Consider the following 288,358-nt stretch of genomic DNA (forward strand, 5'->3'; position numbering starts at 1 on the left):
AGTTGGAGGGATAAGTGACCCGCGATACGTCCAGATACGACTCTGACAGGTAACACGTACGTAAGCATCCAGTTAGAGCACCTGCATCCATTCATGTCCATTGTGCATTCCGACGGACTTGGCCAATTCCAGCAGGACAATGTGACACCCTATACGTCCAAAATTGCTGCAGAGTGGGTCCAGGAACACTCTTTTGAGTTTAAACACTTCCGCTGGTCACCAAACTCCCCAAATATGAACATTATTGAGCATATATAGCATGCCTTGCAGCGTGCTATTCAGAAGAGATCTCCATTCGCTCCTACTCTTACGGATTTATGTACAGCCCTGCAGAATTCATGGTGTTAGTTCCCTCCAGCACTACTTCATACAATAGGCGAGTCCATGCCACGTCGTGTTACGGCACTTCTAAGTGCTCGCGGGCGCCCTACTCTATATTACTCAGGTGTACCAGTTTCTTTCCTCTTCAATGTATATTGGGCGGTCATTAGCCAAGGAAATCAGAGAAGTGTTAGAGCTGCAAAAATAAATTCAGTGCGAAGCTCAAGGCCATCGACTGTAACCCAGAAGCTATTTGAGGAAATAAATGTAGACCCGTGTATACACAAGAGCCCCTATCTAAAAAGGAGCTGTCAGTAATTATGTAGTGAGAATTCTGGAGGAGATAACAGTCTTATCTCAATGTCACTAATCATATAAAGCTGTACAATGTTACACTTCTGGTGCCAAATTACTTTTGAGCTTGAGAAGGGGTACCATGCTACAGTTGAGACAGTTGTGTGAGGTATACTGATGGTCACGTCCCCCTCCCCTCTATCTGTCCATACACTTGTATATGGTACATTCAAGGTCACCCACGGGAACTGCCGTCCAACTCATGGACCTGAGGCAATTGAATGTGGTACATTAAAGGTCGTTCTAGTTACGTGGTCGCTGAGCACTTTTGTGTATTATATTCAAGGTCAGTAAGAGCCTGATGCACTGGCCATGCATCTTTCAGCAACTATGTGACATGAAACTGACGGGAGAATGAAGGTCATCCCCTTTTCCTCTGGTCCAAAAGGAAATCTTAAAAAATGTGGAAAACGTCTGGATCAATAGGAATCGAGCTCTCCCCTCACTTCATCATCCCTTATAACTAGAGAAATTGCGTGGGTGTCGTCATTCTTCCACTGTGCACCGTAGTAAGAGAATTAACAATTTTTTTCTCTCTATAGTTCATTTGTACTCTGTAACGTGGGGGTCAGCAAATAACGGTGATAATATAATAAATTGGAAATTGGGGGTAAGGTCTCATGGGACCTAACTGCTGAGGTCATCGATCCCTAAGCCTACTCACTACTTAATCTAACATAAACTAACTCACGCTATGGACAACACACTCACCCATGCCTGAGGAAGGACTCGAATCTCCGACGGGGGGAGCCGCACGGACCGGGACAAGGCGCCTCAGACCACGCGGCATAATATAATAAATTGACTTACAAGAAATTTTTCTTTTGTACTACAATAGTTTTTGGTGTTTATTAACGTCCTTTCTTTTATGTTTTTATTACAAAACTGTTTTACAATAACTTTTTCTGATGTCTTATATTCTGTACATATCTACGTTTTTTAAACTAACTCTAGCAGGTACATTTATTCGCTAAAATTAGTAAAGAAAAGAACTTAAATACTATGTTGCCATTTTTTGTCATTATCAGTAAACACTGGTCACTCTTCATTAAACAATATGTATGCTTTAATAATTTCTTTCTGATCATTTATATATACAATATGTACCGCTTACGTGGGGAAAGGGGACTAGCAGCAGCAGGTGATGAAATATCCCTCACACTCATATACACACACACAAGTATATGCAATATATACACACACATGTAGCGTGCAGTAATGTTCAAAGTGTAAACAGTACATGCGAACACACTGTGTGCAATCAGTCATGAATACTCATACAACAACTGTGATGAACGGATCATTCAACTATTTACTATTTCACATATGCTTACACATTACCCAACTATTTGCAAATAAATAACCATCCACACATTCTCAAGTGAATAGTGCGAGTATTGGAGGGTCCTAATCCTGTCCCCATAGATGAAGAACGTGCCAAAGGTTATTCTAACAATTTTCATCCCGAACCTGAAGCACTGCTGACATTTTCTGTAATTCAGAATGTACCTATCCATACTCCATAGCTTTGTTATCACATCTGGGGGACAGAACATTTGCACAGGACTAGGTGCTCCAGACACAGATACATGTCGCCGTGCATGTGATGCAAATAAGTGGGAAATTCCAAGTCTGTCTGTATATCATATCCCTCACCATAATCCTCAGCCACATTTAATACCTTCTTCCGTCTGACCATTTACACTTCGGACGTCAGTCAGAAACCCCCATAAGGCAGAGATTGTTACATGGCGTGCGTATACCGGTTGCTTACATCCAAGTAAAGAATGTGACATAAATCGTCAGATGGCCTCTACTCATCTTCACTCATTCGATAGTTATTCACCTTGGAGTACCTGTACACACACTATAAAGGTCTCCCGCAAATCCGGCGTCTGAAGTAGATCAACATGTCAACATTCGTCAACAATTCAGTGCTTGGACATGTTATTGTTAAAATTGCATCCCACGAAAGTCTTGGTGCTGTGTAATAGAAGACATGATTCAGATAGTATGTTCTCAGGCATACACTTAGGAATTTCTCAAAAATGTTTGCGAACAGGTGCACATCTGTATTCATGTAGGATCTAGCATATTCCCCTAAACCAGAGATGCAAAACTCCTGCCAAACATTAACTGCATGCTCGTACTTCGCATCTATCATTGCAGTGCCTGCGAATTTACTTGAGAATTTCATTATGTCAGGGTACGTAGCTTCACTGAGTCTCTCCATCGAATTTAGGTTTTCGTAAGGAAAGAAGCCTTCTTCGTAACAAGCTGAAATTTTGTGTCATTGGGATATGCAGCTCTGGTGATATTGCTATTCACAATATACAGGGTGATCCATTGATCGTGACCGGGCCAAATATCTCACGAAATAAGCGTCAAACGAGAAAACTACAAAGAACGAAACTTTTCTAGCTTGAAGGGGGAAACCAGATGGCGCTATGGTTGTCCCGCTAGATAGTGCCATAGGTCAAACGGATATCAACTGCGTTTTTTTAAATGGGAACCCCCATATTTTATTACATATTCGTGTAGTATGTAAAGAAATATGAATGTTTTAGTTGGACTATTTTTTACGTTTTGTGATAGATGGCGCTGTAATAGTCACAAACATATGGCTCACAATTTTAGACGAACAGTTGCTAACAGGTAGGTTTTTAAATTAAAATACAGAACGTAGGTACGTTTGAACATTTTATTTCGGTTGTTCCAATGTGATACATGTACCTTTATGAACTTATCATTTCTGAGAACGCATGCTGTTACAGCGTGATTACCTGTTAATACCACATTAATGCAATAAATGCTCAAAATGATGTCAGTCAACCTCAATACATTTGACAATACGTGTAGCGACATTCCTCTCAGTAGCGAGCAGTTCGCCTCCCATAATGTTCGCACATGCATTGACAATGCGCTGATGCATGTTGTCAGGCGTTGTCGGTGGGTCACGATAGCAAATATCCTTCAACTTCCCCCACAGAAAGAAATCCGGGGACGTCAGATCCAGTGAACGTGCAGGCCATGGTATGGTGCTTCGACGATTAATTCACCTGTCATGAAATATGCTATTCATTACCGCTTCAACCGCATGCGAGCTATTTGCTGGACAGACATCATGTTGGTAGTACATCGTCATTCTGTCATGCAGTTCAAAATGTTCAAATGTGTGTGAAATCTTATGGTGCTTAACTGCTAAAGTCATCAGTCCCTAAGCTTACACACTACTTAACTTAAATTACCCTATGGACAAACACACACACACCCATGCCCGAGGGAGGACACGAACCTCCTCCGGGACTAGCCGCACAGTCCATGACTGCAGCGCCGTAGACTGTCATGCAGTGAAACATCTTGCAGTAACATCGGTAGAACATTACGTAGGAAATTAGCATACATTGCACCATTTAGATTGCAATCGATAAAATGGGGGCCAATTATCCTTCCTCCCATAATGCCGCACTATACATTAACCCGACAAGGTCGCTGATGTTCCACTTGTCGCAGCCATCGTGGATTTTCCGTTGCCCAATAGTGCATATTATGCCGGTTTACGTTACCGCTGTTGGTGAATGGCGCTTCGTCGCTAAATACAACGCGTGCCAAAATTCTGTCATCGTCCCGTAATTTCTCTTGTGCCCAGTGGCAGAACTGTACACGACGTTCAAAGTCGTCGCAGTGCAATTCCTGGTGCATAGAAATATGGTACGGGTGCAATCGATGTTGATGTAGCATTCTCAACACTGACGTTTCTGAGATTCTCGATTGTCACGCAATTTGTCTGCTACTGATGTGCGGATTAGTCGCGACAGCAGCTAAAACATCTACTTGGGCATCATAATTTGTTGCAGGTCGTGGTTGACGTTTCACATGTGGCTGAACACTTCCTGTTTCCTTAAATAACGTAAGTATTCGGCGAACGGTCCGGACAACTGAATGATGTCGTCCAGGATACCGAGCAGCATACATAGCAAACGCCCGTTGGGCATTTTGATCACAATAGCCATACATCAACACGATATCGACCTTTTCCGCAATTGGTAAACGATCCATTTTAACACGGGTAAAATCACGAAGCAAATACCGTCCGCACTGGCGGAATGTTACGTGATACCACGTACTTATACGTTTATGACTATTACAGCGCCATCTATCACAAAGCGAAAAAGTGGTCCAACTAAAACATTCATATTTCTTTATGTACTACATGAATATGTAATAAAAAATGGAGGTTCCTATTAAAAAAACCCAGTTGATATCCGTTTGACCTATGGCAGCGCCATCTAGCGGGCCAACCATAGCTCCATCTGGTTTCCCCCTTCAAGCTAGATAAGTTTCGTTCGTTGTGGTTTTTTCGTTTGATGCTTATTTCGTGAGATATTTGGCCCGGTCACTATCAATGGATCACCTTGTATATAAATGACCTTGTGGATAACATCGGAAGTTCACTGAGGCTTTTTTCGGATGATGCTGTAGTATATCGAGAGGTTGTAACAATGGAAAATTGTAGTGAAATGCAGGAGGATCTGCAACATATTGACGCATGGTGCAGGGAATGGCAATTGAATCTTGATTTAGACCATTGTAACGTGCTTTATCATTTAGCTACAATGTAGCAGGTCAGCAGCTGGACGCAGTTAATTCCACAAATTATCTGGTAGTAGGCATTAGGAGTGATTTAAAATGGAAAGACCGTATAAAATTAATCGTCGGTAAAGCAGATGCCAGACTGAGATTCATTGGAAGAATCCTAAGTAAATGCAGTCCGAAAACAAAGGAAGTAGGTTACAGTACACTTGTTCGCCCACTGCTTGAATACTGCTCGCCGGTGTGGGATAGGGTTGATAGAAGAGATAGAGAAGATCCAACGGAGAGCAGCGTGCTTCGTTACAGGATTATTTAGTAATCGCGAAAGCGTTACGGAGATGATAGATAAACTCCAGTGGAAGATTCTGCAGGAGAGACGCTCAGTAGCTATTTATATCTCGCGAAGAGACCATGAGGATAAAATCAGAGATATTAGAGTCCACACAGAGGCATACCCACAATCTTTCTTTCCACGAACAATACGAGACTGGAATAGAAGGGAGAACCGATAGAGGTACTCAAGGTACCCTCCGCCACACACCGCCAGGTGGCTTGCGGATTATGGATGTAGATGTAGATATCCTCAAGACTCATTCTCTCAGCAAGCTTCTGAAGAGACGCTCGCACGAATTGTTTGAAATCAAAAAAGGATTTTTCAGCAGTGTTAGGTATCACACTGACCTTATCACCTTTTAAGCCAAAATCACCACAGTGCTCAACAAGAAAGTGAGCATCGTACCCGCTGACATTATGGAAGATAACTGGTATGCGTCCTGGCAGTTGGTACTTCAAGTGGCATGTGTCGTGGGCTGCGAATGGTACTTCTCTGTTACATGACAGTGGTCTCTACATGGAGTTCCCGCTTCTCTGTCCGACGGCAGCCCACAAATACGTATCGCAGTCAGCTACCTGCTCGTATAAGGCGTCATTCTTCAACGTGCAGATCATGGAAATGTGGTAGTGATAAATGCAATCAACTTCCCACACAAGTTTTTCGAGCGCAGAGAACAATTATCTTGCAGGATTATCCCTGACGTTTGGTTCGAATCTGTGGCGACTGGCGTAATATGAGCATAGAAGTTGATAAGCTGCTGCATATGGTACATATTGTTGTGTGAAAGTTGTGTTGGAGGCAGCGGGATTGCCTCCACAACACACAACAGTGGTTAGGAGACTCTTGGAAGTCAGCTATTTGCCAAGGGAAATCGGTCCTGGTGGTGGGTGTTCTTATACTTCAAAAACATGTTATCATCGATAGGCATTTCCAAGCACACTGGTTCCTGGGTCAAGCAGTCAACGCTATCTTTCAAGATACCCGCTTTTGGTATGAGAGTTTATGCATTTACAGAAAAATACCTTGCATTGACATGTTTTGAAAACAGGGAGGAAAGTAGGCTGGACATGTTTTTGATCAAAACATAGTGTTGCTTGTCGTCCAAGGAGAAAAGCAACGAACCTACATAAATGGAACACTGGCTAGCTAATTTTGACAAGTATTGAGGTTTGACTGCTTTACGCTTCAATTCTTTTTGCACAGGATGCTCCTCACCATCTTTTGGCTTCTTTTCCTCTACATCCAGGCCATAATCGTGAATTGAATAGTCCAGATTCTGCCTCTCTAATATTGATAGGTCCTATAGTTTTATGGGAAATGAGATGCCTTTAAATTTACAATGCCCGCAGACATTAGATGTATTGTATGTTATCACATCTGTTGCATCTTTTGGGTAATTTCTATTGCAAACCAGAAGCGACAATGGAAAGTAAAATTCGTCCCCAACATCTATATTTCTGGATATTAATACATGCTTTTTAGCGGCAAAATCTCTCTGATGAGGGACGAAATTGGAGCCCCCATTTAGTGGTTTAAAAACATGTGAATATACGTCAAGGTAGATTACACGGCTGAGTGCCTTCCTGCAATCCAAAAAATTGCCTAGTTTGGCACTGTAGGGAACAGTTTCCAAACCACTCTGCGATTAACTTGCCCTGCGATATCACATCATTTCTCACCCAAATGTAGGCAATGCTTTCTTCAATAGCATCACTACCTTCTTTCATGGGGTGCATGAGTACACAGCAGAGAATTGCACTGCGCTTAAATGCAGGATACCGCGTGTCACTGACGGTTCTAGGGAGCTCCATTTCCTAATGGCCCGGTGAGCATTACGAAAAGTGGCAAGAACTTAGTAGCCCACATTAGTGTTGTCAATACGAGCTTGCGATACCCTGTTCTAAATTAAGTTTTTGTAAATTTGTGTTAAGTTCCTATGGGACCAAACTGATGAGGTCATTCCTCCCTAGACTTACACACTACTTAAACTAACTTACGCTAAGGACAACACACACATCCATGCCCGAGGGAGGACTCGAACCTCCGACGGGGGGAGCAGCGCCAACTGTGACAAGACGCCTCAGACAGCTTTAATTAAACATTAACCTTCTATTCCTCCTATATCCTGTCCTTCAAAGCACCAGCAATCAAAGAGTAGTCAACTGTGGCAGCAGGATATACCTGGTGATCTGTAACAGAGCGAGCGGAGGAGTGCTGCTTCTAGGCCAAGAGCGATGTCAAGGCGATGCCTGGTGCCTAGAAGGTCCATGACACCTGCGAGATTGTCTAGTTTGTGGGAAGTATGGGCCAGACCATGGGAAAGATGCCAGAGTTGTAAGTCCGTGCCCTGATAAAGGCTGACCGGAATGCAGTGTTTGTGCGTGTGGCAATGCGTTGTTGATGGAATGGGTCACATTATCACAATATGCTACAATGTTCTTTAATGTTTTATCAAGTTCATCTTGGGATCAGTATTCATCTTTCTTCATGTGATACTATGCATGTAAGTGTGAGTATAATAAAACTATTACTATATAGGAGAAAGCAATATGATTTACTCCTAGTTCCATATATGGCCCACAATGATTGGTGTCATCCAGCACTACGTAACACTGGAGAATGCAATCGTTGACTGGATTAAGTCGTTCAACTAGGTATCCACAGCACCTGCATCAATCCATTCATTTCTATTTTTCTCATCACCAAGTATACATTGAAACAAACAAAATCATTCATAAATAATGCTTGCAAGTGTGTGTATGTGTGGGTATGTCTGTTTGTGATATGACTATAGGAAACAGAGAAAAATGAACTACTTACGTATTTGCTCCTCGGTGGCTGGTGTCATACTCCCAAGAGCTCACGCTGGAGAAAGACGTCGGCTCAGATCTGGGGCTATGAGATGGCTCTATTATTTGAATCTCCTCCGACATGGGCAAATCAGTTTCAATAAAAGACCGAGGTGTGAAGTTAACAGTTATTGGACTTGGCTGTACCTCATCTGTGCCCATCGCCGCAATGTTTGTATTGCCTGTCTGAATGTTGTCAGTAGAATTGGATATTCGTAGAGTTACCATGAACAGAAACTTAATGGCAGCTGAACCCCATAATTTAATATGTGTAAAACTTTCAGATGCTCCTCGTCTGATACGAATATGTGGGGTACTTTCCACATCAACTTATGAAAATTTCACTTTTTGGTGCTTGTACTTCTTGAATGTATGCATTATTATCTGTAGTACTTCAAACGAGAATTAGTTCCTATTTGATGTTCATAATTATGTGCTTATTATCTTCAAAGGACTCCATAAACGTTATCGATGCCTCTATGAACTGCCTGCGTTTTGTAGAGCCATCAGATCTGACCCTGGTTTTCCACTGCGAAACTGCCAAATACGGATGAACAGTTTGCCTTTATTTTTTTAGGTGGCAGAATATTGCTGCTTTCACCGAACGTGTGTAACCTTACCCCGTCGATACCATGCCAAATCTCCTGCAATAGCTGGTATTTGGGCTGAAAGAAAGTTTCTGAAAATATGTATATATGCTCAGATCAGATCCCCTCAGGATGTGCTAACCCTTTCGCTGCTGTTGGTGTGTATACAAGTCCTTTTACGCCGTTTCCCAGGTATTGTGTACGTATACACGTGCGCCGCTTGGGTGTAAATACAGTGCTATGGAAGTCTGTGTCCTGAGCTTCCAGCTCTCACTGCTGCCGACGAGTTATTATACATATAGGTGAACAAAAAAGTTTCCAGTATTTGTCATTCAACAAATGTGCCTCATTGCATTCTATCGTATGCAAAAGTCTCGTTTCAATATGTTGAATCGTTTATGAGGGTAATGATTTTTATGACCACATGATTTGCGATGTGCAAGAACGCGAATGGCCACGTCATTAGGATAAAAAACCCAATAACTCGATAACGATATCGGATATCTTTCTGGTTTAAATTTTAAATAAAATTTCGATATCTTATCTGCATTTCACTTACTGCAACGTATGACCTAAAGTCAAACATACGCAAAGTTTACGGAATGCGTTTTCACCTCTGGAAAATCTTTAATATTTCATGCAATGTTTTACTTAGTTTGATGCAACGCAGAAAGTATGGCGTATAACGAAAAGAAATTCTATCCTTTACCGAGCGAGGATATTAGACTGTAGAATGCTGAAAAATCAGATTTTTTCACTCAATGATTTTGTTAAAATTAGATTATTTCATTACAGTTGGCAAGTCTGTATAGAGAGAACTAGTCGCGTTGCTTGCGACAGTCCGTCGGATATAAAACGCACTAACTCGAGAAAGAAACGAGGCACCGTTATGTTCACAATTTTAAGAGAAATTTCTATATCTTATCTATATTTCATGCAAGGCTAAGTATGAACTATCATCAACTATACTCACAATTTACAGAATGCGTTTTTACCTCTGCAATCTCTTTCAAATTTCGCGCAATATTTCACTTAATCTGATGCACCACATTAAGTATGACGGATAACGAAAAAAAAATTCAAATCTTTATCGAGTGAAGGTATCAGACTGTGAGATGTGCCTAAATCAAATTTTTGAGCCTAATTGTTTTCGAAAACTCTGATGATATTTCATATCGCCTGGAACGTCACCTCCCAGCACAGGCACCAGCATTTGGCGGGCAGCGCAGCCATAACAAAAGCCTCCCCCCCCCCCCCCCCACAGCACGGAAAGTAGAGAGCATGTCTTTAGCAGTGAAAGGTAAACAGTGATAAAACAAGATTAGCCTCCCCGTGGTATGAGGGACAACTAATTAGAGTATGTATATCATTGGGAAGTGGAGACATTACTTCGTTTGTTCCAGCTTCCAGTATCATAGCAGGGCTAGCTGGATACTACAAGACTCCTGTGATGATAATCTTTGGTCCAACTGCTCATGACAATAAATACAAGCTCACTTAGAATTCAGAATATTTTATACGAAACACAAATGGTTATAGCTCTTAAACTTTTGTATGTATAGAAACTTCCATATAGCACAGTATAATCTTAAATAAGATCTCTAATCCGTGCCTACATCTGGCACACTTGGCTCATACATTTCTACATCTATAGAAGCACAGCATAAATCATAGACTTGAGCGATGGAATCTTCTCATGAACGAAGAATCTGTTGAGATAACTCTAAATACATACTCCACAATATCTCGTAGAATTTATGGATGTGCGACAGCCACCTTACTCAACACTCTACAGCATGCTATATTGCATAACTTTTATACATTAGATTCTTAAACGTCTCCTCCTGTAGATGTAAGCGTCATCTATTGTTAAATATTTTAATTGTTCCATGGAGGTCTCCTGGTGTGAACGTATGATCTGCCAGTATCAATGACTGTGAGTGAGCTGGCCGGTGTGGCCGAGCGGTTCTAGACGCTTCAGTCTGGAACCGCGCGACCGCTACGGTCGCAGGTTCGAATCCTGCCTCGGGCATGGATGTGTGATGTCCTTAGGTTAGTTAGGTTTAAGTAGTTCTAAGTTCTAGGGGACTGATGACTTCAGCTGTCCCATAGTCCCATAGCGCTCAGACCCATTTGAACCAACTGACTGTGAGTGAACATTTCCACGGAACAAAGCAGAAATCTGCACAAAGATACCATGTAGTCGAGCATATTCATCTACAGAATATATCACTTTGGCATCACTAAATAATTGATTCTCGAATATAACCACCAGACAGAGCTCCAGATCTGATAGCACAACCCCATTGATGCATTTACAGCTGCTGTCATATTCAGAGTGTTGACTGATCAAACGGCTTGTTACCAGAAACACCGTATGGTGTCTCTTTCTAGCGTTGACTTTGTTTACGTTAGCCAATAGTGGCAGTGTCACATCAAATAAACATTGTTTTTCTGTAAAGTCAGAGAATCTGCCAGTCTTCCGCAATTTCAAAAGCCCAGAACCGTGCGACGACTATCCATCACAAAGATGTTTATCTTAATTTTCTGTGCTTTTCTTGGCAGTCACCAAACTTTTGCCATCTCGCGTACAAAGGTGCGTTCTAAAGATGGCAAGTTTTCATTCCATTTCCTGCTCATAAAACGGTTTTGCCAGGGGTTTCTCAATATGAGAAGCTGTCTGAGTTTCTGTACAGTGGACTGAGTTCCTGTGGCGCCACTCCATGGCAACAGCCTCTGTCTGCTGGTCAGAGACCCTCGGACCTTCACCGATTGCCTTTATAAGAACTTATCCCTGAAGTGCAATTCTAATACGGCTTCAGATGGTGCGCATCCATGTTCATTGCCTCGCAATGTTTGAAGATTTCTCATTGCGACATCGCATGCAAATATGAATGAAAAGTAAGAGAACAGGAAGACTGCATCAGTTATCTACTTACAATCACTAGCGCTGTGGCATATCAATTTTATCGATGGAAATCAAATATAGTTGAACCTTATTTATACATATATCAAGAGGAAAAGGAAAGATTACATGCAACTGAGAATTACTCAGAAGTCAGATATAGATATAGTAAAACACATCATATTTTTCACTGAAAAAATACATACGTGTGTAAACTGTACAAATGACGAAGATAGAGTACAGTATTAAAATAAAATAAAAAATTATTCGGTTTTGCCTTAGAAAAATTAGATATTGTATTTTAATTTGGCACTTTTCACAGTAAAAACAACGAAGGTACAGTATTAATGAGAAAATATATTATTTTTAACTCGATCCTGCTTTAAAGAAATCAGATAATTTGTCTTGTTTCACTTTTCATACATTACGTGCATACACGTCATTTTTTGAATTTATTAATGAATTCAGAGCATTTTCACTACGACTTTTCGCACTGATATACCAGCAGCACACATCGATTGCACGTGACACTTCACTCAGTTTGGGTGCTTGAGGTTGTTCCATCTTCTTGATCATCACCACCTTGTTGACACACATCAGCAGTAATTTACTCATCCTGTAGATCCGCCCACACGGCGAGATTATCATCAAAATGTACAAAACGGTCGAAATCTGCACCCTCCAGTAGAGCTAGCTCATTACTAGACTCGACATCACCATCACCCTCGTCATAGTCATCAGCGGCAATCTGTTCCAGTAAGGCATCAGCTTTACGGAAACATTTGTTGATCGTTGTGGGTGACCATAGCTGCCAGGCAGCCGAAATAAATTCCATGACTTGTAGTACGTTAATAGAGAGAGTTTCACTTCCTGTATCAGACAGTGCTATCAAATGTTAATTCAGTTTTTTATACTATGCATTTATAAATTTGCAATAATGCCCAAATCAAGCGTCTGCAGAACCCTGGTACAGCTTGGAGCAAAAAATTCCACTCGAAAATTTTCCAAATCTACTTGGGTTGATGTGCTGCACATCTAGCCATAAGAAGAACGATTCTCCATATTTCTTTTTCGTTCTATTCAAAATCTTAGTCATCCAGGAATTTATACTGGATTCGTATTCCGTCTTTACATCTTTTACACAGATTTAGATTTTCCCATCACAGGTGAGGGAAGTATTTCAGATCAATCTGCATTCGTAGTGAGGCGAACTGTCACGTGAATTTTTCATTTTCTTTTCTCCATGGCGTGAATTCCCCCTTTTAGCTAACGTTATACTTAGAAACAGACTGTGGAACAGACCGGTCTGACCATAGTTGTAGATGTTTTGAGGTTGGCTATCCATTAAGATAGCGGGCAGAGTCTCCTCGATCCAGTGCTGCACTGTGACGTCGTCCACAGCTTTCGATTCGCCGAAAAATGTTTACCCTCGGATTCCATGGAGATATTTAAATCCTTGAAATCTATCGTTTTTGCTTTCAGCATGTCGCCACTCATCGGTAGAACTGCAGCTGGTTTTTGCTAGACCCATGAAAAACGTGTCTTTTCCACACCTTTATATCTCCCTCCTTACTGACGGTTGCTTTTTGTTGATTTTGCGTTCACTTTTGGAAACACGTTCAAAATACTGTTTCTTTTGCCGATGGCTGTACATAGTGTGGTATAGGCAATTCCTAAGTCTGAAGCAATTTCAGATTTTTTTTTTTTTATGGATTACCATCCACCTCTGGTATAAATTTAGCTTTCTGATCGAGTGTGAAACTTTTCTTTTTTCTATTCTCCCTGGCTGATCGAAAGCGACTGAATGATAGAACCACCGTTCACTAATAAACGTCAGCTGGCAACTTTTAACTTCTCAATTGTTACCATGAAAGAAACTCTCATATTGAAAACAACAGTGCCAGGAAAGTATTTCTTTCCATGTCGCCCGGCCTCGTTAACCTTGTCTTTGTCCGTAGTCTCCGCGGAGGCACCCGCTCGCTGTACTTGCATGCGTCAATAAAGTTACGGAAAATATCGCAGTACTTCTTTTGAAACAATAATGCTCATTAGGATTACGCAAAACTCATTATATTTCATCGGAATTTGTTACGTATAACAGCGGATTACTTAAAAATGCATTACGCATATACAAGGTTTAATTAACACGTTCTTAAATCATATTTTGACTTACTTATAATTAAGAATCACGCAGAACAGAGTTACTTATAAACCAGGTTCAACTGTATTCCGATTACATTTGAGTTTCATTACTGATTTGCATGTGATGAGTAGAGATCGGATTATTTGCATCATAAAAACCTTAAAACATGCATGCAAATATGTATTGAAAATGCTGAAAAATGCATGAATAGTGTCGAAATATGCAAGATGAAATAATAAAAATGGTAGTTGCTGAATGCATTATATCTCAAAGACGAACCTGTGCATATCAATTACGAGGAATGCCGGCCATGGGAGAAATCGGTACATTTAGAACGCTGATCATTTTCAGAATACTTTCTAGTAGAGGTTAGGATGGGGGCCTATAGGGGATTATTTTCTAAAAATTTGCAAAATTGAGACGCATACCGTACTTCAAGAATTGTTCCTTCTTTGCTATTGTTGTCGGTAACAAGCGGATGCGATGCGAGTGAGTCGCAGCGCAACAATCTATATGCACAGGATCTACTTCGAAATATATCGCACTCAGAGGACACGCTTAAAAACTCCGTAATATCTTATTTAAAAAACAACATACAATCATGAGTTATTTTGAACAGCATTAACTTTTAATTAATACTATTGGACCAAAGTATCGTTTACAACCTATTTTACATGTTTATACTATTGTAAACATAAACGACCAAGTACTGTTCCAAATTCTCGGTAATAAGATTGTGTCTTCGATCACTCAAAACATTTTTATAACCATAAAAGGACCGTTCTACATCCACCGAGGTAACTGGGAAGTATTTGACTTTGGGTGCTATGTTGGCACTTACGGTTTCTGATAAAAGTTCACACGTAATATTAATAAAACTATCAATTTGGCACAAGAGTTCAAAGCCTGGGATATTGTTTAAAATGTTTTCAAACTTTTATTTAAGTTGTCTTGGGAATACGTCAGGCAATAAGGAGTTCACTAGAATAATTTTATTCATTAACTAAATACATTCATTCAACGCCAAACCTTGAGTTTCAAGCTTTTTAATACTTGCATGAGAAAAATGAGTGCTAATCACAGCAATGTATTTTTTAATAACGAAATAATTAAAAGTTTCCTTGCACTGGTAAAGCGCCAAAGCCTCTGCACTATCGAAATCGTTTACTACCCCTTTAATGGCCTCGAAATGTTCTTTCTAAAACAGCACAGGTTCGATCTACGTACCCCAACGAGTTACCACTGGTTCGGGAGGTAAAGGCACATTTGGTAGTTTTTCTTTGTGGGTCTTGATGCGAGCAGGAGCCTTTATAAACACTTTCTTTGTGGATGAAATCAGTTTATTTACATTTACTAACGTGGAACGTACTTCGTCAACAAGGCGATGTATACCATGAGCAAAGGACACCACATGAATCAAATTGGAATAAAATACTCGGAGGGCTTTTCCTGCTTTGATCATATAGGGAGCAGCATCTGAAATAAACATAATCACCCTTTCATCTGCAGAAGATTCTGGAAATATTTCTTTAATACCCTCATTCACAGATTTGGCGATTGTAGAATGATTCACTTTTTCAAGTTCTTTGCAGGCCGCTAAATAGGTGGAGAAGAAGGCTCTTCTTTTAAAGCAACAGCAATTAAATTTGCAATGTAACGGCCACAAATGTCTGTAGTTTCGTCAACTGTAACCCAGATAACACTGTCCTTGAGTTCACTGCGTATTTCTTTCGGAACATTTACGTAAATTGTCAGCATGTAATTTTTACACAATGTTGATTCAATTGGTATATTTTGATTTAAGCAATATTTGCGCAGGAAGCCTTTGAGGATAGGGTTTGTAAGTTTCTGAAGAGAAATATTATTGCAATGAATGCTTCACATAGATCCATGTTAAACCGACTTTTTTGATTACCTTTGTACAAATCCCTGCTACTGCAACTTGCTGTTGTCAGAAGTTTCTGTCGTGGTCCTTCCTTCTGCATTCCTGCTACATGAAGACTTCTCTTGACATGGTGGGCTATTTGAAACACTTTTTTGCAAGAAACGTTTTCTCGCAAACTCGACAATATGAAAGATTTCCGTCATATGTAAATGTTCCAGGATGGTAAGCTATCCACGAAACGAAGTTACTTTTATCGGGCGGCATGAAGCGCAGCACATTACTCACTACACGTCGTAAACACGTTAAACTGTGTAAAAGTAAATAGAAAGCTAAACTGAAACACTGAACGTGTGACTAAAGGCTTGCGTGGTTTAATTGAATTGTTGTCGACGCTTACGATATGACAGCGGAGGTGATTAACTGGTGGCGTGGGCGCAGGAGCATTGAGTCTGTCTGCCTGTTCCTGTTCCTCTTCTGTAATGATTTCGCTAGGCAGTGGCCTCTCGGTTAGCGATTGCACGCAGTTCTAGGTCGCGGTCAATCTGTGAGACATCAAAACTAGATAGAGCTAGAGATCACCAGTCTAAATTTTTAAAATATTGTAAACATAGAGCGAAAATATGAATCGTCACTAGTTTATAGTTAAAATATGAAATAACCGGTGAAAGAAGCCAAATATGCAAATGCATATGCAACATGCAAATGCGTATAATCCGGTCTCCAATGATGAGACTGTTTCCGAAGAAACTCTCCCATTACATCACCCTTTCCTTTTGGTTTTAAATTTACAGATACGCTGATGTGCTCAAAATTTGTTACAAAACAAGTGCATCTAAAAATTTTTGGTCTTATCTGGCATTTGGATTTTGTGCACAGTTGAGTCGTCGTTGTAGATGTGGATAATACCGTGTTAACGTATATCATTTTTTATTACATCTTCCTCACTTAATCTTGCAAACCATAGCTCATTCATGCATCAAGTTGCGGGTATACTGAATTCTTATTTTACATTATTGGTACAGCCTACTCAATGCCAAGAGAAACCTTTAGACCTTACAGAAAACATAAGAAATAGTAAATTACGTAAGACAAAATTTGCATTACAAAGTATATGGACGTTTAGCACATACAGGTTAGAAGATAATCAAGCATGTCAGATAAAATTCATAAGAGATGTATACTCATCATAATATAAAATAGGTATTACAGAAAATGACCCTAAAAGTGGAAGAATCAGCAGTTATCAACGGCTTGATGATACAGAAGACAATGGAAACCAGTGCATTGAAGATACATAATGTGTACTGTAATTGAAAAAGTGTCATGATGGTCCCTCCATTGCAAAATATTCTGGAATAGACTCCCATTCGGATGTTTAGGGGGCGACTTCCAAGGGGGAGGTGACCATAAAAATAAAATTTAATAACCAACTAAAGGATGACGTTCCATGAATCGGAGCGCGAAATGTCAGAAGCCTGAATGTTGTAGGGAAGCCAGAAAATCTGAAAAGTGAAATGCAAAGGCTCAGTCTAGATATAGTTGTGATGAATGAAGTGAAATGGAAAGAAGATAAGGATTTGTGCTCAGATGACTACAGCGAATCAGTTATATGAATGCGTAATGTCTTTCCTTTCGGACGTGGCTGATAGAGTGAGCGAGGTGGTTAACACACTGGATTCCCATTCGGAAGGACGACGGCTTAAATCCGAGTCCTGCCATCCTGATTTAGGTTTTCTGTGATTTTCCTAAATCGCTTCAGGCAAATGGCGGGATGGTTCTTTTGAAAGTCACGGCCGACTTCCTTCCATATCCTTCCCTAATCCGATGGGACTCATGACCTCGCTGTTTCGTCCCCTCCCCTAAATCAACCGAACAACCAGCCAGGTAATCAAGACGTCCTAAAGAACAAATAATTCATTTACCTCGATAGGGAATGAGTCCACCACCTTGAGTGAGGATTCACAATTACGTCCGATCTCCTGAGAGGATGTCTCAGTAGCGAGCGTAGAGGACATGGACAGTTCCTGCGGATAGGTGGCGCTACGTGGGAATGTGGGTCGGCCGAAAGGCGTGGTGAGATAGTCTGCGGTAAACAGTGTGTCCTCGTGGCGCAGTTGTTAACGCAGCGACCTAATAAACAGCAGACGCCGGGTTCGAATCCCGCACACTTTCACTCGTCACCTTCGTCGCTGATGCCTCACAAAATACTGATGCAGCTGATATCAATAATTCTTTCCTTTCTACCCAATCCTACTTCAGTTCACATAGTAGGGTTGTTCTCATCATAAACGATAGCTAACCAACACCGACAACGATAGTTCAGGAATAGACGCCGACGTCGTAAGCTGAAGACGAAGGGATAGAGAAAGTATATGAGGATATTGAACGGGTAATGCAGTACGTAAAGGGAGATGAAAATCTAATAGTCATGTGGGACAGGAATGCGGTTGTAGGGGAAGGAGTAGGAGAACGAGTTACGGGAGAATATGACTGTGGAACTACGAAACAGAGAGGAGATAGACTAATTGAGTTCTGTAATACATTTCAGCTAGTAATGAGGAATACTATGTTCAAGAGTCACAAGAGGAGGAGGTATACTTGGAAAAGGCCGGGAGGTACGGGAAGATTTCAGCTAGATTACATCATGGTCAGACAGAGGTTCCGGAATCAGATACTGGATTGTAAGGCGTAGCCAGAAGCATATATAGACTCAGATCACAATTTAGTATGATGAATAGTAGGCTGAAGATTAAGAGATTAGCTAGGAAGAATCAATACGCAAAGGAGGGGAATCCGGAAGTACTAAGGAATGATTAGATACGCTTGAAGTTCTCTAAGGCTATAGATAATGCAGTAAGGAATAGTTCAGTAGGCAGTAGAGTTGAAGAGGAATGAACACCTCTAAAAAGGCAATCACGGAAGTTAGAAAGAAGAACAGAGGTACAATGAAGCTAACTGAGCAGAAACCATGGATGACAGAAGCAATGTTTCAGTTGATCGATGAAAGAAGGCACTACAAATATGTCAGGGAAATTCTGGAAGACAGGAATGAAAAAAATAGAAAGGGAAGGGAAGCTAAGACGAAACTGACGCATGAAAATGTGAAGATATAGAAAAAGAAATGATTGTTGGAAGGTTTGACTCAGCATATAGGAAAGTCAGAACAGCCTTCGGTGAAACTAAAAGCAAGGGCGGTAACATTAAGAGTGCAACGGGAATTCCACTGTTAAGTGCAGAGGAGAGAGTGGATAGGTGCGAAGAGTACATTGAAGGCTTCTAAGAGGGGGAGGATTTGTCTGATGTGATAGAAGAAGAAACAGAAGTCGACTAAGAAGAAATAGAGGATTCAGTACTAGAAACAGAATTTAAAAGAGCTGTGGAAAACTTAAAATAAGGCAGAAGGGGTAGATAACAATTCATTAGAATTTCTAAAATCATTTGAGGAAGTGGCAGCTAAACGACTATTCACGTTGGTGTGTAGAACGTATGAGTCTGGCGATATTCCATCTGACTTTTGATAAAATATCAACCATACAATTCCGAAGAATGCAAGAACTGACAAGTGCGAAAATTGTAGCACAATCAGCGTAACAGCTCATGCATCCAAATTGCTGATAAGTATAATTACAGAAGAATGGAAACGAAAATTGTGGATGTGTTAGATGACAATTAGTTTGGCTTTAGGAAAGGTAAAGGTATCAGAGCGTCGATTCTGACATTGCGATTACTAATGGAAGCAAGACTAAAGAAAAATCAAGGCACGTTCATAGGATTTGTCGACTTGGAAAAAGCGTTCGACAGCATCAAACACAGTCCTTACATGCTCATTCATTTTAGGAATTGCTTTGCAACGTTAAGCCCAGGTATTTAATCGACATGACTGTGTCAAGCAGCACCCTGCTAATACTCTATTCGAACATTATGAGTTTGTTTTTCCTACTCATCTGCACTAACTTACATTTTTGTCATTTAGACCTAGCTGCCATCCATCAGATCAACTAGAAATATTGTCCCAGCCATCTTGTATCCTCCATCAGGCATTCAACGACGACACCTTCCCATAAACCACAGCATCATCAGCAAACAGCTGCAGACTACTGCTTACCGTATCTGCCAAATCATTTATGTACCGGTACATATAAAATAACAGCAGTACTATCAATGTTCGCTGGGGCACCCCTGACAGTACCCTTGTATCTGATGAACACACGCCGTCGGAGAGAACATACTGGCTACTATTATTTAAGAAGTCTGGCAACTTATTCCGTATACTTGTACCTTCGTTAATAGTCTGCAGTGTGGCACCATGTCTAATGCTTTCAGGAAATCTAGAAATATGGAATCCGCCAGTTGTCCTTCATCCTTGGTGCGCAGGATCCCTTGTGAGAAAAGTGAAAGCTGAATTTCCCACCAGCGAAGCTTTCTAAAACCGTTCTGATTTGAGGACAGAAGCTTTTCCCTCTCAAGGAAATGTATGATACTCGAACTGAGAAGATGTTCAAGTTTCCTACAGCAAACCGATGTTAAAGATATTTTTCTGCAATTTTACAGGTCCATTCTCTTACCCTTCTTGTATTGAGGAGTCACCCGCGCTTTTTTCCAGTCGTTTGAGGCTGTGCACTGGGGAAGAGATTCACTATAAATGCAAGCTAAGTAAAAGGTCGATGCTGTATAATATTCCTTGTAAAATCAGACTGGGACTCTATCAGAGCATGGCTACTTATTTGCTTTCAACTTTTTCAGTTGTTTCTCTACACCAGAGATGCTTATTACCAAGTCTTCCATACGGGAGTCTGTGCGATGGTCAGACAACGGTGTTTGTACGAATCTCCTGCGTGAACGATTCCTCAAATGCGAAGTTTATAACTTCGGCTTTATTTTTGCTATCTTCTACTGCCACACCAGACTGGTCAGCGAGTGACTGGATACAAGCCTTAGACCCACTTAGCGATTTTACTTAGGACCAGAATTTTCTCGATTTCTCGGCAAGATATACAGCTAGGGGGGTGACGTTGGTAGTTGTTGTAAGCTACGCGCATCGATGTTTTTACAGAAGCACAAATTTCTGTTAACTTTTGCCCGTCGTCATTAGCGCATCCTTTTTTTGAAGCGAGAGTACAACCGCCTTCGCTTCTTCAGCATTTTTCGAATTTCGCTGTTAAATCACGGTATGTCTTTTCTGTTCGTAATCCACTTACACGGTACATACTTCTCCAGAACATGATTTACAATCAGTGGGATGCTAACAACTGTCTATCTATTCTTTTTCGCAGAAATACCCTCCTAGCCTTCTTGATTGATTTATTAACTTCAGTATCCAAAGTCGCTATGATGACATCTTGGTCACTAATCCCTGTCTCTACATTGACGCCGTCGAGTAGGTCAGGCCTGTTCGTAGTTACGAGGCCTAAAACACCTCCACTGTGTGTGGGCTGTCCAACGAGCTGCTCAAGACAGTTGCATGTTACGCTATATTTGATCAAAGATTTGAAAATGATGTGCTACTTTCTAAGTATGCGCACCGCTATGAACGTAATGATGCGAACCTAATGATGCGAATGCATGATGCCAGATTGATGGAATTCCCCTATTAAACTTTACTGTGCTGGTTGTAAAAAGGATCATGAAACGAATAAATGATTTTCTTCTCAATGTACCTTCATTCTTAAAAATAATAATAATGTGTGTAAGCTTCGCAGCTTAGTAAGTAGGTTGGATTATTATAATGGCAGTCTGTTTAGGAATCAAACACGCTACCAACTAAGCCACGGTGATTACATACACTACTGGCCATCAAAATTGCTACACCACGAAGATGACGTGCTACATACACGAAATATAACCGACAGGACGAAGATGCTGTGATATGAAAATGATTAGCTTTTCAGAGCATTCACACAAGGTTGGCGCTGGTGGCGACACCTACAACGTGCTGACATGAGGAAAAACGTTTCACCAGGCAACGCCGGTCAACTGCTGTTTGTGTATGTGAAATCGGTTGTAAACTTTCCTCATGTAGCCGGCTGGTGTGGCCGAGCGGTTCTAGGCGCTTCAGTCTGGAACCGCGCGGTTTAAGTAGTTCTAAGCTCTAGGGGACTGATGACCTCAGATGTTGAGTCCCATAGTGCTCAGAGCCATTTGAACCGTTTGAACTACTCTTGATGAACTCACAGTATCGTGTTGAAGCTGCATGGGCAGCTGTACCTGTAGACGCCATCCAAGCTCTGTTTCACTGAATGCCCAGGCGTATCAAGACAGTTATTACGGCCAGAGGTGGTTGTTCTGGGTACTTATTTCTCAGGATCTATGCAACCAAATTGGGTGAAAATGTAATCACATGTCAGTTCTAGTATAATATATTTGTCCAATGAATATCCGTTTATCATCTGCATTTCTTCTTGGTGTAGCAATTTTAATGGCCAGTAGTGTATTTTCATGAACTCTTGATACGTATTTGAATACTGCTGTTTTTGAAGGAGGCGGAAGCGCTGCAGCTATTTGAGTGTCGACCGTTACGAAGATGTGCGTATGTGGGAATCTTACCGCGCCGGCGGCTCTCGATCTAGGCGGAACTCTATCTATTCCCTTCTGGTGGTCGGACTGTAGTGTAGACATCGACGAGTGGAAAAGCAGCTTCGGAGGCGGAGGTGGCGGTGGCAGCGCTGGGCACGCGCATGCACCAACTCGTGGTAAGCAGCAATATTTTGTTTTTAATAATATACGTAGGTTTTTTTACAAGTATAGGACGGGAGGTGGAGGGAAATAATTTTTTTGTCCTAAATATTTTGTTTTATTTACATATATACATTTTTACACTCAGTGCATAGCACAATATTTTCCAAACAGTTGTCTTCTGCATGCCTCAAATTCTGCCTCTATAGCATTCATTCTAACAGTCTTCACAACGTACACAGGAATTCCTTGAATTCAGCCTCTACGTGCTTTATAGGATCTACATTTTAAGACTTTGGCACGGGAGTAATACATGCATTTAAACGATGTTCTAATTGGTTCATATTTACACTATTTTTGCGTAATCAGTCAACAAAATCATAGTATGCCCCCCTTACATCTGGAAGCTGAAGTAAAATGGCTCTGAGCACTATGGGACTCAACTGCTGAGGTCATTAGTCCCCTAGAACTTAGAACTAGTTAAACCTAACTAACCTAAAGACATCACAAACATCCATGCCCGAGGCAGGATTCGAACCTGCGACCGTAGCGGTCTTGCGGTTCCAGACTGCAGCGCCTTTAACCGCACGGCCACTTCGGCCGGCGAAGCTGAAGTAAAGACGCAGTGATATGTAGATGTATGACCACTAAAAGAAAAGAAAGACAGTAAGACTTGGGAAAATCATGCCTCGTATTTTAGGTACCAAAACTGAAATCTAACACAATCTTAATACTTAAATCATATTCGTCTTATAGTCGGCTGTAGTATTCCGCAAACTCGAAGGTAAATTGGCCTCTGCCCTCAAAATATAGTGAATTGAAGTGTCACATAATATGATCGGTACTGAAAGGCCCTGCCGCTGGGGACAGGCGATTTAAATCCCCATCCAGCCATTCAGTGTTGTTCTTCCATGGTTGCGCTGAACTGCTTAAGGTAAATTCCGATGTCTTAGTTTTGAAGCAAGATTTCCTTCTCCATTCTTCCCCAATCTGAGCTCGAGCTCGTATGACCTTGTTCTCAACGAGACGTTAATCACAGATTTTTCATCTAATGACTTCCGCAAACCTGGAATGTTAAAGTCATTGGTTCCGTCCGTCCTCTTCCCTCTGATATAGTGAGTATGAGGGTCCGCAGCAAGTCGATGATATAAGGAAGAAGTAAGTATTCCGCTCCAAATTAAAGAAAAAAAAACTGGAACACTTTGCTTGCTTTTGCTCCATGATGTCTTAAGTGGGTATATTTTGGAGCAACTTATCAAACGTAGCTAAAATGAGTCTTTCAGAAGACTCTTCAAAGAAATTCTTTGTACCAAGTATTGCTTCTCACTATTTATATTTCCTAACGAACCTTTTTGCACGTATTAATGTTCTCTTCCAAACAAACAGCTCAGTTCCCAGAATAAATAAAAGGAATTAGAACAATCTTCTTAATGACTTAAAGTAACTTATTTTCGTCCAGAAAGACGCTCATTATTCAGGAACACACATTTCCAATAGCTCGTCAGCAACCGTAAAAACTTACCTAGTAGTCAAGTACAGCTTAAGGGGTGCCTAGGGGGTTTATTGGTGGTCATCAGCTCCGATGCTGTTGGTGAATTTCTTACGAGCACTAACTGGCGTACTTACTATTAACTTCATCTAATAACATGAATGCCCCCGTATGTGACTTTGGCCCACTTTCAGTGCGGTATTACGATCTGTGCAAGCCTTGCTAAGTGTGTACGTTTTCGACGATGTTTGGCTACAATGTGCACTTTATTGTCAACGATGAAGCTGACCTCCATCGACAAAATTTCGTAGGATGTTCATGTACGTTTTCCGAGTATTGTGGTATAACGGACCCGTCGTCTCCGATTACATTGCATTTAGTTCAATTGCTTCCCGATATTCAACTTTGTACATGTATTCCACTGGAAACATCTGCACAGCAGTGCAAATGTAGACAGTAACCGCTGAAAGTCTTGTTTCAAAAAAAAAAAAAATGTTCCCTTTCACTCACTGTATTCGCTGTTGACTTCACGCTACGCCCTCAGTCTTGCATTCGGTACTGCTCAGTTCTGTCTCGGGTTTGTTTCTCTTGCAGTGTTAATTGCACATTAACAGTCACGTACTGCGGGTTTGCTAATGAAGAGTTGGCCAATATGCACTTGATTATGGTGGCCTTTTCATGCAGTGATGGAAATCACATCACAGTAATTCTGTATCTATCTGAGGGTTGCATTCCCCTGTGTTTTGTGTTGTACGTTTTGGTGATTGTATATTACATGATTTTTTCCCCATTTTGAAGATATTATCAGAGAAGACAATGTAACTGTGGTAACTAAACAAATAAATCCTAATTATTACTTACATTACTCTGCAACAAGGCAACAGAGAGCACGGGGTCCCTTACACCAAAACACTCAGTAAACAACCCAGAATAACGTCCGAAATTTGTTCGGTGGAGTTCGGGTTAACACCGTACAGGCACTTAAATGTTTGTCCTAAGTTTTTTAATTAATGTATAAACATTTTTTTTTACTTTCGTCACATTCTTGAAAGCCATCTTAACAGTCCTTTTGTAAATACAGCAAGCAGCCGATTAGTCAGGTTACAGTGGATCCGAGACTGCACGGCTAATCGAAGAATACGGATAGTCGTAAATAAACATGCTTTTCACCGGAAGCTTCTACTTGCTGTGTTTCCAAAACATGCTACATATCACATTAAATACTTCACCAGAAACTGACATTTTATTTACGAACATACACTGAAAACTCACTGTATTTTTTATTGCTTGGTTTTAGTTCACTTTCGAGAAAGAATCTTCCAGTTATTTTTTGTCTGCTTTTCATTATTTGTTTCCTTTGACGACGGTTTTCATTACCTGGCAAGTCAAACAATCGATGTAGTCAGACGAATTGCGTCACTAATAACAAATCAGTGCGCTTCAGTCGTTTGATGTACGTCTCAACGCGTTCCTCGATCACTTCGTCCTCGTTCCCTTGCTTTACCGAAAACACATTGTTTACTTTATCCACGTCACTTAGCTGCTCACATACTGGTTCATAGGTATCGATATTTACTCACTTGTGGATGTTCTCTTCAGCTACGTCTTCATTAAGAGAAATCTGTATACTAAGTGGAAATATACGTTTTATTATAACAGAATACCTCATGCTTGTTTTTCTTTATTTTTTCAAAAATTTCCACACTATGCGCAGATAATTTGAAAGCCTTATAATGCGCAGGCGAGTAATAGGTAGTTTGCTGTAAGTGTTATGTGTTTTTGTTGTTCTGGCATGTTACACGTTTTTGAAGGTCTCCTATGGGACGAACAGTGTGTTTGATCTGATCTAACCCAACGGTGTGACGTGCAGAATGCTGTCACGTGGAGTTAACAAGGCGGATGATCGAAAGTGTGACGCGCGAGGAAGGATTCAGACCTCTTACGAGTGACTGACTTTTTGGTTGCCATGGGGCGCACGGAGACGATGTGGCTGTGAACACATGTGGTCGACAATGGTGGTAGGGAAAGTCAGTTTGGCGTTCCAGACCCCCACACGCTCCCCCCAACTATCGATTTGACAGTCGTGGCGTGGGCGATTGACGCGGACATCGTCATGGCAACGAGATTTATCGACGCGTGGGCAGCATCACTTAGGCGATGCGACGCATGCCGGATGACGCGGCCAGGCGGCCACAGCCACTCCCAGCCGCGCTGCCCGCTGCCAGCCGCTGGTCGCCATGGCGACACGCCGTATTGACGCACCGCCGCATCCAAGGCGCTCCTCCGGCCTTCCTATGCTCTCGCTTTACGTCATCTATACCATAGCCTCAAGAATACTTACTCTAAAGTGCCTTACATATTCAACGATATGCCACATCTATTCAGCTGCTTCTCTTTCATTAGCATATGCTAATGTGCTTTGGGCTATTAATTAATTTGTTCTTGTTGTGGTCTGCAGTTCTAAGACTGCTTTGATGTAGCGCTGTACGCTAGTCTATCCACTACGTGCCTCTTCATCTTTACATAAACACTGTAACCTACATCTATTTGAAGCTACTTACTGTGTTCAATCCTTAGTCTACCTTCATAAGTTTTGCACCACGCCCCACACACCCCTTCATTACCAAAATAACTATTTCTTGATGTCTAATGATATGTTCTATCAAGCGATCCCTTCTTATAGTCAAGTTACGCCACAAATTTATTTTTCCACCTGTTCGGTACAATACATTCTAATCACTTATTCGTTGTACCCATCTATATTTCTGCATTCATGTGCAGCACCATATTTCAAATGCTTCGATTTACATGTTGACTGAAGTGCTTACCGTCCACGTTTCACTTCCGTAAATGTTAACAAATACCTTCAGCAAATGCTCTGTAACACTTAAATTTATATTTGGTGTTAGAAAATTTCTCGTTTTCGGAAACGCTTTCCTTGACCCATTTTACAGACTTTAAATACTAATAACTGATAATATTGAAAACAGTGGTGAACAATCACTTTGTATTTCGCATATGACATAACAATTCCTGTGAATTTTTTTGCTACGGAATCGAACTGTACTCTTAGAAATGTGATGTCACGTAAGGTTGTAATGTTGTTGCTGATAGACAATAAAAGCGGGTTAAAAGCTGTGAGCTGTCTGGGGAAGTTAACATTGCATTACTGAGCAACTGTTTCACCAGGTATCCAGTCTAGCTTACCAAATTCCCAACCAGACTAACATTAATTATAATCTTTTAATAGTCATACGACAACCGGTGATATATATATGTTAAATGTTAAAATAAACGTCCAAATATAAACTGATTTATTTCTTTTTAATTAAATTTTCTTATATATATATATATATATATATATATATATATATATATATATATATAAGAAAATTTAATTAAAAAGAAATAAATCAGTTTATATTTGGACGTTTATTTTAACATTTAAAATTTCAGCATATTAAACTTGATTCATAACTAAACTGGTGCCTTGTTTAGGATTGTTAAAATGTAAGTTTCTAATCTTACGGAACACATCAAATATGGAGGCAAGATTGGGAGACTGCATACAACACTGCATTCATAAAATAACACATGAGGAAAGTTGAAACATATGCAAGAGGAAATTAACCACAACCAACCGATTCAATTTTCACCCAAAGAAGCTACGTTCGTAGCGCAATCCTGTCCGTCATGTAATTACCACACACTGGTATACTAAATTCATACTAACTCTCTGTGAAATCTTCCCGAAAAGAATAGCTGAGGGCTACTTTGATGATTACACCACATGCTTCACGTGGTCAACTTGGTTTACACAAAGAGTGCAACTCCACAATAATTTTGATAATTAAAATAAATTAGATCGAAAAGCAATTTACAAAAGAAAAACCTCGAACTGGTTACTATCGTCTTACTTTTAACCTGATGGGTCAAACAATTGTATAAGCATGTGGTACTGGTCTCACAAAGTACACCCCACGTGGGTTGAACATAAAGAAAAGTTGCTATATTGAAAAATAATGTCAAGCCGAGACGTTATAATCTCACGCACATTCGCATTTAAGATTGATGATCTTAGTTAGAGTTACTGATCAACACGTGGTTCCACTTTACTCACAAAGTAGTGACAAAGCAACTACCGGAATGTATTCTGAACTTCACACTCGAATTACACTGCGTTGCAATTTAACATAACATTAGATATTTTAGAGCTAAACCTGAAATAAAGGTGATTAAATTTTCAGTTAGGTTGAACTTAAGAAATCCATTGTCCTACGGACTTAGCAGACACGCGCTTAGCCGGAGATCTTACCACTTCAGGCGCTCGCCGCGGACAGACTGACCTGGGCTCCTACCTGAAGGGTGCCTCACAAATACAAACGGAAGTGACCAGAGAGGCAGCTTCCTATACCAACATGACAAGGGACGGACAGGACCATACTAAGAATAGAAACCTCTTTGCTTCTAGAAAGCGTAGGTACCTGTTCCGACGTTGGTCCTACTGTTCTCTAGCAGACAGGCTTGTCTGCTACCATAAAGCATGCAACTAGAAATACATTTGCTCATTCATTCTTTCACACAGAAGGGAAGGAGGATGACAGTATCTTATCATATACAATATATAAAAGAAAGCGGATGTAGGTTCTGTACGAGACTGTGTGACATGAATTACATATAAACTGTGTTTTAAAGTGTAGTATTGTGACAGATCGTTCTTGTTTATGTGTAAAAGTAACACGTTCCACTACTCAGTCTCCTCCCAGATAGTCAGAAACGCCACAGTAAATTTAGAAGAGGAATTTATGCCGTAAATGACAACAGATTTAAGAAATTAACATGAAAGGAATCCAACAGAGACCTTTCAAGGTTTTTCAAGATATTTAAAATAATGTATTGCTTTCTAGCATTTTATTCTCTTAGTTATTTACATATTCGCAATGAACCTTTGGCTCATTCAGTGGATGTGAAGGAAACGTACGAAATGTGACCCATCTACTGCAGGACATCAAATATAAAGATCATGAACTGATGATCTGCTGTGGTTGAAAAGTTGTTGCAGTACATACTCATTTAGAGTTTGGTTCCATGATATACTCTTGTTTTTTCATAGCCCAAACATGAAAACCACAAATATGTCGAGGAATGACTGTTGAGATAAATATATACTGTAGCAATGGAGACTAATAAAGACAAACTATTAGTTTAAACATTTTTTATATATCCTCTTGATTTCAGTCTGAGAGGCACATTTTTGAGAGTATTACTACTTTCGATGTCCCACTGTAGCCTCTTACAGTAGTTGCAATATTCTGACGTGTCGTTCCGACACACACACGGCGGGCTACTTATTCAAGTCAGTACATCTGAAGATAACGCAGGGAGATCGAAACTAGTCATAATTATAAAAAAAAAAAGGAATGAGACTGAAAGTAAACCATACATTTTTTTTTAATATCAGCGCAGTTGGTTATTTCTCTCGTGACTAATATATCGGTTATAGGGCCAATAATTAGTTGTGCCAAAAAAGCCATACTACTTCCGCTTCAGATTAAGTTAGGCCTGATGTAGAAATTTTCAAAGGTTTTTGATAAATAGGATAAGGCCAACAATTAGTTGTGTCATAAAAGCCATACTACTACTCACGATATTCGAATTACGTACTTGGACTTCGTTCAAAGCATTTGCTCCTGGCTTTTTCGGAAACAGAAGGCCGTAGAATTATGTTTCTATAGTAACTACAAAAATTGGGTACACAAAAAATAAACTTTATAAATACGCTCCTTGATTCCTTTCCCGCAAAAATTAGGTGACATTAGCGACGAAAGAGTGAACGCTTCCAACAGGACATTCGTTCCATTTAAAATCACTATCAAGGACGCTGGTATCCTTAAATGATGAGCGATTGCTATTATATTTTGTTTTAGAGAGACTGATGAGACACCTTACCACAGTAAAACATCTACATCCCATTTTTTGAAATAAATGAATACATAAACATTTCTAATTATTACTATTCTTTTTGATTGTGCGTGTGAGTTTTTCTATAACATGATGAGTTCTTTGATGTTTTAAATAAGAGTTTGATTAGTTTTCAAGTTATGTGTACCATACTATGGTTTTATAAACGTTCACCACATACTGTAAATAAAATCGATACGATTTTTATTTTGACGTGATGGAGAGAAACTGGTGACACCTTTAAATTCCACATCAAAAAATTAGATACACTGACCCACTAGGAAACCAGATGCAGAAAAACGTTTCAATTTCTTATCCAGTAACGTAAGTTGATCGAAGAAAATTACTGAAAAAATATAAGAAGTACAAAAGAGAAATGCTTATAAACTTCATTGACTTCATTAAAGCTTTTGATCATATTAAAAGAAGGAAGCCATCTCTTATACTGGGCCACAGGATTTATCCAAACACTTAATATAAGTCACAAAAAGCATGCATGAGGAGTCATATGTATTTGTTGCAGGGACCGGTAATTAAAATAGCGAGTGCAGCTTTTCAGCCGTGATTTCTGTTGTGTGTGTAAACGAAATACTTTTGCCATCGGATTAGGGAAAGATGGCGAAGGAAATCGGACATGCCCTTTCAGAGGAACCATTCCGGCATTTGCCTAAAGAGATTTAGGGAAATCATGGAAAACCAAAATCAGGATGGCCGGACACGGGTTTGAACCATCGACCTCTCGAATGCGAGTCCAGTGTGCTAAACACTGCGCCACCTCGCTCGGTGGGTAGTTATAGTTAACAGTGAGAATAATCTGTGAAGATCAGCATGTCAACTACAGAGAATCTGGACTCCACGCAATTTGCAGATATCTGATAACAAAACGAAGGTGATGAAATATTATTGGAAAAACAGCATTAAGTCCACAACTGTATTAAATGCAAAGATACTACAGCAATCAAACATTTTTAAGTACTTAGATGTAAGTAAAGTTAGTTTGCAGCTGTATGCCATTCCCATCTGCTACCTACCTTCCATGTATGTAATGCATACCACATCATTCATAACCTACCGCATGTGTGGCATCCTTGCTCGTCCCTGGCGATTCTTTCCCTCAATAGCTCCCTCTGCTATTGTTCCGATGATGTTGTTGTGTCCTATGAGTTTATCTCTTCTTGTTTTGACGCGCCGCCAAGAGGCACATCTAAAGAAGAAGAGAGAAGGAAAGAATCGCCAGGGAGGACCAAGGATGCCACACATGCAGCAGATTATGTATGATGTAGTATTTACTACATTCGTGGGAATGAAGCGAAAGTCAGACAGAAGAGGGGAATGACATATTACTAAAAACTGACCTCAGAGTTGAACACTAAAGAGAGAGATATAACAAGAAGACGAAATTTATTTTCAATTTAAAGTAGCGTAATTTAATTTAATGAATTGCTCAATCAGACGAACATTACAAATGAAAATAAGAAAAGAAATTTTACGAAACACGGCCAGTCCCAGTAGCAGTGTGCGGAAGCAAAATCTGGTTTACAGCAAAAAGTAATACACTATGATTCCTGAATGCGGAAATGACATTTCTCACACATGTAGCATGATATGCATGATAAGACAGAAACTGAAATCTCTTTAGTATTAATGATAAAACTGTAAAACCATTATGTTTGTCTGTCTGTTGTTTGAACACGCTAATCTCCAAAACTACTTGGTGAATTTTTATGGGGTTTTCACAGGTAACATGAGTGTAGCTTGAGGCAAGTTATAGGCTTTATCACATAAAAATCGGAACACGAATAAAAGACATCATAATTTAAAGTTTTATCTAAAATCCTCTGCTCAGCTTAATAGTTCGGATGTTTACTTATCACGGCGTAGTACACCAAAGAACCAATAGATGGCGCTGTTAGTTTTTTTAACTCAGTGACAGATGTACTCGTATTTTCGGAAATTTACATCAGTGAAAGAATTAATTACCGCAGTTTTATATTTACGAATACAAATTAAGAGCGATTTACTTGCTAGGACATACGGATTTACTGATTTCGTTTGGTGTATTAGAAATTTCACGACATTGCTCTGCTTCTTGTGATGGCTTTAATTTATATTGGACTTCTTTCATAGGACAGTTTTTGTACCTCTGTGACGGAAGTACGTATCTGCGAAAGTTTCCGTCAGCGACAGAATTAAGTGCCACAGTCTTATCTTTATGGATACTAACTAATATTGAATTTAGTTTACCAGGATATACGGGTTTACTGCTATCCCTTTGTTAACAAAAACTTAACAAAATCTCTTTGCTTCAGTCGATAGGTTTTATTTATATATGACTTCTTGCTTAGGAGAAACGAATTATTCAGTTTACCTTGTGATTTGGGTGACTATTTACTATGCTTTGATTTAGTTTTGTATACAAATAAACATTTCAAGATAGCGGTCGAGTCTGTCTCAGTACATCAGAACGGCTAAAATACTGATTACTATGCGATCTCAAGAATCCATTGAAGATCATGAGGCGATACTTGGCGCGGTTTGAGAGTATCTGGCTTTCTCTCGCTCTTTGGAAATCATTTCCGAAAGCGACACGTGATCTAAGTCTGATAGAGAGCAACTTTAATTACCTCGCTTCTCGGAACTCTTCACTTACCGTGGCTCAACGTCACTTCTCTCCAAGAGGAAATTTTGATAGGAAGTGGCGCAGAGGAGCGAGTTTCTATACTCGGCATCTCACTTATTCCTAACAAATCACCATTTCGCGTTACAAATTTGCAATTTACGGTTAGTTTATGTTATTCCATAACAGTGAACACAGCACAAGGCCAGACGCTGTGTTTTGCTGGTGTGGGCCTGAGTGTCAGTTGCTTTTCGCACGGCCAGCCTACGTGGCTATCTCCCGTGTTAGTGAAGCAAGCAAATGCTATGTACATGTCCCCAATAATATTGCTTCAAATGTTGTACAGAAAGTAGCTGAATAAGTCAAAAATAAATTCCACGTGTATGAAGTCTCTGACACAACTAAAAATAAATATCCAGGCAGTGCCAGGTTTCTCAGTTAGTACAGAAATGAAAGCAGGATCAGGAATCATATTTATAAATAAATAAAGAAAAAAGCGAGAGAATATAGAAAGAAATGGAAAGAGGACAATGGCAGTCTGGAGGATAACAGACCAACCACCAAATAAACTACAGAAATATAAACTAACAGAACGAAGAAACTTAGGGTCGACGTAAAACCAGATAGAAGGACTTAGACTTCTCTCTATAAGTAGGCGTAAGAGACAAATTCTAAGAAGTGCAGAAGAAGGAGATAACGATGAAACTTTTTAATGAATAACAATTCTCGAAAATGTGCACAAAATTAAGAGCAAAACTGTTTCTATAACTACACCCACTTATTTACTCCGTACGTAACTATACAGTGTTTGGCACCACTGCACACAAACGGAGTGTAGCCAAAAATCTACTGCTATACCTCCGTAAGAGCCTTAATTGTCACTATTTTGTACTGACGGCCCTTAAACAAGACGCAGACAGGCAACACATAGAATTCTGACAAATTCCTCAATAGTGTTTCTTCTTACATCCCAGGATTGCCGTCTAAGATCGTGGTGTATATCCGTAATACATTCATGCTGAACGAACAAGCTGTTAAAACAATTATCAGTACGTCTTTAAACTGCTTCGATGTCTTCTTTTATCCCAACCTGTTGGGCAAAGCCAAACACTTGAGAAATGCTCATTAATGGGTCGCATAAGATCTTTAAGCCATCTCCTTTATAGACGCGCTAACTTTCCCAGAACTCTCTCAATAAACGATGGTCGCTCATTTAGCCTCCCAGCTACTGGCTAATTACTTGAATGTTCCGTTTAACGGAATTTCGCAACGCTATGCCAAGATATTTAAATACCAATACTGAGCCAAGCAGAGGACTATTAATACTATATTGGAGCAATACAGGGATATTTCTCCTACACTTTCGCATTAAACTACATTTATCCACATTGAAATCTAGCTCTAATTCATTACACTGAATATATTGTAAATGCTGTTAAAGTAGTTCTGAATCCCTACAGTCATTCAGCTACGACGCTCGGATATACAACAGTATCATCAACAAACTTACTCAGATTGATGCCCTCCCTATCCTACAGTTCGTTTATGTACATTTAGGACAGAAGCGGTCCTATCGTACTTTCCTGGTACGTCTCTGGCTTTACCGCTGTTTCTGATGAACACTCGTCGTCCAGGACATCGCACTGGGTTTCAACAGTGGAAAAGTCTCACATATTTGAGAACCCACTCCGTATACTCGGAACTTTCTTAACACTTCACGATGTGGTACAGTGTCGAAAGCATTTTGGAAATCTAGGAATATGGAATCTATCTGTTGTCTTGCGTCCATGGTTCACAGGATATCGCGTGCGAAAATGGGTAATATTGCTCCACACTAGCGATTCCCTGAAAGTGTATGTTGATTTACTGGCAGAAATGTTTCTCTCTCGAGGAAACTCATGACACTGAAGAAACTATTTTCGCGATGATAAATAAAAATGTATAGCTAATGTCAATTGCACATAATTCGTAAGAAGCTATGCAACGATAATCACATTCTTCTTGATAATTTGTTACAAAAATCAGTCCTCAGGACTACTTAAAAAAATGATAAGTTACGTTCGGAGAATATAGCTATTTTTGTGTGTCGACTTTCCACTGAACGATTTTACAGATTTCTGTAAAATAAACAATTTAGATTTCCTTTTTCCACTTAAGGTTGAGGTTGAAATCTATCAACATACACAAACTGCCTAAGTAACAGGCACAGATGAACTGATAATCGTACGTACGGCTTAAAATAAACTTAAAAACTAGCGACAAGAAAAAATACGATACTGCCGACCTCAAGCACGGGAAGAAAAGACGATGAGTTGTTTGCGATATCGATTTGCCAACTGGCACAGACAGTCACACAAGATGGTAACTACTGTTACGCCAAGTCATTGTAATTTTTCTGTTCTCTTGTCTCTAAAAAGAGCTCCTCACCTCTGATTCTCATAATTAATTCTAAAATGGACGTTTAACACGCAACAGTTTAAACTAAACATGTTAAAGACATTTGGTATATGTTTGTAATTGAAATACGCACATAGTCCTCAATTTTCGCAATAGTTTCTTACTTAATCATAAGAAAATCTTCGAAAGCAATTATCCCTTGATATTATTTGCAGGCAATAAAATAAATTAGTAACTCACTTAAGACAGCCAATAAATGAAAGGAACAAAATGTATAGTGTCGTCCACAAGACAAAAACTATCTGGGAGCTATTGCGTTCTTGTTTGGTAAAGAACCCTGAAGTTCAAAAATACAATTCTGGTCCAAGTATGTGGACGATTGACTGTGTTTATAGAAAGGAACCATAAGAGAAATAATTAATTTTTCAATACTTTGAATTCGCACTATAGTAAAATTAAGTTTACAATAGAGTTGGGAGGAGACTCAGTCAGCTTCTTAGACCTTGACATTGTCATTAGGAAGCAAAAACATTTTTGAAGGTGTACCGAAAGTAACCTCAACATCTACATCTACGTCTACAGACCCAGTAACACGGACCAATACCAAAATTCTGTAAGACACAATCATATATCTCTCCACTCCACACTGCACCGCCTGCTATTCATACCACAAACCACATTTATTTTTATGGACAGGAACCACAAGAGAAATAATTAATTTTTCAATACTTTAAATTAACACTATAATAAAATTAAGTTTACAATAGAATTGAGAGGAGACTCTGTCAGCTTCTTAGACCTTGACATTGTCATTAGGAAGTAAAAACATTTTTTGAAGGTGTACCGAAAGTAACTTCTACATCTACATCTACATCTACTTCTGCAGACCCAGTAACACGGACCGATACCAAAATTCTGTAAGACAATTATATATCTCTCCACTCCATGTTGCACCGCCTGATACTCATACCACAAACCACATCAGATCTTGAAAATGAATTAAAAATAATTTTCAAAAATTGCATACGGTAATGGTTATAGCCCTACCCCTGTTAGAAAGAAGAGAGAGGGGATAACAGCACTTCTGTATCTTCCTCAGAATGTACTAAATGACACTGACAGAAATAGGCTCCATCCTATGTGCAGGTAGGACTTCGCAGTGGTCAGTGGTCATAATGTTTCGGCTCATCTGTGTATAATGCCACTTACCTTGACACGAGCCAATTATATAGTCTTGTTTGCTGTAGTTATTGACGATCAGTGAGTATTGGTGGTATTTTTTTTTCACTCACAAGTGTCAATAGCCAATTTTAATTTTCACTTTTCAGGGGCCACCGCATTCCACTGTCAGATTATATCCAGCCACTCGCCGCTGGACTTGAAACATAGTGCTGTGCACTGGTATTACGTCAAAATAAATGAAGTGATAACACGGAAGCGTAATCCAGTCCGCATTCGTGAAGCAATCTTTGCATAAGAACTCATATTACGAGCCGTGTTAAAATGAAATACTAAAATAAAGTAGCAAAACGCTGGGGACTGTAATAGCATTACATGGGCTCCACTCTCAAAACAAAGTTTTAGGTAGACATAAAACAATAGCAATTTTATTTTAACAGGCATAAAAGTCTGACTTAATATAAAATCACTTGATGTTACTAATATTCTGATCAATGTACACAAATATCTTCTGAAATTATATGAACTGTCTCTGGAGTTTATGAAAAACTGATAAACCTAGTAGTTACACATGTAGTGCACACAACTGTTGAGTGCAGATGGATAACAAGCGGACGGCTGTCTATTAATCACAAGCATTAAGTCAAATAACCTGGCGGATACCGATCATTGCACCTGAGTCCACAGAGGTCATGTTGCAGAGACGGAGGCTCATAGCTGACGGACGCCTGCAAATTGTCGTGGTGAAGGCATGTAGTTCTGGTTGAGGTGGGAGCTGGAATTGGCTTGCCGAGGCTGTGAGGCCGTATTAAGTACTGCACAGCTGGATGGCTATGACATGTCCTAGTTGCTGGCATGTGATAGCGGAAACAAGTAGTGCTGTGTTAGCCGCACTTGCTATTAGTGACATGGGCACCACCTGTAGAAGAAGCGAGTGCCGACTATCTGGGCAACTGCCGTCGGAACTGCCCATGAAACAACCTCGTGTTGTTGTTGTTCTCTGGGCATGTAAGTGAGTGACTCCAGAATGCACGTCTCCTGCAGGTCGTGCTTTAGCAACCTGCACAACTTGCGTGTTATGTTGGTGGACTACATATTTTGATACAACTGGGACGTCATACCTCACATGCACGTTCGCCTGGTATGTCAGGAACTGATCATGTCTGAGATTTGGCTGGTACAAGATTTGTCCTTCGCAGTCCTCTAGAGCTATCGTACTGCACGTCAGTCAGCGTGATCTACGTTCCCCAGAAACTTAGGAAATCAATTGTGTGGAGTTTTCTCGGCATTTTTGTGTTGTTAATGCATTGAATACAGCTCGTAACAAATCTCTCAGCTCTTCTTCGAACTTTTCTGCATTTTCCGTTGAGGTAATATCTAACTGCTCCCAGATCCAAAGAACAACTCCAACCAGTAAAGTGATACCTGTTGTGGCCACATTCACAATATTTTGTGCCTCTTCGAACACTACAGCATCACGCGTATAAAGTTTTAAAAAAGCGTTTGAAAGAATGGACGCTACGCACTGGCTTCAGACTTTTGATCGAATAGACAGTGTGCTGAATTTTTTCATGGATGCCACATCTGGTTAAACTTACACTGAAAATGAAGTACATAGTTCCGAGCGTGAGAGGTTCTCAGAGGCATATAGGCCTCGTTTTGGACAACAAGATGTGCCTCCCAGCACAGCGGAGGAATATGGAAGTAAGGTTCTTCAAAACTCTTAAGATTAATAAGTACCTCATTCTTTGGACTCTAGCAAAACTTGTGTGTTTCAGTTTTATAAAGCTGTTGTGCTGTTTCAGACATGACTATGGATGCCGAATGCATGGATCAGCGTTACCTTAAAGTTTAATGGGCATTTATGTTACTTACTCTGAGTGGCTTCTTCGTTTGACTTGGGTGCTGAGAGGATTAGTCCAGTTATGAAGCTCTGTACTTATGTTCACCACTCAAGCAGAGCCATTAAAGAAGTCGCAGCCCTTCATGCTGTCAATTATTCAAAAACAGTCTTAATCGCATTTATTATTATTATACCGCCAACCGGTTTCAGTCCAACGTAGGGGTCATCTTCTGGGCGTTTACACTGTGAAATTATTGATATCCGTCAGAAAGACTCCATTATACAACAGCTAACATTACGTAAATTTAAAATATGTTACCCATTGGTCGACTGCTCGTGGTGCTACCCCTGTCTGATTTACGCTTTATAAACCATGGCAACGGCGTCCTCACCACAAGGAGTAGAGGGCTCTGTAGTCCTTCCATATTAACCGTTTCAGTAAATTGACTCAAATGTTTTCTACGTAAATGTACGAATATATATATTATAATACAAGACGACACCAGTTTTTGTGTGTCACAAATTGTTTCACTTTATATTATGGCACATCATATAATATACTTTTACGAATTTTACGAGTTGACTACGGAACATTTGTTATTAGTTTATAATTAACACTATAAGTGTAACTCTTTTTTAATGGAATGGTTCCGTTTTCCGTTATTTACTGTCACTTAAATTTAAGTTAAGCCAAGGTGACTAGTAATTACATACAATACACTGTATTAAATGCCGTTGATCACCGCTGGGGGTGTTGCCGTCTATTCACGTGATCTCAGCACGCTATTTAAGCCCATACGAAGGGTTAGTCTCGCATAGTTTCCTGCCGTTAGGTAGACAGGAGTGACACCACCAGCAGTCGACCACTGGGTAACATATTTTAAATTTACGTAATTTTAGCTGTTGTATAACGGAGTCTTTCTGACGGATATCAATAATTTCACAGTGTAAACACCCAGATGATGACCCCTACGAGCCGAGCAGTTTAAGGCGCTGCAGTCGTGGACTGTGCGGCTGGTCCCGGCGGAGGTTCGAGTCCTCCCTCGGGCATGGGTGTGTGTGTTTGTCCTTAGTATAATTTAGGTTAAGTAGTGTGTAAGCTTAGGGACTGATGACCTTAGCAGTTAAGTCCCATAAGATTTCACAGACATTTGAACTTTTGACTCCTACGTCGGGTTGAAACCGGTTGGCGGTATAATAATAATAAATTCGATTAAGACTGTTTTTGAATAATTGATTAATCATACTAATCGCTGCTTCATCTTCACAACCATGTTGTCCAAAAACCTTCATGCTGTGTGAGGCATGTGGGTGCCTGTCCGGTCTCTCGTCACCGGTATACCACCTGGTTGGGTGACCAACCGTGGAAAGTTGAACACTTCTCACACAACCTTTGGGATCTCCAGGAAAACAAACATAGTGACACTTTCTTGAATCAAATTTCAGTTCTCACCCTGGATTGGACTCAGCACCCTCGTATTTGCGGACAAGTCCCAAAAGTGAAGTGGAAGAGAAGTTGTACTCAGATAAATATTTATTTAAATGTTGTACAATATTTTAAAACAGAACTGCAACTATTTTCCAGGAGGTAGGTGGGGGGGGGGGGATATCCTTGGCTACTTTGCGATTAGCTATTATCATGTCCACAAGCCCCACTTGCCAAATGAACTCGCCACCTAAGATGAAGAGACAAGTCATCTTGAGGGTAGAAGAGCTGATGAGATTCATTCAAGCTATGAAATTCCACAATCTGTTGTTTCTCCTCCCTTCTCCCCTGCTCCTCACAGGCGAATTCCTGCTATTCAGCGCCTGTAAAGAGCGGAGAGATGAGACAAGTTCATCCAGGACATCATAATTCACCTTCAGCATCAACGGAGGTAGGTGACATTCTGCTGTATACGGGTATATGATGGATTTCGCTGCAAAAAACTGGTAGATGCAGCAGCTAAGAAGACCTAGTCGATACCTACAACGCCCGAAAGCAAGCTTCACCAAATGCAATGATATCGTAGGTGGGACACAACGCCTTGCATCAATGAAAGGAAGAAATACCTGAAGTTATGAACAACAAGCTTTGGTTGGTTAAACCAGACACCTGGCCAATGCGTAGGTCCTTCTACCAATAGAGTCGGAACGGAGTCTTTTTAGCTCGCCATCCGACTGGGCACAACCTGTGAAACTTGAATCCATCGTGTGGCTTGAGGACTCCCCCGTGTGCGTTGCCTGTAGTATACGGATGTTTGTACGGCATAATTGAATAGAATATGTTTCACGTCATGACAAGACGGCAGCAATCAGTTTACCGGTTGATCTGCCATTTATTTTACCAGACAAAGAAAGGAATGTGGTATGAGTTTCAAAATGTTTCATTACGGCTAATCTGTACCTGGAAAAGTATAACAAAGTGATTTACAGCTTGTTCTTTATGGGGTATGTACCATAGTAACAAGCCAGAGATTGAGTTCATTCACGCTTTTTGTTCTGTTCATCGTTTTCATATCCGCTTGCTGCTTTAAAAGCTCTTTTTACAGTCTGCCGTACACGGAAACTGCATCTGATACCGTAATTGGGGCGGTTCAGGTTTGTTGTGTGCTTTATTTCTCTGTACGATATGTTTGTTGTACGTAAAATAATACCTGAACTAACACAGAATGTGTGCAGAAAATGGATAAAGCTATGACTGTCGCAGAGCAAACTCAGTATTGAATATTACAGTGAGAGTGGTGAATGTTTCCGATACCGATCTGCACAACTGTTGTTGCATTAGCAATATTGTTCGTGCACGCAATCCAGATCCGTCAATACCATAAATCTACTCTCAATTGCGCTCGTCTGTTCATCATTTTGTTATTCTCATCCACAAAAAGACCGCAGCCTCCAAGGATCGTTCAAAATGTATCCTTTCGATCGTGTTGGTGCAGCGTAAAGCAACGTAATGCAACTCCGAAGCCGGTATATAAGCTACGACCTACTGGCAAGGGATTAGTGTGACATTCATGCCTTTCCGAAGTGAGTGCGGTAAATGTGGAAATGTGAACTATGGCGACGTTATTAAAAATGCGTCCAAACTGAACCAAAGCACTGTTTGTCCTTTTTTTTATGCTGCTGAAGCAAAAACACCGGTAGACATCCATCGGAGAATGAAGAATGTGTGCAGAGCAGCACGTCTGTCAAAAACCATCGTTCTGGACATGGGGTGTTGCCGATTCATGTTAATACACGTTCCCATATGGCAAATGTCGTAACACAGAAGTTCCGCCAACTCAAGCGGGAGACATTCGAGCACCCCTCCTGTACTCCTAATTTCTGCCCATGCGATTATCACTCCTCCGGTCCCTTAAAAGAGGCCTTCAAGGGTGGACATATACCTGTCGGGCGAGAATGTGCAGCAGGCAGTAACGGACTTTTGCACACAGGAGGGCACAGCGATCTAACAAACGGGTATCTTTAAGCAGGTACGTCGATGGGATGATTGCCTCAATTCTCACGGCGTTTTTGAGTGATTAGCATACTGATTATGGACTATACAACCTTCGAACGTAAACTTGTTCATCGCCCGTTATATCAAAAGGAGATTTATATACACTACTGGCCATTAAAATTGCTACGCCAAGAAGAAATGCAGATGATAAACGGGTATTCATTGGACAAATATATTATACTAGAACTGACATGTGATTACATTTTCACGCAATTTGGGTGCATAGATCCTCAGAAATCAGTACCCAGAACAACCACCTATGGCCGTAATAACGGCCTTGAAACGCCTGGGCATTGAGTCAAACAGAGCTTGGATGGTGTGTACAGGTACAGCTGCCCATGCAGCTCCAACACGATACCACAGTTCATCAAGAGTTGTGACGAGCCACTTGCTCGGCCACCATTGACCAGACGTTTTCAATTGGAGAGAGATCTGGAGAATCTGCTGGCCAGGGCAGCAGTCGACCATTTTCTGTATCCAGAAAGGCCAGTACCTACAACATGCGGTCGTGCATTATCCTCCTGAAATGTAGGGTTTCGCAGGGATCGAATGAAGGGTAGAGCCACGGGTCGTAACACATCTGAAATGTAACGTCCACTGTTCAAAGTGTTGTCAATGCGAACAAGAGGTGACCGAGACGTGTAACCAATTGCACCCCATACCATCACGCCGGGTGATACGCCAGTATGGCGATGATGAATACACGCTTCCAATGTGCGTTCATCGCGATGTCGCCAAACACGGATGCGAGCATCATGATGCTGTAAACAGAACCTGGATTCATCCGAAAAAATGACGTTTTGCCATTCGTGCACCCAGGTTCGTCGTTGAGTACACCATCGCAGGCGCTCTTGTCTGTGATGCAGCGTCAAGGGTAACCGCAGCCATGGGTCTCCGAGCTGATAGTCCATGCTGCTGGAAGCGTCGTCGAACTGTTCGTGCAGACGGTTGTTGTCTTGCAAACGTCCCCCTTTATTGACTCAGGGATCGAGACGTGGCTGCACATTCCGTTACAGCCATGCGGATAAGATGCTTCTCATCTCGACTGCTAGTGATACGAGGCCGTTGGGATCCAGCACGGCGTTCCGTATTACCCTCCTGAACCCACCGATTCTGTATTCTGCTAACAGTCATTGGATCTCGACCAACGCGAGCACCTATGTCGCGATAGGATAAACCGCAATCGCGATAGGCTACAATCCGACCTTTATCAAAGTCTGAAACGTGATGGTACGTATTTCTCCTCCTTACACGAGGCATCACAACAACGTTTCACCAGGCAACGCTGGTCAACTTCTGTTTGTGTATGAGAAATCGGTTGGAAACTTTCCTCATGTCAGCACGTTGTAGGTGTCGCCACCGGCGCCAACCTTGTGTGAATGCTCAGAAAAGCTGATCATTTGCATATATCAGCATCTTCTTCCTGTCGGTTAAATTTCACGTTTGTAGCACGTCATCTTCGTGGTGTAGCAATTTTAATGGCCGGTAGTGTATGTTATCAACGTGACAGGCTCATCTCCTTTCTATTTCTCTTTGTCTTGTTTTGCAAGCAATCAGCAAGCAACGCTTCCCTGAGTAGGAGTAGTAGTGTTCATCTGTCTGATTCTTTGCATTTTTTCGGACGGAGAATATGTTTCTTGCTTTAAAATTATGGGTAACTGAAGCCTGCCTGGCTAGCCGCGTGCTTCCCGAGCGGGAAGGCGTGCTGGTCCCCGGCACGAATCCGCTTGGTGGATTAGTATCGAGGTCCGGTGTGCCGGTCAGCCTGTGGATGGTTTTTAAGTCGGTTTTCCGCCTGCCTCGGCGAATGCGAACTGGTTCCCCTTATTCCGCCTCAGCTACACTATGCGTGCAATTGCTGCGCAAACACTGTCTCCACGTAAGCGTACACCATAATTACTCTACCGCGCAAACATTTGGGGTTACACTCGTGTGGTATGAGGCGTTCCTGTGTGTGTGTGTGGGGGGGGGGGAGGGGGCACTGGGGCCGAACTGCACAATAACGTTGGGGTTGGGTTCAGTGTGGGGCGGCGGTGGGGTGAGTGGTCTGCTGTTGTGGGGTTGTCAACACCTGAGACCTACGTCGGGGACGAAGCCTCTCCGTCGTTTCCCCGGTTCAATACACAATACATACAATGGGTAACTGAGGATGGTTGTGTGGGTGACTGAGAACGACCATAACGAATGTCTGTCACATTGTCAATGAATATGTATATGACAAACTTCAGAAGTTTTCAAAAATTTAACGCTACTCGTCTCTGACAGTTTCAGCTAGCGCGTTGATAACCTGGCCGTCAAACATCAAAATGTTATGATAGGCAGCGTGATAAACAAAATACATGACTAAATAATATCTGAGTAGTTTTGTTACTAGAGTAAGAACCTCTTAGTAAGCCGAAATCAGTACGGCACTTATAATGGTGGTACGTAAACCGAATTAAAAGTCTTGTAGCTCATGCAAGAGCACGAGGTTTAATCATAAAGCTGCAATTATAATCACGAAAAAATCATACTCCGACTACGAGTTTTGCTGATAACGTTAGTCCTTGTCTACATATCTAACATTCAATGCGACACATTGTTCCCAACGACGAATTACTGGCGAAGATCTGAATTGTAGAAGTCTGCTGTTCAGGAAACGTTCCACCTCGAAAATTAGCTAGTCGTCAGTCTGGAAATAAGTACCACGGAATGGTTTCTACCCTTGGAAAAAGGAAAAAGTCATTGGGTGTCATATAAGGAGAATACGGGAATGAGATGAAATTTGGTAACCCAAAGAAGCAGCATTTGTGTGTATTATATGGAGAATAAGCTGACTCGTTGACGTGGACCAAGTTTACGGCCTTGAATAGGTAGTCTTGATAGACTTCGGAATCCTCGTCTGGAGATTTAAAAAGTATATTCCTTTGAAGATTTGCCTTTTACGGGCATAATATGTTAGGACCACACAATGACTGTCCCAAAAGCATTCAGCTTTACTTTGACTGATGATTTTGGGTCTTCGCCATTTTCGGTGGTTATGAATCCACAAGTTTCCACTACTTTGTGTGTGTGAAATCTTATGGGACTTAACTGCTAAGGTCATCAGTCCCTAAGCTTACACACTACTTAATCTAAATTATCCTAAGGACAAACACACACACCTATGCCCGAGGGAGGACTCGAACCTCCGCCGGGACCAGCCGCACAGTCCTGACCGCTCGGCTAAACCCGCGCGGCTTTCCACTGCTTTCTTTGCTCATTTGTCTCGGGGCCATAGTAATTAGGCGGCTAAAGATTTCATCTCGATTGGCCTGACGACACTGCAGCTTTTCCGCTACTGTCTGAATGTAGCGGGATATTTGAATAGATATGGGCAGTCACGTGTCCAAGAGCATCGAAACGCTTATAATAATCTAAATGTTGAAAAATGTTAGAAAGTGGCCTTTCTCTGAAGTTCACTTTTTGCATAGTCTTCTCATTTATGTCTGAAACACCAGGACCTTCAGTTCTCTTAGAATTTCGGGTTCTTCTTTACTCATTCAGGCCACAACGGAAGCGACTGCACACACTTAACCAATGAGTCACATGATGGTACTATGCTGTCCTACAACGTCGACTGCACACTGACCTGTGCAGCGCCGCGAAACGGCATCATGAAGGCGCTGACACGCGCGTCAGTGGGAAGAACGGACAGCGCCACACCTTCAGGAAGACAATAGTTCAGCCCCGCCTGCCAGCGCTGACATAGGCAGCCGCCCATCGCTGGTCGGCCCCAGTTCGGTCGCAGATTTCGAGAGCATCAGTACTGAGTAATAGCAAGACGATCCCTGCCTGCGTTCTGCGAATACTGATACTGTATAAAAGTGCTTGCATGTAGGAAGCACAGGAAGCCACCTAGAAATTAAGTTATGTTTCATTCCTTGTTAGAAATAAAGTGTTCTATTAATCTGCAAGTGGTTTGTACAGATCAGTTTGGATTCCTGTGTTTGTAAGATTTAATTAGCAGAACACAGTACTATTGCGTGCCGTGTTCTAGTTTTGGGGCTTGCTGCGCCTTATAAGATTACGACGTGTGAGCCTTTGTTTGCAAAAGGATCGTTGCATCACTGCAGGACGTAATGCAAGAGTATATAATATTTTTCATCTCGATGCTATTTTCGTCTATAGTGCTTTAAGTTGTGAAATGACTGATCAACCAAAAATTATCATGACATCTCGTGACGTGTTTTTGCTGCCTTTGCTTCAATTTACTGGTTTTAGTCTATTCTTAGTAATATTTGGAAGAAGTGTGGTATCAATTATTAATGCAGTTTATCAGGTTTCTGATGACATTTGAAAATGGCGACTCATTGCGTCGCAACTAGTTATCTAACCTTTTTAAAACTTCATTGTTTTAGTGGCTATGGATTGACGACTTTTTGTGTCAAAGAAACATTTTAAATTCCATTCAGTCCTTGATGACAGTTGTGTCGAAATACATTATCTGTATGAATGCATGGTTTCGCGGCGATATGAATTAATAAAATTTTCTCGGGCTTCCAGCCGCGTCAGGTGGTTAAGATCCCACGAGATTTCGACCAAGTTCTCCCCGGTCATTTCCAAGTGATAAGACTGATTGCTGTGCAGCCGTGGCCGCGTCGTTATATTGCCGCACTGCTGGCTGTGACGTCACTGTTGCTCTCTTGCTCGCCATATATGGTAATGTTTTCATTCCGCGTCCGTCGCGCCCTTTTTAACATCGCGATAGCCGGGTCCCAGGCTGTGCTGAGCTGCAAACCGCCGTCCTTGTTGATGGTGTTTTCAGAGATTTTTATTTCAAAAGCTTCTTTTATGACACTGTCCCAAAATCCCTTCGTTTTCATAACGACAAATGTTTCGTTGAATAGAATTCGGTGTCCATTTTCTAGGGCGTGTTCTGCCACGGCTGATTTTTCTGGATAGCGTAGGCGTAAGCACCTCTCCTGTTCCGTCCGGCGTTGCTCTACAGTGCGTACTGTTTGGCCGACGTAGTAACAGCCACACTAGCACGGTATCTTGTACACTCCTGGCTTCTAAGCCCTAGATCGTCCTTCACAGGCCTCATGAGCTGCCGAATTTTTGCTGGGGGCCTGAACACCGATGAAATGTTACATCTCTTCAGGGGCTTGCTAATCTTTCTGTACCACAGAAAGGCAAAAACACAAGTTTCTTGCTTTCTTCTTCGGTGGTGTTCTCTTCTCTGTTGGTGTGTTTCTTGCATGTCACATCAGATCTACCAATACAGCTATGTATGCAGTATTATTGAATGAAGGGAGCCGACAGTCACTGTATTCTTTTCAGAGATATGGTTTAAGTTTGTCTGGTTTGATGTGGATATAATGTAGGAAGAGGTACTACGATCGCCTAACGTTAACGTATGAATGCTGCGATCATGATTATTTCTCAAATAAAACGATGGGGAACTACTAAGTCAATTTTAATGTGACTATGCGTGAACTATACATCAGGAGGGAGAGATATTTTTGGATAAAAAAGTCACTCTGAACTCTCAAGTTTTGACGTTTTAACTCTCGTAACTGTCATTTTACAGTCGTTTCCAGTATATACATTCGGTAGAAATCATACACAAAGTGACTATGGGTCTAACGTCACGGGTTGCATACCTTATAAATCAAAGTTCCAGTGTTACATCAGTGCTAGTTCCAACTTCCTTCCTTCCCACTGCAGTCCAGCGAGAATTATGAATCTGAGAATGGTGGCGCAGTGGTCACTAGCTACTTGTCGGCTCGTTCTCTCTTATTGAAGCATACAGGAGTCCCGGTTCTCCGTAGGGGCTGTCGCATGGCAAATCTTGCGGCAGTGGCAGAGTTACCGTGGAAGTGCCCTCGGAGGTGCGTCATATTACGCTCAATACTGTGGGTTGTACATGTCGAACCGCTTCCGTGTGACGTGCCACTGGTCTGTGTTAGCAATCACGGAAAAGGCTGGGCGTGACATAAGGTTAGACGATCCAGTCACATGAAATGTCGCTGAAGTGCTGACATGGACATGCTGGCCACTATGAAATACTTGTCACTCGTTTTAAGGAAACTGTTCGGTGAAAAAAATTGAGTCTTCCGAATCTCACAGCCTGATAAGAGTTTGCATAGGTAAAACGAACTCCTTACACTTTCCGTTGGGCTCAGTTTAGGTCGTACGTTATAGCAGATGATATGGTATAGAAATTTTATTTTAAGTTGAGAGCAAAATAATATTTCTTCTCCTTTTCGGGATATTGATTTTTATACTCAACGGACATGTCAAGTGCGATGCACCCAATTCTGTCCCTCCTCATCGGGAAGAATGTGGTTGTAACAATCGTCATATTCCATAAATGGTTCAAGCTATCGAAACGAAGGTTTGTAAACAATAGGACGCAAAGAGACATGTACTTCGTCCTGTGATTAATGCTCGGAACTCCTTTATACGCCTAAATATGTACGTAATTAGAGCTGTCTTTGATCGAGCGATGTAGTTTTGTTAACGTATTTCAGTATCTCTTCAAAGAAGAATACAGTGGTATGATATACGAGTACATTAATATTTACGATGTTCTGTGTGAACTACTGAGATTTAATAGAAACCTGATGTTATATCACAAGATGAAATCGCTATGTAGCTATATTTTTATTACTTATGTTTACATAGAGACCTTTGGCTTATTCCAAACAGTTAAAATATCTTATAGCTACATGTAACGACATCACTATTTGGTATGGTCTTCAGATCGAAGGGTTGTTTGACGCATCTCTCTATGCTGGTCCAGCTCTTCAACTGTGTAAGACTACAGCAACTTACAGCCATTTGAACCTGTCTATTGTAGTCAAGTCTTGATCATCCTCTACGATTTTTAACTCTCACGTATCCTCCCATTGACAAAGTGACGTTTTTTTGATACCTCATGCTGTTTCCTATCAATCAAACGCATCTTTTAGTCAAGTTACGCCATAAATTGGTTTCCTCCTCAGTTCGATTCAGTACTATTTGATTAGTTATACGATATGGCCATGTAATCTTCAGCATTCTTCTGTATCACCATATTTCCAAAGATTATATTCGCTTCTTCACTGAACTGTTTGGTCTACACATTCCACTTCTGTACAAGGCTACACTCCAGATAAATACCTTTACAAAATGGCTCTGAGCACTATGGGACTCAACTGCTGAGGTCATTAGTCCCCTAGAACTTAGAACTAGTTAAACCTAACTAACCTAAGGACATCACAAACATCCATGCCCGAGGCAGGATTCGAACCTGCGACCGTAGCGGTCTCGCGGTTCCAGACTGCAGCGCCTTTAACCGCACGGCCACTTCGGCCGGCATACCTTTACACATTTCAGACAAATATCTTCAGAAAATACTTTCTAACACTTACATTTATGTTACATGTTAACAAATTCCTCTTTTACAGAAATACTTCTCTTCGTATTACCAGTCTTCATTTTGTATCCTTTCTACTTCTGCCTTCTCAATTACTCCTTCTCTTTCAAGTCTTTCATTTGTTACAACTGCAGCCTGGTTTCTGTACAAGTTGTGGATAATATTGCGTCTCTGTGTTTTATTCCTACGCCCTTCACAGTATCGAAGAGTTTTCCCAGTCAAGATTATGAAAAACTTCCTCTAAATCCACAAATACTCTAAATGCAGGTTTGCATTCTGCCTTTCTTCACCGTTACTTCTAAGATAGGTAATGGGATCAGCATTGCCTCACATGTTAAGACCTTTCACAGGAATGTAATATTTTGTTCAATTTCATTTGTGTAACCCCTGCCCCCCGTCCCCCTTATCCGCTCAATATTCCTTCCATCTTTCTGCCTACCCTTCTTCATTTAGATGTGGCTAGCCATCTGAGCTCTTGATAGTCATACAGCTCCTTCTCTTTCCTCCATAGAATTTTTTAATGTTAATTTCCTGTATGTAGCACCCATCTTTCCCATGCATTTTTCCACTAGCAACTCTCACTTTGCATTTCGACCTTCTCCCAATCTCACTTTCATTTGCTGCATTTTTATACTTATAATTACCGACAACCTCTGGATGTTAACTTATCCAGGTTCTATCTCCTCAATTTTTTACCTTTTTGCTATCACTTTAGTTGTAATCTGCAATGCATCTTCAGTCTTCATCTGTACCTGGAAATGTCTTATAATTTAAAATATGGTTTCGAAAACACTCTCTTGCCATTATGTAACCAATCTGAAACCTTCCAGTGTTTCCAGATCGATTTCACGTTTGCAACTTTCTTTCGTTATTCTTAAACGAAGTGTTAGCAATGATTAAATTATACTGTGTGCAAAATTTTACTAAGCAGATTCCTCTTTCATTTCTTCCATTGAGCCTATCTTCTCCTATTATTTTCCCTTCTCTTCCTTTTCCTAGTACCGAATTCGAACCCCTTGCCGCAACTGAATTTTTCTCTCCCTTAACTATCTCAATAATTTCTTTTATCCCGTACATTCTTTCAGTCTAATCATCACCCCTGGTGTTAATAGGCATGGAAACTTGTATCACTGTGGTAGCTGCTGGTTTTATGTCTATCTTGGCTATAAAAAAAATGTCGTGTGACTAGGGCCTCCCATCGGGTAGACCGTTCGCCGGGTGCAAGTCTTTCGATTTGACGCCACTTCGACGACTTGCGCGTCGATGGGGATGAAATGGTGATGATTAGGACAACACAACACCCAGTCGCTGGGCGGAGAAAATCTCCGACCCAGCCGGGAATCAAACCCGGGCCTTTAGGTTTGAGAATCTTTCGCGCTAACCACTCAGCTACCGGGGCGGACCATCTTGGCTATGATAATACTGGTAGTGTTTGAAAGATGGATTTGACTGTTGTGATATACTTTGTTGTTTCAATAATTAACAATTGCAGAGTGGTTAAAATATGTTATCTTAATATACCGCCCGCATCTCGTGGTTGTGCGGTAGCGTTATCGCTTCCCACGCCCGGGTTCCCGGGTTCGATTCCCGGCGGGGTCAGGGATTTTCTCTGTCTCGTGATGGCTGGGTGTTGTGTGCTGTCCTTAGGTTAGTTAGGTTTAAGTAGTTCTAAGTTCTAGGGGACTTATGACCACAGCAGTTGAGTCCCATAGTGCTCAGAGCCATTTGAACCATTTTTTTCTTAATATACCAAATACGAGGATGTACTGCTTCAGCTATAAATAAATGTTCACCAGATACAAGATAATGTACTATCATTACAGTAAAGTGCATTTACGTACAGAAATTGCCAAACTAAATGTTGTCATGAGAGTCCGAGTAAGTTTTCGTTCTGGGGCACTCGGTTCTCTAAATGTTATCTATTACATAATTATATAGGGAACAATCGTGGACGAGAATTCACGAGAACTGTTTAGGGTGAAACAAGAAAACATGAATAATGAAATACGTGAAATAATATATCATCTTTCTTTCGTGTAGATTCACAGTATAGTTAACTAAATGCACCGCGCTTTTCAGTGGTTCCCCACCCATAGCTCAGTAGCGGTCCGTCATTGTCCGCCTCTAGAGTCTTCCGCTTCAATTCCGCTTCCAGGTTGGAATGCCGATTCCGTGAGCTGCCGCGTCGCCTCGAAAATTACTCAAATGCGCTGTGCGTTTCAGTGAGCTCAGTGGCCGTCCGTCAATGGCTACCGCTAGTGTCTGCCGCTTCCAGGTGAGAACGCCAATTCCGAGAGCGGCGGCGTTCACCGCGGAAAACGCTTGCCACTGCCGCTGCCACGTGCCGCCGCGGTGAAAGCCGTCGGCACACGGACCGTGCATTCGAGTGTGAACGTTCAGCGTGCCGAGTTTCTGACGTCATAGCGTGGACAAAGCACATCGGGGAGTCTTTCTGAACGTGGAGAGCAATATCTAGCACGTCAAATATTCTCAACGCGCGTTTGAGCTAGACCAGTGACATTGGAAGAACGCTACCTGCGCCACATAGCGCTATCTCTCTTCACTACGGGGTCAGGTGGAGGCATATTGGTTTTCCATTGCAGCCCTATTTGGTGGGTTATATAGGAATAAACGCAGTGTTAAAGCACCAGCAAATCGAGGATCTCTCTAAAACTCTTCGTTAATTGTACGATTTTTTGTAATAAAATGAAAGGAAACGTCACATTGGTGGTTACAGAATTTTCGAATTGTAACTTGCGTGTTACGGAAGTATGACGTTTCAAGGCAATGGCACACTGAGGATTCATCAAAAATGCGTTGCTGTTGGTACAATTTGTTACAATTAAATATCCGTTAATAGCACAACTGCGATTAAAGCTCTCAGTAGATGGTAAGGTATAAAATTTTGTCGTTACTTATTCACGGTAGCTACAGCGTAATGAGCAGAACCGCAGACTTTTGTAAGCTACTGCGTACTGTATTGCTGGTTCGCGTCCAACTAATTCCAAACCTTTTTTCATTCACCTTCGCATTTTCTAAAACGTTCTGATATTTTCTTCTCGATTTAACAGAAGCGTGCGCTCTCGCCGAGGTGCGAGTTTGTTCAGTTGGCTTAATCTGCAAGACAGCTTGAACTACTTGCAGTAAGACACTTCGCATTTTTCTGTTGCAGGCATTGTATTGCAGATGTTGTAATGATTCTACTACTGAATAATAACAGTGATCAAGTAAGAATGATCTTAGGGGTTTAATAAAAAGTGAGAATGATGAAATAATTTTTATCTTATGTGGAGAGCTATTGTAAATTTGTATAGCACTATTTGTAATTGAGCTTTTATAAGCCGATGTCCTTATTTATTATACATGATACTTTTATTTTTGCCTAATAACATGTTCATAGATAATGAAGGTTTTATTTATGTATACTCTTAGCTGTTAAATCCCATACGATTTCACACACATTTGAACATTTGAATTTACGTATACCACAGACAGAACGCCATGACTAACACATATGGACAAGGAAGGAAACGTGCAATTTAATAGAGCTAGCGTAGGTATTTTACGTCCATCCATTTCGTAAACAGTGAGATTTCTGAGCCATATCCAGCTGATAACTGCCGCTGGAGCGCGCTGCCATAGCGTATACCACATTGAGGCTCAAGTACCGTATGAACAAGGCGCATCGTCTCTGAATGTTCGGCAGCTCGGCGAACTCTGCACAATCATTGTTGACGTTCGAACGCACATTCCGTGTGACGACGGTTTAAAGGAAACCGACCTGAAGGGGGAACCACAGGATGATGGTGGATAAAACGCGAATTTTTTTTATTACTTAATTCGAATGTGTATACATTAAAGAATTATTCCCAAAAATATTATACGCGAACTCCAAAAAGTAACGATTTTGTGAGCGTTTGATGCCGAGCGTGCACAACACTCCTCGGCGTTAGAGAACCAGGTCCGTGCTCACGCTCCCTATTTACGAGGTCTGCTAAAAAAATTCCAGAACATTCGTAATTTCGCGCAAATGGTATGTTGGAGCGAAGTGCCGTTGACATCCCTGCACACGCCTGTGTTTAATGTGTAACAGCCGGAAGTTTCATTGTTGTATGTCTGTTAGTTACTGTTCAGTGCTGTATTGAGTAGAACGTTGTATCGCGCAGTTTGCGAATTAGGAAACCTTTACAGATACACACCAAATGATTCAGGAAGCTTAAGGTGATGAGTGCTTAAGTCGTACTCGGAGTTACGAATGGTTCACACGGTTTAAAATGGCTGGACGGAAACTAAAGGTGACCCTCGTTCAGGACGGTCTTCGACGTCTACCGAAGACGCTCATGTTAGGAAAGTCAACGAAACTGTTCGCTCCAATCGAAGACCGATTATCCGAGAGATTGCAGAAGAATATAACATTTCAGTTGGATCATGTGATGAAATCCTGACCCAGCACCTTGGAATGCATCGCGTTGCCGTCAAGTTCGTCCTATGACTCATGAGTCAAGACCAGAAAGACCATATCGCAATCTGAAGAGCTTTTGGATCGCGTAAATGAGATCGAGATGTTCCTTAAGAGAAACATAACTGGTGATCAGACTTGGGTCTACGGTTATGTTGAGACCGAGGTTGAATCTTCACAATGAGTCAGGTTAGGTTCACTAAAAAAAAATCGTAAGGTCAGGTCAATTGTGAATGCTATGCTGATAGTTTCCTTTGACTTTGAAGGATTGGTTCATCATGAATTCGTGCCACAGCGACCGACTGTTAATCGACGGTACTACTGGAACGTGTTGCGACGCCTGCGAGAAAATGTAAGAAGGAAACGGCCTGAAAAGTGGCAAGACAATTCATATCTCTTGCATCCCGATAATGAACCCACACATTCATCCCTGTTGGTGCGTGACTACTGCACAAAAAATGAAATCACTGTGCTGCCTCATCCTCCGCACACTCCAGACCTGGCTCGTGCGGAATTTTTTTTTTACTTACAAAGTTGAAACCGCAATTGAAAGGACAGAGATTTACAATGACAGACGAGATAAAAGAAAATTCGCAGGCAGCGCTTCGCGCGATCCACCAAGAGGCGTATCAAGACTGCTTTCGGTAGTGGAAACGGTGTTTGGAGCGGTGTATCAATTGTGGTAGGGAGTATTTCGAAGGAGACCATGCACAATAAGTAAAAGGCAAGCGAAGAAAAATTTTGTGGACAAATTTCTGGAATTTTGTGAACAGACCTCGTATACCGATTTGAGTAAATCAGATTTGCTGGACCATTGTTCGGGGGGTTTTACTCAAAATATGAACGAAAGTTTCAATAGTCTCATTTGGACATACTCTCCAAATATAACATCCTGCCGAAGCGAAATTTTCAACATTGCTTCAAATTTGGCCACATGTGTGGTGTCACCGCCAGACACCACACTTGCTGGGTGGTAGCTTAAATCGGCCGCGGTCCATTAGTACATGTCGGACCCGCGTGTCGCCACTGTCAGGATCGCAGACCGAGCGCCACCACAAGGCAGGTCTCGAGAGACGTACGAGCACTCGCCCCAGTTGTACGACGACTTTGCTAGCGACTACACTGACGAAGCCTTTCTCTCATTTCCCGATAGACAGTTAGAATAGCCTTCAGCTAAGTTAATGGCTACGACCTAGCAAGGCGCCATTAACCATTTGTAACGTTGCATGTACCTCAAGATAGAGTCTCACTTGTATCATCCAGAATGCTGTATACCAAAGGACAATATAAAAGTTAAGTGTTCTAGTAGCTACGTTCTTTTCTTTATCACATTCATTACGAATCCTGTTCCAGACTTAACGCCAGACGGCGTGAGTTGACGCGTGCCCTTTCGGCTACTTCACTGTGGACTGGCTGCCTTAACAGTCCACTACAACATGTATATTCAATATAGGCCATGCTGCATTAATGTACGTGGCAAATGCCCTTCAAACCAAAATCGGCGATGAACTGGGCCGATTCTGTGAAAATAGAGACACCAGTGGCGATGCGCTCAGCGACGAAAAGGGCTTTGAGGACGAAACTGAGGGCTTACCAGGCAAAGTAGCTGAAAGGGGCCATCCAGTAGCCGGGACGATAGTTATTACGAACCAGGCATCGATGATGTCCCTTAAGTTTCAAGCTTTGTCCCTTTTTTATATGATAAATACTTGTGAAATTGTAAACGCGTTTTCCTCGAAACCGTGTTTTTCAGCATGGTTGCCATCGCCCACGCTACGGTTTTAATCCGATTTTAATGACTTTTTTATCTCCCTTGAAGGAAACTCCTTCTCTTCATTTCATCGTAGTCGATTTCCTTTATGTTGATATTTAGTATTTCTCAGCCAAAAATGAAGGGACCCAAAAACGTCCTTTACTTTTTATTTTATTTTATTTTATTTATTTTTTCAAATCCCTACGAAGAACTAAAAGGGTAATATGTTACTTTCATGTTTCAGATAAGCACAACCGGATTTACAGGGACAACCGTCGGTCTACCTCCTTTCAGAACTGTTTCAGGAAAATCCCAATTACATAGTGAAGATGTTAATATTCTTCAATAGAAAATACTAATAAAATCTTCAATGTATGCTTTATTCGTTGCAGCAAACCTCATTTGTCTACTACATCCCAGTACGGAGATAAAAAGTCCTGAATTCGAGCAGTATTTTCGTCCGTCACCCTGTCGGACCCCCTTAAGGCGATGCGAAACAGAAGATTGCTTTGACCAGCTGCCCTTTAACGGAGCTGTGTGTTGAGGGACGGTGGAAGGTGTACGACAGAAATTAAGTCATGCGGTGTATTCGATTGCAAATCAGAGGAATAATGACACTTGGAATAAGTTTCTGGGGTAACGGGCGAGTCGTCGCGCCCTGAAAATATGAGTTCGGAGGAAGCAGTGGCCGCACGGGCCGCTCGGCCATTCAGGGCACGGCAGCAAACACGTGGTGCAGAACGTTAGCCGAACGAGAGGGGTAGCCCCAGGGCGTGGTCCATCGAACACGTGGCTGAGAATTCCTTGGTGACGCCATGCACCGGGAGGGCCAAAGATGGTAGACTCTGTGAAACCATAATGGCAGACATTTCACAATTTGTATAGAAATTAATAGTAGCCAGATGAATCATGATACCTCAAAAAGAAACATGTACTTTACTATTATTTGCACGACGATTCTGATGGTGTAATCAGATTTTCAAGAACTTCACTGGTTTAAAGTTTAGTATCTGACGGTAATTTATACAAGTAGCACCCAGCAACGAATTTCCAAAATATAAACGCTTCATCCGATTTTGTCGATCGCCGTGTCCTTAGAAAGTTATTAGTGTAAACCTAAACTAGTGTAAGTTACAGGCATGTAACTTGAATAGTACATGAGTTATTGGAGGTCAAAGTGGCCGATTACTATCGATCGCGTCAGGCCATAAGTACACCACAGTTACACGAAAAAACGGCAGCAGCATGCTTATAAATACAGGGTGTTACAAAAAGGTACGGCCAAACTTTCAGGAAACATTCCTCACACACAAAGAAAGAAAATATGTTATGTGGACATGTGTCCGGGAACGCTTACTTTCCATGTTAGAGCTCATTTTATTACTTCTCTTCAAATCACATTAATCATGGAATGAAAACACACAGCAACAGAACGTACTAGTGTGACTTTAAATACTTTGTTACAGGAAATGTTCAAAATGTCTTCCGTTAGCGAGGATACATGCATCCACCCTCCGTCGCATGGAACCCCTGATGCGCTGATGCAGCCCTGGAGAATGGCGTATTGTATCACAGCCGTCCACAATACGAGCACGAAGAGTCTCTACATTTGGTACCGGGGTTGCGTAGACAAGAGCTTTCAAATGCCCCCATAAGTGAAAGTCAAGAGGGTTGAGGTTAGGAGAGCGTGGAGGCCATGGAATTGGTCCGCCTCTACCAATCCATCGGTCACCGAATCTGTTGCTGAGAAGCGTACGAACACTTCGACTGAAATGTGCAGGAGCTCCATCGTGCATGAACCACATGTTGTGTCGTACTTGTAAAGGCACATGTTATAGCAGCACAGGTAGAGTATTCCGTACGAAATCATTATAACGTGCTCCATTGAGCGTAGGTGGAAGAACATGGGGCCCAACCAAGACATCACCAACAATGCCTGCCCAAACGTTCATAGAAAACCTGTGTTGATGACGTGACTGCACAATTGCGTGAGGATTCTCGTCAGCCTACACATGTTGATTGTGAAAATTTACAATTTGATCACGTTGGAGTACATACTGACGAAACTAAAATGAGCTCTAACATGGAAATTAAACGTTTGCGGACACATGTCCACATAACGTCTTTTCTTTATTTGTGTGTGAGGAATGTTTCCTGAAAGTTTGACCGTACCTTTTTGTAACACCCTGTATATTTATTCATCTACGTCTTTGTTTATATCCGATATATACTATTCCTGAAGAAATTGCTTATATATTTACAGTGTTTTAGAAAGCACAGAGACATTAGGCTACTGGCCTACCTTTTGTTGCTATTCCTTTGATACATGTTTATTCAATTTGTTTATGTACTTAATAATGTGAGTTAGAGCGTGTTTATGGTCCAGCCGTAGGAATATTTATTTAATTTCAAGTTATTTAAAAGTAAATCCAGTATTTCGTATGTTTGTGAGTGTGGGTTGGCTTTAGACAGGGCGGGAGCGCTCTATCCAATCACAGCGATCGTTGCAAAAAGGACACGTGGAGAGACTGTATGGAAGTGGGGAGGAGCATCGTCTCCGGAGAGGACACGAGGTTGTTCTGGGAGTGCGGTAGCGCTGGAGAGACGCACAGAACACGAGAAGTGCTGGACGCGACGGCGCGACGGACGCACAGTCGCGGGAAGAACTTGGAGAGTGGAGCGGTTTTCGCGTGGTCGCAGCAGATAGAAATACTTCAGAGTGCCGACTTGTGCATTTGTGAGATTTTCGTGGCTTCTACAATGAAGACGTAGTTTGCGTTTAGAAGTGAATATCCCGCGAGCTATGCTGTTGTTCATAGCTAATTACGTGCAGTAGGAATCTATTGTTCCCCTGTTATTCAACTTATACTTTATTTAATTGCTGGACCATAGACACCAACAGGTGTTTTGCAGAAATATATCGCATTCTCAAAAGTACTTCTACTATCGTACTCACCATTTAAAGTGGTTAAGATAGTACTTCCAGATTTTATTTAGTTGCAATCTTTCATTTATAAATTTATATGTTATATTCATAATTCGCAATTGGCGAGTGATAGAAACCTTCGACCATTCGATTCATGTGTGGATTCTTATCGTATACTGTAGACTCAGCAGTATTTGGCAAGTAATTCGGCAACTACGTATCCCAGCCCCTAGACAACGAAACCAGCCAAAACAAAGTAGTTATATTCTTGTTTATACCACCACCACCATGAGAAAACGTATGAGATCTGCCAAACGAAACCTTGGCACAGGACAACGTCACTGTTATGTTCCTGCGACCAAAAAGCGCGCTACTTCTGTATTCTTTGGGTCAGGGCAACTTTCGTTTATTTCTGTAACCTTTTCTAAGAATGCTGTAAATTTACTTTAATTGCACTTTCATTACTGGTCTTGTACGCAGCTGTAATTACCTCTGGACTGGCTAAAATGTATGGTTTTTTGTAAGTTTATTGGACTTTCTACTTTAAATATATATTTCCTTTCAGTAAGACTGCAGCTGGCATAAGGTCGAAGGACGACATATTTTATGTTAACTACATGTTTCTTCTTGCACTATTTATTTATTTACTCGGCTTGAATGACAGCTGTACTGGAGTCAAAGCTGACAAAAATTCGTCAGAAACAACTTTAAGACATCACGCAAATAGCAAGTAAACATAAACGTAACGTTATTATATCGTAACAAAAAGACAACCGACATTTTCGCTCCAAGATGCCGTAGGGACCACGTAGTACCAGATAACAAGTACACATGATAATGACAAAACGCTGAAACGCGCTCGCCGTGTATTTTCTATCACTACGAGTAAATAAATAAATAGTGCAGCAAAAAACTTGTACTTAAAGGTTGGTTGGATTGTACACTAAAGGGAATAAACTACAAGGTTATCAGTCCAAACCGATACTTAAAATAAAATTAAATATACCTGTTTTGGCATTATTCCTTTACATATGATACACCCTGGTAAGCAAACAAGTGATCTTTTAGTTTAAATTTCTTTTGCGGCCAGTTTAAATCTAAAGAAACACACACACACGCACACATACACACACACACAAACACACAGGACAAAAACAATGCAAAATTCAGCGTTCATAGTGTACAGTGTGATGCTACTTGGATCACGGCGAGGTACATAGTCCAACATTACACTCACTGGAATCATATGCTCCGACTGATTTCCTGATTTACCTGCAGGAAAATCATTCATAACAACACAATCAGTGAAAATAATACAGTAAATGTTTAATTTGGATCGTCATCAAATATTTCGTTCTCATCATCTGCAGACTCGTCAAGAACTTGTAAATCATTTGCTCCAGACGCTTTTCATCTTCACTGCATATTTTGAGCACAAAATCAGCACAAAAGTTCACAAAACGCAAGAAACAGAGTGAACTTGAACGTCTGCTAACGCCTACGAAACAAGAAAAGATAACAAAGGTTTCAAAAACGACGAATTTCTCCAGTAACATCGCTACTACCATCTTGCAGAAACTACGAAGCCTGCAGACCTGACAGACATTTGCGGGAGCAGTAAATTTACGACTGACGCCGCGGAAAATCATCCTAACTGGCGTGACGCAGTATTATGTCCACCGCAAATTCCCATTTCCCGCAAGCGCCTTGATATTACAACAGCGGTATGCTAAGTGATAATTAATCACCTTCTAGAGAATACACTTCATCCTCGCGTCCTGTGTTCTTGTATTGTCGTCACGGAATCGGTTCCACATGAAAAGTGTGTACCTATATGCCAACGTAATTGTTATGTATTATCTGATTAGAGGTTGAACACTAAAATAAATTTACAGCAGCCTTAGAAATTCTTATACATATGCAGACATGCATATATACATATACACACATATATACACACATTATCTACCCTATCTCTTCTGACATAAAGTGACACCTTTCTGGGCTTAATGTCAGATGCACAGCCTTCAGTCCCTTAAATATTTCTTTCAGGCATTGCCTATGATACTCTACATTTTTTTGAGAATACGATGTCATCTAAGCACGCTTGGCACTGACACAATTTCAGCTCTCTTAACACACTGTCCAATAACCAGTGAAACGTTGCAGGTGACTTATTCCATCCAAACGGCATTCTCTTCAACTGATGGTGCCCCTATAGTACCGAAAATGCAGACATTATGAACAACCTCCAACTGATAGAAACCAGTCCCCAAATCCATGTTTAAAAGTACAGTGTCCCATATTACTGATTGTCTCAGGGACGGGAATCGGTCTTGCAGTTCAGGTCATGGTAATCACAGCAGAATCTGTGTTTTTTGGAACAGGATCTCTCAAACTGTGCTCCACAGAACACTGGTATTCTGCAGAAAGTGAAAAATGCTAAACAAAAAACAAAAAAGAAACCTCGCATGGCGGCTTTTTTTTCGACAGTTTGATTATACTAATTGCTTTTAAAAAAATTTGTTATTATTTCTATGTTATTATTTTTGGTTTAAAAATGAAATAATCACTGAATAAAATAAATTTTCCTGATTTTTTTAAAACTTTATCAACCTTAAAAAGAAACAAGTTGTTTCATCAACTACCAGGGTTCTCAAAGTATTATTATGGCTGAGGAAAATTTTGGGAACCTCTTGTCTCGAATAATCTGTCGACTCTTTTGGTATGACCATGATTCCAGCACCTCGTCTCTTCTATTACCACATCAGATAACTGCTGGTTAACAAAGTCCTCTATAATCAACTGCAGAAACCTAGGAATGCGATATGGTTTCTTATTCACCAGTGCTTTGCTCCCTGTTCGTAATCGGTCGCGAGTCACGGGTGTTCCTGCAGTGGATTCCACGGAAAAAATAAAAAGTGAAACTTTAACCGTACTCTCACTCTACTCGCTTTAGATGCTCGACTTTCGTATGTGATACAGCTCGTGGTTGCTTGTGTTTTACACTGCTAGTGCACCACTCATCTTCATCTGGACTGTCTGAACTTGCTATTAATATCCCCTTCCTTAACTTCACTTCCTCGGAGCAAAAGTTATGTACTTTTACGGGTACCACTCTCGTGTCATTCTTCTCTTGCAGCTGTGCAGCACTTACGTTAATAAAACAACTTGCTAGGCTTCCAGAGGCTCTACAACACGTAACAGACCCACAAGTAGATCTGGTTCCACATTCACTCTAACAGACCTTCCAGTGCCACACGGTTCAACTGTTTAGTCCAGTACGCTAGATGCCTCCGTGTGATAGTTCTTCGCGGCAACAACTTCCCTCAGTTGGAATGTCTTTCGACTGAGATCTGCGGTATATAACCAGAAGTCAATTTTACCTCAATGTTGAAGCAAAAAGTCTAACCCCAGGATCATAATGCAGCCCTCGCTTTCATATGCACCTCTTTCATATGCACCTCTGCACACTGATTAAATCAAACAACCCTTATACGAGAATCTATGTCTGCTGACCCCACCGGTCTCGCATCATTTTGTCCGACCAATTTCATTGCCTTCGATTCACTAAGCCTCCCCTGGCAATTGACACATGCACCACTGTGTCCAACAAAAACTTGTCATCTTTACCACTTAATATTCGCAGAAAATACCCCACACCTATCCTGTATTCCTGCTGATATGACTTTTTTTTCGCATTCCATCGCTGACCTAATAGGAGAACACAGATCCTTTGGGGCACCTGTTGCAATCTTCTTGACATGTGTGACGGCAGGACCCTTAGAAAAACATCGAGCGCCCTTTACTCAGTTCCTTGCAACAAAACTGCATTTGCTGCATCACCATGCCCCAACTCTTACACCGAGCGAGGTGGCGCAGTGGTTAGCACACTGGACTCGCATTCGGGAGGACGACGGTTCAATCCCGTCTCCGGCCATCCTGATTTAGGTTTTCCGTGATTTCCCTAAATCGTTTCAGGCGAATGCCGAGATGGTTCCTTTGAAAGGGCACGGCCGATTTCCTTCCCAATCCTTTCCCAACCCGAGCTTGCGCTCCGTCTCTAATGACCTCGTTGTCGACGGGACGTTAAACACTACCCACCACCACCACCAACTCTTACATGTGTATGTTAAATTTCCTTATCCTGTACGCGAAATCTTCCACAGTTTTTCCGTGCCTCTTCAAAATACTGCTCAGCTGGTCCCGAAAATACCTCGAACTGCTCTCATTTTTGTATCTTTGCAAAAGCCGCTTTTCCAAATGCTCAAAGCTCGCTGCATTCTCTAATGCTTCTTTAGACCTCACGTACGGTTTCGCTTGCAATGTTGCTACACGTAACAACTGTCTGTCGGTGCAACCACCCATCACCGTCGACGTTTCACAGCCCGTTAAGAACAACTGCACATCTTCAGATGATTTTCCAGAAAAAAGAAAAATCAGTTTTGCGGCAGCTGGATCCACATCATGCTGCAGTACCTGAAACGATGCTAACTATTCGTCCATAGCTATCAACTGTCCATGTAACTGCATATTATCCACTTACAGCTTAGTTACCTTTCCTAACAATACCCATGCTGCTTCCGGTTCCATGACATCTTGGTCCCTTTCTCTGCCATTACAACACCATTTACTGTTCATTACACACAATAAAACAAAAAGAAATCACAGCTCCAAAAAATCATCACAAGTCAATCTTTACGTCGTATCACGAGCCACCTGGACTCTACATTGCCCTGCAAAATGACCATTCGAACAACACGTATAGCAAATTAAAGGCACTGACACCGTGCATGGTTCAGTGTGCCCTAGTAAGTTACCTTGCGTACAGACACCAAATACTGCTTTCTACAATCACACCTAAACTCAGATAAGCCGGTCGACTCCTCCAGCCCTTCCAAGGTAGCCTTCAAGTCACGATGACAGTCACGCCCCCACATCCATGTCTATCACACCCTCCAAAATTTAATCAGATTGTTCATCACTCACAGCACCGTGTTTTCACCGAAAGTCTTGGTCCAGACGCCGTGATGGATGAAAACGCCGCCGCAAATTCGACAACAAACTATAGAGTCCCCAGTGCATAGAAGAGTGACTAGGGGCCGGGTCGATGCGAGCTAGTGATGTAGGTGAGGTGGGAGCCCAGGAGGCTCCAGAGGAAGTCTACAGCAAATATAGCAAGTTCCTTACTGACGCATCTAGAAACATACGTAAACGCATATTTAAAAAAAATAAACTACTGCTATTCATCCCTATCGTACGAGTATTAGTGTGCATGTGTGTGCAATCACAGTGTATGGATTATAACAAGCTCGTTATCCTATTGGTTGAAATATTGACGTCACGGCATATTATGCAAAACGGCTATATATTAACGTAATTTATGGAGTAAGACATTATGATAAAGCATTATGTGGTTAAAATAATGACATCACAACAAATTGTGCAAAATGCTTTTAAGTATTAACGTAGGTTATGGTGCAAGACACAACGGCAGTGCAGTGTGTAGGTAAATTAATAACGTCCCTGTATACAACGCAATGTGGTGGAAAATTTTGTCTAGTAAGGTGGATAATTAAAACACATTCATTACAAAGCATGACGTTATTTCTATATCTGATCCTAGCGCGTTATTAGATGTTTTGGAAAATGTTAGTCTGCCCACTCATCTAGGTGAATTTTGCGCGTCCACTACGTCGTTAAGGTTAGCCTGGAGGATCTGTGAGGTAAGAGGCACGGCCTGTGTTTCTCGGAGGCCACGGTTGATAAATGGAGACGACTCAGGCAACAATATTCAGACACCACATATGGCATGCTTGACACAGAAATCGGAGTAATTATGCTTATAATACATCGCTACAAACAAATATCTGAGCTCATTATTTTAACAAAAAACACCAGTAATCACGTCTTAAACGATTTCTGCAATGTGGTATGTGGTATTTGGCAAGAAATACATTCGTGCTTGTACCTTCTGTATGAATATACTGACGAAGATCTCTTGCTTACATTGCCAGTAGCAATTGCGACCATCCTCCAAAGACGCACACGGGACCGAACATCTACCTACGTACCGAGACTAATGGATCTAGCCAGCACAACACCAACAGTGGCGCTGACGTCGCTGGTAAAACATCCCAGCGACCGCAACGGAGCGTTGTCTGAGACGATACTACTCATCTGAGAAATGCAGCCGACGTGAACCTCACTTATATGTTAACCGTCTAGCAGGGAGATGTATCACAATGGTCTCAACTTGTGGACAGCACGTGCTAATTCGTTCCCAGTAAATGCAGTGAAAACGTCCAGAACACACTTGATAGTGAGGAATATGACTAGGAGGCTCCCTCTTTCATTCCTTCCAGCGAGCCTATGTTCTCAAACCTGGTGACTTCTTCCTCTTTCCTCGGATAAAAGAACCATTGTAGAGCAGGCATTCCCAAAATGATAATAAGGTGAGCTTCCAAGTGGAACGCTTTCTCAGCAGAAAAAATGCAGATTGCTAAAACCAAGGTCTCCTCCAAGTCATGCATCGTTAAGAAAAATGTGTAGCAATAAAGGGTGAGTATATAATGAAAGACCATCAAGCATCATGGTTGCAGCTTGATTTTTTTAAAGTAATGTACCATTATGACTTTTTCTCGTGCTGAGATCACAGGCATTTCAAGTATGTCAATGTACAGAATTCTGATAAAAATCTGAAACAAGAGAAAAATGTTTGCTTAATGGGTGACTCCGTCTTCGATTGCTGAACAGATGCAGAAACAAAAAAAAAAAAAAAAAAAAAAAAGAATTGCAGCTCTATTGCAACATTCATTCGTCGCTGAAGGTGAGATATTTCACTATCGAACAGTCGCTTTGATGTTATGTCAGTTAGAAAGTCTGAGACAGAGGTGATATCACAGTCCAATGCTTAGAAAAGTACATCTATCTCACAATTGATGAGCTCACTCAAAGCTCCAGTAAATTTTGAGCTTCGAGTGATCTTCAAGGGATAGTAATGATAGAGATCTACGTAGAAAAAGTGTCACAAATGTCTTTTGCTAAAACTTCATGGAAACACTGCACAAAAAGAAAAAAAATCACAAAACATAAACCCATTCATTAGTACTACCCTAGTCATTCTCCATGTAAACATCACTTCGTCATCTGAAATGCAATCTAAATACTTATACGGACAGGAAATATTACCTTTTAGTCCCAAGACTGCTAGAGTCCAACACTATTCGAATTATTTCCAAAGTAAGAAAGAAACCTTTGGCACTGAAGTACATTTTCATCTCTGGATGAGTTCCTACCACTGTCATCCAAGTCCTTCCAGAGAAGTACAGAGAGGAATGACAGGCGGAAAACTATACGAAAGGGTTTTAAATATACTGTACATTGTTAATTGCATAGCTCTCTCCTAACAATTCACCTCATATTGAAAACAAAATTCGTTTCTTTTGAGGCAGCAAGTATACACATTCCTTTTGTAATGGATCCGGGGGATTAATGGGTAAAAGTAGGTTTTCTAAACATTCAAGAAGTGATATGTTCACACAGCAATCACTAACAATGAATAATAACATGGCAAAACGGGCCGCAGTCCCTTAGGATTCCAGTCAAGGGCTCCCATGCCCGGGGGAAGGGGAAGCCTCCACCCCCACCCCTTCCCACCGACCTTCAATCAAGCAAAGGAAAAAAATATAGTGTAGTCGGGTATTTTTATTTCAAGAAAATTATTGAAAGTCGGTACTAGGTACGTTTTTAACTGAGTCGTAAATGGAACTTCTTTATGGCTATTTACAAATCGTCATTTGTCATCCGATATATTAAAAATACTCCACACATCCAGTTCTACCCACATCCCCTTCCCCCTCCCTGAAAACTATTGTATGGGCGTCCTTGAGTCCAGTGGACGAACATTTGCACCTGGACAGTTACGGAGATAACGGTCAATGTTAGTCAATGCTGAAGCACCGGCAGCGCTGTCTTGTTTCAACTGTCGGCGTGCAGTGATCGATGGCGGGGCGCGTGCTATGTGACAGCACGTGGACGCCGTCACTTAATTTCACGCCGTCCCTATAGAAGTGTGTGTCGGGAGAATCCCCTATTTCGATTTCACGTGCTTTTCAGGCAAGATGAACACATCATTCTGTACTCATACTAGAAGTTTTTCAACGGTTTTATTGTTAAAATTTAGAAATGCTTTTATAATAACTGTTACAAAACAGTTTACCAGGGCGTACTAAAAAGTAATGCCTCCAAATTTTTTATATTAAAATTAAGAGATTTTTAAATCAAACAAACTTTATTAACTAAAATTCTTCATCATTATTATTGATGTCCATACACTTATTTATCAATATAGTGGCGCTGAAGACTAACATATTTCTCCCAAGGAGAGACCAGTTTCTTAATACTGTCACAGTAGAATGTTTCAGTTGATTGACGAAGCCCCAACCTTGCACTGATTCTCAACTATCAAAGAGAAATCCTCGGAGGCGTCGTTTTTGAGTTTTGGAAACAGATTAAAATCAGATGCGGCAAAGTCGTGACTGTGTGGCGTCTGATAGGTGATAGTGGACCCAAGGCGTCGGATTATTGCAGGTGACGCAGCGCTCGTGTGTGGTCTGGCATTGTCATGCTAAAAGAAGAGAGTACTCCGCGTGTGGACGAACTCTTCGAATTCGAAACGCGATTACAGCACACTGTTTCTGATGCGCCACTATACTATGATAAGCCAAAACATTATGACCACTGACTACCTCGATGTTGGATGCCAACTGGTGGCGTAGCTGGCATGTTACACGGTAACAAAAGTTTGTAAGCAGAGCAGACACGGATGGGGAATCGTCCTAGCGAAGATATGGGCTGCAAATGGAGAAAGCCATTGAAATAAGCGACTCTGACAAAGGGAAGATTATTATCATGCACAGCCTGTGAACGAGTGTCTCGAAAATGGCGAATCTGGTGGAATAATTACGTGCTACTGTCATGAGCATCTACAGAAAGAGATAGAAGGATAGTGAAACTAAATCTAGGCGCTAATTGGTTGAACGCCCACGACGATTCATAGAACGTGGATTTTGAAGGCTTATCTGCTCTCTGAAGTAGGATAGATGATGATCTGTCGCATCTCTGCCGAAAGAGCACAATAACTGTGCACGTACAAGTGTTTCGGAGCACACAGTTCTGCATACATTGTTGAACATGGAGATCCGCAGCAGACCAACCCTACATGTTCACTTATTGACCCAACGACATGATCAATTACGATGCAGTGGGCACGGGACCATCGGAATTCGAGCGTCGATTAATGCAAACGTGTCGGCTCTTTAGTGAATCACAGGTTTGCTACTCTAGGTCGCTGGTCTTCTCTACAAACGCCGCCATCGATGTGAACGGTGGCTCGAAACGTACGGCGCACCACGGACGCGGAGTGGTGGGAGCAGTAATGCTATGGAAGACATTTTCCTGCTCTTGCATGGGACCTGTGCTAGTAATCGAAGACATGCTGACGGCTGCAAACCATCTGCCTCTCTTCGTGCTTGATGTCTTCCCCGATGGTGATCTCACCTTTCATCAGTATAACTGTCCGTGTATCGGAGCCACAACTGTGCTGCAATGGTTTGAGGAAAATTATAGTGAACTCATGTTGATGTCTCGGCGAACAAATTGATTTAAATCCTATGGAACCTATATGGGTCACTATCGGACGCCATCATCGCGTACGCAAATCAGAGGCACATTATTTACGCGAATTACATGATCTGTGCATAGGCATCTAACGTCATTTACCTCCACAAACATATCAAAAAAACTGTCGGATCCCAGATACTCAGAATCAGGGACGTGTTTCGTTCCAAAGACGGACAAACAAGCTAGTAAGCGGTCATAATGTTTTGGCTCATCAGTGCACTCATGTTACACAATGCCATGTTACACAATACGTTTCTGAGTCCTGTAGATGTAGAATGTTAACAACTTTTCATTTTTTTAAAGCTTTAATTGTTTTCACATAAAAAACTCGGATGCATTACTTTTCAGCACGTCCTTGTACACTGGCGCAAATGTAGAGTGTTATACCATGCACAATATCAAAAGAGAGTTCAGTATTCACATTCTTGTGGGATTTGTTGATTAAAGTTTTACGTTTATGTGAGCTTACTTCCAGTATTTTCAGTCCAGAAAGAATCCATTCCTGCGGATGAAGAATGGTGTGAGTACATATGGATGTTGGGTGTATCGCAACATGGTATGCCTACAGGAAGTGCACGTGCCACATTTCGCCATTTTTTCGGAGCGTTATTTGCATGAAGGAGGTGGGAGCGTCAGCCGGCCGAAGTGGCCGTGCGGTTAAAGGCGCTGCAGTCTGGAACCGCAAGACCGCTACGGTCGCAGGTTCGAATCCTGCCTCGGGCATGGATGTTTGTGATGTCCTTAGGTTAGATAGGTTTAACTAGTTCTAAGTTCTAGGGGACTAATGACCTCAGCAGTTGAGTCCCATAGTGCTCAGAGCCATTTGAACCATTAGGTGGGAGCGTCATACCGAGGAATCGTATAAACTATTAACTTCACTGCAATGACTGCAGAACGATTGGTGACGAGATGGACTCGGGATAACTGTGTGGCAAAAAGACTAGGCATGGGTCCTTCCAGAAGGACAGCGCTACGTGAAAATCTTATATTTGACTGTCTATGACGAATAGACAGATGACAACAGCTGAAATCCTTGCAGAGGTTACAGACAGAATGCAGGCACGAACCGTCGGGAACAGATTACTGGAACCTGGTTTGAAATCTCCTGTTATCGTGTGTCGTCTAGCGCCGACGCCTTACCTACACAACAGAGCTTGCACAATGTAGAGCAAGGATCAAATAGGGCATTGAATGGAGTTGTGTGGCGTTCAGCAGTTAGTCTCGCTTCCATTTGTGGCGGTCAAACCGATGCCAGCGGGTCCATTGACAACGTGGTGAAAAGTTACAGGAGACAGCGATTCTAGACACCCATATTTCGAATGGTTCAAATGGCTCTGAGCACTATGGGACTTAACATCTGAGGTCATCAGTCCCCTAGAACTTAGAACTACTTAAACCTAACTAACTTAATGACATCAGACACATCCATGCCCGAGGTAGGATTCGAACCTGCGACCGTAGCGGTCGCGCGGACACTCATATTTCCTCAAACGCTGGAGAGCTGCTGGATATGACAACAGGACTGATTTGACAGTCGTCGAAGGAAGGCTGCATGTTCGCTAGTACGTGGTAGGCGTGGTAAACTGTGTTGTCACGCCTTTCATGACCAGGGTTCCAAATGTTATACTCCAAAAGAACAATGAACTACCTATATTGCAGTTTACACCATAAAAGCTTTGAGAAATGAGCGGATCGATGACTGACGCGGTGCAAGCCTCCAGTCAGCAATCTTCATGAGCTGACAACATCTGGGTGAGCCCCAGAGCCTCAATAAGTCTGAAGAAGGATGGGCTGTGCTTGAAATATTTTATTTGCGCTTGTATATTCGTCTACCGCCGATTCTGAAGTACACCTAGAAAACATTACAACACACACAAAAAAAGAGTAGTGGTAAAACATGAAATGTCATACCACTACATTGGATGTAACGTTAAACAAACTTATTGCTTACCTACAGTAACAGATGGGGATACATCGTCGTCGTTAAATTAAAAAATCGCGTGCCATGCATATTTGAGTTTTTTGTGAGCGTTATTACGTTTTCTAGATGCTCTAGAGAATGGGCCGGTGTATTTGTACAAATAAAGTATTTTAAAAACAGCCTAGTGTAATAATGTCCTTCTTCACAGCTACAAAAAATGTTTAAGGCATAGCTAGAAACTTTTCAAGATACTATTGGGCGTGTGTCATCAAAAATACAAGAGTGGATTCTTACCCATGGGGGTCAGACATCACACAGATATTGATGATGGACGTCAGTTCCTAATGGAATGAAAGTTAAATTATTTAATCCACGTCATCTGATGACCTTCACAAAGTCTTAGAAATATGGGACTAGTGCTTCATGGTGTAATTCATTCCTTTCCGTCAGTTATTAACAACAAATAGGAAGCGGGCACTCGGATGGCGCAGTAGATGCGAACTGCATTATTTCTATAGATTAGTAAACGGAATTACGAAGTCTCCAGACGAAAACGCGCCAACTGAAAAACCGATTACAGGTAAAATCAATCCGATACAAATATGGAGAGGGAGAATATTCAAAAGATAGTTCATAGTTCCTGAAGAGTTCGCAGAAGAGCTCATACTTTTCCAAACCAGGAGTTGCTCACACACATGGTGCTAAGAATTATGAGATAATCGAAACCCGAAGAAAACTATATGAAAATTTTCAATATATCGTGGAACCTACACTCCTGGAAATGGAAAAAAGAACACATTGACACCGGTGTGTCAGACCCACCATACTTGCTCCGGACACTGCGAGAGGGCTGTACAAACAATGATCACACGCACGGCACAGCGGACACACCAGGAACCGCGGTGTTGGCCGTCGAATGGCGCTAGCTGCGCAGCATTTGTGCACCGCCGCCATCAGTGTCAGCCAGTTTGCCGTGGCATACGGAGCTCCATCGCAGTCTTTAACACTGGTAGCATGCCGCGACAGCGTGGACGTGAACCGTATGTGCAGTTGACGGACTTTGAGCGAGGGCGTATAGTGGGCATGCGGGAGGCCGGGTGGGCGTACCGCCGAATTGCTCAACACATGGGGCGTGAGGTCTCCACAGTACATCGATGTTGTCGCCAGTGGTCGGCGGAAGGTGCACGTGCCCGTCGACCTGGGACCGGACCGCAGCGACGCACGGATGCACGCCAAGACCGTAGGATCCTACGCAGTGCCGTAGGGGACCGCACCGCCACTTCCCAGCAAATTAGGGACACTGTTGCTCCTGGGGTATCGGCGAGGACCATTCGCAACCGTCTCCATGAAGCTGGGCTACGGTCCCGCACACCGTTAGGCCGTCTTCCGCTCACGCCCCAACATCGTGCAGCCCGCCTCCAGTGGTGTCGCGACAGGCGTGAATGGAGGGACGAATGGAGACGTGTCGTCTTCAGCATGAGAGTCGCTTCTGCCTTGGTGCCAATGATGGTCGTATGCGTGTTTGGCGCCGTGCAGGTGAGCGCCACAATCAGGACTGCATACGACCGAGGCACACAGGGCCAACACCCGGCATCATGGTGTGGGGAGCGATCTCCTACACTGGCCGTACACCACTGGTGATCGTCGAGGGGACACTGAATAGTGCACGGTACATCCAAACCGTCATCGAACCCATCGTTCTACCATTCCTAGACCGGCAAGGGAACTTGCTGTTCCAACAGGACAATGCACGTCCGCATGTATCCCGTGCCACCCAACGTGCTCTAGAAGGTGTAAGTCAACTACCCTGGCCAGCAAGATCTCCGGATCTGTCCCCCATTGAGCATGTTTGGGACTGGATGAAGCGTCGTCTCACGCGGTCTGCACGTCCAGCACGAACGCTGGTCCAACTGAGGCGCCAGGTGGAAATGGCATGGCAAGCCGTTCCACAGGACTACATCCAGCATCTCTACGATCGTCTCCATGGGAGAATAGCAGCCTGCATTGCTGCGAAAGGTGGATATACACTGTACTAGTGCCGACATTGTGCATGCTCTGTTGCCTGTGTCTATGTGCCTGTGGTTCTGTCAGTGTGATCATGTGATGTATCTGACCCCAGGAATGTGTCAATAAAGTTTCCCCTTCCTGGGACAATGAATTCACGGTGTTCTTATTTCAATTTCCAGGAGTGTATATTGGAATCATATATTAGACCCCAAAAGACGCCGACTACTTATAGCAAGAATCAGATCTAGTGAGGTCCAACATGAATTTGTGTTTTCGAACACATACGAACAATACTAATTAACGGTAGTTGGCTTCGATTTGTACTCGAACTATAAGGAAAGCTGAGGAAAGCAGTCAGTCACAATCCCATTCGTTTTTTGTTATTCTTACATATACGGATTTCAGCTATAAACAGCTATTTACAGTACATTCAAGCGAGTTATAATCCAACAAACTCGCAGCAGTGCATGTCACCTTATGACTTTACTGGTGTATAGGCTAAAGGAAACTGACAATTTGTTGCGGCTGATTGCTGTGTTAATACCCACTCATATGTCACCAAAAATTCAAAACGCTTTCATTGAAATTTTAGGGATTAAAGTATGTTAAAAACTCATGGTTCATGTTCCAAAGGACAAGTTTTAATTCCATGATATTCGACAGCAACTCAGATATTTCTCACAAAGATCAAACAACAAAATTTTTCAATAAGTGGTGATCGAGTGTGAGCAAATTCTAGTTGTGGAATCTTTTATAGAATTCATTGAAATGAAATTCAAAATAGATAACACTAAGTAAGGTCGATGCTGATGGACTCAACATTACGAATTTTGAGGGCAAGCTCTCGGCAATGCGGCTACAATGACCGCAAGTCAGACACGTGTCCAGCAGCGAATAAAATGAAATGACGGGAAAAAAAGCGACATCAGGAACAAGTGGTGCGACATAAACGAAAGCTGGTAGGTATTTTCTACATTTCCAAGATGATGTCTATTCAGATTTCACGTCAGCCTCATAAGAGTGGCGCTAGCAGCGCCGCTATCAGGGTGAGTACCAGGTCTACTTTAAATGCATACTGTAACGATTGTGAGCCTTTCAGACTGGACGTGGTGAGCTGATATTAGTCAAGAAAGCCTTTAACAAGACTAAGACACCATCATCAACACATCATTGAGTCTTAACGAAGTGATAGGATAGTGCTACGAGGAGCTGGATGTTCCTTCTACGATACTGGAGAAAGATTTGGCAGGAATGTAGCCACAGTAAATCATTGCTGGCAGTGATGGTACCGAGAATGTAGTCCAAACAGGGACGAGCTACGGACGGCAGTGTGCCACATCCGAGAGGGAAGAACATTGTGTTCGGCTCAGGGCTCTGGCGCATGGTACTGCATCTGAAGCGGGAATATGAGCAGCACCACAAAGACAAAACGAACTGTTATAAATTGGTTACTCCAAGGACAAATCCGAGTCAGACGCCCTGTAGCGTGCATTCCACTGACACCAAACAATCGCCATTTACTACTTCAGTAGTGTCAAGCGAGAGCTCATTGCAAAGCAGGGGGAGATCTGTTGTGTTTTCTGGTGAAAGTTGGTTCTGCTTCGGTGGCAGTGATAGCTGTGTCTCCGTTAGAAGGAGGCCAGTTAAGGTCCTACAACCAGCCAGTCAGCATGCTAGACAAACTGGAGTTATGGTCCGGAGTGCGCTTTCTTATGACAACAGGAGCACTCCCGTGGTTATCTCATTCAACCTGATCGCAAATTTGTACGTATCTCTGGTGATTCGACCTTTTGTGCTACTATTCATTAACAAAATTCCAGGGGGTGTTTTGCAACAAGATAACGCTCGCTCACATACCGCTGTGTAAACCAACATCCTTTACAGAGTTTCGATATGTTGCCTTGGCCTGCTCGATCACGAGATCTGCCTCCAATTGAGCACATATGGGACATCATCGACGAAAACTCCAGCGTCATTCACGAACAGCATTAACAGTCCCTTCGAACGACCACGTGCAGCAGGCAAGGACCTCCATCCCACAAACTGCCCTCCGGTACCTGTGCAATATAATGTACGCACGTTTGCATGCTTTCATTCAACATTCTGGCCGTTACATCGGTTATTAATGTACCAGTATTTCACATCTGCAATGGCTCATCTCGCGCTCACATTGGCCTGTAATATTCCAGTGTTATTCACTTAAATATGTTACCTAGACAAAATGTATTCCCGAAATTTCGTTACACCATGTTAATTACTTTTTGGTGTTTTGCGGTTTTCTCCATCAGTGTATAACATCCTAATGCCAAATTTTCTGCATGCTCCATCGACTCATTGCCGCGCGGGATGACCGTGCGGTCTCGGGCGTCTTTACGGTTCGCGCGTCTGCCCCGCCGAAGGTTCGAGTCCTCCCTCGGGCATGTGTTGTCCTTAGCGTAAGTTAGTTTAAGTTAGGTTAAGTAGTGCGTAAGCCTAGGGACCGATGAACTCAGCAGTTTGGTCCCATAGTACTTACCACAAATTTCCATTTTTCCATCGACTCATTGAACCTATTTTGGTTCCAAACAGCTTTGGTGGAAGTAAATATAATGTCTTTCACGGCATTCTCGATCGTTGTCATGTTTCCTTTTCTGTGTTCACAAACCAGTGGAAGGTTCTGATTGCTACTACAGGCAAGAATTTAAAGACACTTCAGCACACACGTTGGAGCGAAGGAGGTAATGCAGTAAACCTGACACGAAATCTTTAGAAAGATTTTTGACAAGCTTTTGAAAAGCCAACAGAAATAGACGAAATTATAAACACATGAACTTTGTTAGTCGCGATACATCCATTTTCGTTTCTGAGTATAACATTTCTCTGTTTGTGGATAATGCTGTTCACAGAGGAAGGGATTGTACCTAAGTGAACAATCCTGCGAGGTACTACTGCGGGGGAAAGAGTGTTTCTGCATGGTACGCTATGTGAAATGTTATATTAAACGCCAGGGGGACGGGAGGAGTGTATATTTAAGCAACTATCCTGGTAAGTTGATATATACCTGTATCACTATATTCTGAAGTGAGAGGAGTGAATTGTCTCGATAATCAAATATCGCAACGAATGCAAGTGGTGGCACTTGTTAAAATCTGTTAATTGGTGAGAGCCAGCGTGTGGCCGAGCGGTTCTAGGCGCTTCAGTCTGGAACCGCGTGACCGCTACGGTCGCAGGTTCGAATCCTGCCTTGGGCATGGATGTGTGTGATGTCCTTAGGTTAGTTAGATTTAAGTAGTTCTAAGTTCTAGGCGACTGATGACCTCAGATGTTAAGTCCCATAGTGCTCAGAGCCATTTGAACCATTTTGTTAATTGGTGAGAAAGAGACACATAGCTACTACAGAAAGGAAACGATTCATTCAATTAAGGAACGCTTAACTATGAATTCTTTATCAGAGACAATTCCCTTAATGCCTTCTTTCCCTCACCCCGCCCCCTCCCAAGACGGCCTGCTTCTCTATTGACAGAGCGACAAAGTGGGCGGGAGCCCGTCCCCCATCACAGATGCGTCCTTCCTTCACAAGAGACTCGGAAAAGCAGCAGCCTAACTCAGATTTGTACTCAAGAACCAGGATTCACGTAACTTGTTTAAGAATTCAAGAACTGCCCGTACTCTACCTAGATCAAGAAATACCTCTACATTAAGATCAGAGGAAAGGAAGGGGAAGTGCATTGGGCTTCCGAAACTGCTTCTGATAATTATCTTCGTCTTGTCCACTCCATTCCTAGTTAGAGGGGCGGAGATTAAAGGAATAGCATAAACAGAGTTTGCTCTCAATGTAACAACCCAGCTGATAATTAGTAGGATCCGTTCATATGTTTTGTGAGCCTGTGGCAAGCAGTGCTGCGTGAAGTGAATGATGCCCAAAATTGTATGCAAACAGAGGGACTTAATGTATATCACTATACACAGAACATGAGCTTTTTCAGGCAGTACTGGAAGAGAAATGAGAGGAATTCGTTAACGGCGCTTTAAGTTACTGTAAAATCTGGGTGAAGAACTTGCTTTCTCTCCAAGATGAAGTAAGAGGAGGCACATTTCCGGCGGAAGACGGAGAGATTCCGGTTTATCTCACGAAAACGGATTAAAACGAAAAATGTGTCCTCCATTTTACAGTAACTGCTGACATTCGAGAAATGCTCCAGCAGCTCCAGAATTTGGTCGAAAAGTATGATCCCTAAGGCATGAAATAATATTGGGCGTCAATGATGAGGAATGCAACCTCGACCAAGCTCCTCGATGTATTGACAAAGAACACTTTAATCTTGTAGCTGGAAACTTGAAGGAGGATTACATAATGTAGTTATCACTGAGAATATTCCTTACAGCTGTCATAAGTAACGCCAGTTTGTGGCGAAACAAATGCTGTATCATTAGAGAGAGACAGAGGCGAGGGAGTGCGCCGGGCCTTACCACAGCTCACCGCTACTAGCGCCACGTCATCATAACACGCCTGTGTGTAGCATAAAAAGTATTACGCCATAACGTAAGAATTAAATTGAAAATTACAGTAACTTTTCCAAACTTTGTCAATATATGCTTTAGTACATTAATGTTAAATCTCTTAAATCTAAGAATGATCAGATGAATATGTTTCGCGAAACACATTTTTTAAGAAAAAAATATGTGGAGCTAAATAACGCAGCTAGAAGGATAAAAATTGTTCAGAATGTGCAAATGAATGTCACAATCAACTTCTACAAGTCTCAACTTCATCAGAGCAATATTTTGGTCAAATTCGGCGTTTTTACGAAAAATTGAAGGAGCTAAATATTAGACTCAGAAAAATGAAAATTCGTATGATATAACAACATTAACTATGTGACTCCATTAAGCTACTTCTATTAGTTTTAAGTTATTTACTAAAAACTAAATTTGGAACAAAAACGTCCTTATTCATAATAGATTAAGTATAATTTTTATTAATGTTAGAAAGTTCTAATTACAGCATTTGATTACAATAATTAAATTACCCGCTTGTACCAAGTTTCAACACATTAATGTAAATAACAATCAATGTAATGACTCTTAAAGAAATAGTTCAGAGGTCACTTTCTACTGTCGCTTTCGTTCTAAAAATTCTAGCTGGAAAAGTTTAAACGCAGTCGATCTGAAACTTTTTCAGTAACTAATGCCATCTTAATTTCGTTCGTATTAAAATTACGAAGGTTCTGACTTGTTTCACGAAAAAAAGTTATTAAATAATAAGTGTTCGAGAAAGCGGCCATACAGATGCTGTTGACTGTGCCTAGAGCGGTTGACAGCAGATGTTCCATTCGGCCGTCCGCTGCGCCCATATAAAAACATGGCCGGAGAGGCAGCAGAGAGAAACTTCGCACAGAGCTATCAATTGTCCGTGTCGGTCAAACACTGGCATAGGCAACGCCTAGGATGACGTCAGAGCTAGGCACCTACAAAACACCCGTTTTCGGTAAAAGTGGGAAGTAAACTCATGAGGTCTGTACACAGTCCTGGATCTCTTAGATTTCACAGTAGTAACTGTTTGAGTGCCGCTGCAGTGCTGACAAAATCGCGTGGCATGTGGTGAGATTGTTTTCCATTTTCGTGGTGAGCAATTATCTTGGATGATTATAAGTCAGGATGATAGACCATTTTACTTGGAGCTTACCGTGGAGGTCGCCTCTGAACTGGTAATAGTGCTGTTTCTGATAGGGACGTTATTATTATTGTCAGGAGAATTATTCTCTTGACTATATTATTCAGTTAAAACACAAAACTTTTATTTATAGTCATAGTTCTCGATCTCGCTGAGTACATAGCTAGTAGAAACATTTCCTTTCAGTGAACTCAAGAAGAATGTGGTCATGTAGACTGGAAGTTATGGTCAGTATGTTCTTCGTCGCTCCCTGGCTGACCGCAAAAATAGTTTTTAGGCTATATTAATGTGTGAAATTCCACCCGCCAACCCATAAAATTGTGACACAAGCTTTCTCAAAATTGAAAACAGATGAAAAATTGAGAAATTAGAATGAAATTTTCACTCTACAGCGGAGTGTGCGCTGATATGAAACTTCCATGGCAGATTACAACTGCGTGCCGGACCGAGATTCGAACTCGGGACCTTTGCCTTTCGCGGGCAAGTACTCTACCGACTGAGCTACCCAAGCACGACTCACGCCCCTCCTCACAGCTTTAATTCCGCCAGTACCTCGTCTCCTACCTTCCAAACTTTACAGAAGCTGTTCTGCTAACCTTGCAGAACTAGCACTCTTGAAAGAAAGGATCAGCGCACACTCCGCTGTAGAGTGAAAATTTCATTCTAGAAACATCCCCCAGGCTGTAGCTAAGCTATATCTCCGCAATATCCTTTCTTTCAGGAGTGCTAGTTCTGCAAGGTTCGCAGAAGAGCCTCTGTAAAGTTTGGAAGGTAGGAGACGAGGTACTGGCGGAATTAAAGCTGTGAGGACGGGGCGTGAGTCGTGCATGGGTAGCTCAGTCGGCGCCGGCACGGTAGCCCAGCATGTTCGGTCAGAGGGTTAGCTGCCCTCTGTAATAAAAAAAAACTGAGTTAATAGATCAACAACGAACTTAAGAGGGTGTCTTACGACGTCCGCCCCGACCAGATGAAACGAACGAAAACGAACAAAATGAAATTAAAAAAGTCGGAAGAGCACTTCCCCGCGAAAGGCAAAGGTCCCGAGTTCGAGTCTCGGTCCGGCACACAGTTTTAATCTGCCAAGAAGTTTCAATTGAAAAATTGTTTATTATCAACAGCATCTACATTGAAATTGACAAATATACCCATTTTACCTATCGCAAAATTGTACAAATTAACATTGAATAATGTATTAAAGAGTTTTCGTTGCAAACACACGTAGAATATAATTTTCATCTATGAAAGACGTTTCATTTTGAATTCATTTGAATTAGTGACAAAGAATCACTGTTATGATTCGTTTCATCCATTTTGCAGCTAGAATAAAGTATGATAGTGTTTCTATGAACTTTGAGACTTTATGCCGATCCCGAATATGTTTGGTGCGTATTTGAGGCTCATTTATAAATACATTCTAGTGTTTAAAATGTGTGGTCTTACATGCAGTGTCTTTTCTGTATGGGAGGACTTGAAAATACTTATAGATTTTGCCATGAAAGGTCGTATTCAGTTAAGCATATGTTCAGGCTCTCCTGACATTTTCTTTGTGCTATAGAAACGTTTCCTACTTCCGTATACATCAATCAAGTCAGATCGCGTTACTATTCCTTCCTGGGTTAAAATTTTGTCTAAAAAGCGAAACATTTTCAGGGCATTTACACTTAGCTAATATCATCTACAAAATCAATTTACTTCAAAAAGGAGTAGAAACCTTCTAGACATTAGATGTATGCGAATCGCAGACTGTAAATACATGTACAACATTCTTGGTGTTGAAAAATGTAATGTGTTCTGTAAGATAGCTTGCAGTTTTCTATAAAAGCGTTCCAGAACAAGATTAAGAAATTTTATTCTGTATAATAATATTTTTGCACGTATTACTAAACGTCTGTAGATCAATAGCACTGCTTTAAAAAACAGCAATGCATTTTCCATGACAGGACTTCAAGACACAGTGACGCTAGAAATAATGGCTGAAACTGATTGCTAAATCGTTCTTGTATTATAGGGTCAAGGAAAGCGACCGATTACAGGCAATATTGCAGGCGCACGCGAGCGCACGCGCGTGATGTGTGTGTGTGTGTGTGTGTGTGATTACGTGTAGCGGGCGGAAACAAACTGTTTCTAAAAAGTTGGATGTTACAAATAATAAAACAATGTCATTAGGTACTTACTTATACAGTGTTTCTAATTTTGAACTTTATTTAATTTCGTTGTTCTATGTTTGACAAGATACTTTAGCACATAAGAGGCGTACAAACCCAAAACATCGTCAAGTTGAGACGTTCCTGTTTTCGTGATGTGAGTCAAAAGGTCCTCTGCCGTTGCCCCTGTGCCTCAGATGCATTAAGACGTACTCTGTTTCGTTAGGCAAAAGAACCTTAGTCGGCCGTAGTGGCCGTGCGGTTCTAGGCGCTACAGTCTGGAACCGCGTGACCGCTACGGTCGCAGGTTCGAATCCTGCTTCGGGAATGGATGTGTGTGTTGTCCTTAGGTTAGTTAGGTTTCAGTAGTTCTAAGTTCTAGGGGACTTACAGCCTCAGCAGTTGAGTCCCATAGTGCTCAGAGCCATTTTTGAAAAGAACCTTAAGTACGTTATGATCGTTAAAGGACATATTATTTACACCATTTTTGATGGTTTTAAGTATACCTAATGATTAATTTTAATTGGGTAAAGAAGGATATTTCGTCACAACTGCAACGACACTGATTTTAGCACTAGCTATAGACATGACCATTCTCTCAATCCAAAGCCTTCTTCAACTAACCATCAGCTCCACAACTTAGCTCATGGCTACCACCGAAAGATAACTCACTTTCGAAAATCAGAGCTTCCAAAAAAGTAAATAAATAAATAAATACAAATAAAAAATCCAACACCTCTTCCCCGTACCCTGCAGTATGCCTACCTTGGCTCTTGACTCTGCAAGAGTTGTTATTCCTCTAGTCTGGAGGACTTCATTTCAAATTAAACGTATCGATTAATAAGTGCTGTGGTAACAGATTGCCTGGTTTCCGCAAAATATAAGCATTCCCATTGGTTCCTTCTCCTCTTCTGCTACTAGTACATTTCTCCCTGGTGTCGCTTCCTGTCATGAACCCTCATTACCGCTATTTTCACCCAAACGTTACGAAACGTTTGTAGGTCAACGTACGCGCTTGTTAGTAGTAGAATTTTCCTGGACTCAACAAAGCCTGGTTTAACTGAATTCACCCTCTCAGCTAGCGGTAAGCCAACAAAATAGAGCGTGCCTATCCATACGCAGACTAGATGCGCCACGTATAATGGGTAGTGGAAATGCCTGCTAAGGTCCCATTGACAAGAATTGTTATAGACTTATTACACGTCAAATTACTCTGCAAACTCAAATCAGAATAGCATAATTTATTGCTATGAAAGCCAATCCCTGCTGGTTCCTAAATTATACATTACAAATAATTTAATGCTGCCTCATGATGGCTGGGTGTTGTGTGCTGTCCTTAGGTTAGTTAGGTTTAAGTAGTTCTAAGTTCTAGGGGACTGATGACCATAGCTGTTAAGTCCCATAGTGCTCAGAGCCATTTGAACCATTTAATTTAATGCTCGTTCATAATGTGTGTATTTCCTTTGTCGATACTGTCTTAAATATCCTAAAATTCTCTTTGCTACTACCGATAACTCACAAAAGTAAATAATATAAATAATCTTCGAAAAAAATTTGTTTAGCAAACGTAAGATCCCAATAAAATTGTGCAGGGAAAATAAATTGTCATCTTTTGTTAAGCATTAACCAAATATAGGTACTCACTATCAAAGGTCACTATAATTCTTTGCTTAGTTCCAAAAATAGGGGATGGTAACTATAGGTTTCTTACCGGGTGGCAGAAATCCAAGCACAACTATTGCTAACTCTATTACAGACCGTGTCTCACTCTATTGTAGACAATGTAACCCTGTGAAGTGCTATTTCACATCGTCTGCTTCACAGTTACTTCCTTGCCAATAAAGTTGGTATATGCTTATTTCAGTATACGACAGATCTATCAACATGAGAGCATGCTATGGGGCAAAATCTCAAAAAGACACAAACAGATAACAACAACAAAAAACAACCTTGTAGCTGATGAATATTTATTTACGACGAAATCGGCAATGGCTTACTTCAACGAGTCTTTCTAATTAACGTTAGAAAATACAACCTACTTCTTCTTCTACTTTTTCACTGAAATTTTCTTTTGAGCGGTAAAAAGCTTGTCCTATTAATTCAAGTTCACAAGACGCACAAGCTCAGAGAGAAGCAAAGACAATGCAACTTATTTTCTTGAGTTACTTTATCCATTGGATTGCTTCTAAGGCTACATGTTTTAAAACTAATTCGTAGCGAAAATTTGAAAAGAAACAATAAAATCAATTCGTAGCGAAAATTTGAAAAGAAACAATAAAATCTTCCTGTAGTACGGTTTGCTGGTTTCGTATACACAATACTTTTTCGTTAATATTCCAGTTCAGGCAATGGATGCACTCTTTTTTAAACATGTCACTTAAGTTCTATGTCTCTTATTATTTTCAAGCTAAGGATCGTAACTCCGTGTGGTATTTCCATATTAATATGGACATCCATTATGACAATTATTAACAACAGATTTACAATAAATAATTTGATTGTGAACGCTGTTCAAAATGGCTCTGAGCACTATGGGACTTAACATCTATGGTCATCAGTCCCCTAGAACTTAGAACTACTTAAACCTAAGTAACCTAAGGACATCACACAACACCCAGCCATCACGAGGCAGAGAAAATCCCTGACCCCGCCGGTAATCGAACCCGGGAACCCGGGCGTGGGAAGCGAGAACGCTACCGCACGACCACGAGATGCGGGCTGTGAACGCTGTTAGACACTTCCTTTAAACAATATTAAATTAATCCATCAATAATATTAACCAAACGGCATAAACTACGCACAGAACATATATCAACGGTAAAAGAAAACTTGTATTACTGTTAGAAGATGGTTTTACCTCACAAACTTTCACAAATGAATATATTCAAGAACAGCGTCGTTGTCTGTGTGTGTGTGTACATCAAGAAGTGCAATACTTCAGACCAACTAAAGGATACTAACATTCTAAAATGAATCTACATTTACAGGTTACTCAGCACCACTTACTAGTTCGAAAGCTATGCATGCGATAGAGAAAAACCTAAGAAAATTTCTCATGCCCTTGTATCGCTGTTTACGTTTTTCTGTGTTTCCTATCTTTAGATTACACAGAATATCATTCAAATCTCTGTTGTGGAAATAAACGCCATTACTGAATGGCTAAAATACGTGACAACCAAAGTTTTCGGTAACCCACAGATTCTAAATGATGACATCATAGCTCTCGGGCAATCAGACAAACAGGACTGTACTGTACGTGGACGTTTTCAAATTCCTGTGGCTTGCCTTTTGCACTCATGAAGCGTGCCGGACTTGTCGTTGACAGCAGGGACGGTCCGTCTGTGGATGTATGCCTTTACCCGCCTGCAATGTTGCCGATCAGGCCGCAAGCCCATCCACGTGGGCAAACCCTCACGTAAGCAACTGAAAGGTATCATGTGTCACACATAGTTGCTAATTTCTACAGTTTCTTTGCCTTTAGAGATCCCTAGTTTTCACTCTACTTTTTATCCCAAAGTTACCTGGGAAATTAGGAAAAATGCTTATGTAAAAAAAATATAAACGATTTTATTAAAATACTTATGGAGAGGGAGGGTTCTTGATGCTCATTAACACCCCCCTACCCGTCCATCCGTTCCGCCCTTGTATCTACGCCTGTGGCATACATGGCACGCTAAGCGAGACCACATTTGCTTGGTGCTCAACACAAAAAGTTGTGCACTCACATCTGCTAAAGGACAAGCTTTCAATCTTGGATTCACAAAATGCAGGTTTCTGATGTTGCCTGTATGTTCACAACTGGGGCACAGTAGGCAGGAGCATTTGCTGTGTACCAGTAGAGAACAAAGGTAAAAAGTGTCAAGCCAAACCTTGTGGAAAAAACCCTGTACGACATTGAAGACGACTGGCAGGGCTGCTGGTGGAATATGCAAACAACAGAGACAGCTCACGTAAGCGTGCAAGTATTGAGAATTTCTGTAAGGATTTGACAAAAATAATCAGGTGAACAAAGTAGGTGTAGCAGTAGACAGCCTGGGTAAGGACAGAAATTACGGCACCCGGGGGGTAGTCTGGAGGGTTTAGGAGTAGCAACTTTACATAAAAGTGTGAATTTTGTGCAGTTCCCACAGTGTCGTGAGTAGCCCTGGCTTAACACTGCTCTGAAGCGTGTGAACACGTAGATGTGTAGGCTGCGGCTGACTGAAATGAAATCTCATATGATGGGCTATACTAGGCACGGCCTACACTTCAATATGATAGGGAAAAATAGATTGATTAGTTTCTTGCAAAAATTGTATGGCTGGTCATCGTCACACAAAGTAAGATCCTTGTGGTTACTAATGTCAGAGAGGTACCTTTTCTTACGTTAGAGTCAGAATTCAGGCACCCTTTTGTTAAAGAAGTTAAAATAACATAAGAGCCCCACAAAGTGCTTAAGAAAGCACAGAAAAATAAGAGTAAATGTTTTTATCAGAAAATTAAGAGATTGAGTAACAAGGTAGAAGAGCTTCTTTTCTTGTTGGAAGATTTAGAGGGTCTTGAATAGATAGACTTGCTATGTCCATCTCAACACCACAAAAACCACAGGGTTACAAAAGTTAAATATAAAATATTACACTCTAGCATCTGACTGTCTGTTACATATATTAAGGGAGAACACAAGTTCAGAAACACTGAAACAAATGAATTTTGTGGGAACCAGAGCATAGATGAGTATACTTGTGAATTAATACTGAGAAATAGTTGTAATTTAAATATAACAGTACAGAGATTCCCACTGGAAAATTTCGAACTGTTTATAAGTCGTATGGATTCCTTACTACGCTGTATGTCAGACAGTAACAATCTATTAATAGTCTCTGGTGATTTCACTGCAGAATTTCTACAGGATTCTGATAGTAAAGATGATGTGAAAAACTTATTTGGATCCTACAATTTAATCTCAGTAAGTAACTTTCCAGTACAGGTGTGTAAAGAGAGTAGGACTCTAATTGATAACGTGTAAGTTAACCGTATCTACGGAAACCCTCGATTTCATCTCGCATTACACTGGATGACAAACAAAGTTTGCACATGTAAGGTAATACGTTAATGACACCTGAACTCGGACAACAGAGTGTAAAGCAGTTTGATTAGAAGAAAGAATTATTCAGAAAATGAAATTGTTGAAAGAGTTTGAGTTCATCACTAAACCATGTCAAGACATAGACTGTTTCAAACTGAGATTATTGTAAATGACGTCATCCGTGGAGAGTGACGCCACGCGAGGCATTTGAGGCCAGAGAGCAGTTTGTGGACGAACGGAGTTGGAGACAGGAGGACGGACTCCATTTAGGTCCGGACAACACTGAATATTGGCGAGAGCTGTCTAATTATGTGAAGAACTTTTGAGATAATTAACAGTTTTGAGATACAATGCTAATGATGCAAAGTAGACCTGCATAATGAATATTGGAACAAGATTTTTTTCTCGCAAAGTGCAACATACTGAAAACGTGTGGTGCCACAGGTAATAACAGTATATGGTAACAGTCTGTGTCGTAATACAACAGTGGAAAGTATAAATGACAGTGCAAAAGAAGCGAGTGCAGGTCTCTCTCATTTCAGTAAATCATTTGCACACTAATTCGCCCCAGCAGAGGATCGAGGAACACCATAGCAGCTCAACCACATCTTGAGGTAACAAAGAACTGATTTGATTAGAGGAGTTGCAGCATAGTTCACCAGACGAAGAAGAAAGCTTTCCTAGACTTAGAAATATACAGCTTGCATGCCCCAAATTATCTAAATAACTTTCTTTTCAGAAAATAATTTATAAGGCATGAATTGGAATGAAATTTGTAATGAACCACACATTGTTATAAAATTTAATCTATTCCATGATAAACTCACATCATTATCTGAAAATAGCTTTCCTCATATATTGATAAGAAAGAATATTAAACAGCCATGTAAAAAGGCAGGAATCAAATTATCTAATGAAAAAAAAGGGAAATGTGTATGTTGGCAAGAACAAGTAACGATCCTGCAGTTGTTACAAGCTACAAAAACTACCAAATATTACTGTGAAAAATTACTGACCATCATGGAGCAGGCACATTACATCACAAATCAATAATTCCGACAACAGACTAAATTCTGCGTGGAATGTAATGAAACGAGAGGCAGTGGAACAAGCCACAGAGCAGGGTAATGTCACTACTGATTTTAATAAAAGGGCCATAAATGATCAGTCAAAGGCAGCAGTTATCTTTCATAGCCTTTTCTTGACTGTTGTTGAAAGTACAGAGACAAGTAGTTAACGAGAAAACTCACGGAAACACGTAGAAAAGCAACAAACATAAATTTCAATCATGTGAAAGTAGTCCAGTCTACGAAGGAAAATCAGGGGGGAAAATCGTGTAGTCGCAAATTTTTGCACAGTGTTAGGAGGGAGTGTCCTGAACAACAAGCTAAAAATGCTGATCGGTAGGATATGAGCGTTGAGGTGGGGTAGGTTTAAAGTTCACTTTTTTATGCTTTTCTCTAGTAAATAGAAAACTGCAGCTCCAAGTGAAACTATTTCCCCGCAACAAAATTACACTACATTAAATTTCCTGCACAAAAGGTCCCACTTATTTTTTCCTCTAGGCCAATAGTTGCCACGTCTATGGAGGGAAAAACCCAGATTATTAAAAATATCACCCTAATGGTATAAATTTAATATTTATCGTTAAATGAAATGGCTCGACAACGAATATTAAATGTGTGTACCACATGTAAGTGCTGTAAAGCCATTTTAAGGGATAAATTGTGTTCAGGGGGTGTAACAGGGTGGAGGGGAGAGATGTGTGCGGTAGAAATGCAAGGGGAGGTAGGTTGTTGGATTGTGTTCATGCACTGCCCTCCTTCATAGGTGAGCAAACAGTAGGTCTAGTGGGCTAGTCCTCACTCTGCCGACCAAACTACGTCACAAGAGTCAACTGCAGAGTGTTTGAAAAAGTTATATGAAGCCTCACAGGGCGCCTTATGAATCACTAGTGATACAGTGAGCAGACATGAACCGCCACCCGGGCGGGGACAGGGGGAGGTATAACGCAAATAATTCACATAGACAGAAGCTACGTAAATCTCTGCACACTATTCTACACTGCTAGAGGAGAAATTGATTCTTAGTCGTCCTGAACGGCGGCTGTAGCGTTCTTCAAAGAAAGGCCTCTTCCGCCTGCATGAGCGCTTCTCGATTTCGTTCAAAATGTTTAAATGTTTGTGAATTCCTAAGGGACCAAACTACTTAGGTCATCGGTCCCTATACTTACAGATTACTTAAACTAACTTATGCTAAGAACTACACACACACCCATGCCCGAGGGAGGACTCGATCCACCGACGGGAGGGGCCGCGCAGTCCGTGACATGACGCCTCAAACCGCGAGGCCACTTCGCACCGCCTTCTCGATTTTCAGTTTACAGATAGACTGCACCTCCCCAGAATCTCATGTCCAGTTTTCTTATGTGGGTAGACAAAATAACTTCACTAATCTCGTGTTTATATAGTGGAGTTATTTTCTGTCTATTCAGTGAGTGCTTATTTGATGTTGTTAATTGAGTTGTTATGCAAACAAGACCAACAGCTAGAGCTACCAACTGTCTATCACACTGAAGATCATTTTCCAAATTTAACATTCAGGCAATATGTATTCGACAATATCGATTGCATTGTATCCACTATCACTATTTAAATCACTCTTCCACAAGGTGAAAGACAATCAAACAATTTAAAATCAGAGATGATAAAACTGTCTGTATTAAAACTGAGTGAAAGACTACATTCGCAACAGCTGTTTATTGTGTTGATGACAGGTTTCATACCATGGAGATATATCTTCAGGTCGTATCCACGTATAGAATAAAGTTATATAAGTAAAAGCACTAGCAGTCAACATAACCTACCGAACAAAGTAGACAGTAAAGCGATGTACTCATAAAACTAACACTTCATGAACCACGAATTCCTACAAGTGCACGTAAAAACATGTCACTCCTCGGTAGAACTTTGGATGAAACCGGAAATTGGTATCAGATCAGGACCCTACATGATCTCTAATACACTTTCAGAGCACAGTTAAAAGACGAGCACGGACCAATCATGACAACCCACGTATGACAGGATAAAACCTATGAGCAAAAACATTGCAGATTGAACGTAATGCAAATAAAACACAGCTCGTGGTGTCGGTAGAGCATAAAAAAGACAATAAACCTACTGCCGTCAAAATCCGCTGGAGAAACAAAGAATTAAAAGACATCGCATACGTGAAATAGAACTACGCGTTAGAGCGCTAGTCACACACTGAATACCGTGAAGCCAATAACGCCCCATCCCGTCACAAGTTGAAGAACTTGATATCTAGTGGTAGCAACCAAATTAAAAGGACACGCAGATAACACCTTGGGAATCGCAGTAACAAAATTTACCTCAGTGTTAAATAAAAATCCAGAACAAGAGACAGAAAGTATTACCATTACACTTATGAGAAGTAAGATACAAATAAAAACAGAGGTTGCCCAGATATGGATTTCCAGTGATGTCTTCTACTGGTGTGGAGATGTGTCTCGTTATTTATTAAGATTCACACCACAGCGATTTTGGCGTCCCAAAACAGTTAAATGTTTAATGTGATACAAAAGCTCCACCCGTGTTCCAAGGATGAAAAACGAAGCTTTGGGACTCCAGAACACAGCTCCACACTACCAATTTATGGCCAACTACTGCCCTCCCCTCCACCTCCAAATACCCCAACAGTCCCTCCGTCAATGAACAGTAAAGTTCTGTGTTAGTCTAAATCAAGGCAATATATTTTTAAAACAACAATTTTCAGTATGCATAAACACCTGAAGATGGGCAAAACATGCTCTAAACACGTTGCGTTATGTTAAATTTTACATAAATGAAATAAAAGTGACTGGTGGCAGAAAATGCAAATAAATAATCGTTCCATACAGTCATGGTTTGCAAACGTAGCCGGTTAACTTGTTAACAATTCTACAAAATCGACTCGGCGTTCTTGTCGCGAGCTGGACGTCCCACATGTGATTGTTGTATGTTAAGAAGACATCAGCATCTGAGTTGCTGCAAATTAAAAATGGTACACGAACAAGAAGATACTGACAGGGTTCCTTGTAAAAATTTGTGTGGGGAAATTTTGCATAGATTGCTTAAAAACAAAGATTTCATTCAAAACATTGTCTTCAGTCATGAATTGACTTTTCATTTAAGTGTTAAAGTTATTATACACTGCTCCATGGTGTGTGGCAGTAAAATGCACGACAGACTTTGGAACATGTTCGTGATAGCCCAAAAATTAACGTCTCTTGTGTGTTCCGTGAGAGGAAATTTAACGGTCCCTTCTTTTTCCAACAGAGAACAATCGACGTAATAGTTAACATGGTTAAAATGGCTCTGAGCACTATGGGACTTAACATCTATGGTCATCAGTCCCCTAGAACTTAGAACTACTTAAACCTAACTAACCTAATGACATCAGACAACACCCAGTCATCACGAGGCAGAGAAAATCCCTGACCCCGCCGGGAATCGAACCCGAGAACCCGGGCGCGGGAAGCGAGAACGCTACCGCACGACCACGAGCTAATAGTTAACATGGATACCCTGCAAAACTTTTTTAGGTGATGATTGAAGAGGCTGACCGACAGTGCGGCGTACGTTTCATGCAGGATTGTGTACTGCAGCAGTATCTTACTGATCTCCGGGATTTACCCAATAACCGATATTTAGGGAAACTGATTGACAGATGTGACCCGATTACATGTCCCCCCAAGCTTATATCGACCTCCCACCTATCCATTTTTTCTTCTCCTGATTCGTCATCGATATCGAGTTTGTACCACCCTTACTAGCTTCTCCAGCCGAGTTCAGAGCAACAGTCTAAGCCACAACCGAACAAGTTACGCCTGAAATTCTACAACGAGTTTGATAAGAAGCTGAGTTCAGATTGGACGTGTGTCACATTAACAATATTATTAACATTCAACTTATTTAACTATAATGACAAAAAAATTTGACGACTCCAAAACCAGGTGCGTAAGTCCTACGAATTATTGTTGATGTGGCCTTCAGTCCAGAGACTGGTTTGATGCAGCTCTCTATGGTAGTCTATCCTATGCAAGCTTCTTCATCTCCGAGTAATTACTGCAATCTACATCCTCCTGAATCTGTTTAGTCTATTCACGCCTTGGTCTCCTTCGATGATTTTTACCCTGTGTACTGGCCGGTGTGACCGAGCGGTTCTAGGCGCTTCAGTCCGGAACCGCGCGACCGCTACGGTCGCAGGTTCGAATCCTGCCTCGGGCATGGATGTGTGTGATGTCCTTAAGTTAGTTAGGTTTAAGTAGACGTATCCTACCAACCGATCCTTTCTTCTAGTCAAGTTGTGCCACAAATTTCTCTTCTCTCTAATTCTATTCAGTACGTCCTCATTACTTACGTGATCTATCCATCTAATCTACAGCATTCTTCTGTAGCACCACATTTGGAAATCTTATATTCTCTTCTTGTCTGAACTATTTATCGTCCATGTTTCGCTTCCATACATGGCCACAATCCATACAAATTCTTTCAGAAGACTTCCTGACTCTTAAATCTATACTCGATGTTAACAAATTTTTCTTCTTTAGAAATGCTTTCCTTGCCATTGACAGTCTACATTTTATATCCTCTCTACTTCGACCATCATGAGTTATTTTGATCCCCAAATATCAAAACTCATCTACTACTTTAAGTGTCTCATTTCCTAATGGAAGTTCTTAAGTCCTATTAACTGTGTTTTGCAGAGGCCGGTGTGGTGCCAACAGTTTTCTTGTTTGGGGTGACATTATCTTACGAATTTGTACATTCTGCATGTTCTCTTGGTGTCCTGTGGCGGTTGAGATGTATTGAGATCACATCTTAGAAGACTGTACGATCCTTTTTTTGCTGTGCTTGTGGATTTGAGTTCAATATGATCGGTAACAATGGCCGTAGTTCTCGTAATAAAAAATTATAGCAAAACGCTGGAAGACCAGCAGAAGATGGCTGTCGCCTCTGTACCACAGTTTCAACTATTAATTAATATTTAATCAGTTACTTCACGGTGAGTGGCTCGATGAGTTTTTGGTTAACGGAACCTCTAAAATTACCTTTACACATAAAGTACTAAAAAAATACTGCCAGCAGAATTATCCGATATTTCATTTATAATTCTGTTGTATGCAGGAAAGTGTCGTCGTTGGGCGATAGAAAGGAAATGCAGAAAGGTGGATAACTGCAAGACAATATCTGTATCACAGAGAAAGTGGGTAATATCTGGAGAACGTCACATCGTTTAAATCTTTACGGGTAACATTAAGGAATGACATGAATTGGACGAAACACGTAAATTCAGAATTAGATGAGGTCAGTGTAGGATTCAATTTGTTGGAATGGTTCTGGACTTCTGCAGTGGATCTGTAGGGAAAATCGCAAACAAGGCAATAATGCCATCTCTTCTAGAGATATCTGAAGTGTTTGGAGGTACACGAATGAAATACTGACAACAAATCTCTGGAACCAGTATCTGTCGCAAAACACATATGAGTAATCACTAGAAAAACATAAAATGGAATGTCTACATAAAAAGTAAAAGCAGATGCCAAGCTAAGATTCACTAGAGGTATCTTAAGGAATGTAATTCTTCCATGAAAAGAATGAGGTGCAAAAGACTCGCCGTATTCTTGAGTATTGTTCATCAGCCTGGGACCCTTGCAAAGTGGTATTAACAGAATAGGTAGAGAATGTCAAAAGAAGAGCCGTGCATTTTGTCCGGGAGAGTTTAATCATCGCGAGGGCGTTACGAAGGTGCTCAGTAAACTACAGTGTCAGCAGCTACGAGATAGACATTGTGCTCCACTGACAGATTTACTGTTGGAAGTTACGAGTGTGCACGTTCCGAGAGCATTCGGACAATGTATTACATCCTCTCACATACGTCAAAAATGGTTCAAATGGCTCTGAGCACTATGGGACTCAACTGCTGTGGTCATAAGTCCCCTAGAACTTAGAACTACTTAAACCTAACTAACCTAAGGACAGCACACAACACCCAGCCATCACGAGGCAGAGAAAATCCCTGACCCCGCCGGGAATCGAACCCGGGAACCCGGGCGTGGGAAGCGAGAACGCTACCGCACGACCACGAGATGCGGGCCTCACATACGTCATGGGAAATTATCTCGACCAGAAAGTTAGAGTCGTTAGTGCTCATACGTAGATTTATCGAAAGTTGTTCTTACTAGGCATTGTTGTGGAACAGAGGAAGGGAGGAGGGGTGGACGGGCAGGCGGGGGGAGGGGGGGTTGGTGGACCATAGATACACTACTGGCCATTAAAACTGCTACACCAAGAAGAAACCCAAATGATAAACGGGTATTCATTGGACAAATATATTACACTAGAACTAACATGTGATTACATTTTCACGCAATTTGGGTGCATAGATCCTGAGAAATCAGTACCCAGAACAACCACCTCTGGCCGTAATAACGGCCTTGATACGCCTGGGCATTGAGTCGAACAGAGCTTGGATGGCGTGTACAGGTACAGCTGCCCATGCAGCTTCAACACGATACCACAGTTCATCAAGAGTAGTGACTAGCGTATTGTGACGAGCCACTTGCTCAGCCACCATTGACCAGACGTTTTCAGTTGGTGAGAGGTCTGGAGAATGTACTGGCCAGGGCAGCTGTCGCACATTTTCTGTATCCAGAAAGGCCAGTACAGGACCTGCACATGCGATCGTGCATTATCCTGATGAAATGCAGGGTTTCGCAGGGATCGAATGAAGGGTAGAGCCACGGGTCGTAACACATCTGAAATGTAACGTCCACTGTTCAAAGTGTTGTCAATGCGAACAAGAGGTGACCGAGACGTGTAACCAATGGCACCCCATACCATCACGCCGGGTGATACGCCAGTATGGCGATGATGAATACACGCTTCCATTGTGCGTTCATCGCGATGTCGCCAAACACGGATGCGACCATCATGATGCTGTAAACAGAACCTGGATTCATCCGAAAAAATGACGTTTTGCAATTGGTGCACCCAGGTTCATCGTTGAGTACACCATCGCAGGCACTCCTGTCTGCGATGCAGCGTCAAGGGTAACTGTAGCCATGGTCTCCGAGCTGATAGTCCATGCTGCTACCAACGTCGTCGAACTGTTCGTGCAGATGGTTGTTGTCTTGCAAACATCCCCACCTGTTGACTCAGGGATCGAGACGTGGCTGCACAATCCGTTACAGCCATGCGGATAAGATGCCTGTCATCTCGACTGTTCGCCGTTCGCCTGGTCTACCCGACGGGAGGCCCTAGCCACACGGCATTTCCATTATCTCGACTGCTAGTGATATGAGGCCGTTGGAATCCAGCACGGCGTTCCGTATTACCCTTCTGAACCCACCGATTCCATATTCTGCTAACAGTCATTGGATCTTGACCAACGCGAGCAGCAACGTCGCGATACGATAAACCGCAATCGCGATAGGCTACAATTCGACCTTTATCAGAGTCGGAAACGTGATGGTACGCATTTATCCTCCTTACACGAGGCATCACAGCAACGTTTCACCAGGCAACGCCGGTCAACTGCTGTTTGTGTATGAGAAATCGGTTGGAAACTTTCCTCATGTCAGCATGTTGTAGGTGTCGCCACCGGCGCCAACCTTCTACCTCTACATCTACATTTATACTCCGCAAGTCACCCAACGGTGTGTGGCGGAGGGCACTTTACGTGCCACTGTCATTACCTCCCTTTCCTGTTCCAGTCGCGTACGGTTCGCGGGAAGAACGACTGTCTGAAAGCCTCCGTGCGCGCTCTAATCTCTCTAATTTTACATTCGTGATCCCCTCGGGAGGTATAAGTAGGGGGAAGCAATATATTCGATACCTCATCCAGAAACGCACCCTCTCGAAACCTGGCGAGCAAGCTACACCGCGATGCAGAGCGCCTCTCTTGCAGAGTATGCCACTTGAGTTTATTAAACATCTCCGTAACGCTATCACGGTTACCAAATAACCCTGTGACGAAACGCGCCGCTCTTCTTTGGATCTTCTCTACCTCCTCCGTCAACCCGATCTGGTACGGATCCCACACTGATGAGCAATACTCAAGTATAGGTCGAACGAGTGTTTTGTAAGCCACCTCCTTTGTTGATGGACTACATTTTCTAAGCACTCTCCCAATGAATCTCAACCTGGTACCCGCCTTACCAACAATTAATTTTATATGATCATTCCACTTCAAATCGTTCCGCACGCATACTCCCAGATATTTTACAGAAGTAACTGCTACCAGTGTTTGTTCCGCTATCATATAATCATACAATAAAGGATCCTTCTTTCTATGTATTCGCAATACATTACATTTGTCTATGTTAAGGGACAGTTGCCACTCCCTGCACCAAGTGCCTATCCGCTGCAGATCTTCCTGCATTTCGCTACAATTTTCTAATGCTGCAACTTCTCTGTATACTACAGCATCATCCGCGAAAAGCCGCATGGAACTTCCGACACTATCTACTAGGTCATTTATATATATTGTGAAAAGCAATTGTCCCATAACACTCCCCTGTGGCACGCCAGAGGTTACTTTAACGTCTGTAGACGTCTCTCCATTGAGAACAACATGCTGTGTTCTGTTTGCTAAAAACTCTTCAATCCAGCCACACAGCTGGTCTGATATTCCGTAGGCTCTTACTTTGTTTATCAGGCGACAGTGCGGAACTGTATCGAACGCCTTCCGGAAGTCAAGAAAAATAGCATCTACCTGGGAGCCTGTATCTAATATTTTCTGGGTCTCATGAACAAATAACGCGAGTTGGGTCTCACACGATCGCTGTTTCCGGAATCCATGTTGATTCCTACATAGTAGATTCTGGGTTTCCAAAAACGACATGATGCTCGAGCAAAAAACATGTTCTAAAATTCTACAACAGATCGACGTCAGAGATATAGGTCTATAGTTTTGCGCATCTGCTCGACGACCCTTCTTGAAGACTGGGACTACCTGTGCTCTTTTCCAATCATTTGGAACCCTCCGTTCCTCTAGAGACTTGCGGTACACGGCTGTTAGAAGGGGGGCAAGTTCTTTCGCGTACTCTGTGTGAATATTCTGAAAAGCCAATAATTTGCATATCACAGCATCTTCTTCCTGTCGGTTAAATTTCGCGTCTATAGAACGTCATCTTCGTGGTGTAGCAATTTTAATGGCCAGTAGTGTAGATAGGTGCGCAGGTTGCAGAAATACTCTGCGAATATTTCCTAAACACTAACTCATCTGTGATCTGAGCCAATACGCTGAGGAAACTTTTAAACGAGGTCATATTATACGTACACTCTTGTACCTTGGTAGACTTTCGCGTCTAGCCAATAAAGTTGCGCCGGCGTGGTGTCATGCTGTCGCGTCTAAAGTTCCACTCACCTTGTGGTGAATCTCTTCTCACACGCATGCCTCCATGAAGTTACTGAAATGCAGTTCTCAGCCGGAAAAAGCTATAAAAAAACTGTGCACCTGGTAACCACAAAAAATAGTTTTGTCAGCTGAAGGTTAATAATAGTTAAATGAACGTATTTCCGTGCGTAAGATTTCACTCTGTTACGGTAAACTTGCATACACCAGTTACTACCAAGCCTTATTCTAAACTGTACAAGGTCTGAAAATTCCATACGCACACGTCACTGATAACCATAACCAGGTTTTGGTAATTACTGCTTATCCTTCACAGAAAATTTACAAACGAATTATTTCTTTTAGAATACCTGGCTCAATTCTTGCTATAATCAGTTTCACGTAACAAAATCTTGACGTTCGCGAGTAAGTAACTCGCCAAGCGGAATTTAGCTATTTAAAACATCGGCAAAATTTCTTAGTATCACACAGTGCGTTAAATCGAACTCTCTTTCACACTTTACGGCACTTCTCTAACATTTTGGTACCCAGAACAGCACAATATTAATAATTTTCATCGGAGCACCTGTCAATAGATCTCATCACTGTGAGATCCAGGTCCCGACTCTACTCATCTCTCTACACAAAAGCACCGTCTAGTTCCCAAAATAAGCGGCGAATGTACTAATTTCTGATTGGCAGAGAAATATCACAGCCAATCGAAAAGCAGCATCAAACCCGCTCAATCCCGCGCATATACACAGAAATAGTCAAAATATGTCACTGAATCAGAATAGTAAATCAATATAAATAAATTTTGAACACCCGCAAGTATTTAATTAGTTGCCTTTTAACAAAACTACTTTACCGAAATCATAATCTGATTACCACAGTACCATAAATTGATGAAATAGGTTACAACAAATTCCCCAGTATGAATGACTAACGCACACCTCACAGTCCAACATTCCTCACAAGACCAGTTACCTCAATGCATGGTATGAAAACTTTACATTAAACGTTGTTCCTCATTAACACCTTCACTCACCCTCATAACTATACACAATTATAATAGTAATTAAAATCAATTAGAAAATTGAACAAACAGAGCTCCAAATAAAAATGACAGTATTTTAACTGCAGCTCAGTGTCCGTCAGCTAGTGATTTCTACCTGATCGCGTAGAATTTACTTATACTCCGGCACCTGACGCCAACTGTCCAGCGCGTGACTTATACTGCACATCTGTTCACTTTTGATGCGATGTCAGTACGCACGATGTAAGGCGCTACGTTTCAGAGTGTATTATATTTTCTTATTCCATTTCTAAATGAAAGCATTAAATTTTTATGTTCTGCAGTCTTTTTGTGAAACTACAGAAACGTCTCCGGAAATTTAAGGATTTTCTAAATGTGAAAGTATGTTCCAATGTTCAAAAATCCTACGAAGTCACTTCCAATGTTCAACTTGGTCATGTATCTAGGAACAAATATTCGATTGAAATTTAAAAGCGTTGAAGTCGAGAAAATCTTGTCACTACTGTATTTAACAGTCAACCTGTTACGTTATTTCTCTACCACACGCCAATAATCCATAAGTGAAATCAAATTAAGCAGAAGTATTAAAAAAAAGTCAGTTACAAGGTAAATACCTTTTGAAATAGAAGCTACTAAATACGAACATATATTTCGACTTTCAAGACAAGTAAAATTGTTAAAATATTAAAGACACTCAGTTCATTTGCAAGTATCACATGCTCTACGGGAGAAGACCTTCTTCTGTTTCGAGGCACACGATGGTGCACGACCGACGAAGTATGTCTTTACTGTCTCCCTGATGTATCAGTAGTTCTGAAATACGTAGCATTATACCGTAAAATTATGTACCTGAAGAATTAGAAATATATTCCTAATAGCTGTAATATACTATACAGCACTTAAACGTGTAAAACGCGAAATATTGACAAATACTGTGAAAAACATAAAGTCATGGTAACAACAAAAACCGTATAAAAGTTGTGAAACTGCTTAAGGCCGTCTCTAGGGCATATTTGTCCATGTGAATCTAAAATCAGTCACTAGACCGAGGTACCGACAAAGAAACTTCGTGTGTTCCTAGGTATACTACGCTGTAGGTACAACAGTCTCCCGTATCCCCCAACAATGCATTTATATGAAGAATTATACGATCCTTTTACCATGCTTCTACGTGAAAATTTCACGTCATAACTAAAGCTGACTGAAATATATATACCGACAGACGCGCGTGGTAAGAGAGCAGAAGAACGCGACCGGATGTGGCAGCCGTGAGATTGGCGTTGCAGTGGAGTGGGGAAAATGGGGGGGGGGGGGGGTGAAGGGATGGCACGAAGAGAGGGGGATGTGATGATGAAGGGAGGAGAAATCCACAGCGCTATATGTGTTCCGGCGCCGGTGTCACGGAAGCAAATTTCGCTGCCGCCCTAGTCAATCAGCAGCGCTCGGATAATTACATTTCTGTAATGAACCAGATAAAATTTTTACTCGGCTTTTAAACTGGGTCCTTGCAGGCTTTCATTTTAACCAATTCTGAGCATGTTGCGTGACATCTGCGTACTCTCTACAGCAACGTACGCACTACTGTTTCAGTCATAACACGTGTCGCCCTCTTTGACGTTATTATCCTCTAGTGTTACGTCTATCACAAAATTAATGAATTTAAAAAGCATACAGCATAATCCATAATCTTATAATCTTGCTAACCAAGATTTCGCCGCAGGTTTTTTTCCTCAGCAAAGTAGAGCAATTATTTTCTTCGTCTAAATATTTTCCTCAGACATTAAAGTTTGCTACGGTCGCAGGTTCGAATCCTGCCTCGGGCATGGATGTGTGTGATGTCCTTAGGTTAGTTAGGTTTAAGTAGTTCTAAGTTCTAGTGGACTGATGACCTCAGATGTGGAGTCCATAGTGCTTAGAGCCATTTCAACCATTAAAGTTTGCAGTAGTAGCACTTGAAGTAATGATAGCAGTAGTAGCAGATGACAGCACGGGGCAGACGAAGTCCTATTTCTATCTAAACTAGGCGCTGTGGCCGTATCGCTCATAGTACCCTTTTCCTGTATTCCCCAGCCTACACGAGCTCGAAGAGTAGTGCAGGACTCATAGATTTAAAGCAAATTGTTCATTAAATTCGGTTAAATATTTGATGCCAGAGACTGCTTAGCTGAGAAATACTTCTGTACCTGAGTTTTTGTCATGACAATGCGTTTCGTACGGATTAGTAGTTTGTCCGTACTTTGTTGTACTTCTTGAAAGAAGATAATCAGTCCGGTACCCTATTATTGTCATTCTATCACATTGCATCTTTACACATAATTGAAACATTTCTTTCACTTTCTTCGTAGCTTCCTTAACGAAGGACGCAAGATTCCACACAGTTTGTCATTGTGTATCTCTATGGTATTTTTAGTCCTTTAAGATTTTCTAGTTCAATTTCTACCACTTGTGCGAAGGTCACATTTATAATTCTATCGCATTTTTTCCCAACTGAGCATATTTCTATTGCTCGTCATAGCAGATTACTAACTATGGTGAATTCGTGTTTGTGATTTATAATATTTTGGCCGTTGTTGTTGGTAAGCCGCGCCCGCGTTGGAGACTGAATTTGCGCAGAGTATATCGACGAATGGGTGAATTGTTTTCTTGTAGAACACCAGAAAACACACTGAGTTCAATCTTCTAATTTTTACAATATCATCCAACACTGCATACTATTGATAACGACAACAGCTGATTTACGGAATCATTTGGCGATATCTGCATGCGTAGCCTGTACATTTTTCTATCAGAGGCGTAAGTGAAAGGTTACTCACTGAAGGAAGAAAGACTAAAAACATTTCGTCGAAAACGGTTTCGGAGCAATTGCTCGATCCGGGGAAATAGGACATGACAAAAAATAGGTCGTGTTGTTTTCAAAGGAACCATCCCGGCATTTGGCTCAAATTGTTTAGGGAAACAATTGTATTTATCTTGATTTCGCAGTCTCGTTGAATTTTTTTAACAGTAACATTTTCGCTACGGACTGCACTCTTTATTACAACTTCCACAATTGCTGCTTCGATTATTAAGTAATTTTCAAGTGGTTAAGGTGCTGAAAATACAGTAGTCGTAGGCAACAGTCTTATATGACTCTATGACAAATGCTGACTAGAGCCATGTAAGCTCGCATCCTTTTTACTTATTTTATGGACGTTTACAACAACTGCGTGCTGCATTTTCAGCACCTTGATCCCTTGAAATGGATTTAAACGTCTAAATTACAAATGTTAAAATTATAATAAATAGTGCAGTCCATGGTGAAAATGTTGTCATTCAAAAGATTTACCGAAGTATAGTTAACCTAAGTCCGAAGGCCAGAGGGGGATTTGAATCACGATCTAGCGTTTGAATCACAGAAGTACCTCATCCGTTGTTATGGACTGAAAACCTACTAGGATTACACAGACGAGCAATTAAGTGTGAGATACTTTTCTACTCGCATCTGAAGTCCGCTTCTTACCGATAACAACTGCGACATGGTCGATCATTGTTTCCAGAAGTCTATGGAAGAAATGAGGAACCATTTTGATCTATCAATGCTCAGCATCAACTAGTAGCTTACACATAATTGCTGGCACAAGCCCTAGGCGTGAACATTCCACTCAACAGCAACCTATTAATTAATGTGTTGGGTGTATATGGAAATAAAGGGAATGAAGACGAGTCAACTTAGTGTCGGCACTTAGCCTTCTTTTCCCCATTCAACTAACTGGTTATCATATGAAGTATCACACGACCTTACTCCCTGACAGACTCTGGAGGGATGTGGAATCGAACCCACGATACTGATTACCAGTAACTGTATGCTAGCACTTCCTGACCACGTACTGGTGATGAAAATTCCCATCACTAGTGCATGGAGCTGTGCGCAGTTTTCAGTTTCAAATCAGCGTGAAATAAATTCAATATTTTAAAATATTCAACCCATTCTCGTACCTCCGACCGGTTTCATTAATTCGTGGTTTATTTATTCACGTTACTCTTATGCCGATACTGTAACTTCTACGAAATTATAAGACGTTCACTTCAGAGGCTGTTTAACTGAATACCGAGGCAGTAATCGAATAAAAATCACAAACGATTGTTGATAGTGAACCATGACTGTAAATCCCTATTTTCATGTATCGAATGTACTGAGTTTTAGGTCGCACAATAGTTACGCAACTCCTGCTGTAAAAACCTTGGTTCATGTGAACTACCGAAGACTACAAAAGTCGCAGGTGGGACAGTGTAATACTAAGATTACGACGAAAGTCTACAAATTTAGCATAACATAGTAACTATCCTCTTCCGTAATATTTCAATTTTGTCTTTAACTGTAATTAATAACATTTGCGTTCAACCGGACTATCAGACCAGATAATTAACTTTGAAAAAGTCACGTGACATCTGCGAGTGCTAGCTCCCAATTATGCATATTTTGAACGAATAAATGTATTTCGTTTTCTTTACGCAAACAGTTTAAGAATTTACTTTAGTAGAACAGGAATGTTTAAGGAGTGAGTATTACTGCTCCTCGATTCACGAATTTCGATTTAAATCCACAGCAGCAGCGATTCCTCACCATTGCTACTACCAATAAACCAATATGTAAAAATAGTACAAATAAATATAGTAATAAAATGTCGGTTTAAGTGCAAAATGTAAACAAAGAAGTCATCTGTCAATTTCGGTTTGATGTTGGCGACATGCTCACTCTGAAGATATTCCTGCTGGTGGTTACAGCACACGAAAAGTGTCTTGGAGTTCTCGTATGGGCATGTAACGTGAGTGCAAAGAGACGTTTGGCATATTTGCGAGCATCTTTCACTGGCGATCAATGTGCGGACCCGCTAGTGGCTAGCTTATCACCTAACTGCCAAACATTTTAATCCTGGTGTGATCGCACGACGTCTCAAAGACGCCACGTGCACTTTATTTACTCACTATTGTTCAACAGATACAGTGGCGGACTTGTGTTGTGATATACCTTCCATTTAGCTAAATGCAGACATATTTTTCTCATCAACACAGTGTTGGAGGGAATAGGTTATTTCCGAAGCTACAAAGCTGTAGTATACCAGACGCCACGCGGCGTTTGCCCTTACTAAAGTTAAATTTTCTGTTTTTATTTAATGTAGTAGTTTTTAATATTTATTAGTAATAACTGTTGCTAGCACGTATTTATTTGTCTTTGGATCCAATATGACCTCACTCTGAAAAACTCAAGTGACAGGGAAATTGTGCTTCATCTGTTGAAGGAAGATGACGAATCACGCGATAACTTTGGTATTTACAGTGATGTGGAAGAAGACGGTATGGGAAGTAGAGAAGAAACTACCGACACTGAGCTAGAAGCGGAATCGAATGATAGTGACAGTGATATCAATGTTGACTAATGTCTCCTAAGGAGGAACACTTCGACGAAATTGTCAGAAGTGTGTCCAGCGAAAAATGTTCGCACTCGACTACAGTGCTGTAGCTAAGCATGTAAGTAGGCTGTTTATGTTTTCTTATTGGCAACGTTACGTAGCGCTCTGTATGAAAATCACTGGCTGTGCTGTGTGCAGTCTGTGGCTAGTTTGCATTGTTGTCTGCCATTGTAGTGTTGGGCGGCGGCAGCTGGATGTTAACAGCGCGTAGCGTTGCGCAGTTGGAGGTGAGCCGCCAGCAGTGATGGATGTGGGGAGAGAGATGACGGAGTTTTGAAATTTGTAAGACTGTCATGAACTGCTATATATAATATGACTATTAAGGTAAATACAGTGTTTGTTCTCTATTAAAATCTTTCATTTGTTAACTATGCCTATCAGTAGTTAGTGCCTTCCTTAGTTTGAATCTTTTATTTAGCTGGCAGTAGTGGCGCTCGCTGTATTGCAGTAGTTCGAGTAACGAAGATTTTTGTGAGGTAAGTGATTTGTGAAACGTATAGGTTAATATTAGACAGGGCCATTCTTTTGTAGGGATTATTGAAAGTCAGATTGCGTTGCGCTAAAAAATATTGTGTGTCAGTTAAACACAGTCATGTATAATTTTTCAAAGGGGACGTTTCATATGTCGACCCTTAGCCGAGGATACCTCACTGGAATCTTCTGATTTTTTCCTTGTAGTTTGTGTAATTAGCGTAGATTTTGTTTACTGCTAGCGCGTAATTGTAGAGAGAATCTCCTTTGTAGTTGCAGTCTTTCATTGTTGTACAGTAAAACAATTGTGACATGCATGTAGATTTGCACCAAGTATTTAAGTAGACATTATTTTCATTTCTATGTTAATGTGTTATCTTATTTTGCTCTTCAAATTGTGCTTTTCTGTGTTATCGTGTGAAATACTGTGACAATAATGGCGTGTGTAAAACGTAACACTAGGCTCCAAAGTAAACTGAGAAATAATAGTGACGACGAGCGTAGCTTATCAGCGCCGCCGAGTAATGAATTTACTAATGTTCAAAGTAGTAATTTGGTAACTGTGCATAGGGAAATGGAGCGGGCGTCAAATAATGGTGTAGACAGTGAAACAGGTAGTGAACAGGGAAGCATTATCGATCGATCGGTCGGCAACAGCTCGCCTCAGGAATCGGGAATGACAGAACACAATATTGCAAATACTGTAGACTCAGGTTTTGGGTTCTCACCGTTTTCTCAAATGAGTCAAGACACATTTTCCGCTTGTCAAAATGTGAATGTTGCCGGTGCAAATTCACTGTCGAAAAGCACTGAGGAACATGTTTCAGACACCAATGCATTGTTATTACAATTAATACAACAAATGGGACAAACACAGCAAAAGCTTCAAAAGTTAGACACGATGGAACAAAATCAGAGACAAACATAGCAACAGCTTCAAAAGTTAGACTCATTGGAACAAACTCTTGAACAAACACGTGAAGATTTAACTACTGAGTTACATAACATTGAATCGAAATGTCAAAAAGTCTGTAATGACGTAAAAACACAAATTTGTGAGCATTTTCAACCTATTTTTTCGCGGCATGAAAATGCATTACAGAATCACGAAGCAGCCATAAAAGAACTGCAAACTATTGTTCATGAAAATCATGAGACCTTGCAAGTTAAATTTGACTCAGTTGCATCTACCGATTCGTTTACGCAACTTGCAAAAACTCAGGAAAACTTAAAGGACACAGTAGATACTCTGAAACTTGGTTCAGAAAAACACACTGAGGAAATAAGTACACTATCGGAGAAAGTAGCCGAACTTTCGGATCAGTTCACTAATTTATCTACGAAGGTAGATGATAATCTGAATGACACAAAACCGGTAGTCTTTAATGACACAGAAGAGTGCGAACAAATTAGGAAATTCAATCAAAATCAAATCAATACACAGTACAAAAGAGAAATCCGGGAAGTACAAGATCAGTTGGCACAAGTAATACAAAAATTACAAATTTCAGAGGACACTCGCGCTCCGACACGGGAAGAGGGACTTAGAAATACGGAAAAGCCGCAAAATAATAACACAGGGCATTTCGGAAGTTATGAAAGAAATTGGCAATGTGCACCGAATTTTGAGATGGAACGGCCGACACGACCTAACAATGACCGATATGCGACTCGCCGACATGATGATTTTGACTATAAGCTGTTCATTACTACACGTAAATTCAAAACATTTAAGAATTATGGCAACGACATTCATCCACAAGCATGGCTCCATCAATTCTCTCATTGTTTTCCTCCCAACTGGTCGTTAGAACACAGATTAGAATTTATGTGTGGCTACTTAGAGAATGAACCAGCTGTAAGAATGCGATCGGTCATTCACGATTGTCACAGTGAAGGAGAATTTTACCATGCCTTCCTCTCAGCATATTGGTCTCAAGCTACACAAGACCGAGTAAAACATAGCATCATAATGATGAAACATTTCGAACAATCTGAATTTTCCAGTCTTGTGAAATATTTTGAAAACATGTTGCACAGGAATCAGTACCTGTCAAACCCATACAGCCCCTCAGAACTCATCCGCATTTGCTTACTCAAACTGCCTGAACATTTACGACATATTATTTTGGCAGGACGTTGCAAAGACGACATTGAAGCTTTTCAGGGACTGTTACAAGAACTGGAAATTGACACTGACAATCGCGGAACGCGAAAACAGGAACACAACAATTACAGGTCACATCTGTCACAATTCCGCGATGAAAGAAATAATAACTGGACACGACAAGGCTATTCTTACAACGCAAATCGTGACCAAAACAGACACCACCCATATGACAACCACTGGCAGAGTAATAACAGTTACAGAGAAAGCTCGCATTTCTGTAGTAATGAATATGACAGAGATAACCATAGAAACAGACAATATGGGTACCAAAACAATTATTATCAAGGGAGACAGAATAACTTCAGACGCAACGGTCCACCGCGCAGTTACGATTCCAGGAGAAATTCTCCACCACATGACAGAGAGAAAAGAAACTATGTAAACTACCGACATAACGACAGACCTGAATTTCATCAGAACTGGCGGGATTCTAACAGAGCTGGGCCCTCTCGGCAAGGCGAATTTGTAGAAGTTAGGTCTCCTAATCCCAATAACGACGCGCGCCAACAAAGAGACAGACAATGACTCGCACAGCAGGCAGCCGCGTGCGCCCGCTGGCTCCGAGCAAAATAACATAAGACGCTAACCTTGAGAAAAATTCCAGTATTCTTTACCGACGTGTACCACTTGATAATTGCGTTAAAGTTGAAACTCTGCGTACTAGGAAGAGCAAAGGGTTACACCATATTTCACATGTAAAACCATTTGTTGAGAGATAATCTGCTTTTTAACTTAGTCATTGGTATAAAATTTTTCACTTCACGTTACTAGTACTCTTTTTCAATCTTAGAAACTGTTAACAGGCAACAATTTTTGAAGTTAAATATCCAGTCTAGAACCTAGGGAACATTTTTAAACAGAAATTACGATTGCATTGTTATAGTGAACAGACGACACAGTGTTGTATTTGTACATTCTTGCTTGTTAGTTGCACGATTACGTAACAACTATCAGGCTCACATACTTAGAACATATACCGGCACTGCTAATGAGATTTTCATGCAACATTTTGGTTTACTTGAAAAGACATTCTTTGTTTGAAGTACTTTCTGTGGGATTAAAGATGACTTAGCACTTGGTTTCTTTGACAGCTACACAATTATATCACGACGCTACTAATGTGTGACACAATTTACATTGTTGCTTTTGTGCTGTATCTGCTTATATTTGCACAGTTTTTCTGAATTCTTCTGGAAAGTAAAACATGTTTAATAGTGACTTTGTGGTATAGCTACAATAAGACAGCCTTTTTTTTTTATTAGCACAACAATACGTTACAGTGTAGTACTTTCTTGATCACGGTACTGTACGTAATAACTACGATATCTATACGCAAAGCATTTCACTTTTGTTTATCATGAGGTAAGTACATTGACTTTTGCAGAACTTAGCTTTCGGAGGAAAATAACTACGACACTTCCACAGAGATTATCTTACAGCAAGACGCACAGTTTAGCGCTACAGTGCACGTATTTGAGTGATTAATTTCTCACTTAAAACATTTATTTTTTTTAAGATATTTGAAGTGCAATGATACAAGGGTTTTCCGTGATACATTTCATTCCATTGCTGTAATCTGTAACACCTGAGGGTATAATTACATTAATCCTCACGGGGGTACATGCTTACTTTGTGTACCATGTGTTTGGCAAGCACAAGGAGCCCTAGCTAATATGGTATTTGCTTATACAACTTTACACATCGGTACCATATTTCTCTAACACGTAAATTACACAGCTATCTGATTATTTAACAGAGAAACAAACATTTTTTTATTAGATCAGTGACAGATGTTTACGCAATTACACAGTTGGATAACTTCACACTTATGAAACTGTATTTTGTCTGTACTTTGTAAATTGTTCATATTTTTTCGGAACCATTGTGATACTATGAGAGCTTTGAATGATGTATTTGGTATGGGATCATGATTTTTCAAATGGCTCTGAGCACGATGGGACTTAACATCTATGGTCATCAGTCCCCTAGAACTTAAAACTAGTTTAACCTAACTAACCTAAGGACATCACACAGCACCAAGTCATCACGAGGCAGAGAAAATCCCTGGCCCCGCCGGGAATCGAACCCGGAAACCCGGGCGTGGGAAGCGAGAACGCTACCGCACGACCACGAGCTGTGGACAATCATGATTTTTGAAGTGCGTTTGAGGCAGATGACACTTTTGACATGAGCAGTGAATTTTTTTTAGGTTTTGAAATTATTGGAGGAAGCTACGACGATTTTGAGAGTTGACTGAGGTGTTATGATGTTATTATTACGATGACTATGTGTATTATGCTGTTGCGGTATGTTTATGATCAGTAAGCTGATGCTATATGAGTTATTTGATTATGCTACATATCTGTAATGATGAAATATTGAAGAAGTGTCGACGAATAAGGTAAGGAATAATGAATAGTGGTTAGGGACTCTGCTTTGTGAAAAAGGTTGTTGGAAACCAAGAATCGTACTTTAAGAGTTATGAAATGTGTGTATATGCGTGAATGTATGACAATGCTGGCGAAAATTTTTTGGATGCTGTTATATTTATAGGATTTTGTTTCTACAGATGTGTAACCCAAATTCTTGACCTGTGAAATATTTTTATATGAGACTGTCACTGTGGCGGAAACTGCCGTCATAAATATTTCAGCAAGAAAGGTAAGTGACCTTGGCGTAATGCGTTATGGGCGCCCAGCTGAGAGGTAGACGTCTGACAAAAGAAAGCCATTAGGTGCAAAAAAAAAAGAAAGGAGGCCATTATCCTCGCTATTGACATTCCTTTGTAGAAAGCATCGCAAATACGACACGCTCGAACTTGAAAACATATGATTACACTGTGGAGCTCTTAATTTATGATATTTACTAAAATGCCTAATGAAATGATGAGAAACATTTTACATCCATTGTCTTTCTAGTTGAGAGATTGCTCATTTTGTTTAATATCTAGTTTCTCGCGGCACTGCAGTATTGGTTAAAATAAAATTTTATAGATGTACTAATATAAATATTTTCTGTCTACAGATCGAGTAAATAATAATTTTTTCAAAAAATGAGGGAGCACAAAAAGACATTTACCTTCACAGGAACTGCATTCATAATTTTCTTTTCAAGTACTTGGTAACTTTTTTGGTAGAATAACTTCTTGTGGTGCACCACTTTAATTACTTAGACATTAAGATGTAATTATACATTTCCCTTATCTGCATTGTTATCTTTAGTGTACTATTTTTTCTGCTTGAGCTATGTCATGTTTAGGTATAAGTTATTTCATTTTCTGCTGCTGTTTGCCAGGCATAGTGTTACTGAATTTTAATTTGTGTTACTCTGCTAAGCCAGTTTACTACTGATTTATTTTTCTTGTTTGCTGCTCATTGCCTTATATTAGTTGTAATTTATGCTGCTTGCTTCGCCATTTGTATTTTTGATCATTGCTGTTTGTGTTAATTGTTTTGTGCTGCTGCATTGCCTCGTCCCTTAGTTTAGCATCTGAGCTCAGTAGATTTAAGTTAGCGTAAGAGGGGGTAGACTATATAAGAAACTGACTATGGACAATAGGGAAAAATGCATTGAGAAGTTATATGAAAAAGATTTGGGCCAAAATGAGTATTGTACACTGAGAAATAATTATTTTGAAAGAAATATGAATAGAATACAGAAAGCAGCTATAGATAGGACTTTTTGGGAATAATGACGAATGAAGGGAGATCTCCGAGAAGTAAAGAAAGTTTTGTTTGCAAAATACTGCAGTAAAAGAAACCCTGTCCTTTCCTTGTGTTATCCCACTATGTGTTTGTGTTCTCTTGTGTATTTGTGTTTTTCCTGTCTTTATGTGTTTAGCTAATAAGATTTATGTTGTAGAATTTTTCAAATACTATGTTATTTTCTTCATAAAGGTTTTTTAGACATTATTTATTCTGTTTTGTTTTAATGCTCATGTGTAAAGTTGATGTTTCGAAAGTTATTCTGATCTTTTATGTACGTACTCATGTCATAATTCCTGTAACACTGATGTATATGTTATTTCGATTCTTTTGTAAAGCCTGTACTACATATGTTATCTGTACTATTATGTTCTTTAATGATGCATTTTGTACCTTTGTAATTGTATTTTCATGTTGTAAATTTATAATTGTATAGACACCAGTTCTTCAAATTAAGTTACATTTCACTGCACACGTTTCTGTTGGTCATAGTATATGGACAATGTGTGAGAAGTAGGGACTGATAGTGTTTGCACATGTGTTAATGATTCAGCAAGGGACTGGATAACAGCATTGCTGGTTCTAAGGACAATTCCAGAAACTTTGTGTGTGCACAAGTGGTGGTTTATGGACTTGCTATATTGTCCGCAAGACTCTTCGATGGTGATTGTGCACCTGCACATTTGCAACAGATGGCTGCTGGCCGTCTCTACAAGGACTACAGTGGGTCTGCACCTTTGATGACCCACCAATACCATTATCTCTACAAGGACTACAGTGGGTCTGCGTCTTTACTGACTCACCAGTACCATTATTTCTACAAGGACTGCAGTGGGTCTGCGCCTCTGGTGGTCCACCAATACCGTAATCTCTACCAGGACTACAGTGGGTCTGCTCTGTGATGACCTACCAATACTCCTCAAAACTTCGATTGACTCTGCTGTGAGTTTGCTCTGTTGTGGCCCATTACTTGTCTGCATGTCAAGAGTCAGCACTGTCTTTCCATTGGAAGGACAACACTACTTCTTCAAGACAGCATGGTAATCCACTACTTATGTGTGCATTTTCTTTTACTGCTCAGACTTTGAGAAAAACACTGCTATTTTACTGTGATGAACGATCAGGACTGTCTTTATGGACTGTGAGAAAATTTTAGCTTTTGACCAACAGTGTCTCAATAAGTGTGTGCATTTGATATCTTTGTTATTGTAATTATGAAAAATTTCATCAAATCATTATTGGCCACTGCCCAAAACAATTTGTAAAATTTTTTGTAGGGAGCATGGGGGCTATGTAAGTAGGCTGTTTATGTTTTCTTATTGGCAACGTTACGTAGCGCTCTGTATGAAAATCACTGGCTGTGCTGTGTGCAGTCTGTGGCTAGTTTGCATTGTTGTCTGCCATTGTAGTGTTGGGCAGCGGCAGCTGGGTGTTAACAGCGCGTAGCGTTGCACAGTTGGAGGTGAGCCGCCAGCAGTGATGGATGTGGGGAGAGAGATGGCGGAGTTTTGAAATTTGTAAGACTGCCATGAACTGCTATATATAATATGACTATTAAGGTAAATACAGTGTTTGTTCTCTATTAAAATCTTTCATTTGCTAACTATGCCTATCAGTAGTTAGTGCCTTCCTTAGTTTCAATCTTTTATTTAGATGGCAGTAGTGGCGCTCGCTGTTTGCAGTAGTTCGAGTAACGAAGATTTTTGTGAGGTAAGTGATTTGTGAAACGTATAGGTTAATATTGGACAGGGCCATTCTTTTGTAGGGATTATTGAAAGTCAGATTGCGTTGCGCTAAAAAATATTGTGTGTCAGTTAAACACAGTCATGTATAATTTTTCAAAGGGGACGTTTCAAGCAGTTTGGCACACGATGCGGTGTTTCAAATTTTCACCCCCTGCCCCGTCTCCCCATTCCAACCAACCCACAAAATCGTCAAGTAATTGTTTTTCTTTCTTGAGAGGCATATTTTGATACATGTTAAGGAAGCAAAGTTAAATACTAACTATTTTGTAAACAGGTTTTGTGAATGGAAAGAAATTACGAAAATGCATTTTTATAAGTAACATAATTTAATTGATCGTTAATGAAGCAGTATGAATAACGAAACATTTTTTTATTGATGGGTAATTTTAAAATTTAGTTTAGAATTTATTCCCTCTGACTTCGTCTACTGCAAATTTTGAAACTGCGTCACCAAAAACAACATCTTTACCTATGCTATTTTCAGTTGATAAAATAGCCAAACTAGATAGTTGCGCTTGACTCATAGTGGGTTTAAGATAATTCTAAAATATTTATTTAGTTTCTAGTCACATTTACTTACATATTCCTTAATGGATACTAATTTCTAGCGAGTCCATTCATTTCCGAACCACTGCCTGCGTCTTTACCATGTGATTGTAAATGATTCCAATGTAATACACTCCTGGAAATTGAAATAAGAACCCCGTGAATTCATTGTCCCAGGAAGGGGAAACTTTATTGACACATTCCTGGGGTCAGATACATCACATGATCACACTGACAGAAGCACAGGCACATAGACACAGGCAACAGAGCATGCACAATGTCGGCACTAGTACAGTGTATATCCACCTTTCGCAGCAATGCAGGCTGCTATTCTCCCATGGAGACGATCGTAGAGATGCTGGATGTAGTCCTGTGGAACGGCTTGCCTTGCCATTTCCACCTGGCGCCTCAGTTGGACCTGCGTTCGTGCTGGACATGCAGACCGCGTGAGACGACGCTTCATCCAGTCCCAAACATGCTCAATGGGGGACAGATCCGGAGATCTTGCTGGCCAGGGTAGTTGACTTACACCTTCTAGAGCACGTTGGGTGGCACGGGATACATGCGGACGTGCATTGTCCTGTTGGAACAGCAAGTTCCCTTGCCGGTCTAGGAATGGTAGAACGATGGGTTCGATGACGGTTTGGATGTACCGTGCACTATTCAGTGTCCCCTCGACGATCACCAGTGGTGTACGGCCAGTGTAGGAGATCGCTCCCCACACCATGATGCCGGGTGTTGGCCCTGTGTGCCTCGGTCGTATGCAGTCCTGATCGTGGCGCGCACCTGCACGGCGCCAAACACGCATACGACCATCATTGGCACCAAGGCAGAAGCGACTCTCATCGCTGAAGACGACACGTCTCCATTCGTCCCTCCATTCACGCCTATCGCGACACCACCAGAGGCGGGCTGCACGATGTTGGGGCGTGAATGGAAGACGGCCTAACGGTGTGCGGGACCGTAGCCCAGCTTCATGGAGACGGTTGCGAATGGTCCTCGCCGATACCCCAGGAGCAACAGTGTCCCTAATTTGCTGGGAAGTGGCGGTGCGGTCCCCTACGGCACTGCGTAGGATCCTACGGTCTTGGCGTGCATCCGTGCGTCGCTGCGGTCCGGTCGCAGGTCGACGGGCACGTGCACCTTCCGCCGACCACTGGCGACAACATCGATGTACTGTGGAGACCTCACGCCCCACGTGTTGAGCAATTCGGCGGTACGTCCACCCGGCCTCCCGCATGCCCACTATACGCCCTCGCTCAAAGTCCGTCAACTGCACATACGGTTCACGTCCACGCTGTCGCGGCATGCTACCAGTGTTAAAGACTGCGATGGAGCTCCGTATGCCACGGCAAACTGGCTGACACTGACGGCGGCGGTGCACAAATGCTGCGCAGCTAGCGCCATTCGACGGCCAACACCGCGGTTCCTGGTGTGTCCGCTGTGCCGTGCGTGTGATCATTGCTTGTACAGCCCTCTCGCAGTGTCCGGAGCAAGTATGGTGGGTCTGACACACCGGTGTCAATGTGTTCTTTTTTCCATTTCCAGGAGTGTATATAAAAGTTTTGTTCTGTTCTTACAGTATAAATTCTAACTGTCTGTTCTTGACACAATGAAATTCTTTTATAGTCACAGGTCAAGGATTCAGGAATTGAAACTTCCTGGCTGATTAAAACTATGTACCTGACCGGGACTCAAACCTGGGAACTTCGTCTATCGCAAACACAGTTTTAATCTGCCAGGAAGTTTCAGATCAGCACACACTCCTCTGCAGGCTGAAAATTCATTCTGGACATAAGCGGTGGTTCGACAATGAACGCAATCCTTAGAATCTAGTCAGGTCTAAGGAGTATGTATGCAACGGTGAAAGGAAACTAAGTAATTAATAAAATATAGTTGTTAGTCCTTTATGAAGATGCAGTGTTGGAGTTAGACCAACACTTAATTAGTTTCAGCTTTGAGAGTCTGGCGCGTGGGGTAGCCGCGTGGTCTGGGGCGCCTTACCACGATTCGCGCGGCTTCACCCGTCGGAGGTTCGGGTCCTCCCTCGGACATAGGTGTGTGTATTGTCCTTAGCGTAAGTTAGTTTAAGTTCGATTAAATAGTGTGTAAGCCTAGGGACCGATGACCTCAGCAGTTTTGTCCCATAGGAACTTACGACAAATTTTGAAAGTCTCCTCTCTTATGACACTATCGAAACACACAAAGTTAACAAAACCTTAATGCCAAAATGAAGTTGATAACAGGTTCGGATAATTCGTATTTAACCACTAACTGTAAGAGTCGTAAGGATGTCCGACTATTCTTTTGTAACTTTGGTGAATTGCAGAAATCTTCTTCAAACGGTTCAAATGGCTCTGAGGACTATGGGACTTAACATCTATGGTCATCAGTCCCCTAGAACTTAGAACTACGTAAACGTAACTAACCTAAGGACATCACACAACACCCAGTCATCACGAGGCACAGAAAATCCCTGACCCCGCCGGGAATCGAACCCGGGAACCCGGGCGCGGGAAGCGAGAACGCTACCGCACGGCCACGAACTGCGGACAGAAATCTTCTTAATCGTGGAATTTCTGCAAGTATTCCGTCTTCACCAATCTCATCATAATTGTTAACTAAATTTTTAGGACAGTGAGAAATTCAGTTACTGAGGTTTCAGTCAGATTTATGGGCTCTAAAACCACAAAACGATGTGATATACGTTCCAAGGTCTTACAGCATGTACCGATCTTATGTAGAAACCTGTCGATGCACTTGACCTTTTCAGTTCCTGGTGCAAAGTCAATTTCTTTAAGATGATTCGCATCACTGTTTCAAGTAGTGTGTAATATTAATTTTTGCTTACACTCTATTTCACGGGTAAAATGAGTGTATGTATGCAGAAAGGTCGGGCCAAGTCCATAAACTCTACAGTTGCCCACCGACTTCCATAACTGTCGGTAATGAAACGACGAAAAAAATGTTTTGTCACCTCGTGATAAAGAAGGTGCCAAGTTATGCCATCCCCGCGGAATTAGCATCCAGTGCGCACGGACCATCGTATTCCCCTAGCTTCGCCACTGCTCGACGACGACACATACTCAAGTGTTTACCGGAGATGAAATGCCAGAACATCAGTGGAATGTTTGGAATGCTTTTTTGACAGTGAGTTCCTCTATAGCATTGTTGATTACACTAATAAAAAGATATCTGAAGTGCAGGGATATTATTTCATAGAAAGGGATGCTAATCGGTCAGATCAGAGAAGATCACGACTGGATCAAAAACTTACGGTGTCTCCAATGTTTCAAAGGATGTTCGACGTTCTACTGACCGCTGGAATTTCGGAATCTTCCTTAATGAACCATTTTTAGTGGTTATGTGAGCTTCGCAAATTTCTTACGAATTTTCAGTAATACTTGCACAAACCCAGGTATCACTGTAGTTGTTTCGTGATCTGTGGGGCTGCAAAGTGCTAGATTCCCTCTGCTAAGTGAGGATCAGTTTGAACACCTTTCCAGCTAATTACATGTCGAAGGTAATTCAGCTGTGTCTGCAGAAAATGACACTTATCTGTGCTAGCGCTGTATGTGCTAGTGATAGCTTGGTGAATGTATCTCCTAAGGGTTTTGCATTTAGAAAATACGATGATATCCAAATACACCATTCATGTTTCCGGCTTTAAATCACGTAGAATCCCATCGAATAACCTCTGGGACGTAACTGGCAGATTTTTTCAGCACATATGGCATCCTCCTCTAAAGTTACTGTCCCCACGGGTTTGTGAAAGCGGTCTTTGTGCTATCTTCCAAGACTACCTCTTTCATCCATTTCATAATGGTTGACTGCTGACTTTGAGTTCATATTCTGGTTACATCGCCTGACCAACATCGATGTGTAGTATCTTGCCAGAATAGTGGAAATATATACTTTTATTTAGTTTATCAATATTACATTTTAATTGAAATAGGGCCAACACATGTGATAATCTTCAAAAGAAAGAACGCTTTTTAAAGCTTTCTGGGCGAGTGTCAGATTTGAGAAGTCACAGAAATCAAATCGTCAGTAAGAGAAAATTTGCCTTTGCGTAATTTAAAGATAGAATCTGGTTCTGTTTTCAGGCGAATTTTAGTTATTTTCTGATTCGTCGTTTCATGGCAATACTGTCAAATGCAAAATGCCGTAATTGACGTTTGGCAGAGAAAGAACGGATATAAAACTTGAACTTTCGTTAGTTATATCATTTGTCATTAATAATGAACACTCCCTGTGTTTGTCAGTTAAGAATTTATAAAGTAAGGCAATTAGTAACTGCAATATATTTGCGAGCCTGTGATGGAGCTTAATTGTTATACCAGAGCGCCACCATTGAAATAATGAGCGGTAAGTTCAATCCACCAGCAAAGAATGGGAACTTTGTGTTCGCATTCCAATACAATGTTGCTGCATTCAGTTGTTTTGTTGTAAGTAGAGGGCAATAAGTTGTTGAACTGCAAGTGAAAGTTCGATATTCAAGTAGCAGTCAATAAATGAACAATGAAACACATTGCACATTTGAACAATACCTGAAAAATGGATTAGCCCGAAAGCAGTGGGGTGAAGCGGTCATGCCGGCCGGATTGGCCGAGCTGTTCTAGGCGCTACAGTCCGGAACCGCGCGACCGCTACGGTCGCAGGTTCTAATCCTGCCTTGGGCATGGTTGTGTGTGATGTCCTTAGGTTAGTCAGGTTTAAGTAGTTCTAAGTTCTAGGGGACTGATGACCTCAGAAGTTAAGTCCCATAGTGCTCAGAGCCATAAAGCGGTCATCTCCCCACTCTGCAGTGTTGCCAAATTTATTCAAGATCATGGATCCTAGATAGCCATAGATGGTGGAATGTCGGACTGACATTATAGCGGAAAATTCAAATTTTGGCGGGAAAATAGGTCAGTTGGGCTACCATCAGTAACCTAGCTCCACCCATTGGCACCCCTAGAAATGGCAGAGAATTAAAATTTATTGATGAGACTATCGAATTTTGTGTGCTAACCTTGAGGTCCTGAGACCAACTCATCTAGTTCACCACGCCACCACCACCAGAGGGCGCTGTTGGCCGTCCCCCTCCCCTCCCTCACCACTCCCGTGATGTAATCCAAGATGGCCACCCTGGGAAAAATATGGCTGCAAATTAGTTCAGTCTGTGTCGAACTGCTGGACTGGGAGGACCTCATGACGGTAAGCTAATATAGCAAGCATAAGGCATTGTATAAACAATTTGCTTAAGAATATTGTTTATTTATTTCTGAAATCGCAATACACCTCTAAATAATCGCTGGTTTTAAACAATTTAGACGGTGTTCAACAATTGCAGGTACTTTTTTTTGTTCCGGTAGTGGAAGGAATCATGTAATTATACTGTCATAGATCGCGTTAAATATATTTGGCGATCGCGTCTCGTCGTGCGAAAGACCAGGCCGCACCGTGCTAACCACTTCCTGTCGCGCGGGATACACACCGGCCTTCCTCCTCCTCTCTGACACACTTTTTTTGTGGCACACGAATACCCCCTACAACTGAACACAGCCTGCTTCAGGAGTTACCAAATCTGGTGTTTAAGCAATGTGTGGAATAGTGTCATATACATATCTTGAATATGTCACAAAACTCTGCAAATGTTGCTTCAGACGATGTGCCACAGCAAATATTAATTAAACGATTCGCTTCACAAACTGAATATACACTAGCAAGAGCCAAAGAAACTGTTACACCTGCCTAATATCGTGTAGGTCCCCCGCGAGCACGCAGAACTGCCGCAACACGACGTGACATGGACTCGACTAATGTCTGAAGTAGTGCTGGAGGGAATTGATACCATGAGTCTTGCAGGGCAGTCCATAAATCAGTAAGAGCACGAGGGGTTGGAGATCTCTTTTGAACAGTACCTTGCAAAGCATTGCAGATATGCTCAATAATGTTCAAGTGTGAGAAGGTTGGTGGCCATCAGTATTTAAATTGAGAAGAGTGTGCCTGGAGCCACTCTATAGCAATTCTGGGCGTGTGGGGTGTCGCATTGTCCTGTTGGAATTGTCCAAGTCCGTTGGAATGCACAGTGGACATGAATGGATGCAAGTGATTAGACAGGATGTTTGCGTACGTGTCACGTCTCAGAGTCGTATCTAGACGTATTGGGGGTCCCATATCACGCCAACTACACACGCTCCTCACCATTACAGAGCCTCCTGCACCAGCTTGAACAGTCACCTGCTGACATTAAGCGTTCATGGACTCATGAGGTTGTCTCCATACCCGTACACGTCCATCCACTTGATATAATTTGAAACGAGACACTTCCGACCAGGCAACATGTTTCCAGTCATCAGTAGTCCAGTGACTGTCGTGCAGTCATCAATGGTACACGAGTGGGCCTTCGGCTCCGAAAGCCCATATCGATGATGTTTAGTTTAATGGTTCGCACGCTGACACTTGTTGATGGCCCAGCATTGAAATCGACAGCAATTTGGGGAAGGTTTGCACTTCTGTCACGTTGAACGATTCTCTTCAGTCGTCGGTCCCGTTCTTGCAGGATGTTTTCCGGCCACAACAATGTCGGAGATTTGATATTTACGGTACACTCGTGAAATGGTCTTACGGGAAAATCCCCACTTCATCGCTACTTCGGAGATGCTGTGCCCTATCGCTCGTGCGCCGACTATAATAGCACGTTCCAACTCACTTAAATCTTGATAGCCTGCCATTGTGGCAGCAGTAACCGATCTAACAACTGCGCCAGACTCTTGTTGTCCTATATAGGCGCTGCAGACTGTAGTGCCGTATTCTGCCAGTTTACATACGTCTGTAATTGAATACTCATGCCTATAGCAGTTTCTTTCGCACTTCAGTGTATATCACAATTTTACTCGAAGTACATTTGCACAAAAAACACTGTGAGAGCCATGTTTGGAATATTTAAACAATTTGGGGTGATATTGTACATTGTTTAAGCAATTTGGCCATTGTGTGAAATATTTAGCATAGTTTATAAATCGAAGATATCACAGGAGCTAAATGTAACAATGCAGGGGGGGCGGGGTTCTGGCACACTTGTGAAACCCTTCAGTCTTCATCCAGCCTTCCTCCCTGAGACACTTCGCTCGCTTTTGTGGGAAATATAACAGCATTCCCTTGTCTTTGAGCATTAGCTGCTTCAAGAGTTTTTAAATACAATTGAATAAGTCTCTAAGTACACTTTTAAGAAGATCGCTGTGCATTACTTTGCTTCAAGACGTGTCATCAATAGATCGTTAAACAATTTGCCGAGATGGATTTCACACATCGAATATACACTTGCACAGAAGGAAATATTAATCAAAACTACAGATCGACACTGCTTTGGAATGTTTCCGCGCATAAACAAATTAGGTACGGTAAAGTGTTTGACACCTCAATACGTATGCAAATGTTACTTTAAACAATTAATTCCAAATACACTCGCATGCAAAACGCTGCACTGTCTTCCCAGGTACACGTGAAACGGAAATACGTTGCCTAAAGGTAAATGAATGCAATACACTCGAAAATACATCTCCCGGGAATATTGTTTGTGAACTGAAACTAAAAGAAATAAGAGAAAATACACCTGCGTCGAAGCTCTATGGACGATCGTACATCATTTGAAAATATCGCAATTGTCTGCTACACAAGGCACAAGGCACGGTCGTAACCCGAGTTCCGCGAAGCGGGTGCAGCTTATCACAGTGTGAACCGGTGACCGGAATCGGGCTCTCCGGCCAGATCGACGAGCACGTCCAGGACAAAGAACGGATAAGTGGAACAGGTAGGCATTTCCAGAGTGCGCCAGAACCGGCATGCAAAAGTGCGCAAAATCCGCGGCCGGCAGACCAGCACCAACTGGTCCAACTGGTCTGTGCGCTCAGACCAGCATCCATCAGCAGGTGAGGGGGGGGGGATGCTGCATTCCTATTCGCTCCCTGGATGAAATGGTGGGTGATTGTGTGTACTTGTGCTAGTTTTTTTTTTTTTTTTTTTTTTTTTTTTTTTTTTTTTTTTTGCAAGAAAGGGTAGGAAGGGCACAATTTCCAGCAACAGCATCAGCAGCGGTAGCAGCAGCTCACGCCTTCCCCTTCATGTAAGCTAATTGTTTTAATCATTCAACGTACATGTATCCATCGTAATTTTAGTATCCCTCACAGAAACCGTTTATATTGTATTCTGTAGAGGCACACCTCTACACTACCGAGTTTTTGAACGGTTTCCTGCTGTAATTTCAGTGTCGGCGAATTTTTATCCCGTTGCTAGTGTTACAGTCCTTTTTCTTGTTGCCATTGAGGCCTTCATCCCTGAGATGTTGGCCTATCTAGATCGGCAGCTGGACGCTGAGAGACTATTGCAGCATACGCCTCCAGCAATAATAATCGAGTCGACGCTGCAAGAACGTTAGTGAATTTATTTATTTATTTTTTGTAATATGTAGCTGTTAGGAAAAATATTTTTTTGCTCACTTAACGTACTGCAGTTCTAATAATGAGGGCTTGAGGGCCGGAGAATGTATATACATTTATTTTTAGTGACATGGTCCATTCAGTTGTCTGAGACATATTCTTTGCTTTTCTAGACATTTATGTGACTAAGGAAGGAGACATTGGGTATGTGTTGAGGCCGAGAGCCAGGAGCCTACGATTCAGTCTTGTAAGTAGCAGAATACGATTTTCAAGTTCAGTGTGTTTCATGTATAAGTAATTTCAGTCAACTAGAGAATACGTTTTTCTATTTATATTTCAGTGAGCTAAAGAATACGATTTTCTATACGTTTTTCTGTGCGTATGTGTCTAACATTTCCAAGAAATAATTACGTTCAGTATGTCATTGTTATACGTAGCGCCAGTGAACAAAATAGATGGCCCCAAGGCGAGGACGAAATACAGCAGTGGGTGCATGAGATGGCGGCTGCTGAGGAACCTGAATGGCAGCGTCATCTCGGCCTTTTGGAGGAGGCTGAGGAAATAATGGATTGGGAGGGGAAATTCAAAATGTTCAAATGTGTGTGAAATCTTATGGGACTTAACTTCTAAGGTCATCAGTCCCTAATCTTACACACTACTTAACCTAAATTATCCTAAGGACAAACATACACACCCATGCCAGAGGGAGGATTCGAACCTCTGACGGGGCCAGCCGCACAGTCCATGACTGGAGGGGGAACTACCAGAAAACCTGACTGAACTGCTACATCCTTGGACTAACAGTGGAAAAGGTGATTATAATGCAACCGTTTTCATTACAGCATATAATTACTATTATTCTGGAATGTTGTTATTTGTTTACAGCATATATTTAAAATCTTTCATTATTCGTATATTACAGAGGCACCACAGTGCAGACACCACACTTAGCTGCGCAAGAGGCAGCAGAATCAGCTGCGTGCCCTGCAGTGCCCCCCCCCCCCTCCCTCCGCCCCCAACCCCCGCGCATACCCTCTGACGCCCATGGGTGGTTCAGTCGGAGGAAGAAGAAGAACAGCAACGATGTCTCACCCTCCAGAGTGGCGAAGGTGAAGGCTCCAGCATGCAGCAGCAGCAACCTGGATACTCTCTCTGGGTCTCGTCGTCGCCGCCACCATCTCCTACTCCGACCCTGACTGTTCGCCCTCGCCGGCAACGAAAGGTATGTGTGTTTCGGAGCATACCCCTGTGCACCACGCCTTCCATCATCAACAAGAAGGACCTGATCAGCCCCTAGTAGTAGTATTATTTGTAATAGAGATGACCCTGTGGCTAGCGGCAGTTCTCTCATGTCATTTTAGTCGAGGAGACCAGGTCAGTGACACTACACAGCAGTTAGAATACCGCAGATCTCGTTCAAAAGGATCGAGAATCCGGCAGGAAGGTACCGCGACGCTGTCAGGTTTTTAAGAACATCCCTTCCTGTCGTGGAAACGGACCTCCCCAAAGGCGTGAATGATCGGTTGTATCCCGGCATTAAATGCTGTGCGGCGCTGCGCATCGAACAGTCGCACCACACAAAGTTGCCTCTGGTACTGAAGAGACAAGTCTTCATTATCTTTGGGAGGATAATGGCGGGATAACGCGGAGCCGATCAATCGCTGAGAGGTTTCGTGAATCCACCTTGACAGCTATACTGACCCGTCTTTCCGAGAGGGAAGTTAGAGAGTCAGCTAAAGCACACAACCGAATACTACACCTGGACATCATTACACATGTCTATGACCTGGTAAACAGAGGGTCCAGCTATATCAAGATCCCTAATAACAGGGCATGCCTTTACATCCGAGAAAAACCGATCAGGCTTGTTCTGTATGGTCTGTCCAGACTTGCGAAAGAAATTACAACTACAGAGATTATCCTGAACGTCCTGGTACGTACCATGTAGGTAATAATATTGATAGGTTTTATAGCTTTGATGGTATCGAGTTCCCCATCAAGATCACGGACATACAGAAATTTGAGGCGCAGAATACCGGAATATCTGTTCATGATTATGGCCTAGAGAGGAAAGGCAAGTCAAATGAGCAGGACAAGCATACAGTCGTCGGCCCCCTCCGTTTTCCAAAATTTTTCGGTGAGCGTGACATGCGTATAAACGTGCTGCTCTTCTCTGAAGGTGATAATTAGCATTACGTATGCATCAAAGACATGTATCGCCTTCTCGCATCCCAGAGCATATTTCCTTCAGGTGCCTCAATGCCTTTTCCTCAGATATGTTATTAGCAAGTCATCTAGTAGACTGCGCTTCCAGAGACGTGTTATTTGCCAACTGAGGAAAACAATTTCATAGAGTTTAAAAGTGTTCACCATCAGAAAGATGCCCGGTTGTGGTGTACGCCGACTTCGAATGCTTCCTCGCTCCTGTGACCCACTATGAAGGTGATTCTATGACTTCACATACCATCGTTACAGAGAAACACGTACTACATGTGATACGTACCAAATTGTATTGTCCTATGATTCGAGTCTTAAGAGCAACAAGTATTTTGTTGGGGATAATCCTACGGTTTGACTGCTCACTGAGCTCGAAAACTTTCTTGGGAGGTAGATAAGCCTTACAGTGACAACGTTCCATTGACCAAATCGAAGCAGAGTGAAGATTTGTACAATAACGTGGTTGACCGTCATGTCTGTGGGCTGGCACTAGATAAAAAAACCGGAGGGACCACTGTCACCTTATGGGGAAGTACCGTGGCGCAGGCCACAATACGTGCAGTTTGAAGCACTGGTTACCAGTGCACATAGCCATTTCCTGTCTTTTTTAAGCAGGTGTGACGCTCACTTTCTTGTTGAGCACTTGCTGATTTTGGCATGGCGGAAGATCAGCTCACTGTCTTACCTGAGAGCGATGAGCCACATATTTCATCCTCCAAACAAATGACCCCGAGAATTACTCTCCACTTATTTGACACGTTACGTTTTATGCAAGCGTCACTCCAGAAACTTGTTGAAACTATACCTCGGGAGGACATGCTTATCACTCGAGCTATATTTCCCGACCAGAAAAAGTTTCAGCTTGTGACTAGAAGGGAGGTATTCAGATACAAGTACCTGGACAGTATGGTGAAACTCAAAGAAACCAGGCTACCCGACATAACGGCATTCTCCAGCAACCTTACAGGCGATGACACGACGGATGCAGAGTATGTGCATGCTCTGAATGTCTGGTGGGAATTTAACATCTCCACTTTAGGACAGTACGCACAGCTTTACATTGACTCAGACGTGCGCTTGCTTGCAGACATTTTCGTGGAACTACAGAGTCTATGAATGACCACATATACCCTGGACCGAGCCTTTTATTACACGTCACCTGGGTTGTCTTGGGACGCAGTGCTCAAGAAAACGAAGTGCAGCATTGAATTGTTGAATGATGCTGACATGCTTGTTTTCTTTGAGCCGGGGATCCGTGGGGGACTTTGCCAATGTGTCCATAGACACGCCAAGGCAAATAACTCACTGATGGGTGACGGGTTCAAATCATCGCTTGATTCGAGTTACACCATCTACTTGGATGTAAATAATTTATATGGGCACGCCATGGTGGCCTATAGGCAGAACTCACACACCCTATTAGTTTGCAAGATGCGCAAGCCGATTTGCCGCTGTGACCAGAGCAACTAGTTCCGCAAAGAGGCTCCACCCCAAAGCAGATGACAATGCTGGGGAATGGGCGGAGATACATTATTATCTTCAGCAGTGTCTCAGCTTAGGGATGGAGGTGGTTGGAGTCACCCGGGCTATCTCCTTCAAGAAGTCCCCCTGGTAGAAGAAGCATATTGATTTGAATACGAGACAGAGCTTGCGTGATGTGTGACTTTGAGAAATGTTTTTTTTATATAAATTAATGAATAATTCAATTTTCGGTAAAACAATGGAGAATTTGAGGTAACGGTGTGAAATTTTGATTAGAATCGAACGGAATGGGCGTTGGGGCATTAGAAAATATATCGCCACACCGAATTTTATGCCATATTCAATAAAAACTTTGTTCCTGTGTAGATGGCGAAGACTGAAGTAAAATTTACGAAGCCTGTTTATGTGGGGGTATGCATTCTACACCTATCCAAACTCCACATGCACCGCTTTCATTATGCGTTTGTGAAAACTCATTTCGTAGATCCTAAATTACTTTATATGAATACAGATACCTTCATCTATTGGGTGAAAAACTGCGATCTATATGAAGTAATGAGTAACTATGGAAATGAATTCGACAGGTACTTATACACGACCGATAATTCTTATGGTATTGTTCCACAGAACAAGAAGGTTATCGGTCTTATGAAAGACGAGGCGAATGGATTGTCGATTGTGGATTTTAGAGGTCTAAGACCTAAACTGTATGCGTATCACACAAGGGAAGGTGCCACCCAGAGGTGGGCTAAGGGTATGCGTCGTAAGGTATTGAGAGCCCACTCTATCGAAGACTATTTGCGGTGCCAGTACAGCAGTGTTGCGGTGCTGCACTGTAGCCGCCTCATATGGTACGGCAAACTAGTATTCCATCGAGAGGACAGTGGGTGTACACTGCGCGGCAGTCTAAAATCCGCCTGTCGCCTCACAACGATAAAAGGGTCATTTGTCATGACGGGATTGAAACTCTCCTATACTCACACAACCCTCTTATAGCAAAAAAAGCGGTGGGGGACTCTGATTGAGTGAGAGGTAGCGAATGAGTGAGTCAGAGAGAGAGAGAGTGTGTGTGTGTGTGTGTGTGTGTGTGTGTGTGTGTGTGTGTGTGTGTGTGTGTGTCTGCACAGTAGTAATATGAACCTTTTATCATAGTGTAAGTAATTTGTGTGTGTGTGTGTGTGTGTGTGTGTGTGTGTGTGTGCGTGTGTGTGGTGTAAATGTTTATTTATTTATTTATTTTTTCATTAACGTGTATTATGTACACGTCTATACGCATTTTCCACTCACTAGCCTCAACCTTTTCAGTTAAGTCGGTTATTTTCTTACCGATTTGATTAACTAACTCATTTAATGGGTTGATCATTCTCAGAAGAGTCTGGTAATACGTCTCTAGCTCCCTGCGCATACCTCCAGCTTTATCATTGACCGACATGTCATTTCCAACATGTGTCTGAAAAATGTGTTTTAAATTCAGATTGTCTTGTTTGGAGGCTATAATGAGGTCTGCATTGTCCCTAAAAATTTTTTTGCGATTCTGGAATATGTTTGTCCTAGGGAAAATACATCAGCACTCATATGACACCGCGCGGAGTGGCCGTGCGGTTTAAGGCGCTATGTCACGGATTGCGTGACCTCTCCCGCCGGAGGTTTGAGTCCTCCCTCGGTTGTGTGTTTTGTCCTTAGCATAAGTTAGTTTAAGTAGTGTGTAAGTCTAGGGACTGATGACCTCAGCAGTTTGGTCCCTTAGGAATTCTCACACATATTTGCACACTCATGTCACGACCGAAACAGAAATATTTTCGAATTTGGTCTTGGTTTTCAATAGCACAAATATGAAGACAGTGTTTGGCTTTACTTTTTAAAGTGGGAGGATATCACTGCTTTCACTGAACGTCGTGTATGTAACGCCTTTTACACAGCGCAAAATCTCCTGTAATAGTCAATAGTATCGGACTACATCTACATGTGATAGCAGTCATGAGAACATTAGTCTTGCAACAATTGTATGGATCTACAATAACTGCTCGTATATTATCAGGAAGGAGTATTCTATTCTTCTTATTCTTCAGTTCTTCTTTTACATCTTCACAGGACCAGTCACATTCAACAAAGTCCTTGTGACGAGGATGTTTCACCCACCCTGACATGATACCGGCTACGCCAGGTACTGAAAGTAGGGGGCATATATAGAAAAATACATTTGTAAGGATGATAACATTAGGTGTAGCCACTGTAGCTCCATCACGTAACCAACTGAGCTATATTGCCTACACAGAGATTTCAGTTATATATTTTACTCATGAAGAGTAACTTCATCATTCGTGTTGACAATGACTGGTGAGGAGGTGTTAGAGGCAATTGTCTGCTGCTGCACGATTACAGGCGTAGCATTGAAAACAATGATACTAATAAGTGTAACACTTGGACTATAATGAGAGAGGTATGAAATAAAACACAAACACGATTTATTTAAAGCACACTTTCTTTTAAATATGATAGCGTCTTTGCCGGCCGGAGTGGTCGAGCGGTTCTAGGCGCTACAGTCCGCAACCGCGCGACCGCTACGGTCGCAGGTTCAAATCCTGGCTCGGGCATGGATGTGTGTGATGTACTTAGGTTGGCTAAGTTTAAGTAGTTCTAAGTTCTAGGGGACTGATGACCTCAGAAGTTAAGTCCCATAGTGCTCAGAGCCATTTAAACCATTTTTTTGAAAGCGTCTTTCGCCCGCATTTTAAGTAAAATGAAATATTCATACACCATCTCCTGCAAACCGATGGGTACCTCACAATACTCTGGTTTTCCACAAGTACATTTAACCTGTTTCCCTTTTGGCTCTGCACTGATACATAAAGAAAAGATACTGTTCCAGATCATCAACATGTAGAAAGTTTACAACATCGTTTATGCAGAGTCTGTTCTTGGCAAACACCGACTAATTCTCTCCAATGCAATGTGAAGCACAGTATCCACATTGTATAAGTTCACAGCTGAGGCGTGCCGTGGATAAACACCTGTTAGCCGATTTCACACATAGTGCAGAGTCATCACATACTGTTGTGTCACACCTGTAAGGCGAATGTCCGGTGGAGTGCGAGTTGGATAAAACTCCGTGGTCATTTACTGATTGATGTTGCGCACTGCTCGACATATTGCGTCGCAGTCGAACTTAGAAATAGGCTAAATACCTTTCAAAAGTCAAGATTTTTTATTCAAGACATCTCGTTTCAACAGTATTAGCTGTCTTCTTTAGGTCTTAAGCATTTTTTGTAGTAAAACATATTCTCTTTACTCTGACCTCATGTACAAGCTGTCAAGTGGATGGAACTCAGCACATTATAAACGTTTGTCATCGCTAAAATATTTACAAACAAACAGCATCTTGTCCAAAAGGCCATGTCCATATACATATTGCTCACAGATGCTTGTTACTTGATACAGAAGCGTACAGAATAGCACATCTGTTTACATATGCTGGACACATACTGAACAGTACACATCCACCGTAGATGGCGTAAAAGATACATCTACAGAGTTGACCGACTGTCTTGGTCAAAAAAAAAAAAAAAAAAAAAATGGTTTGTGCGATCTTGACTTCTGAATGGTTTTCAAGAATTAGAGCCGATAGCCCTTAATATTCTCATAATCACGGTGGAGAGTTTTACAGTAGGTAGATCAATACCGTGATGCAGCGGTATGGAATACATCACTACTCAACGTTCATCCACTGGAAGGTGAGTATCGTGGAACGTCTTAAGCCAAATGTTGATGCGTTTTAATATTCGCGGCTTATGCAAATGGAAAGTTATCCTCCCAGAAATAATTGCTCACTATAATCGAACCAAACATACCACAATAAAGATGAGACCAATCGATGTTCGTGATAACCCAAGTTTACATGCGCTCCTGTGTCTACGAGAAATTTACGTTTCTTGGCTTGCACAAAGCCTGTCAAGCAGTATTCCGTCTAGACATCTATTTTTTCCGTGTTATGTTCTGTTGGGAACACACTCCGATGGTTGAAGCACTCCTGTTTGCTTTTACCGGCTGCTTCTGTTGTCGTTGTTTTCCCTGCCCTTGTTTGTACAATCTTGTGCTTGGTGTGAAAATTTGTCCACATATATGGCATTCAGGGTGTCTACATTGCTTCTGTAAGTGACCTTTATGCCCTGTATACCGAAAAAAATTGCAAATTTTAGAGTTTGCCAAAGCGAAAAATAAACTCCCGTTTTCGAAGCCGTCATCCAAGAGGGCAACAGAGAATCGCATTCATGGGAGACAAGGCTAGGCAACGCAGAAGATAGCTCCATATTCTCCTCTGGCGATTGTGGCTATCAGTCGCAATCACTGAATAACAAACAAAATTGCGAGACGTCAGTGTACAAGGTCGCGTTAACTGCTGAAGGGGTGGCGTAGTGGCAACCACTGGGGTCTATAAATTCACCGTTCTGTAGCGTCGTTGGATGATGTATCCGGACATAGATTCCTATCCTCGATTTCTTCCTTAAGACACCCTCTATGACCCATCGAGGTTTGTCGCAACATTTCTGGGACACGCTGTACATATTTTCCTTTCCAGTTTGCTGCCAACTTGGTCGACCGACAACGCATCAAATTCCCGCATCGACTCTGAATCAGTTAACAAGATTCGCTAAGTGAGTAAAGACTGCGTTAGAGAATGTCTAATAGCATGACGCGAATACAAAGCAGGCAGCTACCACGCAGGCGACTCTCGTGACAAATCACGGTCGCACCACTTGAGCAGGGGCGCCCTGCACGTATTAGCGTACCTCCTGTAGGAGGAAACTGTGATTTTAGTTTCAAAGGGGAGCAACACAACAACGAAAAATTAACGATATAACAGAATCAGAGAAAGTCAGTAAACGGCAATGATAATTATAAATCAATGACACTGTCTGGCACTGACAAACATACAAAATACAACACACCCATTTCAAAAATGTTTCATAGTCTCTGAGCACTATGGGACTTAACATCTGAGGTCATCTGTCCCCTCGAAGTTAGAACTACGTACTTAAACCTAACTAAACTAAGGACATCACACACATCCATGCCCGAGGCAGGATTGAAACCTGCGACATAGCGGTGGCGCGGATCCAGACTGAAGCGTCTAGAACCGCTCGGCCACACCGTCCGGCCCAGACCCATTTCATCTGGACCAAGTCTGAAGCAGCTCATCCAATGGGGCTTTTGCATTCTTCACGCACAACCTGAAACATTTTGATGTCATTACCCTTCAACAAGATATATGACGACCAACACAGTTTTGCATCTAATATTGGGAAAAAATATAATACAAAGGTTATTAAAAAAACGAAAGGCTAGTAATATGTAATAAACGTTCGAATAAGAGAGACTCGAATGCTTTGTGTGTATTTTATGAAACCAGGAATTCGTGACTGAATGGCGTAATTGGTACTTCTAATTTCTGACACTCATGCTTATATTTAGTTTGGTCTCGGTCACTGCTCATCGTAAGTCAATGCTCCGTGTTCACATGGTTCCTTGTCATTGCTACCACAGTCGAAAATTCACTTTCACATCTGTAAGTTTTGTTTACAATTTATTAAAATTTTAAGCTTATTATTTAGTTTGAGTGCAGAATGAGTATCGATAATCATGCTGCAAAATCTGGTCAAAACGTATGCAGCAGTAAAAGCAATATTTGCATGCTGGAAATGTTTTATGAATTATTGCAATTGTTCGCGGTCTGCGGGCGCTCGACGTAATACTTGTATCAGATCCAGTGGCTCAGCAGCGCTCGTGAGATGCAGACACATTGAGGAGTGTGTTACGGTATAGCCGTGACATAATTTCTACCCATCTCAAGATAATCTTGAACTGAGTCTTTCGCGCCGCTTTTACGTTATACCTAAAGTTTCAATGTGAAGAAACTTGCCGGCCGGGGTGACCGAGCGGTTCTAGGCACTACAGTCTGGAACAGCGCGACCGCTGCCGCTGCCTCTGGCATGGATGTGTGTGATGTCCTTAGGTGAGTTAGGTTTCAGTAGTTCTAAGTTCTAGGGGACTGATGACCTCAGATGTTAAGTCCCATAGTGTTCAGAGCCATTTGAACTATTTTGAAGAAAATCATTATGTGGGTTGTAGCACACGATATTTTCATGAATACTGAAAGTTTTGGAGATAGACCAACTGTAACAATGAACAATACTGCTTGTGATTCGTCATTAATTGTAGTCAGTTAAATCCTTTATTGTCCGTATTGTAATCTGCTACTGAAGGGACATGTAAATCAATACTTGACTAAAACAATCTAATAGTTATGGTTGGCCGATTGGACACACGCGTTTGGAAAGGAAATTAACAAACCTTTCGTCAAAATGTTGCACCTTTTGTGTTACCAAAAAGTCACATAAATATGTTGCATTCGCGGCATTCAAGAAATTATTCTTTGGCTCGACTTTCACTAATTGAAAATATTCCGTCAGTGATTGAAAATGACCTTAGATCTGACGCCTTTACTTGTTTGCTTGTCTAATCAGGAACATAGTTGTTAATATAATTTGTTACTCATAACCAATGCTGACTGAGTTTATCTTTGACTCAGTATTAAGCACTGATTGCACTGAACAACGTCGTCAGTTCGCGAGTATCGAAACGTCCTCGGTTAATAATAATTTGATGTGTATCAATGGCTTAGTGCAAGTCTCTCAACTGAGTACCTTCCGTGTCCCCAAAGTACCCCAGTTATCCAACCGAGGAAAGCGGACCAACAGTTTGAATTGAAATCAGACCGACGTACCGGGCCTAGCGACTCCTCACATCGTTGAGTGGTGAAGGTTAGATTAAACGTAAACAGAAAATTTTCGCCGTACGATCGGGATCTGCTCGCGCGACAACTCGTTTCCCACGCACACGCTCTACAAATGCAACACCATGACCGACACATCCTCGCGTTCAGCCTTGAGATAGTTAAGTACAAATCCAAAAACATAACTGAAGAAATTTGTCTTGTACTTCTAAAATATTTATCATCTTCCTTTCTAAACCCAAGATTGAATGTGTTGGAACTATTCTTCCATTCCCTCTATTTGAAGCGAAAACCACTAGTTACTAGCTTGCACAGGTTGAGAGTCCGGCATACAACACAAACTTATGGGTGGCTGCAACTACGCAAAGAATGAACACTGTGAAATACTGCAAGTCGTTGAATAAAGCCCAGGACGCTCGTATTGCTATGAAAAATCCAGACAGAGTCAAACACCAAACCTAGTTCATGCTCACAGTGTAAGTAGGTAGCTGGCAGGAAGGTATCTGGCGCATATGTTTTAGTCATGTGGTCTGCATGCGACATTGGCCCGTTGTCGCGATTTGGGGAGTTTCATCTCACTGCAACGACCGCGGGGTCAGGACACGTGACATGTCGTGGAGGAGGAGTGCGTGTCTTCGGCTCGTTGCGGTGTGCTCGCTGCCTGCTGCGACGTGGCGCTGCCGACTGGGGAAACGAAGGAAGGAAGGAAGGAAGGTAGACCAGCGTTTAACTTTCCGTCGACAGTGCGATCATCATAGACGGAGCACAGCCTCTGATTACAAAGAATGGGGAAGGAAATCGGCCTTGCCCTTGTCAAAGGAACCATCACGGCATTTGCGTGGAGCGATTTAGGGAAATTACAGAAAACCTAGAATTGGATGGGCGGACGGAGACTAAGCCGTTGTCCCCGAAGGCGAGTCCAGTACGTCCTCGGTTTTTGTGGGAGCGAGTAAACAGTCTCACTATCTGAGTCGCTAAATACAGCAAAACGTATTTGTGCAGTCAAAGAAATAGAAAATGTATGTCACGTGGTAAATAAATACGTTATCTCTCACTTTAAGAAATGGTTGGTTCAAATGGCTCTGAGCACTATGCGACTTAACTTCTGAGGTCATCAGTCGCCTAGAACTGAGAACTAATTAAGCCTAACTAACCTAAGGACATCACACGCATCGATGCCCGAGGCAGGATTCGAACCTGCGACCGTAGCGGCCGCTCGGCTCCAGACTGCAGCACCTAGAACCGCACGGCCACTCCGGCCGGCTTTAAAAAATGGTTCAAATTGCTCTGAGCATTATGGGACTTAATTTCTGAGGTCATCAGTCCCGTAGAACTTAGAACTACTGAAACCTAACTAACCTAAGGACATCACACACATCCATGCCCGAGGCAGGATTCGAACCTGCGACCGTAGAGGTCGCGCGGTTCCAGACTGTAGCGCCTAGAACCGCTCAGCCATCCCGGCTCTCTCACTTTAGTGCAGTTGGAGAAAAAATAACTGCCTGGCAAGATAACGAACAACAAACGAGGGGGTAATGCTCGCCAAGCTCAAATGGTTCAAATGGCTCTGAGCACTATGGGACTCAACTGCTGTGGTCATAAGTCCCCTAGAACTTAGAACTACTTAAACCTAACTAACCTAAGGACAGCACACAACACCCAGCCATCACGAGGCAGAGAAAATCTCTGACCCCGCCGGGAATCGAACCCGGGAACCCGGGCGTGGGAAGCGAGAACGCTACCGCACGACCACGAGATGCGGGCTCGCCAAGCTCATGGTACTCGATAAGGTCGTAACAAATGGTGCGCCTCAGGAAGGTAGGAAGTAAAATAATATGGCATGATTGGCTGGGAGATACCCAAATATGAGATTAGTGTATTAAGTTTATCTGATACACTTAATCTGATGTATGTAGTGTGGTGTCATATTGGCGTTGAATGATAATGAGAGAAGGGAACGAGTGAAAGCGGTGCCGGCACATAACGTACTACTCTCGAATAGCACCAAGGGCCTCCGAGCTTAGCGTCCGATCTGACGGACGGATCGCCATCAACAGTGTCCCATGCCCGCACTCCAAGAGACATTGCGTAGCTGTTTCGACTTTAATTCAGGACACTGGCACAAAGCCTGGTGATCAAGAACTTTACTTCACTACCCCTCCTGACCTTTACGGGAAAGACGAACGGAAAATTGGAAACAGCGCGCGATATAGCAGAACGGTTATGTTATGTATCGAAGTGCCGGCCACACCCGGCGTTGTTTAACCTCGACGATCTGACGGAAACCGGTGCATTCAACGAGGCAAGACCGTTACCGGCCTCAGGGAGGTAACTCTTCGTGCGGATTCCCTGAACGCGAGTTTCCTGAATTGGGTCTGGTGAGTGTGACCAGTCGTCTGTACCCTAAGTTCTAGGCATGCTTCAGTGACCGCCGCTTGGCGTGGCGGTGCGATGTTGTATCTCACAGGGACAGGCATCTTGGATTAACAGCCGAGATTACAAGGATGATACAAACCTACATAAAAAATCTCATTCTGACAGTGTGTTGCCCTTCCATCAGAGGCGTGGCTGATAAGGCTGTATAGATGTTAGTGGGCCAACTTTGGGGAACCTACCGAGAATTCACTTGTATAAGGCTTACGTAGGCAAGCGGAGATGAGTCTGGGTGGCCTCGTATTTCCGTAGCTGCTCACTGAAGCACTGTGGCGAATTAATCACCTTAACAACATTCAAGATGATATAGGAGTGCAGTCTGGGAACAATAATGCAATAATACTCAATCAACAAGAAGCGCTTCAGCTCAGAAAAGGATATCATTAAGTAACTGCATTAAAATATGTTTTTGGCTATTAAGATAGAATGGAAGTTTCGTAAAAGTGTGGTTTTTCTACATAAATAAAGGGCTAAAATGTATAGCGGGTACACTAAAACCTATCGAGCACTTGAGGAACTACTCGCTACTAGTGGAAACTGCCATATCACATAAAGCCGACGAAGTACAAAAAGCGAAAGCTTTTGGGGAACACACAATTACTACTAAATTACAGAATTCCCTTTATTCTACTAAGGGCGTTGTAGCTCACAGGTACCTCATTGACATAAATGTCGAAGAACTGAAGTAAGTGTAGGAAGATGTTGACGTCACATTCGTTAAGATATAACAGAAGCGAGTTAACGATGGATTGGAAACGATTCCTACATTGATACTGTCGTTCAGTAGTGCAGTGTAGCCTGAGCATATTACAGCAGGATTCATCCTCCTGAAAGTGAGACCATACACTACGCTGTTTCTGATCAAGCATCAGCACTATGGACATTCCACAATAGCATACAATGAACTTGAAACTTGCGGAAAATGTGGGTAAACTCCGCAAGAAGGTGGGAACATTTGTATAGCTCCTCTGTTCTTTTTTAACTTCAGAGGCAATAATGTTGTTTCAAGCAACGGATACTGACTTTTTCATGATGAGTAGTAAATCTAGGAGATCCCAGTCACTAGAAGAAGCCTCTATTTGCATGGCAGAAGGATATATGGTGCTCAGTAATATCCAAGGTTCCTAACCTAATCTGCTTCAATGGCCAAAACAACATATAGGAATGGTGAAGAGATCCAGGCCAAAAGTAAGTAGCCCAAAACCATCAGACCAGTGTGCACTCGTCTTCTGTGATTTATCTGATAAAGATAGCACTACAGACGAGGTTTACGTAGAAAAATGCCACAGGTACCAGCGATCTCCTCCAGCAAATCCCCTTCTGCCACAACATACCCATGTCGACAGAGAGGTAAGGGTTAAGAAAGTACTATACTTCACAGCTAATGACTCCTATTCTATATTGGAACATGAATCTGTTCAGGAATCATGTGAAGAAAGTCAGACTCCGAATCGAGAGTAAGCCTTTGTGTTTGTATTCAGAATGAACAGTATTTGACAACCCTGCGCTCTACAGAAAGCCCGATATAAGTGTGGAGAGCGCTGTAGTAGGAGTAACCACCGACGTAGATGACACGTACTACTCCGCGATTCTCAGATTGGACACTGTATAGCCAGCGGGCTGTATTTCAACGCAGCAGAAGGAATAAAGATTAGGGTTTAACGTCCGGTCATTAGCAACAGAGCACAAACGCGGTTTGTTTCAAGGATAAGGACGGAAATCGACAGTACTATTTCAAGGGAACCACCCCTGCATTTGCCATTAGCGATTTAGGGAAATCACGGAAAATCTAGATCAGGATAGTCAGACGCTCATTTGAACTGAGAGACAGAGTACACCAATGGGTGAATTACGTCATCAACGGAAGAGTGTTATTTCACACTCAGGGACAGGAGCACAATCCTGGGTATGTTCAAGTGCAGAACAATGATAAAGAATCTCGCAGCTTTTCGGATTGCGAAAGGAAAATACCATCTTGCTAAAAGAAGAGCAAGAAATGACGTGGCAGGTATTTCTTAACTTCATAAATCCTTCCTTGAAGTTGTAGATTGCATGAGACACCATCAGGAAGATTTCTGGTAAAGGCGGCCAGTTAATGTTGTAATGTAGAATGGTTTTCTCCAAACCAGCAGAGGAAACATTTCCAAGACTAAGGCGTAACTTTTCGCTCACGTAACTGATACCGCTAGACAGGACAAAACTTTCTGTCAGGCTTAAACAATCGCTTAGACGGATGGCGTTGGCTTCAGTTCTACCAATGACTAAGTTTACAACCGAACTTACTCAGTGTGGGTGCTGGAGTCTGCAATGTCTGTGGCAAGAAACCTCCTCCTCGCACTTTTTAATTTCATTTTTGAAACAGGGAGATTCCCCAGCTCATGGAAGGAAGCTGTTTCAGTACCCCTCCTCAAACCTAGGATAGATCGTGTATCCTCGGTTAGTTGTCGTAGTGTTTCCTTCAAATATACGTGGGAACGAACTGCGAGCTCATACTCAACCGCCACCTGGTCGGGACGTTAAAATGCAGACAGCTCATTAGTCACTTTCATTGTGGGTTCAGAGGTATCACTCTACCATTGATAATCAGACTCTGCTGGAAGTGGTTATAAAACATGCTTCCCTGCGCAGACGACACCTAATAGGCATCTTTTTCGACCTTGAGAAGGTCTACGATTCTACTTGGAAGTGTAATATCCTCGAACAACTTCACGATTAGGGTTTTCCGGAACGTCTTCCAGTTTTGTTTCGGTCGTTCCTGTCCCAACGCTACTTTAAATCTAGGGTCCTTAATGTCCTATAGGATCGTTTTATACAAGAGAATGGCATCCTTCAAGAGATTGTTTTAAGTGTGACCCGCTTTCAGGTAACTAATGACGCTAATGCGTCCATAGTGATGAACCCCGTACTGTGCTCCATATTCGTGGTTGATTTTTAAATTTTCTGCCCTTCTTTCAGCCACCCAGCAGCCACACGACAGTTGCAGCTAACCACTGAGAGGTAGGAGAAATGGACAGACAATTCAAGCTTTAAATGTTCTCCTGGAAACACTGTGTGCTCATTTTAACCGTTCCAGAAGCATGTTAATATTACAGAATTTGCAATGGGGGATACAATTTTAATTTCTAAGGGTTCCGTGAGCGTCCTGGGCCTCATATTTTATGAAAAACTATGTTGGTTGGTACAATTGAGAGGTCTGAAATCGATAAGCATTTTAAAATGTATAAGCCACATGACATGGGGTCGGAAGGAACATATCTGTTCCATTTTACTAGAACCTTTGTATGGTCCCACCTCCATTGAAGTTGTACAGTTATGCGTGCGCCATCATACTTGAAGATTCTCGGTGTGGCTCAGCATGAGGGAGATCAGGCTGGCTACAAGGGCGTTTGTGTAATCTTATTCTCAGCGGTTGGTGCTGAAGCTGTGGATATACCACTTACTGTCAGGTGCCAACTCCTCATGGTGCGGCAAGTATATAAAATCGATTCACTACCGAAATCACCTACACATCATACCGTTTCTTGCCAACATTTTAATAATCATGTTGCCACAATGAGGCTCTTTGGGATTCATGCAAAGAACAACCTTTTAAAACTTGGGGTGACAAATATTAATGATGTATGCCAATATTGGAGCAAATTAGCAGCTTCTTAGCAGCTCCAGAGTTATTTTAATATGACGAATTAAAGAAAATATTGCAGAGCTAGCGTCTTCCTTAAATTCTGTTTAGCGACATTTTAAACAAACAGCAAGGTTTTATTGTAGTGTACACTGATAGGTCTAAGTAGGAGGGTTCACTGCGCTGCTCGGCTTTTTCCCTGGCCTTGTCCACAGTATCCGCCTACCAAACGAATGCGCCGTCTACAGTGCTGAGATGCTATCTGCAAGACACTGGTGCAGCTGCAGCATCTCCACAAGATGGCTTCCGAGCTCGTAGCACCGTGATGTGGTACCGCATTCGGACGCAGTTTTCTTAAGTTAAAGCTGCGTATAAGAACAGTTGGTATTTACGTTTGCGTGTGCCGGGAGTGTTTTCTCACATAGTGCGTTTCTCACTTACTCGTTAGATATCGCAATTTACATACAAAGAGAGAATTAAGTTTGGTAGTGATTGGTCCGTCGGTGCTCGTCTACCGTATGAGGGGAGAGATCGCCGCCCTACCACCTGCCCGGCGCGTATCAGTCTCTCGCGTCAGCACGCCAGACCCGTCGGTTCTGTAGGAACAAAGTGAGACGCATAGTGCGTGCGGCCGGTGAGCCAGCACGCCTTTTTTTTTTTAACTGTCCAGATTCAAGAGCGACCACGCAAATTGAGACACAGCTTGTCGCGCTCCGCGCCACGCGTGGGAGAGGGCTGGCGGGGAGCTACGAAGCAGCCCACCCATATGCTCCCTTCGGCACCACGGAAATGGGCCGTGGTAGTATTGGCTGTCCGAAAAAATACTTCATTGTCACTGAACTTTATTTTCATCGAGTAGTGTTTCGTTTTTCGGCATTTCAGCTCTCGGTCTTTTTTCGTTAGTACATTATATTTGTCAGGTTTTTAAATCGGTTGACCTCCGCTGTTTGTTTGGTTATTGTTTTTATTTTATCAAGAACAATGCACAATTAAATAGCTGATGAGCCTTTAGCCACTGGGATTATATCTTCTGCCTCCACAATGTCATCACATCGCAAGAAGGGACAGATGATTCATCGTGTAGGTAGTGAAATACTAACGAATATTATAAAATCATGTGATCAAGAAGTGAAGTAGGAAATTTTAAATATTATACAGTGAAACAAGGATGTCGACGTGCTGTCTATTATGCTGGCGTATCTTGACGATCCAATATGAAAAGTGAGGATTTACACAGGCGTATCCTCTTTGTGCTCCTGGTGAAAAGCACCCAAGATATGAAGCATATAAGTTTCACTGTGATTACTTGGACATGGGTTTAACAAGACGCTTTGTACAACATGCAATTGGACATCACATTTCCACTGCAAGCTAGAAACAGTCAAGAAACCCCCAGGAATGGCAATGTTATTTGTGCATAGCGACGTGATTGCATACGCAGTACCAGCTTCAGTAAACTAAATATACAAAAGGTACACAAATGAAGACTGTGGTCGGTATTATTTCGAATATATCGGTATCCTGAAAGATGGTGGTGATTTGATATATTTAATTTGTTGAAATGTATTGCTGACAAATGCAGGCCTACTTTCATGACAGTTTTACAAAAAAGTGAAGTCTTCCCCTGCACTGGGCACACCTAGTTAGCTTCCGCATGCTTGGTTCAAATGGCTCTGAGCACTATGGGACTTTACATCTGTCGTCATCAGTCCCCTAGAACTTAGAACTACTTAAACCTAACTAAACTAAGGACATCACACACATCCATGCCCGAGGCAGGATTCGAACCAGCGACCGTAGCGGTCACGCGGTTCCAGACTGAAGCGCCTAGAACCGCACGGCCACACCGGATGGCTCCGCATTCTTGTTACGAGCATTATTCTCAGATGCTGACGTTACACTGACCGTCGTGTTGTGCAGTGGATCTGTTATTTACTTTTCTTAATAATAACGTTTTTCTTTGCGTATCACACATTGTCAGTTTGGTGAACCGTAGGTGAGTAACCTGAGCCTGGCACGTGCGCGTCACTCCGCCTGAGGGGTACATTAATCATTATTTTCATATTTCTCAGATGAATAACAGGAAGAAAATCGTTTCGTAAGTTTCCATTCCAGTCTTTCACTATTAAAAACACGATGGGTTACAGGTATTCCGTCAAAATTTCAACAGAACTGGAGTTTGAGTGTGTATGTGTGTGTGTGTGTGTGTGTGTGAATTGTTAACATTATCTCATTTGAAGTAGTATCATCATTTATGAGTAACGAGTACATTTCTCTTCTTGACAAGTTTAGTTGTGCTTCTTTTGCCGAAGCACAGTATAATTTGGACAAATTCACCTTGCAGCAGTTAGCAGCTGTTGCGAAAGAATCCCGAGGCAGTGTCCCATTAAACAAGCAGTTGGTGGCCAGAAACGTTATTAGTTTGCAGGATATCTCATGTCGGTTTACAATAACGTAAGAGATGAAATTTCATGCTTATTTTCATACTAGAAAATTTTCTTCTCACTAGCTCTCGATGAAACTTAAAACACTACAGTACTTGATTTAAAAAATAAAGTAAACTATAGCTTTTGATATATCGCCGTACATGAGAAAGATCCATGTGTTAACTATTTTCAAAAACACTGTCCTCCTTGCATGTTATAATTCGAAAAAATATCGTTTCGATATTTCGATTGGTTTAGGACTTGTGAGGGATGTTATCAATATTTAATTTTCGCGCGGGTGTGATCGGAATTGAACGTGTTACATAAAATTCTGTTACTCGAGACTGGAGACAGACAGAGACCTCCTCCCACGTGCAATGAAAAATCCAACATCTGAGCAAAATCTGATACTCAGCAACATATGCTGTAATATCCACCAAACGCAAAATCGTAGTGACCCCTATTTTTCACTGAAAACTTTTCGAATTAGGCACAGTGTAGCACGTAAATGCGAATATCATGATAAAGTATGACCACTGGCGAGATTAAGGGCATTTCACTATGAAGCGGATATATAGAGTAACAAGTAACGTAAAAATCATTGTTTTTACCCAACACTTTCTGTAAAATCGTTTGGGCAAGATTACAGGGCGCACGCCCGATTCTGTCAGAGCAGACGGTCGTCACACAGAGAGGGCGAAGAATGTTTCAGTATGTGTAGGAACTGCGCGGCACGTGTACATCGCGCTGTGTGTCACCTTGAGCGTTCTATACTCGTCCCAATTAGCGCTTAACGCATCAGCACGCCATGCCGCCTCTCGCCTCGTGGCGCTGTTGCGCAATTCGATGTCTGCGGCGACTCGCACGTCAGCAGCCAGCTCCCTGCTCGCTCTGCCTTGGCGGGCAGAGCCGAGCGACGGCTTTGCTAACGACGCAGCTTCGTACGGCTGCTGCTATTGCTAATTAACAGTCTTCCAGGAGATGAGTGGAATAACAAACCCGCTTTTACTAATAAACTCATAGAAGGCTAATATTCAACAACAGAAAGGCGACGCTAACTCTAACACTTCGCACATGGAAGAATTTAAGACTTCGGTGGCGCGTTTCTGTGACTTCGCTGACTCCGCCTCCACGTTTAAGTGTAGACATTGGAGAAAACTACTTGGTCTGAGCTGGCAGCAGCCACGAGCTGTCTCAGTAGTTGTAGTACCACATATGGGACGGGAAAATAGCACACGTAATACAGGTGCAATGAGACGGCGTAATTCTGCCGAACGGCATACCTTTTAGACACCTAGATGCGTCAAATGCAGACAAAATCGATGTAATTGATGACATCTTGGCTGAAATTGTAAGAAAATTATGATAGAAAAGGGCATCTACTACAACCTCAGCCAAAGTACGAAATAAAATAGGGGCGCTTGCTCTTACACGATCTAAACTACACTCAAGAGCCAAGTAACTGGTAGATCTGCCTAATACCGTGTAGGTCCCCCGCGAACACGCAGAAGTACTGCAACACGACGTGGCATGGACTCGAGTAAGTAGAGCTGGAGGGAATTGACACCATAAATCCTGCAGGGCTGCCCGTAAATCCGTAAGAGTACTAGGGGTTGGAGATCTCTTCTGAACAGCATGTTGCAAGGCATCCCAGATATGCTCAATAATGTTCATGTATGGGAAGTTTGGTGACCAGCGGAAGTGTGCAAACTCAGAAAATTGTTGCTGAAGTCACTGTGTAGCAAATTCTGGACGTGTGGGGTGTCGCATTGTCCTGCTGGAATTGCCCAATGGACGTGAATTGAGGCAGGTGATCCGACGGGATGCTTATATATGTGTCACCTGACAGACTCGTATCTAGAGGTATTAGGAGTCTCATATCACTCCAACTGCACACTCTCCATACCATTATAGAGCCCCCACCATTTTGACAGTCCTCTGCTGACATGTAGGGTCCATGGATTCATGAGGTTGTCTCCGTACCTGTACACGTCCATCCACTCGATACAACTTGAAACGAGAATCGTCCGACCAGGTAACATGTTTCCAGTCATCAAGAGTCCAATGACGGTGTTAATGAGCCCAGGCGAGGCGTAAAGCATTGTGTTGTGCAGTCATCAAGAGTACACGAGTTGGCCTTCGGCTCTGAAAGCCCATATCGATGATGTTTCGTTAAATGGTTCACACGTTGACACAGCATTGAAATTTGGAGCAATTTGAGGAAGGGTTGCACTTCTGTCCCGTCGAACGACTCTCTTCCGCTGTCGTTGGTCCCGTTCTTATAGGATCCTTTCCGGCTGCAGCGATCTTGGATGTTTTTACCGAATTCCTGATATTCACGGTAGACTCGTGAAATGGTTCTATGGGTAAATCTCCACTTCATCACTACCTCGGAGATATTGTATCCCATCACGTTCAAACACACTTGGGCAACGGCCTTGCCGCAGTGGATACACCGGTTCCCGTCAGATCACCGAAGTTAAGCACTGTCGGGCGTGGCCGGCACTTGGATGGGTGACCATCTGGCCCGCCATGTGCTGTTGACATTTTTCGGGGTGCACTCAGCCTCGTGATGCCTCTTGATGAGCTACTCGACCGAACAGTAGCGGCTCCGGTCAAAGAAAACCATCATAACGACCGGGAGAGCGGTGTGCTGACCACTCGCCCCTCCTATCCGCATCCTCAGCTGGGGATGACACGGCGGTCGGATGGTCCCGGTGGGCCACATGTGGCCTGATGACGGAGTCCAAACACAGTTAAATCCTGATAAGCTGCCATTCTATAGCAGTAGTTACTAAAAACCACACCAGACACTTGTTATTTTATATAAGCTGTGCCGACCGCAGCGCCGTATTCTGCCTGTTTACATATCTCTGTATTTGAATACGCATGCTTATACCAGTTTCTTTGGAGCTTTAGTGTATATCAGATGTGAGGAGCCCAGAAACGGTAGACTACTGTGAGCGTGTGGGTTGCTAATCTGTCATTCTGCACAATGGATTAATCTGAGCTCTACCCTTCACCCTGTGGCTCCTGCAAGATGCAATTTCCACCCCCACACTACTACAGAAGTCAGACAGACGCTCCTAACGTTCTAAAGAGAAATGCCTGATAAACTTTCAGCAATAAATATCTTCTGGAGTCGTCCGCTGTAAGGAAATGACACAAAAATTCACAAAATTTCTTACGTAACTAGTGGGATACTTGGGTAATGGAGTAGTGCTAGTTAGTGTAAGAAAAACATGAAACTAACGAAAATTATTATTTATTTTGCAAAAATTCTGAGAAATCACAATGGCACTTTTAGTTATGAACTGAACACGTTATTTACTGGTTCTTTTTGGAATGTGAAGTTACCTCTCAAGGTTAGGATTCGCTAATGAAATTTCTATACAAAGTTTAAGATTGTTATTGACTTGGCAGAATGGCTGAGAGCCGCGCCTACTCAACTTGAATAATTAACCATTGGAATGTTGCGAGGTAATGTTGAGGCTGTCGCATGTGAAATGCAGTGATGTGTACTGTTGTGGAGGAAATATGGGGCTTGTAAGAGCTGTAGCACACAAATCCGTAAGCTACGATGGCTGCTGTCTGCGCCGCTCGCTGCTGACAAATAAGATAACTCTCATTCTATCTGGATTGACCTTCGCCAATCAAACTCTCCCTACGCCTTGATGAAGTCAAGGACTCCTATTCGCCCCTAGTCTAACTAATGGCGTGGTACACCGGTTAGATAACCAGTCCACCACGATGCCACTCAAAAATTCGCTCACAGGCGTTTAACTATAACTCTTTCCATTCACACCGCACAATAAGTGTGGCGGCCAACACAATGAACAACGCTTAATCGCAAGGACTCAATATAGAATCGGACTTCAATTCGCTCTCGACAGAGGTGCTCTCCCAGCGAAGTACTGAGGAGAGACTTGTTCCTCGCTCTTTGAGTACACGTACAAGCGCGCACGCTCTCGTTACGTGTTCTCGCTCCAAGAGCGACAACAGAATGGCCCCTCTCCACGCCAGACGTGAAGGGGTATATCTTTCGGTCTCTTCCATTGCTCCTTCAGCTCAAGGCGTCAGAAATATCGTCTGCCAAACAGCATTGCTCTTCTAAAACGGGAGAATGACGTTTCGTTTAAGGTGACCAATCCGGAAATCTGTAGTATCGGCGTTTGGCGTTTGCTGTCTCCCTGTGAAAATCTGTGAAACTGCGTGCTATGTGTAAAGAATGCGTAGGCTGGCCACTCCCACACAATGTAGCGGAGTTTGCTTTTAAGCTGAACATGGGGTCGTCCTTTCACTAGGGCAAACACTGTCTGCTCTACGGGCGGTCACCGGCCAACGTAGATGGGTTGGGACTGGCCTCCTGGCATGCGGTTGCCTCTCTCGAACTAAAAGCTCCTATGACCATCGTGTCTGGAATGTATGTGTGTATGCCAGCCTCGAGTATTTCAACCATGGTGATATATTGAAACAGATTATGCGATAAAACAGGGAGACCAGAATGCCCAACATATAAACAGCTATGTGAACGGGAAATTCAGCATGCAGAATACAATGCCAATAAAGTTCACTAATACGGGACGAGACTACATGGAGGAAACATCATCACCCTATCAAAACAGCAGGTGTACACACCATGCATCACAACAAGAGCTTGGAGTGTGCTAGCCAGGAGGCAGCAATTGGAGCTACTGCAAACCACTGACCCAGATATCGAGACAGTGCCATCAATATCGTTATGTGAAACAGTACAGAACAAATACCTGTATATTACAGACAACATTGATAACAACTGTATGCAAGGTGCCGTTTACTATTATGTAGCTAAGCACCTTGAGCACGACACATCTCAGTGGGTGACCTTCCAGATTATAATTCTTCTAAGGATGGAAGAGTTGGAAGATAAAGCCGTCTGCAAGGACAGCGGAAAATCAAAAAAGTCACATAAATTAGACAAACATGCAATGTATACATCGAGGCATTAAATAAACAAGTAAGCCATGGATAATTAAGGGACTTCTCTTGAAAAAGACTCCATAACAATTAAGCTAAATGATAATGCTGTAACTTATAATTCACAAGTTGCAAGTACTTCTAACAATCACTTTCTAAACGTAACAGAAAATATAGGATTAACTGATTCAGTTGAAGAAGTAAGAGAATACATTATATTACAAATATCAGTCCACAAAACATTAGGCAACTGCAAGTAGCACCAGCATTCTCCACTGAAATTAATACAGTTAAAAAAATTCTAGAAAATAAAAGCTCTTGTGGAGGTGATGAAATTTCAAACAGAATTTCAGAAGTTGGACGAACTTAATAAGTAATTTCCTTACTCATATGTGGAGTCATCATTGTCAGAGGGAATTTTTTCCAGACAGGTTAAATATTCAATAATTAAACTTCTTCGTAAGAAAGGTAACAAGACAGACTTAAACAAATATCGTCCAGTTTCCTAACTGACATCTTTTTCCAAAATATTCGGAAAAGTAATATACTCAAGAGTAATAGCACACTTACAATGAAACAATTTACTTAACACATCACAGTTTGGATTCCAGAAAGCTTGCTGGACTGAGAATGCTATATACAGGGTGAGTCACCTAACGTTACCGCTGGATATATTTCGTAAACCACATCAAATACTGACGAATCGATTCCACAGACCGAACGTGAGGAGGGGGGCTAGTGTAATTGGTTAATACAAACCATACAAAAATGCACGGAAGTATGTTTTTTAACACAAACCTACGTTTTTTTAAATGGAACCCCGATAGTTTTGTTAGCACATCTGAACATATAAACAAATACGTAATCAGTGCCGTTTGTTGCATTGTAAAATGTTAATTACATCCGGAGATATTGTAACCTAAAGTTGACGCTTGAGTACCATTCCTCCGCTGTTCGATCGTGTGTATCGGAGAGCACCTAATTACGTAGGGATCCAAAGGGAACGGTGATGGACCTTAGGTACAGAAGAGACTGGAACAGCACATTACGTCCACACGCTAACACCTTTTATTGGTCTTTTTCACTGACACACATGTACATTACCATGAGGGGTGAGGTACACGTACACACGTGGTTTCCGTTTTCAATTACGGAGTGGAATAGAGTGTGTCCCGACATGTCAGGCCAATAGATGTTCAATGTGGTGGCCATCATTTGCTGCACACAATTGCAATCTCTGGCGTAATGAATGTCGTACACGCCGCAGTACATCTGGTGTAATGTCGCCGCAGGCTGCCACAATCCGTTGTTTCATATCCTCTGGGGTTGTAGGCACATCACGGTACACATTCTCCTTTAACGTAGCCCACAGAAAGAAGTCCAGAGGTGTAAGATCAGGAGAACGGGCTGGCCAATTTATGCGTCCTCCACGTCCTATGAAACGCCCGTCGAACATCCTGTCAAGGGACAGCCTAGTGTTAATTGCGGAATGTGCAGGTGCACCATCATGCGGATACCACATACGTCGACGCGTTTCCAGTGGGACATTTTCGAGCAACGTTGGCAGATCATTCTGTAGAAACGCGATGTATGTTGCAGCTGTTTGGGCCCCTGCAATGAAGTGAGGACCAATGAGGTGGTCGCCAATGATTCCGCACCATACATTTACAGTCCACGGTCGCTGTCGCTCTACCTGTCTGAGCCAGCGAGGATTGTCCACGGACCAGTAATGCATATTCCGTAGATACACTGCCCCGTGGTTTGTGAAACCCGCTTCATCGGTAAACAGGTAGAACTGCAACGCATTCTCTGTTAATGCCCATTGACAGAATTGCACTCGATGATTAAAGTCATCACCATGTAATTGCTGATGTAGCGACACATGAAAGCCGTGCGGTTAAAGGCGCTGCAGTCTGGAACCGCAGGACCGCTACGGTCGCAGGTTCGAATCCTGCCTCGGGCATGGATGTTTGTGATGTCCTTAGGTTAGTTAGGTTTAACTAGTTCTAAGTTCTAGGGGACTAATGACCTCAGCAGTTGAGTCCCATAGTGCTCAGAGCCATTTGAACCATTTTTGACACATGAAACGGGTGAAAGCGGTGGCGATGCAGTATGCGCATGACACTACTTTGACTCAATCCACCGGGTCTCGCAATGTCCCGTGTACTCATGTGTGGGTTCATGGCAACAGCAGCTAACACACCAACTGCACCCGCTTCTCCTGTGACGGGCCTGTTACGGACCCGTTTGCGTGCTACGACCATACCTGTTGCATACAGTTGGCGGTAGATGTTTTGCAATGTGCGGCACGTTGGATGCTCTCTGTCCAGGTACCGTTCTGCATACACCCTACAGGCTTCAGCTGCATTTCGTCGACACTCTCCATAGATAAGTATCATCTCCGCCTTTTCAGAGTTTGAATACACCATGGCCACAGTTCCTACAACACTACACTATCACAGACGTCTGGTAACACGGTGTACTACAGTTGGTCTGCGTGCGGAGACGAATGCAGAATAACAATAGCAGCAAGCGCTACATGCGGACACTGCGACAGCTAGACCAAACCACAACAGTGCACTACAGCCACATTCGTAAACACGGTCGTCATCGTAAACATGTCCCTGCAGATGCTGCTCGCCGACCGTTGCCCGTGTTTGTTACAAAACGCAACTGAACGTCGGAGGTTTCAAGCGTCAACTTTAGGTTACAATATCTCCGGATGTAATTAACATTTTACAATGCAATAAACGGCACTGATTACGTATTTGTTTATGTGTTCAGATGTGCTAACAAAACTAACGTGGTTCCATTTAAAAAAACGTAGGTTTGTGTTAAAAAACATACTTCCGTGCATTTTTGTATGGTTTGTATTAAACAATTACACTAGCCCCTCTCCTCACGTTCGGTCTGTGGAATCGGTTCGTCAGTATTTGATGTGGTTTACGAAATATATCCAGCGGTAACGTTAGGTGACTCACCCTGTATATATTCATTCATCAAATAGTACAAGCCTTAAGTAATAATACATCGCCAGTTGGTATATTCTGTGACCTCTCCAAGGACTTCGACTCTGTAGATCATGATACTCTCTTAGAAAAACACAAGTTTTATGGAATTACAATTAAATCAATACCATTAGCTGCTGACGGGCGTTGATATACATCAACCGGGACAGTTAAAATGTGTGCCCCGACTGGGACTCGAACCTGGGATCTCCTGCCTACATGGCAGACGCTCTATCCATCTGAGGCACCGAGGGCACAGAGGATAATGCGGCTGCAAGGACGCTTCCTGTGAGTCCCACATTCTCAACTTATAGTCCACACACTACATACGTAGTGCCCCTGCTGTTATACCCATTACTCGCGGCAGACAATCCACCGAGTCCAGTAAGACTTCAGGCAATTCATGTGCATCCGCACTGAAGAAGGTCATCAGCCGGGTAGCCTTAACGATATTGCATGGGGGCTTAATTAAAATAAAATGAAAATAATTTTAATTTTTTGCTTTAGTAGCTGTATGTCCGATTACGCTATGTCTCGTAAACGGTTGGCCCTGACTAGTATTATTACGCTATCTGACTGCATAGAACAATAACAAAGAATGAAATGGAAATTTTCATTAACACAATTAATTAATTAAGTCCCCAGCAACTATAAAACCTACGAAACCAAAGCACAAGTATAACTGTTCTGTGTGTGGAAGTATGACTCAACGTACGCATCTGGCACGGTTCTTCTTCAATAACACAAGAAATTTTAAATAACATTTATACTGAATTAATTAAAGAAAATAGAAATACCATAATTACTCAAGAAAACCAGAATTACACTCTAATCCAAGAACACAAGCCAGATGCTTTGTTGACTGAACCTGTAATGACGCATTATTTAAAACACTGAAATAATGAAAAACAACACATTTTACCTTCATATATATATTGACGAAAATCACTCTGATTATTACAGTATTTCCATTCGAACAACATCTGCTGTCTAGCCCATCAAACAACTACATAAAACATGGAACAAGCACTCCTTACTACAACATCTCGACAAGCACTGCCCGCTACGACATCTCAATACGAACTCTCGACAGGAACTGACTACTACGAGTCCTCGACAAGCACTGCCCACTACGACATCTCAATAATCACTGCCAGTAGAGGCGGCGGGACAATACTCTCTAACGCGATCTCTGGCGCTGTGGCTCAGTGTACCCACCTTTCAATATGAAGATGGCATCTGTTCTTTCGGACATGTCCGAAAGGACAGATGCCATATTCATATCACAAGTTTTATGGAGTTGATGGTTTACACACAGCTGGTTTGAATCATACTCGACAAACAGAATGCAAAAGATTGTGTTCAGTAACTCAGACAACGCCAGAAAAGTAGAAAATTTTAGTGATTAGGATAAAAATCACGGAGTTCCATAGGGTTAAATTTTGGGTCCATTCCTATCCCTTATATAGGTGGATGACCTACCACTTAACATTCTATAAGCAGAATTGGAGATTTTTTTGAAGTTATACTATTGTTACAATAAGTCCCATTAGAGAGAAAGCAACAGAAGAGTTAGAAAATGGTATTTTACAAAGAATTATTTAGTGGTTCTCTGAAAATAGACACTACCTCGATTTTCGAAAAACACACTACATTCAGTTCTGTACAATAAATAGAGTCATTCCAACAACTGATGTAACTCATGATCAGGAATAAGTAAGTAGCGCAAAATGCTCCTGATTTTTTCGTGTACATATGGACGAAAACATCGAATGAAGAAGCATACTACTGAGCTTTTCAAAGAATTAATTTCAGTTATTTTTACTCTTTATATAATTGTTGATATTAGAAATAAACATATCAACCTCTGGACATATTTGGCGTGTTTTCACTCAATAATGTTGTACAGAATTACTTTCTGGAGTAACTCATTACTTAAAAAGTAAGTATTGATTACACGAAAGCGAGTAGTAAGAAAAATAGGTAGTGTTCACCCTTGGACGTCATGTAGGTACCTCTTCAAGGATCTAGGCATTTTGCCTGCACCGCCGCAATACATATTTTCGCTAGTGGGATTCGTCATAAATAATCCATCGCAATTTGAGAAGAATATTGATGTACATACAGGGTGTTTAAAAAATGACCGGTATATTTGAAACGGCAATAAAAACCAAACGAGCAGCGATAGAAATACACCGTTTGTTGCAATATGCTTGGGACAACAGTACATTTTCGGGCAGACAAACTTTCGAAATTACAGTAGTTACAATTTTCAACAACAGATGGCGCTGCGGTCTGGGAAACTCTATAGTACGATATTTTCCACATATCCACCATGCGTAGCAATAATATGGCATAGTCTCTGAATGAAATTACCCGAAACCTTTGACAACGTGTCTGGCGGAATGGCTTCACATGCAGATGAGATGTACTGCTTCACCTGTTCAATTGTTTCTGGATTCTGGCGGTACACCTGGTCTTTCAAGTGTCCCCACAGAAAGAAGTCACAGGGGTTCATGTCTGGCGAATAGGGAGGCCAATCCACGCCGCCTCCTGTATGTTTCGGATAGCCCAAAGCAATCACACGATCATCGAAATATTCATTCAGGAAATTAAAGACGTCGGCCGTGCGATGTGGCCGGGCACCATCTTGCATAAACCACGAGGTGTTCGCAGTGTCGTCTAAGGCAGTTTGTACCGCCACAAATCCACGAAGAATGTCCAGATAGCGTGATGCAGTAATCGTTTCGGATCTGAAAAATGGGCCAATGATTCCTTTGGAAGAAATGGCGGCCCAGACCAGTACTTTTTGAGGATGCAGGGACGATGGGACTGCAACATGGGGCTTTTCGGTTCCACATATGCGCCAGTTCTGTTTATTGACGAAGCCGTCCAGGTAAAAATAAGCTTCGTCAGTAAACCAAATGCTGCCCACATGCATATCGCCGTCATCAATCCTGTGCACTATATCGTTAGCGAATGTCTCTCGTGCAGCAATGGTAGCGGCACTGAGGGGTTGCCGCGTTTGAATTTTGTATGGATAGAGGTGTAAACTCTGGCGCATGAGACGATACGTGGACGTTGGCGTCATTTGGACCGCAGCTGCAACACGGCGAACGGAAACCCGAGGCCGCTGTTGGATCACCTGCTGCACTAGCTGCGCGTTGCCCTCTGTGGTTGCCGTACGCGGTCGCCCTACGTTTCCAGCACGTTCATCCGTCACGTTCCCAGTCCGTTGAAATTTTTCAAACAGATCCTTTATTGTATCGCTTTTCGGTCCTTTGGTTACATTAAACCTCCGTTGAAAACTTCGTCTTGTTGCAACAACACTGTGTTCTAGGCGGTGGAATTCCAACACCAGAAAAATCCTCTGTTCTAAGGAATAAACCATGTTGTCTACAGCACACTTGCACGTTGTGAACAGCACACGCTTACAGCAGAAAGACGACGTACAGAATGGCGCACCCACAGACTGCGTTGTCTTCTATATCTTTCACATCACTTGCAGCGCCATCTGTTGTTGAAAATTGTAACTACTGTAATTTCGAAAGTTTGTCCGCCTGAAAATGTACTGTTGTCCCAAGCATATTGCAACAAACGGTGTATTTCTATCGCTGCTCGTTTAGTTTTTATTGCCGTTTCAAATATACCGGTCATTTTTGAAACACCCTGTACTTACAACACTAGAAGAAAAATTACATGTGTTACCCATTGTTAAAGGTGTGAGTGGCTGAGAGACGAGTTCAGTGTGTATCAATAAAAATTTTTTATCATTTACCCAATAACATATAATGTCTGACAGGTAGCAAAGTAAGTGTTAAATGTAATTTAAAATTATTTCTCCCGGACTACTCCTTCTATTTCATTGAATAATTTCTAATTAAAAACTGGTAGCCAGTATAGAAAAAAGACTCTTGTTTTTAAGTGTAGCTGCACGAGGACGCAGGAATACAAGTAAAACGATAATGTGTTCATTGATTTTAACACTAATTATGTACAGATATCCAGGGAACTGACTCTTTCCCCAATCGTTCAAATGATCTGTGGAATATGTAACTAGCAACTCACAACCACCAAAAGAATAAATAACCCAGGAAGATTCAGACCAACCAAGTACAACAAGAAAGACAAACATACAAAACAAGAGAACATCATCAAATACGGAACTCGAATACGACACGTTAAAGAGTAAATTGTATATAAAACCATTACGCTTTGTTCACTATGGACGTACCCATGACTCAAGGAGATAAGGATCAGAGACTAAAACAACAGGAACAGAGAAACTCGAATGTGACGTCATAATGAACAAACCACAAAAGATTAACAGCATATCGAAAACGCACACATATCAGACAAAGTAAGAGCTCATGACGAGCATCCCAACAACAAGCTACAAAGATAAACAAAATTTCTACAGACACACCGATAACAAACGGAGACAACAAACACGACCTATTACAATACCCAAGCAATAGGGAACAAATAACAAAGCACTAACGACAAACACACATAATAAAACCAACATATCACAAGATTCGAACAATAAACGGGAACACGCCAAAGGAATTACAACAGACTACAGGTACCTTGAGGAGAAACTAGGCTTAAGCATGCTCGAAAACAAATATGTATTTCAAATTGCCCTACTATTTTTAGTAACACTACTTCATCACCCAGAAGAAAACAAAATGTGTTACCCAGCTACAGGACAGACTGGTCGCATTATCCTACGAACGCAAAATATCACAGCTGACAGACGAGATCTGTATAGACTCATGGAGATGGTGTGCACAGGGACAGGAGAGGGTTTGCTCCTAAATAACGTCTGCAAGGACTTAGTGAGAGTACACTGGCGAATTTATTTTGATCTTAAAGAAGCTGGTCCTAAGAGCTTTGCATACTCAAGATATCGGCTGTGAAGTTCGTACCACTGAATTGTATGAGGAGTAGAATCGTTGGTACAGGACTAAGCAAATTTATGGACGAAGTACAGGTGGATTTCGCTTGTTTACAGGAATCCTGCATGTGTAACGGTAAAATACCTTCCCTCCCAACACAATACATGACATTTAAAGGGTAAAAGACGCCGAAGTAGAAATCGTGGTAACCAACACACGAATTACAATGACAAAAATAACACAGTTATGTACTGAACACTTAGTAACAGCAGGAATTACACTGGGAACTGAATCATGGATAGTCACTTCATCATACGCACACTATTCACATGACACTGAACCGTTTGCAACCTCAGTTAGGGAAATAGCAGGTATCTACAGGGTCAAGAGACTACTCAGCCTCTAGTACATAAGCGCATGCTCAACACTCTGGCTTGCTGATAGGGCAGATGCCAAGGAACAAGTAATGACAGACGTAACAAATGACTGCAGCGTTTTTGTGTGCTCAGTAAGACAGGGCAAGCCCTGGCGGAGACATCAAACGTGTGAATCCCTAAGGAACCAAACTGCTGAGGTCTTCGGTCCCTAGACTTACACACTACTTAAACTAAATTGAACTAAGTTATGCTAAGAAAAGCACACATACTCATGCCCGAGGGAGGATCGAATCTTCGGCGGGAGGGGCGGAGACATTAGTAACATAAAGGTTTCATTAGCAAACGGAACGTCTGTAACACGAATCACTGACTGGCAGGTACATGACAGAGCAACACACAGCGATCACAATGAAATAAATTTGCGCACAGCTACACACATAAACACAAACACGTTCACTCAACAAAACCCACGATTTCTGCTGAAGATACTATACAAGAATTCGTTTTTCACACCACCCAAATAAGTTTTCAGTTACAGAATGACCTACTACAGAGAGCTGAAATCGCTACAATCCCATAATCAATGACAGGCATAAGCACAGTATACCATTGGCGACATTATTAGCAAGATTAAGGCAGGACTCACGAGATAAAAGAAGACACCACCAAGGAGCAAAGACAACACAAGCAAAAGAAGTTAGATTTTAACAATACCCTGAAGCCAAATTACGAATCACTGCGAATTACAAAAAAACAAATCAGGACCGTTTGGACAGTTTTGTGAGGAACAACTTACACAATAACATATGGGGAAAGCTCTTCAAAATACAAACTCAGAAAATTAAAACACGAACGGTAATGTCAAAATTAAAACGACCAAACAGTATAATAACGCAGGACTGGAGATTCTTGGCAGCGTACCTGCTAAATGAGCTACTGTCTTCACACGACGATGGAAGACGGGCAGTGATTATCACAAAAATCGGAGGAAAAGAAGTCAAGAGATCCAAAATCATGCAGACCGATCTGTCTACTGAATGTGCTAGGCAAGGTCCAGGAGAGGCTACTACACGACTGACAACGGTCACACAAACAGATTCTGGACCTTACTCCACAACGGTATGGGCACAGGCTGTACAAATCTATTGACGATGCAGCAAACAGGGTTTTACAGTTAACTCAGCGAACACAAGACGAATATGTAGTGGCACTATTAGCTGATCTATCTGTCGCTTTTGACCATATTTGGTGGTCTGCACTATATACAAGGTTAAGACAAATGCAAATCCCAGCAGCTTTATATAGCAGCTTTCTCGACTACTGCATAGACAAAGTTACAGATGGCGAGATAACCACGGAATGGTTGTCAGGAAAAACAGCAAAGGAGGTCCACAGGGGTCCGTATGTGCGCCCTCATTCTGGGACATTGCCACTGAGCCGCTGACAGGCAGTCTAGACAGAGATGATAGAGGAAAGAGGATACTAGCGTACGCTGATGATTTGATCGTAGTTGTATCGCCAAACTCAGGAAGACACTTAGAACAAAGGACTATGCAACTTCTCGTACACATCAGTGAATGGTGTAACAACAGTGAACTAACGCCTCATGCGAATAAGCCGGTGTACTTATTACTGAAACGTGAAGTTAACAGAAACCGCAGCATAAAGCTATGTAACACAACCTTGCAACGCAAAAGAGTGACAAGATATTTACAGGGTGACCATTATTGAACTATATGAAATAAAATCGTCATAGCTTCTGAACAGTTTGCGTTAGGAGGTACGGGCTACACGGTTGGCCACGGAGCATGATGACAATTAGTTTGCGGATGCGCACGCGTCTTGTTGTTGTCGACCATTTGCACGTGAACAGGTCACGGTATAGCGTGTAGCGCTTGTGAATGCCTATTATAGATCAATAACAGCCCAACTGCGACACAAAGGAAGATTGCAACAGAGTTCAAGCTCAAGACAACTGGCCTAAGCGTGGTAACAATCAAGAATTCGATTCGCACGTTTGAGAGGACGGGCAGTGTTCGTGATGACAGTGTTGGCAATGTCCGTCATCCAGAAGGGGTGAAAACGCCTGAAAACATCTAGAAGATACGCGCTGTGATTGAAAACAGCCCCAGGAAATCGATCAGACGAGCTGCACAACAGGTGGGAATCAAGCGGGAGACACTGCAACAAATTGTTGTTGAATATCTGCATCTCTTCCTATACAAAACTCAAACCCATCAGCCATTAAGCCCCAGGGCCATAGAACCACGGTTGTGTTTCGCCAACACTATATTCTGCAGCTCCAAACACATGTGACTCCTTTTTGTGAAGCTGTATTAACTAAAACAACCCAAAAACCATTTCTGAGTTGAAAAGAGCCATTCAGGAGGTCATCGACAGCATCGATTTTCCGACTCTTTAGCGGATCATGCAGAATCTCGCTATTCGTCTGCGCCACATCATCGCCAATGATAGCAGGAATATCGAACACGATATAACCTAAATCTGAATATCTGTAGTGACGCTTACATGTTGAATAAAGTGTGTGCACTCCGTCGTTTTAAACTAAATTACGTTTTTTTCATGTAGTTCAATAATTGTCACCCTGTACATTCTTCGCAGGTCACCGTAACGTGCGTAGTGGAGGATACGTCGAACCACTTATAGTCATTTCCCTTTTTAGTACCACTCGCAAGTAGAGCGATGGAAAAACGGCTGCCCAAAAGCCTCCGTATGAGCCCCAAATTCTGGCCTCTTATCTTCGTGGCCCTTGGGCGAATTGTACATTGGCGGTAGTAGAATCGTTCTGCTGTTAGCTTCTCTAAATTTCCTCAGTAGTGCCTCGGGGGAAGAGTGTCATCTTCCCTCCAGGTGTTCCCATTTGAGTTGGCGAAGCATCTCCGTAATACTTGCTTACTGATCGAACCTATCAGTAACAAATCTAACAGTACACCTCTGAAATGTTTCAATATCGTCCTTTGGTGTGACCTGGTGACGATCCGAAACACTCCAACACTACTCAAGAGTGGGTGGCATTATCGTCATACACGCCGTCTCCTTAATGCATGAGCTACAGTTTTCCAAAATTCTCCCCAAACGTCGTCGCACTGTCCTTGTGGCTATATTTATTTCCACAAATAAGTTTATTTCCTGACTCAAGATACATAATGTGGCACGAGTGAGCGAACATTATGTCTGTCATCTCCGGTAATAGCCCCATGGGGCCGTTGAGACACCGTATGGCGTTGAGTACGGTCCTGCTGAAACAGTCGATTCCATTTTCGTATGACAGACGTGCGACACTGTGATAACGCGCCGGCCGGTGTGGCCGAGCGGTTCTAGGCGCTACAGTCTGGAACAGCGTGACCGCTACGGTCGCAGGTTCGAATCCTGCCTCGGGCATGGATGTGTGTGATGTCCTTAGCTTAGTTAGGTTTAAGTAGTTCTAAGTTCTAGGGGACTGATGACCTTAGAAGTTATGTCCCATAGTGCTCAGAGCCATTTGAACCATTTGTGATAACGCAGTCTCGCTAGACTGTGATTCTGGCACTGTCGAATCCTGAAACGTGTTGGTTGACATTTCTCTTGCTTACACGAGGCATAACACGATCTTTTCACAAGGAACGGACATTGAGACATGATTTCTGAATTTCTGTGTAGTGTTTCATTACATACAAAATGGAGATGGCGATAGTCCTAGGAGCTTCTGGATCGAGCTGTAATTTGCAAATCACTTTCGTATCCCAGCATGTAGTGCACTTCGTGTCAATTTGTTGTTTGTTGCACGACGACTCGATGGTGTTGCAGTTTCACTGGCCAGCAGTATTATACTGAGAGATACTGGTGATGGATTCTTAAGTGGAACCATAAGCAAACCTTTTTGTTTTTTAGGAAAGGATAAGAACACAGCAATCATTCACAGTCCCACTGTTTTTTTTATTATTTTTGCACGTCCAAATTTCAGCTATAAATAGCTAAAATACAAGAAATTACAGAATGAGAATTGATTTACATAAAACAATAAGTAAAATACCATGTTATCCAACAGAAATGAGTCTGTTATTTCCTTATATTTTAGCGCTGTACATGACTATTTATAGCTGAAGTCTGTATCTACAAGAATACTAAAAAATCTGTGGGATAGTTACTGACTCCTGTGTTCCTCTCCTTCTTTACAGTAATATACAGTCGCTGTGCACAGCGGTTCCGAATGGAATCAAAGTTAACATTTGTTTTTACCCACAGAAAATTCCACTTTACCTCTAAGAGGCACCTTACCCAGGTTGGAACAATTTGTACACACGATAAGCATCCATTTAAATTCTTCGGCAATCGCAGTTCCCTTCCCACAGTTGCCACTACATGAAGCTTGTAAGAGTATTATTATCGATATCCTAATTAAAAATATCGATACTAGCAGCTCATTTCCACGGGCTGCATTATGTTTGGTGTTATAGATCTGTAAGTTACAGGTACGCGACAATGTTAGCCGAATCCCTAGATGAGATCTCGCGCTTTCGAGTCGTGAGAGTGAGTCAGTGGATGGCGACTGGCCAGGGTTGGGCTCCGGCGCAGAGACGCGAACGGAGGTAAATTCTGAATTGTACTGAATCTAGAAGTGAAAGGGGAGAATATACGAGTCTTGTTCGTGGTTAAATATTCAAAGGGAGTAATTTTGTGAAGTAGAAGTTTTCAGAACATTGAGTTTTAAGCATTTATTAAACAACGCCGAGTGTTAAGTGAATACATGGAGAGCAAATTTCTTAGGCGATGGTGTATACTTGTTGAATATCTGGTGAAGTAGCTATACACTGAATTATTTGCAACATGAAATAGTTTAGAGTAAATGACATCTATGGCTAAGCTAGCTGAGTTTCGTTCGACTGAGAAAAATCTGATGAAAAACCCTAAACTGACTGACTACAAGTAAAAAAAAAAAAGTTTCATTTTGACAGACTGTTAAGATTTAAAGAAAGAAAGTCATTAATTACAGTTCCCTATTCATATAGGAACCAACGCGCGCGTGTTAGTCTAGGCACACGGTTCAAATAATTGCCGTCAGCACAACTGATGTACAGAATCCCTTTCGATCGTCCGATATGCTTTCACCTGAATGACATCTTCAATTAAATTAAGAGAAAAAGACAGAGGGGGCGGTTACAAGCTCCAGTACTGAATATGACGTCTCATCTGAAACGACCCAATTACTCTTGGCCCTGTCTACCTGTTTGCAGAGATCACGACGTCAGGACGTAAACTATTTCCGGGAGGAGAAGGGCAGCGTCGTCAGGCCCCTGTTGTGTCTTTGGCAGTGACCGAGATCGATCGCAGGGTCAGGCCGCTGCTACATCACAGCCGGTGGCTCCGCAGCAAAGCGGCTTTCCGCTTCTCGTTACCAGAAATGCTACGGGTCGCGGTACCCGGACAAGTCACGGCTCTAACCCAATCGCGTACATGTAATTTCCGCAGCTAAAAGAGTACATCCGACCCACTAGTGAGCTCTAAAGTTCATAATTTGGTGCAGAGTAACTATCGTTAATAAACACTTTCAGGATCTTCATCTCCTCTTCTTTTTATTTGTGCTTTGAAATAATTTACGAAGACTATTGGTTCAAATGGCTCTGAGCACTATGGGACTTAACTTCTAAGGTCATCAGCCCCCTAGAACTTAGAACTAATTAACCCGAACTAACCTAAGGACATCACACACATCCATGCCCGAGGCAGGATTCGAACCTGCGACCGTAGCGGTCGCGCGGTTCCTGACTGTAGCGCCTTTAACCGCGTGGCCACCCCGGCCGGCGAAGACTATTCTCTGCAGTTTTTATTTACACTGCGTTTCAAAGCAAAAACAGAACTTTTTTCGCAACGCATGATTGTTTAATAATCGCTGACATACTGTCACGAGAGTTTCCGACGATGTACGATTTTTTAAGTGTTTATTATGTCACTTTCAGTTGCAAATAGTCACAACTGATAGTCACCTTTAATGATCATCTTGTAGTCTAAAAATAAAATAAAACATTAACAAATAACTATTTCTGTAGATAACATAGATTGAATTGGTGTATATTTAATATTAAAAAATTTTAAATTGTACCTGAATAAGCAGGTAACACATATTGACAACTTTAAAACTTAAAATTCTTAAAATTTTACCTGATTAATTTTAAATTTTGAAAAATCAAAAATCTTAAAAAAGAACATAATCAAAACTGTAAAATGAAGGTAACGCAGCACTAGTACACTTGCGACAACATTCCATGGACTCTAGCATGTTATCAGACACACTATGCATTATGTAAACCCATGTGTCACGGATGATAGGTAGGGGAGGGAGGAAGATGTGAGACGAAGAGGAGAAATAGTGGTATTGTGTGGTGTCGAAATGTAACAAAGAACTGTCGAAAAAATGTGACACACTTATTTTAAAATTAAGAAGCAATTAAGATAACGTGTTTAACAGTAACATATGGGTCTATTTTCTGAATGGAGTAATTTCTCACTATGGAACTAAAACCGCGGAAAAAGTTGTAACATCCACTTTTTATACTCGAGGTGTATTCAAAAAGTAATGGGGAATTTGCAGTATTGTGAGTTTTGTTAATCGGTTGCACGTTGCTTTTTCCTTGTTGTGTTGATAAACACGTCTGTGAAGTACGTGTGCAGTAATGTAGGTTATACAGGATGTTACAAAAAGGTACGGCCAAACTTTCATGAAACATTCCTCACACACAAAGAAAGAAAATATGTTATGTGGACATGTGTCCGGAAACGCTTACTTTCCATGTTAGAGCTCATTTTATTACTTCTCTTCAAATCACATTGGTTCTAGGCGCGCAGTCAGGAACCGTGCGACTGCTACGGTCGCAGGTTCGAATCCTGCCTCGGGCATGGATGTGTGTGATGTCCTTAGGTTAGTTAGGTTTAAGTAGTTCTAAGTTCTAGGGGACTGATGACCACAGCAGTTGAGTCCCATAGTGCTCAGAGCCATTTGAACCATTTTTTCAAATCACATTAATCAAGGAATGGAAACACACAGCAACAGAACGTACCAGCGTGACTTCAAACACTTTTTTACAGGAAATGTTCAAAATTTTCCTCCGTTAACGAGGATACATGCATCCACCCTCCGTCGCACGGAATCCCTGATGCGCTGATGCAGTCCTGGAGAATGGCGTATTGTAGCACAGCCGTCCACAATACGAGCACGAAGAGTCTCTACATTTGGTACCGGGGTTGCGTAGACAAGAGCTTTCAAATGCCCCCATAAATGAAAGTCAATAGGGTTGAGGTCAGGAGAGCGTGGAGGCCATGGAATTGGTCCGCCTCTACCAATCCACCGGTCACCGAATCTGTTGTTGAGAAGCGTGCAAACACTTCGACTGAAATGTGCAGGAGCTCCATCGTGCATGAACCACATGTTGTGTCGTACTTGTAAAGGCACATGTTATAGCAGCACAGGTAGAGTATCCCGTATGAAATCATGATAACGTGCTCCATTGAGCGTAGGTGGAAGAAACTAAAATGAGCTATAACATGGAAATTAAGCGTTTCCGGACACATGTCCACATAACATCTTTTCTTTATTTGTGTGTGAGGAATGTTTCCTGAAAGTTTGGCCGTACCTTTTTGTAACACCCTGTAACCGTCTTTTGTGATGATAGTAGAAGTCTTTTTAGGCCATATGTGTTTCGCTTTAATTCAAAGCATCTTCTGTGGTCACTGTAACAATTTGTCTTCTCTTACAAATCTGTTTGTCAAGATTGAAAACATATCTCACGTTTTACATTATTACCATTAAACACTATTAAATTACAATTATTAATCACAATTTTTTGATATCTACTTCGTTCTAAATGTTCTTCCGCAGATAATATGCGCTAGATTTTTTGAATGTTGTACTTCACTGACACTGGCTATATTTAGGATTTCATATTTCATATTTTCACTTACACCCCGTGTAATTTGTTTTGATGGCGACATGTAATCGCCGTTTATTTTGTTTACTGTGGCTGTGGAAGCGTCTGCTATTCCTCTGTGACACTGCAAGCCATTTCGAATATTTAGTATGCTGTCAGCTCTGAGAAAGGTTGCACATATTTTGGTAGTATCGGCGACTATTTATTTTGTACAAAATGTGTCAGAGAATTTGTATTAAATTTCGCTATAAGAACAGAATATAGCGTAGCAAAGTTTTAAAAATGTTGAATATTGCCTTTTAAGACTCACATATGAGTGAAACATGAGTTTAGTAGTGGTATAAGTTTCCGAAAAAGGTCGTGAAGACGTTGAAGATGACGAATGCCCTCGATATCACAGCACATCAACAAGCGATGAAAATGCGGGAAAAGTGAGAGAAACGATTATTACTAATAGTCGAATCACAATTAGAGAAGTCGCTGATGATTTTGGTATACCAACTGCCAGATGCCATGAAACTGTTTTTGATTTTGGTGTGAAACGTGCGGCAGAAAAAAATTATTCAACAACTTTTGAATTTCGATCAAAAACAGCGAAGAATGCAAGTTGTTCAGGAATCGCTGAAGGAAGTCAAAAACGATGCATAATTACTGAAATGTATTATAAAAACTGAAGAGTCATGGATTTGCGGGTACGACATCCGAACTAACGCTCAGTCGACAGAGTGGAAGCAGTCTGGGTCTCCTAGACCGAAGAAAGCTCAACGAGACTGTGACTATGACAGTGTTGTTCAACATTAACCGCATAGTACTCCATGACTTTCTGTCACAGAGTCGAATGATAAATAAGGATTGCTATGAGGGCAGTCTAATGAAAATGAGACAGATTGAAAAAACGTAATTAACCTGTTCAGTATTTCAAAAGTAATCGCCATAGCTGTTAATATATTTACCTCACTGTGAGACAAGACTCTGAGTGCCTTCATGGAAAAAAAGTTACGATTGCCAATGGTAACACGGCTGCACCCAACTTTGCACCTTTTCGTCTGAAACAAATCGACGGTCACTAATTTCTTTCTGCAGGGCTCTAAAAATATGGAAACAGCGGGGTGAGAGATCGGTACGCCCACATGTAGATGCTTCGCTGGGAGGCCCTCACACATCCTCCATATATTACCGATCTCTCCCCATGCGATTTCTATATTTCTGGAGCCCCGAAGAAAGACATTCATGGCCATCGATTTGCTTCGGACGAAGAGGTGCACGTATTGGTACAACCATGTTCCCATAGGCAACAGCAATCATTTTTCCATGAAGGCATTGACCGTCTTGTCTCACTGTAGGTTAAAAGTAATAACAGCTATGCCAGTTACCTTTGAAATAATAAACAGTTTACCTGTTTTTTGCACCTGTCTCGTTTTCAAAAAATGGCTCTAAGCACTATGGGACTTAACAGCTGAGGCCATCAGTCCCCTAGCCTTAGAACTACTTAAACCTAACTAACCTAAGTACATCACACACATCCATGCCCGAGGCAGGATTCGAACCTGCGTCCATAGCAGCAGCGCGGTTCCGGACTGAAGCGCCTAGAACCGCTCGGCCACAGCGGCCGGCTCTCGTTTTTACTTGACTGCCCCTGACACAAGTTAAACGCCGTACTTCACTCCGGGAAGCGAAAGAGACAAGAACATCGGCGCGCTTCCTAGCAGGCTAGTGCTCGCGGACTGTATACAGTGATAGTTAATTTCGGTATTCGTTCTACTTCCATAGCCTCTGCCGGATCATTAAAACTTTTGTTCCCCTGCGGTCATCATCATGGACAGTGACGATTGTAGTCCCCCTGCTCCACAAACTTAACAAAACCAACCGCACATTGTCGCAATTGATACTGAAGCGTTTCATGCATCCACCAGTGAAGTGATTAGCGACGCAGTCATCGCGTTCCACAACACAGGCACACTCCAACATTCTCCACTTGTCGATGCAACTACAGCAAAAGACCTGTAGATCTCTAAGAAACGCCAACGGGATCGCACGGAAGAAGAAGGACACGGTGATCAACGAGACAAAATGGAGAAAGTGCTCCGTGTTCACCGCACAAAAGAAGGTACCATCACGCACCAACATATAATTTGCACTGTTTATTTATGCGCAGTACCGAAAAGGAGCCTTTCACCTTATTTGTTGAAAGTAGAGACAGAAACATAGGCAGGCACCGCCCTGCAGCAAGAACCAAACTCTAAGGCGGGACTGCGAGTCATTATTCAATCACGTAATCAATATCACGGCGGCAAGGAAAAACCGTGGAAAATTGCGAATGTGTCGGTATTAATAGCCAGTGCCATAGTTCAACACTCTTCCTTAGACAGAACATAGTTGGAGGCCTACATTCCGAAGTTCTTCAGTACTAAACAAGACATTATCAACAATGTTGAAACCTCCTTTACCGAGAACGAATTACTCACAGAAATGACATGTTGCTGTGATGATACTGCCGTTAGTAGATTTAATAAAATTTAAATTCTGAACAGGCAAAAGGTAACAAAGCTGTCTCCAGTTTGTGTTGTGAAATTGAGACCACAGCGCCTCCCGCAGTTTGTTTATGTTCAAGGAGTTCGTTGCCCAGTGGGCGTGTATGTACCCTTTGTCTTATAATGTTATAACTGTTCGCGAATTGTACATGACAGCAAACAGTGCAGAAGTAACACAAAATTTGCATACTGTGCAGGCCACACTGAAGTGATGCCTGTGGGAGGGCTAACAACCAACCTGTATTCGTTGAACCGGTCGTCACAGTTCCCTATCTTACCGTGCGAGATGGTGCAGTGTTTAGCACAGTGGACTCGCATTCGGGAGGATGACGGTTCAATCAGGCGTCCGGCCATCCTCCATCCTGATTTAGATTTTCCGTGATTTCCCTAAATCGCTACAGGCAAATGCCGGGATGGTTCCTCTGAAATGGCATTGCCAACTTCCTTCCCTAATCCGATGAGACCGATGACCTCGCTATTTGGTCTCTTCCCCCAAACAACCCAACCCAACCCTCACCTATCTTAAACACGATGAAATAAATAAAATAATGTCGGTCAATAATATTACCTTCTGAGAAGCAACAGCTGTGTTTTATAACAGGCCTTATACCGATGCAGTTACTTCTGCCCCAAACTTTACGAGTCAGGATACAGAAATGCCGCCCTTCCCGACTCAAAAGAGGCTCACTGAAATCATCGGCACCGCAACATTTGATCCGCAACAGTCAACCAATTTCATGACGACAGTACCGCAGACGTTAGGAACGGTGACTCCACTGAGTTCACCGCCGGCACCACCACCCCCTCTTCAAATACAGCATGCCTAACTATCCAACCACCAGCGTGTAAATTCTGTAGAACATAGAGAACTCCACAAAATTTTTGTCCCGTGAGACCAACTGTATCAGCCGGAACTCTGTCTTCCTCTTGTTCCAATGGGTCCCAACTCCTAACCACCTCAATTTCACGAAAAAATGGTCTGAGCACTATGGGACTTAACTTTTGAGGTCATCAGTCCCCTACAACTTAGAACTACTTAAACCTAACTAACCTAAGGACATCACACACATCCATGCCCGAGGCAGGATTCGAACCTGCGACCGTAGCGGTCGCGCGGTTCCAGAGTGAAGCGCCTAGAATCGCTCGGCCACTTCTGCCAGCCCAATTTCACAGATTCAACCAACAGGGAGATGTTGGGAACTACCTCATTAACAACATTTTAAGTACAAGTATGTCAGTGGTGTTTGTTATATCGTATCAGCTGGCTACTAAAGCGTCTACTCCATTACTACAAATAGATTCGATGCGGATGTCACTCCAAAATATGTTGACCTCACTCCTTTCACCCCAAAATGGACTCTAAAATCATCCCATGAAACACAAGATCGCTCAAGGCAAACAGAGATAGCTTTCAGTATTTTCTGCTTGAATGTCAAATAGGTATACGTGACATCACCGAAACATGGTTGAAACCGAACGAACCGTTCATACTCCCTAGCTTCTCTGTCATAAGAGAAGATAGTGATGATGCTTACGGCGGTACAGCGTTGTTGGTAAAACAAGTTATCCAGTTTTCCGTTGTCAATACTGGCGATCAGCATGAACCATTGCAGATGGTGAGTAATCGCCTGCGCATCAAGAACCTCCATCTGACTTTGATCTCAGCGTACAAAGCACTCAACGACAGGCTTTTCAGACAACAGTTAACAATAATCATTGCCTTCCTCGAAAGACTCTTCTGCTACTAGGTGATTTTTAATGGCTACATTGAGCTGTGGTGCTGCAGAAATGCCAACGCAATGGGAAGAATGCCAGTGGGTGTACTAGATTCGGGAAGCTTACAGTACTAAAAGATGGTTCACCCACACCAGTAGTCCGACTGAATGAAGGCCTGATGGCCGTGGACTACGGCATAGCATCTCCTGCGCTGTCTACCGGTACAACATGGGAAGTGATACCGGATACTTTAGGTTTTGATCACTTATCAAGTCAAATTATAGTAAACGCACAACGTAGGAAGACTTAAACACGAAATAGGCCGGGAATGGAACACAAAACAAGCCAACTGGAACCTATACGAAACACTACTGGAAAATAAACTAGAATCGGTCATCGAAATTGGGAATCACAGAAAAGGTGATTGGTGTATGCCTGAGATTCACAATGTTTTACCCCAGTATAACGAAAATTAAAGTGATAACTGAATATTGAATGTTACTTAATGTAACTGTTTCAGTTGCGGAACTGCATATTTCTGTTAAATAATAGCTGATGAATTAATGTTCACTATCAGTCAGCTGCTAAAACCGCACTGAAACTTGAACATATTTTGGTGAGAACAAATTGAAAAGATTTACTTTCGAAGTGTGGCAACAGACTTTAATTGTAAACTGTGTTTGTAATTAATTAAAAAGCTTCAAACCACATTGTTGGCTTTCATGAATTATTCAAGCAAGTGAACTAGTATGACTCATTATATTTGATAATATGAACAGAAAGAGAAAGGAATCGGAAAGCGTAGTAGCGAAAAGAGATTGGTATTATTCGAACAGATTTCTATCAGGATGTTTATTCGAATAAGTAGGTCATTCGAAAAGATTTATTCGCTAGTAAATTATCTGTAAATTAAATAACGAATTATGTATAACGCTATTGTATTTTATTTGTTTACTTCTTGTACAAAATTAGTATTTGTTCCCTTGGCTCAGTTCAGTTTCTGTTTTACAAATAACTTATAAATGGTTTGTGAAGAAATGTGCCTTTGCGGCTAACTGGCTTAACTTCCAGATTGCAAAACTTAAGCTTAAGCTCGATCCCCGGGTGGCCCAACGATTTTCTCTGTTGTTATCGTTTCTTTCACCTTTCTGCCAAGTCCTACAAGCTGTCGAAAGTCATCATGAAACTTATTTCAGGATGGTTCAAAATGGCTCTGAGCACTATGGGACTTAACATCTATGGTCATCAGTCCCCAAGAACTTAGAACTACTTAAACCTGACTAACCTGAGGACATCACACAACACCCAGTCATCACGAGGCAGAGAAAATCCCTGACCCCGCCGGGAATCGAACCCGGGAACCCGGGCGCGGGAAGCGAGAACGCTACCGCACGACCACAAACTGCGGACTACTTCAGGATGCAAGGAAGGTCTGGCTGCTTCGACAAGTACAAAGACAATGAAGACAGTCATACAAATTCTCCACGAGACAACCTGCTTCCAACTAGAGATGGGGGATCCGCTCCTGAACTAATTGATAGAGTTGAATCTTTCAAAGGAGTGAACAATCAGTGATTGAGAAAAAAAGAACGGTAGCTCCAAACGTTTCCCACAGCAGAGAGAGAGAGAGAGAGAGAGAGAGAGAGACGGAGTATATCAGCGGGGCCTCTGCTGGTCTGCACGCCACACCACACAGCCAGCGCCGGCCTCTGCCCTGCTTCTGCCTCGGCGGCCTGCATTGTGCAGTGCCCCATTGGATTTTGTGTTTCAAATATGCCGTGCCGTCTCTGTGCTTCCTCTGCCGCGTGCAGTGTCTGGCGCACCTTAACTTAGCATCGCACTCTGTCGGCGATTTTTTCAGTCGCACGTCCTGCCCTCTGGGCAGTTGATGCGAGCAACAGGACAGAGAGCCACCTAGCGGAGAACATAAGAACTACTTGAAACAACCTGCTCGCAAGAGAGCGGACGGTTTGTCTCCGAGCGGGTGACTGGTGGCCGCTCACCGCTGCCCCCACCCTCGGAGCTCACCCGCTCAACGCTCATCCCGCTGTTCTCGGCTCTAGCCAGAGCTTTGAGCAAAGCAACACAGGTGTCACTCTGGTCTCTGCGGTCTTAGCTCGGAGTAATACAGCTCGCGGCTCGACCTGCTTGATTCAGCGCCTCTGCATCGGAGTTCGTCTCTACTGGATATTGTTCCTCGTAGTAATACCGGTATGTATATTACATAATTATGTTATGTATACATAATTTGTTTTTATTTTATTTTTATTTGTTTAAACTGATCAGATTAGGTTCCTGACGACTCCTCTTACTATAGGATTTTTTATTATGGACGCTCGAATTTACGCTTTAATTACGAGCTAACTGATAAATGTATCGCAAAATGTGATACACCAATATTTTCCTTGTTTTATTCTGCGTAAGGCTATATGCAGCACTTTGGTCTTACAGTCAAATTTATATAATTTTTTCTTATTGTACTACGGATTTTGCGATTTTAGGCGTCTTAGGAAGGAAACGTTCACTTTAAAAATATATTACTTGCGATGTATTTGTACGAGGTTCATGACATTTTAATATATTATAGCCAAATATATTGTTAATGTAAATCTCAAGTTACAACATTTTCCGATCACCCAAAAGAAGTTCTTATTATTTTCGTAAACTAACTTTTTCTTATCACAGGATAAATACATAACAGAAATCGTGGGTTCGTTTTGAAGGTCTCTTTCGTGGTTGTAAGAAGCTGTAACCATTGCGACCATACAGTGGGGTATGGATTTTACACAGAGTGATATTTGATAGTGGTTGTGTGCGCGTTCGACCGTGCAGTTAGCAGTGTTCAGCGGAGCGCAGCGTTGTCACGCACCGTTTCCTACCCCCGGCGGCTGGGAAAAACAGCCACAGGCGTTAATTCCATCCGTGCTACTGTTACGCCTGAACGCGGCAACGTAGCAACTGATTTTCCTACCGCACGCACTATTAAACTCACGGTCAAACACGCTCACAATCGTTATTCAATATCACTCTGTATAAAATCCGTATCCCACTGTATGGTCACAGTGGTTGCAGCTTCTTACAACCATGAAAGAGACCTTCAAAACATACCCACGCTTGCAGTTATATATTTATCCTGTGATGAGAAAAATTTAGTTTAGGAAAATCAAGAACTTTTTTTGGGTGATCGGAAAATGTTGAAACTTGAGATTTCCATTAACACTATATTTGGCTATAATATATTAAAATTTCATTAACCTGGAACAAATACATAGCAAGCTGTATATTTTTAAAGTGAACGTTTCCTTCTGAAGACGCCTAAAATCGCAAAATCCGTAGTACAATGTGAAAAAAATATATAAATTTGACTTTAAGACCAAATTGCTGCATATTGCTTTACGCAGTATAAAACAAGAAAAATATTGGTGTACACATTTTGCAATACATTTATTGTTTCGTTCGTAATTAAAGTGTAAACTCATTTGTCCATAATAAAAATTCGCATAGTAGCTTGGCCAGGTCAGGGAACTATAAAACTTAGTACATCACAGTTACTTAACAAATATATTATAACATATGTCTTCTTTATGCATGTACTAGGCATTATTATCTTATGCCACTTACAGTAGAAAGGATCATACTCTAATGGAAACGAGTATTTCTGCTGCGTTGTCCAGGCAAGAGCCTTTAGGTCTAAGGAAGTAAAGAGCAGTAGTTATAGCGTAGTATTGTGTCAATAATAAACTTGATCATTTGGACTGTGATGCCATCCTGTACAGAGGATGCTCATCTGATACAAATGAAAGAATTTTTCACAACTAATGTAATTTACCTCTGTGAAACACTCGTTTAGGACAATGGGATCAGCTGTAGCTTTTACTTTGCCTTCACTTATTCAACGGCTGTCTTGTAGATTCATGTATCAGCTTGCCTGAGTTGTCTTTTCTCTCAGATTGATTCACTCTTCCCTCTTTGCTTGTAATATATTTGTAGGTTCGATTTGTAGCGTGAGATTCATCTACTGTTATAATTCATCGGTTAGCCAAGGCATAGGTTTCCCCTTAAGGTTTCCATCTCCAGTGGGCCATATTTATCTTGTAGTCGAGTTACTTTCTTAGTAAATCCAAGTTTGTATTTTATATCCGGAAACAAAATGGAAGTAGTCTCCTAAACTCTCTCTTGTGCCCCTGCAGCAAGACCAGATACAGTGATGCACTTAAAGTCTCTGCACTGAATTGCGGTTTCTTTCTTGGATATTTTAGCGAGTAGGGCCAACATCTCCAAAATTGTCATGAGCAGAATTCCAAATTTTAATGTTTGAGAGGTATAAATTACGCTGTTTGGAGATTTCGTTTCAAATATATGTATGAAACTGTAACTGATTGCAGCATTATGGATAGGTCCAAGTGGAAGTAGGCAAGTAGCATCATTGAATTTCACAGTGGAGATACTGAAAGATTATGTTAGCGTCACCAGCATTAATTGTATGCTCTGACGCCAATTGTGATCTTGAAAGGACAGTTTCGAAACACTCTGTATTCAGAGGTTTGTAGAGGATACAGTTTGAGGGGCGCAACCATGATCCCTGTGAAAATTTGGCCTTACCTAATGAAGTCAGGTTTCCTGCTAAATGAAAAAAAAGTCTTCAGATTTAGAATGTTAATAGAATGACTGCATTCACACAACCGCTGTCGAGAGCACCTTAACCGATAGCTCTACTTTCCCTTTAACCACATAGCTTTGATGAATACCACTGCAGTCCTTCTCCACGTCAACCGACAACAATACAGATTTCCATTTGTCTCGCAGGCGGCCACTGCTTGTGCCGAAATACCGGCACCAGAAACGTTTGATGTCTCCCACCGGAGGGATATGCCTTTTGCCTATAATACTATACAAAGTGCCCTGCGTAGGCGGAGATCCACAGATAGTCCGTGGTGACAGCCCTCAACCCTTCACATTAACATGCAGTTGGGAATTTACACTGTTCATCTTGGGCAGGTTTGCATAAAGGGCCCTATTGTTTTCAGCATCAGTAAAATGACGCATAGGGCACTCTTCCAACTGTGAAATCTACTTTGGCATACGTAGGAAAGGCCTTTCTGAAAGATGTGGAAAAATAGATGGTAATTTTTTATAATGGGGTCAACTAAAACCAAATTATATTTGGTTTAATATTACTATAATGTTAAGACGCACCTAATACATTGTTAGATTCCTGTTTTTCAGTTCTATTTTGTACTGGTTTTAGATACAGGTTCATCCATTTTAAATGCATATTTTCCTTGTTTAAGTGTATATTTTAGGTATTTTTGTGCATATTTTAACTATAAATGCGTACATTTAACATGGCAAGGCCAACTTGTGATCTAGCTGGGGCAAAAGTACCGTCGTGTTGACATAAAGATTTATTGAGATTTTATGAAATCTACTCCAAGTTGTATTCTTACAACTGGGTCTTCACACTCCATACAAAGAAATCATTGAATTAAAATGTGTTGTTTTACCAATTCCTAAGCCCATGCAAAGTCGCAGGTATGCCACTACTTAATATACTGTTGGCCTGTCTGTAAATAGATTCAAAAAAACCTCATGCCATCGTTTTGATCAAAACTGTATAATCACTAAAGTCATAGAAAGTGTAGTCGAAATTACATTATACAAAAAAATAGGGGTGGGCCCAAAATTGCAGAGAGCCCTGAAATTCCTTAAAACTTCACAGCCCTACCATAATTTTCGTTTACAAAAATTAATGCATGTGAATTTGTTGTCATTTTACGTTTTTACTATTTAAGAGGTCTATCTCAAGAGTAAATACTTTAATTTCCAATGTACTTTTCAGTACTGGAGGACAGTATGTCAGCTACATCGCCTTCGCCTAGAAGAATTTGGAGCGACATATGGTACCATTTTACCAAAATGGAAAAAAAAGGAAAATGCCGTTACTGCCAGCAGATAATTTCCACTCCCTCTGGCTCCAATTCAAACCTGAAGAGACATCTAAAATCGAAGCATCCAACAATACCTGCAGAACGGTGTGGGTCAAGAAGCCGGTCAAGATCACCGTCAATGGATGCAGAAATTCAAGAAATCATTTCTTGTGCATCTACTTCCACCTCAAATGAAGGTATTCTCCCAGAAAGCCAAACTGGGTCTCAAGCTGTATCCAGCCCATCATTGTCATCTGGTTCTGCACCAAGTCCTGATTTATCTTCTTTTGTGACCCCCTCAACTCCAACTGTTTATCATTTGCAACAACCCATAAGTAGATTTGTTAATATTATGAAGCCAATCACATTAAACAAAAGTATGGCATTAGATACACAACTTTTGAAAATGATTTGCAAAGAGTACCATCCTTTCTCTTTAGTTGAAGATGCAGAGTTTAAAAAATTTATATCTATGCTTTGCCCAAATTATAATTTACCGAATCGAAAAACATTATCAAACTCTTTAATGCCCAGATTGTATCACGAGTTATTTGAAAAAGTTAAAAATGATTTGGCTGCTGCAAAGGCAGTTTGCCTTACATCTGACGGATGGACAAGTATAAATAACATAAGTTTCTATGCAGTCACGGCACATTTCATAGATGTGAACAGTCAGCTGAAGTCATACCTTCTAGAGTGCTCACAGTTCGAAGAAAGACACACTGCAGAAAATATTTCGAATTGGGTAAAGGCTGTTATTGCAAAATATAATATCAATTTTAAAGTTACTGCAATGATCACAGACAATGCATCAAACATGAAAGCAGCTGTCGTGCTTCTGAATCTTCCGCATATCCCATGTTTTGCACATACATTAAATCTCATTGTGCAACATGCCATACACAAGTCAATTCAGAAAATTGTTGATGAGGTGAAAAAGACAGTAATGTACTTCAAGAAGAGTCCTTTTGCATTAAACAAATTTGCTGAAATGCAACAAAATTTGAAGAAAGATAAATTGAAACTGAAACAAGACGTGCCAACGAGATGGAATTCTACTTACGACATGTTAGAAAGATTTCTATTGAATAAAGATCCCATCATTTCTTGCCTAGCTATTTTGGGTGGAAAGTCGATTACTTTAAACTTGAAAGACACTGACTGGGATGTAATTCAACAATGTATAAAAGTTTTGAAAGTTTTTGATGAGGTAACCAAAGAGATGTCCGCAGAGAAAACAGTCTCCCTGTCAAAAATGAAGATCTTGCCAAGATTAATGGCACGGCAACTACAGTCTTTTAAAGACAAAAATGAAAAATATCCAGAAGAAACACATGCATTAATAAATAATTTGCTGAAAGGCTTGTCAGAGCGATTTGGGGTCATCTCCAGCAACGAAGTGGTTGCACAAGCAACTTTATTGGACCCCCGGTTCAAAAAACAAGGATTTGCTGATGAGTCGACATTCCATGACTGCTACACGAGTGTCATAGCAAAAATGAAATCACTGTTAGCTCAACAAGAAGAAACACACCAACGATCTGAACCAGTTACCACCATAACAGGCGAGAGCTCTTCAATTTGGGACGACTTCGATGAAACAATAAATCAGCTCCAAGGAAGTCATGACCCGGGATGTGCAGCAATTGTCGAACTAGACAAATATTTGTCTGAGGCGTATTTGTGTAGGAACAGCGATCCATTAAACTGGTGGGGCACTAGAAGGTTGCTGTACCCAACACTGTATGAACTAGTCCTGCAAATGTTATGCATCCCGGCTACATCAGTTCCCTGTGAGCGTATCTTCTCAAAAGCAGGACAAATATGCAATGAGAGAAGGAACAGACTCACTTCAAGTAAAATTGAACAAATTTTATTTATAAACCAGAACATTGATTAGTTTTTCCTGTAACATATACTCATTGTGTTTGTCGACTGTGCATACTAAAATATATTACAGTAGTTGTATGTTACTTTTTATGCAATTAAAGTTTGTTTACATAATATGAATCAGTCTTATTTTCAAAATTTCCCTACCTGATAAAAATACTTAGAATTTTATTGTAATATTTCTATTTTTCCACCAGATGAAATGTATAACTTTTCTATCTCAAAGTGACTCAGGATGTAATATAAACCTATCAGTGATTTTTCCTTCATTGCGGACTGCAGTCATACTGTAATTTATGAATGAAAATGCAACCATTTGATTAAGTTTCATTATTACTTCATTTCACACTATCACTATTTAGATGTGGAGGTTTGTTTTGCGGGGCACTCAAAAGTGTCGTTATCAGCATACTATTTTAGCTATGTAGCCATTATCACATGCAAAGGTGAAATATTTATTACATATCTGACATGTCTGAATGATTGTTGTCACAATATTACAATCATTCAGACATGTCAGATATTTTATGACTATTTCACCTTTCACCATGATAATGGCTACAAAGCCAAAACCACGATAGTGCAAAATAAATCAATAATCAAAAACTTTGTCATATCGTGGAAATTTCAATAAACAATACAAAATTCTTACTCATTATCTGTGTTACTTCAAAATAGGATCAAATAAGGTCAAAATACAGGTGTAGTACTGGAATAAACCAAGTTTAAAGGGCAATGTGCCTTCCATTTATTTTCTATTGTGAATGAGTGGTGAGTCATGAAAAAGAGCTAGTTCACTTAAGGGAGTGAACAGTTCTGATCCGATCTCTGAAAAGAACAGTTTTGCCCATCTCTGTTCCAACTGTCAGCGCGAAGCCAGCTGGCTGTCGCAGTGGCCCAGTACGCGGGCCGCAATGCACGACTTTTTTTTCTTTCTATTGGCTGCCCTAGACGCTCTACCTGGTGTGTTACACGTTACATCCTTACCTCACTACTGACTCGGCCGTCTTCGTCTGTTCCTGCACCTGCAAGTACGTCTACCCTTCCCGCAGCTAACATTACGCAAGAACTCTACGTAAGCAGCCAACGATGAGAATGCAGCCGACAAAAACTCTCAGTCTTCAAAACATTTCTTAGATTGCTAGCACTATCGGATATGCGCTTTACACTGCTACAAAATGAGCTAACCAAGCAAGAACTCAGTGGTTCCTAACATTTAACGTGACTAGACTTTTACTTTAAAGTCTCCTAAAACGTTTATGGAATGCTGCTGGACGTCCAGAGTCACCTAAAGTGTTTTAGGATTAACTCTGAGGGAGCTTGTCGTTAGAGTATAAGATAGTTTTCCGATTCGACATCCGTATATGCTGGTAAATAGAGTTTTGAGATTCAAAAATTTCGGAAGAGGCGCTGGGCTCGAGTATACAAGAGAGTTCAGAATATTGCAGCAGACTTGCTACTTGTGTATCGTGGAAGTGTCAAGAGACGATTTTAAGTCATTTTTCACCTTACTATACCAACTGCAATTATTATAATAAAGTATTAACCACAATTTAAAAACAAGTAGCCTACCTCTATTGCTGCCCATGACTAAGGGAGACTTACAGCAAACTTCAGACTTATAATAGCCAAAGAAATCGGGTCATGAGTTTCGAATAACATTATGACGTAAAAAAAAATATTAGGATTGCGCTTTGAGAACTGAAGTTAAAGTCGAATCACAACGAATTATTTGCCAAAAACTACAGCGGAATTGATGATTTCTCAAGTTTTGCTGAAGAATATTATGAGCTGGAAATCATGCATCGAAGTGATGATTATAGACGTCTCCAGGAGTGCACTGCATGTGTAGAACATATTATCTTTAGTGTTATAACGGTAAAGTTCCGTAAATCAAATTAAGTTTCTGATATGACATTTCAAAAAAAGAGTTGTTCTGAAAAACTAATTTAAAAGAAAGGAAAAGTACATTCGTTTAATGAATGACAAAGAATTGCAGCTATCAATGCAACTGGATCTCAAATTTATCTGTTATTCTTAACATTTTTTATTCACTGATGACGAATAAATGTTTTTACTCGTGTAAGTGAATAATGTTTCAGATAATATTTATTATTCACGAATATTGAATAGTAATTTATATTTGTATTCACATAAATTTTGCCCAAGCCTGGTGCAAAGCGAAACGCATCGCACATGCACACACTGTTAATTCGCAACCTGTGTGGAATTGAGTGCGGGTGCGTGAAATCCGTGTGGCTCATTGCGACTGTGCCAGCCGCGGGTGCACGCGCCACGCGGCTGTCATTAGCATCGGCAATACTCGGCTACTTCCGTCAACGTTCGTCCATCATATTAGCGCTCTCACACGTACACCACACGTGCGCGCAGGCCACGCAGTAGGCCACGTGGTTGAAGGGCTCTAGTTGGGAGCTCCAACGTTAGTTGCCTAATGGGGAACCTTAAGGATATGGCTGTGAAGGAGGGGAAGGAATCCAATGTGCAATCTTTTTGCGTATCGGGAGGAGTTATTCCAGTTATGGACTTAGTGCTGGATGTAGTCATGGTGGTACTAACGACGTCTGGCGCTTTGGATTAGAAGAGATTCTATCAGGCTTCGGGAGCCTAGCTGAAGTAGTACAGACATGTAGTATCGTCGACAGAACCGACTGTGGTCCTTTGGTTCAGAGCATAGTGGAGGGCATGAATCAGAGGCTCAGGCGATTCTGCGACTGTTTAGCTTGCAGATTCCTCGACTGGCGCCATAGGGTGGTAGGTTCCCATGTCCTGCTAAATAAGGTCAAGAGTCCAGTACATGCAGAAAGTAGCTACAAAGGTAGTGGGGACTGTCTGGAGGAGACTGGCGTGACTTTTTAGGTTAAGTGGTCTCGGAAACGTGCAGAAAGGGTTTCAGTTTCAAAGGGTCCAGGACGAACACAGGAAGAGGATATACATAGGAACAACCAATACTGCAGTTGTCATATTTCATAGTTGTGTCGGAAAAGAACCAGACCCCCAAGAGCTAATAGAAAGCACTGTACCTCAGATCTTTATAGATCTGGAAAAAAAGCGGGAAGAAAAGTTGAGCCAAAATTTTTACCTAGGACCTAACTGTGTTCGGAAAGGGCAGATTAAATACAGTTGGTGGTGCAGGGTTTATTTCTGTAAGAAGTATTTTACCTTGTAGTCCAATTCAAGTAGATAGTTCCTAGGGGTTAGTAAGGGTGGGCGTTATACATACTTGACAAGAGGAATAAATTAATAATTGAGTCGACCACATTTTCATAAGAAAACTCCTTTGCTTATTCATTCACTCACTTGCTTTCTTATGAAAGACTTTTTTGAGAAGTGAAGGTAAGAGAAAAAAATCGAATTTCAGGAAATAAGGGAAATGATCTTTCTTATTATGCAGAAATCTTATTTACCTAAATTTTCCTAATTCTTCCTTCTTTAGCAGCCATAAAATTGATATGAATTCATTATTTTCCATGGTCATTGAGATACGACTTGACTATAGTTTTACGAAATTTGCATGAAACTTTAATTTTCTGGTATCTCTTAACACATTCTTTACATATATTATAATACCCATCTTTTCGATACTTACCTTTATGGAATTCTTCAGTATTCTTTTTATCCATACACTGACCATATACCTTTAGCTGAAGGTCGCTACCCATTTACAGAATATAAATTTTAATAGGAAAAATAAAAATTAAAAATAAATCACAGAGTGAACTACAGATCGTATTCCACAAAGTACACACATCAGAAAACGTTTTGCATCACCCCAGTTCCCAGAACTCCTGAAGATAGACGTTGACTGTTGATATTGTATCACAGACACAGTCCCTTTGACTGTTCAGAGACGTCACTAAATCCGCCCAAAGATGTAAACAACCATGCATGAGTAGCGCCTATTACATGGAGTGGGTCCGATAGCCGATCAGTTCCAGTCATTCCACCAGGAAGGAGGAACACGGCTTGTGTTGTCTGTAATTCAACCATGCCTAAACGGTCAATACCGCTGTTCGATCGCGTCGGCATTGTTACTTTGTGCCAGGAAGGGCTATCAACAAGGGAAGTGCCCAGGCTTCTCGGAGTGAACCAAAGCAGGCAACTCGAAGACATGCTGGTCATATGTACAGTACAGCAGAGGCAAGACCAAATCAATACCTTCACTCCACAATAACAATGCTGATATTATTAATGACAGAGCCGCTAAAGCACAGTTACTAAACACTTTAATCGGAAATACCTTCACAAAAGAAGACAAAGTAAATATTCCACAATTTGGATCAAGAACCTCTGGCAACTCGAGTAACTTAGAAGTAGATATCCTTGGTTTAGCGAAGCTCTAAACACTTAAGAAAGGCAAGGCTTCCGGTCCATATTATATACCAGTCTGGTTCCTTTCAGAGTATGGTCATACAATAGTTCCATACTTAGTAATCACTTACAACCCGCCCGCATCTCGTGGTCGTGCGGTAGCGTTCTCGCTTCCCACGCCCGGGTTCCCGGGTTCGATTCCCGGCGGGGTCAGGGATTTCCTCTGCCTCGTGATGGCTGGGTGTTGTGTGATGTCCTTAGGTTAGTTAGGTTTAAGTAGTTCTAAGTTCTAGGGGACTGATGACCATAGCTGTTAAGTCCCATAGTGCTCAGAGCCATTTGAACCATTTTTTGAACTTACAACCCCTCCCTCGTAGAGAGATCCGTACCCAAAGACTGGAAAATTGCACATGTCACTCCAGTATCCAAGAAAGGAAATAGGAGTAATCCTCTGAAATACATACCTATGTTACTAACGTCAATTTGCAGTAGGATCTGATTCAAAAAATATCGTTCTTGTGAAACAGAACTACCTCTTTATTCTCACGAAGTAATGGGAGCTACTGACAGGGGACATCAAACTGATTCCGTATTTCTGATTTCCAGAAGGCTTTTGACACCATTCCTCACAAGCGACTTCTAATTAAATTGCTAGGCTATGGAGTGTCGTCCCAGTTGTGTGACTAGATTTGTGATTTCCTTTCAGAAAGGTCACAGTTCATCTCAACTGACGGAAACTCAAAGTAAAACACAAGTAATATCTGGCATTCCGAAAGGAAGTGCCATAGGCCCTCTTTTTCCAATGACCTGCACGGAGAATCTGAGTAATCCTCTTAGACTGTTCGCAGAGGATGCTGTCCTTTACCGTCACGTAAGGTTATCGGACGATCAAAACAAATTACAATATGGTTTAGATAAGATATGGCAGTTGACTCAGAATCATGAAAAGTGTGAAATCATACACATGATCATTAAGAAAAATCCTCGAATTTCAGCTGCAGGAAATTCATACAAACCTAAAGACTCAGCTAAATGCTTAACTAAATACTTAAGGATTATAATTACGAATAATTTAAATTGGAACTATCGTGTGGATAATGTTGTGGAGAAATCAAACCAAAGACTGCTATTTATCGGCAGAACACTCAGAAAATCGAACAGGTTTACTAAAGAGTCTGCTTATACTGCACTTGTCTTCCCTCTTCTGGAATACAGTTGTGCGGTGTGGGATCCTCTGCAGACAGAATTGGCGGAGGACATAGAAAAAGTTCAAAGGAGAGCAGCTCGTTTTATATTATCGTGAAATATGGGGAGAGTACCATAGATAAGTACACGATCTCGGGTGCATTTCATTAAAACAAAGGCGTTTTTCAGCGTGGCAGGACCTTTTCATGAAATTTCAATCACTTGCTTTCTCCTCAGGACGTTGTTGGCGCCCATCTACATAGGGAGAAATGATCATCGTAATAAAATGAGAGAAAGCAGAGCTCGCACGGAAAGATGTAAGTATTTGTTTTCCCCGCGTGCTGTCACTAAGTGGAACGGTAGAGAATTTGCTTGAACGTGGTTTCATTGTCCCTCTATCAAGCAATTAATTGTGAATTGCAGAGCAATCTTGCAGATATAGATGTAGATGTATCTGAGATGACCTGTCTTAGCTGCCTCACCCTGTACAGAGAATAAGAGCGGTTCTGTCACACTTCCCTGAGGAACTCCTGAAAATACCTTTGTTTCTGATGAACGCGCACCGTCCAGGATAAAGTACTGAGTTCTGTTTCTTACGAGGTATTCGAGCCGTTCACATATCTCGGAACCTGTGCAGTATGCTAGGACCTTCATCAACAGTCTGTTGTGGAGCCCAGTGTCAAACGTTTTCCTAAAATCTAGGAAATGGAATCTACCTATTGACCTTCATCCATAGTTCGCAGCATGTAGTGCTAGGAAATGGAAACTGAGTGTCACACGAACGATGCTTTCTAAATCCGTGTGATTTTTGGACACAATGTTTCTGTATGATGATGATGATCATCATCATCATGATGTTTGGTTTGTAGGGCTCTCAACTGCGCGCGGTTTTCAGCGCCCGTACAAAATCTGAACCTTTGCTCAGCCCAATCTCGCCAGTTTCATGATGATGATGATGAAATGATGAGGACAACACAAACACCCATTATCTTTAGGCAGGTGAAAATCCATGACACCGCCGGGAATCGAACCCGGGACCCCATGCTCGGGAAGCGAGAACGCAACTGCGAGACCACGAGCTGCGGACATTTCTGTATGAATAAAATATATAACATTCGAACTTCGAATATTTCTTATATAAAATCGTCAAATGAGCATTTTTCCAGTGGCTTGGGATTTTGCGTTGGGCGAGATTTTCGAGATAAATACAAGTCAAACAAGGGGACAATGCGGAAGAGTAATGTAAAACCGAAATATGATTCCATCTGGACATGACGACTTCAACTGTTTCACATCCTTCTCAACGTCAGAGTACCTATTTCTACATCCTCCATAGGGCAGTCTGTTCACCGGCCAAACGTTCCTATGTCTACAGAATCCTTCTGCGCGAATTATCTTTTGAAAGTGAAATTCAAAACTTCAGCTTTCTTTTTGGTGTCTTCATTTGCCGCACCAGGCTGGTCTACAAGTGACTGGATGGAAGCCTTCCATCCTCTTAGTGATTTTACGAAGGACCAGAATATTCTTGGGTTGAAACTTCCTGGCAGATTATAACTGTGTGCCGGACTGAGACTCGAACTCGGGACCTTTGCTTTCACCGGCAAGTGCTCTACCATCTGAGCTTCCCAGGGTTCGAAGGAGAGCTTCTGTAAAGTTTGGAAGGTAGGAGACGAGATACTGGCAGAATTAAAGCTGTGAGGACGGGCGGTGAGTCGTGTTTGGGTAGCTTAGATGGTAGAGCACTTGTCCGCGAAAGGCAAAGGACCCGAGTTTGCGTCTCAGTACAGCACACAGTTTTAATCTGGCAGGAAGTTTCATATCAGCGCACAATCCGCTGCAAAGTGAAAATCTCATTCTGGATACATCCCCGAGGCTGTGGCTAAGCCATGTCTCCGCAATATCCCTTCTTCCAGGAGTGCTATTTCTGCAAGGTTCGCAGGAGAGCTTCTGTAAAGATTGGAACGTAGGAGACGAGGTACTGGCAGAAGCAAAGCTGTGAGGACGGGACGTGAGACGTGCTTGGGTATCTCAGATGGTAGAGCACTTGCCCGCGAAAGGCAAAGGTCCCGAATTCGAGTCTCAGTCCGGCACACAGTTTGATCTGCCAGGAAGTTTCATTTCAGCGCACACTCCGCTGCAGAGTGAAAATCTCATTCTATTCTTGGGTTGTCCGAAAAATATTTTGCTAAGGTGTGATGGTGGACGTTAAGTACTTCGCATATCGATCTTCTTATGAACGCACGAATTTCTAGTGGCTTTTGCCTATCGACATTTCCGCGTTCTTTTCTGAACCGAGAGTGTAACAGTCTCTGCTTCCTTAGGATTTTCCAAACTTATTTTTTAGCCTCAGAGTATCTTTTCCCTCCCTATTCAAGTTCTTCGCTCATACTTCACCTGAGTACGATTTACAATCAAGATTATAAACTTTGCACATATTCCTCTCAATATAACACAATCTAAAAAGCAAACTAATCCAGTGGGCAGGCCATGTAGCCCGTATGTCAGAAGAAAGACAGGTGAAGAAATCACATGAGGGGAAACAAACACGAGACGTCGCATACGACGACCAAGGCAGCGATGTATGGACGACTTTGTGAAGGACCTGATAGCTCTGGGAATTGAAGACACCTGGAGTAACCGGGCACAAAACGGGAAGAAACGGAGACAGTATGTGGAAGCAGCGATTGTTGGATACGTATGTATGTAAATATTTCTCTACACCCGTTAGACTGCTACTACGTGTCGTCCATTCATGGTTTAAGTAGATTTCTAACAACTGCTTACCTGGTTTTTCCAGCATAAAATCTCTCTTAGGTTTGTTGATTGATTTATTAAGATTAGTCGCCATCGCCGCTATGATGACGTCATGATCACTAATTCCTGTCTCTGTACTGACACTGTTGATCAGGTCAGGCCTGTTTGTAGCTACAAGGTCTAAAATACGTCCATTGTATATGGGTTATCGAACTAGCTGCTCACGATAGTTTTCGGAAAACATCTTCAGAACTACGTCATAAGACTCTACATCTACATCCATACTCCGCAAGCCACCTGACGGTGTGTGGCGGAGGGTACCCTGAGTACCTCTATCGGTTCTCCTTTCTATTCCAGTCTCGTATTGTTCGTGGAAAGAAGGATTGTCGGTATGCTTCTGTGTGGGCTCTAATATCTCTGATTGTATCCTCATGGTCTCTTCGCGAGATATACGTAGGAGGGAGCAATATACTGCTTGACTCTTCGGTGAAGGTATGTTCTCGAAACTTTAACAAAAGCCCGTACCGAGCTACTGAGCGTCTCTCCAGCAGTCTTCCACTGGAGTTTATCTATCATCTCCGTAACGCATTCGCGATTACTAAATGATCCTGTAACGAAGCGCGCTGCTCTCCGTTGGATCTTCTCTATCTCTTCTATCAATGGTATCTGGTACGGATCCCACACTGCTGAGCAGTATTCAAGCAGTGGGCGAACAAGCGTACTGTAACCTAATTCCTTTGTTTTCGGATTGCATTTCCTTAGGATTCTTCCAATGAATCTCAGTCTGGCATCTGCTTTACCGACGATCAACTTTATATGATCATTCCATTTTAAATCACTCCTAACGCGTACTCCCTGATAATTTATGGAATTAACTGCTTCCAGTTGCTGACCTATTTTGTAGCTAAATGATAAGGGATCTATCTTTCTATGTATTCGGAGCACATTACACTTGTCTACATTGAGATTCAATTGCCATTCCCTGCACCATGCACAATTCGCTGCAGATCCTCCTGCATTTCAGTACAATTTTCCATTGTTACAACCTCTCGATACACCACAGCATCATCTGCAAAAAGCCTCAGTGAACTTCCGATGCCATCCACCAGGTCATTTATGTATCTTGTGAATAGCAACGGTCCTATTACAGTCCCCTGCGGCACACCTGAAATCACTCTTACTTCGGAAGGCTTCTCTCCATTGAGAATGACATGCTGCGTTCTGTTATCTAGGAACTCCTCAATCCAATCACACAATTGGTCTGATAGTCCATATGCTCTTACTTTGTTCATTAAACGACTGTGGGGAACTGTATCTAACGCCTTGCGGAAGTCAAGAAACACGGCATCTACCTGTGAACCCGTGTCTATGGCCCTCTGAGTCTCGTGAACGAATAGCGCGAGCTCGGTTTCACACGACCATCTTTTTCGAAACCCATGCTGATTCCTACAGATTAGATTTCTAGTTTCCAGAAAAGTCATTATACTCGAACATACTCTCTGTCTGTACCAACTTCAGTGAATCTTTAGACGTCTCAGTCTATACTCTATAGGTTAAAGTCGCATCTTAATACTGCAGGTGTAGTGTAACGACGTATAGATTTGTTTATAAATGATTTTCTTTCGACATATGACCATGTGTAGACTTCGTCACCTACGTCAGTTACAACCCACTTCAAAATTATTTATATTCCTTTTTAAATTGTCTCAGAATGGTTCTTGAACGAAACTATAAAACATCATTTGAGTCGTATGCACAGAATTACGTCACTCGGGCCAATTGGTTTGCGTAAACTTTTTCAATTTTAGATGTCGTTTGTTTCTCCTCAGAAATTATATTGATACACGTTATCTGATTTAATCGATATTAGGACCACATTGAATAAACTTTTTGAGATTCAAAGTCGCGATGAACGCTGTCAAAATTCAATAATCTTGTCAAATATATTATTAATTCATTCACATAATTCTTCATAAATAAATCCTCGGAACACGTATTTCAACTTTAGTAGCATCCACTAGTTTATTATCTTCCTACATACAGCCGTGAACCTGAGCCTTGACAAGACAAAAACTAACATTTTCAATAAGATCAAACTTCCTATGATATCATTGTTGTACAATATTACAAAAATACATAAACAAAACTAAATTAAACTTATATTCACCTGCAAACTGGGCTGACACTGGTGGATGAATGACGCTTCAATTTCGTCCCACTACATACTCCACCCACAAGCTCAGTTTGTCAGGTTTTAACCAAAAATAAAACTTTTTCTATATACAATATTTAACTGTTAATACATTTTCCTCACATTTTACGTACTCTAGAGTCCTTGCTCTTAGATAGATTTAATCCTTTTACTACGATATTATTGTGACTGTTTGTCATTTACTCTTAATTGTGCTATTATGGTAATTCATAACCGAATATATGGAGATTACTCCTTTTCATTTAATAGTTGCTAGTAAATACTAATTTAGTACGTTCTTTAACGTTGTTACATTAGGACAGAGCGTTCAAATTGTGATAGATTAGTTTCAGTTTTATTCATTTACTAGAGTTATTCTTTCCAAAAACGTATATTACTAATAAGTTTCTCACAATAACTAATAGTACTATTTACTTTACGTCGTTCTTTTCCCTAATGCTTTATTTATGCCTGAGGTCAAGAAGAAATCAAGCAAAACTTTCTTTAGAATCTCGGCACGGCTTTCTTTACCTTCGGACACTTTGTTGGGTAATGGCAATTTATTTAGGAGAAACAAGCGAGAGAGCCCCGTTTGGTGTGTTCTATATTAACACTATTACAAATGTCTATTAAAGGCACTCTGCTATGTTCTCGTGAGCCATATAGCTCTGGACGCCCATGGTCCCTAAAATTATTAACCATCCCCTTTGGTTCCTACTATCCGAGTAAATATAAAATATACAAAATTCCTTCTGACGTAATAACAAGATTTCTTCCATATAAATCCCCTTTTATTTATCTTTCTCCTGTTGAAGTACCGGTAGATTATTGTAGAACACTTGTTTAAACTTCCTGTCATTTCTTTAAAATAACACGTAACTATCACGAAAAACTTCACATAAATAAACTATGAACGCTCTTCCGTATGTAACATATACTAAATTTTAACTTATTTAGGAATGAAGGGTTTCATTTGATCGACACTATATAATCCTTTAATTACACCTGATGAAGGTTCCATAAGAAGTAACGCTTTGGGATGTACAATCTTATGTACAACATATGGACCTTCAAAGATAAAGAAGAATTTTCTACATTCCTTATTGATCTTCGAACTTTTAGGATGAGATCGTACTAACACAAGACCTCCTACCTGAAATGAGGGTTCTATAGCATGTTGATTATAACTTTTAATTCTCCGTTCAGCATTTTTGACAATTTGTTCGCGAATTTTTTCGTTTGGATAGACAATTCGTAGAATAACATTTTTCTTTCCTTTACATAATACGGTAACCTACTAATTAGGACTCGTATTAGCTGACTTTCAATAATTGGTTCTTCAATTAATTTAGCACGGTTTAAATGCCGTTTGAAATAATTCCTATAACCTCCCCACCGTTTAGAATATGGAGGAGGGTCTAACAACTCTAAAGTTAAGTGTTGTTGTTTTCCTCTTGACCAATAATTTTGTTTAAACTGCTTAACAAAATCATCCCAATCCCTAAATTCAGTTATATGCAGTACTGCCCATTCCGCAGCTTCTGCTTCCAAATGTCCTATTACAAATTGAATCCGTTTTTCATTACTCCATTTAGGAGATAATGAAGTTTCAAAAGCTTTTATAAAGTTTATAGGGTGAAGTTCGCCTCCTGGTTTGAATACAGGAAATCGACTTGCTACATTGGAATTTGTTGTTATATCATCCAAACATTCTGCGAGAGACATAGTTGGATTTTGTTTAGATTGCAGAGACGGAGTTGCATCGGATTGGCTTGCCGTGATTTCTTTATTCGTATTGTTGTCGTCCGAGCTAGCAAACTCGATGCGACTGTTGTCTCTGATTACGTTATTGCTTCTACTATTTGAAATGTTTTCATTATTATCTAATTCCGATAACCGTTTAGTAATTTCCTGTATTCGCATTTCTGTATTGGATACGCGATTAGCTAATATCGATTCTTCACTGTGTTCACGATGTGAACGCTCTGTACCTTCATCAATGTTATTATCTTTGGCAGTCTCAAGGTTACTGCTTATTTCAGTAATTAAAAATTTCATGTTTTCTATTTCGGTATGATCTTTTTCTACTCGATGAGTTAATATCTCTAATTCCACATTATCTATTTAAGAAATCTCTACAGGTTTGGTAGAAACCTCTTTAATAGATTCTAATAATTCTCTACGAACAGTTTCTGTTTGCATAGAAAATTCATCTCGTAACTTATCGCTATTTTTCTGTATTTCATTTACAACTAAGATATTGACATTATCTAGTCTCCCGGTTAAGTCAGTAATATCATTTCGCATGCGAGCTTTTTCCTCACGTGATTCCTGGATATGTTCTTCTAACCTTTTACAATTACCAGCAATCTTATTACTAAGTCCTACTAGTTTTTCCTGCATTTCAACTTTAGAAGCCTCTATTTTATCACTTAATTCTCGACTGGTTTCATTAAGATGTTCCTGTAACCTGTCTGCCGATTTTGTTAGCTCCCCTTTAAGTTCCTCTTTTAATCTTGCCGTAGATTCGTCGTTAGACTGTTTTAATCTAGTAATAGATTCTTCGTTAGACTGTTTTAATCTAGCCATACATTCTTCGTTAGACTGTTTTAATTCCTGTTTTAGTTCCTCTTTTAATCTAGCAGAAGATTCTTCGTTAGACTGTTTTAATTTAGCTAGAAAATCCCCGTTAGATTGTTTTAATTTAGCGATCGCCCTAAAAAGGGATCTCATGCTACTATCGGACATAGACTGCTCTTCGTCTGACATTTCACTTCCCGACATTATTGTAAGATATTAACTAGTTACACACGCAGACTTGTAATCAACAATCCTATAAAAGCACACTCCCTACATACAACACTCCACTTACAACTTAAAACAGACTCACCGGACACTAATATTGTAATTTGTAGTTCTCGGTGATCAGTGTGTTGCTATGGGCTGCAGAAGTAACAGCCGTCGATGCAGCCGCTGAGATGCTGCGACCCCGCTTCCGCAACCGGTAGGACGCTGAGTCGAACACCGGAGACGTCACTGGCTGCAACCACGCCCGGCCCACTGTTGACAGGCGAAGCCCTCAGCAACACCTCTAATACCAGCCGGAGGAACGCCCCCCAGCTGACGCACTGGGCCTGTTAGTTTAGGGAGAAAAAGGTTGCCGGGGTTTGCAGCGTTTAGCTGCTGCCCAACAGATGCGCCTTCTCGTGGAATAACTGCGTGACCGTACTGCTTGGCTGCGCTCCGTCAGATGCCCACACCCGCGAAGTTGCCGCTGGCTGGTGAAGGCTCCACGAAGACTCGCGTTGACTTCCGAAGGACTCTTGATGTTTTAATTGTCTCGTACCTGTGTGCCTTAGATGCACACAAGTCGTGTTATAAGGTCGCCACGGTGTAGTGTAACGACGTATAGATTTGTTTATAAATGATTTTCTTTCGACATATGACCATGTGTAGACTTCGTCACCTACGTCAGTTACAACCCACTTCAAAATTATTTATATTCCTTTTTAAATTGTCTCAGAATGGTTCTTGAACGAAACTATAAAACATCATTTGAGTCGTATGCACAGAATTACGTCACTCGGGCCAATTGGTTTGCGTAAACTTTTTCAATTTTAGATGTCGTTTGTTTCTCCTCAGAAATTATATTGATACACGTTATCTGATTTAATCGATATTAGGACCACATTGAATAAACTTTTTGAGATTCAAAGTCGCGATGAACGCTGTCAAAATTCAATAATCTTGTCAAATATATTATTAATTCATTCACATAATTCTTCATAAATAAATCCTCGGAACACGTATTTCAACTTTAGTAGCATCCACTAGTTTATTATCTTCCTACATACAGCCGTGAACCTGAGCCTTGACAAGACAAAAACTAACATTTTCAATAAGATTAAACTTCCTATGATATCATTGTTGTACAAAACATTACAAATTCTCATTTATTTAATTTTTAGAAGCACGACGCAACAACTCGGTTTCAGGATCTTCTGTTGCTCTTTGGCTGTCGACCCGCGACGTATAGTGGCCAGCAATTTTCTCGCTGGTCCCGGCAGCGAAGATGCTGTCTCCGTTCGTTGCGCCGCCCTCTCCGTACATGAAACATAAAAAAATACAAAAACTTTAGACAATTCACAACCATTACAAATATTACAAAAATACATAAACAAAACTAAATTAAACTTATATTCACCTGCAAACTGGGCTGACACTGGTGGATGGATGACGCTTCAATTTCGTCCCACTACACAGGCTTGGGGTACTTGCGCGTTACTGAACGTAAAATTCATTTCTGTAACTGTTACGACGAAATTGGGTGGCTGGTAGAAATATCTGGAGTTTAACTTGAGTTCACTTAGTCTGGTTAGTGGCGTCCAAATGCCTCCTTAGTGAGACTCAATTTCGATCTCTATGGACACAATAACTTTGCCGTCTGTTTTTTCGATACACGTTCTATGCCTTGTTAAATATTTCGGAGATTTCTGTGTTGGGTTTCATCACGCTATAGCTTCGAGTATAATTTGAGTGCCACATCTTTCTTAGAGGACGATAAATTCAGGAACTTTGTTACGAATGCCTCGGCTATTTATATTAAAAGTTGTTTAGCCCTACGCTTGGTTCCAAACCAAAAGACCCTGATCATTGTTGGGTGCAGTGCTCTAAACATTAAGCTATGCTTGAACTCCATGATAGAAAACAGCAGCCCGCACCACTTCTGCCAGCCGTACCTACAAACTGAGGATAGAATCCAAAAGCAAGCGGCAGGCGTTATTGGTACTGACATAAACTGCAGCTTAAAGATGACTGCTCTGTGCCCCATCGATAGCCTCTGACGGGGCTCCACTCCCCATGGATGAGGCCCCCTGATAGACATACCAAACCAACATTCAAGTTCTTTACAGCTGTGGACTCTGATTTCCTATAAGGCTCCATGTTTTGCATAACATTGGAGGTCCCAATAACCAGCAAACCACTACCACTGTGTGCCAGAGTAGGAATGCAGTGAGGATTCTGGAACAAGTGTAGCCTGTATCCTTTAAGTTGCCTACAATCAGGGTTAGGTGTCAATGATATACGACCATAAACTTCAGATGTACACATATGATGTCATCAATCACCTAAATGCATGACATCAACAAGATGATGGATTGTGAGAAATTAGAAAATTGGTGGCAAATTTAAAAAAAAAATTGAAATGGCTTTGGGCAGTCAGTAATTTAAAAATACACACACACGCAAACACACACACCCAACCACCCACCCACCCACCCACCCACACACACACACACACACACACACACACACACACACACATGCTCAGATCATAGAGCTGCTTTGTTTCAATGTAATACAATATATATACATATATATTTCAATGCAAGTTTTTGTGTGTGTGTGTGTGTGTGTGTGTGTGTGTGCGCGCGCGTGTGTATTAAATATATCACACATTGTATCTTGGGAACAGATGTTGAGTGGTCATATTCGATTTCTTGCGAGAATTGAAAATACAGGCAGAATTATACAGCCAAATTACCAGGTAATCATCACAAGAGGTACAGACTTTGCGAATACATGTGTGTCTGCGTTCTCAAAGTTTACAGTTTTTGTTGAAAATAAAGTACATGTTGTTATTAAGAGTATAACATGAAGCATGTACCTGCTCCAACACAGCAGTCGCATGCAGGTGATGGAGACCATTACTTTTCACTCTAGGGTTGCGGTGGTGTGATACACATGCAGTTAAATATCTGCAAGTCTCAGCTTGCCAACTGTGCACTTTTTCAAGCCTCCACTTGTTCTGAGAAAAGCGCACATCCATTTTTGTCAAGTTGGTTCAAATGGCTCTGAGCACTATGGGACTCAACTGCTGAGGTCATTAGTCCCCTAGAACTTAGAACTAGTTAAACCTAACTAACCTAAGGACATCACAAACATCCATGCCCGAGGCAGGATTCGAACCTGCGACCGTAGCGGTCTTGCGGTTCCAGACTGCAGCGCCTTTAACCGCACGGCCACTTCGGCCGGCTTTTTGTCAAGTCTATGATGTATAACATGCTTGGAGATCGCGAGAATATTGACTCACTGACTAAGAACTTTTGTGAGCCGGAATTTGTTAGCAATTTATGTCCCAGTAGAAAAAATATGTATAAATACGAGGCAACTACTAGTAGAACATAAGTCACTAGTGTAGCAGCTGCTGCTGTAATCTGTGCATGCATGATTAACTTACAAAAGATGTAAGTCTAACATGAATTGTTATAATAAAACTTTTATTTTAGCTTATTAGTGGCAAACCACCTCCGTTTGGACCTTGCCTAGTACGGTGGTGCGGGTCTCCCGCATCGTTCAAAAATGGTTCAAATGGCTCTGAGCACTATGGGACTCAACTGCTGAGGTCATAAGTCCCCTAGAACTTAGAACTACTTAAACCTAACTAACCTAAGGACAACACACACATCCATGCCCGAGGCAGGATTCGAACCTGCGACCGTAGCGGTCGCGCGGTTCCAGACTGTAGCGCCAGAACCGCTCGGCCACCAGCGGCCGGCTCTCCCGCATCGTCCCCTACGCTCTGTCGAGGGGTATGGGACCTCATCATCATCATCAACAATTACCTGTTATAACTCCAGGAAACGCCGTTCTTATGTAGTACTTACTCCTTACTTGTATGATTTCTTTTTTCAGAAGCATGTACATTGTTCTCTTTGGTTTTCAAGGATTCTACATCACAGACAATCGATTTATTTCAATGAAAACTACATTTCTGATGTTGAGTGGTTCTCAAAGTTGCATGGTTACTTCTGGTGATTTTATTCTACAGTGGACAGTGCTCTACTATGAGTTGGGTATAACTTCAACAAAATTATTAATGGCTTCAGCTGTTATGTTATTGGAGACAGCACTGAATGTCACATGCTCAGTTCTTCCACATGAGTCACGTGTCTTGTTACTAAAACGTGACATGCATAATACTGAGGACAACTACTGTACTACACTTCCTGCACTCAAATGGGAAACGTGTGATACCAAACATGAAACAGTGATCATTCTCCTGCAGGAGATGAAATAAACCAATGAATTTCCTGTTGCCGCAGTCACTCAGTCGGCGCCAGATTTCACCAGGCAATTCACGCAGATTAACTCCTTTGTGTGTAACATCTGGCCAACACCACAACGTCTTTGACAGTTCGATCGCAAGGTGGAATTATGGCTCTGTTACACTGCCCAGATGGAACAACAGTTCCAGCAGATGCACCCCAAATCTGAGCCCAATGGTATCCCTTATGTTGAAAGCAAGTCTTTTGGAGTATTTTGACTCTCAAATGCATGTGGCGGCAGCCTGGTGTAAATTTTTAAGTTGTCACAAGTTGTCTTCTGAATGCGAGAGAGTTGATCCCATTGTGCCAACAGTCAAAGCAAACGATCTTACGCATTCTCCCTCGTAAGAGACATGTTGGTTAACTCCCCAGACAATAGTTAGTGCCACAATTTGTTGAAACTCTAACAAGGAACTTCTTGAGGGCGAGGCCGCAAATTCGATCTTAAATAAGGCTAATTTGAAAGTGTTCTGTTAACAATAATCACAGGAAAAACATTAGCTTCTAATAACTCACCACGTGCATCATTAGGCCAACAGAAAATGTGTCCGGAAGGTGCAGAGATCAACCTTCTGTAGAGTGAATGCATTACACTTCAGAAAATGGACATCTTTGACATTCCAGAAATGTTCAAAACAAATAACTAACTTCCATCATGAATACCGTATCAAAAATGGCGCGCCACAGTGATCATGAAGGTTCACACCACAAAAATGAAGGGGAACTATTTGGGAGCTTGGCCCAGGTATTACATGCTTCACCCACTGTCCCTGCTGTCGAGACATCTTCGCGGGTACCGGACGCGGTTGGGCCACCCTCTCCCCAAGGGGAGTGGCGGGTTCAGCGGCGTTCTCGGTGCACGAGGAGGAGGGTCAATGTGGAGGCTGGCCGTGTGGCATTGCCCGCTCTGCCTGTGAGTGGACAAGTGACCGCTCCTTCAGCAAGGTCCGAGCAGGCACACGGGGGGAGGGGTTTATTAGTTATTGGGAGCTCCAACGTTAGGCGGGTGATGGAGCCCCTTAGGGAAATAGCGGGAAGGTCGGGGAAGAAGGCCAGTGTTCACTCTGTCTGCTTGCCGGATGGTCTCATCCGAGATGTGGAGGAGGCCCTGCCGGCGGCGATAGAGAGCGCTGGGTGCACCCAACTGCAAGTTGTTGCTCATGTCGGCACCAGTGACTCCTGCCGTCTGGGTTCAGAGGTCATCCTCAGTTCGTACAGGCGGTTGGTGGAGTTGGTGAAGGCGGAAAGCCTCGCTCGCGGGGTGGAATCTGAGCTAACTATTTGTAGTATCGTTCCTAGAACCGATCGCGGTCCTCTGGTTTGGAGCCGAGTAGAAGGCTTAAACCAGAGGCTCAGACGATTCTGCGGAGATCTGGGGTGCAAATTTCTCGACCTCCGCTATCGGGTGGAGAAATGTAGGGTCCCCCTGAATAGGTCAGGCGTGCACTACACGCAGGAAGCGACTACAAGGGTAGCGGAGTACGTGTGGAGTGCACATGTAGGTTTTTTAGGTTAGAGGATTCCCTCCCTAGGTCCGACAAGACGCCTCTTGAGACGCGGCGAGGTAGGAGTAGGCAAAATGCAACTGGGAATAACAATATTAATGTGCTAATAGTGAATTGCAGGAGCGCCTATAGAAAGGTCTCAGAACTGCTCTCATTAATAAACTGTCAAAATGCCCACATAGTACTAGGGACAGAAAATTGGCTGAAACCAGATGTAAACAGTAATGAAGCTCTAAAATCAGATTGGAATGTATACCGCAGAGACAGGCTGGACCGTGAAGGGGGAGGCGTGTTTATAGTGAAGGTCACGGTTAAAGCAGGCTCAGACTTGGTAATTGGATGTCTCTATAGGCCCCCTGGCTCATCAGATGTTGTGGCTGAGCACCTGATGGATAATTTGGAAAATCTTTCGAGTAGATTTCCCCACCATGTTACAGTTCTGGGTGGAGATTTTAATTTTCCGCATATAGACTGAGAGTCTCAAACTTTCATAACGGGTGGCAGGGACAAAGAATCCAGTGAAATTTTTTTAAGTGCTTTATCTGAAAACTACCTTGAGCAGTTATACAGAGAACCGACTCGTGGCGATATCATATTAGACCTTCTGGTGACAAACAGACCCAAACTATTTGAAACAGTTAACGAAGAACAGGGAATCAGCGATCATAAAGCGGTTACTGCATCGATGATTTCAGCCGTAAATAGAAATTTTTAAAAGGTGGGAAGATTTATCTGTTTAGCAAAAGTGACAAAAAACAGATTTCAGAGTATTTGACGGCTCAACATAAAAGTTTTGTTTTAAGTACAGATAGTATTGAGGATCAGTGGACAAAGTTCAAAACCATCGTACAATATGCATTAGATGAGTATGTGCCAAGCAAGATCGTAAGAGATGGAAAAGAGTCACCGTGGTACAACAACCGAGTTTGAAAACTGCAGCGGAAGCAAAGCAAACATAAACATAGCCAACGCCTTGCAGACAAACAAAAATTACGCGAAGCGAAATGTAATGTGTGGAGGGCCATGCGAGAGGCGTTCAATGAATTCGAAAGTAAAGTTCTATCTACGGACTTGGCAGAAAATCCTAAGAAATTTTCGTCTTATGTCCAGACATTCTGTGACCAAAATGGTACTTAAACAGAGGATGACAGACTAAAGGCCGAAATACTAAATGTCTTTTTACAAAGCTGTTTCACAGAGGAAAACTGCACTGTAGTTCATTCTCTAGATTGTCGCACAGATGAGAAAATGGTAGATATCGAAATAGGTGACAGAGGGATAGAGAAACAATTAAAATCGCTCAAAAGAGGAAAGGCCGCTGGACCTGATGGGATACCAGTTCGATTTTACACAGAGTACGCGAAGGACTTGCGCCCCTTCTTGCAGCAATGTAGCGTAGGTCTCTAGAAGAGCGCAGCGTTCCAAAGGATTGGAAAAGGGCACAGGTCATCCCCGTTTTCAAGAAGGGACGTCGAACAGATGTGAAGAACTATAGACCTATATCTCTAACGTCGATCACTTGTAGAATTTTGGAACACGTATTATGTTCGAGTATAATGACTTTTCTGGAAACTATAAATCTAATCTGTAGGAATCAGCATGGGTTTCGAAAAAGACGATCGTGTGAAACCCAGCTCGCTCTATTCGTCCACGAGACTCAGAGGGCCATAGACATGGGTTCCCAGGTAGATGCCGTGTTTCTTGACTTCCGCAAGGCGTTTGATACAGTTCCCCACAGTCGTTAATGAACAAAGTAAGAGCATAAGGACTACCAGACCAATTGTGTGATTGGATTGAAGAGTTCCTAGATAACAGAACGCAGCATGTCATTCTCAATGGAGAGAAGTCTTCCGAAGTAAGAGTGATTTCAGGTGTGCAGGGGAGTGCAGGGGAGTGTCGTAGGACCGTTGCTATTCACAATACATATAAATGACCTTGTGGATAACATCGGAAGTTCACTGAGACATTTTGCGGATTATGCTGCAGTATATCGAGAGGTTGTAACAATGGAAAATTGTACTGAAATGCAGGAGGATCTGCAAAGAATTGACGCAAGGTGCATGGAATGGCAATTGAAACTCAATGTAGACAAGTGTAATGTGCTGCGAATACATAGAAAGGAAGATCATTTATCATTTAGCTACAATATAGGTCAGCAACTGGAAGCAGTTAATTCAATAAATTATCTGGCTGTAGGCATTAGGAGTGATCTAAAATGGACTGACCATATAAAATTAATCGTCGTTGAAGCAGCTGCCAGACTGAGATTCATTGGAAGAATCCCAAGGAAATGTAGTCAGAAAACAAAGGAAGTAGGTTACAGTACGCTTGTTCGCCCACTGCTTGAATACTGCACACCGGTGTGGGATCCGTACCAGATAGGGTTGGTAGAAGAGATAGAGAAGATCCAACGGAGAGCAGCGTGCTTCGGTACAGGATCATTTAGTAATCGCGAAAGTGTTACGGAGATGATAGACTCCAGTGGAAGACTCTGCAAGAGAGGCGGTCAGTAGCTCTGTACGGGCTTTTGCTGAAGTTTCGAGAACATATCTTCATCGAGGAGTCAAGCAGTATATTGCTCCCTCCTACGTATATCTCGCGAAGAAATCATGAGGATAAAATCAAAGAGATTAGTGCCCACACAGAGGCATACCGACATTCTTACTTTCCACGAACAATACGAAACTGGAATAGATGGGAGAACCGATAGAGCTACTCAAGGTACCCTCCGCCGCACACCGTCCGCTGGCTTGCGTAGTATAGATGTAGATGGTGGCTAACAATGAATGTTTCATTGCACATACTTCATACAGGTCCTCTCGTTATCCTGTCTCGCAACAAAGTCACGTCACATCCCGAGGTTCTAACTTGTCTTCGCTCTCCAAGGAGCAACACTAAGTCAAGTAATAAATATTTCGTTCGCGCAGGCGAGAAGCGCCAACCTGCGATATATATTAACTTTAAACCAATGGCAATAGAAAGGTCGTTGAACAGATCAGCTGATCGTTTCACTACACCTACCCGCTAGTACGGGCCAAAAGATATTGTATCCATGACATGGCGCCTCAAACCATGCGGCCACTCCGCTGGGCTCTCTTTGGGAATAAGCACACGCGATTGTCCACTGTCATTTTGAACTAGAATCACAACCTGTTGAACTGAAAGGTTATGGCGAGGTGAAAAATATCGGTGCACAACTGAGTTCTGGATCAATGAACGAGGCCAAGACGTGCGAACGTAATGCTGCAAAATCTTGAGATCTGGGTATGCTCCCGCGGCCTGTGCAATTTTTCTATAGTGCAATTGAAAAGATTCCAGCAATTCAGAGTCCTGCGCATCGATATGGTAACAAGATGCGGCAATTGCATCAAAATCAGAAAAATGGTTCAAATGGCTCTGAGCACTATGGGACTCAACTGCTGTGGTCAGCAGTCCCCTAGAACTTAGAACTACTTAAACCTAACTAACCTAAGGACATCACACACATCCATGCCCGAGGCAGGATTCGAACCTGCGACCGTAGCAGTCGCACGGTTCCGGACTGCGCGCCTAGAACCGCGAGACCACCGCGGCCGGCCATCAAAATCAGAGACTGGGCCAATCGGAAGGCGAGAAAAAGCGTCTGTACTGCCGTGCTTTGTCGTAGGACAGTACACAATTTGATACTGATGCTGCGAAAGCAACAAAGCCCAGAGTTGTAATTTCTGAGCAGTGTGTGTAGGAACCGGCTTTGACGGATGAAACAAGGACTGCAAAGGCTTGTGATCTGTTACTAAGAAGAACCTGCGACCATACAAATAGTGATGGAATTTGGTCACACCATTCACAATAGCATGTGGTTCTTTTTCATTTTGTGAATAATTGCACTGAGTTTGAGTTAATAACTTTGAGGAAAAAGCAATGGGTATGTCTTGTGCACTAATTCTGTGCGAAGAACAGTGTGGATTCAATAGGAAGAAGCGTCGACATGGAAAACTACTGGCTTGGCAGGGTCAAAATACGCTAAACATCTGTCACGAAGCAAAGCATTGTTGAGTTCCTGAAATGCGTCTTGACAGATTTTAGTCCACACAAAAGGTACATTTTTGCAATGCAAGCGATGCAATGGAGCCGCGATCTGAGTGGAATTCGATATGAACTGAATGTAGTATGTCATCTTGCCTAGTACTGACTCCAGTACAGACACATCGCAAGGGACAGGCAGCTCACGGATTGAAAGCAAATGAGATTGATGGGGGTGCACACCCCGACTCTTCATCACACTGTAGTTCCGTCTGAAAAAAAGCCACACTTTTCGAGACGACACTTGAGTCCTGCTCCTGATAGCACTCGGAAAAGAGTACGCAAATTGGCAATGTGTTCCTCTGATGTACGACCTGAGATGACAATATCGTCAAAATAGTTTGAACAAAATGGCACTTTTGCAGTCATCTGTTCCAGGTAACGTTGAAAAATAGCGGGTGCGGAAGCACTGCCGAAGGGCAAAGGCAAATACGAGTACTTGACCAGTCCTAAGTGAGTACTTGCAACAAACACTTTCTGTGATTCTTCATCCAATGGAATTTGCAAGTAGGCACCACGCAGATCTGTTTTAAAAAAGTAACGTCCTGCACCAGTCCTGTCCATGAGTTTCTCAGGGCAAGGTAGCGGATAAGTGTTAACTACTGTCTGTGGGTTCACTGTAGACTTGAAGTCAACACAAATGCGAATGCGACCAGAAGGAATGTGTGTGTGTGTGAATTTCTAAGAGACCAAACTGCTGAGGTTATCGGCCCCTAGACTTACACACTACTTAAAACTAACTCATGCTAAGAGCAACACACACACTCAAGCCCAAGAGGGGCTCGAACCTTCGGCGGGAAGGGCCGCGCAATCCGTGATGTGTCGCCTCAAATCGAGCGGCCACTGCGCGCCGGCGACAAGGAAACTTAGGCAACGAAACGAAAGGACTTGCCCATTGACTAGCCTGAATGGGAGCAATTACAACATTAATTTGCAATCCTTTCAAATCACTGGCTACTTTGCCTCCTAACGCAAATGCAACGGAGCGGGCCTGGAAAAACAGGCTGTGTATTGTCTTTCAATGTAATATGCGCTATAAAATTATTAGCTTTTCCCATTCCTTCTGAAAATAGTCCAGGAAATTCTTTAAGCAAGCTTGCTACACTATCTTTTCGTTCAAAAGAAGACACTAGAAGTACATTGTCTTGGATGCTAAGACCATACAAATGAAAGGCATCTAAGCCGAGTATGTTTTCACTGTCTCTTGATTTCAACGCAGTAAATTTCGCTGTCCTAATGCGAGATTTGTAAGTGGCAGGCAGACTACCCAGTCCAAGCACTGGAATTTCCTGTCCAAATTCATGGTAAGCAATGGATGGTTGCATAACTTCAAACAGTGCTGTATAATTGGAAGACGTAAGATAAAGAAATTTAAAATAAAGCACCAACCTGAAGATGCACAGCAGACTGCAATCGGCCCAAATATTTGTAGATGACATAAAAAAACTTATCCCATCGTTCAGTAATGAATTTGTTTTAACTCCGACGAATCAGAATTTGAAGATGAAATGCGGAAATGCATATTAAGGAACCCTGGAAGCGAGAGTTACCATAGAGTTCTATCAAGATCAACTAACATGAATGCCTTAATGCATTTGTATACAATTATGCTTACTGTGTGGCGGAGGGTACCTTGAGTACCTCTATCGATTCTCCCTTCTATTCCAGTCTCGTATTGTTCGTGGAAAGAAGGATTGTCGGTATGCCTCTGTGTGGGCTCTAATATCTCTGAATTTATCCTCATGGTCTCTTCGCGAGATATACGTAGGAGGGAGCAATATACTGCTTGACTCCTCGGTGAAGTTATGTTCTCGAAACTTCGACAAAAGCCCGTACCGAGCTACTGAGCGTCTCTCTTGCAGAGTCTTCCACTGGAGTCTATCTATCATCTCCGTAACGCTTTCGCGATTACTAAATGATCCTGTAACGAAGCGCGCTGCTCTCCGTTGGATCTTCTCTATCTCTTCTATCAACCCTATCTGGTACGAATCCCACACTGCTGAGCAGTATTCAAGCAGTGGGCGAACAAGCGTACTGTAACCTACTTCCTTTGTTTTCGGATTGCATTTCCTTAGGATTCTTCCAATTAATCTCAGTCTGCTTTACCGACGATCAACTTTATATGATCATTCCATTTTAAATCACTCCTAATGCCTACAGCCAGATAATTTATGGAATTAACTGCTTCCAGTTGCTGACCTTCTATACTGTAGCTAAATGATAAATCTACCTGGGAACCCGTGTCTATGGCCCTCTGAGTCTCGTGGACGAATAGAGCGAGCTGGGTTTCACACGATCGTCTTTTTCGAAACCCATGCTGATTCCTACAGATTAGATTTATAGTTTCCAGAAAAGTCATTATACTCGAACGTAATACGTGTTCCAAAATTCTACAAGTGATCGACGTTAGAGATATATGTCTATAGTTCTGCACATCTGTTCGACGTCCCTTCTTGAAAACGGGGATGACCTGTGCCCTTTTCCAATCCTTTGGAACGCTGCGCTCTTCTAGAGACCTACGGTACACCGCTGCAAGAAGGGGGGCAAGTTCCTTCGCGTACTCTGTGTAAAATCGAACTGGTATCCCATCAGGTCCAGCGGCCTTTCCTCTTTTGAGCGATTTTAATTGTTTCTCTATCCCTCTGTCACCTATTTCGATATCTACCATTTTCTCATCTGTGCTACAATCTAGAGAATGAACTACAGTGCAGTCTTCCTCTGTGAAAAGCTTTGGAAAAAGACATTTAGCATTTCGCATTTAGTCTGTCATCCTCTGTTTCAGTACCATTTTGGTCACAGAGTGTCTGGACATTTAGTTTTGATCCACCTACCGCTTTGACATAAGACCAACATTTCTTAGGATTTTCTGCCAAGTCCGTAGATAGAACTTTACTTTCGAATTCATTGAACGCCTCTCGCATAGCCCACCTCACACTACATTTCACTTCGTGTAATTTTTGTTTGTCTGCAAGGCTTTGGCTATGTTTATGTTTGCTGTGAAGTTCCCTTTGCTTCCGTAGCAGTTTTCTAACTCGGTTGTTGTACCACGGTGGCTCTTTTTCCATCTCTTGCGGTCTTGCTTGGCACATACTCATCTAATGCATATTGTACGATGGTTTTGAACTTTGTCCACTGATCCTCAACACTATCTGTACTTGTCATGAAACTTTTGTGTTGAACCGTGAAATACTCTGAAATCTGCTTTTTGTCGCTTTTGCTAAAGAGAAAAATATTTCTATTTACGGTTGAAATCATCGATGCTGTAACCGCTTTATGATATCTGATTCCCTGCTCTTCGTTAACTGTTTAAAATAGTTAGTGTCTGTTTGTCACCAGAAGGTCTAATATGTTATCGCCTCGAGTCGGTTCTCTGTTTAATTGCTCAAGGTAGTTTTCAGATAAAGCACTTTAAAAAATTTCACTGGATTCTTTGTCCCTGCCATCCGTTATAAACGTTTGAGTCTCCCAGTCTATATCTGGTAAATTAAAGTCTCCACCCAGAAGTATAACATGGTAGGGAAATCTACTCGAAATATTTTCCAAATTTTCCTTCAAGTGTTCTGCCATATTGTACAATTTGTGTTTTTGAGATTTACAAGCGATACGCAACGTTAAAGTGGAGTTTAGTAACAGCCATAATACAGTCTGTGGCATTTCAAAGGTAATTTCGCGTATTTATTTTTGATCAAAAGATTCTGTGATGAACTGTAATGTACGACAAGCTTGTATAGGACATTTGGTGGTCGATGTTTGCTGTAGAACCTGCTTCAATAACATGGTCAAAAGCATAGAGGAAGTTTTCTCAGCTAAAACGGACTCATTTCACTCACAGGCCATCATCGAATGACCAAATGCGAATGGCAGCATTCCAGTTCGAGAAGATCCTATAGAAGGTTTCTTTCTCCTACATTTCAAGAATTTTACAGACAATAGTCGGAGTCGGCAGCTGCTTCGACACCACGAGAGTAACTTGCCTGCGTGTACGAAATTATGAATGCTGTGGGTGTAGTAGACGCCGCTCGGAATATTGTCCTTCATAGACATGCAGATATACTACACACACCAGTTCAGTAACAACGAGTTTAATATTACCAGCTTAAAAACATTAGTCTCTTCTTTCGAGCAATAATATTATACGGACTGCGTGGCCTCTCCCGCCGGAGGTTCGAGTTTTCGCTCGAGCATCAGTGTGTGTGTTGTTCTTAGCATAAGTTAGTTTAAGTAGTCTGTAAGCCTAAGGACCTATGACCTCAGCAGTTTGGTCCCTTAGGAATTCACACACAGTTGAACATTTTTATTTCCAAAGTGTTGTGAAAGGATGTGTTGTGATTGCTCCACCAAGGTCATCTGGGAATTGTTCGCACTAAACAGTTAGCGCGCCGGCACTGTATCGGCAGGGCATCGATGCCCACATTGAACAGATGATGTCACATTGTTGCGCATCCGCGGGACCCAAGCTGCTCCTCCAAAGACCTTGGCCTAAGACCCAATCCCCATGCCAACGAGTGCGGATAGACTTTGCAGGACCATTTTGGAACACTCGTTGGCTCATAGTGATAAACTCTTTCAGCAAGCACCCATTTGCGGTGTCTATGACCGCTACCACATCACGTAGCACCATTTAAGCATTGTCCTCCATATTTTTTATAGAATTTTTGCCAGAAGTACTTATGTCAGACAATGGATCACAGTGCACTTCACGTGATTTTGAACAGTTTTGTGAACGAAATGGCATTCGTCATCTAACAAGTGCTCTGTTTCACCTCCAGCCCAACGGAGAAAGAGAACGCATTTTTTAAACAATACATGGCCAAGATTCACAGCACCCACACACGGGATTAGGCGCTGCAACTCTTTCTCGCCTGCTATGGCTCCCACCCACGAGACGTGTCATCACCGGTGGAACTTCCTTTCCCCCGCCATCGGACAATGGTACACCTGCTACATCCGCTGCAGCATCCGCCGCCGCCAATGGGCCGCAAGTACCACTTTGCGGCACGCGATCTTGTTTTTTTTTTTTTTTTTTCAAGATTTATGACATCCGTGGGCGCTGGGAAAGAGGCGTGATTCTGGAACACATTGGCTCTTTTATGTACTCGGTTGCAGATCCCGATGGTTTACAGCGCCACCACCAGAACCAAGTACGTGTGTGTCATTTGGTCTGTGATTCTGCTGATTTTATTCCCCCAAATTCACTGCGTCATGGGACCGCGTGGCCTTCGCAGCCGCCCACTGGTGCCCCAGGAGGAGCGCATGGACAATGCGCTGCTCGCCGACCCGATGGACGTGGACTCGTTGCCGCCGTCGCCGTCGTCATCGTCGCCCCAGCACACGCCCTCGGGCCTGAGTGTGTGCCCAGGCAGCAGTTTTCCGGAGGATTTTCCTGTTGCCTCGCAAGCCAGATGGCGGGGTATGGTCAGGAGTACCCGGCTCATCCCTACATCCAGAGTCCTTCCTTCCCCGTTGTCGTTCACATCCTCCCTACACGACAACGGTGCGCCATTTCGGAGGGGGGAAGGGAGGGAGGGTGGAGGGGGGAGGAATGAACTGGCGTAAGCTTTCGCCAGCACACCGGTCGGCAAAGATAAAGAGCGAAGATCGATTAGAAGGCGCTGGATCAAGGGCGCCTATCACGAGAGAGGCTAGAGACACAACCATAAGCAACAAGCCGCCAACGCCCTCTCGACAGCATGTATTTAGGCCGCCGCCGCTGACCGAAGGACCTCACTCCATTCAGTCATCCAGTTTGGCGTCTTTCAGTTTACTCACAGAGCAGGTTCAGTTCGTCACAGGCTACGACAGCACATAGCGACCAGATTAGCGACTACTATAGTGAGACTTGTTTATCTCAACCACAACTGTACTTTACATCAGTGTGCAAAAGGACTATTACCGACGAGCTTGTACCACAACATATGGACTCTATTCAAGTAAAGTATCCAGTTCATGTAAATAAGGAACCGCATTCATCCACATGTGCATTTGTGTTGTAAAAAGAGGATACCGGTCACCCATAACAACATCCTCTCCCTTATTTCTTTGTGGAACAAGACTCTGTAGTGTCGAGCATCCTTTGAAACGCACAAACACCAGTGTTTTTAACAAGTGTGTCTTGTCTTCCCTTTAATATCTGTAGTTATTTTATGCACTCCACGGTCATATTGCTGTGAACTTTTTCGAAATATATTCATAGTCGGTTTTGTTCTATGCTGCGGATGATATTCCGTGTATGTACTTACGTCTAGTACCCACTCCTTAGACAACGATTGTCCTTTACTATGTTTCACTGGAGACGGGATCTGTGGCTGCCAGTCTGAGAAGGATGATAAACTACATGGCTTTACAGCTGTTTGAATATCCCTTTCATTTGTTAAGCACGTATCGTCATAATTGTACTCCTCATGTATATTGTCCTACAGTCGAGTGTATATGAGACCACACATTCCACTGACTCATCTTACAGAAAAGCTAATATTTCATCTGCCCCTTCTTTTTCACTCTGCAAAACTCCTTGGGTTCCTTACTGATGAAATGCCAACTTCGGCAACTGTTGTTGTATATATAATGCAATGTTTCCTTTGTTTATCATTGCCATATTGCTGTTTTGTATCAACACCACTAGCGCTGTAGCACTGTTGCGACTTACTCGTCGACTTAGCAGTTCAACTATGCAAAGCAGCATCGTGCTGTGCCCACTATTGGCTACCACCAGTTCGGCCCCCTGTGGTTGCATTGTAGACAATATGTGGGGCATCGAATGGTGTAAACATTATTGCCGTTTACCGTCCTCGCACACAAGGGGATCCTTGTCAGAATGTGTCCCTGAACATCCTCTGAAAGTTTGTCGGTGGAGTTCTGGTTCAGCCAGTACATCTAGAACACAGTTCTCTTGATGTTCCGCAGATTTCACAACTTCTTTCTCATGCGTGTGGCATTTGTTATCTTTAGTATGTACTCTTATTGTCCTTCCATTTTTGTCTGTACACCCTTTGCCAGCGGCACACATTACTTCAAAGACTACTGTAGTGTAGAAGTAAGCAGATGCGTCCCTTTCGTTCTGGTTGAAAAAAAATGGTGTTCATAGCACCCGAACAGAATGGACAGTCTCTTGAAAGGAGGATATAAGATGAACATCAACAAAAGCAAAACAACGATAGTGGAATATAGTCGAATTGAATCGGGTGATGCTGCTGGAATTAGATTAGGAAATGAGACGCTTAAAGTAGTAAATGAGTTTTGCTATTTGGGGAGCAAAATAACTGATGAGGGTCGAAGTAGAGAGAATATAAAAAGTAGACTGGCAATGGCAAGGAAAGCGTTTCTGAAGAAGAGAAATTTGTTAATATCGAGTATAGATTTAAGTGTCAGGAAGTCGTTTCTGAAAGTATTTATATGGAGTGTAGCGATGTATGGAAGTGAAGCGTGGATGATAAATAGTTTAGACAAGGCGATAATAGAAGCTTTCGAAATGTGGTGCTACAGAAGAATGCTGAAGATTAGATGAGTAGATCACATAACTAACGAGGAGGTATTGAATAGAATTGAAGAGAAGAGAAATTTGTGACACAACTTGACTAGAAGAAGGGATCAGTTGGTAGGGCATATTCTGAGGCATCAAGGGATCACCAATTAAGTATTGGAGGGCAGCGTGGAGGATAAAAAGCGTAGAGGGAGACCAAGAGATGAATACACTAAACCGATTCAGAAGGAAGTAGGTTGCAGTAGGTTCTGGGAGATGAAGAAGCTTGCACAGGATAGACTAGCATAGAGAGCTGCATCAAACCAGTCTCTGGACTGAAGACCACAACAACAACAACCATTTCTCCGAAGAATTCTACTTATGCTGTCAGTAACACCAGGAAAGAGCAGTAACCTTACAGAGTGAGAAGGCAGTTTCTCGTCCTTTTTTACTAGCATTATGAGTAAAATTTCTTTGAAACTCCCATCTATAGATAACCCATCATAACCATTTGCCTTTATTGTCTCCTTTAAGAAATTCAGCTGCGATTCTAGGCTTTTATTGGAAGATGGAGATGAACAGGAGTACGACACGGCCTAACAGCTCACAAGATTTTACCTTCAGATATCACTAATGACCGCTTGCTCGCTAGAATATACTGTTCCTTGTATCAACTAAACGCTTATTTCCGGCACTTAATTCCATCTGACTATCTCATGTTTTAACAACCATGGTTTTCTTTCTGTATCGTTATTTCACCTTCCTCGACCCATATGAGCTGAGACTTGTCTGTCAGCGGTCCAGAGTTTTTAAGATACACAAGTCAATACAAAATAATTGTAAAGACGAAAAGTTTACGTGCGTATTAATGGGTTGAAGATATGACACAAACAATTCTAAAATTAAAAATGTTGATGTTTTTATTTTTGAATAAAAAATGGTACACAAAGGGGACATCTTTCACTGGAAAACGAAGGACCTGCATTAGGAAAAATTAGTAACAGGAGAGGATGTAACGCCGTAAACGCATATCCTCCTATTTCCATCTATTGTACTATAAATTTTTTTCCTTAATTTGTTATCTGAAGATATGGCGTTTCTGTGTCTTTGTATATTGTAATTGTTTTACTATATATATATATATATATATATATATATATATATATATATATATATATATGCATTTATGTCGATGTATAATTGGTTTATTTTGTAAATATTATTTGTGTTTTACGCTGGGTCTGGCCTAGGGAAAATTATGCTATCCAACGATTACATCGATAGGTCGTGTGGAGAACCAAAAGTGTTTAGGATCTTTGGGTAGTGTGAACTCGGCCGCGTGGAGCGCGGGCAGAGCAGTGTCTGGCTGGAGGAGGGAGTGGAGCAGGTGTGTTGTGTGACGCTCCCGCGAGTTGCCGCGCTTTCGGGGTTTGGCAGCATGTAATTGTGGTCGACTTGCTATGTTAGTTTCTGACATGGTGTCGCGGACGGGAGCGTTAGCTGGCACACATCAAGAGCCCATTTCGGCTGGAGACCGTGTCGAGAAGAAGGCGCGCCAACATCCAGCTTCTGCAACAGCGACGGCCGACAATGAGTGACTGTCGCCCCCTCCTCGATCGACGACTTCAAACCTTCAATCAACCAACAAGGAAGACTGGTAGAACGTAAAGTTTTAGAACTGTATGGCAGACCTTAGCTTTTCAAACTGTTAAATTTTTCTCACTAAATTACAGCAACGTAGCATGAACCTTTGTTGCTCATTGTCCCAATTGCATTACCAAGCAGGGTCCCTTCCTTTTCCGGAATGAACCCGAGTGTCGTTGAAATTCAAACGCCAGCATTAAAGTAATATCATTCGATTTCACTGCTTTAATTTCAAAGTTCGGTTAAGGTATTCATAGCTGGCTACGATATTTAGATTACACAAGCACAAATTAAGAGTGCGAGTTTTGTTACCGTATTTTAGCTTACCTGTGACTGCAGCTCAGCTTGGTACGTACTAAATTTTACTATTGTTAATTGTTCAGAATCATTTAATTCAAGTTCAAAGTTAAATCTCTTATTTCTAAATTGCGTAGATTCAAGTAGCTTTTGAAATGATTGTTGAGGTATCCCAACACTAACCGTATTTTACTGAATTTCGATGTGCTTCAGAAACAAAGCTCGCTATTAATTTCAGTCACTAAATTAACTTTCAATTTTCCGGTTTTATTAATTCTTTTGCTAAATGATGTCAGAGTGTGGCGAAATTTATTACTTCTGACAAACTTTAAGTTTTCACACTACACGTGTCAACCTTCAGTTGGCACGCTTCTAGTGCTAATTATATGTGTAATAACCTTTCTTTTTCAGTTACTATAGTAATTGTCCATAGGACTGGCGACCATAATTTCCCCCAAATCTCAAATATCTAATTACCGCTAGTTAACTGTTAACGTAACGGCCACACATTTAGTTTCTTTATTAACTTTACCCCTTTTCAAAATTAATTTCCACCAGTTTCATTTGCATTTTTCATTTCATTTAGATGTAACCCTTTCCTCCCTCTTTACCCACATATTAACTTCGGTGACGATTGCTTTTCCCAAATTTCCATTAGGTACACGCGGTTTAATTTTTCACTGTCATTAAGGTAGATAAGTGAGGAGGAGGTTACACGTGGCGACCTGGTGACAGGACAATCTTCAAATTTGAGGTTATTCTGGACACGAATTTTGCATTGTGCAACTCTCGTAACAAAGTACTGGTTACGAACAGGCCGTTACGTCATCGAGAATAAGTAGTGGGGGTAATCCTAATTATATTTGAGATTTGGAATTTATATTGAAAATTATTAAAATGAGTGAAGGCAAGAATTACCAAAATTTGGTAGACTTGGATACGGAACAATCGGTCGAACAGTGGTAAATACGCACTGCGGAACCCATTGTTTAGGGGCAGGCGGCTAGCATGAAAGACGCGACCGCCGAAACGCAACAAACAGCAGAAATGGAATTCCAAACTTTAGAAAATGTTTCAGAATCGGAAGCGAAAATCAAATCTGTAGCCATTGATGACGAATACGGGGGAACATATATAGAGGAACCAGTTACGGAAGCAAAACCGGTAGTTTCCGGGAATTTAACTGATTTATTGAATGTTTTGATTAATGAAATCAAGAGTCAATCGGAAGCTCAGACTGAAAAAAATGACAGAAAGCTAGACAACCAGAACAAAGCTATTAATGTTATTAACAACAATGTTGGAGTTGTTAACACAAAAATTGATAAAATGAAAGAAGATATTGTTATGATTAATACCGAAATCGGTAATCTTAAACAGGAAATGATAGGAAAAATGGCTCTGAGCACTATGGGACACAACTGCTGTGGTCATAAGTCCCCTAGAACTTAGAACTACTTAAACCTAACGAACCTAAGGACATCACACACATCCATGCCCGAGGCAGGATTCGAACCTGCGACCGTAGCAGTCGCACGGTTCCGGACTGCGCGCCTAGAACCGCGAGACCACCGCGGCCGGCGGAAATGATAGGAGTTCAGGCGGAAATTGCGAGTATAAATACTCGTTTTGATTCCGAAATTAGTAGAATCGAGAAAAGTGTAGGAGAAGCAGTTGCTCCGATCATCGAGAATAAGGTTACGGAACAAATTCAGTTAGTGAAAAAAGAGGATCAACAGAAGGTGGAAACTTTAAAGGCTTTAGTACCCGAAGTAGATACTAAAGTGAGGAAGCAGGCTAATAACTGCGAAGAGAAAAAAAGGGAAGTAGAAACGCTTCCGACAACCACTTGCCAAGTAATTACGAGACTGTCGGAATTAGAAAAGAAACTTGACGAAAAACAGAGCTATGTGCCAATCTGTGCACATAGTTCGGAATTGTTGATGAAAGAGGAGCGGTTCGACCCCTTGAAAAAAGGCGGTATACACGCGACGGATTTCATTAAAAATTGTGAAAGAGTTTTACCCAGATCATGGACTAATGAGAGAAAAATTAATGCGGTTATTGATGTGTTGGCTGGTGATGCCAAGCGTTGGGGCTTAAACCTCAACATTATGAACCTGACTTTTGACGAGTTTAAAAATTTATTTCTGGCTGAATACTGGTCAGAGCAAAAACAACAAAGTGTCTGGCGTGAATTTGTCGTATCGAGGCGTTTCGATGCGAATTCGCGCGGCTCGATGAAGAAGTTTTGTGAGGGCTGGATCCGCAAGTTGGAATATTTGCTTGATCGCCGCACGGAATCCGAAATAGTCTGGGAACTCTACAAGAAGCTTCCAGATGATAAAAAACGCTACGTAGGAAGCAATTACAGGACAATCAATGATTTCCTGGAAAGAGTTGAGGACGAGGACAATTGGCGCAATAATCGCGACAGTAGTAGAGGCCGTGGTAACAACAACGGGTACCACAGCAACCACAACAATTATAACTATGGGAATAATGCATACCGCAATCTTGGCAGCAATAACACTAGTGGTTCGGGCCGTAATGACAATCGGTACAATGCAAATAATAACAGGAATGACGGAAACCAGTATCATACTAGCGTGATACGGGCTTCGCAGAATAGTAATAACGCCAGAGGGTGTGACCAGCCGCCTCAGCAGTATCCGGGAGCGTATCTGCTGGGACGAGACAGGGAAACCATTAGCCGCGCCGGTGAGAGGCCGACCGGGCGTGGAGAAATTTTGGCGGCCCAATAACAGTAGAAAACCGAGGTGTCGTCGTTATGAAAATTCCGTATGGAATAATCAACGGCGGGAGAGAGTGCCAGTGTTAGGATAAAGGAGCGCGCCCACAAGTAGTAGATCAGCTGTAGACACGGCAGCAGAAAATACATTCACTGTCAGTGAGAACAATTTAAGTAGTGTGCCGGAAATCGATTATAAAGTGGCAGCTCTAACACCCACAGCGGAACTGGAGATTGAGTTTAAGAATGATTCGCAAGTGTTGAGAGAAGATCAGATGTGGGATAAAACGTTCGTCATCGAGCGAGGGGATGCAGAGACGGATGAGGTCTGGTTAAGGCAGTTCGGTCGCTTATACGACGAACTAAGAGATTATAGGGGCCTGTATGGGAGAAGTGTTTATGGGGAGCGCGTGCAGGATTTTCCGCGTCTCGTCCCGCAGGAAGATAGTGTTTGTGAAATGATAGAAAGTTCTGGCCCCAACCGGCAGACTTTACCGAAAGTTATAGTGTTATAAGTGGCCGATCCATCCGCCGCAAAACTCCAGTTTAAACATTGCGAAAGTATTGAGGAGAAAGATTACGAGAATTTTAGTGATAGCCCTTGACACGATTGGTAGAAAAGCACGTAGATTACAGCGTGTATGAGGATAGAGCTGACGTTATACGGTCAGACGGTAGCAGTGTGGGTAGCGCAGATCCAGAGGAAGTAGTTGCAGATACTACTGGGCACATTCCTCCAGGTAGATTGGCAGATGAGATCAATCTGACCAAAGAGGAATCAACGAAGGTGACAATTAGTGAATTGATAGCAAAGCAACACTCACTAGTTGACGAGTTACAGGAAAAGGTTTCGGTATTGGAGGTGGAGCTACAGACTAAGCCTTATGACAAACGTGTTGAAATTAAAACTGTATGTGAACAGAGGCTGAAAAAGCCGCCAGATAAGCCGGATTTAGGATCAAAGCCAGATGTTTTTTTCTGGAATGACCTGGATATAGACGAGGATTTACTGTGGGAAAGTAAAGAAACAGTCGAGGACAAGTGTAGACAGATAGTAGTGTCTGTTAATATGCACGGCCTACAACTAAACGTGTTGATTGACACCGGTGCAGAATTGAGTGCTGTATCTGGGAAAATATTTGAGTTACGGAAAGACAGACCTGGTATCGTAGTTATGCCAGTAACAGGAGTGAAAATTATCGGTGCTACTGGGAAGGCCAGTAAACCGGTCACAAAACAGATTTTTGTTAACTTCGAGATATATGGGGCACGATTTGAACAAGAGTTTGTCGTCGTGCCAGACTTAACCACGGAAGTAATTATCGGGTTAGATTGGCTATTAAAGTACCGTGCAGTGATTAATTGCGAAAGCAAAACTTTGACATGTACGTCACAACATAAAACAACAGTAGTTAGTTTTGACGAGGCAGGAGATGGTGTGCATAGGCAATACCAGCCTATACACATTGTTAACTGGCCGGATGCCACTGACGTAGGTATGAATTTGAACTACTGTAACGTGAGGAATCTCGGCATTGACAATAGTGTAGAAAGTGAATTGGAAAGTATTGTAGTCGGTGCGTCAAACGTAACGCACGAACAAAGACGGGGCCTGTATGAAGTAATAATGAGGAATATGAGTGTGTTTTCAGACAAACCGGGACTTGTGGAAGAGATAATCAAATTCCCTCCACAGATAGACATTAGTATTGGTGTGAAAAAAGATCGTTTGCGAGAAATAATGAAGCTAAAAGCCGATGCTCGCATACGCCGTCACGACGCTAAAGCGCGTTTTGCTAAGTTTGCAATCGGAGACTTAGTACTTGTAAAAGCTCATGAGAAATCGAGCGAGATAGACAATGAAATCTCTAAATGTAAGTTTGTTTATAATGGACCATATAAAGTCATTGGTATACCTCACACAAATGCTTATTGCTTAGAGTATCCAAGCTCTGGAGAACAATTACGTATACGGAACATTGTAGACTTGAAATTGTACCAACCTAGGATTGATTAATACCACAGAGTGGGTAATTTGTACAGTATGTAAATATAGAGTGAAATATTTAACGATTTGCTAGATTGCCATGCTTTTGCCTGACCAAGAGGACATTAAAGAAGTTGTAATTAATAAGTAATTAATTCTGACTAAATAATTTAAGAGTAACTGATTATTAATCAATTGAAAAATCCAAGCTGCTAGTTTAAGTTTTCAGCTGAGTCACAGTAGATTAAGGAATGTAAATATGATTTTGTAACTAGCTGTAAGATTTCATAAACATGTGATTTACTAGTCATTGCCTATGTACTTAGACGCTGTTTTAAGTTTCAGGCTAGTACATGCGTGTGACGATGGACAGTGTCGAGTTATCCACTGTGATAGTGTTAATGGACTCCTTGAGATTACTCGGGAGTGAGTTTTTCCGAAAGAATTCAGTGAAACGGACGTTCTGGAAATGCCGTTACAAGGGCGAGTGAGATCAAGCGTGCCGCACAGGCGGGCGCAACAATACTAACGAGGCGGAGCCGCCGTCGGCTCTTGTGCCGCTGTGGGCTCTTGTGCCGCTGTCGGAATTCTTTGTACTTGGGGGTACGGAAGGCAGAGTTGTTTTTCTTCCCGGACAGCCTATGTGAAAGAATTCTGTTGTCAATTTTTATGTTTTTGTCGATCTGCTGTATATTATTTTCTTGTTTAGCGTTAAGTGGACTCTCATGACGAGAATAGCAATTATGAAAAGGTTGTATAAAATGTGTATTCTATGTAATTAATTATTAATTTGCGTATTTTGATATACCTGTTTTTTATGACCATGTACTCTGGTTAATTTTGTAAATAGAATTCCATTTCTTGGTACTGTTAGGAATTTTGATGATTTTAGAATAGCTAAATCATTTTCTATGTTTTCTATGAATTTTAAAATGTTGTCAACCTCTTTTCTTTTGTGTACGATGACAGAGTGGAATACGATTAGGAGTGTCTCCACTCAATTATTATGGTCTAAAAATTGGTTTATGGTTAATCAGCCTAATGCTAAAATTTCTTGATGTTTTGAGCACATGCATATCCGCTGTTTTTTTTTTTTTTTGGGGGGGGGGGACATTTTCCGAGTCTGTTTAGGTTACATGAACATCCTCAGACAATGTGGGGTACGTGTAAATGCATATCCTCCTATTTACATCTATTGTACTATAAATTTTTTTCCTTAATTTGTTACCTGAAGATATGACGTTTCTGTGTCTTTGTATATTGTAATTGTTTGTCGATGTATAATTGATTTGTTTTGTAAATATTATTTGTATTTTACGCTGGTTCTGGCCTAGTGAAAACTATGCTATCGAACGATTACATCGATAGGTCGTGTGGAGAACCAAAAGTGTTTAGGATGAGCAGTGTCTGGCTGGAGGAGGGAGTGGAGCAGGTGTGTTGTGTGACGCTCCCGCGAGTTGCCGCGCTTTCGGGGTTTGGCAGCATGTAATTGTGATCGACTTGCTATGTTAGTTTCTGACATGGTGTCGCGGACGGGAGCGTTAGCTGGCACACATCAGGAGCCCATTTCGGCTGGAGACCGTGTCGAGTAGAAGGCGCGCCAACATCCAGCGTCTACAACAGCGACGGCCGACAATGAGTGACTGTCGCCCCCTCCTCGATCGACGACTTCAAACCTTCAATCAACCAACAAGGAAGACTGGTAGAACGTAAAGTTTTAGAACTGTATGGCAGACCTCAGCTTTTCAAACTGTTAAATTTTTCTCACTTAATTGCAGCAACGTAGCATGAACCCTTGTTGCTCATTGTCCCAATTGCATTACCAAGCAGGGTCCCTTCCTTTTCCGGAATGAACCCGAGTGTCGTTGAAATTCAAACGCCAGCATTAAAGTAATACCATTCGATTTCACTGCTTTAATTTCAAAGTTCAGTTAAGGTATTCATAGCTGGCTACGATATTTAAATTACACAAGCACAACTTAAGAGTGCGAGTTTTGCTACCGTATTTTAGCTTATCTGTGACTGCAGCTCAGTTTGGTACGTACTAAATTTTACTATTGTTAATTGTTCAGAATCATTTAATTCAAGTTCAAAGTTAAATCTCTTATTTCTAAATTGCGTAGATTCAAGTAGCTTTTGAAATGATTGTTGAGGTATCCCAACACTAACCGTATTTTACTGAATTTCGATGTGCTTCAGAAACAAAGCTCGCTATTAATTTCAGTCACTAAATTAACTTTCAATTTTCCGGTTTTATTAATTCTTTTGCTAAATGATGTCAGAGTGTGGCGAAATTTATTACTTCTGACAAACTTTAAGTTTTCACACTACACGTGTCAACCTTCAGTTGCCACGCTTCTAGTGCTAATTAATGTGTAATAACCTTTCTTTTTCAGTTACTATAGTAATTGTCCATAGGACTGGCGACCATAATTTCCCCCAAATCTCAAATATCTAATCACCGCTAGTTAATTGTTAACGTAATGGCCACACATTTAATTTCTTTATGAACTTTACACCGTTTCAAAATTAATTTCCACCAGTTTCATTTGCATTTTTCCTTTCATTTAGATGTAACCCTTTCCTCCCTCTTTACCGACAGATTAACTTCGGTGACGATTGCTTTTCCCAAATTTCCATTAGGTACACGCGGTTTAATTTTTCACTGTCATTAAGGTCGATAAGTGAGGGGGAGGTTACAAGGAAACACTAAGGATTCTGTAAGATCATAGGATGTGGGCATAAACTAAGGTGCTGGTGGTGTGTGGTGTGGAGATGACAACAGCTATGGCGTGAATGGTAGGAAGCAAATGAAATAGGGGACTGGATTGTGGATCAAGTCATTGCACCAGGATGAGGGGATAGGGAAGGGTGGGGAAAGAGGTGGTTGGGGGGGACCTGACATATGTTAGTAGGAAAGATGGATAAATATCAGGGCTTATTTCATTGTCGGGAGATGGGAGGGGCAGGGGGTTCTTAAAATTCCTCTGGTTGTGTGTGTGGGTGTTGAGTTGATAGAATGAGTCGGTATAATCACAGCAGCATTCGAGGATAAGAAACTGGAGGGCCAACAATGGGATTGTTGAGGTCGAGTTTTGCGAATAGAGTACGATACACGGATGTGTTTAATGTGGATGAGTAGTGCTGTTAAATTTATGAAATAGTAAAGGATCCATGTAAGGAAATGTAAAAGTATACAGGTTGTGTTTAATGATTTCGAGAGAGGGGTAGGACTTTATGGAAGCGGATTTCAATGCAACACTGACGTAGTATAAGAGAGATCTCATCAAGGTTCTACAGACGTGGAGGATATGGCAGGGGTGCAATCCAGTGTTCATTTAGCTACTTTTTTCATTAGTTCAACAACGCATGTCTTTTGCACTCCAAATAAAAGTTCGTTGTTCATCCCAAAATTATATCTGTGAAGAGGTATCTACTTCAATACATAACTGTGTACTGTCAAAAGATGGGACTGAAACAACACATTACAGCCTTACGCATTGAAGGCAGTCAGTTGCATTCGGTGCTCAGACCGGCGAGCCGTACTTCTCTGGCACAAAGGACTTGAAATTACCTGCAAACAGCTGGCGCTGACGCGTCACCCGACGCCAAACTTAGTTCTTCGTGACGAGGGCCCAGCCAGGTCGCTACGTGGCCGTCACACACCTCGTCTGTACGGCTGCAAGAGAGCTCTGTCCACTGACAAGTCACAACGCAACCCACGTTACACACCATTTCAGCATCGAAATTAGTAGAAAGACACCTATCTTATCCAGGCGCTAAGCAAAAGAGACTTGAAAACTGTGTAGTATTATTCTTTCTGAACCATCATGCATCCAGTATGAAACGGATAAATGCGAAACTTTCAAGATGTACTGAACATGGCTTCTATTTCTCCTCGTTTCATTTCTTACAAGAGAAGTCAGAGTCGACATGTCGACAAGTGATGCAATTTATTTGACACTAGTAGCTAATGCCATTTGAAATGAACAAGTAAAGCCGATAGCAACTAATGTTCATCAGTGTTCTTGTCCAAAGGTAGATTTTCACATGGTAACTCCCCATGCTCCCCTGTTTTCTACCATCTTCTTCAGGTCTGAGTAATTTCCGCTTCCTTTTATTTCATCTACATCTACTGTTACATGATCACTCTGAAACTCACTATTAAGTGCTTGGCAGAGGATTCATTGAACCACCTTCAAGCTGTTTCTCTGTGGTTTCAGTCTCGAACAGAGAGCGGGGAAAACAAACTCTTAAATCCTTCAATGTGAGCTCTGATTTCTCTTATTTTCTTGTGATGACCATTTCTCCCTATGTAGGTGGGCACCAACAAAATATTTTCACACTCTCAGGAGAAAGTTGGTGATTACAATATGATAAGAAGATTCTGCCGCAACGATAAACATCTTTGTTTTAACGATTGCACCCCAATTCGCATATCACATCCGTAGCACTCTCTCTTCTGTTACGCGATAATACAAAACGAGCTGCCCCGCTTTGGACTTCTTCTCTGTCAGTTCTATCTAATACGGATCACACACCACACAGCAATATTCCAGAAGAGGGTGGAAGTGCGTGGTGTAAGCAGTCTTTCTTGTAGACCTGTTGCATTTTCTAAGCGTTCTGCCAATAAATCGCAGTGTTTGGTTTGCTTTCCCCACAACATTATGTATGTGATCGTTCCAGTTTAAGTTATTCGTAGGTGTAATCCCAAAGTATTTAGTTGAGCTTACAGTCTTTAGATTAGTGTGATTTGTTGTGTAGCAGTGGAGTCATTTTAGTACTCATGTGGATGACATTACACTTTTCATTATTCAGAGTAAATTGCCACTTTTCGCACCATACACATATCTAGTCTAAATCATTATCTATTGGTTTTGATTATCTGATGACCTTACAAGACGGTAAATGACAGCATCATCTGCAAACACCGTAAGAGAGCTGCTCAAGATTGTCTTCAAAACCGTTTACATAGATTAGGAACAGCAGTGGGCCTATAGCACTTCCTTGAGGACGCCAGATATTACTTTTGTTTTACTCGATGACTCTCCGTCAGTTACTACAGACTGTGACGCTTGTGACAGGAAATCACGAGACGATACTCCATTGACACGCAATTTGATTGCATTCACTTTTGAGGAACGGTGTCAAAAGCCTTCTGGAAATCTAAAAGTATGGAATCAATTTCATATCCCCTTCGAGAGCAATCATTACATCCTGAGAATAAATAGCTAGTTGTGTTTCATAAGAACAGTATGTTTAGAATCTGTGTTGGCTGTTTTTAAATAAACCGTTTTCTTGTAGTTGATTCATAATGTTCGTACACAATATACACTGAAGAAGAAAAATCACAACACGAAGAAGGGGTAGTGCGACAAAATGAAAGTTGGTAGGAGTGTTTCTGCATCTGAAAGATGATGTTTATTCATATTTTGCGACAGTCGGATAAGAGTGGTGTTAAAGACGCTACTATGAGAATGCAAATCAGGTGTGCTTGAAATACACGCTGTAGTTGTCTTGAGCGTTAGTTACCTATGATATTGGGCGAGGTGAGCTGATGTTAGTCAAGAATGCCTTTAAGTCGACAAGGACTCCATTATCAACAGCTCACTGAGGTTGAACGAGGTAGATTAATAGGGCTACGAGAAGTTTAATGTTTCTTCTGCGATATTGCAGGAAGACGTGGGAGCAATGTAGCCAGTGTACGTGATTCCTGGGAGCGCTGATAACGAGAATCTATGGTCCCAGGAAGACCAGGCTCTGGACGACCACGTAGCACTAACTAGATGGAAGATCACTGTGTTTGGCGTATGCCTGTGGCGCGTCATACTGCATCCGGAACAGCAGTCTGAGTAGTAGTTGGCACCACAGTGACACAACGTACAGTTACAAATCGGTTACTTCGAAGGACAACACCGAGCCAGCGGCCCTCTAACGAACATTCCACAGGACCCAAAACGCCGTCATTTGCGACTTCAGCGGTGTCAAGCGAGGGCTCATCGTAGGGTAGGGTGGATGTTGTAACGTAGCAAATTATTACGCGTTTGTCATCTTGCACTGAAATCGTAGCTTGCCGTGGAGCCGGGAGGAGAGCAGATTTTGGTTTTGACGCTGCATCCAATACGTAACACATACTCTCTATGAATCTGAAGAACCTGAGATTTCAAATCAATAACTTCAGTGAAACTTCCTGGCAGATTAAAACTGTGTGCCCGACCGAGACTCGAACTCGGGACCATTGCCTTTCGCGGGCAAGTGCTCTACCAACTGAGCTACCGAAGCACGACTCACGCCCGGTCTCACAGCTTTACTTCTGCCAGTATCTCGTCTCCTACCTTCCAAACTTTACAGAAGCTCTCCTGCGAACACAGTTTTAATCTGCCAGGAAGTTTCATATCAGCGCACACTCCGCTGCAGAGTGAAAATCTCATTCTGGAAACATCCCCCAGGCTGTGGCTAAGCCATGTCTCCGCAATATCCTTTCTTTCAGGAGTGCTAGTTCTGCAAGGTTCGCAGGAGAGCTTCTGTAAAGTTTGGAAGGTAGGAGACGAGATACTGGCAGAAGTAGAGCTGTGAGACCGGGCGTGAGTCGTGCTTCGGTAGCTCAGTTGGAAGCCGGCACGGTAACTCAGCGTGTTCGGTCAGAGGGTTAGCAGCCCTCTGTAATAAAAAAACTGAGTTAATCGATCAACAACGAACCTAATCGGCTGTCTTACGACGTCCGCCCCGAGCAGATACAACGAACAAAAACTAACAAAATGAGATTAAAAAAAAAAAAGTTGGTAGAGCACTTGCCCGCGAAAGGCAATGGTCCCGAGTTCGAGTCTTGGTCGGGCACACAGTTTTAATCTGCCAGGAAGTTTCATATCAGCGCACACTCCGCTGCAGAGTGAAAATCTCATTCTGCAATAACTTCAGTGTTTTCGGAGATATAAATTTTTACCTAAAACTGATAAAAACCGTACTGGGACTGTGAACTTGACATAGAGACTGTAATGTATTCATCTAAAGTATCAAGTGAAACTACAATGAAAAGGATAGGTTAATCTAATCTACTCGTAATTTTCAGGAATTTTCCTTAGTTTCATTACCACAGACTTCTGACGTAATTAAAATTACTTTGGAGAAATATTATGTCATCGTGTTTTGGTTGCGTGAGTGTTTCGCAGAGACTGAAAGAGTGAATGAAGGACATACGTAATGTGAGGATGTGGTATTTTATTAAAATTAGGGAAATGTATGTGTGAGAAAGCTGTTGTGCAAGAGGGGAATTTGTGATGTATATCTGAGTGAGCTTGATTTTCTAAAAGGCAGCCTGGAGGGGCGTTGAGTCGTAAATTTGTTAGTACTTTAATTAGTGGAAAGGAATAGTATTTTGTTTTCATTAAATTTCATTTGGTTTCGTAATTATAAGATTTGTAGTCTAAATTACTTGTGGCAGTGTGATTGGCTGACATCAGAAATGCCGGGAGTACTGAAGTACTCGACATGATCTGATTGGGCGCTTAACATACTAGCCAATAGGAACTCAGCATTTCCCGCGCATTTGAGTGGGGCTTTGTGCCTCAGATCTATGAGTCGAGAGAGTCTCTCGGGAGCCGTCTTCCGGTAGACACCTGCTGTACGCTAAACCGCGCTGAACAAATTTGCACCTAAATGAAGAAATTTGCTAGTTTGGTCGGTTCTCGTGTCGTTAACGAAAAAGACTACGGTATTGAGTATTTTGTGATAGCTTGGAGATATCGAGTGTGAACATCTCATGACGTACATAAACTCCGCGTGGCGTGTTTTGTGCAGATTATGAGATATTATGGCGAGCACTTCTTTACAAGAAGCCTGCTGAACGACTGAATGTGTTAACTTGTAAGCAGTCGTGGGTCAGTGACTAGGACGTTCCAAATATCGGTTCGGACTAAATATCTTACGGCTGCTTTCGGTTGTGAACTTGTAACAGAGACAGTTAGAACACTCTGTAATTAGTGTCGGGATGTTAAACAAGGACTTGATAGCCATTTTCTCTGTTTTAAAGATAATCAACCAACCTAAAGGAAATTTTAGACATTTATTCAATGGAGTGATGCAAGAATCCTGAACACTCGATAGTTTAACTAACTTTCAGATACTGCCCATGAACTGGAGTTACGTGGCCTTCGCGTGGTAGGTATTTAGTCGCATTTTCGTCAACGCTGCTTTTGTCGGCTAAACCAGTATCTACCATCGCAGAGTGAAGGGGTAAACAACCTGAAACCTATCTAGATAGGTGGATAGATTGTTTAAAGTATCGCGTGAAGGACCAACCCTCCCTGCCGCTAGGTTTTTTTTGTGTATTCTGATGAGAGCTGGTTCTTCTTCGGTGCCAGTGAGGACAGTGTGTTGTTAGGAGGTGGCCAGTTGAGGGCTTGCAGCTAACTTTTCTGAGTGCTAGACACACTGGACCTACAACTAGAATTATAATAAGGGGTGCCATTTTGATTGTCAGCAGGGGCACCCTAGTGTTTATCCCATGCACCACGACTACAAACGTATACTGCGGTCAGGTGATTCGACCTGTTTTGCTGCCATTCATAAACAGCATTCCAGGGGGTGTTTTTCAATATACTGCTGTTGTAACACAACATGCTCTATAGGGTGTGAGTATGTTACGTTGGTGTGCGTCCAATCGAGGACATATGGGACATCATCGGACGACAACCACAGTGTTATCCACAAACAGATGTTACACCAGGTATTAATGTACCATCACATCACATTTGCAATGGCTTATCTCGCACGTACATTAAGCTGTGCTCCTGCAATTTTAATCACTTAAATATGTACCCAGACAATTGTATTACCGAAATTTCATTATCTCACATTAATTATTTTTTGACTTTGCAATTTTTTCCTGTCGGCGTTTGTTCAAAAATCCTACTGCAAATCGATACTAGCGATATGGCTCTGTAATTCAGTGTATTACTCCTGTATCCTTTCTTTTGTGTTGGTGTGATTTGTGAAACTTTACATTCTTTAGGTACAGATTTTTCAGCGAGCGAGTGGTGGTATATGATTAGTAAGTATGCAGCTTTTGTATCAGCGCACCCTAAAAGGAACCAGCCAGACTAGTATACAATCTGGAGCTGGAGCTTTGCCACTACTAAGTGAATTAAGCTGCTTCGCAACACTGCGGATATCTACTTGTAAGTGACTCATGTTGGTAGGTGTTCTTGATTCAAATTCTGCAATACCTACTTCGTCCTCTTTTGTGAAGGAATTTCGAAAAACTGTTTAGTAGCTCAGTTGTTGAGGCAGTGTCATCAGCAACATCACCATTATTATGGTGCATTGCCGGCACTGATTACGGGTATCATCTCTTATTAACTTATTTTGTATATATCTCTCAATTGTCGTGATAATATTTCTCTGAATTTAAACCACATCTGCTCTGCCCTTACATAGTCAGGTTGGAAGGAATAGATACTGTCTCTCAGGAAGAGGTTAAGCGAATTTTTGTCTGCTTTTTTTTAAACAGAAGTATTTTGCATTTATTTTTGGTGTGTTTGGATGTTATGGTATTCAATCTCGCGATAACAGTCTTGTGGTCACTAATTCCTGTATCCGTCATGATGCTCTCTATTTGCCTAGGATTCTAAGATCTCGTTCTCTTCCTTCCTATCAATGTCTTCCCACAAACTAATCCTTCCAAAGGGTCTGTTAGCAAGCACTGTCATCTCAATAAATGTCTCGTTAAGTTTTTCCTTTTTCTTATACCCTGTAGCAATCTGCTCCTCTCACAAAACAATGGAACACTCTTTCGTTACTCACTCTTTCCATCCAGTTTATCCTCTTCTCTCTCCTCCACGTCCACATCTCAAATGCTTCTTGCATTTTCCGTCCTCTCGTCTCTGTGTGCATGTTTATGCCCCATATAGTGCCACATTCTAGACAAAATACTTGTCAAGCATTTTTTGGATCTTTATCTAGCTTGCCGCTTAATAGTCTCTTCTTTCTATTGATTGCTTCCTTCGCTTTCTCGTCTTTATGACATCTCAAGTACTCAATAATCATACTGCCAAATATTTAAATGCTCTTACTTGGCTAACAATAAATTCTCCTATCTTAATAAAGGACAATCGCCTTGGTGTGCCGATTACCACACTCTTTCTTTTTGGTGCATAGAATCTCGTACCATATTCCACTCGACTTTCGTCCACATGTTTTGGCATTTTATTTACAGTTTATTGACTTTCTACTGTAAATACCACGTCATCAGCAAATTTTACATGTTCTATTCTCTTTCCACTAATACCTATTCCTCTTTCTCCATCTAAGCCTTTCCCAATTATATCTCCCACGTTTAAAGGGGAGAGGTAACAACCTAGTCTAACGCTCCTTCCAATGCTGCTTCCTTCCGGCATTTCATTTTCAATTCTTATTCTTACTTTCTGTTGTAAATATAGATTCCTTATCATTCGTCTATCCCTCCACTCCACTCCTATTCTTTTGAAAATGTCCATCAGCTTGTCCTGTTAAACTCTGTTGCAAACCTTCCGCAAATCAATAAAACAGCATAATTTTCCCCACCTTCTCAATATATCTTTACCCTATGATTCGTAATAGGCCAACAGCATCACTTGTTCCTTTTCCTCTCACAAAGTCGAACTGTTCTTCCCCAATCCATCTATCCAACTTGCCGTAGAGCTTTTTCATTCAGGATTCCAGCACTTCCAAATCTGCATGAGAAATTAAACTGATAATTCTATGCCCATCACATTTTTTCGTATTTCTCTTTTTCTCAGTTGGCATGATTTCCGTTGCAAGAGAATCATCAGATTATTCCCCTTAGTCGCCTATCTCATTCAGATGTAGACTAGTTCTTTCCTTCGCCTGTTTCCCAAGGTCTTCAACACTTCTGCTTGAAAATTATCGATTACACAAGCCTTCTGATTCTTCATCTCCTTAGCGCCTTTTCTAATTCTGCTACCAAAAAGCTGTACCCCTCTCCGTCTTACGCCACATATTACTTCTCTTCAAGCTTGATTTTCGTGGTATGTGAGCCACCTTGTACGACTCTATATTTATTCGTATCATCCTATGGTTCTTCGGCTAATGTGCCTTCTGCTCCTTCCATTTCCATGTTAGTCTTCTCCTTTTATTTGGCCAATAGTCAACTCTTTTTCAACATATTTTCCGTTATCCATTGTTTACTTATAATTTTGACCTATCTAATTCCTCTATTCGAATTTGAGACCCATGTGTAACGTTTACTTTTGTCATTTTCACATAATTTGTTACCCTGCACTAGTGAGTTTTCTTTGGAAAAGTTAATTATTCGTTCACTTGACTCATTTCTTATCCATAATACAAATTTTACTGCTTTACTTCGTCACTTCCTTCACCTACCTCTGTATTACCATCCCCTATAATGATAATGCAGGCAATTCTGTTCCCTTTTGCTATAAGTTCTTGAATCTTCACACACTGTTCATTCAGCTCCTCATTTCTATGCTGGCTGGTTGGCATGTCTACCTGTATTAATACCACATCTTTCGAACTATACTGTAGTCGTATCATAATCAACGTTCCATCTAAATATTGCACTTTCACTATCTCATTTTCCAGTTTCTGTCCTATCAGTATTCCTGGAGGAGCTTACGGGCGCTCAACGTCGAGGTTACCAGTGCAGTATTCCTACTCCATTTTCACCGCTCTTGATTTCCCCTGAGCATAAAAGTTTGTAATCTCCACTTTCTCCCTCCCTGTTCTTTCCCCGCCTCACTTCACACATGCCAGGCGGATTAAATCAGTTTCTTTTCATGTCCTGTTTTGCATTTTCTAGGTTTCCTAATTGCAGCAGTGCGTGGACATTCCAGGTTCTAACTCGTATCATTTCTTCTTTCAGTCTTCCTTTCTTGGTTTATACACGTTTCCTCTCAATGTGCTATCTTCCCGGAGATCAGAGTGAGAGGAAGATGTAACTCCGAACTCTTTTTCACGTGGAGGCACATACCATGTACTGCTTGGTGAAATATTGTTGTGGTATCTCGTTAATTGCCACATCGGCAGATTACAATGAGCCACTCGCTATGAGTCAGACATTGTCTGTAGAATGTTCTATGGATTACAGTCGCTGCTTGTACTCTTTATGTACCTAAAGAGAAAACGTGCCTCTTCTGCCAGCTTCACCGTTCCGCACAACTCTTTCTCAGCTGTCGCTGCCGTTGCGGTCTTCACCGTTACCAGCCAAGGGAACCTTTCAGGGTGGTATTAGCCGCAGCCAGTTGAACCGAGGATTTCTAACGAGGTGTTACTCCACCGACTACTCCTTCCCCATTACTTAGCACTAGAAGTTAAAAATCACGAAGGCCGGTGTTACTTTGCACCTTGTCATCTGCGACTAAGAGATCGATACCAACGGATGTTGCTAGCTGTTGCTACCGTGACTTCTGCGCATGACTGGAGAATTGTGGCCCGCGGACGCAGCAATACTTCTAGAGGAATCTCTGTTTAAGGCTTTGTTTGAAACGGAAGCTAATATTCCATGTCTTTGCAGTTTTTTTTCCGAGAAATGTAAATCTACTCTTAATGTTTGGAAACACATCGTTCTAACCATACTTCAAACACCAGAAAATATTATGTTTGGTCAGTATCACCTTGTAGGTGATGGAAACCCTGTGAATGTTTTCCTTTTTGCTATGGAGATGTATGCCAACTAAAGCCAACAAAAGAAAATGCGTGAAGATTATATCATATACAAAATGATGGTTACAGTTTCAGACGAACATTTAAATGATGCAGATGTATTATTAGGAACGACTGCAACACTCAAAGATATAGACTGCAAATCTACTGGCAGCAGAGAATCTAAACATAATTACACTTCTGTAGACTTTATATGTGATATTTTAAGTAAATTTGTTACCATACTTTATCGTAAAGAAACCTGCAAGAAGGATGTATGTCATATGCTGCAAATATATTTCTTACATTGGGATATTAACAGCATTGCATTCCACACGACTAATAGGTTGGAAAATGAAGCGATCTAACATTATAGCCTGTTTTAAGTGTGTAGCCTTGGTAGTGTGTATGTTTATGTTCTCTCTTACCAATACCCTCCTGGTACTGATCCCAGACACTAGAACAATACTTCAGAACTGATAATGTCGTTGATTTACATAAAATGGTTTGAAGTCCATCCGTCTGGTGCTCCATCTTGCATAAAAACCACCCGTTTCTAGTTCTTCTCAACCGTCTGCTATTACATAATAACACTTTCAAATCTACTACTATACACCGATACTCAACATACTCTGTTCATTCACATGTCGCAAAATCTGACGTTCTACTCCTAGTCTGCTGCAGATTAAATCGGCAAAAGTACTACAGGGCGGGTTGGTCAAACACAGTGCGAGGGGGTCTTTCAGTCTCTAACTTTATCCTAAGAATGCCAGAATGTCCTGTGACTCCCATCCACAAAGAGACAGATCGTAAATTACGCACTATGCTCGAGGTGTTAGAAATATGTAGATCGCTGAATGGTATACTTTGATGATGTATAAGTTCGAGAATTAACAATGAAAGGACGTACTGCACAGTCATCTATATACATTCGCAATGGTACTCTCAAAGTAGAGGAAGGACGGTTTAGTGATGATACTGAAATTAGAAAGCATGCTGTCGCATCAATGGTCAGGTTTGAAATTTCTGTCAAATTGCTAAAATTGTTCGCACTATCAACTGTGATGCTTATTATTACAATACATCGACGGTGTCTTTTCAATCCCATCTGTCGATTGGGGCATTGTTGGTTACCACATAATGATTGACTGGCATCAATTGTTTAAGATGATGAAGGAGCCTTGGTGGAGGGGCAACACCTTCTGGGGGTGGCTGGCACCGAAACAGTGATCACGTACATGACTGCAATAGGAGAAATGAATTGAAACGGAACACAGAGTCATCAACTATCCCATCATCACTGTGACAGATGAGTTTAAATGTAGGGGTCATCAATCACGTTCGGACAGCAGTTTGGAAACGCTCCACAATGCCGCAAAACTCTTCCAGTTTCCTTATGTTGTAACTGTCTTTTATTTAAAATAATCCAGTGTGCGTTATGGTAGCAGCAGCAACAACATGATTTACAACGTGGGACGTCTAGTTTTCTGTGAGAGACAGTGGATTAGAACGTGTTAATATCAGTTTAGAACCAGATACAGACCTCAAAACCGTGGCGGAAAAAAATGTATGGCAATGTACAAAGAGTGTTGCAGTAGAAAAAAACCGTGTTTCAAACAACGACACAGGGGCACAGTGAGCGTCTCGTGAGACTTATAGTATTGTCTGTGGGATACGGTCTTCCTCCTACAGTACAGGCGATGAAACTTCACACTGGTCTATGAAATGGATTAATACCCATATATTTAATGGGATCACCACATGTGTTCGATGCCGGCACACAGACTGTATTTGTATTTGATGTATGGGAGGAGAGAGATGCAGTAAAAATCTTATCACGTTCTCTATCAGCTGAAGTTAGTGGAGCTTCCATAGTTTGTAATTTTTCTCTGTTGGATGGTACAAAATAACGAGGATAGTATGTTGGGGTGATAGACGAGAATGGGGCCTGAGGGACGCGGATCTGCTTCGGACTGCAGTACCTGTATGATGTTGAGTCTTCCTAATTTTCTCTATAAGAAACACAACCGTGACTGTTCGTACTGCCTTTATACTACCTCGTGTTGCAGCAGCAGGTTTCCTTTGGCGATGACCATACACATCGTACACTGTTGCCAGAGCTACGACAACATGTTCCCATTTCCACCGAATGGTCAAAAAACGGTCCTGTCGCACTAACTCATGTCACTCTGCTTCTACACAGGTTGCAGAATGTGATAGATATAGCGGTCTCCGGCTTCTACTCAGTTTTTTCTTAAATTGGGACGATCACATGGGCAAAGCTGCATGAATGGCAGCAGTTGAACGAGGCATAGGGACTGCCTAAAAAGCCACGTTGGAATTTAACTGCAACAGACAGATTTGGAAAATGTGACTCGTTCCGAGATATGAGAGTGCGACGAATATGATCCACTAGTGGCTGTAATAATTAAAGGAGTTCTCCATAGGATCCGACGCAGGTATGTGGTTCAATGGGTAGACTTGATTCCAAATCGCAGACAGCATTTCTACTGGAGAGAATAACATTAGAGATATGAAAAGTCTGTGTATATTTCTTACGGCATCAATCAGCACTTCTCAATCAACCATCGCCTATAACCCAGTCGATATATCGCAGAGCCTCCGACACTGCATCGAGACAGAATGGGTTACAAATACTGGAGAAATATCTAGCGGCGGCATGGGGGAGTTGCATATACCGGCTTCATACTGCATTCCTTAGTCAAATAACTTTCTAAATTCCGTGATTTTGTTGCGAGCTTAAACGCGTCGGCGACGTGTTACCACGTTATTGGTTGATAATATACACTCTGGCAATCGCCGTCTATATTCAGTGCTGCGGTATTTGTCTGGAAAAACCACTTCATTCGCAGGTAATGCCATACCACGATTTATAAGCCTTGTATAGCTTTTAACATGGGTATCGTTAGCGATACTTGTGAGCACCTGTAGAATCAAGACCGACTATGATAGTATTATGGTTGTTGCGATATTCTTTTTAGCATCTGGCGGTTTGTAAGACGATTACGCCGCTCTTTCTAAGACACAGTGGCACCACTCGCTGGAAAAACTTATGAGACATTTCCACCCAATTGCTGATTTTTCGGTCAGTATTGTTTCTTATCGCCAGTGATCAGTTATTGGCGAAGAATTATACTTGGTAGTAGGGGATGCGTGATACGTTCGCCTTGAGCATCAGGCTTATAAAGTATGTGTGCGTTCCGACATGTGCAAAGAAAATGAGTATGTCCAGTCGTAAGGAAGGTATGTATTTGACTTGGAATACTGCGACAGCAAAGTGAATAGAAGATTTTTTTTCTTGGGAAGGTATGTCAAGTCATAAGAATGGAACAGATATTTTTATTTCCAGAGCCACAGCCATCAGCAGGGGGTATTTCCGATACTTCGCTCATTGTCGAATGTCATCCAATTGAGACCGCAATCGTAGTATTTAATTCTAACTATAGCGATCAAATATATGTGTAGTCAGTTTCCTAGGAAGATTCTGTCTGGGGGTGCGGGGCGCGCGGCGGCGGTGGCCTGTGCTGGGTTCAAATGGTTCAAATGGCTCTGAGCACTATGGGACTCAACATCTTAGGTCATAAGTCCCCTAGAACTTAGAACTACTTAAACCTAACTAACCTAAGGACATCACACACACCCATGCCCGAGGCAAGATTCGAACCTGCGACCGTAGCAGTCCCGCGGTTCCGGACTTCAGCGCCAGAACCGCACGGCCACCGCGGCCGGCCCTGTGCTGGGGATGTTTCACATTTCTGCCTAACTGCACTGTTGGGGTGCAGGAACGTAGCTGACCTAACCGTGTCGTCCTCTAGACGGTTGAATACTGAACTAATATTCAGTATGTGTTGGAAAGCCTTCATGATCGCGTGTGTTCCCCGTGGAAATTTGAGAAGGTTCAATATGGACGTACTGTTTGCTCTGTACCATTATTCCCTCCCACGTTAATAGTATAGTTGACAGCTTCTGCACATTTCCTGTCTTTATTTAGTTGAGAGAACATCGATTGTCGTGTGTGTTGTGTGCATCTAGCAGGTGAAAGACCGGTGGAAACACGTCTGGTGGATCTCTAGACATGAGAATCACCTTGGTTGACTTTGTAAATTATAAGGATTATTTGGAATTTGTTACATCAAAAATGGTTCAAATGGCCCAGAGCACTATGGGACTTAGCATCTAAGGTCATCAGTCCCCTAGAACTTAGAACTACTTAAACCTAACTAACCTAAGGACATCACACACATCCATGCCCGAGGCAGGATTCGAACCTGCGACCGTAGCAGTCACGCGGTTCCGGACTGAAGCGCCTAGAACCGCTCGGCCACCGCCGCTGGCATTTGTTACATCACTGACATCGGTATTCACGAGTCGAAATATCAGTTTCCTCTCTTTTTTCGAGTTTTCACGTAAAGGTGTTCGCAGACGAGATAAGTTTCTAGTTACTCAGTGGTTTACAGCATACTCCACCTCGCTAAGGTTTCGGGTTTCTAGAGAAATAGTTTCCAGTCTATATCTTCGGAATTATACTGCGCAAGTGATATTACTATGCAAGCGATATTCCTATGTGCTTGATATCGAGAAGCACCGCGAAAATGGTTTGATATTCTGGTAAACAATGTGAAAATACATATGATCCCAGAGTCTGGAGATGGTTGTAGAAAGCAAGCAAGCAAGCAAGTCGGGACCAGAAACAGTGACGCCTTTGTGACAAGGGAACCGACCCAGCCTTTGTACAACAGTTCGTAGAGTGACCTCGGTCCGCTGAGGGTACTCTGGTCATGTGTCGCGCCAGTGTGTGTGCGGGGGCAGATGTCTTGTGACCGTGGGCTGAGTGGATGACCTACTGAGTTCTCGGGAAATATCTAGTGCTGTGAGGACTATATGCAGTCCATGTGCTTATGCTATCTGTCTTTGCAGTATATGTACTACTGTCTGATGGTCCGTAGCTATAGTCAAGATGCAGAAGTGGTGATTCTGTAGGGCGCAGGATACGAATGGTGTGTTTACTACATCGAAACGGTATGTGGTGATATATAGGTAGATAGGTGATCGGTTTCACGCTGAAATACTGAAACTTCTGTCGCCACTGGCAGAACAGTGTAATTGAGGCAATGTCTTTCTGTACTTGATGATATGTAGACCACTTTGGCATGGTTTAACTGTCTGTGCAGTGTGGCAATCTGTACAAAATAGTTTTGCTGCTGAAAGTCTCGTCTGCAGAAAAAGGAGGATAGTGCTTCCACACCGTCAGCATCAGTAATTTGGTGTTAAATTCAGTAATAGCCAATCCGAATGCTCCATTCATTCTCAAGACATCCTTTGTGTTGGGATATAAAAGCGTGTACATAGCAGTGAGAACGTTTACCGTTTCGGAGATGTTTCTTGAAAGCATGTCGTCACGATTCCATGAAGGGTAACACGTGATGAACGGGATGCCTCTTTAGGACCACCAGGAAGAATGCATTCGGTGTTATTCTGGACTGCCGCCCGCTGTGAGCGAGCAGTTATAGGCGCTTCAATCCGGAACCGCGCTGCTGCTACGGTCGCAGGCTCGAATCCTGCCTCAGGCATGGATGTGTGTGATGCCCTTAGGTTAGTTAGGTTTAAGTAGTTCTAAGTCTAGGTGACTGATGACCTTAGATGTTAAGTCCCATAGTGCTTAGAGCCATTTGAAGCTTTTTTTTTATTCTGGACTATTTCCTTAAACAGGTCCTGTTAGGACAAGAATTTCCCTGCAGACACGCTGTGACATCACAAAAACTCCTACAACAACAATAAAAGCTACCATTAACTATTTCTGTGATACTTACAATTCCAGGAAGGGCCTGATATGCAATGGACTGGCTGTCCCATTAGGATCGCTAGGAAGAATGCAACCTGTGTTATTCTGGCTATTTCGTAAACAGTTTCAGAAAGCATTGCAACAGATTTCTATGGAACGTCCAGAGGTAGATTTGGCCCTTATTTATACAGGCATGTGACGTCAATATAACACTGACAACATTTTAGCTGCACTTGAGATGGTGAGTCGCATCATTGCACCAGCAACGGTGGTTAGGTAAACGTGTGCGTTCAAATGGCTCTGAGCACTATGGGACTCAACTTCTGAGGTCATCAGTCCCCTAGAACTTAGAACCAATTAAGCCTAACTAACCTAAGGACATCACACACATCCATGCCCGAGGCAAGATTCGAACCTGCGACCATAGCGGTAGCGCGGTTCCAGACTGTAGTGCCTAGAACCGCTCGGCTACCCAGGTCCAGCAAGCATGTGTGTGGCTGGAGGCATCTCGCAGGCTGGACCGACATGCTCTCCCTCGCCTGGTGTGTATGCCTTGGGGCTTCTATAGGGAAAAGTTCACTGATACGTTGCGGTTGAATTTCTTAACGATAGTTTGATAGCGTTTCTTACATGTAATGAGTGTTTGAGCATTGGATTATTTCGGCTCTTTAAGCATTGTGAGCGCATTTACAGATCATTATACATGCATTATTTAGCCAATTTTACACGTAGTGAACATGTCTGTTGCATAATTCTGTGAACATGTCTGTGGGCTGTGCAATGCATTATTTCGACAGTTTACAATTAGTGAGCGTGTTTGCAGAGCGTTTTACATGCATTATTTCGACAATTTACGAGTTGTTTGCGTGTCTGTACATCAGCGTATGGCATTATTTCGGTGATTTACGAGTAGTTTGCAGATCTGTATGTTGTGCAATGCATTATTTCGACAGTTTACATTCAGTGAGCGTCTTTGCAGAGTGTTTTACATGCACTATTTTGACAATTTACAAGTTTTTTTTCGTGTCTGCCCTTCAGTGTACTGCATTATTTCGGTGATTTACGAGTAGTTTGCAAGTCTGTAGGCTATGTAGTGTGATCCCAGGCATGCTAGGGCGTGTGCTTTGTATCAGTGTAATAAATAAATAAACTACATAAAATTGATCCCTAAATAAATTGTTCCAAAATAAATAAAGTACACTCCTTCCTCTCCCCAGTAACTGGACACAGACTGTGTCCTTTTCCCGCCATTTTTCCTCAGACCCCCATAGAACGACATCGCCCTCTGGTGGCAGTACTGTGTACTAGGTCAGCTGGACTCCGAACCTCCTGGTGAACACACTGGATGGAGCTACTGCTTATGACAACTCAAATTGTTTAAATAAACACTGCATGCAAAATAAAGATTACATCCATCCTATCCAGCAGCCCAGCACAGGCTGAGTCCTTTTGTCAAGAACTGCAAGGAAGATGTGGTGGTCAGATGACTTAGGTTAGTGGAAGTAGTACAATTGACCGATTTTCCCGCCAAAGTTTTCCCGCCACTTTCTTAGGTTAGTGGAGGTAGCCCAAGTGACCTTCCCCAACCAAAATTTGAACTTCCCGCCATTTCCTGGGGGTGGGGAGGGGAGGGAAGGGGGTTAGGTTAGTGGAGGCTGCCCAATTGATCTTTCTTCCGCCAAAATATGAACTTCCCGCCCTGACGTAATTGTGATATTGCCACATCTATTGCCACCATCTTGGATCCGCCATCTTGAATAAATCTGGCAACAATACAAAGTTGAGTCATGTCCCCCTTGCCCTATATATGGGCCATGTCCAACCTTTGGCTTTAAGACGGCTTGAACTCTGCTGGAGACACTTTTATTGATGTTTCAGACTGCCTGTGGCGGAATAATATCCCATTCTTCATCAAGAACGGAAAGCAGATAATGTAGTTATGTTTTACACTGCTGTTTGGAGCGAACTTGACCTTGTAGTTCATTCCGAAGGTGTTCCGTTGGGTTTACGTCGGGTCTTTAGGCAGACCCCTCCATTTCAGGAATGTTACTGTACACTAGACATTACCTCAGAGAAATTGCTTTATTACAGAGTGCATTATCATCTTGAAAGAAACAGTCATCGTCTCTGAACTCTTCTTCTAACGTATGCTAGTACGTATTGCTGTAAAATGTGTCAAATCATTTCGCATTTAGCGTTTTCCTAAGCATAACTGCGGGACGACAACCTAAACCCGAAAAACGCACCTATGCCATAACGCTACATTCTTCGTGCTTCACTGGTGACGCTGTAGATGAAGGCAGGTAACATTCTCGAGGCAACTGCTAAATCCAAACCCTTCCATTGGATTGCCATAGGATACAGCGTGATTCATCGTTCCAAATCACTCGTCTCCAGTCAGCTACTCGCAATGACGTCGCACTGTACATCACCTCAAGAGTCGCTTAGCATTGACTCTAGAAATGTGTGGTTTATGAGGAGCTGCTCGACTACTGTACCCTATTCTTCTCAAGCCCCTATTCACACTCAGTGAGGTAGCTGGGCAGCTGGTAGCACTATGGACACAAGACTGATTGCTTTTGCTGATGTCGTTGGATTCCTTACAACTATCCTCCGCAATGCTCGACAGTTGCTCTCCATAACTACAAGACGTTTACCTAGTGTACTGTAGTTATTCCTTCGCGTTTCCACTTCACTATCAAATCACCAAGAGTTCACTTGGGCAGCTATAGAAGTCTTGAAATGTCCCTAATGAATTTGTTATACCGGTGACACCCACTGACTAGTCCACATTCGAAGTCACTGAGCTCTCCTGAGCGACCCATTTTGCCATTACTGCTTCTGTACTGACATCGCAACAGTCTCCACCTCCTTTTATAAGAGCGCGTCCGAGTCACTTGACATATAGCGTTCAATTCCACATTACAAAGAACTGTCTGGATACCGTTGCTTATACGTTGTACGAGTATATATTTAACTAACGAGTCCTCCTGATATGCTAGTTTCATTTTTATAAAATGTTATACGTAAAATTGTCCGCAGCTCGTGGTCTTGCGGTAGCGTTCTAGCTTCCCGCGCACGGGGTCCCGGGTTCGATTCCCGGCGGGGTCAGGGATTTTTCTTGCTTCGAGATGACTGGGTGTTGTGTCGTCTTCATCATCATCATTCATCCGCATTACGGTCGGAGGAAGGCAATGGCAAACCACCTCCGCTAGGACCTTGCCTAGTCAGCGGTGCGGGTCTCCCGCATCGTCCCCTACGCTCCTGGGAGTATGGGACCTCATCATCATCATCATCATATATAAAATATAGGGAAGCTATAACAGACCGCGTCCACGTGTGAGTGATTTTCCCCGGAATTTACTTCTGTCTTCCTCACTTACCACCTATGCAAGACCCTCCCAAGCTAACAAGAGGGGTGCTATGCATATGGCTCTGTTAAACTAAGCAAGAACTAGTAACTGTGTATATAATTCTTCTGATCACCTTGAATTCTTAGATTCACGAGGTAATTCGCTGGGCAGTGCATACAACGACCATACGCTGTATATATTTTCTGAATCAGAATCTCACTATATACTGAATAGTATGTTTACATCTTGCAATATCTGCTGTATCCACCCCTTAGTTTGCTTTTCAATATATTCATATATGTTTGCACGTGACACAGACTGTACCCCCACCTACAGTGTATGGATTATTCCTATAATGGACAATTAAGTTATTATAATGCCTTCAGTTATACATTTTCAGTAGCTAAACATTCAGATTACATATACGCTGAAGAGCCAAAGAAACTGGTATACTTGCCTAATATCGTGTAGAGCCCCCACGAGCACGCAGAAGTGCTGCAACACGACGTGGCATGAACTCGGCTAATATCTGAAGTAGTGCTAGAGGGAATTGACACCATGAATCCTACAGAGGGGGTGGAGATCTCTTCTGAACAGCACACTGCAACGCATCCCAGTGTTTAAACTCAGAAGAGTGTTCCTGGAGCCACTCTGTAGCAATTCTGAACGTGTGCGGTGCGGTGTTGTCCTGCTGGAATAGTCCAAGTCCGTCGGAATGCACAATGGACATGAATGGATGCAAGTGATCAGAGAGGATACTTACGTATGTGTCATATGTCACAGTCGTATATAAATGGCTGCCGCTGTGGCCGAGCAGTTCTAGGTGCCTCAGTCCGGAACCGCGCGACTGCTACGGTCGCAGGTTCGAATCCTGCCTCGGGCATGGAAGTGTGTGATGTCCTTGGGTTAGTTAGGTTTAAGTAGTTCTAAGTTCTAGGGAACTGCTGACTTCAGATGTTAAGTCCCATACTGCTCAGAGCCATTTCGTATCGAAATGTATCAGGGGTCCCATATCACTCCAACTGCACTCGGCCCATACCATTACAGAGCCTCCACCAGCATGAAGAGTCCCCTGCTGACATGCAGGGTCCATGGACTCATGAAGTTGTCGCCATATCCGTGCACGTCCATCTGATCGATACGATTTGAAACGAGACTCGTCTGACCAGGCAACGTGTTTCCAATCACCAACCGTCCAATGGCGGTGTTGACGGGCCCAGACGAGATGTAAAGCTTTGTGTCGTGCAGTCATCAAGGGTACACGAGTGAGGTTCGGCTCCAAAAGCCCACGCTGATGGTGTTTCGTTGAGTGGTTCATACGTTGACACTTGCTGATGGCCCATCATTGAAAACTGCAGCAATTTGCGGAAGGGCTCCACTTTCGTCATGCTGAACAACTCCCTTGAGTCATCGTTGGTCCCGTTTTTGCAGGATCTTTTTCCGGCCGCAGCGATGTCGGAGATTTGATGTTTTACCGGATTCCTGGTACTCACGATACACTCGTGAAATGATCGTACGGGAAAATCCCCACTTCATCGCTACCTCGGAGATGCTGTGTCCCATCGCTAGTGCGCCGACAATAACACCACGTTAAAATCACTTAAATCTTGATAGGCTGCCATTGTAGCAGCAGTAACCGATCCAACAACTGCGCCAGACACTTGTTGTCTTACAAAGGTGTTGACGACCGCAGAGCCGTATTCTGCCTGTTTCCGTATCTCGGTATTTGAATACGCATACCTAAACCAGTTTCTTTGGCGCTTCAGTGTAGTTTACTGATGTTCACACGGAGCATGATAGCACTGGGTGAGGTAATTTGATGAAAGAGGTGTTCAGTTGTGCGTCTCTTTGATAAAGGTAGTTATCAACAATCAAGAAAAGTCAAATGAGTATTTATTTTGATTCGCTCTGCCTTGAAGGGCCTTCAAACAATAAGTAGCAACCGTACAATCCGATCACACCTCTCAGGAATCACTTTAAACATAACTACATCATCTTTACATTATAAAGCCCTTAGTATAATTCTACTACCATCTTTACTTGTCTTCAACAGGCTTTGGTAACTTTTGAGCTTCCTATTATGAGACAATTGCGACTACACGAGCACCAATATGTAAAGTAGATTTCTTCTGTTTGCGTTACCGGAGTAGTAAGTCTCACGGAGGGGGGGGGGGGTGTAAAAGTACTACTTTTGGCGGTGAAGACTTATTGGCTAATCAACCAAATATTATTTTCGTAGTCACAGCATCTGTTGCTCAGCTCCTGTTCAAGATTTCGTCGGCGTACTGCAGTTCGTCTGTGTGCATCTGTTGAATTTCAGTGACTAAATCGCATCTAACAGCAGGCTACACAGAATGGAGAAAAGGGACCCGCGCCAAAAATGAGCTCGTACTATAAAAATTTAAACAAAAATAATCATTTGTTTTAAGAGTATGGTGCAGGCTGTCGTAAGAAATGTGGATTCGCAGTGGCGCCTGGACTAACATCTGGCCCTTCAAATAGGTAAATCGCAAAATCTTTTGGAAGAATCGTTAACAGAACTGTGAAAGATTGAAGTGACTTCAGTTTCTCGGAATCGCAGATTTTCTCAATACCTAATTTCATTCAAATCGAAATATGCCACCAGCAGCGGGATCTTGAGCCTTTCTAGCTGGGAAAAGCCCGTATCAGCTAACTTTATCGACATACCGCGCGGAAGTTTTTCGTACTATAACAGAATTTTGATTGTTTTTATTCTTTAATTTTTTGTGTTGCATTTCCGTAACAATCATACTTCATACTTACTGTTACAGTACGTTGTTCCAAAAACTGAAATATTGTTTTTGGTTGGACAGGTATCTTAACAATTGTTCCTTTTTAAAAAGGTATAGTTGTTAACAGCAATGTTAATAAATTGCACTGAATAGGGATAAATGTTAAACAACATAAACTTTACTACTAGAAAGTTTCTTCTCGAAATTATGTGTCTTGAGTGTTACGTTACAGCTAAGCGAAACTTGGACGATAAACAGTACAGACAAGAAGATAACAGTAGCTTCTGAAATGTGCTGTTACAGAAGAATCTAGGAGATTATATGATTAGGTAGGATAAGATAAGAAGACATACTGAAGGAACTGTGGAGAAAATAACTTTCTGACAGAATCTAAGTAAGAAGGTATAGGTATAGAACACCTCATAGACATCATTTTGTAATCGAGGGATGTGTGGAGGATAACATTTGGAGAAGGCGACATGGTTTTGCATACAGTAAACAGGTTCAAGTGGTTGGTTATTACTGTATATACAGAGACGAAGAGACTTGCACAAGGTAGACTAGCGTGGAGAGTAGTATCAAATCCGTCTGCGTACCTAATACTTCTACGATAACAATTACCTCTGAGCAGCAGCGTGCAGAGGAATCCTGATTTAACTGTAGAAGAATATTTGATCAAGATATGGCAAAATATACAGGGTCAATAAAAATGCCGCGCTTGGAGATTGGCATACAGTTCCTCATCCAGATTCAAGAAAAAGTTTAGCTAGCAAAATAAGATTGGATGCAGTTTGAAACACGTGTATGAAAACGAGGAGCTGTCAGTAGTGGGAAAAGGAGGTTCAACACACGTTCGGTTGTTGCCAAATTAATTCCAGATGGCAGATAAAATATAGCGGCTATAGATGTGGCAACATCACAACATGAAGGGAAGTTCAAATTTTGGCTTGAAAATAGATCAATTTGGCTTCCTCCACGAACCCAACCAAATCCCCTCCCCTCCCTCCGTCCTCCTTCCTCCCCTCCTCTCACCCAGACCACCTCCCATCCCCTCCCCCATCTCGAAACTAGAGGGAAAAGGACTCAATCTGTGTTGGGCTGCCGGATAGGATAGATATAAGTATGCATTTTTTATCCAAACAATTTTAATGTCATGAACTGTAGCTCCATCTGGTGCGCTCACCACGAATTCCAGAGTCCTACTGATCTAGTTCACAGCACCACCACCAGATTGCGCTGTCGCCCCTTCCCCTCTCCCCTCTCATGACGTAATCTGGGGGAAAAATGGCAGGAAAAGGACTATGTGTGTAGCTGCCGGACTGGGAGGTCTGACGTAATTGTTTACCGTATTCAGTGGATGAGATGTCTGTGCTGGAGGAGGAGGAGTATGTTTGCTGTAACCATACATCTGAGGACTGTGTCGATAGCAACGATATTTGGTGAAGACGAATACGCTTCATTAAATAATGAAGATGCTGCAGGATGGGGCTAAGTTACACTTCGCAACTCGTGCTGATAAATGCGTGAGCCGTAACTGTAGATCATTCGATAAAATTCCGGTCAGTCTTTTGAAGCGCAAGAGGCAAGACCTTCACGCAGGTGCATGCGCTCCGCTGGAAGAGAGACCACACGCGTGGCTCCCTGCCGCAAGAGTCTCCGCGCTTGCTTGACGAGGACACACAGTAGCTGCAGGGCGGCCGCGCGCACGAAGCTGGAAATACACGCAGATTCCCCCTTCCCACCACCAGCGCTTGGACACCCTTTGCAATTGAACACGAACTGCTTCTGGGTCTATTACATATAGTGTTTAAGCAATGTGCGGAATACTATTACATACGTAAATTGATGATGTCACAGGAACTAAATGTACCGCTGCACAAAGAGAGAGACAAAGCTTTGTAGATGACGTGAGAATATTTAAACAAATACAAGATTTATTCCGAGGATTACCACCACCGCCACACTTGAACGCGACTCTTAAGAGATCCTTACACACTCTTGAAACTGTCACTGAAACACTTCGCGAGCTTTTGTGGAAAATACCCTGGTCTTTGAGCACGAGCTGCTTCAGGAGTTACTAAATCCAATAGAATAAGTCTCTAAATACACTCCCAAAAAGATCGCTGCACAATAGTTTGCCTCAATTTTGCGCTGTATACCGCCACACTTGAACACAGACTCTAAAAAAAGATCGCGACATAGTTGTGAATCCTTCCTGAGACACTTCGCACGCTTTTGTGGGAAACAGATCCGGAAAGCGATATCAACTGCAAGATCTAACTTCTACACGTCAAAACGACGATATTTGTAAATCGAAATAAATATCTCTGTATCTCTAAACCGGACGCTCGCCACTTTTAGAGTTTCAGCTGCTTGTTTGAAGGCACTGACAGAGAAAGATAAAAATTTCTGAGTCCTACAGGCGTTGTGGAGTTCATTACTTTGATGAAACGCTGAGTGGGCTTAGTTTTATATTTCTTGCTGCTGAAGTCAGAGACATTATTTCCATCACTTCTCGAAGCACACACTGGTGTCTAAGCAAAGACGAGAAAATCAGAACACAAACATAATTCGAAGCACTGTCCCATAGGGCGAGAAAAATGGTCAGAATTTTCGGTGAAATTTCAGTGTCCTACAGCTGCTAGTCTGGAGATGTTCTAAAGTCACAATGGCAGATGAAGGACAGCATCTCGCCAGAGGTGGGTCGTCTGCTTGGAGTTGTATCTGAACACTCGAACAAGTAAGACATCACATGACTCTCAGAACTTTTCATAGATACCTTTCCAGTGTCTTGTCCGAAGAAGTCTGCAGAGGGTCTTATGCCCCACACAAAGGAAGTCTTTTGACTTCGGACGTCCTCATACTTCCTGTGAGTCGAACATTCTGATTGGTTCTTACTGAATTTACCTGCCAAACTGTTGCTGCTATCGGTGTGGGGGCACTTTCCACCGTTTTCTGCACACGGACAAATTATGAGACTTTCAGCGACAAAAATATTTTGTACAGATCGAAGGAAAGATACAGCAGCCATATTGCACTGACAGTTAAACCTTGCAAAAGTGGTGTACAGATCATGAAATATGGAAACTACCGCTAATGACAATACCTCAAATACACTGCTCTGCTACTGTGGTGGAAAGCCCGAACTTTTCAGTGTAAAACAGATTTCCAACCAGGCTATATCCTCACATACCATATCGATGTAGTACACACAAGTCGTATCCTGCACCATACAAAACCATCACTTCTGCATCCTACATATAGCTATCGACCACTAGACACTAATACATATCCGCGAAAACAGTCAGATCCCCAAAAATGTTAAGCACACGCAACGTATACAGCCCTCCTGCGAGATAGGACGGTCATCCATTTCAGTCAACGGTCACGAGTCAACAACCCCCTCACACGCTGCCACGAGACGCGATCAGAGTGCGCTCGGTGGACTGCGGTCACTCTCTGAGCCAGTGTACAAAGACTGAGCTGGTCCCCCCTCCCCCCACAAACGCGTTACTTTTTCCAGGTCCGACTGGCTTACTGCCATGCTTCCTACAGTCATCTCCAGACCATGGTCTTACAAGAATATATGTATTTTCACGTGGTTTGCCACAATATCATACCATTTACGCAATAGTTCTCAATGTTGCCATACAGCAACTGTTTTGTTATCTGATACCGCAAGGTTTGCGATTGGTGGAGTGCACAGAGAAGCATGTTGTAAATACTGTTTGTTAAGATTTGAAACACATAATGAGGCCTGGAGAGGAACGAATATGCGATCGATTCTGTAGCTGTATACTGCAGTTACCCAAGACCGTAATACTTCGTTCCTTAGTCAAGGACACGTTATAAAAATCTCTAAGGTGGTGACTGCAATATCCAGCTACAGAATATAACGTGTGTTTGACCCTCTGCAGGCCTGATTAGGTGTTTCAGACCCTATCAAACAATATTTACAATGTGCTTCTCTGTACGATCTACCACTCTACATCTACATCTACATGGATACTCTGCAAATCACATTTAAGTGCCTGTAAGAGGGTTCATCGAACCACCTTCACAGTTCTCTGTTATTCCAATCTCGTATAGCGAGCGGAAAGAGCGAACAATTAAATCTTTCCGTACGAGCTTATCGTAGTGATCATTTCTCCCTATGTAGGTGGGTGTCAACAAAATATTTTCGCATTCGGAGGAGAAAGTTGGTGACTGGAATTTCGTGAGAAGATTCCGTAGCAACGAAAAACGCCTTTCTTTTAATGATGTCCAGCCCAAATTCTGTATCATTTCTGTGACACGTTGTACCGTATTTCGCGATAATACAAAACGTGCTGCCCTCCTGTGAACTTTTTCGATGTACTCCGTCAGTCCTATCTGGTAAGGATCCCACACCGCGCTGCAGTAGTCTAAAAGAGGACGGACAAGCGTAGTATAGGCAGTCTACTAAGTAGATCTGTTACATTCTCTAAGTGTCCTTCCAGAAAACGCAGTCTTTGGTTAGCCTTCCCCACAACATTTTCTATGTGTTCCTTCCAACTTAAGTCGTTCGTAATTGTAATACCTAGGCATTTAGTTGAATTTATGGCTTTTAGATTAGACTGATTTATCGTGTAACCGAAGTTTGACGAACTCCTTTTAGCACTCATGTGGATGATCTCACACTTTTGGTTATTTAGGGTCAGCTTCCAATTTTCGCACCATTCAGATATCTTTTCTAAATCGTTTTGCAATTTATTTTGATCTTCTGATAACTTTATTAGTCGATAAACGACAGCGTCATCTGCAAACAAACTAAGACGACTGCTCAGATTGTCTCCCAAATCGTTTATATAGATAAGGAGCAGCAAAGGGCCTATAATACTACCATGGGGAACGCCAGAAATCACTTCTGTTTTACTCGATGACTTTCCGTCAATTACTGCGAATTAAGACCTCTCTGACAGGAAATCACAAATCCAGTCATATAACTGAGACGATATTCCATAAGCACGCAATTTCACATCAAGTTGCTTGTGTGATACAGTGTCAAAAGCCTTCCGGAAATCGAGAAATACGGCATCGATCTGAAATCCCTTGTCAATAGCACTCAACACTTCATGTGAATGAAGAGCTAGTTGTGTTTCACAGGAACGATGTTTTCTAAACCAATGTTGACTGTGTGTCAATAGACAGTTTTCTTCGAGATAATTTATACTGTTTGAACACAGTATATGTTCCAAAATCCTGCTGTATATCGACGTCAACGATATGGGCCTGCAATTTAGTGGATTAGTCCTACTACCTTTCTTGAATATTGGTGTGACCTTTGCAAGTTTCCGGTCTTTGGGTACAGTTCTTCCGTCGAGCGAATGGTTGTATATGATTTTTAAGTATGGAGCTAATGCATTAGTAAGCTCCGAAAGGAACATAATTGGTATACGGTCTAGATCAGAAGACTTGCTTTTAGCTGGCCGCTGTGGCCGAGTGGTTCTAGGCGCTTCAGTCCGGAATCGCGCTGCTGCTACGGTTGCAGGTTCGAATCCTGCCTCGGGCATGGATGTGTGTGATGTCCTCAGGTTCGTTAGGTTTAAGTAGTTCTAATTCTAGGGGACTGATGACCTCAGATGTTAAGTCCCATAGTGCTTAGAGCCATTTGAATCATTTTAGAACTTGCTTGTATTAAGTGATTTAAGTTGCTTCACTACTCCGAGGATATTTACTTCTACGTTACTCATGTTGGCAGCTGTTCTCGATTCGAATTCTGGAATATTTACTTCGTCTTCTTTTGTGAAGGCATTTCGGAAGGCTGTGTTTAGTAACTTCGATAGTATCTCCATTGCTACTGCGCAGAGAAGGCATTGATTGTTTCTTGCCGCTAACATACTTCACATACGACCAGAATCTCTTTGGATTTTCTGCCAGGTTTCGAGACAATGTTTGGTTGTGGAAACTGTTATAAGCATCTCGCATTGAAGTCCGCGCTAAATTTCGAGCATCTGTAAAAGATCGCCAATCTTGGGGATTTTGCGTCTGTTTAAATTTGGCATGTTTGTTTCATTGTTTGTGTAACAGTGTTTTAGCCCGTTTTGTGTACCAACGAGGATCAGCTCCGTCGTTTGTTAATTTATTTGGTATAAATCTCTCAATTGCTGCCGATACTATTTCTTTGAATTCAAACCACGTCTGGTCTACTCTTATATTATTGATTTGGAATGAGTGGAGGTTGCCCCTCAGGAAGGAGTCAAGAGAATTTTTATGTGCTTTTTTGAACAGGTATATTTTTCGCTTATTTTTGGAGGATTTAGGGATTACAATAATCAGTCTCGCTACGACAACCCTGTGTTCACTAATCCCTGTATCGGTTTTGATGCTCGTTATTAACTCAGGATTATTTGTTGCTAAGAGGTCAAGTGTGTTTTCACAACCGTTGATCATTCGCGTGGGATCATGAAGTAACTGCTCGAAATAATTTTCAGATAATGCGTTTAGCACAATTTCGCATAATATTTTATGAGTACCTCCGGAATTAATCATGTATTTTTGCCAAAATGTCGAGGGTAAATCAGAGTCACCACCAACTATTATCATATGAGTCGGGAACGTGTTTGAAATCGGACTCAAATTTTCTTTGAACCTTTCAGCAACTGTATCATCTGAATTGGGAAGTCGGTAAAAGGATCCAATTATTATTTTATTCCGGTTGCCAAGAGTGACCTCTGCCCATAATAAACCACAGGAAGTATCTACTTGAATTTCGCGACAAAATAAACTACTTCTAACAGCAACAAACACGCCACCGCCAACCGTGTTTAGCCTGTCCTTTCGGAACACCGTTAGGTTCTTCGCAAAAATTTAGGCTGAGCTTATATCCGCCTTTAGCCAGCTTTCAGTGCCTATAACGATTTGAACATCAGTGTTTTCTATTAGCGCTTGGAGCTCTGGCTCTGGTACTTTCCCAACACAGCAACGACAGTTTACAACTGTTATACCAAAGGTTCCTGTATCTACGTTCTTCCTGTGTTCAGCCTGCACCGTTTGTGACTGGCGGCCATCTTGTGTTTTCCCGAGCCCCACTAACCTAAAAAACCGCCCAGTCCACACCACACAGCCCCTGCTACCCGTGTAGCCGCCTCCTGCGTATAGTGGCCACCTGACCTATTCATCGGAACCCGAAACACAACCACCCTTTGGCACAAGTCGAGGAATCTGCAGCCTCTCCGTAATTACAAACTGCCTGTATTAAGTCCTTGTTGTCTAGCTCTAGGAGAAGATGTAGTACCCTGACTGTATTCAGTCCGCGGTTAGTGTTACTTGTTCAAATGGCTCTGAGCACTATGGGACTTAACTTCTGAGGTCATCAGTCCCCTAGAACGTAGAACTACTTAAACCTAACTAACCTAAGGATATCACACACATCCATGCCCGAGGCAGGATTCGAACCTGCGACCGTAGCGGTCGCGCGGTTCCAGACTGTAGCGCCTAGAACCGCTTGGCCACTCCGGCCGGTAGTGTTACTTCTATCAACGGTACTGACAGAATCATCACGATGATTGAATTCAAACTTGCCCTGAGTTTTCAGTAATATTCTATGTAACTTAATAGAACTATAGAGTTTAGTAAAAACACAGTATTCCTCATTATCCATTTGAATGATCTCTGCACTATCACCAGAACTACCGAAATTTTCATGTAGCCAGTCATGAATTTCCAAAGCAGTGGGCTGCACACGTCTTGTATTCTTATCAAAGGCGAACCTCAAAGGATTTTCCTGATCGATTCGATGGACATTATTTACGGGTACAAAGCGGCACCTCCGCTTCACGAATTACACAGACAGACGATGAAGACGATGAACAAGAAGTATCACTACTTACAAGATCGGTGGCTGCACGAGGAACACATTATACACGTGCCGTAATGCTTGTTTACATAACACGTCAGATACAACAGAGAGCGCTGGACTGCACGACGACACCGACTGAGCACTAGGCCGCGACTACCCTCGTTTTTTTAATTCTCATTTCTATTAAACCTATTGGCGGGACTAATGTTTTTCTAGACACAATTTTGTCTTGATTTGGGATGAGGAGTTGCATGCCGACCGCTGAGTGTGGTATTTTGTCTTTATCCTGTACACCTACTGTAAAGGTTCGATGTGGAAGGAGCCCTCAATGGCATTCACTCTCTGTACAGAAACTTTTAATGAATAACGACTGCTGCACAATAAGTGTAAAACAAAGCATAGAGCTATAGGTAGAAAGATCCTGACTCAAACGTACTGGGTTTTCAAAAGTGTATTAGCTGCAAGCCTTCAATAACTACAGTAGCAGAATCTTATCGAAAGAACACTCACAAAGCTCAAAGAAATTCTGGCCATCCGTAAAAGGTGTAAGTGGCGTCAAAGTTAGTATCCAGACGTTCATGAATGACAAATGAACAGAAAATGAGGGTAGTAGAGGACGAGCACAAATTTTGAACTACGTTTACCAATGTTCATTTGCAAAGGAGGATCAAGAGAACTGCCGTAGTTAAATTATCGGACCACTGTGAAATGTTGATAAAAAGCTAAAATCAGTAACATGTGTCAAGGCCCCTGGATCCAAGATATCCCTGTCAAATTCGATATAGAATTTTTGGCTGAAATAGTCCCTCTCTAGCCATAATATACCTTAGATCCTTTGAACGAATAAACACTGTCCCTAGTAGCTGATAGGAGGCACAGCTGACACCAGATGTTCAGGACAGGGCGAGGGTAAGGCTACTGTGGGAAGTGGTCAGCCAGGTGTGGGATCAATTACTGAACAACAACAGTAGGGTACTTTTCAGAAAGTGGCCGGGATGTGCCAGGTTTATTCCGAAAATCTACCACTAGAGGATACAAAGTGTGGTGCCTGGGAGGCCACCAACAGACTGAGAGGCATGTTGCCCAAGAGAGGGATGAGAAGGTACGTTTTTAGGGGTCAAAGGCACAGCCTGGCTGCTAAGAGAAGCCAAAGTCTCTTCCGACTCACTCTCGCCAGCCGTCCTGCGCCCCCATGTGATTGTTCGCAGCCCTCTGACTGGTTACTTTAGTGTACTCTGGAAGCGTACCTTCGTCAACGACGCTTTACCAAAGTCTCACCCTGTCAGCGTTACTGACTTTGAAGACGATATGTACTTGAACAGGGCGAATGTTGGCAGTGATACCTGGTGGTACCGGCTACAGTACCAACACAAGCCTGGCTACCCCTCACCAGTAAAACGCTGTACTCCATACAGAAAACAAAAATTGTAATACCAGAAATTTTATTTTGAAAAAGTAAAGCTTCTCTCACTCAGTGTATTGGCTCACCATGCACAGAATCTTTCGTACTAGATAACGAATGATTGGGCCCTACGGGATTCGCGTGAAGAATTTCCTTTTAGAGATGGATGTGGCTGCTTTTAAAGTTTTACACTAAGTTTAGAGAAGATTTCCACCTTGGTTCCAACAGAGACCAAGAATTTTATGAAATACTGCACTCGAAAACTTACATTTCAATCTCGGTTTAGGCATCACTGTTTTAAAGTTGTGTGCACTGACGACTCTAAACAAGAGGACTCGTTTGGCTGTTCAGTAGTATTCCCCGACTGTGTCCTCAGGATCCACCTTCCCCTTGAATGTATTGTATTTTCTGTGGATTCTGAAGGCACTAGAGCAGATGAAGTGTCTTCACGGCAAACAGTTTCTTATCTGCTCCGATTTCCCTTATTACACTTCAATCGCTGCAGCCCTTATGCCCTAAGAGAAAATGGTACACGTTATACATGACCAACTGTGCGTCCTACAGCGGCTGGGGAAGCAGGAGTCATGCTGAAGGGTATCAGGGTATGTGGGAATTCGATGAAGTGAAGAGACAGACAATTCCGCCAAGGAAAACTGCAGCGAATATGACATTACACAACGTGCCATACCCCTTTTGTCTTTGATTCGGCTGGTGAGTCAGAGATCCATGCATCTGTTGGCATAGGAGTGGCTGGCAGTGACTGACAATAAGCTGCGGTTGGTGAAGCCAGCTATCTTGTCGAGGCTTTCGCCATGCCAGTCCGTCTGGCGGGATGGTGTGACCCTCACCCGCTGCCCAATTGGGCGCAGCCCCCTACCGCGTGGCTTTTTACTCCCGTGAGAGGAATCCCCAGTCTGTGATGCCTGTGGTGCGCAAATAACTGTAAGCCACGTTTCAAGCGAGTGCATTTTATATTGTGCTCAGAGGACAGAAGCGAATTTCGGTGGGAATCTTGGTTGAAATGGCACTGAGCACTATGGGACTCAACTGAGGTCATAAGTCCCCTATAACTTAGAACTAATTAAATCTAACTAACCTAAGGGCAACACACACATCCATGCCCGAGGCAGGATTCGAACCTGCGACCGTAGCGGTAACGCAGTTCCAGACTGTAGCGCCTAAAACCGCACGGCCACTCCGGCCGGCGGTGGGAATCTGCCCTCTATTTTAGCTGATGACGAGACAATTGTGACGAAGGATTTCAAGTTTGGTGGAGTGCTTGGACTCCAGTCTAAGCCACTAAGCTGGAGATTTTAGTGTTATGCAGACTGGCTGGCTAATCGTTTTTTCAGCAATTAGCAAGCCACAGCTCTCTTCTACGCTATATTAATTCTTTACATCGTTTTTTCCTTCTTTAGTCTTAGTTTTAAATGTATCACATACCACAATGTGTGTATGTGTGTGCGTTTGTGTGTGTGTAGAATTGTTTGCTGTGTTTTTATTACTTTCATCTGCAGTCAAAGTTTTGTAATTCTGTGGATTCTATTTCACAGCCACTCGTTTCATACCATTTTCGTACGGTCACTAAAATCTGGCTGTCGTGGAGTAGCACTACCGTATCGACATCATCATCATCATCATCATCATCATCAGAATCGCTTACGGACCTCAGTCACCGACAGTCCTTATCAATAACTGGAAGATTCGCAGTAGAAGTATTGAAAGCAATAATGTCCAGGACGCACACTCCAGAAACAGTGGAATACCCAGTCATCTCTCTGTATCCCAGCTCCTGCGCTCATATTTGAGTCTCCAGACATCTTCATTAAATGCCGTGAGATACCTCTTAATTTCATTATCATTCACAGTTTATAACATACACGTATACGGATGAAATTTTTTCGGGTTATCATTCGAGTAGCGCCATCATCTTGAAGCAACGTTTCAACGAATTTTCTGCTTTTCATCTTCAAATGAAGACTTCGCCTGAAGGCAATGAGTAGGAAACACATTGAAATATTTCTTCAAGATGACGCTGGCAGTCGGCTGATAAACCGAAAAGTTTTCATCAGTAGAATTCTCTCAAGATTCCTGCGTTCTCATACACAAGTAAGTGATATGGTGACATTGAGCAGCAAAGGCCCCAAGCCCGTGGCACAGTGCAACACCACTACTTTTAAACATCACTGCAGGGACGACACAAACCGGTAGGTACTGTTCCTCGAACACTCTCCAAAGGCGGCAACTTCCATCGGAACAACACATGGCATCCGGTGATTTATCACGGCAAGAGACGTCCTCGGATTTCTCCATGGTCCCACAGCGACGTTCCACAGATCATGTGACGCAGCTACGCACCTCGTCTGACAGTATGACGTGTGGGAAATCAACAGTTTCTCGGCCGCTGAAACCACCGTTACGCTCTTGCGCACTCGGCATCATTCGTCAACATCAGGGCTAGACAGGAAAGCTGCCCTCCGTGTGACTCAGGGGCAACGCGGGGCAGGGAGCAGTCGTCGTGAGAGCGCACCTTGTTTACTGTGAAAGCTTCTGCAACTGTCCTTGTCGCAGCTGGAAAACACTCAGTTTCAAAAGATTATAAATTATTTTTAATTTCATGGACACAATTTTTTTTAAGTTCCTATGGGACCAAACAACTGAGGTCATTGGTCAATAGGTTTACACACTACTTAATCTAACTTAAACCAACTTACGCTAAGGACAACATACATACCCATGCCCGAGACAGGACTCGAACCTCCGACGGTTGGAGCCGCGCGAACCGTGGCAAGGTACCCTGCGCGGTTAGGACACAAATAAAACACACGTAAAGTAATAAGCAAAGGACATATGCTACGTACCTATTACACATCGGTTAACGTATCTGATTTACTCTTATACATATGTGTCTAGTAACAACGAACTGGATAAAAAAAATTATATTACTCAACTTTTTTAAGTGTCTGTCTGTTAACATCTTGAAGTTTATGTTGAAATTACTGCTCATCAAACAGATTACTCTAGTCACATGAACAAAAGTGAGACTATTCCTAACTTTTCATTTCGTAAATTTCATTACTGAAAATAACTTTTACAGAAGTATGTGGTACCGAAAACGTTACGGAATCGATCAGCTACTTCAACTAACTGTGGGATCTCATCACGAGGAAAATTGTTGTAGACATAAGTATCTTATATTACAAAATAAATGCTGAATAACGCTTCGTGTTTCAATAGAAAAGCAATCTTCTTCACAGTGTGAACTAATAATTCATTAGACGTATATACATTCTGAGGATGTTATCTCCTCCTTGACCATTTTCTTCTCACTGTTATTGTGTTCTTCAGTTTGATGACACGTCTATTTTAGCTCCCCACGCTGCTCTATCCAGCGCAAGCCTCTTCGTCTCCGAATCTCTATCGCAACCTACATCTATTTGAACCTACGGTCTTCTTCGACAATTTTTTCTCCCTCACTTCTCTGCATTAACAACCTGACGATTTCTTCCGACCTCAGAATGTGTCCTACCACCGACTCATTCTAAGAATTGTGCCACAAATCTCCGTTTCTCCCAATTCGATTGAATACCTACTCATGATAATCCCATCTAAACTCCAGCATTCTACTGTAGCACCACTTTTCAAAAGCTCCTAATATTTTCTTACCTGACATGCCTAACGTCTACGATTCACTTCCGCACAACAACGCTACAGTTAGAGACGAATAGCTTCAGGAAAGACTTCCTGACCCTTAAATTTTCATTAAATGTTAACGAATTTTTTTCGTGTTATAGCTAGTGTAAATTTTATATCCCCTCTGCTTCGGCCTTCATCAGTTATTTTGCTGCCCAAATAGCGACATTCATCTACTACTTTTAGTGTGTCATTTCCTAATCTAAATACTTCAGCATCGACTGATTTAATTCGGTTATCTTCCACTATCCTTGTCTTAGTTTTGTTCATGTTCTCCTCTTAATCCCTTTTCAAGACACTATCCATTCCATTCAACTGCTCTTCCAAGTCATTTGCTGTCTCTAACAGAACTGTAGCGTCATCAGAAACACCTCAGTATTTTTTTTTCTACTTTAAATTTATTTCCCATTGTAAGTTTCCACTTCGATTCTTTCACAGCTTGCACAATGCACAGATTGAATAACTTCAGGTATAGGTTAAAATCCTGTCTCACTCACTTCTCAACCCCTGCTCCACATCTACTGCACTCTGGTTTCTTTGTAAGTTGTATCTAATCTTTCACTCCCTGAACTTTACTCCTGCTACCTCCAGAATTTCAAAGAGCGAATTCACGTCAACATTGTGAAAAACTTTCTTTAAATCTATAAATGCTATAAACGTGGGTTTTTCTTCCTTCAATCTATCTTCAAACATAAGTCGTAGGGTCATTTTTGCCTTGAGTGTTCCTAAATTGCTCCGAGAACACCAACTGACCTTACCTGAGGCCGTATTCTATCAGTTTTTCCATTCTCCTGTAAATAAGTCGTTTCAGTATTTTGCAGCTGTTACATATTAAACTCATGTTTCGGTAATACACTCCTGGAAATTGAAATAAGAACACCGTGAATTCATTGTCCCAGGAAGGGGAAACTTTATTGACACATTCCTGGCGTCAGATACATCACATGATCACACTGACAGAACCACAGGCACATAGACACAGGCAACAGAGCATGCACAATGTCGGCACTAGTACAGTGTATATCCACCTTTCGCAGCAATGCAGGCTGCTACTCTCCCATGGAGACGATCGTAGAGATGCTGGGTGTAGTCCTGTGGAACGGCTTGCCATGCCATTTCCACCTGGCGCCTCAGTTGGACCAGCGTTCGTGCTGGACGTGCAGACCGCGTGAGACGACGCTTCATCCAGTCCCAAACATGCTCAATGGGGGACAGATCCGGAGATCTTGCTGGCCAGGGTAGTTGACTTACACCTTCTAGAGCACGTTGGGTGGCACGGGATACATGCGGACGTGCATTGTCCTGTTGGAACAGCAAGTTCCCTTGTCGGTCTAGGAATGGTAGAACGATGGGTTCGATGACGGTTTGGATGTACCGTGCACTATTCAGTGTCCCCTCGACGATCACCAGTGTTGTACGGCCAGTGTAGGAGATCGCTCCCCACACCATGATGCCGGATGTTGGCCCTGTGTGCCTCGGTCGTATGCAGTCCTGATTGTGGCGCTCACCTGCACGGCGCCAAACACGCATACGACCATCATTGGCACCAAGGCAGAAGCGACTCTCATCGCTGAAGACGACACGTCTCCATTCGTCCCTCCATTCACGCCTGTCGCGACACCACTGGAGGCGGGCTGCACGATGTTGGGGCGTGAGCGGAAGACGGCCTAACGGTGTGCGGGACCGTAGCCCAGCTTCATGGAGACGGTTGCGAATGGTCCTCGCCGATACCCCAGGAGCAACAGTGTCCCTAATTTGCTGGGAAGTGGCGGTGCGGTCCCCTACGGCACTGCGTAGGATCCTACGGTCTTGGCGTGCATCCGTGCGTCGCTGCGGTCCGGTCCCAGGTCGACGGGCACGTGCACCTTCCGCCGACCACTGGCGACAACATCGATGTACTGTGGAGACCTCACGCCCCATGTGTTGAGCAATTCGGCGGTACGTCCACCCGGCCTCCCGCATGCCCACTATACGCCCTCGCTCAAAGTCCGTCAACTGCACATACGGTTGACGTCCACGCTGTCGCGGCATGCTACCAGTGTTAAAGACTGCGATGGAGCTCCGTATGCCACGGCAAACTGGCTGACACTGACGGCGGCGGTGCACAAATGCTGCGCAGCTAGCGCCATTCGACGGCCAACACCGCAGTTCCTGGTGTGTCCGCTGTGCCGTGCGTGTGATCATTGCTTGTACAGCCCTCTCGCAGTGTCCGGAGCAAGTATGGTGGGTCTGACACACCGGTGTCAATGTGTTCTTTTTTCCATTTCCAGGAGTGTATTTTTAGAATTGGAATTACTACACTCTTCTTGAAGTCTCAGGAGGTTTCACTAATTTCGTATGTCTCGGACACCAGGCGTAAAAGTTTCTTCATAGCTCGCTTTCCCAATGATCTCAATAATTCTGAGAAAATGTCGTCTATCCCAGAGGCCCTATTTCATCATAGCTCTTTCATTGTTTTGTCAAATTTTTCTCGCAGCGTCACGACTCCCAATTCACTTTCATCTCCACACATCAAAAAAACTTTTGCGTCATCCCGGTTCCCAGAACTCCTGAAGAGTTGACTGTGGAAATTGTATCACAGACACAGTCCTTTTGACTGTTCAGAGATGTCACTAAACCCGCCCAAAAATGTAAACAACCATGCATGAGAAGCGCCTATTAGATGGAGTGGGTCCGACAGCCGATCAGCTCCAGTTATTCCACCAGGAAGGAGGTACGCGGCTCGTGTCGTCTGTAGTTCAACCATGCCTAGACGGTCAATACCGCGGTTCGATCGCGTCCGCATTGTTACTTTGTGCCAGGAAAGGCTCTCAACAAGGAAAGTGTCCAGGCGTCAAGGAATGAACCAAGGTGATGTTGTTCGGACATGGAGGACATACAGAGAGACAGTAACTGTCGATAACATGCCTCGCTCACGCCACCCAAGGGCTACTACTGCAGTGGATGACCGCTACCTGCGGATTATGGCTCGGTGGAACCCTGATAGCAACGCCACCACGTTGAATAATGCATTTCATGCAGCCACAGGACTGCGTGTTACGACTCAAGCTGTGCGCAATAGGCTGCATGATGCGCAACTTCACTCCTGACGTCCATGGCGAGGTCCATCTTTGCCACCACGGCGCCATGCAGCGCGGTACAGATAGGCCGAGCAACATGCCGACGCTCAGAATTGGCATCAAGTTCTTTTCGCCGATGTGTGTCGCATATGCCTTCAACCAGACAATCGTCTGTGTTTGGAGGCAACCCGGTCAGGCGGGACATTCCTTAGACACACCATCCAGCGAGTGCAGGAAGGTGGAAGTTACCTGCTGTTTTGAGGCGGCACTGTGTGGGGCCGATGTATGCCGCTGGTGGTCATGGAAGGCGCCGTAACGGCTGTACGATACGTGAATGCCATCCTCCGACCGATAGGCAACCATATCGGCAGCATATTGGAGAGGCATTCGTCTTCATGGAGACAATTCGTGCTTCCATCGTGCACATCTTGTGAATGACTTTCTTCAGGATAACGACAACAGACTAGAGTGGCCAGCATGTTCTCCAGACATGAACCCCATCGAACTTGCAAAGGATAGATTGAAAGGGGCTGTTTATGGACGACGTGACCCACCAACCACTCTGAGGAATCTACGCCGAATAGCAGTTGAGGAATGGGACAATCTGGACCAACAGTGCCTTGATGAACTTGTGAATAGTATGCCACGACGAATGCAAGCATGCATCAAAGCAAGATTCCGCGCTACTGGGTATTAGAGGTACCGGTGTGTACAGCAATCTGGACCACAGCGTCTGAAAGTCTCGCTGTATGGTGGTATAACATGCAATGTGTGGTTTTCATGAGCAATAAAAAGGGCTGAAATGATGTTTATGTTTATCTCTATTCCAAATTCCTGTACAGGTTCCGAAACTCTCGGAATCGAGGTGATGCAAAGCTATTTTGATGTATGTACATCCTTCTCTCGTTCTATAATATTGCCTTCAAGTTCGTTTCCCTTGTACAGTGTTCCCCTATATTTCTTGTACCTTTCAGATTTCCCTGATTTGCTTAGTAATGACTTACCATGTGAGCTTTCGGTGCTCGTAGAGCTACTTCTCTTTTCTCTCAAAACCTCTCTAATTTTCCTGTAGGCCACATGTATTTTTCTGCTGCTTATGAGTGCTTCTGAGTCCTTGCATTTATCGTCTGACCATTCCAGCTTTGCGATTTTTGACTTCCTATGAATATAACTTCTGGGATGTCTGCGTTTCCCTTCCTCTGATTTATTTGCTGAAGTTTTATATTTACTGCTTTCATCGGTTACATTCAGTATCTCTTGTGATATTCAAGGATGTCTACTAGGCCTTGTGTTTTTATCTATTTGGTCTTATGCTGCCTTCATTATTTCATCTCTCAAGGCTATCCAGTAGTCTTCTATTGTGTTTCTTCCTCCAGTTTCGATCAATCGTTGCCCAGCGCTCCCTTTGAAACTCTCAAGAACCTCTAGTTCTTTCAACTTATCAGGGCTACACTTGCTTAATTTCCTAACTTTCTGCAATTTCTTCATTTCTAAACTGACGTTCATAACCAATAAATCGTGTTCACTCCTGCCCCTTGGACTTTTTTCAGTTTAAAATCTGGTTTCTAAATCTCTGTCTTACTATTTTGTGTATTTTATTTATTCATTTATCAGATTCTGTGAGATCATACGAGCCAAACATTCCTCGTAATGAAAGAGTAAATATATAGTTTATAGAATGCTGTTTAGAAAGTTTATAAATAAGTCATTAAAGAATTGATCATACACGAAAAAACAGAGATTATACGAATAAAATTACATGCATTGCGTTTTGTTTTATTTAAGCGTGAATCTGTTCTCTGAAATATACATGCTGATGTTACCGATTAACCCCTTACCTACATCATTTGTATTCCGTTCCACGTCTTTCACAATGACACTTGTGTCATCTGCAGAGAGAACAACTACGTACGTGATGTACACACTAAATTATGTTGGTAACCCTCGATAACAACTGAGGTGCGCAGAGCAACAAAATTATACTTCGTGCTTTGGTCACATACTGAAAATCTGAGAAATCGGTGAGGCAGCTTTTACCGAACATTCATATGAAAAATGTAGGCCTACGTCTTATAGACAGAAAGGGTTCACCGTAAGATCAACCAATGTCAGGAGCATGCATAAATGCTACAAGCTCAAAAGTGATGACTCTTTGTTGTAAGCCGTTACGGTTCTCAGCGTCTAAATTTTTGTATCATGTGTCTCTATTAGCGGCAGATCATTCGTATATATCAAGAGAAGTAAAGGAATCAGAACAGAACACCATAGCATCATACACTCCGCTTTACATGATCCCAGTCAAATACGGACCTCTTCCCTGTTTGCTGATAATGGAGCACAACTTTCTGTATCCTACTTTCCAGATATGAAGACAACCATTGTTGAACTTCTTCCCTAATCTCACAATGTTATAAAAAACAATTTTATGGTCCTCAGAATCACATGATTTCAATCAGTTAAACAAAATACATACTGCCGCCAATTTACCGTTTAACCCTGTAAGTGCCTCGCACACAAAAGAATAAATAGCATTTCTTGTGGACACTTTCTTCCTGAAGCCAAACTGAGAGTTTAACTTCCGATTATGTGTAGTGTCCATACTCTCCTACACAACTCTTTCTCTAAAACTATGGAAAACACTGGTAGCCAAGTAATTCGCCTGCAGTTGTCTACGTTATCTCTTTCAAGCTTTCCATAAAGTGGTTTCACTAATCGTTATTTAAAACAGTCTGTATTTTCTGGTAACACCTTAAAGACACGTGAAATAAGCGCTTGAGTACAGAACTTCTGCATGGTGCACTTAACCTTATAATTCTACTTGAAATATTGCCATTCCTATGGGAGTCTTTACTCTCTAATGATGTAGTAATTGATTCAGTTAGACCTTTGCTTTTCTCCTATAGCTACATGAGATAAAGTTGTCTCGGAACACCAGCTTTCAAGGGTTCTACATATTTACCTGCACCAATAAAATTTTGATTCACCTTGCTGTCAAGAAGTGATTATTAAATACTTGGCACATTTCTAGTGGATCACTAACACTTTCATTCTCACACAAGACAGGTGTAACATGTTGTGCAGTCCCATCCTGCTCTGATATCTCTCCCACGATTGACCATACAGTTTTAATTTTGTTTAGAGACACTGCTGTTCAATTTATGTAGTGCATTCTTTTTCGCTTGTCTGTTTACTTTCCTCCAAACTTTTCAGTGTTTTCGGCGGTTGTTGTATTCTCCAACAGTTTATTGAACGTAACTTCTTCTACGATACAATAGCTGGCTGTACAATAGATGTAGACGTCCGTCGATCTAGCCGGAGATGTAGTTCCTCTCGGTCGGCTGGTACTTCGATCGGCGGTGCAGTACAGTGGCTTCGGTGATATCTTGTCGGAGACTCTGCTATAGCGGTTGCCATTAGTAGCGGACGAAGACTGGTCTGCCTTCGACCGGCCGGGCCTATATAGTGAGCCGGAGCCAATAGAAACCCGGCGTAGGAATCCGTGGCCGGATATGTCGCGGCGACCTCTGCAAGGAAAGGTTCCTATTAATCGACTGGAATCTTCGGCGTGTTTACCTGATGTCTTCGCCTGTTTGGCTGTTGGTGTGTTTCCCCCATAGCGTGGCTGTTATGCGGTGCTGCCTGCCATTTAGGGGAACACGATGGCAGACAGTACAGCAGTAAAATTTTGTTGCCAGGTTCTGACTGTATTCCATATTATCATACAAATGATACAATTCCAGTTCACATTTACGTGATATTCTAATGACATTACTTAACCAAACCGGTTGTTTAATAGTACTACCAATGTGCCTGCATTTGTTAAATGAGAAATAGTTGTTAAAGAAAGTGAGAGCTCTTCAAATAATTTTATACAAAGAAACAATAGCTTTTTACAAAACCACTGTGTGTACTTCATCAGAAACAAATAGCGCGATAAGAAAAAGAAAAAAATTGTTACAGAAAAGCATTTTTAAAAATGTATTAAAGAAAATAAATTGTTAGTAATAAACCATTATTTAATTTTTTATATAATTGTTGATATTTCCAAATCCTGTCACTGCAGAATTATTGTTAATTTCTTTTTACCAAACCTGATCCTCTCCCTATGATGCACAGCCCTCTAATTAAGAGGCTTGCACAACTGAATTAGTTATAAAAGATGATAAGCAGAAGGGAGCTGGAATCTAATTTGTGCAGGGGAGCAGGGAGAACAATTTCCCGCCATTTTCATATTCTGCCTTTGGTCCATGGGTTTCTCACAAAATTTATAACAAGTGATCTTTATGGAGCTACGTCATAACCTCATAGAACTGCCTAATTTGAGATGATAGTGCGGGGCCTTAGCTGGGTGACCTGGAATACAATTCACACAATTGCCTGATGTGCGTTGATACGATAGGGGTTCCTCTGGATGACCTTGATCAATTCCTCTACATCTACATCTACAGCTACGTGATTACTCTGTTATTCACAATAAAGTGCCTGGTAGAGGATTCAATGAACCACCTTCAAGCTGTCTCTCTACCGTCCCACTCTCAACCGGAACGCGGGAAAAACAAGAACTTAAATTTTTCTGTGCCAGCCCTGATTTCTCTTATTTTATCGTGAGGATCATTTCTCCCTATGTAGGTGGGTGCCAACAGAATGTTTTCGCAATCGGAGGAGAAAACTGGTGATTGAAATTTCATGAGAAGATTCCATCGCAACGAAAAACCCTTTGTTTCAATGATTGCCACTCTAATTCACGTATCATGTCTGTAACACTATCTCCCCTATTTCGCGATAATACAAAACGAGCTGCCCTTCTTTGTACTTTTTGATGTCATCCGTCAGTCCCACCTGATGAGGATCCCACACCGCACAGCAATACTCCAGAACAGCATCTGCCCGCAAAAGGCAAAGGTCCCGAGTTCGAGTCTCGGTCCGGTACACAGTTTTAATCTATCTACTTCAATTTCGCTACAAGGCAAACTACCTCTGACGGCAATAAATACTCCACCACCAACTGTATTTAATATATCCTCTCTGAACACTGTTAGATCGTATGAAAAAAATTCGGCTGAACTTATTTCCTGCTTTAGCCAGCTCTCTGTACCTACAACTATTTGAGCTTCAGTACTTTCTATTAGGGCTTGGAGTTCTGGTTCCTTCCCAACACGGATACTAAAATTTACAACTACAATACCAATCGTTTCTACAACTACCTTACTGTGACCCTTACTGAGACCATCTAACCTATAAAACCACCCAGTCCCTTCCACCCAACCCCCGCTACCCATGTAGCTGCCTCCTGTGTGTAGTGGACTCCTGATCTATTAAGCGGAACCCGGAAACCCACCACTCGATGGCGCAAGTCAAGGAATCTGCAGCCTACACGGTCACAGAACCGCATGAGCCTCTGATTCAGACACTCCACTCGGCTCTGCACCAAAGGACCACAGTCGGTTCTATCGACGATGCTGCAGATGGTGAGATCCGCCTTCATCTCGAAAGCAAGACGGTTAGTCTTTACCATTTCCGCTAGACGCCCGAAACCAGACAGAATCTGCTCTGATCCAAAGCGACACACGTCATTGGTACCGACATGAGCCACCAGCTGCAGCTGTCTACACCCTGTACTCTTCATGGCATCCTGAAGCACACTTTCCACATCCGGGATGACTCCCCCCGGAATGCACACTGAGTGCACACTGGCTTCCTTCCCCTCCTTGGCAGCCATGTTCCTAAGGGGCCGCATTACGTGCCTAACGTTGGAGCTTCCAACTACCAGCAAACCCATCCTCTGTGGATGTTCAGACCTTGCGGGCTGAGAAGCTTCCTCTGGAAGAGGGTGGACGACAGCATCCGGCTGAGAGACATCATCAGCCACAGATAATGCCCGAAACCTGTTCGTCAAACGAACTGGTGAGGCCATACGATTGGCCCCTCAGAAAGTTTTTCGCTGCCTGCCAGACTTTGGAATGATGTCCCACTCTACCACAGGTGAGGGATCAACCTCCGTGCAGGCACTATCCGGGACGGCCACAGCAGTGGACTGATCGGAGGACACGTGGGACGTGCTCGACGTCTCTCGCATGGCCGTATTCGATCCCGCACAGTGACGTCCCTTGGCAGCAGCCTCAAGCTGTGTGACGGAAGCCAAGGCAGCCTGGAGCTGTGAGCGAAGGTTCGCCAGCTAAGCTCGCATCTGTACACAGCAATCAAAGTTCCTATCTATTACTGCAGTCGCTCCTGTTTGAAGCTCGTAGAAATATGCAACAAACGACTCGCCTTATTCGCAGCGGAAAATCGAAGTGCTCCCTCACTGAAGGTCTAACCGACACTGAGCTGTTCTAACCTAACAAACAAAAGCCTGTACGATACGAGGGTCGATAGCAACGGCGGTACTGTACACTACACTGTCATTCAAATAAAAGGTTGTGCCTAGTAAGCACTCAGACACGCAAGAAATTACAAAAATAAACTAGTAACTACCCAGATAACTGAAAATAAGTCTCTCCTGTTTGAAGCTCGTAAAAATATGTAACAAGCGAACGGTGTACTCACCTTATTAGTAGCAGGAACTAGCTGTACGCTCTCGCTGACGGTCTAACCGATAGGTATAGTAATGGGGGTGACCTTGAACATAAATAGCACAATTGCGTAACCTGAAACGGAAAATCCTTATCAGGGACAGTGAGATGATATGTTTATCCTGGCTCATACTCGCGCTAATAACCTACTGTCCCTTTAAATTGCGTCCCTTTAAATCGTGTCCCCTCAAATCCCGTAGCTAGCTGCATATTCAGGCTCCATGATATACAGGGCCGTCAGAAACAGTCTGAAAAGCTTGTAAGGTTGTGCTGGGAAATAAGTGTCGAGGAAAAAATCGGAACGTTGCGTCATTTCCGAGCTAATTAGCGCTGAAGTTAGCCAATCACGCCGTCGCTAGCGCAAATTCAAGCGGCCCTCAAGATACTGTCAGTACCAGTTGTTTTCATGGCGCAGAAGATAGCGCACCAGACTGCTCAGCCTTTGCTTCGAGTTCGATCCCTACTACCGTCCCATACACAATTTTTTGTATCTCTCTCTTTTTCGGTCTTAGGAAACCAAACGAAGAGCATTTTTGGTTGCACCGTGTCTGGCGGGATGCTTGAAATAACGCACGCAACGGCTTGATGAGCTAACTTCAACGCTAATTAACTCTGAAATGGCGCAACGTGTCGAAATTTTTTCTGAACAGCTATTTTTCAGCGTAACTACCCTGAAACACTCTTACAAGCTTTCCAGACTGTTTCTGATCACTCTGTACTTTACATCTACAAAAGTGAATACGGATTCTTTGCCCACGAGATAAGCTGAGCAGATTACCGTTGTGTGATCGAATAACCTGACATTCTGTGTGCTGAAGACGTAACCGTCTTATAACCTGGAAGAATTTTTGAGCTGCATACGCGTAATTTATCTCTTATTAATAGTTGTAAACGTGGAGAAGATAAAAAAAGGCTATCAGGTACTGTATATTAGCGTCTTATTTCCTTTATTTTTTGCCCGACAAATGTCGGCAGAGTGGTCATAAAATAATAATTATCATCATAGCGTAAATAATTTTTTATTTGTTTGTATGTACATGTCTCTAATCGTGGTACACTTCCACAGCACCGTAGCAGACTGCCAGAGTAGCCAACACAAAACGTTGCAAGGTAATGTGGAGTTTCTGGTGGTAATCCGTTTTTTGTATTTGAAGTTGAACAATGTCGCAACAATCCATGCTGAGCTGGTGGAACTGTACAGCAATAATAACTGTGAGGCTGTGGTCAGCTTCGGTCATCCAGAAGCTTCCGGTGTCGTCAAATTAGTCATAATTATAAGAACGAACGGGTAGACCATTTTTCTGTGTAAAACGGGGATCATAAGGTAAATGGAGACCTCAGTGCCAGCAAACAGACATCAAACTGCTGCTGAAGAGATTACGAGAAGTTTTCAAGACAAACAAAGCTGACTGGGGTGGGGGGGATGTTTTTGGTCCAGACAACGGCCCAGCTATTGCTGTACAGAGTACTGTTGTGACACATGCTGCTGCTTGGGGCTATAAGATTTTGGCCCACCACCTGTATTCTCCTGACATGACACCCAGCTATCCATTCTCATCCTTCAAATGAAAAAACTATTGCATGGTAGCGATTTCCACAACGACGACGAGGTGATTTTCAGAGTTGATATTTTCCTGATTGCCCAAAATGCAGGCTTCTAAAACCAAGATCTCCGCCTGGTCATTCGTCAGTCGGAAAAAGGTGTCGCATTGAACGGTGCACAGAAGGACAAACACCGTCATCAATTTTCATATCGCACCCTCATTTACTCCGACCTGATGGTTAAAAATTATTGACTAACCCTGAGTTCGAGTCTCGGTCCGTCACACATTTTTAATCTGCCAGGAAGTTTCATAGTACTTACCTTACAATAGCAGTTGTTGAAAGTGACTACCATTCATCTTTCATTACTACTGGGCGCCAGCCAGCACGTTGCTGAAGGCGGATGGAATCTGGACTGCTGGAATTGCTGTAGTCTCATCTGAAATGCAGTTATTGAAGATTATGAGGGTTGTTCATGTACACCTTAGACTTGAGGACCCCCAACAGAAAATAATCGCACACTGACGGATCAGGTGACGTCGGTGCCCAGCCAGGGCCGCGATCAGACTGATCTCTGCTAACAAGTCAGTCAGGCGTCAAGATTGTGTAAATCTGCAAGGTTTAGCCGGTTGTATGGACAATTGCTTAATCCTGTTGGAAGTAACTGTAGGTCTTTTCCTCCTCCGTTAATGCTGCCACAAACGGTTCGAGACACTTTAATTTGTCCCACCCTGCATGAACACGCTTTCGACTGTAACATAAAATCGTGTAATTCAAGTTTTCGCTTACGATTTATTTTCCATAATTACGTCTAAAATTACTAAGACTTTTAGAAATCTAGAGACACCTCTTATTCCTAGTTAGATAATAGATTATTTAGGGGATACTTTCCATGAGATTGATGAAATGTATTATGAGACAAAAGATATTATTCAGACAGTTAAAGGAGACGAAAATTTAATCGTGATCGGGAACTTGAATTCGATAATAGGAAAAGAAAGAGATGGAAAAATAGTAGATGAATATGGATTGAGGGAAAGGAATGAAAGAGGAAGCTGCCTGGTAGAATTTTTCACACAGCATAATTTAATCATCGCTAAGACTTGGTTTAACAACCGTAACAGAAAGTTGTATACGTGGATGAGACTTGGAGACACCGCCAGGGTTCAAATTGATTATATAATGGTTAGACAGAGATTTAGGAACCAGATTTTAAATTGTAAGACATTTCCAGGTGGTGATGAGGACTCTCACTACAATTTACTGTTATGAACTATAGATTAAAAATGAAGAAATTGGATAAAGGTAGGAAATTAAGAAACTGGGACCTGGATAAGTTGAAAGAACCAGAGGTTTTGGAGAGCTTCAAAAATGGTTCAAATGGCTCTGAGCACTATGCGACTTAACTTCTGAGGTCATCAGTCGCCTAGAACTTAGAACTAATTAAACCTAACTAACCTAAGGACATCACACACATCCATGCCCGAGGCAGGATTCGAACCTGCGACCGTAGCGGTCACGCGGTTCCAGACTCAAGCGCCTTTAACCGCACGGCCACACCGGCCGGCCTGGAGAGCTTCAGAGGGAACATTGTACAGCGGTTGACTAGAACAGGGGAAAGGAATACATCAGAAGACGAATGATAAGTTCTAAGAGATAAAATAATGAAGCCATCAGAGGACTAATAGGTAAGAAGACAAGGCGTAGTAGGAGTCCTTGGCTAACATAAGAGATATTGAATTTCATTGATGAAAGAAAAAAATTTAAAACACGGCAAATGAAGCAGGCAAAGGGAATACAAACGTTTAAAAAAATGAGATTGACATGAAGTGCAAAATGGCTAAGCAGGAATGGTTAAAGGACAAATGTAAGGATTTAGAAGCATATTTCACTAGGGGAAAGACAGATACCGCCTACAAGTAAATTAAAAAGTCCTTTGGGGAAAAGCAGCTGTATGAATTTCAAGTGCTCAGATGGTAAAACAGTCCTAGGAAAAGAAGGGAAAGCTGAAAGTTTGGACGAATATATTGAGGACCTATAAAGGAGAAAAGAACTTGAAAGCAATATAATAAAAAGGGAAGTTGACGTAGATGAAGATGAGATGGGAGATGCGATACTGCGAGAAGAATCTGTCAAAGCTCTGAAAGATCTAAGTGGAAACCAGACCCCGGAAGTAGATGATATTCCGTCAGACTTACTGATAACCTTGGGAGAACCAGCCATGACCAAAGTCTTCCACCTGGTGTGCAAGATGTATGAGACAGGCGAAATACCCTCAGACTTCAAGAATACTGTAGTAATTCCAATTACAAAGAAAGCAGTTGCTGACGGGTGCGAATATTACCAGAGAATCAGTTTAATAAATCGTGGTTGCAAAATACTAACACGAATCCTTCACAGAACGATAAAAAAACTGGTAGAAGCAGACCTCGGGAACAATCAATTTGGATTTCGGAAAAACGTAGGAACACGCGAGGCAATTCTGACCCTATGACTTATCATAAAAGATAGATTAAGGGAAGACACACCAACATTTATAGCATTTGTGGACTTAGAGAAAGCTTCTCTCAATATTGATTGGAATACTCTCTTTGAAATTCTGAAGGTAGCAGGGGTAAAATACAGGGAGCGAAAAGTTATTTACAACTTCTACGGAAACCAGATGGCAGTGGTTGAAAGAGAGTGAGACATTGTTGTATCCTATCCCAGATGTTATTCAATATGTACATTGAGCCAGCAGTAAAGAAAAACAACGAAAAATTTAGAATAAGTATTAACGTTGAGAGAGAAGAAATAATAACTTGGAGGTCTAACATTCTGCGTGGTGTCTGTTTGTTCTATATCGTGCCTCCCTACCACTTTCGCGCAACGACGCTCTGAGCATGTTTTTTAGGGAATTGACTAGTTTGAACCTGGGACCTGTTGCTGGTAAGGAGACGCCAGACCACACATCACATGTTGAATTCAGAAGTGTTCAGTGAGACTAGCAATGATATAACCAAATACTTCATGATTACTGCGTCAGCTCCACTGCACTCCTGTAAAAGAATCTTAATACTAACTAAATTTAGTGGAAGGGGTTCAAGGCTTTCCTATTTTTAGTTAGCTGGTAAAATAACGTCGAAAAAGCAGTTAAGTTTACCATTGGAAATTTTATTCTACTCACAAAACATTGTTTATAAATTGCACTATTGATGAAAGGAAATGTTTTAATACAGGATTGTAAAAACCAACTGCGTTCAACAAGAATGTGAACGAATATTCCCTGAGTGGGTTTCCAAGTTCTACACACATCTATAATCTAGGTTTAAATTAAGTTTAACAAGAGAGAAAACTATCAAAATGGTCTACAGTGACCCTCAATTATCTTTAATTACTTATCTAATTTGTCGTAAATTACAGTGGCTGATGTGGCCTCTCAATAACTATATAAGAGAAAAATCATCGCGTTTCAGATTTTTACTTCAAGTGGCAAATGTGAACACCATGAGCTTTAATTGACGATCGACACTAGTATTACGCAAAAAGGGGGTGTAACAGATGAGACATCTGCAGTTCTGAGTGAAGCTTTATGCGCTGTTATGCGGCATCGCGTGCGTTCATTACCTTGTCGGTGTTCGTCAGGGGGCGGCGGGAAGCGCAGCTCCGCCCAACTCGCCGTCTCGGAAGCAACTCTCTCCTAACTTCTCCTTACTACAATTTACCGAAGCTGGTTTAAAAAAAAAAACTATCTGGCTGTGTTTTCATCTGACCAATCAGGGTCTCAATGTTAACCTTAAGCAACGCCTACAAAAATTCTGTCTATCCAATGAGAAACGTTATACTTTTCGTGGTGGGGCAATGTTTTAAAAGTTTGTAACGTAACAGAGACGCGAAAAAGTCTCACGCTAAAACTTGCAGCTGGTGTGGTCCATTTAGTGTTATCGTTAGATCTATACTGTTCTTCTGGAGGGCTCTATCTTTTAACATGGGCTGTGGGGTGGTCCTGACGTAACAGAGACGCGAAAAAGTATCACGCTAAAACTTGCGGTGGGGGGGGGGTGGCCCTTTTTGTGTTATCGTAAGATCTATACTGTTCTTCTGGAGGGCTCTAGCTTTTAACATGGGCTGGGGGGTGGTCCTGACGTAACAGAGACGCGAAAAAGTCTCACGCTAAAACTTGCAGCTGGGGTGGTCCTAGTGGTTAGCTGGCGACGGGGGTGTCCAGCCCGTCCCTCATCGTAGGGCCTTCTAGCTTAACACGGTTCTGCTCTCGGCTTCTGTTCTCGTTTCTCCCCTCAGAACTGTGTCTGTCTCATGGTGGGAAGGTATGACATGCATGTAGGCATTCTTGTGTTAGTCTGCGGTATTCCATTTGCTCGCTCGTTACTCGTATTACTTTGGTTAATTTAATGCCACGATTTATTCAGTGCTATATGAAATACTACTGGATTTGCTTATCATGTCAGGGTTTTCATGGAAGGTGTTGGATTTGCCTGACACCCTACATATAACCACCTTTCGAACTTCATTTTTGCACTGAATTTAGGCAATGATCGACTCATTGTCTAAGTCAGTCAAAAATTATTCCTTTATCTAAATTTTGTTGCCTACTGTTCAGCCACGTTATTCTGGTTCTATGCTAGTTTGTGTTACTAATTTATATTTTTATATTCTTCCACATTATTCTCAAAAATGACAAGAGAAGAATATTTTTATGCTATTATTAATTTTTAATTATTTTCTTTCTTTATTTAAGTGTGAAGTTTGATTTTTAAGAAGTTTGTTATCGAAAGTGAGGAGTCTTTCTCATCGATTTTCTTAGAAATATTTTTTTTTATAAATGTAGTAATTAAGTAAAATCTATTCCTAAGAGATGTTCTAAATATCATGTACAAGTAAAATGTTTTTGTTTCTAAACACTCATTTCAACATTGTTACACTAACAAATAAGAATCATTTCCAAGAATTGCTTTGACAAAGAAATATACATGCTAAAGTATTGAGATATTGTCCTAACAAATGGAACAAAGGTTAAAAAAAGGGAAAACATCCAACAAGATAATTTTTTATTCTTTGTTTTTATAAGAAGAAAATAAGTAAAATATAGTTATTCTTTTATTTTTATGAGGAGAAAATATGTGGCATATAGTTTTAGTGTTTATTATGCCTTACGTTTGTTCTTTATATACTGTCCATTTCAGAACTAATGTCTTATTTATATCGATAGTCTATTTTTTACTTAAGTCCATAGTCAATTACTGTTATTTTGTAGTTTATTAGCTGTCTGGTGTACTTAACTTATTTAGTTTTTCAGGCCGGCTGGACTGGCCGTGCGGTTCTGGGCGCTACAGTCTGGAGCTGAGCGACCGCTATGGTCGCAGGTTCGAATCCTGCCTCGGGCATGGATGTGTATGATGTCCTTAGGTTAGTTAGGTTTAATTAGTTCTAAGTTCTAGGCGACTGATGACCTCAGCAGTTAAGTCGCATAGTGCTCAGAGCCATTTGAACCATTTAGTTTTTCACATGTTTCTTTTGCACAATTCCTACATCACATTATTTGATTTCACACATTCACACAATCCTATGAATGTTTAAGCATGAGGTTGGCGAATGTTTTTGCACGAAGGTGATGGACTTGAGTTAGATGGATGTGGGCAAGTATTTGATGTACAGCTTCGTTCGTCGTTCCTTGTTGGCTTTGCAAGTGTGTGTTGCTGTTGTGATGGTCCCATAATGGAATGGAGTTGTGAGTGCAGAGTCTCATGGTTTACTGGCTTTGTATGCATGAAAGTCATCGTTATGTGTCGCTGAAAGCGGTCGTTTCTCGTTGTAATACTTCGCAGACGACTAGTTTACAGTAGGATAGGGATTTGGAAAGATATGTCGTCTATTCTTCACCCATCTTCTTTCTTGGTCTCAATCTTGCGAATCTTCAACTTCTGTTCTTCCTGCTTCTTCTCTGCTTCTTACTTGCTTCTTGGTTCTTCTCAGGGCAGGATATGGAAATATTTATTGATAACTAGTCGCTTTGAAGTTCTCCTCTTAGTGACAGTTTGATAAATTGTTTGGGCATGTCATTTTTACTTTGTGGAAGTTTTCTTCAGTTTCGTGCATTAGCATGCTGTTAAATAGCGGTAGTGTGACTTTTACACATATTTTTTTGCCAGTGGTGGCTTGCCCAAGCCGTCTTCTCGTCAGGCTGTCTTCTGCTCGCTCACCGAGTCAGGGCGCTTGGAGACCCTTCCAGCGTTCAGCGTCCTGTCGTGTCTCTGCAGGGCTCCGCCACTGTGCGGCTCCATGTTCCGTCCCAACAGGGTTCTGCCTAGCGGGCAGATTTATTGCCCACTTTCGATACAAGGGCCTTCTGTTGGTCTCACTGTCCCTTCCTTTCTCTCGGCGCTTCTGCCTTGTAGGAATCGTGTCTTCCTAATTACGTCCTTTTCTTTCTTGATACTTCTCTCGTTGCAACTAGTGGGTCGTTGCATCTCGTCCTTGCTGGAGTTTTTACAATGGTTCTTACAAAAAGTTTTACTTATAATCATCTAACATACGTCTAGTACCTACATTGTTTTACGCCTTCTTAAAAAGCTTTACAAATTTCGGCGCCCTTTCCATGTTACAATTCTAAGATATTTTGAGTCTTAACTTCTAAAAGAATCCTCAAATTAGTTTTTTATTTTTTGTGTAGTGTTGTGGTGTATATCATTTTAGTATTTCATGCTGTTAGACTATCTACGCTTTATCCCTTCACCTTAATCTATGGTACTATTGGTGTTATTATTGAAACTACTTTCTTTTTCCCACATTCCTCTCTCTTCATTCTTCTTTCTCCTGACGATCTTATCTGCAACATAATCTTTAAAATTAATCTTCAAACTTGTACTGAAAGTGTTTAATACTGCCAGTCTTAGGTAAAAATACCTCTGCTTTATCTCGTAAAATACCCTCTAATTCTCTTTTACTGTGTTCCGAAATACCTTGAACTTCTTGCAATTTTTCGTCGATTTCTTTATGAACTTCTAACATGAGTTGAGGGGATTTCCCCTTTCGTGCATACCATTCTAATTCTTCATCCTTTTATCTCGCATCATTCTTAATTGTTTGTTTATAACTGCTTTTTCTTCTAATTTTAGCTTTTGCTCAAAGAGAAGTGTGACATTCCCGAATGTTACGCTACCTTTCCCCATATCTATTATCGCTCGTCTCTCATTTAAAAAATCTGCACCTATAATCAAATCTACAGTTAGTTTAGGCATAATCACGAAGTTGGCTTCGATCTTTTGACCTTGACACGAAAGAGTTAACCTTGTTTGTCTCGTAACTTCCGCAGCATTGTTTCTAATAGGACCTCTTACTTTAATCTTACGTGTTTTCAAAACTGGCAATTCCTCATTGGCATTACACTGCATGAATAAATTTTCTGAGATCGCAGTCAGTTCACTTCCGCTATCAATTACAATATTGACTGGGATATGCTTTACCATGGCCTTCACAATTGGTTGAATTTGAAAGGGTTGGTTCTGTTCTTCTTCTTCTTCTTGCATCAACGAATCCTCCACTGAATCATACATGAGTCTTTTTAGGAATTTCCCTTGTGAATTCGAACTTTCTGTAGGATAACCTTCGACAGCTACTTCTCTCTCTTTTATGTCCTCTTCTCTATTTCTTTCTTCATTTACGCTTTCTTCAACATCCTCTACTTTTTCGTCATCCTCGTCTATCTTCTCCTTCTTCGTCGCTACTTCCACATAATCGCATCTAAATGTTCTAATTATCGCTTCATAACTTCCTTCATTATATAAGTTGGGTTGTGTGCCCACTCGTAACTTATTTTCAACTTCTATCGACTGCGCATTATCCTCATTGAATTCGCTTTCCCTGGTTTCCATCCCAAATAGCTCTGCAATACTCATTACTTCGTCCTTTCCTCCTACATTCGTTGTGCATGCCTCTGGTAATTCATCTTCCTCGTCAGTATTCTCCCAATTAATTTCGTCCCAACACGATATTGTTATTTTCTTGTCTTCGTTTTCATCTGGTCCCTGCGGATTTGTTTCTTCCTTCTTCTCTTCTCGTGATAAGATTTTTACTTCTCTGTTTAAGGTGCTGCAATTGTCCTGGGTCGGTGCGTCATTCTCTTTGGCATGGGCGCTTAGCTGTCAATTCGAACGTTTATCGGGGTTTGGTGGTCTTACCTCCACCTCTTCTATCTGTATTCTCTTTTCTTGTTCAGCTTGTTGATAGTGGTTTCTTTGTTGATAATTTGTAGGTCTATTGGTTCTCCAGTACCCGTTCCGGTTGTCGTTGTTGCCGTTCCTGGGTGAATTATAGTTATTGCCATATTCTCTTCTAAATCCATAACCGGTTCTTTGTTGAAATCTATTGTCGTTTCTTGGTGCGAAGTTATCACATGGTTCGTAATTATTGTTTCTTCGTATTGTGTCTTGTGGATTCCACTGCTTTTTGCTTTCGTTTTCACGTGCGCTTCGTCTTTTTATTGCGTCATCTTCCGAAAATATGAATTCTAGTTCCCTTAGAATACCTTTAAATGCTTCGACGTCATTGCCTCCGCGACCTACTAATGATTGATGGTATTTCAATGGTAGCTTCATCGTGCATAATTTAATCAACTCTCCGTCACTGTATGGTACATATAAGCATTGATTTTTCTTTGCCATTAATTCGAAAAATTTCACGGGACTCTCCTCTCCTGAATTTTCAAAATATGGGTTCTGTAATAATTCGTACTTCACTCTGTTCTGTGCTTCGCTGGACCAATATCGTGACAGAAATTTCTCTCTGAAATCTTCGTACGATCGGCATGTCGCTGCAACATTCGGCATGGTTTCTGCGACTGTTCCTGACATGTTTGCACATATAAAGTCTAATTTGTGTGCTAGCGTCCAGTGTTCTGGTAATCCTACTCGGAATCGATCAATAAAAGTTCGTGGGTGTAATGAGTTTCCTTCTCGAAAGTGTTGAAATTTTCTGACTGTGAGGAAATGATCGTTGTCGTACTTCGTCATAGTTCCATATGAAATTCGCGATTTTTCGCCACTTTTGTTTCTGATCATTTCTCCCGTCGTTCTTTCCGGTTGTGGTAGATCCATTGGATATTGTCCACTGTAACTCTCGCGTACCCGCGGTGCAGGCTGTCTGATTTCACGTATGTTACTTTCCGCCTGTGATTGGAATCGCAAATGCATGATATCTTCGTTAATTGCTTGTTTTTCCGGTGCTGTTACAGATACGGATGTGGTTGCAGACTCTGTGCTTGTTCGATCCTGTTCACTACGCTCTTCAATGGTTTGCAACAACTCTGTTCGCAATTTCTGAAATTGTCGCTTCGTTTGCGCTTCTATTTTTGACTATGCAATTATCATATCTTTTCAGCGCTGCTTTTGTGATACGTTTGTGTAACACACTGTTTTCAACAATTTCACGCGCTGTACCTGCTGCTTGTCTAGTAATTTCGTTTATCTGTTTCTCTAGTTTCTTGACTTCTCCCTGGGTGTTGTTACGTAATGTTTTGATGTCGTCCTGAATGTCATTACGCAATGTTTGTACGTCCGCTTGTACCTTGTCAATGTCTGTTCTCAATTGATTGTAACCTGTTATTAAGTTTCCTATCACTTCTCGAGATTATTTTGCCTCGTCTTCAATATGACTTAGGTGTAACTGAATTTTTTTGTTTTATTCTTTAATCTCATGCATTTGCCTCGTGATTTCTGCAATTTGGTTCGTCGTTTCTGCATTCTGAATTTTAATTTGGTTCGCAATTTCTTTATTTTGTCTTGTCATGGTTTCCGTCATTAATTGTAATAATTCTGCCAGATTGGTGGGTGCTATTGCGTTTTCTTCCAACGTCCTACGCTCTGTGTTTTCACCCAAGTGTTGGTTTGCAACCGATTGCATTGAACTGTGCTGTGACACGTTTCTGCTCGCATTCCTTGTACTCAGTGGTGAGGGAGCTCTGATTACTTGCACTATGGGTTCTACGTATGCAAGACGCAAGTTAGAATCCTCATCGACTGTCTCTCTACCTTCCTGCTCCTCTGTCGTATGCTGACTTATGTTTTCTATGCCATGACGTACATTATCCTCGTTATGGTGCGTTATATGTCCTATTTCTCGCGATACTGCATCGTCTGTTGTACTGTCCTCTATTCTCTGTCCATCTTCATGCTGGGTCTCTACCTCAATTCGGTCCAGGTCTCGATCTGCCATTGCTAATCTTTCCGAATCCCTTATTTTCTGCTTTAAAAACAATTCACGCGCCCTACTTCGAGTCAACATGCGCTCATACGATCTCACGCGTTTCATAAACTTTTCACACACACGACTTGACAATCAATTCACTTACTTGTTGGGTCAGAACCAACTTGTCAACGATGTATCCGCCACCTGTGCGCTTGGATTGGAGAGAAATCTTAATTCTAACAATATTAAAATTCATAACTTAATTATGCTATTGTCTCTGCCAGAATGTCTCTGTTTCTATTGAATACTTTTACTAGCTATCGCTACAGCTACTGTTTTCGACTTTTTATAACTTTAGGAAAAAAAATTTTATTTACTACGAAAATTTTTCAACAGGATATTTTTCTGACCTAGTTAGGCATGTGGTGGACCTTCAATCATGGTATTTTACCATCCTAGCAGGGTCGCCATTTTCTAACATTCTGCATGGTGGCTGTTTGTTCTATATCGTGCCTCCCTACCACTTTCACGCAACGATGCTCTGAGCATGTTTTTTAGGGAATTGACTAGCTTGAACCTGGGACCTGTTGCTGGTAAGGAGACGCCAGACCACACATCACATGTTGAATTCAGAAGAGTTCAGTGAGACTAGCAATGATATAACCTAATACTTAATGATTTCAGCGTCAGCTCCACTGCACTCCCTGTAAAAGAATCTTAATACTAACTAAATTTAGTGGAAGGGGTTCAAGGCTTTCCTATTTTTAGTTAGCTGGTAAAATAACGTCGAAAAAGCGAGTTACATTTACCACTGGAAATTTTATTGTACTCACAAAACATTGTTTATAAATTTCACTATTGATAAAAAGAAATGTTTTAATACAGGATGGTAAAAACCAACTGCGTTCAACTAAAATATGAACGAATATTCCCTGAGTGGGTTTCCAAGTTCTACAATGGATTGAAGGATGACCTATGCCCTATCACATCTATAATCTAGGTTTAAATTAAGTTTCACAAGAGAGAAAACTATCAAAATGGTCTACAGTGACCCTCAATTATCTTTAATTACTTATCTAACTTGTCGTAAATTACAGTGGCTGATGTGGCTTCTCAATAACTATATAAGAGAAAAATCATCGCGTTTCAGATTTTTACTTCAAGTGGCAAATGTGAACACCATGAGCTTTAATTGACGATCGACACTAGTATTACGCAAAAAGGGGGTGTAACAGATGAGACTTCTGCAGTTCTGAGTGAAGCTTTATGCGCTGTTATGCGGCATCGCGTGCGTTCATTACCTTGTCGGTGTTCATCAGGGGGCGGCGAGCAGCGCAGCTCCGCTCACCTCGCCGTCTCGGAAGCAACTTTCTCCTAACTTCTCCTTACTACAATTTACCGAAGTTGGTTTAAAAAAAACTGTCTGGGTGTGTTTTCATCTGACCAATCAGGGTCTCAATGTTAACCTTAAGGTCTGCCTACAAAAATTCTGTCCATCCAATGAGAAACATTATACTTTTCGTGGTGGGGCAATGTTTTTAAAGTTTGCAACATAACAGAGACGCGAAAAGTCTCACGCTAGAACTTGTGGCTGGGGGGTTGCCCTTTTTGTGTTATCGTAAGATCTATACTGTTCTTCTGGAGGGCTCTAGCTTTTAACATGGGCTGGGGGGTGGTCCTGACGTAACAGAGACCCGAAAAAGTCTCACGCTAAAACTTGCAGCTGGGGTGGTCATAGTGGTTAGCTGGCGACGTGGGTGTCCAGTACGTCCCTTATCGTGGGGCCTTCTAGCTTAACACAGTTCTGCTCTCGGCTTCTGTTCTCGTTTCTCCCCTCGGAACTGCGTCTGTCTCACGGTGGGAAGGTATGACATGCATTCAGGCATTCTTGTGTTAGTCTGTGGTATTCCATTTGCTCACTCGTTACTCGTATTACTTTGGTTAATTTAATGTCACGATTTATTCAGAGCTATGTGACATACTACTGGATTTGCTTATCATGTCAGGGTTTTCATGGAAGGTGTTGGATTTGCCTGACACCTTACAGAGGTTTGCCGATGACATTGCAATTCTGTCAGAGGCAACAGAGGACTTGGAAGAGCAGCTGAATGGAATGGACAGTGTCTGGAAAGGATATGATATGAACATCAACAAAAGCAAAACAAGGGTAATGGAATTTAATCGAAGTAAGTCAGGTGATGCTAAGGGAATTAGATTACGAAACGAGTCAGTTAAAGCAGTAGATGCGTTTTGCTATTTAGACAGCAAAATAACTGATGATGACCGAAGTATAGAGGATATAAAATGTAGACTAGCGATGGCAAGAAAAGCATTTCTGATGAAGAGAAATTTGTTAAATACAGATTTAAGTTAGGAAGTCTTTTCTGCAGGTATTTGTCTGGAGTGTAGCCATGTATGGAAGTGAATCATGGACAATAAACAGTTTAGATAAAGAGAAAATAGAAGCTTTCAAAATGTGGTGCTACAGAACAATGCTAAAGATTAGATGCGTCGATCACGTAACTAATTAGAAGGTACCGAATGGATTGGGGAGACAAGGAATTTGTGGGACAACTTTACCAAATGAAGGTATCGGTTGATAGGACACATTGTAAGACATCAGGGGTTACTACTTTAGTACTGAATGGAAGTGTAGGATTTAAAAATCGTAGAGGGAGACCAAAATATGTATACAATAAGCACATTAATGAAGCTCTAGGTTGCAGTAGTTTATAGGAGATGAAGAGGCTTGCACAAGCTATAGTGGCATGGAGAACTGTATCAAACCAGTCTCCCGACTAAAGTCCACAACAACTACTTTCCATGAGATAATCCCAAAAAGTCTGACTTACGAACATTGTTCAATGACACTTTTTAAGCAACTGAGCTATTTTAGTCGATGCACGACGTTAAAATATCTCGATAAAATAATTAAAATATCAATAAGAAAAAATCAACAACGTTATTGATAAGTTCTACTGCTTTGGCAGAGTCTCATTGCAGATTATTACTTCCCACATCAACTGTTATCCTTTGATACACCAAATGACAACATTATATTCAATTTTTATTTGTTAGTATTACAGTAGTAGGCAGGCATGCTTCTTCTGGTCGGGACAGTAAATCCACAACGAGCTTATAGTAGTATTAACCCTCGGGCTTACCCTACTGTAGTCGTGAGGAGTGATACATGGTTCGGTTTCTCATGTGTTTGGTGTCGTCTGGGGTGCATGTCTTATATGAGCTTGATTCAAAGCCGGAGGGCGCTGTCTACCGATGGAGAAGCGCCTCTGGCCACTTGTCGTGGTCATGGTCGTCGTCTTCCTCACTAGTTGGTGGATTAGGGGAGCTCTGGGAAGGTCGGGACATGATGTAGAGTCTTCTCGCCTCCTGTTGGAACCTATCAAGGACGTAGAGCTCGCCAGCCACGTCATGCTGGTGTGTGCCGAGAAGTCGTAGGGCACATGGAAGACTCAGCACGGTATTCTGTTCTCGATAGCCCATAAGCGCTTGATGTGGCTACGTGCTGAATTTCTTCCTACCTCGCTGGCATAGTTCATGATTGCTCGAATGCTCATAATTAACGTGCTCCCCCCATGTGATCTTCTGATCTAAGACGACAGGTATTTCGAGGATTTGGTCCATTCAATCATAGGCTCAAAGAGAATGATATTGGGATCTGCTGGTGGACGACTGTTGGTCAGGATCATGAATCGGCTTCTGGTGACATTAAAACAGACCCTCCAGTCCGCAGGCCATTTTTCAAGTTGGTGGCAAGCATCTTCCAGTCAGTGATGTAAAGCAATCGCCTACCTGCTGCACGTGAGAAGAGCCGTGTCATTGGTATAAATGTCGCTGATGACTCTCGGTGACTCAGAGAGATCTGCTGTGTACACTTTATACAGCACTGGGTGTAAAACGTAGCCCAGCGGCACCAATATTACAGTGATCTTATCTCTTTTATTTTGTGCATGTTTTGAACCTTTGGTCCTATTGTTAAATTATTTCCATTGACACATAATAAACATGTAAGGGCACCGACTTTTACTATAATGCACCTAATACAACACCTGCACCTGCACAAGGACGGATGCAGGTGATCAGACAGGATGCTTACGTGCGTGTCACTTGTCAGAGCCGTATCTAGACGTATCAGGAGTACCATATCACTCCAACTGCACACGACCCACACCACCACAGAGCCTTCAAAACTTGAACAGTCCCCTGCTGACATGCAGGGTCCCTGGATTCATGAGGTTGTCTCTGTACTCGTACACGTTTACCAGTCTATACAATTTTAAACAAGACTCGTCCGACCAGTCAACATGTTTCCAGTCACCGACAGTCCGATGTCGGTGTTTAGGGGCCCAAGCGAAGCGTAAAGCCTTGTGTCGTGCAGTTGTGCAGTCATCAAGGGTACACGAGTGGGCCTTCTGCTCCGAAAGCCCATATCGATTATGTTTCGTTGAATGGTTTGCACGCTGACACTTGTTGATGGCCCAGCACAGAAATCTGCAATAATTTGCGGAAGGGTTGCACTTCCGTCACGTTGAATGATTCTCGTCACTCGTCTTTGGCCCTGTTCTTGCAGTATCTTTTTCCGGCCGCGACGATGTGGAGAATTGATGTTTTACCGCATTATTGATATTCGCGGTATACTCGTGAAATGGTCGTACGGGAAAATCTCCACTTCATCGCTACCGCGGAGATGCTGCGCCCCATTGCTTGTGCGCCGACTATAACACTACGTTCAAACTCACTTAAATCTTGATAACCTACCAGTGTTGCAGCAGTAACTGATCTAACAATTGCACTAGACATTTGCTGTCTCATATAGGCGTTGCCGACCGCCGCTCTGTATTATGCCTGTTTATATATCTCTGTATTTGAATACGCATGCCTAGACTAGTTTCTCTGGCTCTTCAGTGTATGCAGTAACCGATATGTAATTGTGCCTTGATTAACTTCATAATAATACCACAAGCGAACTAAACATGTAATTGAAACTTCCGGCCGGTCGGTGTGGCCGAGCGATTCTGGGCGCTTCAGTTTGGAACCGCACGACCGCTACGGTCGCAGGTTCGAATCCTGCCTCGGGCATGGACGTGTGTGATGTCCTTAGGTTAGTTAGGTTTAAGTAGTTCTAAGTTCTAGGGGACTGATGACCTCAGATTTAAGTCCCATAGTGCTCAGAGCCATTTGAACCATTTTTTTTAAACTTCCTGGCAGATTAAAACTGTGTGCCGCAACGAAGAAGTTTCATATCAGCGCAAACTCCACCACTGCAGAGTGAAAATCTCATTCTGTAAACATGTAATTGCGGCTTAATTAATGTCATAGTAATACCACAAGCCATCGTTTTAAAGGAAACTTCGTCAGCTGAATGCGGGTGTTGACGAGTAGACAGGGTCAGCGGGAGGTTGACATACAATGCTCGTCAATCGAGATGGAATAGTCCATCGCAAGACAAAAAATAGTGAGGCACCCAGAAGGCTTGGTCGAATATCAAACTAACCTCATACACGTACACACGATGGGTGGATAGGTAAATCATCAAGAGTTCAAATCCTCTGTAACAGGTATAATAGCCACCAGAATGAGTTAGTGTTGTTAGTGTTCAGTATTGTTACAAGGAATGGCAGACTAATACAAGGGGTGACCGGTGTCATAAAGTGAGTAAATACTGTGAAGGAAAATGAGATACCGTGTGCTCGAGTGACAAAGCGTTATCAGCACCAGACAGGGTTTGAAAGGAGGCTCATTGTGTGTCTATTTTTGGCCGACTGTCAAATTGCGCAATATACAGATTTTTGGGGCATGGGGGTGTGATAGTGGTCCGATTCTGGACTGACTGGGGTCGTGTGGACATACATAAAAAATGGCTCTAAGCGGTATGGGACTTAACATCTGAGGTCATCAGTCTCCTAGACTTAGAACTACTTAAGCCTAACTAACCTAAGGACATCACCCACATCCATGTCCGAGGCAGGATTCGAACCTGCAACCGGAGCAGCAGCGCGGTGCCTGACTGAAGTGCCTAGAACCGCTAGGCCACAGCGGCCGGCCCCGACAGACATACTCGTTGTCAAGATTCCAGTCGACCATATCTGACCACCACAAGGGAGGACTGCCGTACTGGGCACCAATCACATCGTAACCACTTCACATCTACGCCCACCAACCGACAAAAGTAATGGGCTACCTGCAACATTCTGTGTCACTGGAACCATTGGCTGGAGCCTAGCAGCCGGACTGGGGAATTACCGTCCCATATGTATGCTGCCGTTAACACCACAACACAAACGGCTGCGTTTGGAGGGGTCCCGTCACTGGGGAGCAAGAACTGCTGATGAATGGTGTCGCATTGTGTTCATTCATCAAGCGCGGTTCTGCACAGCTCTGGATGGTCATCTTCGGCAAGTATGGCGACGACCTGGATAATGGCCTCATTCTTCCAATGTTTTGGAGAGAAATAGCGGTGTTACTCCTGGCGTCATTACGTGAGGAGCCATTGGATATGACTTGAGGTCACGACTGTTAGTCATTGAGGAAACTGTCTCCAGAACGTTACGTCACGGACTTTCTACATCTTCATGTGTTACCTCTAATGCGACAGTATTGTGGTGCATATTTCAACAGCAAAATGCTCGTCCACACATAGCCCGTGTCTCTACGTACTGTCTGAGTTATGCTGAGGTACTCCTGTGGTCAGAAAGAGCCCCAGATCTGTCAGGGATGGGGACAGTTCAGGCGTCAACTCCTTCCCAGTGCTATTATCCAGGACATCAAGGAGCAGTTACAACAGTTGTGGACCAGCTTACCTCAGGAGAGGATACAACGGTTTTATGAGACCCTTCATAATCGAATCAGTGTACGCATACAGGCCAGAGGGGGTGCAACGTTATACCAAGAACTAGGCGCACACTGCCAAGTTCTTTACAAATTTCACTCAGATTAGTAATCACTGAAATAACATCATATACCCTTTCAGTTTCGTTTCCTCCTCTTCCTTTGGACGTTTCACTTTTTCAGGCAGTGCATTTTCGCTTTGAATAATTTTATGGTGGCAACAGTGATGTCAGACATCACACCAGTCTGTGTGATTGGTTCATATGATTTATGTACCTATGAGGCACATAAACTAAATTTTCTTAAATTCTTTTTTGTCATCTCATATCAATATAACCTGTGCTTTCAAGTGGAGCCTTGGACCTGTACCTCTAGATCCGACAAGGGCAAGCTTTGGCGATCGGCTTGTCTCATTCCCATTGTTACTTAAGTTCGTGGGACGTCTCGTCACATGATGCGACTGCAGCCCTCCTAGCGCATAAAGTCTAAATTATAGCGCCTGTGACTTTAATATTTACAGTATAATGTACCGTTATCAATAGTACCCCTTTCCCAAGAAGCCATGCTGTTATGATGAACTCTACATAGACACCACGAACAAAACTTACTAACTGAACTGTGTCTGAAATAAGTGTTCTCGTCTCAAATGATTGAAAGTGCTTCGAATGTGGCAGCACTATCACGCAAGCTTTTTTGAAATGTCATCACCCACGATACCAATTCGGCAAACAACTGTTCGTTACGATAAACTTATATATTCGAATTCCTTTTCTTATCGAGACACAGTACACCTGCAATGTCCACTGCTTTATCAATTCACTTTCAGCAAAAAGCATTAATGATTCGCCAATTTTTTCTTCTCACTATAAAATCAGCTTTAACCAGATTGTTAATTGTGTCCTCGATTTCGTAAACGTTTTCTGTTGATTGTTCAAATTAGAAATTTAAATATTTTATTTGTCTTACCGCAATTGCTCTTTAAGCTGTTGTTGCGGCTTGTATTTTGTAGGAAAGTGTCTTTTCTTGTTACATTTCTTCTCAACAGATGATGTTTCACTACAGAACAACCCAAACGAATTATCTTTGTACGTGATGAAGAAGTATACCTCCGCTCCTTTTTCTAGAATTGGCGACATTCAGCGTTTTCTTTTCTCTTCTTCTACATCTACATCTACATGGATACTCTGCAAATCACATTTAAGTGCCTGGCAGATGGTTCATCGAACCACCTTCGCAATTCTCTATTATTCCAATCTCGTATACCGCGCGGAAAGAACGAACACCTATATCTTTCCGTACGAGATCTGGTTTCCCTTATTTTATCGTGGTGATCGTTCCGCCCTATGTAGGTTGGTGTCAACAAAATATTTTCGCATTCGGAGGAGAAAGTTGGTGATTGGAATTTCGTGAGAAGATTCCGTCGCAATGAAAAACGCCTTTCTTTTAATGATTTCCAGACCATATCCTGCATCATTAATACCAGACATTTTGCGAATAAACCCAGAGATTCACGGTAAAACTTGCTCAAAATTAAGGGACAAGTAGCACAGAATGTTCAGCATGAACAGATAACTAGATTGTTTACCAAGTTATAGCTCCTCCGGCTTTTTTTCAAAACGGACATTTCGCAAGTACTCGGTAATTTCCGTGCATTTGTATCTACTATCAACGTTTGCGATCTTTGAAAGTGTAGCACAGACGTTGGTAGTAACGACTAAATAACGAGTAGTTTTTAGCGCTAATCCAGAGGCAAAAATACTTCTGCACACACCATTCAAGGTAGTGAGCTGCTTCCCCCACTTTCCACACGCACATGGGCCATAACTCAGACTGGAAACGTGTTTCTTTTTGTTGTTCAAATCCATCAGCAGAGAACTGGTATTATGCATCCGCGGGGTAAGCAAAACTTTCATTTGTGTGCGCCATGAGCTGCAAAACAGAGGGGAGCTGAGCGTCGGCAGAAATATCCGTAAATGCGTGCCGGGCAGAGTACAATGCGAGCGCGTCGCTCTGTCTCCCACGAATTTCTGCCGCGGACTGGATTTAAACTAATTGCAGGCCGGATCCGGCCCGCGGGCCTTTGGTTGCCAACCTGTGTTCTAGATGAAAACAAAAGAAACGATAACGCTAGCTCCATCCGCATGAGTTGTTGATTTCGCGATCTGCTAACGTAACTTCTGTTTTTTCTAGCATACTGCTTCCTAACACGTGTTGTAAATTTCCTATAAGTTCAGGATTAAAAAGGTCTAAGCAATCTGATCCCTGTTTAGTGTATGAAGGGTTTTCGTCTCCATGACACTGTCATATGTCTTAATGTGCATTTTGAACCTTTGGCTGTATGTCAGTTTCGTTGTTTTATCGCAAGTGGTTTCCAGTTTATCGTTGAATCTCTCATTTCTACTCAAGACATTACCGGAGCCATCCATATTAGTTGTCCTAAGGACGGCACGTTAGTACGAAATAGTAAATGACATTTTATATTTACTGTGTGGACTTAAAATATATCAAAATAAGATAATGAATGTTTGTCATGGTCATATGCATCTTCATGAAAACTGGTAACCAGTTTTGGCTTTGCAGTCATTATCAGATCTAAAAATTACAGCAGAAGCACAAAGGCACACAATCAGCGCATGTCACGTATTGACTACGAACCTATGTGGCGCTGCTGCAAGTTTTAGATCTGAGAATGACTACAAAACCGAAACTGGTTATCAGTTTTAATAAAGTAACGTGTGACAAAGAAACAGACTTTTATAATATAATCCACTCCTCATCGGTCTCCTCAAGAGACCAAAACTAACTCATTTTCATAATAAAATAATATTTTAAAATGTAGTCTGGAATATTGCTTCTATTGTACTTTGTTGAATGTAAAATAATATTAACTTAAATAGAAGCCAAGGTGGGTGATAATTCGAGTCCTGTATAAGAACTGATATTTGGTCCGCATCAAAGACACGAATCCCAAGAGGGTTTGGTCCTCGAAGGAAAGTTATGAATGCCATTTCTAAGCGCAGTCGTTCAACCACATGGAGCAATGGCATCTATGTCATGAATATTTAGTTCTTAAGGGACCCTATTATGAGGACTGTGACTGTTGATAAATACAAATAAAACAATTTCTGCGTCAGTCACATGTTTATTTTGCCACAAGGGTTTCCGTGGTTCACACCATCGTCTTCAAGTGGAGAATTGTTTACCTAAATAAATGTTGTTGGTGAAGAGTACAGACGTCTTTTCACAGTTTCAAGGTAGCAGACCAAGGGCGGTGTAGGCTATGTTGCATCTTTTGAGGGATGGTTTGTCTGCATACTGCTGCCTGGTGTACATACACTACTGGCCATTAAAATTGCTACACCAAGAAGAAATGCAGATGATAAACGGGTATTCATTGGACAAATGTATTCTCCTAGAACTGACATGTGATTACATTTTCACGAAATTTGGGTGCATAGATCCTGAGAAATAAGTACCCAGAACAATCACCTCTGGCCATAATAACGGCCTTGATACGCCTGGGTAATGAGTCAAGCAGAGCTTGGATGGCGTGTACAGGTACAGCTGCCCATGCAGCTTCAACATGATACCACAGTTCATCAAGAGTAGTAGTGACTGGTGTATTGTGACGAGCCAGTTGCTCGGCCACCATTGACCAGACATTTTCATTTGGTGAGAGATCTGGAGATTGTGCTGGCCAGGGCAGCAGTTGAACATTTTCTGTATCCAAAAGGCCCGTACAGGACCTGCAACATGCGGTCGTGCATTATCCTGCTGATATGTAGAGTTTCGCAGGGTTCGAATGAAGTGTAGAGCCAGGGGTCATAACACGTCTGAAATGTAACGTCCACTGTTACAAGTGCCGTCAATGCGAACAAGAGGTGACCGAGACGTGTAACCAATGGCACCCCTTACCACCACGCCGGGTGATACGCCAGAATCGCGATGTCGAAGACATGCTTCCAATGTGCGTTCACCGCGATGTCGCCAAACATGGATGCGACCATCATGATGCTGTAAACAGAACCTGGATTCATCCGAAAAAATGACGATTTGCCATTCGTGCATCCAGGTTCGTCGTTGAGTACACCATCGCAGGCGCTCCTGTCTGTGATGCAGCGTCAAGGGTAACCACAGCCATGGTCTCCGAGCTGATAGTCCATGCTGCTACAAACGTCGTCGAACTGTTCGTGCAGATGGTTGTTGTCTTGCAAACGTCCCCATCTGTTGACTCAGGGATCGAGACGCGGCTGCACGATCCATTACAGCCATGCGGATAAGATGCCTGTCATCTCGACTTCTAGTGATACGAGGCCGTTGGGAATCAGCACGGCGTTCTGTATTACCCCCCTGAACCCACCGATTCCATATTCTGCTAACAGTCATTGGATCTCGACCAACGCGAGCAGCAATGCCGCGATACGATAAACCAAAATCACGATAGGCTACAATCCGACCGTTATCAAAGTTGGAAACGTGATGGTATGCATTTCTCCTCCTTACACGATGCATCACAACAACCAGGCAGCGCCTGTCAACTGCTGCTTTTGTATGAGAAATCGGTTGGAAACTTTCCTCATGTCAGCATGTTGTAGGTGTCGCCACCGGCGCCAACTTTATGTGAATGCTCTGCAAAGCTTATCATTTGCATATCACAGCATCTTCTTCCTGTCGGTTAAATTTCTTGTCTGTAGCACGTCATCTTCATGGTGTAGCAGTTTTAATGGCCAGTAGTGTACATCATCTCTGAAGTGACAGTGTAAACCTAATGTACAGTAGAGAGAATGTAACATGATGACTGTGTGAACCATCGAAACGCGTAGTGGCAAAATAAACAAGTGACTGACGCAGACACTGCTTTATTTGTATTTATATCTGTGAATCGTCCAAGAACCTAATTTCGTCACCCCAGTGCAACCGCCTTTACAGATAGCGCAGTGATCGAGTACGTGATCAACTCCACGTGCACTATCTCTACGTGAGCGTAAGGCAGTAGCGATCAGTGAGACATATATATTTCCAGCGGACATTGTACATGGACCATGGTAAATGTAAGGACGTGACAGGGTGGAAATAAAGAGCAATTGTGTTTCACCATATCCATTACGATACATTGTGTGAAGTTGCTAGATTTGTTGGTGTTACGCGGTGGGGTGTTCCACGTGTCTGCGAGCAGTGGCGCACCACACTTGGCCAGGAAAGACGTGAGAACTGTGATCGGAAAAAGATCCTGGCTGAGAGTGACCGGAGACGCGTTTCACGGCTTTTGAAGCAAAATCGCCTCCAAACCCGCCAGGAATTGCTAAGGCAGCGAATGAATGTCCATCCCTGCCTGTCAGCGTGAGAATATTGCGACGGGAACTGCATGCATTGAACTCTTGGAGTCGCTCACATCGCAAGAGGCCATTGCTCAGACAACCACGTAAAGACGCAACAGCCAAGTTCATCGGGCTGGAACAGTATGTAAATGGTGTTCTGAACACTCCTCCACCATGTTATATCTCGACTTACCTGCAAAATCACATAACTTCGTAGAAAATCTGTGGAACATGTCGGAACAGCGGGTAAAACACTGACATCAGCATCCCCGCAATTTGGTGGATTCGCACCATCAAATCTTTAGCGACTGGCTTAGCCTTGATGCGACGTATCAGAACAAACTCGTGGACTCGCCTCCTAACCGGACCCAGGCGTTTATCAGGTGCGGAATTACACGGTATTAAACGATGCTTGTGATGATTTGTTTAGGGGTGACTAATTTGTTGTCAGGTGAGGTTATATTCTTCATCCACCTCAAATTGTTGGCACTGGGTTGGCATTGTTCATGACGGTTGCTCTCAGTGGGGCTAGTCCTATAGGCATCTATGATCAGGAATACGACGGATGGACCGTGATCTTTAAACTTGAAGGCCTGGCTAAGCCACGCACTGGACATCCAAAATTCATTCTTGATCGCCAGAAAGCCTTATAGAATTTGAGGAGGTCCGCTTTATCGATTTCGCAAGAGCTGTGGCTGATTCACTTAGAAAGTTTGTACTTGGAGAAGAATAGTGGCCACATTTTCTGCTGATGCTGTATATTTATTAAGTTATTCTTTGAAAGGGTGATCGGTAAATAATACGCTATGTTAAAGCAGTGGTGAAACAGCCAATAAGCTAGAACGCTGTCAATTTGCCTTCGGTTGCATGAAAATTAGGCTAGTAAGTACTGGAAAGGATGTAGAGCACCATCGGCACCGACAACCACAGTTCGGTAAGAAATGACATAGTGAAAAAGTCAATCTCTCCCCTTCACTACCTATTTTGATAATTGTACCTGTTCTCTCTCCAAGCGGGTCCGAGGTGGCCGAGCGGTTCTAGGCGCTACAGTCTGGAACCGCGCGACCGCTACGGTAGCAGGTTCGAATCCTGCCTCGGGCATGGATATGTGTGATGTCCTTAGGTTAGTTAGGTTTAAGTAGTTCTAAGTTCTATGGGACTGGTGACCTCAGAAGTTAAGTCCCATAGTGCTCAGAGCTATTTGAACCATTTTCACTCTCCAATTCCCCCTTCGTTCAATTTTACTTTCAGGCATTTTAAAGCTGCTTACAGCTTCAGCTGTCGCCCCCCCCCCTCCTCCCTCCGCTTCCTTTTTTGAGATTATTTACGCATGGAGTATCTGAAGCGGGACGTGGGAACCAGCGCGGTATTTACCTAGGTGGATGTGGAAAACAGCCTGAAAACCAGGCTGGCGTACACATCGGCTCCCGTAGTTAATCCGTGAGGTGGATACGATCCGGGCCGACGTGCCTCCCCTTGTTTTGGAAATTCGGACGTGGTACTTTAACGAGCTCTGTTATCCGGGATGGTAAGGAGTAAATTTTAAATTGCTAATAATTCGCCATAGATTGGCTCAAGGGAATCAAATGTAAATCAACTAGCATCTCGTAAATGGTCGTCCGCTGGTAGGAAACGAGAGGACAATGACAATGTACTATGTCAAGAAATTGCAGTAAAACATTTATACGTACTATACCCACTATAAACCTTGATTTAAAAAACAGTTTTGTCTAAAATCATATCGCTCATATATTAATCCAGATGATGGACTATTTATAGCGATAAATAAATGATAAATCTTACAAATAACATCCTGCCTCTAATGTGGCCTGGTGGTGTTGTATTATCTTCGTCCGTTCAGCAGTGTATTATCTTCGTCCGTTCAGCAGTGTATTATCTTCGTCCGTTCAGCGGAAGGGTTGTGTTGCGTCGTGGATGCAACACCTCATTCATACAATGTCCGCAAACACAGCATACTGAGTTACTAGCCCGAAATCAAAACCATGTCAAGTCCAAAGCCAAGAAGCCAGAGTGACGTGGACTCCGCCCAGAGCGCATCCCACTGATGACAGGAGTACGCTGTGAAATCTGTCGTTGTAAGGATGGCCTGTAGAAGTTGTATAGGCTTGACAAGCGCCACGTGATGTGGTGTGGGAGTCGGAGGTGCCACAACTCAGTTATAGGACTCCCCCGGCGGTGAAGGTAGGAAGAGCACTTCATCATCACTGGTGTCCGTTTGGCTGTCGAATATCGCAGGTTGGATGTACCGCCATCGCAGTTGACGGAAGTTGCCGTAGTTCGGTCTGCCTATACATCTATAGTGCGCAAGCTACCCTGCTATGTGTGGGAGTGGGTACTACTTTTACCACTAACATCTACTTCCCTTCTTCTTTCATATTATAATCGTGTGTGAGAGAACAAATATTCGCAGACTCCGTTTGAGCTCTATTTTCTGTGTTTTAGTTGTGGTCAGACGAAATAAATTTCCTGACTCTTCTCGGAACGAACGTCCTCGCAGTTCTTAACACTAAACTTCTGTGTAGCGGTCAAATCGCATTCAGGAGGACGACGGCTAAAATCCCCGTCCGACCATCAAGCTTTGGTTTTCCTGTGATTTCGCTAAATCGCTGCTCACAAATGCTATAATGGTTCCCCTGAAAAGGGCACGGCTGATCTCCTTCCACATCCATTTGTAATTTGAGTTTGTGCTCTGTCCCTAATGACCTTGCAGTCGAAAGGACTTTCACTTCAAATAATAATCTTTACTCCTTCTTGGTAATATCTTGTAGCCACTGCCATTGGTATCTGATGAGAATCCCCGCGTGCTATTCTTTGGAACTTCTCCATCTCTTCTATTAATTCTACCTGGTAAGGTACCCAGCCTGGAGAGAAATGCTCAGCAATCTGTAAAGCAAGTGTTTTGTAAGACGTTTCTTTCATGGCCGAATTACATTTTCTTACGATTCTTCCAATAAAGCTTAGCCTGGCATCTGCTCCTCTTACAGATAGTTTTATGTAGCCATCGCGCTTCAGATCGCTTCGGGCGGTTATTAACAGGTATTTTACCAACGGCAGCGCATGAAAAATTTCATCACTGTGCTACAATGTGGTGGCCTATTGCCTTTTGACTTACAAGGGTAGTAATGATAACTAAATTGAATACATTGATTTTACATATAAAGTTTTTACAATTCATGATTCAACATTGATAGGCATAAAATAAAATGAAAAAAAAATAATAAACGATGGGAGACAGCGAGAATCAATCCCGGGCTGACAAATTAACAGCCAGTGTTCTCAGCCACTAGTATTCTCTTAATGGTCGGGTTTGAACTGCTAACCGCAGGACAGCAGCCAGCGATGTTAACCACAACGCCACTTTTTTTCCTTACATTTCACTGTAGCTTCTTCTTTTTCTTTTTTTCCGAAATAACTTCGGAAAGCCAACTAAAGTCCATGCAAACACAAGCGTCCCTTATACACAGGGTGAGTCACTAACTATTGCCACCTAGAATAACTTCGAAAGTATAATAGTAGCTAAAAATAAATAAAAAAAACAGAGTTGACCTTCACCTAGCAACAAAAAATCCACATCATATTATGGCCCCCGTTGTCCCATGCAAGTTTTGTCCCACAAGCTTTCCAGCTACTATCATACTTTCGGAGTTATTCTTGGTGGCAATAGTTAGTGACTCACCCTGTATAAACAAAAAAGTAAAAGGAAAGAAGGAGCTGGACTCGATCACGTAGCTCCAACGCCAGACACTTTTTATTTTGTTTGTTAAACTGAAATAGCTCTAACAAACAGTTATGGGGCAAAACACTTTCCTAATTTTTTTATTTTGCTATTATTTTTAGCCTGTATATAACAGAGAACACTCGGCGAAGCAGCTTGCCAAAGATAAAAACGATAAATGATAACGGTCATATACACTGGCGCCTCGACATCTCTGTCAGAAAAGTGTCACACCCACTGACGACCTTAACCACCATCCTGTCTGGTAAACGTGGTATTTATCATGTTAGCAAAATGGTCTCGATAACAGGGAAATTGCGAGGCGTCCCTTTATGCAGTAGACATGTACTGCTGAAAGGTCAAAAAGACACCCCCCAACATGCACACACATTAGCAACAACAAAATGAGCAGTTAACTACATCACATAATTAGTATTAGACTTCGGAAAGGAGGAGTAATCCGGCCGCAGGATAATGTCAGTTTGTAAGCAGTGATGGACGTCCAGGTGGCGAAAGAAAGGTGATTCCGCAGGCAAATTCAGTTCTCCAGGTGACCACTGCAGGTAGATCTATATGTAAACGTGTCCAAGGTTCCACACTGACAACATGTAGCAGTGTCAGTAACTCCGATTCGGTTGGACGTTCATTAGTAGGTAATAAATCAAGAGGAAGCCACTTCCATCCTGTGAATCGGGTGACTGATATTGTCCATAGCACCTTCCAACAAACAAGCGCTGATAACAGTTCAACGGGACTGGGCAGAGCACCCCGTCTCGTGACCACTTGCCGCCTGAAGATGTTGTCCTCCAGATATCTCAGCGCAATATAAAATCTCGAATGTGACGCAATTTGAAATGTATACGACCTACGTGAATAGGCGAAGCAAGACTCACTGGCTGCACGAGAGTGAAGTGTCGTGACGTGACAGTACGCAGTTCACGGGTAACAACCAGTACCATGCGTCGAACATGCAATGCGGATGCCTTGCGTGTGGTATCTGAGAGAGACAAGCCTCCTACCGTGTGCGTCTTCCTCAGAATCTCGTAAATTGTTTAAATGTATGGCCTTTTCATACAAATCGCCAAGACAGTTGTCAAAATTTCTTCCTCACCATTTTGCGAAGGGGAAAGATCTGAGCCTTGTAATATGCCTTACATAAGATACAGGTATCCAGTATTCGTATATACCTGGAGTAAGACAAAACCATCAGTTATCACTTTTAACAAAGGGCCTTGCTCACTTCGACGGAGGAGGTCATTGGCATACGTCCTATCTGTCAGATCCCTCCCTGAGAGTTTTCGATATGACAGCTGAGCAGCAGCGTGCCGCAACAGTTCTCATTTGTCACACTTCCAGCCTCCTTCACATGAGCCGAAATAGTGTCGAGGGTTTGTGCAACCTCTTTCCGAGATCGAATCCAGCAGCAGGATATAATCTACGTATGTGCGACATAGGAAGGTGTAGCCGCATAAGTAGAGTCAAACGGTTCAAATGGCTCCGAGCACTATGCGACTTAACTTCTGAGGTCATCAGTCGCCTAGAACTTAGAACTAATTAAACCTAACCAACCTAAGGACATCACACAAATCCATGCCCGAGACAGGATTCGAACCTGCGACCGTAGCGGTCGCTTGGTCCCAGACTGTAGCGCCTAGAACCGGCTGGACACTCCGGCCGGCTAAGTAGAGTCCAGACAACTCTACAGCAGGCCTATGAGCAGCTCCAGCACAACTGCATAAAGGTAAGGGGCAACCTTGGCGACCGATCGTTTGATCGTTATCGGACCCGCCACGCGCCCATTGACCTGGAGTAACGAAAGCGCGCTGCTAAAGAGCCGCCGAAGAACGCTGACGAACCGAGCAGGAAAGCCCATCCGTTCTAAGACAGAATATAGAAATACCTGACGCACCCTACCGAAAAAGCTGTAAAAATCTATGGTTATGATAGCTACGCGAAGTCTGCGCACCTCTGCCACCCCAATCACGTCACGACAGACTGCAGTGGCTGTCTGGACGGAAATTGTACCACCCGGCGTAATTTTCTCGGTGGAGAGGACACGAGGTGAGAGGGATCTGCAGCACGTCGACAGTAACTGCGCAAAAATCTCGTAAACAGTATTTAATACTGTGACAGGGCGATAGTGGGCTGTCATAATTGCAGGTGACGGTTTATGAACGGAAACAATAATCTACGCTACATAAGCTTGCGAAATCGTAGCTGCAGACGTGATCAGTTCGTTATACATCTCCGTCCATCGTCCACTGAGTAGACATGAGAACAGTAAACGTACGATAAAATTCAGTAGGACGTTCGTCGATGCCTGGCGACCTGCGCAGCGCACCCCTGAAGAAAGCGGTAGAGACCTCCTCGGAGGTGAAAGGTTCCATTGACGTAATCCCCTCCTCAACCACGAGAGCGCGTGGAACGTCCATGGCCAAAGGACTGAAGTCCAGGACGGTCCCATCATCGGCACGGTAGACTCTGCGATAATGTTCGATTAAGCTATCGACTATGTCCGCTTGGCAGGTGATCCGCTGAGCAAGGTGATTTGCAAGTTGAGTGACTACGTTTTATCTTCGGTGTCTGCCATTGTGTAGAGTATGATGCATGGAGGGATTCTCCCACCACACCACTTTAGGCTTGCGGGCACACACAACAGCTCCCCTGTAGTTTCCGGTGAGTAATCGGTAGTAGCTTCGCCTTAATCATGCTGCATTTAGTTTGCAGTTCCCGGGAAGGTGGCTGGCCACCAAGGTCGCGAAGGGCGCTGAAGTAGAAGTCTGTAGTGTGCGTGCGCCAAGCCGCCACCCCCCTGCTGTGATGAATATGCTACAGAGCATCGGTTTGGCACATGCCAAACAGCAGTCTACCACTGATGCGTAGGATTGGAAACGCCGTTCGCACCGTGTCCACGTGCCAGTGATACGTTGGCAACAATCGGGATCCTGCCAGGTGCCATGTGTTGAGGTTCCATCATGTTCGACTACTCGAAACCACCTGGCGGCTAAGGAGCGGTGTAAACATGTACGCGCAATGGTCAGACGACACCAAATGCCACCACTCTACATTAAGCACCACATCAACCAGCCCACGGGAGAAGTAAATGCGGTCTAACCGACTTGCAGCATGGCTCGTGTGAATGTGAATCACGGGTCGCCTGCTTCCGGTATCTCCAAGGCATCCAGTAGGCTAGATCCCGAACAATTAGACGCAGCTCCTGGTACGTTGTAAAATTCGGGTGTTGATCTTTCCTGCCGAGAACGCAGTTAAATTCCCCTCCAAGGAGAAGATGTTCATGTCGACCTAAGATCAATGGAACAGTGTCCTTCGCATAAATTCGTGCCCTTTACTCCGATGCCCGGTACCATTAATGACACACGTGGAGAGGATCGTAAACGCCATACCCCTGGCAGACGGAATATACATGATATCGTCGATCAGGATGCCTTCGTTTTACAAAAAAGGAAGAATGAATTGATCGTTGGTGTTAATAACGATCATCCTCCTTTACTTACTCTGCATTACTGCAGATGACGTGTCACTGAGCACATTTGTTCTGTGCGTGCAGTACACGTGAGGCGCCTAGTTGTTTCCACTGCACTATGTGGAATACGAAGGTTCTGTTATAGTTCACTAACCTGCTGTCTTCAAGTTGATGTCCCCAGAGCAGAAAACAGCACGCAGGTCGTAGGTTCTGTATCTTGAGGCTGAAACTGACTTTTAGCGAGGTTCTGTTCTGAAATAATGTATCATTTCTTTGGGATGCCACTCGCGTATTTTAATGTAGCCACTCGAAAAGACTACATTTTCTTAATACAACACCTTCTGATACAGCAAAGTACATGATCAAACACAATGTTTACGAAAATGTCTATTTACACTATTTGTGGCACGTGTCTGTGCCTCATGACTACCGGAGTGAATCTTTTAATACTGTATACTGGCAAACACATCCTGCCACAGACGACATGACTGTACATCTCGACTACCTAATCCAGAGTGATGAACAGGAACTTAAATAAAAATTGGAAACACATCCTACGACAGACAACATGTCTGTTCTTCTCAATTGCCTAACCCAGAGTGACGAACAGCCCGAAACACTTCGCGCGCCATACCAGAAAAGGCGTGATACGAACGCTTCCGAAGTGCTTCGTCTGCAATTTCGTCAGTCTTTTGTTTCTGATTTAAATTGTGTTTAGTAGTTCTAAAGTGACTGACTGATAGTCAGCTGTTGAGAGATATTTATATGAAAAAGTGAAGTCATTCCACTGAGTAGTTTAACTGATAATAATAACTACACTAAAACCTTTTGGCGCCCTTGCTCCGAACACAGCAGCCAATCACAGAGAAATATCATTATGCAGGCGGTCTTTCTCACGGAAATGGTACCGAATCTAACATCTGTCACAGGTACCTCACACCACATTTCGTCATCTATATACTTCTTGCATTTCCACTGCTCTGCGAACAGCTTCTTGGAGCCTAACACGATGGCTTACTAAGCCAGAAATATTACAACATACGACGTCACTAAACGGCCAAGGTGATTGCCATGAGAGGCATGGAAGTCGTATCTATCCGCTATTCGCAGTAGCGGTGCTAAATGCACCTCCTGTAACACTGCAACGTCTAGTTCCATAGCCCATATTATTTCTTTCACGAGATGGATCTTGATGTGCGAGCGGTCGCCGTTGACATTCTGTGTCACGATATGGTATGCGTGGAACTGCGGCCCACCGGGATGGGGGGCTACAGGTCGCTTGCAGTAGAGATGCGGGGGCGCCCGGCGACAGGTACGGCGCAGAAGTTGACATCAACAGGTTGCCTCTCTCACGGCGGAGACTCCTGTACGGTATCCGCTGCTTCAAAATCCTTACTCCGTCGCCGTGGAATCTGTATGTTCGACGTCTGCTGACACCACTGAATCGGCTGACATCGTTCCTCCTTCGGTAGGGACATCAGAGGCAGGAACATTTTGTTCCGTCGATGCGAGACCCATTGAGGTTCGCTGATCCACAGACACATTCACGACGCTGTCGGCCACTGTATCAGACGCGGAAACGTTGGCTAGCTCAACAGGTAGCGTATCATCAGTACAGGGAGAAGAGTCTCGTTCCGGCGTCGAGCGGCGTCTTGTTTTGCGTCGTTTAGGGGAGTGTTGTTTACACAATCGTCTTTCCGTGTCCGAAGACGAGAGGGAGTCGCGTCGTTCAGCCAGGAAGGCCACCGACGGGACAACCAGAGAGTCAAACATGGAGTCACGTTTGACATCATCGTCGGCCACAGGCTTAGAAAGAGCAAGCGTCGGAACTGAGGAAATGGCTGAAGCCACATCGTCAGTCACCTCGTCCACAACCGGTTCAGGAAGGACCCAAGCACTATCCATCAGCTGTTCACGTGATTACAAAAGCCACCGGGAGGCCGGTGTAGACTTAGCCGTCGTCACATATGTGATCGGAAAGTTCCCAGACGACGAAGAAAGTACCACTCCTCCAGTCGTTAGTTGCATTATCCTTCGCTGCAGACATTCAGATCTGATGGGGCCCTCTTGTCCACATCCAAAACAAGTACGCGGCTGTTCGTTGTACATGATTACCGCACG

General features: G+C 42.2%; 1 protein-coding gene and 1 pseudogene across 1 annotated transcript; both read left to right on the plus strand.

The window, feature by feature from the left end:
• The first annotated feature begins 139,941 nt into the window (after nt 1–139,941).
• LOC126250038 (5S ribosomal RNA) lies at nt 139,942–140,059 on the plus strand (annotated as a pseudogene).
• A 29,858-nt stretch (nt 140,060–169,917) lies between these two features.
• Nucleotides 169,918–170,751, plus strand: LOC126249210 (E3 SUMO-protein ligase ZBED1-like). Its single transcript, XM_049950864.1, has one exon. The coding sequence runs from the start codon at nt 169,918–169,920 to the stop codon at nt 170,749–170,751; it is 834 nt and encodes a 277-aa protein (XP_049806821.1).
• The last annotated feature ends 117,607 nt before the right edge of the window (nt 170,752–288,358 follow it).

Source organism: Schistocerca nitens, chromosome 3 (assembly GCF_023898315.1).
Source record: "Schistocerca nitens isolate TAMUIC-IGC-003100 chromosome 3, iqSchNite1.1, whole genome shotgun sequence".
Classification (NCBI taxonomy): domain Eukaryota; kingdom Metazoa; phylum Arthropoda; class Insecta; order Orthoptera; family Acrididae; genus Schistocerca; species Schistocerca nitens.

What these genes read in the sequence shown, in the direction of transcription:
- LOC126249210 (XM_049950864.1), top strand. Translation starts at nt 169,918, where the DNA reads ATGTTAGAAAGATTTCTATTGAATAAAGATCCCATCATTTCTTGCCTA.